Below are 288,358 nucleotides of genomic sequence, written 5' to 3'. Positions count from 1 at the left end.
CAGAGGAAGAAGATGCTCAGCCTGGTTATCTACCATTACCCTCTGCTGGGCACGTTATAAAAAACCCATTCAGAAATGACCCAAGAGTATTTATGGCCTTTATTAATCTTTTCTTGGCTGTTAGTTAGTGCCTCAAATTAGAGTCAGTGAAGCTTCAGTGCAAAATAGTTTTGAGGTATAGCCAGGGGCTAAATCCTAACCCTCTCTGATCTTTCCAGTTGTCCTCGATTCAAGTTTCTTTCAAAGAAGCTTTTGACCTGGCATCTCTTTCCTTGGCTGTTTCTGTACCTGAATGACCTGTGAACATTAGGCCATTCACATATTGTTGGTTTTTAAGATAAGCTTGCATTTCAGCAAAGGCCTAATGAATTTGGGAGGGATGGTGGACAGGGTAAAATCTGATTTATTGGGATGATTTTTGGTTGCCTGACTACTTTCAACCTTCACTTATTTCTGTTACACCAACAAGATTGGACCATTCTAGCCAGTCTTACCCAAGTTGTGCAGCACAGTTACAAGTTGAAATCTGTGTGGCAAAGAGCACTTTTTGGACCGTAGGCAGCTTTGATAACAAGCAGGGTGGGAGGAGCTCAGCTTAGCCCCACCTCTAGCGCCTTTGCAAAGCGCTTTGCTTTCTTTGCCTCAGCCTTCCCCATTCTCAAGATAAGATACGAAAAGAGAGGAAAAGAAAAAAACTATTTACCTTGTACAGGTCTTTCAGAAGATGGACTGCAGGGTTATAGAATGCCTAAGGAAATGCATAATTCCTTCTTCATTGCCTTAGTGCTGAGAAAGAAGTCCCTTGCTCATTTTTGGAAGATAGAATATGCTTTCAATTACATCAGTTCTATTTAGTAAATAACCTTTCCTGTGCTTTCAGCAGTAGATACTCTGAAAGCATCTGAGACATCTTCCGTAAACACTTTTTTTCTTTCCAAATCAATTCTTAGTATGCTTCACATATCTGGAAGACATCATTACTTTTGTAAAAGTATGCAACACTAGTGATCCAGAGGGTCAGAACCATCCGTGCCTCACCTGAGGACGAATTACTTTTTATCTCTCTTTTTATCTTCCCCCACCCATCTCAAAGGATCTTTCGCATGGTAGGTCCTCATGGAATAGCAAAGGTTGTGCACCAGCGCCATATATAGTGACCTAGTTGAATGTGACCTGAGGATGAACTCTTCTGGGTTATTCAGAGTTCTCTCCAGGTTTCACATCACATGCTCAAGGTGAGTGCGGTCCACAGCATAACAGGGATCCTAGCCTATGTCCACTGCGGGGAGGTAGGGAGGGACCCTGGGGCACCGTGAAGTGGTCTGCACTCCACAACGGCTCATCCACGTAGACACTGTGGGGCAGGGAGCACATGAGAACTCTATGTCTGTCTCTCTTGAGATCTCCCTAGAATTAGTTATATCTTCTCCCAGATTTTTAACATCTAATAACATTTTTTTCTGTAAAATTTTATTTTTTAATCATTTCTTTATATCTTATATTTTATTATTTTTCTAGACATGCATTAACTTATTCACTCACTCAACAAATAAATATCTATTGAGTACCTACCCTGTTATGAGATGGGGAATCTGTTCATTTCTTTACAGCTAGTATATATTTGATTCAGGCAGGATTCTGGACCTATGTTTGTATTTTATTTGCATATTTACTTATTTTTCTATTTGTGAGTTCATAATTTGCTTGCGGGTAGAAGCTATGTTTTACTTACCTTTGTATTTGCAGATCTAATAGATAGTAAGTGATCAATAAACACTGAAATAATGTTAAACAAATCACATCAACTTCCATAATAAAATTGAGGCAAATTATAATTGAAACGTGTCTCATCAACATAAAACTCAAAGTATCAGTAAAATCTTGCAGGAGAAATGGAGAAGAGCATTAACCTATAGCTAATGCAAATTAGATTGTAAATTAGACTCTAAGCTTCCTGATAGCCAAGGTTAAAGAAAAATTTGCCAAGATACATCAGAAATTGGGCTTGTAGATTCAAAGATGTTGGGTCCTAGATTTTTATATATTTTAGATACTAATAAACATTTTATTATTATTTTATTACATTGCTGAAATTTTCTGATTATAACTATACATTTTTCTTGAGTTAATTAACATTGATTCCATAAAAAAATTACTTTTTTGCTTTTACATACACTAGGTACTTGAAAAAAATGGAAAACATCAAATAATCTTGTGACAAAATAAAAGTTAATCTCTTCCAAAATGATACTTCCTTAAGCCTTTTTCATTAGAAATGATCAGATTAGTGATTTCACTCTTTTTGAGATTACAAAGTTTACACATAAAATGTGCCCAAAGTAAATCAAAAGCCTGCCCCAGTCCTCCACTAATGAAACCCACCTAAGACAAGACCAAAATACCTGGAGAAGTCAGGTGGGCGAATCCCTAGAGTGAACACTGACATTAGGTCTGAGGCATTTTCAGCAAGCAGTGCTGTACCTGAGTAAATAGAGCCATTTATGAAGACTCAAATGGGGAAAATAGCTAAACATTTCGATTACCTAAGAGCTCTGATCGCTGATTAAGAACGGGCGGTCATGTTCTTTTTCCTATTATTTCTTTGAGCCCCTTGAAACTTCAGAGTCAGAGACAGTCTCCAGGATCACTCACTGTCCTGTGCTCCTAGGGGGTCACTAACTCTATTAAGCCTCGGTTTCTTAACCTGCAAAACGAAGATCATAATACCTCCCTCATGAGATTATTGTAGGAATCAATGCAAACAGGTGTCTACGAACTGTAGAGATACAACTTTGGTCCTGTAGATTCCAGTATTGACATGAGTTAGTTTGTGAGTTGGGAAGTGGTTGATTTCTTATAATGACGCAAGTGTGATTAGTCAAATTCACGTAAGTGTAACGAATTTCATCTACTGCTAAAAACACTGAATTTTTTTTTTTGCTCCATAAATGTATACATTTTTAAAAAACCTGTTGAGTTCAGTGGTTCAAATAAATCTGTACTGCAGTACTGATTACAGAATTTAATTTTATTTAAAAGCCCTCTTTCTGTGAGAAACATGAATACACAGTGGGTGGCTATAGATTTAGTGCGTATTTACGTGTTATCATCACACAGGATTGTTCTATGTGCGATGAAGTTCTGCTTTTTTCCAGGACATTCTTTTCTTGGTTTTATTTACATGTTGCCTTGATAAGTATGTTTATATCATTTAATAATTCAAGTGATTACGCCATGCTTTTGAGGTTTTTATGAGGAAAATTGGAGTATACACTTATGTTTTTAAGTGAATTGATTTGACTATCTTCAAAGCAAAACAAAACAAAAACCCTGGCTCTCACTAACTTTTATTTTATTATTTTTTTTTATTTTTTTTTTGCGGTACACGGGCCTCTCACTGTTGTGGCCTCCCGTTGCAGAGCACAGGCTCCGGACGCACAGGCTCAGCAGCCATGGCTCACGGGCCCAGCCGCTCCGCAGCATGTGGGATCCTCCCGGACTGCGGCACGAACCGGTGTCCCCTGCATCAGCAGGCGGACCCTCAACCACTGCGCCACCAGGGAAGCCCTCTCACTAACTTTTTAAATAGCTACATCGACTTGTCTAGAAGCAATCAATCAGCCACAGTCACATTTCAGATAAACCTCAGGACTAAGATGTCACCAAGGTGATTGGAAGGAAATAATCAACCTCAGTGGGCAAACCAAAAGGAACCTGCTAAGTGAAGGCAAAGCTCAGGAAGCAGCCCATCCGTCCCCCTGGGCCGCACAGCAAAGGAATGCTGGTGAGAGTGGGAGAAATACTGCAGGAGGAACCACAGTGCCCCTCCAGATCTGCCGTGCTGGCCCTCGGGAAGAACAAGAGAGCAGTCCCAACCCGGCGGAGGCACAAACTGGGACAGGGCATGAAGGACTGGAGAGTACCCGGTGGCAGGCAGGCAGGCAGGCAGGGGAATGAGGAATCAACTTGTCCTCAGAACCCCCAAACAGGCCCTGCCACCACAGGGGAACAAGCACAGCAGTCGTGGTATCCGGACACCAAGGCTATAAACTCTGTTCAAGCCTCTTTCCCTCCCAAGCACCCACTGCCGTCTTCTGTTGATGACTCTCTACAGGGCAAGGGGTAGATTAACACCCTCCTGACCCCTCATTTCTCTCCTTGATGCTCTTCTAGTAGTAGCTGGGATTACAAAGATTTATTTTTTTGTGCTATTTCATTTTCTTTAATCTACTTGCTTGTGTCCAACAAAAACCCTGCACACCCATATGGAAAAAACTACATAACTACATACGTAATTTCTCTTTCTACATATATGACCAAAGTGTGAGCCAGTTCCTTCCAGATGAATGAAGATGGCAGAGATTAATAATAGTGCCTAAACACATGTGCAGCCTGGTGTCCAGGCTGCATGTATTCAGATGTTTATGTTTCTTCATTGAGTTGTAAATTTTAATGCACTGTAAATTGCACAAGGTATTTATCTGGCAACGGCAAAAGAAAAAAAACCACATTATTTATGGTGTTTCACAAAATCTCAGTCCCACTGTTTATAAAGATCACAGGTTTATGAATGGCAACTAGAGATTCCTAAGGAATTACCTTATTATAAGTAGAACTCATCTGTGACTCTTCAACAATATTGATTTAATAAGAGTATATATTTTTGGTTCCAGGAGTCACTGAAGTGCTAATCTTATGTGATTAATACACTATCGAAGTGTTAGTATGATGGAGACAGTAATGCGTATAAATATTCTATTTGTTCTCCAGCTTTTCCCAGTTAGGGCCGTGTAATGGGTGTGAGAGGAAATGAAGTGTGTCACTACTAGCCAGGGGCATGAAAGATCTTGAGCAGTTCTCCAGTCTCTCCAAATCTGCAGGGTTGACAGAAGAGTATGAGGTGAAGACATTGAAGCAGCCTACATTGCAAATCACTGCACTGAGCGTCTCCCAGACACAAGTGGATATTATGTGAGTGAAAAATAAACATTTACCATGTTAAAATGCTGAGATTTGGGAGATGTTTGTTACTGCAGCACAGCCTGCCCTGACTAATATAGAGAATAAGAATGGATTTCAGTCTTGAAGTTTAAATAAAAATCTGGAGTTAGATGTGTTTAGTCTTTTAATTAAAGGCTTAGTAGGATACACCAAGCATTGACAAACTTTTTCTATAAAGGACCAAACAGTAAATATTTTAGGCTTTGAGAGACAGAGAGTCTCTCCACGATTACTCAGCTCTTCCATTGGAGCACACAAGCAGGCGTGACAAAGCATAATGTGCATGGCTATGTTCCAATAATTCTTTGTTCAGAAAAACAAGAAATGGCCAGGATTTGGTGCATAGTTCCTGGCCCCTGTGTTAGAGAATCTATTTTAAATGGAATTATGTTGAGTACTTGGAATACGAGGTTCCTGGGCCTACCTTAACAAAGTACCACAAACTGGGTGGCTTAAAGTCACAGGTATTTACTCTCTCACAGTTCTGGAAGCTAGAAGCCTAAGCCAAGGTGTTGGCAGAGTTGGTTCCTTATGAGGGTTCCCAGGGACAGTCTGTTCCATGGCTGTCTCCTAGATTCTGATTGTTGCTGACAATCCTTGGCATCCCTTGGCTTGCTGGATGACATCACTCCAGTATCTGCCTCTGTCTTCACGTTGCCATCTTCTCTCTGTATGTCTCTCTTATAAGGAAGCCAGTTATATTGGATTAAGGGCCCATCTTAAGGGCCCTTAATCCAATGTGAGGGCCTACCTTACATCTCTTAATGAATTATATCTTCAACGACTCTCTTTCCAAATAAAGTCACATTCTGAGGGACTGGGGGTTAGGACTTCAACACATCTTTTTGGGGTGCACAGTTCAACCCATAGCATTTGGTTACTTTAAGAACACTTTTCTCTTAGTAACTTGACAATGATACAAGTGAATTTTAAATAAGTTCGTAGGCCTTGCCTTTACTCAGAGAGATCAATTCATGAACTATTTTGACAAGGTTGAAATTTTAGGTATCTAATAGGGCAATTAAAAGAAAAACTATGCTCATAATTAAAATAATAAATAGAACGTTGTAATGAACATTTACCATTCAGCACTGTTTTACAGGCTTCTACTTTTTCCAAATCGTTGATTGATGCTTAAGATGAGAAAATTAGATTTGATTTACATACTTTATTTCTTGGGACTATTATTAAAGTACAAGATTGATGAAATGATTATTCCTTAGAGTCTGAATGCAGACATCTATAAGGATTTATTAAAGACAAAAACCACAATTTCCTTGGCAGGTTTTGGAACCCTAAAATGTGAAAAAGCAGCACACAGTTGAGTAATCAAGTAAGCACTTTAGATGTACTTACAAGGGGTTCAGAAGAAAGAGGGACCACCAAGGCCTAGTAAGGGGGTGCCCTCTGAGGGATGAGAGTTTGGATAGACTGGCAGGGAGCATCTGATATGAGCAAGGGCATAAAATGATGTAGCTTATGGGGGAGGATCAACCTGATTTGAGGCAGCAGGGACTTGTAGGGAAATAACAATAGTTATAACTGCAAAGAGTCATCAAAACTGATATAACAGACCCTGAATGTCAGCCTAAGGAGAGTTCAGATTACATTCATGAGTAATAGGTCTCTGAGCGATACGTTTCTGAGCAAATAATCAAAGCTGTGTGGTGTAGTCCACAAGATAAAGAAGGCAACGGATTGATGAGGAATTAGCTAGGCATTATCTAGGAACGTCTAGGCATTATGAAAAAGAGATGGTAAACGCTGTGGCAGGATGATCAGGAATGGTTCGTAAGAGTTTGAAGGGTCTTGATGATGAGACTTCTGAGAGAAAACCATGAAGGTGAAAAAGATAAGTCAATGCAATCTCAAGAGGAAGGAAGGGAGGAAAAGAAAATGCGAGGAAGCCAATGTAAACACAAGGAAGGAAAACAGGTCAAATTCTAGCTAATTACTATTAGAATGAAGACGAATTCACTAGTTCTACTCTAATTAATCAAGATAGGATAAGATATACACGGTTACATATAACCCCCATATTTTAATAGCTTAGCACAACAAAGATTTATTTCTTGTTCATGTTATATATCCAGTGTTTACTGGAAGGGAACTCTGTTCCACAGATCCATTCAGATGAAGAATAATGGGCATTTCACCATCTCGTGATGCTGCTTTCTCAACGTGGAGTCACATGAGAGGAAGAAAGAGCGTGGACAGTTTCCACCACTCTTAACTGCCTTCAGTTCATTTGCCAGAAGTAGTCACATAGCCCCAGCGCAATTGAAAGAGAGGATGGAAAAGGCACAGAAGCCCAGGTAACATATGATAAGTACCATCTCTACTGCGTTATCATTTTCCCTTTTATTTCAAAAATAAATTGTTGTCTGTGGGTTTCTGTTCTGAATTTGCCTTTGGTAAAGTGAATCTAATTCTTTCCATACATTTCCACTAACTAACCACCAGGAAATCTTGTATATTCTTAACCATAACCAAAGGGCTTTACTTTCACAATCGTTCTGAACTACAGAGATATAGACAAAAGCAGAATGTTAAAATCTGCTAATTGTTTTTCCCTGCTGCCTGAAAGAGAACCACGTGAAGAGCACGGTTACCCCGGAGTGCGGTAGAGTCAGAGACTAACATCTGACTCGTCAGAGAATAACAGAGACTAACTTGACTCATTCTCTAGGAAAGAGGCTATGGCTAAAGAGGCAAACACTGGGCTGCCAGAGTAAAGAGGACTGTCACAGGAGGGGTTTGCCTGTAGAGAGAAAGTTACGTGTGTGTGTCCTGTAGACAGATGTGGAACCTACAGAAGGTCAAGCCATGGGTTATCTTTAAAAGGATTCTGCCTAAGAGCATGTCTTGCCAGGGACAAGATAATCTTAGCATGATAGAGGCTGGAAACAAATCATCAGATGCAGGAGCTGAGGGAAGGGCCTGACTGCAAGTAGCCAGTTAGAAAAGCCATCACCAGGCTGAGAACTGATGAGTGATCTTCAGAGATAGGTGGGGATTGGCAGGGAGCAGGGAGTCTCCAGTAAATCCCAAAGAACAACCCTTAAGTGAAAGAGTCAGCATTTGGTATCTATGAGAGCTGGAAGTCACAGAGATGATCCGAGTACTAAGCAAGTACGACCTTCATGCCCCATCCTCTCCTGGCACTGACCTTGGAGGGGCCCCAAACAGAGCAAGGAGACAGAGGCCAAAAGCTAATGAGAAGAAGCTGACAACACCTGTACACTGCATATTGTAAGAAACTCTAGTCAAATAATGAATCCTTGTGAATTGTTTTTGTTGGCGGTAGGTCTGATGGGGGATTATGTTTTTAGGAATTTAAAGTATGGGTAATCAGTAATCCATTAATTCAAAACTATTTAATTGAGTTCCTATAACTGAGTACATGCGGTACCTACAAGCTGCTATAGGATGTACAGAAGACCCTCATCCTACTTTTTCAAGTTTTTTACATATTAGTGAAAGAAGCAGACAAAAAAGTAATCTTAAGACAATGTGATTCGTGCTGAAAGAGAAGAAGAAAGTGCAATATTGGAGCCGAGACTAAGGGCATTTTATCTATCTGAAAGGATCTAGAAAGCTTCCCTCGAAGGTGATACTTAATCTGATATTTAATGTGTTTATTTAACCATTAACCAGAAGGTTGAAAGAATGGAAGTTATTCTCGGAGGCAAAAACAACTTAACACAAAGGCATGAAACAGGAGAACCCAACTTGCTCAGAAAACTGCAGATTTAGCAGTGTGGTTATAGTACTAAGTACCATTGGATGGTGGTGGGGAACTCGTCTGGAGCTTATTCAGAGCCCATGTGACATGGTAAGGAATTTGGGGATACTTTTTAAGCCATTGAACATTGTTAAATATTTGGTCTTGCTCTTTTTTTACATATATGCTTTTAAAAGTTGGGCTTCCCTGGTGGCGCAGTGGTTGAGAGTCCACCTGCCGATGCAGGGGACACGGGTTCGTGCCCCGGTCTGGGAAGATCCCACATGCCGCGGAGCGGCTGGGCCCGTGAGCCATGGCCACTGAGCCTGCACATCTGGAGCCTGTGCTCCGCAATGGGAGAGGCCACAACAGTGAGAGGCCCACATACTGAAAAAAAAAAGTAGACAGTATTGGAAGATTTTTTAAAATTATCTATAATTTCACTATCCAGAAAGGACTACTTAAATATATTCTAGAGTATTTTCTTGTATTATTTACATATTTAAAAATTTTTATCCTATTTCAATTTTGTAGCCTGTATTTTTTACTTCCTATTATACTGTGATTATCTTCCAGGGTCACTGAATAATTTTTGACAACATGATTTCTAATAAGTGACCAGTATTACAAGAAATTAATCCACTATTTTTTATTTCACCATTCCTTTACTGTTAACAGTTCGGTTGTTTCAAATGCTTTGCAATTACCATCTAAGTATTTAAATCTTTCAGTGCATTTTTTTTATGCTTTTAAGATAGAGTCCAGTACATTGAATTGCTAGATCAAAAAGAATAAACTCCTTTGAAGCTATTTTTTTATACATTTCTAGATTAATTTCCACAAAAATTTTGCTAATTTACACTCTCATCCCTTGTTCAGTAACAGTGTAAAATAATCTCTGCTCCTTTATAGGTTTATCAGTGGGACAAATTATTTGCTTTTATAAATAACCTTTGCTGTATTTTTTAATAAAATAAAATCTTAATAAACTTTTTATAAATGATCTTTGGTAAATAACTTTTGTTTGATTTTTTTTTTTTTTTTCGGTACGCGGGCCTCTCACTGTTGTGGCCTCTCCCGCTGCGGAGCACAGGCTCTGGACGCGCAGGCTCAGTGGCCATGGCTCACGGGCCCAGCCGCTCCGCGGCATGTGGGATCTTCCTGGACCAGGGCACGAACCTGTGTTCCCTGCATCGGCAGGCGGACTCTCAACCACTGCACCACCAGGGAAGCCCTTGTTTGAATATTTAATAAAAGTTCACTGAAGAAATGTTGGGAAATATAGAAAAATGCAAAGAAGAAAAGTTATTTTATTTTTTTTTAAAGAAGATGTTGGGGCTAGGAGTTTATTAATTAATTTATTTTATTTTGCTTCGTTTCTGTGCGAGAGCTTTCTCTAGTTGTGGCAAGCAGGGGCCACTCTTCATCGCAGTGCGCGGGCCTCTCACTATCGCGGCCTCTCTTGTTGCGGAGCCCAGGCTCCGGACGCTCAGGCTCAGTAGTTGTGGCTCACGGGCCTAGTTGCTCCGCGGCATGTGGAATCCTCCCAGACCAGGGCTTGAACCCGTGTCCCCTGCATTAGCAGGCAGACTCTCAACCACTGCGCCACCAGGGAAGCCCACATAATTTTAATTCTATTTCTTATAATTAAGGATTGGTAACATCTTGGTATATAGCCTTCCAGTTCCTTTTCTTTCTTCTTTTTTTTTTTTTTGAGTATAGTTGATTTACAATGTTTTGTTAGTTTCAGGTGTACAGAAAAGTGAATCAGTTATACATATACATATACCCACTCTTTTTTAGATTCTTTTCCCATATTGGTTATTACTGAGTATTGAGTAGAGTTCTCTGTGCTATACAGTAGGTTCTTATTAGTTATCTATTTTATATGTAGTAGTGTGTATATGTCAATCCCAATCTCCCAGTTTATCCCTCCCCCTCTTGCCCCCTGGTAACCATAAGTTTATTTTCTACATCTGTGACTCTATTTCTGTTTTGTAAATAAGTTCATTTGTACCTTTTTTTTAGATTCCACATATAAGTGACATCATATGATATTTGTCTTTCTCTGTGTGGCTTAATGTCACTTAGTATGGTAATCCCTAGGTCCATCTATGTTGCTGCAAATGGCATTATTTTGTTCTTTTTATGGCTGAGTAATATTCCATTGTATATATGTAACTCTCTCTCCCTCTAAGTATATTTAACAAAATTGAGATCTTACTTATTTGGACTAACTTATATTTTGTCTTTTGCATACAATACTGTAGAGCAAGTGGTGTATCAGTTCATTAATTAGGCTTGGCTTTCAAGAGCTGCATAACATTCCCTTATACAAATGGGCCCTTATAAATCATCATTCTTGTATTGGAAGTTAGGTTGGTTCTAATCTTTCATCCTCACATGAGTGTCCTTGTGCATACATCTCTGTGCATACCTTGAATTAATTTTTTAAGATCAATTGCTAAAAATGGAAATGTTGAGTAAAAAGATGGGAACATTTTTAATGAGTTTTAATTCACTTGGCAAAGTTTCTTTCCAAAAAAGATGTTCCCATAATTAGTGAATGAGAGGTCTTGCTTCACAATCTTTGAGGGTTAACAACATTTAAATTGTCCTTATTTGACATATAAAAATGGCTTTTTATTTTAATTTGCCTTTCTTTGATTATTTATAACATTAAGTATCATTTTAGGTCCTTATGGACAATTTTTTTTTCTTATTTTGAAGATTTGGTGCCATTCTTAGGGGAAAGTCAGCCTTTTTGGATGTTCAAAGTCTTTTTCTGTACCTTTAAGAACATTAACCATTTATCTGTAATATTTTTTCATATAGTTCTTTTTTCACTCTGTTTTCATATTGCTGAGTTTTTGGATTTTCTTTGCGTCTTCATTGGTTAGAATACATCTTTAAGCAGGTTTATCAGGACACTTACAGGGGGACTTTCTAAGCCTTTGCATAACTAAAATATCCTTTCTGTTGCCATCACATGTGAATGACATCTTGTTAGGATATAGAATTCTTGGACCACAACCTTTTTCCCTCACTAGTCTATAGCTATTGTCTTCTGATACACAACATAGCGGAGAAAAATTATGAGGTTGGCCTTTGGATATATGATGGTTAGTTTTATATGTCAACTTGACTGGTCAGTGGAGCACCCAGATGTTTGGTCAAACATTATTCTGGGTGTTTCTGTGACGATGTTTTTGGATGGGATTAACATTTAAATCAGTAGACTGGATACTCTCATATGTATGGGCCCCATCCGATGGATTGAAGGCTTGAATAAAACAAAAAGGCTGACTTTCCCCTGAGTAAGAGAGAATTCTTCTGCCTGACTGCCTTAAAAGTGAAACATCAGCTGTCCTGGAGACTGGTCACCACCCTAATCATGTGAGCTACATCCTTAGAATAAGTCTGTTTATATATATACATCTTATTTGTTCTTTTGCTCTGGAGAACATAGTGCAGTATGTTACCTGGAATTTTTTCTTCTGCTTTCATACTGATGGCATTTGTTTTCTTTATCTATGAAAATTTTTAAATGTTATCGTTACATATCTAGGTGTGGGCCTTTTTCATTCTGTTTGGAACACAGAATGATCCTAATAGACAAGACCCTGAAGGTGCTCCCATGTAATCGCTGTTCTTTGTGGCATAGAGTACAAGGAAGGTCATCTGCTAGGAGAAAGGAGGAAGGTGGTGAGGTTGTTAAATTCTGTGATTCAGTGCTATGCCTTTAAAGTATACTTCCTACTCTGGGTGTCTGTCAACCCATTCATGCTGGCTGGAATCCAACTATTCTCCTAGCTTAGTGTGGACCTTCCACTGTTTTGATTCAGATGTGACCTAGGTCCAACTCTCCAATCTGAACCTCCAGCCCTTCACATTTAGCAATTATTTATTATTAGTTCTTTATGGATTTAAGTCTCTTTACCCAGATAAGCACAGGAATGATCTTATATGCACCTTTCATTTAGTAGGCTTTTGATATTTGTTCTCTGATTTAAATTGAAAAGACCAACAAATATTACACACACTGCAAAAATATTCTGTTGAATATTTTTAAAATCTCCACCCTTTTTGGGCCACTGTTGATGATAATCAAACCTATGCTTTAGGCTGATCATCAGGCTTTGTCCTTTAAAAATGTATATATTACAAATATGTATATGGATTTGTTATAGACAAGAAGAACACAAAAATAAAAATCTTGTTGGAAAATGTACCTATTCTAATGTAAATGTTTCCAAAATGATTTTGTTAGGGATATAAGGGAGCATATAATTAGTTCATTGATACTAAAATTCCACAGTTGAAGATTTCTGCACGATTACCTACAACTTCACTTAACAATAAATAATTAGACTTACTAGGTGTCAGGCACTGTGGTATGTGAAATTTATCATCAGTTTTATCCATATAAATTTTTAAGTTCATGGCACAAAACCATGCTACCTACATAATACATAATAAAACTCACATATTCCTGAATTTAACTTAGTGTTCTATCAATTACAATAAAATTGCTAACTTACATAAATGATATTATGCTTCAAGATTAATAGATGCTTAAGTGGCTACAATCAATACAACTCAACTCATCTAAACTGCATTTTGTAGTCTATCTCTTCTCATTTTGTTAGGGTTGCTTTTGTATACTCATTTCTCTCATATCATGTTCAGTATAATCCATAGGTAGGTGTGTGCACACATCCATACATATCCACACTTCCTGAAAAAACCTGGGGTCTGATATGATTCTATAGCTCTCAACATTCTGTTCACCCACAGTACCATATGTTCCAGAGAGGTTGTGTTTCCTCATATTTAACTCATTCTCTTAACTCTCCAACTTCTACCTCACTCCTGAGGGTCTTCAGGCAGCATCTGTCTGTTTCCCACCCATGTACTTTGTTCAATCATCAGTCATTCAAACAGTCTGTCAACAAATATTTCCCACAAGCTCTGTACCATAGTACTGGGTCTAGAGAAATCAGTAAGGCTTAGTCTTTTCTCCCAAGAACATCGTGGTTTAGTATCATTCAGTATCTCAGTGTCCGAGATGTCAGTGGGCTTGAGGCAATGGATGATCTGATCCTTGAAAAATTGTAATAGCTCCATTCGATAAAAAAAGGAAAGGAAAGATAAGAGGGGACATTAACTAAAATGGGTTTTTAATTGATGGAATCTGAGTCTTAGGGAAGAAGGGAAGAAAAGTGTAAAAGGAGGTGGTTGGTCTTGTGCTTGGGAAAAAAAGGTGAAAAAAATCTGGCAGTGCAGGGAGACTTCTACACAGTAAAGCAGTCTCTGAATCCTGAGGCTGGAACTAGAAAGTAAATAGAGGAAGCATCGAGCAACACCTCCACACTCCAGTCGTTCCAATTAATAGGCTTTCAATAAATGCAGCTGGACCAGACCCGAGATTATTCTTCCAGGAGGAGCAAGGGGAGAGCTGCATATGGAAATAAGCACCATTTCCTCTGACACCCCAGTATCCCCATCACTCTAAAACAACCCATGAATTAACCTGAAGTCCTCCCGTAAGTAAGAGTGGTATTTCAGGATAACAAATGGTATAAACACCCTGCTTGTGAAAAAAATTTTTTTACACCCACCATTTTGTTATCCTAATATCATATATTGGACAGGTCCTTCATTATAAATTTGGAGTTAAGAGACTTAAAGCAAACCCAGTGTTAGAAAGCTACTCGTACTTAAGTGGAAATTGTCGGTAGCAGAGCCCCACTTGTTTTCATGGGATGTGGGAATGAGACACAATGGAAACAAAAGGTCAAAGAACTTGGATCTTCATGGCTCCAAAAGCCAACTCTGCCCACATCACAGTTTGGTCCCCACGCTGTCATCTGTGAATTGCATATGGACGTGTAGAAGCTGAGTCTGAAGTATTTTAAACCTAGTCCTAGACGCTTATTGAAAATATTGTTGAAGAAGGTGTGTTACTCTGCTCACCCTACAATAACAAAGTTCCGTAGAATAGGCGGCTCAAACAACAAGAATTTATTTCTCACAGCTCTAGAGGTTAGGAGGCCAAGATCAAGGTTCCAGCCAATTTGGTTTCTGTTGAGAACTCCCTTCCTGGCTTGCAGATGGCCACCTGCTCGGTGAGTCCTCACATGGCTGAGAGAGAGAGAGAGAGAGATCTTCCTCTCCTTAATAAGGCCACCACTCCCATCAAATTAGGACCCCACCTTATGCCCTCATTTAACATTAACCACTTCCCTAAAGCCCTCTCTCCAAATCCAGTTACACTGGGAGTTAGATCTTCAACATAAGAATTTTAGGGGAAGACAATTCAGTCCATAGCAGGCTGTATAATACCTTACCATAATTTTGTTTCTGTAACTACATTACTCTTAATTTTCTTAAAATAGCTTCAAGTTTGCAAGAAAACTAATGCATGACTATTTAAACAGTACCTAGCAGTCAGAATAACACTAAGTGTTGTAAGCTCCCAGCAGCACAGATCATTTTATTGAGCAGCTGCCCGCTTACCCTAATTCATTGAAATCCCAAACCTAAAAATATGCCTCATTTTCTGAAGCTTAGGTAATGCACAAGCTCCTTTAAAAGAAAACTCACACAGTTCAGTATATACTTAAATTTTTTCTAACGTTATTTGAATATTTATAGTATATGTAAGTATAAATATGTACATAAAAGTACATGTAAGTCCCTAGGGTTTATATCTTGAATCCATCTATAAAATTAGAAAAATGTAGTAATTAAATAAAAATGAAAAATGCATCAATAAAATTAAAATTGAAATACTTTTGCTAAGTTGCATGTGCTGTTATGCTAAATCACTGCTTTAACATGATTGTATGACTAACTGCTATGACACAAGATTGCTTTTTTCCCTGATTTTGAAGGTTTTGATGGCTTTATATTTTATAAGTACTTATTTATAAATCATTTTATTATATTTATATAATAAATATGTACATTTCACAGACAATAAAATTGTACATAATTAAACATTTACATTTTATTATAAAAACTAAAGTACAATTTATATCATAGATCTGTATCTTATAGTTTTTTTAAAAATTATAAAATACCACGGGATATAAAACCAATTAAAATTATCCAAACATCTAAAAGTCAGAGACCAACCCAGTTTAGTGTATTTCTTTTTTCTCTTTAAATGCATGATTCTGGAAGGAGGAAGTGGGAAAGCAGTCCAATCTATATGTGAACTTTACATAACACCCTATACTTTTGGCTAGAGTGACCAACCTCCCCAGTTTGCCTGGGACTGAGGGGTTTCCTGGGACATGGGACTTTCAGCCCTAAAATCAAGACAGTCCTAAGCAAACTGGACAGTTGATCACCCTACTTTCAGCCTTATATCTTGTTCCCTGCCTTCTTCTTACCTTAATCTGTATGTACTTTAGGTTGTAGCTTCTTCTGCCTTCCATCATCAGTCAACGCTCTTCATACAATTTTCCAAATTTTGTTGAAATATCTTAACTTCAATGTTGCCCCTTAATTCTGTTTTTGAAGGTTGAGAACGGTGTCTGGAGTAATGGAGTTGGGTGTTTATCCCAACTCCATTACTGCCATTTTAATAGGCTCTCAGTTGAGCTCTGTCCACCATCTTGAACCAGAAGGTGCTAGATTCTTTCAAGTTTTACATTGTAGATTGTTGGTGATTCTGTCCTAGCCCCACTTCTCAAGAAACCTTCCTATGTACAACTTGGACTTCACTTGCCCAGAATGCATCATCTGTGGCCTGTCTTCAGTTGCTTTTAACAATCAAAGCAGAACTACTTGGCTCTAATGTGGTCCTAAATATAAATAGAAACACTAGGTTAACATAGGATGTTTGGTTATTAGAAAAATCATCCAGATGTTATTGAATAGTCACTTTTTAGACTATCATTAAAATAAACACATATAAAAATATAACACTCATAGGAAAAATCACTTGAACCACCAAGACTATACATCCAGATTCAGGAGTGCTTTCTCATAGATCATTTTAACCCTGCATGTATATTCATATTTACAGAGAGCACCATTTTAAAATATGGAAAAATTATGATAGTGAATTAGGTTTTATTTTAAAATGTTAGAATCTTGGCAAGTCCTTTTTCATATAAATTGTTTAAGGTTCACTCACTTAGGTCTACAGAAGAGAAAATTTCTAAGAAACATTCTAAACAAGATTATATGAAAAAAAAATAATGTAGAATGTTCACCTGATTTCTCAGCCCCAGGATTTTAATTCTTAGGTCAAAATTTTTTTCCTTTTAGGACTTGAAACAGTCTCCTCCTGAATATGTTCAATTAATTGTGGCCTATCAGCTCTAGCTCTTTTAAGGATCTACACTCCATCAACAGGTAAACTGTTTTTACAGATGTTTTTATTCTAACTTAATTTCTCATTTCAAATGTGAAGTGGATCAAAAATAAGATCAAAAATTAGGTACCATAAGATTTATAGGACTCATTTCAGAAGGTCATTTAGACATACTCTGGGGACTATTCTTTTTTCACCATGAGTGAAAATATATGTGTTTGAATCAGTTCTTCATCACCCTCCACAACTCATCTTGGTTGATTCCTCAAAATAAAAGTATCTGTTTTTTGTCGCAAGTTTATTTCTTTTGTTATAAATGTTTTGACTTGGTTGGGTTGAAAGTAAAGATATCTTCTGAGACATATTTTTGCCCTTGATAACTAAGAAAAAGAGTTCAGTAAGAATTCAAACATGAAAAATTAGTACATTTTCGAAAAAAGTTTTATCGTAATGTCTTCTGCAGTATGAAGATCATCTTTGAGGGTGCTACTGCTCCTTCCATGGTAAGACTTTTTGCTTCATGATTAGTTAAGAAGTAAACCCGTCAATGTTTTGTGAGATGGCAATTTTATAGATCTCTTTTTCAATCAGACAATTCAGAAATAATTTCTAGTTGCTTAAATCACTCAAGTGCATACTTCCCACGTCTCTTAATTTAATATCTATAAACATCTTGAATCAAGGTAAAAGCATGTGACTAATTCATGTCCCCAGAGTGTGGTCTTGGTTATAATCATTCTACACACTGATCTCCATTTAAATATTTGATTATAAATGAAGATAAAATATATATATCAAGAACAAATGGAAGGAGAAAAAAATTTAGAAGGGCAACTACAGAGGTCTGAAATGGAAGAAGTAGTTGCTTTGAAGATAATTTGTGAGATTACTGTAGATGCATGAAGTTTTTTAACTTCACTTGGGATCCTATGTTCTTCCCACAGAATAAGAATCCTACTCACCAGCTTTGCTTAGCTCATCAAAGCCCAAGGCAGTGACTCAATTTGCCATTTCCGAGGGCTTGTTCTAGCCAAGGCAGGGTGAAATGTGTTCAGAGTCTGAATAAGGATTTAATAATTAACAAATACAATGCTTAGCAATTCGATCCTTCTGTAGACACAAGAGCTCGATAGAGTGTCACTAACGTGTGAGTTCAGTTCCAAGTTGATTGCTTGGAAATATTTGCCTGCAGAATTAACATATGTGGAATTTAGGTTTATTGTACAACATACATATATTGTATTACTAATGAACCTTAGACCCTGACCATCACACGTGACATTGTTTTACAGAAAAAGAAGCCCATGTTTCAGTTCCCGAGGTGGCACATCTTTCCCATTGCCATCTTGACGATGAGGGCAAACTCCTTCTCTTCTCAAGTCTAGCACTGGGCTGCTCAAAGAAAAACCAAGACTCTGAGGGATCAGTAACACAGACATCTCAAATCTCCATTACAGAGAGGAGACAAAACACTGAAGGGGTTTGATGATCGGTTTTCAACATGTGGCATATAATTGTCAATTTTCAGGCTTACAAACAAGTGGTTTTCCAGGAGGCTTAATAGTCTGTTCATCTCAACTTTAGAAATTTCAGTTCCTGTGACTGAAATACAGTCACAAAAGACAAAATATTGAGGACGTTCATAACAGAAAGAAGTAAAATCGTTCCTTTACATCTACTTCATGTAATAAGATCTATAAACTTCAATAACCTCTGAGGACTTGGCTGTATCCATAATTGTAGAAATTAGACCTGGTAATAGAACAGTTGGTTCTTCCATTTTCCAGAGGCTGTCTTAACACCACATGAGTATTGTGTCTTGTTTTCCTGGCCTTTGGCCATAATATATACACAAGCCATGCTGACCAAAATGTCTCACTTTTTTAGCCAGGATGGTTTTACTTGTATATCAGTAGTGGGGAAAAAAAGTGAGTTAATGCTTCTTCTTAGCAGTTACCTGACATTACATTTCCTGTCCTTTCTAAACCCTCCAGTGATATATACACAATATTAAAATTTTAAATCCTAACATTTATAATTCTTCTCTTCTAGTAATTTGCTTCTTTCCTTTGGCAACTTAATCACCAGGGGCCTGGATCTTCTTATTTGTAAAATGAGGGAATTATACGAAATAATATCCAAGAGTTTTTCTAACCGAGAAAGTCTGTAGTACTACTTATGTTTATACTAGAATTGAACAAATACATAAATATATTGTGGATAATGAGAGTGACATTTTTCACTTTTGGAGAAAAAGAAAAGTTACAAATAAGTAAAGGAAAGAAAAGAATAGACTCTGTGGTGTTGGATTGAACTGAAGGTGTTAGTATGAATTCATGGTTTTTAATATATATACTGATGGATAGACAAAGAAATATAGATATGTGCACATGCATAGATTAGTATACAGACATATTTCCCAGCTCTGTCTGCTGAGAGGGCCTAGAAGCAATGACAACCCAGTAGCAATTAGCATACCTAGAGCTCAGATATTGGTTCTAAATACTATCTTCTAATAAAAGGAACCAAGGCTCCTTGCAGAAAATATTGATTCCAGGCCTGTGGCAGTGAACGTATAAGACATGCTCAGAACATCTTGTGGTGCCAAAAAAAAGATGTGCTTAAAAAATGATGAGGCCGTGTCAGAAGAACACAGGAGCCAATTTGGAGGAGCTCCCAGTGGCCGAAGCTGGAATAATTTGAGTGACAAAATATATAATAATAATATCAAATTATAACCCATAGACTAAAATAAATATCCACAAGTCCATACTTATATCAACCAATCAATCAATAGTGGAGAAGAGACTACTCTTCTTTACAGTAGAATTCTAATTAATTAATATGAAAGAAATGAGGTAGATAGAATACAACCAGCTTAGGCAAACACAAGAGCCATGGAAGAATACTAAAATGAGTGGGCAAAATTATGATGAGAAATTGCGATGAATATTTACATAGCCTTAAAGTATCTCCCAACAAGATAATTATTAATTAAAAAGAGAAAAATCTTAATTTTGCAGTGGAGAAAGCAGCAAATGCCACCTTAATCAAGTGGTCAAAGTTAACGTCCTCAGTAATAAGACATATCCACAACATGAACTCCCTGATAGGATTCATTGAGAAGGGCATAAATCACTTCTCTATTCTCTCCAAAGATATGTAAATAACCCCAATCTAATCCTGAGAAAAGATCAGATGAATATGAATTAAGAGGTATTCGAAAGAATGACCAGCACCTTTCAAAAATGTCAAGGTCATGAAAAACAAAGATTGGGAAATTGTTACAGATTGAAGAAGATTAAGGAGACATGACAATTCAATGACATGTTGATTTCAGGATTGAATCCTGGACCCCAAACTTGACATGAGTGGAAAAACCGGTGAGATTTGAATAAGGCTTGTGGAGTAGTTCATTGTACTGTATCAATGTTATTTCCTCCTTTCAGTAATTGTACTACGGTTATGTAAAATGCTTATAGAAGCTGGGCAAAGGTATTGATATATAGAAACTCTTTGCAAATTTTTTGTAGGTCTGAAATCATTCTAATTTTAAAAGCTAGAAAAATGACATAGTTGTAGAAATTTACAGATTTTAAATGATAATGACATTCATTATTTATTGAATGACCTCTCAGCGCCAAACACCATACTAAGAGACATTTAAAGATGCAAACTACACACACACGCACACACATGTATATATTTCCACTTATTTTAAGTAATTCTTAATCACCAATATTAAGACAAGAATTCTTATTTTTCCAGAAATTAGGACCAAACACCTCTAATTATAATGACAGTATTATGACAAGAGTAATAAAGAATAAACATTTCAAATTAATCTACAAATCCTATGTGTTTCAAATAAAAAAAACCCAACAGAATTTTATGGGGATTCATAAGCTAATTCTAAAGTTCATCCAGAAGATAAAATATGCAAGAATATCTAAGGAAATTTTAATAACTTGCACTAACAAATATAAAAACAAACTTTAAATCAGAAGTAATTAAAGTGGTGTGATAAGAAGTGGTGTGACAAGAAGAGATCAATGGACATGACAAAAGACCAGAAACAGACTCATCCATCCATGAGAATGGATGATACTGATGATATTTTAATCTGGTGAAGAAAAGGTTATTTTGTCAGTAATTTCCACTGGGTTATTGGAATCCATTTGGGAAAAAATTAGGATTATTTATTCATTCAACAAATATTTAAATGCCTACATGTTTTAGAAATAGGAATTAGTTCTCTAAGCAACTTCACGTACAAAAATAGATTTCCAGAGTTAATAAAGAGTTAACTTTTTTAATCTATAAAAATATTAATATAAAATATGAGAGAAGACCTTTCTACACAGGATAGAAAATCTATATGCAATAAAGGGAAAATTTGAAAGATTTAATTTCATAAAACTTAAAAATTTTGCATGATAAAAGATACCATAAACAAACTAAAGAATTGGGACAGGCTAGAAAACATTTACATGTATAAAAATGATGAATTAGAATGTAAAATATATCAAGTTCCAATAAGTAAACAAAAAGACAACTGAATAGAAAAGTGGGAAAAGAATATGACTGGCAATTTACAAAAAAAGGATAATGGCAAAAATATATGCTCAACCCCTTAAATAAAGGAATTAATAAAAATTTAAACAATAATGGTTTATCTTCACAAAATTGGCAAATATTTTTGAAGACTATTAATACACAGTGTTAATGGTTAGATAGATGTGAAGTCAAGAACTCACATAGACCGTTGGTGTAATGAAATGCCCATATCTTTTGACTCAACAATTTAATTTCTATGAACCTATCAAAAATAAATGTGTACACAAGAAACATGTATACAAAAGAACATTTGAACTATTTGTAACAGCAAAACCTTGGAAACTGTCATAACATCCTTTAAAAGGGGAATGGTTAAAAAATAATAGAACATGCAGACATTGAAATGCTTTCCAATTATTAAAAAAGAATGAGGTAGTGTTGATGTATAAACATGGAAAGATCTTCAAGACATTTTATGTGTAGCAGCAGGTTGCATAGCAATCGATAAGAGTATGATAGAGGATAGATAGATAGATAGATGAAAGAGAATTTACATATTTTACCTGTAGCTGTTTCATATAATTCTTGGTTTGAATTTGTACATTGGGAATATATTCATTTATGACATATGTAGCTAAAAATATAAAGTGAAAAAATAAGCTTCCATAAGATTTAGAGCAGCTTAATGTAAAATAGTTATTTTGTCCAACTTTTAAGGTCACACTTAAAAGAAAAAAAATGGGCCAGAAGTAGAATATTCAACCAAAAATATGTATTCCTGAGATTAACCTAAGCATAGATTTTCATAGTAAAGGTTGGGAATGTGAATGATTTCCTCCTAAACACAACTGGTTGAGCTATAGGTCAGATAATTTGTTGGAAGGAATATTTTTGCATCTTTATTTCAGAGGATGAGATCAGGAAGAAGGTCAGGAATCTCCCCAGCTATAGTTAATAGCCTAGCTGTTCACACAGTATACTCTGGGGACCAGTACAGCCTCACTCTTAGAGTTCACTAAATTAGAATGGTAACAGCAAAACAAACTTACTCACCTGAATGTATTTCTTATACTTAATGGAAATAAATGTTAGGATGAATAAAGAAGAAAAAAAAAGATATAAGGTCTACAAAGCCAGGTGTAAAAAAAACTATTGGGTGATATGAAAGAGTAAGACTATACAACCAAAACAAAGTTAGAGGAGATACCTGAGAAGCCGTGAATGAATGATGAGGCTATGAGTTACACCATTTTAAAACAATTGTTTGAGTTCTGGTAATGTAAGTAAACCTATGGAGGAAATATAGAAACATAATTTTCCAGCCATCAACCAGTTGTTCAAACCAGAAACTAGAGGTCATTTTTGATATTTCCCCTCTCTCACTGCCACATCCAATTCATTACCACAAGAAACATAATCCCATCAATTCAACATCCAAAATAGCTTTCAAATCTCCCCTCTGTGTTCTACCTTCAGTGCCATCATCCTGGTGTCACCACTATCCAGGACGGCTGCAATGACCTCTTAACCCTTCCCCAGCCTGCACTCCTGTCCTGCCAACCCATCCACATAGCAACTAGGGTGAGCCTTTAAAAACTCAAATAGTCCTGTCCCTTTCTGTTTAGGACTCCTTACCTACCAGGGCTGCCCTGCTGTGACCTTCAAGACAGCAGATACTTGCCATGCTCCCCTCCCCCACCCATCCATCTTCATTGTAAGTCTCTCTCCTTGTTCACTAAGCCGGTCTTGCTTCCTTTCTCTCCCTGCATCCCTCCTCAGGGCCCTCATGCTCTCCTTCCCCAAACTGTTGCCTGATTGATTACTTCTCACCATTCAGGCCACAACTTCAACGATATTTACCAACAGATGTTTCCCTGACCGCACAATCTAAAATAAACCCCCCTCCACCATATTGGCCTCTGATCTTTTTCTTCACAGTGCTTACAGAAATGTGTAATTATATGTTCATTCAAATACATGCCTATTTAATGTACATATTCCCCACCATATAGATTCAAAGAGGGCAGGAACTATGTCTACCTCATTCACTTCTATATTCCCAGTGCCTCACCTAGTACCTGGCATGCATCATTAAATTCAATAAATATTCATTCAATAAATGAATAGGTAAACAAGCTAGAATAATCATGTCCAGACGTATTTTGAAGGGATGGAAATACCAAACAAGATGAAGATTGATAGAAATAATGATTATCTGTGTGATTTAAAGATAGAAATGATACAGGAATAGATACAGCCTCCTCTAGGGAAGTCAGATGGCTGCCCAGAGAGTGTGTTAGGAACTCAGTATAGCCGCCATGTCTGCTCCTCACTACTGGGTCTAGAAATAATTTTATCAGTGCACCCATGGTGATCAACAACTGACTCGTACTGAGTAAACCATGTCAGGTTTATGTGTACATTACAAAGCCAACTCATTAATTTACAGTAGAAAGTATAGCCATCAAGTTAACCTGACTCTCAACCCTTGTTTAGCTCTGTCCATCACTCTCCACAGGAGAGAGTCAGGTAGCTAAATTATATCCAGATGATAACTGCAGCTCAGAAAAGATTCCTGGCCACAAATAACTTATGCTACAGAGGCGCCATCACCATCGTCTTAGGCCTGAATTCTTACAACAGTCTCCTGTTCTCTGTACGTCCCCCTCTCCAATCTGTGAAGCACACAGCAGGAAAAGTGTTCCATTTAAAACATACATCCAGTCACCTCACTCCTCTATTCAAAACCTTTCAATGGTTCTCCATTACGTTAGAAGGAAATCCAGCCCCCTACTCATGGTTTACAAGGCTGTGTGTGATCTGGGCCTTGCCACCTCCCCAGTCTCATCAGCAGCCCCTTTCCCACACTCTGGACGCCCCAGTACACTCATGTGCTTTCAGACTGAGAGACGGAATATACAAATGGATAACAGCCAGACCGTGTATAAAAAGAGAACTCTGACCCACAGCCTGCAGTAACCAGCCCAGGAAGCCAGCCTGCTATCTGTAAATCAGACTGGTAGGGAGTCAGACCACTCTCTGGATCAGAACAACTGATCCAGGAAACCAAACAATAATCCCTCAACAGGCAGACCAAAACAACCAAGACTTGTTAATAACTGATAGCCTTTGAATCTCTGCCAAAATACGTGACAATGGCTGACTGCCTCACTATAGCCAGCTCTGAATAAATGGCCTTCACTTGTTGTCTTTTGGTTGGTCTTTGTTTATTTCCACAAGACCCTTCACTGTGACAAGCTGCTTCCTCCCTTGGATGCTTTCTAATCCTGCTCCCTCTGCCTGGAGTGCTTCCTCAACCCTTCACGTGGACGATCCCTTCCTGTTTTCTAGATTTCAACTTATGTATTGAAGATGCACTCCCTGACTGCTCTTTATGCACACCCCTATCCCAGCCTCTCTTTTGCTTCCCTTACAGCACTTAGCACAACTTGCGATCATTCTGTTTGCCTTTTCAGTTTACTTCTTTCCTACCTGTCACCCTTACTAGGATGAAGCTTTATGAAAATAGAGACTGTCTCTCTCCTGTTTACCCTGACCCTCGAGGACCTAAACTAAAATCCCCCAAATACCAGATACCGAAGAAATATGTTGAATGACTGAATGGGTAAATAAATGATCACACGCCTAAAGTACATGCAGACCCAGTGTAAGGAACAACTGTGCCTAGCCACCCGCTGAAATAACTAGATGTTAGATGAGTCTGTGATGCTGCACGTTTGCCAGTCTCTTTCATGGACCAGCTTTGAGGCTGGAAGTTGGTTTCCCTTAGACCTGCCTTGATATGGAAAATCCCACAGGAAAGACAGAGATAGGGATAGGGTTAGAGATAGAGGTAGAGATGAGGATAGTAGAGATAGAGATGTAGAGATATATAGATGGATGTGTAAAGTGGTTTAATTTTAGCAGGTGTGGGGACTGGCAAGTCCACAGTCTACAGGCAGGCCAGCAGTCTGGAAACTCAGGCAGAATTTCTATGTTTGAGTCTTAAAGCAGAATTTCTTCCACTCTAGGAAACCTCACTTTTTCCTCTTAAGGCCTTCAAAGGATTGGATGAGGCTCACCCACTGTATGGAGGGTAATCTACTTAGAGTCAACTCATTGTGCATGTTAATCGCATCTACAAAACACCTTCATAGCAACATCCAGACTAGTGATTGACCAGACAACTGGGCACCATAGCCTAGCCACAGAGACACAAAATTGACCTTCACCCCAAGGGTTCAACTTAAACCCCTCATTTTTAAAATAAGATAATGTCATTCCTCTACCTAGAACTGCCTCAGGCTTACTACCACTGTCAGCTTAAATTCCCAGTTCTCTACCATGATGGAAAGGCTCAACCGGATATGATTCAGGCCCACCTCTCTGGCCTGGTCTCCTGCTGCCCTATTTGTCACTGTTCTACAGTCACTCTGTTCTTGTTTCAGTACCTCCGTCATACCAAGCTCTCTCCTGCCTCACAACCCTTGCAAGTGTTCTTCCTTCGCCCGGAATGCCTGCTCTCCTGCCCTCTCTGTGGCGAACTCATTCTAGAATTCAGGTCTCAGCTATCTTTTCTCTCCTCAGAGAAACCTTCTTTGACCACCTATGTATCACATGCTTATCTCCTTCATCAGCTGATCACTATCTGTAATCACTATTTATTCACTTGTCTATACCTAAATCAGTGATTCTCCACCCTAGGCAAATTTGCTTGGAAATGTCTGGAAACATTTTTTTTAAACATACTATATTTTTTAATGGACTTTGTTTTTTAGAGCAGTTTTAGGTTCACAGCAAAATTGATTGGGAAGCTCAGAGACTTCCCATATACCCCACACCTCCACATGTGCACAGCCTCTCGTAGGATCAGGATCCCCCACCAGAGTGGTACATTTGTTACAATCAATGAACTTACATTGACACATCATTATCACTCAAAGTCCGTAGTTTACATTAAGGTCCACTCTTGGTGTGGTACGTTCTGTGAGTTTGGACAAAGGTATAATATGTATCCACTGAACATATGATCCGCAGTATCATGCAGAACAGTTTCACTGCCTTAAAAATCCTTTGTGCCCCACAAATTTATCCCTCCTCCTACATAATCTCTGGAAACCACCGAACTTCTTACTGTCTCCATAGTTTTACCTTTTCCAGAATGTCATATAGTTGGAATCATACAGTATATAGCCTTTTCAGATTGGCTTCTTTCACTTGGTAATATTCATTTAAGGTTCCTCCATATCTTTTAATGGCCTGATAGCTAATTATTTTTTAGCATTGAATAATATTCCATTGTCTGGCTGAACCAGCATTTATCGATTCACCTAACAAAGGCCATCTTGGTTACTTCCAAGTTTTGGCAATTATGAATAAAGCTGCTATAAACATCCATTTGCAGGTTTTTATGTGGATGGAAGTTTTCAACCCATTTAGGTAAATATATACCAAGGAACATGATGGCTGGATCGTATGGTAAAAGTATAGTTAGGTTTTTTTTTTAAACATCAAACTGTCTTCCAAAGTGACGGTATCATGTTACACTCCCACCAGCAATGAATGAGAGTTCCGGTTGCTCCATACTCTCATCAACATTTGGTGTTGTCAGCGTTTTGGATTTGGGCCATTTTAATAGGTTGTAGTGGGATCTCATTGTCGTTTTAATTTGTAATTTCCTAATGCATTATGGTGCTGAGCATCTTTTCATATGCGTTATTTGCCATCTGTATATCTTCTCTGGTGAGGTGTCTGCCCAGGACTTTTGCCCATTTTATAATTGGGTAGTTTGTCTTCTTATTGTTGAGTTTTAAGAGTTCTTTGCATATTTTGGATAACAGTTTTATCAGATATGTCTTTTGTAAATATTTTCTCCCAATATATATGTAGCTTGTGTTTTCATTCTCTAGATCTGAAGACATTTTTGGTCATCACAACTTCGGGCTGCTTCTGGCATCTAGTGAGTAGAGCCCAGGGGTGCTACTAAATGTCCTACAATGTACAAGACAGTCCTCCAAAACAAAGAATTATCCAGTCCAAAATGTTAATACTGCTGAGATGGAGAAACTCTGAACTAGATAATTTTTTGGTTGAGATAGATGGTGACTGTTGAAGTTGATAAGCTCCATGAAGGTAGGAACTTTGTTTTATGTTTTTCGTCTCCATATCCCAACATTTCTCTCAACGAACATTTGATGAAGTCTTTGTAGGGTTTTGAGCACAGGAGAGATGTGAACTTGCCTCACTTTTAAAGGATCACTCCAGTTGCTGGATTGAGAAAATACTATAGGGGAGCAAAAGCAGAAGCAGTGAGATTGGTTTGGAGGTTATTGAGTAATTCAGGCAAGAAATGATGGTACCTCAACTTTGGTGGTAGCCGTGAAGGTGGTGAGAAGTGATAAGAGTCTGAATATCTTTTGCAGATAGAGCCGAAAATACTTTCTGAACAATCAGATGTAGGGAGTGAAAGAAGAAATGGAGTCTATTATCAGCTAAGATGGGAAGACTGAGAGGGAGCGGGTTTGTGGCAAAGATCAGTTCATGTTTGGATATGTTGATGTTGATGTCTTTATTCGACATCCAAGTAGTGATGTCAAGTAGGCATTTGTTATAACAAATCTCTGGAAATATGCTGTGGGAGCCATCAGCATGTAGAGGGTGAAGCCATGACACTAGATGAGATCAACAATAATGTGAGTGTGAATAGGAGACAGAGGCAAGGGCTGAGCCCTGGAACACCCCAACTGGAAGAGGCCTGGAGAAGAGGAGGAACCAGCAAAGGAGAAGAAGACAGAGCAATTAGGAGCATGGAAGGAATAAACAAGAGAGTGTGGAGTCCTGGAAAGCAATGAGGAAAGCGTATCAGGATGGAGTGATCTACAGTGTCAAATGCTGGTGAGACATCAAGTCGAAAGAGCCCCAAGAACTGACCATTGTATTTAGCAACGTGGAGGCCCCTGGTGACCTCGACAGGAGGAATTTCAGTGGGGTTGTGGGATCAAAGCCTGGTTGGATGTGTAACGAGGGAACTGGAGGAGAGGATTGGAAGACAGCAAGTAACAATAACTCAAAGAGTTTTGCTGCAAAGGGGAGCAAACAAACAGGACCATAGGTAAGAGAGGAGGCGAAGAGGGAGCTTTTGTCAGGGAGAAGAAATTACAGCAGAGGAACCCAGTGGAAGGGGAAATGATGTTGGAAGAGAGAGAAGAGACACTTGCTGGAGTAGATCAGAGCAGATGGGATTTAGTGCAGGAGAAGAACGGCCATCTTTACAGAGGAGTTTGGCTAGTTCAGCTGTGGTGAAGGGCAGTAACACTGCAGAAATGTGCTGCCTGTAACACTTGATGTACTGCTGTGATGCTGTCGAAGGGCTGGCTGCCTTTACAGGGTCAGAGCAGGCAGAAGTAAATGTTGTTGTGGAACTTGTCCTTTGGTAACTTCAAATGCTCCTTTGTTGATGTGTTCAGAGTTCTGTTCCGTAGGCAACCTTTTCCTTCATGAGAAGGCAAAGGGCACATATGTTTTCACCTTGACTGTCTCAGAAAGACAAACACCACAGGGGCATTTGAAGCAATCAGCTAGGACCCTCTCTGTGTTTGGTTTCTAAGCTACTTCTATTCCATTTCCATGCTACCAAGCTCCTGCCCTTGGTCTTCATCTCAAATTTTGGTCATCTTTTGGCCCTTCAGAATTGGCACTTGGATCCTGTTTCCCTGGTTGGATTTCAATACTCCCTACTAACGTTGGCCAGGACTCCTCTCCATAGCAACTAGCTCCTGAGAGTTGCATGACCTGCACTATTTCCAGCTCTTTCAGGCCCAGCTCCTGACTTTCTTGGCTAATGCACTGGCCTGGATCTCCTCCATCATCCCTCAAAAGGAAATAGATACATTCAGTGATAGCTGGGATGTTGCGGTAAAACGCAAATTCAGGACAGCAGGGTAAATTACCACTGATAAAGAAATAAATGTATAATTGTTTAGCAAAATGTAGCCCAGGCTCGTTAATCAATAACAGATGAAAGCATCTTACTGATGAAACAAATCACATGAGATGCTGTGATAGGTGGAATTCCAAGATGGTCCCCCAGATTTCTCCTTCTCTCCCCAGTGTACATACCCCCGCATAATCCTTGGAATTATGAAGATGATGGATTTTACTCCCATGATGAGGTCATGTTATATGGCACAACTGACTTCACAAAGGGAGATCATCAAGGTGGCATTGACCCAGTCACATGAGCCCTTTAAAAGCAGACAGTTTTCCTCAGCTGGTCTCAGAAGAAGAGTCAGAGAATTGAAACACAAGAAAGAGTCCATGGACATGCTGTTGCTGACTTGAAGATGGAAGGGGCCTTATTTCAGAACTGCAGGCAGCTACTGGGAACTGTGTGTGAACCCCCCCACCCCCCGCAGCTGACAGCCAGCAAGGAAGTAGAGACCTCAGTTATAAAACCACAGGAAATGAATTCTGTCAACACTAAGAATGAACCTGGAAGCAGATTTTTACCCAGAGCCTCCAAATGGGAACTCACTCTGTCTGACACCTTGATTTCAGCCTTCTGAGACCCTGAGCAGAGAACCTAGTTATGTCGTGCTGTACTTTTGAACTACAGTCTGTGAGCTAATAATTGGGTATTGTTTTAAGCCTCTAAATTTGTGATAATTTGTTACACAGCAATAGAAAACATACAGATGCCATTGGCTGAAAACAAGGGGTGCTTGGCAAATAGGCCATAGAATGCCCTCCCAGACAAGGTGGGTAGCCTGTAGAAAGTAGCTACAGAATATCCCTGCAGGCTCTGGGAAAGGCAGATTCCACCTTTTGCCCTCTACTCCAAACCCTCAGTCCCTGTGGTCCTATTTCCCTAGTTAACAGCACCCCCTCTACCTTAGCTCCTCTGACTATTAGCCGAGATGGACATTTTATGTGTTTGGGCTTTGGTTTCTCACATGGAGGCTGCTACTCCTTGAGTCGCTCTTGATTCTGCACTTTTCACACCAGGACTAAACTAGTCCCTTACCTGCAACGACCAACCCGCTCCTGCCACTTCCCACTCCAGGACCAGGCTAATGTTCTTAGAACTCTGAATCCCAATCTGTACCAAGCATACTGGGTTCCTGTTTGTCTGGGGGTGGGGGCGACGGGTGGGACTGGTCAAGGCTTAGTTTTATGGAAGGAAAACGCTGCAGATATGCAGTACCCTTGCAAAGCTGGAACTTCTGCCCTGGTTTTTGAATTAGGCTCACCTCTTCCTTACTTTAAAAGGAATTAATACCAACAGCATTGATGTGAGAGCCCAAAATGATGATACTGGATGTTGCAAATTCACATTTTTTTCTCTTTACCTTGGATATCTGATGTTTTGAAATGACAGAAATTCTTTAAGTTCCATGTCTAGAAATAGACCTTTAGATATTTATAAAATTCAAAAGTTATAGGGTCTTTTCATTCCCATTGGGCTATGCTAGAAATAGGCCCAGTGGAGAAGCCTGTAGATTATAGGTAGAGCAGCTGACAGTGCTGATCCGAGGCAATGGCATAGCAAGGCGCTCACTACTGCCAGGATCAGCCAGGTATGAAGAAGGGGCAGGTGGAGCTTGGGCAGGAAACACCCGCAGTCACAAGAACACAGCGCCTCCATTTGTGATATTCTGTGAGTGGGTAAGGGAGGCCAGGGCTGGATGAAGTCCTGGCAGGAGGAACGAGAATAGCAGTAATAGCAGTAATAGCAGTAATTGCTATCCAACTAATTGCTGTCCAATGCTGAGAGCCACTGAGCTGGCTTACCAGGGTCCAACAACATAATGGGGCTGGAAAGATTGGGGACCACGGGACAGTTGAGAAAAACCACAGGAAGTTAGGGCGGGGGACTTATAATTATTGAGTTTCTACATCTTACCAAGTATCATCACAGGTTCTTTGCATAGGCATTTTCTTCTCAACCACCTTATAAGATTAGGTACCATCATTTCAATTTTACAGATGCAGAAATGGAGATGACTCAGAATGGATAAATGACTTATCTTTGCTTACATCCCTAGTAAAGTGACAGAGTTAGAATTAGAATTCATGTGACTTCAATTGGCATAACCTTGTCTTGCTGTTTCCTGATGGCTCCACCATTGTTTAACAGAGGCAGCCCTGAATCCATGACAATTATACTAATTCTATTCAGTAAATTTTCTTGAGTGCCTACTACATACCAGGCACTATACACAGTGCTAGAGATATCTGCTTCTCTTTGCTCTGTCATCCATGGTCTAGTGGGCACTCATTATAGAGAAGGACTGATGGTGAACAGGGATTTTTGTGAGCTCTGTGAATATGGTAGCAGCAGTAAAGACACATCCAGCATACCCACCACCACTGTGCTTCAGGCACTGTGCTAAATACCAGAAATGCCAAAGGCAACAAAACAATACTCTTGGTTTATGACTGTGCTAGTTTCCTTGCTGTTTTGCTCTGGGGGAGAATGGTCTTAAATGGTCGCAAAATCTTTAAAGGAGGTATCCTGAGGACTTATTCCCCTCTAAAAGTGAAAGTAGATGAATTGGCCTGAATGGGATCAGTGAAAATAAGCCAAGAGATTTCCAGTAAATACAGGACTGGAGAGTTTGGGCAAGATCCAAGCTCAAAAAACCTCTGTCAGAGTCATTTTAATCCAACGAACAAAAATGAAATTCAAAGAAAAAATATTAAAAGCAGCAAGAGAAAAGCAAAAATTAACATACAAGGGAATCCCCATAAGGTTATCAGATGATTTCTCAGCAGAAACTCTACAGGCCAGAAGGGAGTGGCAGGATACATTCAAAGTGATGAAAGGGAAAAACCTACAACCAAGATTATTCTACCCAGCAAGGATCTCATTCAGATTCAACAGAGAAATCAAAAGCTTTACAGACAAGCAAAAGCTATGATAATTCAGCACCACCAAATCAGCTTTACAGCAAATGCTAAAGGAACTTCTCTAAGCAGGAAACACAAGAGAAGAAAAAGACCTACAAAAAGAAACCCAAAACAAATAAGAAAATGGTAATACGAACATACATATCAATAATAACCTTGAATGTAAATGGATTAAATACTCCAACCAAAAGACACAGACTGGCTGAATGGATACAAAAACAAGACCTATATATATGCTGTCTACAATAAACCCACTTCAGACCGAGGGACACATACAGACTGAAAGTGAAGGGATGGAAAATGATATTCCATGCAAATGGAAATCAAAACAAACCTAGAGTAGCAATACTCGTATCAGATAAAATAGACTTTAAAATAAAGACTGTTACAAGAGATAAAGAAGAACACTACATAATGATCAAGGGGTCAATCCAAGAAGGAAGATATAACAATTATAAATGTTTATGCATCCAACATAGGAGCACCTCAATACATAAGGCAAATGCTAACAGCCATAAAAGGGGAAATCGACAGCAACACAATAATAGTGGGGGAATTTAACACCCCACTTGCTCCAATAGACAGATCATCCAGACAGAAAATAAATAAGGAAACACAAGCTTTAAGTGACACAATAGACCAGATAGATTTAATTGATATTTATAGAACATTCCACCCAAAAGTGGCAGAATACACTTTCTTCTCAAGTGCACACAGAACATTCTCCAGAGTAGATCACATCTTGGATCACAAATCAAGCCTCAGAAAATTTAAGAAAATTGAAATCATATCAAGCATCTTTTCTGACCCCAACACTATGAAATTGGAAATCAGTTACAGGAAAAAAACTGTAAAAACCATAAATACATGGAGGCTAAACAGTATGCTACTAAATAACCAAGAGATCACTGAAGAAATCAAAGAAGAAGTAAAAAAATACATAGAAACAAGTGACATGAAAACACAACAACCCAAAACATATGGGATGCTGCAAAAGCAGTTCTAAGAGGGAAGTTTATAGCAATTCAAGCTCACCTCAAGAAACAAGAAAATTCTCAAATAAACAATCTAACCCTACACCTAAAGCAACTAGAGAAAGAAGAACAAAGAAAACCCAAAGTCAGTAGAAGGAAAGAAATCATAAATATCAGAGCAGAAATAAATGAAATAGAGACAAAGAAAACTATAGCAAAGACCAATAAAACTAAAAGCTGATTGTTTGAGAAGATAAACAAAATTGATAAATCCTTAGCCAGACTCATAAGAAAAAAAGGGAGAGGATGCAAATCAATAAAATTAGAAATGAAAAAGGAGAAAACACAACCACAGAAATACAAAGGATTATAAGAGACTACTACAAACAACTATACACCAATTAAAATGGACAACCATGAAGAAATGGACAAATTCTTGGAAAGGTGCAATTTTCCAAGACTGAACCAGGAAGAATTAGAAAATATAAACAGACCTATCACAAGTAATGAAATTGAAACTGTAATTAAAAATCTTCCAACAAACAAAACTCCAGGACCAGATGGCTTCACAGGCGAATTCTATCAAACATTTAGAGAAGAGCTAACACCTATCCTTCTCAAACTCTTCCAAAAAATTGCAGAGGGAGGAACACTCCCAAATTCATTCTACAAAGCCACCGTCACCCTGATACCAAAACCAGGAAAAGATATCACAAAAAAGAAAATTATAGACCAATATCACTGATGAACATAGATTCAAAATTCCTAAACAAAATACTAACGAACAGAATCCAATAACATATTAAAAGGATCATCATGGATCCTTGATCACCCTGATCAAGTAGGATTTATCCCAAGGATGCAAGGATTCTTCAATATACTCAAATCAATCAATGTGATACACATATTAACAAATTGAAGAATAAAAACCATATGATCATCTCAATGGATGCAGAAAAAGCTTTTGACAAAATTCAACACCCATTTATGATAAAAACTCTCCTGAAAGTGGGCATAGAGGGAACCTACCTCAACATAATAAAGGCCATATATGACAAACCCACAGCAAACATCATTCTCAATGGTGAAAAACTGAAAGCATTTCCTCTAAGATCAGGAACTAGACAAGGATGTCCACTCTTGCCACTCTTATTCAACATAGTTTTGGAAGTCCTAGCCATGGCAATTAACAAAGAAAAAGAAATACAAGTTGGAAAAGAAGTAAAACTGTCACTGTTTGCAGATGACATGATACTATACATAGAAAATCCTAAAGATGCCACCAGAAAACTACTAGAGCTAATCAATGAATTTGGTAAGGTTTCAGGATACAAAATTAATGCACAGAAATCTCTGGCATTCCTATACACTAAAAATGAAAAACCAGAAAGAGAAATCAAGGAAACAATCCCATTTACCATCGCAACAAAAAGAATAAAATACCTAGGAATAAACCTACCTAAGGAGGAGAAAGACTTGTACTCAGAAAACTATAAAACACAGATGAAAAAAATCAAAGGTGACATAAACGGATGGAGAAATATGCCATGTTCTTGGATGGGAAGAATCAATATTGTGAAAATGACTGTACTACCCAAAGCAATCTACAGATTCAATACAATCCCTATCAAACTACCAATGACATTCTTCACAGAATTAGAACAAAAATTTTACAATTCATATGGAAACACAAAAGACCCCGAATAGCCAAAGCAATCTTAAGAAAGTAAAACAGAGCTGGAGGAATCAGGCTCCCTGACTTCAAACTATACTACAAAGCTACAGTAATCAAGACCATATGGTACTGGCACAAAAGCAGAAATATAGATCAATGGTACTGGATAGAAAGCCCAGAGATAAACCCACGCACATATGGTCAACTAATTTACAACAAAGGAGGCAAGAACATACAGTGGAGAAAAGACAACTTCTTCAATAAGTGGTTCTGGGAAAACTGGACAGCTAGAATGAAATTAGAACACTACCTAACACCTTACAGAAAAATAAACTCCAAATGGATTGAAGACCTAAATGTAAGACCAAACACTATAAAACTCTTACAGGAAAATATAGGAAAAACACTGTTTGACATAAACCACAGCAAGATTTTTTTGACCCACCTCCTAGAGTAATGGAAATAAAAACAAAAATAAACAAATGGGACCTAATTAAACTTAAAAGCTTTTGCACAGCAAAGGAAACCATAAACAAGATGAAATGACAACCCTCAGAATGGGAGAAAATATTTGCAAATGAAACAATGGACAAAAGATTAATCTCTAAAATATACAAACAGCTCATGGAGCTCAATATCAAAAAAACAATTAAATTAAAAAATGGGTGGAAGATCTGAATAGCCATTTCAGCAAAGAAGACATACAGATGGTCAAGAGGCACATGAAAAGATGCTCAACATCACTAATTATTAGAGAAATGCAAATCAAAACTACAATGAGGTATCACCTTACACTGGTCAGAATGGCCATTATCAAAAAATCTACAAACAACAAATGCTGGAAAGGGTGTGGTGAAAAAGGAACCCTCCTGCGCTGTTGGTGGGAATGTAAATTGATACAGCCACTATGGAGAACAGTATGGAGGTTCCTTAGAAAACTAAAATAGAACTACCATGCGACACAGCAATCCCACTACTGGGCATATACCCTGAGAAAACCATAATTCAAAAAGAGGTATGTACCACGATGTTCATTGCAGCACTATTTACAATAGCCAGGACATGGAAGTTAACCTAAGTGTCCATCGACAGATGAATGGATAAAGAAGATATGGCAGATATATACAATGGGATATTACTCAGCCATAAAAATAAATGAAGTTGGGTCATTTGCAGAGATGTGGATGGACCTAGAGTCTGTCATACAGAGTGAAGTAAGCCAGAAAGAGAAAAACAAATATCGTATATTAATGCATATATGTGGAATCTAGAAAAATGGTACTGATGAACTTATCTGCAGGGCAGGAATAGAAAGGCAGACGTAGAGAATGGACGTGTGGACACAGAGGGGAAAGGGAGGGTGAGATGAATTGGGAGATTAGATTTGACATAAATACACTACCATGTGGAAAATAGGTAGCTAGTGGGAACCTGCTGTATAGCACAGGGAGCTCAGCTCCGTGCTCTGTGATGGCCTAGTTTGATGGGGTGGGGGAAGGGGAGGGAGGTCCAAGAGGGAGAGGATGTGTGTATGCATATGGCTGATTCACTTCGCTGTGTGGCAGACACTAACACAACATTGTAAAGCAATTATACTTCAATTAAAAAAAAAATCAGGGAAAGAATAGGATTGTAACTGTGAAAGCTGGAAACTTATCAATATACCCTGTTTGCACAAACGCGTTAGAAGAGAAGATGGTCTGACTAGAGCTTAACAACAAAATATTATAATAGAGATCATTTTTTTAGTGTTAATGTAATACAGCCAACTGAGGCAGAGATTTAAGTCATTTAGAGAGATATAAACCACTGGGAGACAAAGATGATTTTTTTCCTGGTCCATAAGAAGTCTCTCTTAAAATTACCCCACTTTTAAAATTTCTAATTCCATGTACCTCAGCAATGTTTGATTAATTTTTTTTTTTTTTTTTTTTTTTTTGCGGTACGCGGGCCTTTCACTGTTGTGGCCTCTCCCGCTGCGGAGCACAGGCTCCGGACGCGCAGGCTCAGCGGCCATGGCTCACGGGCCCAGCCGCTCCGCGGCATGTGGGATCTTCCCGGACCGGGGCACGAACCAGTGTCCCCTGCATCGGCAGGCGGACTCTCAACCACTGCGCCACCAGGGAAGCCCTGATTAATATTTTGACTTTAGTATCAGAAGTTGGGGTTTGGATTCTAGATAATTTATTAAATTGGAAGTCAGCTTAGGAAAAATCCTACAAGATGCTAAAATTTAGGCATGGTTGTATCCCAGTGTCTGGTCCCTAGATTTAAAAGAGTGGTAAAGAAATTAGATTCTGCAGCGAAGGACCAGAACCTGGGGAAAGGGGACAATTTCCTGTATTACCATCATCGAAGAGATTGTTCGGCCCCATCTATGAAAGCATTGTGACTTTGCCAATTGCAAAAAGCCCTAAGAGAACATTCTTTGAGAGTGGGCATACTAGTAAATAGGTCATGACTGAAATAACTCCTTCCTTAGCCACTTTAGCTTTTTAGAGTATCATGAGGCTTCTCACCCTGGAAACTACAAAGAGTACAGCTCCTAGACTACACTTGTTGATTTTGTATGACATCTTCCTTTTTACAACGGTCTTTCTTCTTAGAGAATTGGCTTTCCCCATCCTTGAATTTGCAATCAGAAAATTGAGTCTACCCCCATGGAGCTGAAATCAGTTATCTGTGTTGATTGGCAAAGCCTCTGAATTACGTTTTTCTTGTAACTTCCTGTCCCTATTGGAAGCCTGCTGTTTAGAGGCAGTGTTTATATTAGAAACAAATGCTTTGATGTCTTTGGCAGGGAGTAAAGCTTTCTTACTGGCTAGAGTCCAAAAGGAAGTGGCATTTTGGGGGACATGGATTCTAAAAATAAGGATGCTCTAAATATGTCTTCTAGATTTCAGTGATGAAGTAGATGTCCTCCCCATAAGAGCAACAGGCTGTGGGTTCATTTGATAGATAAAACATCTAAATGATGAATGATAGAGCTTATCAACATTACACTTTTCAAAAATATTTTATTTTTAATTGTGGTTAAAAATGCATAATATAAAGTTTATCATCTTACCCATTTTTTAAGTATACCATTCAGTAGTGTTAAGTACATTCACACTGTTTTACAACCAATCTCCCCGTCCTTTTCATCTGGCAAGTCTGAAACTGTATTCATTGAACAATAGTTCTCCATTTCTCCTCCCCCGGTCCCTGGCCACCTCCATTCTGCTTTCTGCTTCTACGAATTTGACTTCTTTAGATTCTTCATATAAGTAGAATAAGTACAATCACACAGTCTTTGTCTTTTTGTGATTGTTTAAATATGCTTTTAATAATAACCCCAAGTCCCTAACACCAGTTCCTCAACTGCACATTCCTTCAGTTGAGAAGCCGCCAAAGCACTTTGTTTTGTCATCATGATAATAGTTAACATGTACGTGAGTGTGCCGGTCAGTGTGCTAAGAGCTTCATACTTGAGATCTCTGTCGGTCCTCACAACAGCTCTGAGAGGTTAGTGCTAGGATTAGTTCCATATTACAGATGAAGACACAGGACTAGAGCAGTTAGGCAACTAGCCCAGTGTCATACAGGGAGCAAGTGTTCAAGTCGGCATTCACGGCCAAGTGGTCAGAGCCCTGAGCTTAGGCACTAGACCACACTGCTTCTCCCCAGTGTCTGTCATTTGCCAGGGATGCAATGGGTCTTCTCTGCCGAATCCCTTATCTTTTTCCTTCCAGACAGGATAGGCATTTCTTAGATGAGTGCCCTTGTTAAGCTAACATCCAATTGTGCAATGACTTCCAAGTAGTCGTCATAATCCCAAGATTTTTGTGAGGAAGGTTGTTATCCTCAATGTACCTGAGCTCATCTGCATCTGCAGTGATCAGTTCCTGGGCTCCTGACAGCTTCTCATAGCTGGTCCGCCAGAGACTTTCTCAGATGCCCAAACTGTGCCAGCTTGTCCAGTTGGCATGCAGGGCAGCTGGAAATATTGGGGATGTAACACCCCCGGGGGAAACTCAACCACTCAGGGGTGGAAATAAGGGGATAAATTACTTCTCCCCCTGCACTCTTCTTCCTCGATCTCTCCCTTTCACCTTACCCTCATTTGTACCTTCTGCAATGACTCCGTAAATAACCCCCAATTTCTTATCTCAGCTGTGCTGGGGAACCCAAACTAAGACATTTGACAAACATGAAAGTGGAATTGCAAGCCAGCTACTGCCCAGTTTGTTGTTTTTGCTGCTGTTGTTTTTAACCGAATTGTATCCTCATACCAGATGTTTGTTGGAGTATCAAGGGATGAACAGCCTTGATGATGGGACATTGGGCAAATATGACTCTGGGATAATTCACCAGAGTACGGAGGTACTGGGATTGAAAAGGAACTGGCCAGCCTTGTACAATAGGCCCTGGTAAACAGAACAGACACTGTGAAATTTCAAACCACAAACAGCATAAATTAAATTGGAACTTAGGTGTATGTGTCATTGTTGGCTCTTTACAGAATAAATGAAATGCAAGCTGAACAAATCTAAAGGGCAGCTTGTTTCCTCTCTTTCTGAGGAAGCCACCCATGGGTTTCTGTTCATTGGTACTAGAGCACCGTAAGTGGTTATACAGTGTATTTCCCATGTGTACTACTACTGAGCTAAACCAAGCATTCAAGGGAAAATAAAACAGTAAATGCATGTGAAAAATGATTTTATTAAAGAAATATTTCACTTCATCAAACCACGATGAACTCATCAGAAAATCATGAAAACATTATTTTGTTACACTCCAATACAGCTGGTTCTAGTCTGATTAATTATTTATAAGTTAATCCATCATAAACAGTCAAGCAAATACCCTGTTGCACATTTACCTTTAATAAGCATCATGTGCAATTCACCCTACAGAAACGTGGCATCCAAAACTTTATGTAGGATGAGAGGGGACATGCTGTCTTGTTTCAGGAATCCTGTATATAATCTATGCTAAACACAGGAAGTTTGGCTCAAGAAACTCACGAGCGACTCAACTACTCAAACCAAATACAATAAAGTGATTCCAGAATGATATTTAGTGCTTTTGTTTTCTCAAAATAAGTTTATTTCAAGGGGGAAATATGAACCATGGAACAAAGGCAATGAAAATTAAAAGAAGGGATGGGGACTTCCCTGGTGGTGCAGTGGTTGAGAATCCACCTGCCAATGCGGGGGACACGGGTTTGATCCCTGGTCTGGGAAGATCCCACATGCGGCGGAGCAGCTAAGCCCATGCACCACAACAACTGAGCCTGCGCTCTAGAGCTCGCGAGCCACAACTACTGAGCCCATGCGCCACAGCTACTGAAGCCCGTGTGCCTAGAGCCTGTGCTCCGCAGCAAGACAAGCCACCACAATGAGAAAAGCCCACACACCACCATGAAGAGTAGCCCACACTCGCCACAACTAGAGAAAGCCCTCGAGCAGCAACGAAGATGTGATGCAGCCAGAAATTAATTAATTAATTAATGAAAATAAATGATGGTTCCAAGTGATAATGAAAGTTTTAAAAAAAAGAGTCAAAATGAGATGGAAAATTAACCACAGCCTCATTTGCACTGAGAAATTCCACTTAATCTCTTTCTGCCATGACAATAATGGAGGAAAAAGAATGATGGAGGAAGAATGGGATTAATGAAAAGATAAAAGGTAAAATTAAAACCAATGATTCTCTTTCTGTCCATGAAAACTAATCAACAACAACAACAACAAAGCTTTGAGAAAGAAGAGAGTTAGGAGTTTCTAATTTAGTTTGGAATGTTTCCATTGGAATGAAGTCAGAAATATCCATTTTGTTTGGCTACACTCTTACCTGTCTCTAGGTGTGTCTGTTTCATCTATTTTTAGAACAGAAGATTATTGAGCCCAAGGATTATAATTTACTTATTATATGTTAACAGAGAAATTTGGTATGTAAACCTAGAAGCACTTCCCTTTGCCCTAGCCTAGAGTTATTGATTAGCTTTTGCCCTCTTAGGCATAGTGTGGAGTAATTATTGGAATAAATGTGTTTGAGATCGTCGATGGTCTGAACACATCCCAACTTGAGGAGGCACCATCCACAGGCTAGGATGACATTGTGGGGTGTTACCTGCCAGTGAATGTGGCCATGTGGCCTATAGCCTAGCAGAGGAGAGCTCACGAGAGCACCAGAAAGAGTCCCGTAGAACTGAACTCTGCACAGCCATTAGGGAACAAGCCGTACATAGAGACCAGTTTCGTTGATCTTTGAGTATTGACATTTTAAATCCTTGACCTTTATAAAAAACATAATGTGAAAGTGTTTGAGTGCTTAAATACATTATGTAGTACATAATGAACCCTTTTAAAGGTATATAAATATTACTTCAGCTCACAAAACGTTTATTGTTGTGCGTTTAAGGCAATGCATAAGCATTGGACAAACAAAAATGGGAATTAGGCTTTTTCTCAGTGATCCTACACTCCAATGGAGAAGACATGGTATCAGTTTTTTATGGAAAGTAGTAGATAACGATATATGTATAGAAAACAAGTTAAAAATCGTCCAGAGGTTAGAGTTGAGGTACAAAAGAGAGAAAGATCTAGAAGGACTCTGGGTTTCTAGTCCAAGTTTCCGTGTAGATTGTGGAGCCATTTGCTGAGAAGGGAATGGGAATGCTCCACAAGGAACAAGGATTTAGGGGATGATAACGAGCTTATTTGTGAGTTGTTGTCAATGACAACGAAGACGGTGTGGGATATATGGCCCTGAGAGTGGCCCTAAAATTGAAAAAGTCACTGATGTTAGCATGCATCTGGGGCATTTGACTTATTGTTATAAAATGAAATGTAGTCATTCAAACACCACACACACACAGTCACACACAGTCACACATTACTCCTGTCCAAAGGACACTGTGTCTGTAGTTCAGTACAGGTGGCTGTTTGTCCCCTCAGAGTACGAAGCAGCTGTTCTAACTTCTGTGTCTTCATCGAAGGTTGTCATCTCCTCTGTGGTCAGAGTACCGTCTATTTACTGCTCCTCTGACCACATTTAAGTTGCTGCCAGGGCTATAGCTAAAGTAACCGCTTATCTCTTCAGCTCTCTACTGAGTCATCTTTTTTCTTGATTTGCTTCTTACCAAATCTTCAGTAATGTTTCTTGGCCTCCAAGCTAACGCACAAACCAATACATAGGCTTTTCTCAATATCACCATCAACCACAGTGCTCCAGGGGACCTGTCACAGCAACAGGGCTCTTGCTCTGCTCACTGGGTTGAGAGTTGCGAGTTGAGAGCGCTCAGCCCCTGGCTCTTGCCTCCAGGGAGGGTGGGCTGGAGGTTTTGTCCTGGCCATTCCCAATTTCAGTCACTTGTGAAGTCTGAAGTTTTCAAATGCCTCAACTTCTGAAACATGCAACTTTTGTTACATGTTATTTCTGAATTGGATGTTTTTACTAAAGGCAAGCATGTTCAAATATAAAAGTTATTTTTTACCTTAGTTTCTGCCAAGAAGTTCTTGAAATGATGATTTTTCATGCCGTGATAAATCTGGAAAAAACAGCAAGTAGAAACTACCTTAGTCTCACATTATGAAGGGACTTGTACACTGAGTTCAGGAGGCTGGGCTGTATTCTGAAGGCAAAGAAACAACCCAAAAGGTTTTGGATAGAAAATGACAGAGTCCTCCTCTTGCCCTAGTTCCTCTCCCCGCAAGATACAAGATGCAGGTTTAAGAAATTTCACTCTGAGAAGGAAAGACTGTTCTCTGGCCTCCACTGATTTTCTGAAAGTGGCTTCCGTGTGCCCTTGATTTCTGTAGAGTCAAGAGGATAACCACTCCGGATGACTGTAAGACTAGCTCACGTTGTTTTCTGTTGCATCCACACTAGAACATTCCCTGAGTGCATTGTGATCATCCGCTTCCTGTGTACCTTTCTCCCTCCTCGTGGGCATGTGATACCTTATTCTTTTACCATACGGCTCAGCCACGGCCCTTTAGAAAGCATTCTCCCTTTCCCTCATCCGAGGTGTCCTATCACTGACAAGATATCTCCATTATAGTTCTTATCCTACGGGACTGTGGTTATTATGTGTGACCATCACGTGGACAGGGAGACCTGCCCTATGTGCCCCCAGAAACCAGCAAAGGCTCTGACGCTTCATGGATTCAATAAGCGTTTGTGGAATGGGATGGAACTAATTGAATTAATTAAGGGTAACTTGGCTGGTGTTCTTCATTCTTCAAACCTGTCAACCCCCTGTGGGGTAAAGTGTTACCACCAGCATTATCAGACCAGTGATGGTGGGCAATGAAATACGGGAGAGGCATACTCCAACTCCCTACATCTCAGCAGTTGTACACCCTACAATATACCAAAGGATATATAGTAAAAAGAGAAAACCAAGGGAAGGAATCAGTGATGTACAGAAAGCAAATATCAGGAAAAGAAATAAACATAGATGAAAGGAAAAAGAAAATAATCCCTGGCATGCTACTATTTATCCCAGCTCAGGTCCTGTCTTTTTCCAAAACTTGCCCTTTAGTTTTTGTATGAGGATCTTTCTGATACCTATCACAAGACAACTGTTGGTTAGGCCAGGTCTTCCCTCTGCCATCAGACACACCTCTCCTGGCCAAGCCTGGACAGCACAGTAACGAGTTTGGTTGGTGTACACCTGTTCTTGCTTCAATTCTCAGTCTCTGATTGTCTTTCTCTACATGTTCCTGAGTTGCATTTTCTGTCATTCTCTCTATGTGACCTTGTCCATTTCCTCTTCAATTTTGATGTGTTGTTTCGTATACGATAACGGGCTTTCTTTATTTCAAATTGACTAATTGGAAAACTCAGAATTTTCTATACATCATTTTTGAATAATGAGTTCAAGCATCTTTATACAGGGTTTACCGATTACTTTATACACGTTGCTCAAGAAATAATGCATTCATCAAAAAAAAAGGTAGATATGTGAGGTGATGCTGTGTTGAGTCGATGGGAGGAATCCTTTCACAATGTATATGTATGTCAGATCATCATATTGCACACTTTAAGTATCTTACAGTTTGGTCCATTATACCTCAATAAAGCTGGGGAAAAATAATTAGTAAAATAATATCTCAAGTAATTTAAAGTTTTAAAGGCAACATACCTTTATTTTTTTAAGAGATAATTGTAATCTATTATGATACAATACAATAGATCTAAAGATCTGTTAAGATCTTTTAAAATTCTTATGTTCGTGTTAGTTTAGATAGACAAATAGATGAATATAGATATGATCAAATGATCAAACTGGAGAACAAGTAATCTATATGAAGTAATTGTTCATTTTTAATTGATGTGTTTTCTCCTGAATTATATGATCTATATTCAATATTATATTATGATATGAATTATAACTTGTCATATAGGTGGCAAAAATTTTTCCCATCTGAAATTTGCCTTATAACTATGAATGGCATACTTGACTTACAGTTATTTATAATGCTTGTGTTATTTAACTGATGAATACTGTTCTTCACTGGCTTGCCTTTGTGTCATAGACAAGGCTTTGCCATGAAGCTGTAAGCTTCAGGCTCCTCACATATATGTGTCCTTTTCAGAGTTCTGGAAGGGAACCTAATAATATGTTAACATGGTCATAAAACTTATCAAAAATCAAATGCATTAATCATATTCGGTCTCTTTTCACTCTCATTTCCTCTCCATTACATACACTAAACTTCATGTCAAAATGCAGTCATAGAGACTATGTACATTTAGGAATCCAACCAAGGAAAGTGGAGTTCCGGACACATTGAGCTCAGCAGAACTCAATGTGTTTATGTGGTTTGCTCTCATTTCTCAGTACAGTTTTGTTACTGCTACTGTGTCTCTGTAGGAATGGCTTCCAGGAATAGGCACAATATGTTTGAAATGTACAGAGCCAGGAACGAGTCTGTGGAAAATCCTTCCATGTAAAATGATAAGCACCGAGTTTGGTTCTCAGCGATGCCCGGTCATAACAGAAAATTTCTCCTGGTAATGTGTATAAATAATTAAAAATTGATAATGCAGAATATGTAATTTTAAGAGTCCAGGCAATAAAATTATGTGTTGTATATTTCTATATGATATCAATAGAAATTATTCTGACATTAAGAAGCAAATTGTAATTTAAAAAGCTCAGTTAATATTAAAAACATAATTCACTAACACAAAGAAATGGAAGTAGTGAATAAGCCCTAGCGTTGTTCCGGTTAAGGAAGAGAAGTGAATAATATTAACAAATTGGAAAAAAGATTTATGTTTTTTGCTGTTTCTATAGGAAATACTAACATTAAGACGATAACATAATACGACACCACAATGCCATCAAGTACAATTGGTTAAATGAGTGTAACCAATTCAAAAAGTGTTTTAAGATTATACCCTACAGAAAAAAACTTGAAATATCCCATGCCTTCCAATTTATATATGAAATAAACTTGTTAAAGCTTTTCCCAAATTCAACAATATTAAAAATTTGCATGATGTTATCCATTATGAGTTATGAAACTATAAGAAATTTTTCTAACCTATCAATTTAAGGAAAGCTCTCTGATTGGCCATGATGAAAAGACTGGATTATCTTTTTCTTCTTTCTTTAGAAAATGACATTTAAAAAGTTATTGGCATATGAAGAGGCAATACAGCCAAAAAAATGTAGGAGAAAGGTGTTACAGACTGTGTCAAGCAGTTAATTAATAAAAATCTTATTTTTTCCCAGATTTTGTGATGTCTATGATATTTATCAATTTTGTTTTCTTGTTCATACAGGTATTCATTTTTGTTCCTAATTTTGCATTCACATTTTTACATTATTTTGTTTAATGAAAACTCTAAAATTGATTAAGCTTGAAGCGTCACAAAACTTGGATACAACCTTTGTATCATGTGTGGAGAATTCTTGACTATAAACATGATTTTCTATATTCAAAACCTTTAATCTATCAGGAATTTATTTTTGATTATGGTACGGGGTGGGAAATTTGTCTTTTTTTCAAAACGGTTAACCAGTTGTTTCAACATCATTTTAAAATAATATGTATTTTTTTCCTGTTGCTAACAAAAGTCACTTTAGCATATGTTAAATTCTTAAGTATGCTTGAAATTCTAGGCTTCTTATTCTATTCATTGTTCTTTCATTCCAGTACCACTGTTTTAATTATTATATTTTGATCATTTATTTTGAAAAATATGAGATAAAATCTCATCTCTTTCTTAGTTTTCAAAACTTTCTTGGTTATTACAATTTGTTTATTTTTCTAGTTGAATTTTGAAAATACTCAAGTCATGTGTTATAAAAAGTTAATTATAATTCTGATAAATTTGTAATTAGCAAAAACTGATATCTTAATATTGAGTCTTCTTATCTGGGAGCATTATTTTTCGTAGTTGTCCATGTTCCTTGGAAAATGTTGTAAGTGTTTTCCTGTGGATCCTATGTATTTCTAACTAAGTATATGTCTAGATGATTTACTCTTGTTGTTGCTGTTGTGAAGGGCTCTCTGCTTGGTTGTTGTTGGTTATTATTGGAAAACAGTTTTGTAATTAATATGTCGGTGTGTGTGTGTGTGTGTGTTGTAAATGACCATTTTCCTGAACTTTCTTGTTTATTTAGAGAATTTTCCAGCTGCAAACATTGATATCGATGATACTCTTTCATCTGAATATTTTACAATTTTTTTAGCTTTTCTATTATATTGGCTAAGATTCCAACATCACAAAATAGTAATAAACTGTTTACATCAAGTATTTGTGACTTCTATAGGAATGCTTCTGAAACAGAGAGATAGACAGAGAGAGAAAGAGAGAGATCCATCTAAGTATCTGTGTATCTGTGTATCTGTTTGTATATGTATGTATGTGAACTCACACATATGTATGAAATGTTGAAGGAATTATTTTTTTCTAGTTTCCTTAAATACTTTATCAACCATGGATGTTGAACTAAACTGGGCACTTTTGGAGGATATCTTTTGATATAATCATTTTATTTTTATCATTTGCATCTATTACGTTAATAGATTTCTTGCTAAACCATCCTAAGAATAAACCCTACTATGGTAGTAATTTGTTGTTCTTTTAATACATCTGAATTGATGATATTTTATTTAGAATTTTTTCTCCTCTGTAATCATAAGTGAAATTTAGCTGTAGTTTTCTTTCATTGTGATAATTTTATCAGGTTTGGGTATAAGGTTAAAATAAACTGGGAAGATTTCCATCTTCCTTTATTCTCTGGGATATTTTAAATTGCAGAAGAACTCTATAATTTCAGAGTCTAAAATAACATCTATAAAATCATCTGGTTTTGGCAAATTTGGGGGCTAATTATCATCTTTTTCAATTTTATTCATGGTGGATCTTCAACATATTGAGCCAATTTTGGTTATTTATATATTCCATGCTGACAATGTACTTCATCATGATATTCTAACTCACTTGCATAAAGTTTTATGAAGTGTCTCCCAATGTTTTGTCCATGTACCCTATCAGTTAAAAATATTTCAGTAAGCACCACAAATTACTTATTTAAGAATTGTATATATTTACCACTTTACTCATGGATTACATTCATTATAAAACAAACTTGGTAATAGAAAAATTTAAAGGGTAAGATAAAGGTGAAATAAACTATTTTGAAACAGTTTTCACTTTTTTTGTTCCATAAAAGAATTTAAAAAAAAAAAAAACCCTTTTTGCTCCTCTAAAATAGTTCCTTTTTTCCCCAGCTTTTTTGAAATATACTTGACATATAATATTGTGTAAATTTAAGGTGTACAAGTGTTGATTTGATACACTTATACATTGCAAAATTATTAGGTAACATCTCCATCTCATCACAGAATTACCATTTATTTTTTTGTGGTAAGAACATTTAAGATCTCACTTAATGGGCTTCCCTGGTGGTGCAGTGGTTAAGAATCTGCCTGCCAATGCAGGGGACACGGGTTCGAGCCCTGGTGCGGGAAGAACCCACATGCTGTGGAGCAACTAAGCCCGTGCGCCACAACTACTGAGCCTGCGCTCTAGAGCCCACGAGCCACAACTACTGAGCCCACGTGCCACAACTACTGAAGCCCGTGCGCCTAGAGCCCATGCTCCGCAACAAGAGAAGCCACCGCAATGAGAAGCCCCCGCACAGCAACAAAGAGTAGCCCCCGCTCGCCGCAACTAGAGAAAGCCCACGAACAGCAACAAAGACCCAACACACCAAAATAAATAAATAAATAAATCTATTTTAAAAAAAGATCTCACTTAACAACTTTGAAATATATGATCCAGTATTATTTGCTATAACCGCCATGCTGTACATTAGCTCCCTAGAATTATTCATCTTACAACTAGAAGTTTGCACTCTTGGACCAACACGTCCCCATTTCCTCTACCACCACCCCCAGCCTCCAGCATAAAGTAGGCTTAATATCTTAGTACAAGTTATGTGATTTAATAGACTTTAAAAAAAAAATCTTGATTTAACACTTTGTGATACAGTAATCAAATATCTTTATTCTAAATTCAATTTATTTTGATATTTATTTTTAAAAAACTGTCCTAGCTACAAAGATACCTCACAGAAACACATCGTTCCAAATTGGAAAAAAAATAAGTACATCATTGGCAAGCTTACTAAATCACTATATTCATCTTTTTGAATTAATTATATACAATTATATAGGTATTGGTTAAAATATTAGGAAATGTTCACCTCTCCTGAAGCCAATCAGTTGGTATTTTAAAATAATCAGAAGTTGTTGAATTTTTATATTTTTAACAAATGAATTTACAAACCACTGGGACTGTATATTTTGAATATTTTAAAGCATGTTAGGTCATTTTGTGTCCAAGTTTTGAGAGTATGCAGATATAAGAAATATTATAAGTAACAAATTCTGTTTTCAGCAACAAAATTACATAATGGTAGAAACATTTCCAAACATTGATTCTACAAAATGATGTCTCCATAGCAGAAATTTCTTTCAAAAGCAGTCACTTTCTATTTCCTTGTAAAGACATCATCATTTTTACTTTTGAGTGGTAGATTGTGCTAATATGTTTTTCAGTGACTTTTGAGTTGATACAACTGATGGCCATTTACCTTTGCAGAAATGGTCAGCGAATTTGGAATACTTGTCTCAGTAAAGGAAACATGCATGATTCACTGATAGTTTAAATCTGCGTTCTCAAATTTAAATCTCAGGTGTCCTCTAAGAGGAAGTGAAATCCCACCAATTTTCAGGTTGACATCTTATAGTTTCCAGCAAAAGTTCATAAATTTGCAAATATATGATTTGTGGCATTTGGTAACTATCAACATTTAAAAAATAAAACAAATCACATCATATCTAATGGCATCCGAATATCATAATAATTTGATATCTACCACCATCCATTTTTTAAAATATATGGATCAACCCAATCAAAAAATGGGCAGAAGACCTAAATAGACATTTCTCCAAAGAAGACATACAGATGGCCAATAGGCACATGAAAAGATGCTCCACATTGCTAATTATTGGAGAAATGCAAATCAAAACTACAATGAGGTATCACCTCAACACCGGTCAGAATGGCCATCATCAAAAACTCTACAAATAATAAATAAATGCTGGAGAGGGTATGCAGAAAAGGGAACCCTCTTACGCTGTTGATGAGAATGTAAATTGGTGCAGCCACTGTGGAAAACAGTATGGAGGTTCCTAAAAAACTAAAAAGAGAGCTACCATATATGATCCCCAATCCCACTCCTGGACATATATTTGGAAAGAAGGAAAACTCTAAGTCAAAAAGATATATGCACCCCAATGTTCGTAGCAGCACTGTTTATAATAGCCAAGACATGGACACAACCCAAGTGCCCATCAACAGACAATTGGTTTAAGAAGATGTGCTATATATATATATACACACACACACACACACACACATATATATATAATGGAATATTACTCAGCCATAAAAAAGAATGAAAAACTACCATTTACAGCAACATGGACAGACCTAGAGAATACCATACTAAGTGAAGTAAGTCAGACAGAGAAAAACAAATATATGATACCACTTATATGTGGAATCTAAAAAGTAATAAAAATGAATCTATATACAAGACAGAAATAGACTCACAGACATAGAAAACAAAGTTTACCAAAGGGGAAAGGTGGGGGGGAGGGACAAATTAGGAGTATGGGATTTACAGATACAAACTACTTTACATAAAATAGATAAGCAAAAAGGATTTACTGCATAGCACAGGGAACTATATTCTATATCTTGTAAAAACCTATAATGGAAAATAATACAAAATATATATATATAAATTTTTTTCATACGTGTCTGAATCACTTTGCTGTACACCTGAAACTAACACAATATTGTAAATCAACTGTACTTCAATTTAAAAAAATATGAATCAGATCTTATTTAACAATGGGAAATTGTACTTCATCATTTTTCTCCCTATATTACTATCCTCCTTCCACTACCTCCTCCCCCAGAGCATTTATTTTAATATATGTTTATTTTTGAAACTCTATGTTAATCACCATTATTTTCTCCAATAAAGAATATGCATATAAATTGAATGTTTAATTTTGTAATTACCTGTGAACATAAGGCTCTAAGTGTTAATTGCCTCTTGGATAGAGCTATCATTACAATTGTTAGTAGTACATAATTGGTCAGAACAACTTAACTATATTATAAATTTCCATAAATAATCATTAAACAACATTTTTTTAATTACTGGGAAAAAACTCTTAATGGCAAGAATGAGGTTGGGTTATTTTCATGTATCCATGGATAAATATTGCCTATGGCTTGAATGAGACAGGGCTCAACATCAGTTCTGCTCATGTGTTTCATGTTTCTGTATGTGAGCCCTGAGAAACCTTGTTCATATAAATAGATAGGAATGGAGGTTTTGTTAGTGCAATGCTGCTCAATTTATTTAACCACTTCTGGATCATATGCCAAAAAGTCACCTACTGATGAAATTACTTCTAATTATCTTTTGATGATTCTAATTCATTCTTCAACTTTGTTGAAAGCAAAGAATGGATATGTTACCCAGTCATTAGAATTCATTCACTTAAGCTTTATTGAGATCTACCAAATGATGATTATATTAGTCAGCCTTTCCTGTGTAACCAGCAAAGTCTTAGTGGCATATAACAAAAAGCAGTTATTTCTCTCCCTGGCAAGTATGTAGGTCAATGGGGACAACTCTGGTTCACGCAGGCGGTCAATTCTGGTCTGTTCTGTGTTTCTCCTCCTGGAATCCAGTATGAATGCACAGTGGGCATGACCTCGTCATGTCAGCGGTCAGAAGCAGGTGGTGCATCTTAAACCCTAGGCTCAGAGTTGGCACACTGCCCCTTCTGCCCACATTCCATTGGCCAAAGAAAATCAGGTGACCATGAATATTATTGTCATGGATGCCTGGGGTAGAGGAGTGAATGTTTGCTAACCAATAATCTAGTCTACCACATCTCTTAGCTGCTTCTTTATTGTTGTCTGTTTTTATATTGGGTTTAATTTTTGCTTTGTGGTAACTTTGCTCAAAATAATATATTAAAATGTGTTGGTAGATTAAGAAAAGCATGAGGCAGGTTTCTGAGATGCTGGTAAATGCTCTGTTTTTTTACTCAGGTGGTAGATACGCAGATGAGTTTGCTTGGTGATAATTCACTGTACATTCATGATCTGTGCACTTTTTCTGTAAGTATGTTATACTTCAAATAAAAGCTCATTTTAGTAAAAGGAGTTGAGACAAACAAATTCTCTTTTATTTTGAAATCTTTTCCAGTGCAAGAGTTTTATAAGGATCTTTTAAAATTTACCACAATCTTTAACTATGTATTTTATTAATGTCTTTAGAGCTGTAGATTTAAGGCATTCAACCTATGGAAAATGTCTGCTCTGAAACCTAATTAGCTAAGTCATTTCTCATTTTCAAATCTATCAACTAAATCAGATTTAGCTTGCATCATAAAAACACTCACTGCATTTTTCAGTTCAAAGAAATATGCTAATATTTATTTCAAAGAGTGTTATTTAAAAACCACTGTGAAATAAATTTTGGAACACATTTTGTAATACAGTTTACTAAAAGTGATTAAGGTTATAATTGTGTAGATTCAATATGATGAATTTATCTGCTTTATAAGTTAAAAAGTAAGAATAAATCTGTACACTATTTTTTATATTTTAACATCTAATAATGCAGTGCAATGTATAGCTAAAATGATGTTATTGTGAAGGGAGAAATATAATAAAAAATGGTGTTTATTAAATATTGTGTGCATACATGTAAGGAATTTGACATTTCACTTTTGCAATAATTAACTAAAAGTCATGTGTAAAAATACAAAAATAGCTTTATTAATTTTGTTCACCTCATGAGCAACCATTTTCTACATTTAATGAAAGAAGTTTTATATACTCCTAGAAGTTAATTATTCTAGCAACTATCCTATTAATTTGAAATTTAATAAGAGGTGGAAAAAAGTAAAAATGTAGACGATGAAAAAGTATTTTTAGGACATGAGTTGATAAAACAAGTTTTAATCAATAATTGAATAATATATACCAAGTCTAAAAAGAAGAAAATACAGTATAACTTGAAAAATGTGGACCCCAATTACTTCAAAAGCAAATAGTACTATCAATCTATGTTGTTCTTTGAATATGCTTCTCTTTCCAGTCAATGACACATCCTAGGGATGGGTGTTGGGAGCAGCTGAAGAAAATTGCTTGTGTTTAAATAAATGAAAGAAAAAAGAAACAGTCATTGTAGCATCCATATGTCTAATCAATGTCCCCTTTGCTTTGTCCACACTAAACTCTCCCTCAGGGCGCATTGCACTTCGTGACAATCCTTGTGAGAAGTAAGGAGCAAGATTGTAAAAGGAAATAACCCTCACTCCCCTCTCCCTGAAACGCTGGGTCTCAGAACAACCTACCAAGGGCAAATTTTTTTTTTTTGCGGTACGCGGGCCTCTCACTGTTGTGGCCTCTCCCGCTGCGGAGCACAGGCTCCGGACGCGCAGGCTCAGCGGCCATGGCTCACGGGCCCAGCCGCTCCGCGGCATGTGGGATCTTCCTGGACGGGGGCAGGAACCCGCGTCCCCTACATCGGCAGGCAGACTCCCAACCACTGCGCCATCAAGGAAGCCGCAGGGAAGCCCCACCAGCTGTACTTTTAAAAGGAACTATGTATGAGAGCGGGAAAGACTAGCAGCCCTATGGACTTTTATTGATCCATGGACTAATCATGAAAGGAGGCTTTCAAGAAAATGGTATTTCCAGAAGTCCTTTGGTGTGGTGCCCTGAAGTTTCCTCTCATTATGGGACAATACACCACCATGCTGAAGTTCAGGAGGGCTGAGGGGTAGATCTCCCATGATAGTGTTACTGCTGTTCACTGAACGTGTCCAAGGTCTTTACCTTCTAGGCTCATGGTAGACTCCATGAGACCAATGGACTAGTTCTGCCTACTGCATTGTAAAGGGAAATGATGTATGTCCTTTCCAGGCTGGAGCATTTAAGTCTACTGCAAGACCCTCCAGAGCTATCTTTTCCTTCTGCCATGATGATTGGCAACCTTCCATCCAATGACTACCTGGGTCACAGAGTAAGAACAACATGATACAAAGACCCAAAAATTCCCTGGTTGAATGTACAGCGTACATGAGAAATAAACATCTCTGTTTTAAGCCACCGAAATTCTGGGGTGGCTTGTTTCCCAGAGCGTCCTGACCAATTCAACTTTCTTTTGTAATGTAGGACAAGGCTCTTTTGAAAGGGGAGATAAGAAAGAAGGGAATCCATATTACACTAAGTAAGAAGATATATCAAAGTTGTGCTCTGCATAGTCAGTCCTTTAAACTATCCACATTGTGTGCCCTTTTTACAAGATAGACCGTTAATAAAACACATATTTTAAATACTTTTCCAAAAGATAATTGGGGAATCTCAATGGAAAACAGAAGACATTCATGATAATTCCTCATCTCATTTCAGAGAATTCTGAAGACTCTATCATTTTAAATAATCTAGTCTGAACCCCACTTAGCTAAGTATATATTAACCAGGTTTGTGCCAGTACACTGAAAGTGAAGAAAAACCAAAGGCAGCAACGTCAACACCTCAGCACAGTGAAATCCTCACCTCCTCTCGCCTACCAGGGAGACACAGGCCTGACACACATATCAAGTGAGTATCCTCTGTTATATACTACTTTCAGCTTTAGGAAAGTTTATTTTCATTTTTTTAGATAAAATACCTAAAATTAAATTTTCCAATATTTTATTTGCAGAACACTGTGGATCATTCTTAAGGATACATCCACAACACACGAGAGAAAACTGAGAGTACTCACTCTTAAATTCAAATTAAATCTCTTTTAAATCTCTTTTAATCTGTAGTTAAGTATTCTCTATCATTACTAAGTTTAGGCATTTGTAACTTTGTTCTTGTTTTTCTTAATTGAGTTGGTCAGGTATTTATCAATTCTTTTGGACTATTTAGGAAATGGTCTTTTGTATTGATCGATTTTCTTTTTTTATGTATTATTACACTTTTATATTTAATAATTATTTGGTGTTCCTTTTCTTCAGTTTATTTTATTGTGATCTTAGCTTCTTTTAAAAAAAATTATTTATCTATTTTATTTATTTTTGGCTGTGTGGGGTGTTTGTTGCTGCGTGTGGGCTTTCTCTAGTTGTGGTGAGCTATATTAGCTTCGTGAGTTAAATACTTTTTTAGTTTCATTTTTTCTGGTTTAGTGATCCAAATATATTTAGGACTTCATTTACAAGATGAGTGAGTTCTGAGGCTCCACTATGCTCTACACTTGACATTTCCTAAGAGAGTAGATCTTAAGTGTTCTCACCACCCACATAAAAAAAATGGAAACTATGTTGGGTGATGGATGTGTTAATAAGCATGATTGGGTAATCATTTCACAATGTATACACATATCAAATCATCACATTCGAAACCTTAAATACAATTTTTATTGGTCAATTATACCCCAGTAAATCTGCAGGGAAAGCATTTAAGATGATTATATTTTCACTTAGAGTATAGCTTTCATTGTATTGGTAATAAATGTTTTCCTTATGGTCAATGTCTAATTATATTCATAATGTTTAAATCTGTAATTATATAGTGCATTTGATTTCTTTTTTTTGACTCAAATGATATTTAGATAGGTGTTTTAATACTTTCAGTCAGTTGGACTTAGAGAAAGAAGGAGGATTTTGGCTTTTATTTTCAATTTTAAATCTTTGGTTGCATTTATAACACTATGATTAAAAAAATCTATCTGTACCATTCTGCTTTGGGGAGTTTATTAAGATTGTTTTCAATTATTGATTTGGGGAACTGGTTGTCGTGGGTTTGGTGGGAAGGGTCCTGGATTTTGTATTTAATCTCTAGTCCTTTCTTACTAGGTCTAGGTAGGGCATAATTCTTAACAGAAAAGCTCTCAAGATCAATAGCAAATTAGCTTTACTATAATTTCTTGAGATCACCCTCAAAGAAAACTTCCATTCCCCAAAGAAACACAATCAGCAACGGTAAAACGGGTTCTTCTGCTTCCCGGAACAGGACAGGATAAGCCCCCGATTTCCTTGGAATCGTCACTCTGGCAATTGGCTGAGAAGCCAAGAAGAACAGCAGTGTGGACATCCTCCCTGTGTGCCGGGCTGTTTTGTTTTTACCTTGGAGCCAGTGGGGTTGGGGATGGAGAAATGGGGTTAAGTCTTGATGACTCGTACCACAGACCTGACTGTACTACTTAGTCATCTCACCCACCTGTAGATAATGCCTTGCCAGCTGTGACCAGAGTCAGACTGGCCTGGCCTGGAAGGTAATACAGCCTATACATGGCATGAATATTCTCAAAATCAGCTTCGCTAAAGGAAACAAAAATACAAGCTTTCCAAACACACCTACTCAAAAATTCTATGAACTTATTATAAAAGAAACCTTTATTTTATTTTTTAAATCTATTTTGTACCAGTAGGAAGTAGGTAACGGAGATCCTTGGTTACCTAACATCCAGCCTGGGGGAAAGAGCATTGACTCAACAAGCCCAGGGTTTCTCTCCTACCAGATCACTACAGGGACCCGATTCACCATAACTGATATAAACGTCCTGCCATTCTGTGGGCACTAGAAAAGCAGGGACACACTCTTTCTAAGGGACAGGTTTTATTTATATCCATTAAGCCATCATTACTAATGATATTATTAGGTTCTTCCTATTTATTCTCACATCATTGCCTACTTGATGTTATTGCTTTCCTCAACTCAAAGACTGAGTTGAGAATTTTAATTACAACAGTAATAAAGCTCATTGAAAAAGTTAAATAAAAGATCATAGAAAATGAAACGTCTTTACCTCCGCCCCTCCCCTCCTATCCTCATGAAGTATTAATTCAATGTTAGAAATTTGGGGGTATGCTTTTCCACATTTCTCTTCTAACAAATACATACAAACAAGTATCAAGGTTTTTTAAATGGAATCATGCTATAGATATGAATCCCACAATTTTCTTTGAAGTTAAAATTTTCTAATATTCTTTATGTGTATAATATGCAGTGCTATTTAGCTTAGCATATAAAAGTTTGACTAAAATTTTCGTTGTATCAGTATAAAATAATTTATTTGGATCTCACCTTATACTTAACATCTTAAACTGATATTTTTGAATAGTTTTATTGACACATAATTACATATCATAAAGTTCATCTGTTTTAATATACAATTTAATGAATTTTAGTATGTTTACCGAGTTGTGCAACCATCTCTAAAACGTGACTTTAAAACATGGCCATCATCCGAAAAACAAACCTCATGCCATCATTCCCCTTTCCCATCCCCAGTCTTGAGCAATAAGTAATGTAGTTTCTGTTTCAAATTGTTTGCCTGTTTTTGGACATTTCATATAAATGGGATCACATAATTTGTATGGCTTCTTTGAACGTAATGTTTTTGAAGGTTATCCATATTGTAGCTTTTATCAGTACTTTATGCCTTTTTTATTGCCAAATAGTAGTCCTTATATTGATCTTTGCCTAGCATACATTTACCATTTTATTTTTACCCCCAGTAAAATCCTTGTGTTTTAGGTGTCTTGTAAACAGTAAAAGATTACATTTTGTCTTTTATCAAATTTGAGAATCTTTGTATTTTTTTCTTTTTAACAAAAGTTTAATCCACTCACATTTTTAATTTGATACTAATAGAATTTCACTTGTTTCTGTCATCTTGTTTAATGTTTTCTGCTTAATATCTGATATCTTCCACTTTTCTTTTTCTGGAATATTTCTGTTGAACTTTTCCTTTTATTTTTAATTTTGTTTTTCACCCCTGCTTAACATTTGGAACGTATATAACCTACTTTAAGTCTATGAGTAGTTTCTTTAAAGATGAACTTACATTTCTCCATGTTCATGAGTGAGATTAGCCTGTAATTTTTTGCTCATTATGTTCTGTTTTGTTTTATTTTGGATCGAGATTGTTTTGGCCTTATAAAATGAGGAATATTCCCTTTTTCTATTCTTTATAAAATTTTGGTAAAATTAATGTCTTTTTTTTCCCCTAAATCATTGGGAGTTTTCTTTATGGGAAGGCTTTTAATTATGGATTCAATTTCCTTAATAAAAAAAGGATTGCAAAGATGTTCTGTTTCTTCTTCTACTTCATATTTTCTCTAGGAATTTGTCTATTTCATCTACATTTTCAAAAGTATTGGGATAATGTTGTTCTTAACATTTTTACAATCATTGACATTTTTCAGGATTAAATAAATAATTTTATCTTTTTTACTTGACATTGGTAATTTCTCCCTTCTTTCTTTTATCCTTGATCAAAGAACTAGCTTTTGGATTTCTTGATTTTCTTTATTGTATTTTTTTTTATCATTAATATCTTCTCTTTTATTATTGCACTACTATTTTTTTAGCAAAAGATTAAATTTAAATATAAAAAGATTCTGAAAATAAGGGCCCCATAACATTAGAGAATAAATAATATACTTTTAAAATTCAGTTATCCTGGAAATTCTAGGGAGAGGCTCTGGAGATGGAGTGAGAGTGACATTGGGACAGTAAAGACAGCAAGGGACAAGAACACCTTCAAGGGAAGTGGAGCCCATGGAGCCCTGGGATCACGGGCCAGGCTGCTTGCTGTGCATTCCCCTCAGCCCACCCCACATCAGGCCTGTTTGGTGTGAGCTCGTCTCTTGCAGTGCATCTCCATTCGGAGAGGCTCCAGGAGGGCAGGACTCCATCCAGCAATTTGAAACTCTGCTTGGATTTCTTCAGTGACCTTTGGAATTGGGGCCATTAGGGAACAGTTAAGAAATCCTGAAGCTGAAGAGTGATGACTGCGTCCAGTGTTGCACTGGACACACTGGCAAGACCCAACCCAAATCTGTCTTTGGAAAGAAGATTCACCTTCCCTTATCATTCATTCACAGTTAAACAGTCCAGTACAGCTGGGACAGAGCAGGGTAAATAGGTAGAGTTTGGGGTAGCCTAGACATATTTTATCTACGTCCTCAAGAGTAGGTTCTTGGCCTTCTACCAAAGGTTAAACAAAAACGAGCTTGTTTAAATCAAGGTTCTTTAAAAGCCAGATCTTCCAACCCTAGAATCAGTCAACTGAGTGTCCTTGTCACTGGAGAAAGGAAAGGGCAGGGATATGATCTTTGTGTTTGCACAGTTACCAAAAAAGTCTTCTTCATGACTATTACTGCTCAACTCCACCTCCTTTTGTATTTCTTTTCGTGTAACTTACCTTTCCTTTTTCTAACTTCTTAAGGTAGATGTTTAGCTCATTGATCTCAGCCTTTCTTATTTCTAATTAATGTATGTAAAGCCGTAAAACTCTTTCTAAACATAGCATTAACTTCATCCCACAAGTTTGATACATAGTATTTTATTTTCATTGTGGTGTCTTCTTTGATCCATGTGTTACATAGCTTTGTATTTCTTAGTTTCCAAACACATAAGTTTTTTCTGTTTATCTTTTTGGGTTGTGTTACCACTTAACTGCCCTGAGTTAGAGAAAATTCACTGTGTGATTTCAATCTAAGTGTCTCAGGTCTTACTTAATGGCCCACTAGATCGTCAAGTTTGCAAATGTTCCACGTGTGTAAAATGAATGTGTGTTCTTAGTCATTTGATCTCAGTGTTTCATATGTGTTCATCAGGTCAAGTTTTTCGATTGTGTTGTTCAAATTTTCTATATTCTTGCGGACTTTTAGTCTGCTTGTTCTATCCGGCATTGAGAGACATGCTGAAATCTCTGAGTACATTGGAAGATTTGCCTGTTTTTCCTTACAGTTCTGCCAATTTTGCTTTACACATTTTGGAGCAATATTGGGTATATGTCAGCTTAAATTTTTTTGTATCTTCCCTGTTAATTGAAATTTTATCATTAAAGTGCATCTCTTCATATCTAGTAAAGAGATTAGACTTTGCCTTAAAGTCTCATTTGACTGATGTCAATCTAGGGACACTAGTTTTTTGCGGTGACAGTTTATATAGTGTATCTTTTTCTATCATCTTATCTCCAACCATTATATACCCTTATGTTTTAGATGTGTTTTGTCTAAGCAGCTGTTACATTTTTATTCAGTTTAACATCTTTACCTTTTAATTGGATCATTTAGTCCATCTCCATTTGATGTAATTACTAATATATTCTTTTAAATCTACTGTCTTATTGAGTGCTTTATTAGTTGTCCTATCTACTTTATGTTCCTTTTTAGCCTCCATTTTTTAACTTCTTTTGGACTAATTATTTTTATTCTTTGTTTTTTCTGCTACTAGTTTGGAAGCAGTACACTCGTTAATTATTCTTTTAGGGATTGGCCTAGAGGTTAGAGCAGTCATTCTTGACTTATCAAAGTCTAATACTAATTTATAACTTTTATTCTTTTTCAGGAAAATACACGAACATTACAACACTTTCATTTTATTTGTCCTGTTCTCAGACTCTTCCCTTTTTATTACTACCTGCTCTTATTTTTTTTTTTTAATGTTTATTTATTTATTTTTGGCTGTGTTGGGTCTTCGTTTCTGTGCGAGGGCTTTCTCTAGTTGCGGCGAGCGCGGGCCACTCTTCATCGCAGTGCGCGGGCCTCTCACTGTCGCGGCCTCTCCTGTTGCGGAGCACAGGCTCCAGACGCGCAGGCTCAGTAGTTGTGGCTCACGGACCTAGTTGCTCCGCGGCATGTGGGATCTTCCCAGACCAGGGCTCGAACCTGTGTCCCCTGCATTGGCAGGCAGATTCTCAACCACTGCACCACCAGGGAAGCCCAACTCTTATTTTAATAGATGTGATGTACTCTCAGATCATACTGAGAATATAGAGCAGAGATTTTTAAAGTAGGCTTTTGTTTCTTGCAGTAAATAAAGAAGTTGGTAAGGAAGAAAGGAGACTCGCTCGTCTCAAGTTCATCCCCTTTTCTGAATCTCCAAGTCTTTTCGTATGTCTGGTGATTTGTTGCTGTTTCTTTTTAGCTCTTCCTTATAGAAGAGGGTCTTTTTATTTGTCCAGTATTGGTAGTCTAGATGGGTTTTATTGGAAGCTCTGTGGGTTGCTTTGCTAAACTGTATAAAAAATGGAAGCAACTCTTTCTCTCACTGAGTACACAGCCTTTTGTTATATGACTTTTCAACTTCTCCTATCAAGGTTTGGAGTCTGTCTCCCTACTTCTCAATTTGGGCTGGCCTTTGACTTTCTTTGACAAGCAAAATATGGCAGGGTCATATACCAATTCCAAGCCAAGGCCTCAAGAGGTTTTGTGCATTTTGGTTCTTTCTCTTGAATTTGGCAGAACCACCAAATAAAGAGCCAGCTAGCCTGCTGGAGGATGAGAGGCCACGTGAAGCCCAGGAGGCATCACAGCTGAGGCCTTCCTAAATCAACCAGCCTCAGCCAGCCCAGTAGCTAATGGTACCCATAAGTGAACCCAGCCAAGACCAGAATAATCACCTAGATAAGCCAGCCAAACTGCAAACCTGCAGAATTGTGGGCTAAAGAAATATTTTAAGTTACTAAATTTGGGGGTGGTTTGTTATGCAGCAAAAGCTAACAGGCACAAATCCCTATTCAAACCTTTTAGACTCAGAAGAAAGGAGGAAAAAAAAAGTTTGGATTTATTTTCTCATGTTTTAATTTTGAGGCTTAGGCATCCAGCAGTCGGTCAGGTAGGGAGGTGGTCAGGTGGATGGGGAGTTTCAGTGACCTGCTAAGACTACATGGTGCTAGGTGATCAGTAAACCATGGTAGGCCTTATCCTCAACTAGCAGTAATCAAATGGTAATCAGGAGAAAGTCAGTGGGCCAGAGGGCTGTTTCTATAGCATTGTGACCCCTGAGAAAGCCCATGGCCCTCCATGTACACATCCATAGCATGAACTAGTACATCTGTTTGATTTGACCTGTTGTGCTAGGAAGATCAAGGGAATGTAAGAGCATGGGACATCCAAACAGAAGAACAAAAAAATAGGAGAAACTTTCAAATGATGATTCTTTGTACTGCAAGTCCCTTAAGCCTGAGTTCTCTCTACAATGCAATCCAGTAGAAAAGTCTGACAAAAGTTTGGGGCCACTCACTCAAGCCAGGAAGTTTTACTGAATGACTAATACTTGTGGTATAGTTTTAAGAGCTAGAAAAATAATTATAATAAATCAGATATTTCCTCAGTATGGCCTCAATGAGGGCTTTCCTCAAGGAAAAGGTGGGCTAGGAGGGAGTAAGGCAAGTATTTTAATATGGTAATATTTTAATATTGGTAATATTACTTTAATAATGTTTCAGTAATGGTACTACATCCTCAGAATTGGTGGGTACCATCTGGAAGTGTGAATTCCACAGGAATTCAGTGGAAAGTAGGGATCAGTTGATGATTCGTCAAAGGGGAGTCATCTGATCTTGAAGGAAAAGCAAGATCTGGATTAAGAAATGGCTTCAGCGTGGGGTGGGAGGAGATGGAGGCTCTTTCAGCCCAGACACTGAAGAAGGAAGCTTGAATCACAGTCCGTAGATCTTATATTTAGGAGGCAACATGAAGGTTGACAGCAGACCAAGCAGGAAGTGGAGAACTAGCTATGTGACCCAACAAAGTCGCTAAGTCTTGGCTTCCATTTTCTCTCCTGTGAAATTCAGGTGTTAAAGTTGATGTCTAAGTTTCCTGCCAATTCTAAAATTCTGAAGGGCTTGGAACAAAACGCCGTTGTATTTTAAGTCATTAAATAGAGTTGTAGTCATAGTTTCATTTTCACAGCCTATTGTTGGTCACATTCTTGATTTATTTAACATCAAATCCTCATTTGAGAATGCAATAGCTAATTATAACACTAAAATGATGGAAAATATGATTTGCCTTGCAACAATATATTCTGACAGGAGCTCTAGGAAGGCCTTATGGTAAACAAAACACAAACTTTGTGCATTAATAATGTGTACAGTAGAAATTGGAAAATGTGTGAGAGGGAACTGAATTGTTAGGGATATCTATAAAATAAGGGTTAAAGGCTCTAGGAAGAAAAAAAAGATTAAAAAAGTAAAATGATACCTTAAGTGTAAAAATGAGACTGATTATAGAAAGAGGAATTAGAAAAAGAAATGAAATTTTGGTTGAAATTTGATTGTGCTAAAAAGGAAGCTTCAGAGCTTGTTAATCATGTTTAGTTTTGTCTCAATAAGAATAAAAGCAGATACAGCCACTATGGTGAACAGTGTGGAGGTTCCTTAAAAAACTAAAAATAGAACTACCATACGAGCCAGCAATCCCACTACTGGGCATATACCCTGAGAAAACCATAATTCAAAAATAGTCATGTACCACAATGTTCACTGCAGCTCTATTTACAATAGCCAGGACATGGAAGCAACCTAAGTGTCCAACGACAGATGAATGGATAAAGAAGATGTGGGACATATATACAATGGAATATTACTCAGCCATAAAAAGAAATGAAATTGAATTATTTATAGTGAATTGGATGGACCTAGAGTCTGTCATACAGAGTGAAGTCACTCAGAAAGAGAAAAACAAATACCGTATGCTAACACATATATATGGAATCTAAAAAAAAATGGTTATGAAGAACCTAGGGGCAGGACAGGAATAAAGACACAGATGTAGAGAATGGACTTGAGGACGCAGGGGTGGGGGGGAAGGGTAAGCTGGGATGAAGTGAGAGAGTGGCATGGACTTATATACACTACCAAATGTAAAATAGATAGCTAGTGGGAAGCAGCCGCATAGCACAGGGAGATCAGCTCAGTGCTTTGTGACCACTTAGAGGAGGGAGGGAGATGCAAGAGGGAGGACATATAGGGATATATGTATATGTATAGCTGGTTCACTTTGTTACAAAGCAGAAACTAACACACCATTGCAAAGCAATTATACTCCAATAAAGATGTTAAAAAAAAAATAAAAACAGAAAGAAGTGGAACTCTGAAGTTACACTGATTAATAACTGAGATATACTTGCATGCATAAGGATTTAATAATCTACCCTGACTGCAGTAGTGTATAAAATCATAAAAATATATTCAAACATTATTTTCAGTACATATAATTTTAAACATTTAAAAAGTATTTTGATGGTATTCTGATACCTCTAAAGGTGTAATTAAATCTCCATTTACCTTCAAGTGCAAAACTTTTATGTTTTAGCTAAAATAGTGGTCATCATCCAGATTGTCTCTAGACACCATCCCTAGGTATATTAAATAATACTGAGTCCACATGTATATTAAAATAAAGTAGGATAAAATTTGACATGTTCCTGAACTCCTTCCTGAACCCTGACCTTTTTTCAATAGACTTGGAAGTCTGTTATTTAAAGCATCTCAAGTTAAAATGCTGTCATTTTCCATTAGAAAGTAGGTTATTGATTTTTCTTCCTTCTTCACCCACTGTCACTGACCCATATCCTGTTAAGAGCAAAAGAGCTGTGGCATCAGATGGAGGGTAAGGGTAGTAGAAAGTCTCTGCAAAGTCCGTGCTGAAAAAAATGGATTGATGAGCATGTACTAGGGTAGAGGATAAAATTCCTAAGACTGAATAACCTAGCATTTCATTCAGACACAAGTTAAACATTACACAAAGGAGCTGGTCTTTTTTTTTTTTTTCCAAAAATCAGACATATAGTTTCTCGGTTCTAAAGCATATTTGTGTCTGCTGGCAGACAAGTACAGGTAATTGCCTCCAGGTGTTTGCCTGCAGGAAGTTATTGAAATTCAGTGCTAGTAATCGCAGTTTCCTCAGCAGCAAAAACTAACCTACAGGAACCTCGTAGGCACAGGTATATTTTAGAATAGCAATGCCAGCCAGTTTAAAGGCCATAGACCCAGAAGGCCCAGTTTAACAGGGAACAAATTAACTAAAACAAGATTCAGGGTGTATTTTTTTTTTTTTTTTTGGGTGGTACGCTGGCCTCTCACTGTTGTGGCCTCTCCCGTTGCGGAGCCCACGTGGGATCTTCCCGGACCGGGGCACGAACCCGTGTCCCCTGCATCGGCAGGCGGACTCTCAACCACGGCGCCACCAGGGAAGCCCATGTATTTTTAAACTATTATCAAAAATTTAAGATTTAAAAAAATACGTTCTTGGTTTTAAAAAAGTTTGTAAACTTGTTTCTTTTTCGTAAATTTTTACTCATTTATGCTAACTGCGTAGTAGATTTCCCCCACCCAAAGGGAATTACAAGAATATGTTTCTTTAAGTTCTGTTTTTATGAAAGCTCATGTTAAAAAATAATTCATTATTAAAAACTAATCTGGATCTTTATTCCACTGTGAATAGATACCCTATGGTATTTAATTTATCTATTTTTTATTAAAGTATAGGTGGTTTATAATGTTATATTAGTTTCGAGTGTACAACATAGTGATTCAGTATTTTCATAGATTGTACTCCACTTAAAGTTTTTACAAAATAATGGCTATATTTCCCTGTGCTGTACAATATATCCTAAACATCATAATTAATCCTATACCCCTATCTTGCTCCTCCCCAAGATTAACCATTAGCATTTAGCTCATTTCCTCCACTCAAATGACAATAACATTTTGAAAGGCACAAATCTATGAAGACAGAAGAAACAAGAATGAAGACAACAGCAACAAAAATTTGGAAGCTGGGAACAGATCTGAGAAAGCTAAATTCTAAGTCAGCTATGGGAAAAGTTGAGAAGTAGCCTGATTCGGGGGAAAAATTTTCAAATAAAGATCCAGGAATGGGCATCATTAGATACCTCTGGAAGTTGTGTTGCAAGTGAGGTTGTTTAAGGAGGAGCTGGACCTCCAGATCCCCTCCCTTGTTCCATGCAACAGGTCAACTGCCAACCCCAGCAGGTGACTGGAGAAAATGATTTCCTGCAGACAGACATGCAGAGGGTACAGTCCTAAAAACAGCAGGATTGAGCTTACATACTGAGTGCTAGGATTTCCTTCTCCTTTTCTGGTCTGAAACACTGGTGGGCACACACACACACACACACACACACACACACACACACACACACACACACGCATATCCATCCAGGCAGGTGATTGAAGTCTTCTCTAGAGAATTTGACCAGCGTAAGAGAAAAGATCTGAAAATACTGACACTGAGGGCTCCACCAGGAAGAGCAAAGCCAGGTCAGCATACAGTGAAGTCCCTGGTGAATAAACACTAGTCACACACTCATGTATTGAGCTTTCAGTTTGCAGTCCCTGTGTGAACATCCAGACAAGGATCACCAGGATCTACTTCTCCTGTGAGAGGCTGAAACAAATAATCAGCAATGGGAGAAAACAGAGGCTGCGGGGAGAATAAAACTGGAAAACTAATGTTAATACACTCAGGGAGAAGCTATGGCATGTAGAAGACAAGAAAAAGATGCTATTTTATAAATTTATTTATTTTATTTATTTATTTTTGGTGGCGTTGGGTCTTCGTCGCTGCATGCAGGCTTCCTCTAGTTGCAGCGAGCGGGGGCTACTCTTCCTTGCGGTGCGCGGTCTTCTCATTGCGGTGGCTTCTCTTGTTGCGGAGCACAGGCTCTAGGCACGTGGGCTTCAGTAGCTGTGGCATGTGGGCTCAGTAGTTGTGGCTCACAGGCTCTAGAGCGCAGGGTCGGTAGTTGTGACCCATGGGCTTAGTTGCTCTGCAGCATGTGGTATCTTCCTGGACCAGGGCTTGAACCCATGTCCCCTGCATTGGCAGGCAGATTCTTAAGCATTGTGCCACCAGGGAAGCCCAAAGATGCTATTTTAGAAAAAGAATATTTGGGGGGTAAAGAGCCCGTAGAAATTAAAAACAGAATTGTGGAAATAAAAAATTCAATAGAAGAATTGGAAGATAAGGTAGAGGAAATCTTCCAGAAGTGGAGCCAAAATGGGAAATAGAGGATGAAAGATAGGAAAACTAGAGGGCACGTCCAGGAGGTCAAACACCTCTCTGATAGGAGTTCCACAGAGAAAACTGAGCAAACAGAGAGGAGAAGACGCCCAATGAAATAACTCAATACTTCCCCAAACACAAGGACATGTGATTTTAGATCAAAATAAACCCAGCACCAGAGATAATAATAAACCTACACTAAGATACATCATTGTGAAATTTCAGAACTCTAGAGATACAAAATATACCAAGAGCTTCTAGGAAGAAGAGATTTCATAAGAAGAATTGAGATTCAGAATGGCAGGACATTTCTCAACAGTAATGCTCAAAGCTAGAAGACAATGAATTAATGCCTTCAAAATTCTGAACAAACATCTTTTCCATCCTAGAATTCTTATCCTGACAAATTATAAATTAAGTGTGAAGGTAGAATAATGACATTCTCAGATGTTCCAAGTTTCCAAAAGTTTTGTTTTCTATGAATCCTTTCTTAGGAAGCCCCCTGGTGGGTGGGCACCACCCAAATAAGGCAGTCAAGAGATCCAGGAGGTGGTGCCCCAGTTGAGAAACCAGGGGAAGGCAATCCCCAGGATGATGGTAGAGGGGATCCCCCAGGAAAACAGTGACACGTCAGGCCTTGGGGTCACTCTTCAGAACACAAGTCAAGAAGCTGCGGGACAGAGCTAGTCACTAAGACCAAATTAATACTGTACTGAGTAAGTTTGAATGTATTAAGGTGGCATTTACCCATCTTAGAATGAATTAACAAATACAAAGCAAAGGCACGAATTAGGCAATTATTTTCACCGGGGAAATAAAAAGAGACAGCATTGTAGTATGTGATATGGTCTAGCTGTGAATAGTGTTCAGAATAACACATGTAGTCATGTGATAATGTATCTGTAAACACTTTTGGTCCAAGCAAAATGATAATCTCTGTGGGGCAAAAGGGGGGTGGCCATTGTAACCGTTCGTGCTGCAGGATAGAGTGGTGGTGATAGAGATAAAGGCTCATGTTTCAGAGTGAGAAGTCAATAGATGAGTCTAAATTGAAAGGTCAAAAATTAGCAATGTGCATTTCTTACTTATAGTTACAAATGTCAACATTAAAGAATTGGCCAGAAGGATTGAGAATATTTGTGTCTAAGGAGTGGGAAAATATGAGAATGGAGATGATCGAAATCTGCTTTTTTTCATAGCATGCGTTATAATATTTGACTTTTTAAACTTTAAACTTTGATGAAAAATTGTACATTAATTTAAAAAAAACCTCGGGTTAAAAAATATACTCCAGAAATCTTTGAGTGAATTATTCCTGAAGATGTGGCTAAAGTGGATCGTTTATCTGACGAAGACCATACCTCCCTACTTCTTCATTCATTCATACAGTGATGCTGTGAATGAACGTTTGTTGAATGACTGCTTGTGCAAAGTACCATGTGAGATACCATGGAAAAGGTAAATAGGAAGGAATACTACATGATTTCCTTCCTCATGTTGCTTGAAAACAATAGGAAAGATGTGAAACAAGTTTTTACATGTTTATATGAATAAATGAAAAAAGATGTGGTGGTAGGGGAACTACATGTGACGGTATAAAAGAAACAGATTGGGACATTTTCCTGTTGGATGTGGCAATTTGAGTTGAACACTGAACAAAGAGGTAGATCAGATAATACTAACATGAGCAAAATCATAAAGAAAGGAAATGTTTCAACCAGTTGGGATGGTTGCAAATTACTCGATATAATGAGAACAAGGAATGACAGTGTTAACTCCAAGGGAGCAGGGACTTGTGGGTCTTGTTCATCACTGTATTCTCAACACCTAGAACATTGCCTGGCATATAATAGATACCCAATAAACATTTGCCCAATGAGTGGCTTGATAGGATTGGAAAGAAAAATGAAGAGTTGGTAATGGAGGGCCTTGAGGCCATGTTAAGAAATTTAGACTGTGTGGAATAAGAAAATATTTGAAGAGAAGATTTTCAGAGTTCTAATTTTGATGGCTGAATTCAGGATAAATTGGAAACATGAGAGATGTCAGGCTAGTTGGGAAGGAATAAGAAATAAAGGACTAAATAATATACAGTAGCCACTAAAGTAGAAGGGAAGAAACAGTTATTGAAGAAGCTTGCCGTGATTTTATGTACATATACTAAGTCTGGGGTTAGAAAATCTAAGTTTAAAACTTGTCTCTGTCATTTAATGTGTGTGAAAATCCTGACAAGTCAGAAATTCTTTTATGAATATCAGTTTCCTTATTAGTAAAATCAGAAAATTTTAAAAATCCTTTACCTGTTATCTAAAGGGTATCAGGTAACTTTCAAGGATATCTAAATATTGGGTTGGCCAAAAAGTTCATTCAGGTTTTTTCCGTAAGATGTTATGGAAAAACCCGAATGAATTTTTTGACCAATGCAATACATTAAGGAAGGATAAATTGAGTGGAACAAAGGAAGAGAAAACCTTAAGAGTGGAAACAGGATATTCACAGGATTGAGAAACTGAGTCTAAGCAAAGCCTTTTTTTTTTTTTTTTTTTTTTTTTTTGCGGTACGCGGGGGCCTCTAACTGCTGTGGCCTCTCCTGTTGCGGAGCACAGGCTCCGGACACGCAGGCTCAGCGGCCATGGCTCACGGGCCCAGCCGCTCCGCGGCATGTGGGATCTTCCCGGACCGGGGCACGAACCCGCGTCGCCTGCATCGGCAGGCGGACTCTCAACCACTGCGCCACCAGGGAAGCCCGATATAGTATTATTAATTAAAGTCCATGGTTTACACTCGAGTTCACTCCTTGTGTTGTACCATTCTGTGGAACCCATAGCTTTTTAATCTACCATTTTTAATTGTATTAAAGAAAGTCTAAGAAGGTGAGGCTCATGATTAAAGACGATTATCACAAAGTACCTGATTAGAAAATTCACCAGTCTTTGAAGTAGAACCAACAAAACTGTAGATTCTTTACCCTAGAGTGGAGTTTATTGAGCTCGTCCAGCACAGTCACTTCACAGGTAAAAACTAAAACCCAATGAGGCATCAATGTTAATGATGAAAGTCACTACCTACCTATGTTTCACACGCACACGCACACACACACACACACATAAAGTATTGGACACAAAATGCAATATTTCCCTGTAAGGATGCTTCATGGATAACATCGAGTCGGTTATTAATTAATTAGTAAGGAAGACTAAAGGGGGGTGTATGTGGAATTATAAGAGTTGTCTATTCTAAACAATTTAGACCGGAAGCTAGAAACCTAAAAAAAGTTAAACAATGGCACTTAGTGTTGCAGACATGATCAACTACCTAATTGAGAGTATGCCAATTTTATATGAGTCTATCGGCCCGTCTCATGGAGTGGTCACAGGAAGGCTACCATTCAGCTGGATCTTAGAGAATGGGCAGGGTCTGGATGAGCAAAGGGGAGGAAGGCGGGCACTCCTTGTAGTGACAGTGATTGGAAATAGGGGAAAAAGGAAGCATCAAACTCATTGCAGAAACAGCAAGTGGAAACATTTAGCTGAAATGAAGACTTTATTTGGGGAAGCAGCTGATGAAAATGCTGGAAATGCACACTTGGATCACACTGTGGTTTGAAAGGCAGCTGGGAATATGGGCTGCATCTTGTAGTTAGAGGGGAGCTACTGGGTTTCTTTAGTCAAGGAGTTACATGATCGAAGCATTATTTTTAGGAGACAATTAGTGCCTGATTAAGTGAAGCTGGGAATGTTTGGACTCTAGCCCTATCTTTTCCAAGTTGTTTTCATGATGGACAACTGTGTTCTTTCCCCAGACTCCAATGTTAATATTGGCAACACTGGAGTACTACTGAATTAATCTACTATGGAGAAGCTTCTTATTAAACATAATATAGGCTGTACTTGCTTTTCATCTTTAGCAATCTTTTGAATAAAAGAGGGAGCAAAAACTTTTTTTAATGTATCACAGTGGACCTCTACATCTTAGGATGATAATGATGAAATCCCAAGTCTTCTAAATGTGGGGGGAAAGGGAGTTAGTGTTGGGAAAACAGGCAGGAGGGTGTTGGTTAAGAGAAAATTGAGGGAATTGGAAAATGTGGTTGGAAATGATGTCAAAATTGTGGGTTATGGGTGGTTGTAAAGAGATAATTCTGATTTTAATTAGTCAGAGAATCTATATTCGAGAAGCTTGATGTCAGGTCAAAACAAACTAGAAGAAAAAGAGAGATTGTGCAGTAATCTTCATCCAGAGAATTCAGTGCACTTGTAAATATTAACAGGAGTAATTGTAATTGAATTTAAGAGGGCAAATGTCCAATTCACAGACTTTGTAGAACCTAAAAATAATATTGTCCTGGGTTTAAGAATAAGCCATTCACTTCAAATTCAGGAGCAAAGAAGAGCAGTAGAATGACAAGTAGGTACAAGTATGGAAATAAATGCTTACTTAAAAAGGAATCCCATTATGTACTATGTAAACAAAGAAAGAAAGGAGGATACAATGAAGAGACATGGAAGAATAACATAAAAGACATTACACACTGTGATGGATAAAGAGAAGGAACTATTTAGATAGATACTTTTGTAGAAGTGGATACATCCAGATTACTTAATAAGCACTCATTGCTCTTTTGTAAAGCATCCCTAGAAAGTAGGTTATGATTATCACCCCATTTTACAGATGAGGACACTGTAAAATGCCCCTTAAAGCTTTAGCACATTAATCTTAGGTTGCTAATTGGCAAAGCGTCTAAATAGTAATTTGGCCATGATCAGAAACACTAATATTTCTTTCCGTTATCTGGGATCTTTAGTTTAACCTAGAAGAATGGTTCCTTTGATTTATCTGCTACACAGCTGGTCGGTATCCCATGATGACATCTCAGTACTACCATATATTTTACATTACCAGAAAAATCAAGCAAGCTTCAAGGATATCTTAGTAGCAAAAAATCCATACTCATGAGTATCTGCTAATATTTCTGCAGCATCCCAGGATTTCTTTTGTAAGTACTGCCCAAATTTATTCTGGCTTTCTTTGAATTTGTGAAAACAGACACAAATGAAATATTTTCTTGTGATTTGTTGCAGGGTGGCAGCTTGGCCTTTTGGGAATATGAATCACAGACCACTGTCATAAAATAACTTGTGTTTGGAAACTTTTTTGAATAATAACTGGTTCGGGACAAGACTTATTTTTTCCTAAGAAAATGAAAAGTTTCTTAATAAGAAATTTCATCAGAGATTTGAGTGAAAAAAGAAATGTGTGATTTTGTTTTAATGGTACCAAAATGGATACAAGATCATCAGATGCTCAGAATAGATAGTTGTAAGGAATGATTATTGAGACAGTAAAAAATATATATTTTTGAAGAAAATTCAGAAGCTAACCACCTTCCTTCCCCCAAACAGACTTTAGGGTAATAGAAAACTATGCCTTTAGAATATGACAAATAAAAGATCTACTGTTAGGGAAATGTCTGATTTACCTTTCTGGAAATCATTTTATTTGTTCCACAGGGGTGGACCATGGAACTTTCTGAGAGAGCAGGCTTACGAAACTGTTGTGTGATCAGAGCTCAGGGAGGGACTGCTTTGACTCTCTTGTTACTATGTGAGGGATAGAATCTTGCAACCAGAAGGTTCCACAACAGTTGGGAACGACAGTTGTATGAGTAGCAAGTGGAAGACAAATGTGTGTCGTGTTACTCCTGCTCGGAGACTACATACCACGAGTGTGCCAAGATTTCCTGCTTGCATCAGTATTTTTTATAATTACTGAACCTCGTGTGTACGTAATCCACGAGTAGCAAAAAATCTTACAAATAATATCTACACCTTCTTTAGGTTGGGCACTCTGTCTGGCCAGTGTTCACACACGCACACGCACACACACACACGCACACACAGCCTTATTTAGATGACTTTCTTTGTTTTTTTGTTTTTTTTGTGGTACGCGGGCCTCTCACTGCTGTGGCCTCCCCCGTTGCAGAGCACAGGCTCCGGACGCGCAGGCTCAGAGGCCGTGGCTCACGGGCCCAGCCGCTCCGCGGCATGTGGGATCTTCCCGGACCGGGGCACGAACCCATGTCCCCTGCATCGGCAGGCGGGCTCTCAATCACTGCGCCACCAGGGAAGCCCTGGATGACCTCTTATAGCCCTTGTTCCGTTTCCTATCTTCCACTATAAATTAAGCTCCACCTCCTCCTGCAGAATTAAAAGAGCGGAAATTTAAAAAGCATGTTAAAGTTTACCATGAGCTGTTCTTGTCCTCTTATTAGTGGCTAACTCTTGTCGTTCATTTCCTTGCTGGTCACTTATCTGTGTACTAATATTATTTTTGTTCTCCTTGGCTTTTATACAGTCAGTTCTGGCTATTGCTCTTTCTCTGACTTGTCCCATTGTGGACTTTGACTCTTGATTCCTGGGCCCTGCTGCACTGATACCCATAGACATTTCGGCATAACAGGAACTGCTATGAAAAGAAGATACCGATAAACTCCAAAACTTCATCCAAGGAGCAGGCATGTAGAGAACACTTTTTAGAGCCCGACAACATATGTAGAAAGCCAGAACCTGGTGAGTTTGGGAGCTGACAAGATTCGGGGTGGCAGAGAAGGTAGTGGAGCAGGTAAGTATACACTGGCAGTGGACATGTGTTGGAGAAAGAGGGCGCCTTAAAGCTGGTAGGCTTGGAGTTGTGGTGTAGGCAATTTATTTACAGGAAGAAAAGGTTACTTATAATCAATGACATCCAAGGGAAACTTGAACTGCTTAAACGCTGTGTTGAATCCTGTCCTGTAGCCTGGCCCACACACCTAGTGTACCCCTGTGTTGATGCTGAAATTCCATAATTATAGATATAACCCCCATTAAAATGAAAATATGCCGGGAATAACCTAATAACCCAGCATATTTTGAACCTGAGATATAAAATATATTTTTTAAACCTGAAAAAATATATATATATATTAAACGTGAAATCAGGTTCTACTAGATAGACCATCAAGGTGGGAATTAAATCTCAAAGAGGAGAAAGGTAACTTGGAAAAAAAACACTATCTGCTGCAGAACTGTGTTTAGGCGCCACGTGCTCTCCCAGCGCCTCGACGGCTCCAGGTGAGAGTGTAAAGAAAAGCTCAGACTGACTAGGAGGCAGCAGGTGCGGGGCTTCAGGAGGTGGTCTGTGCTGCAGGTGGTGGGAGTCCCTGGAAGGCCAGATGTGATTGTACCTTGGACACGTTACTTAACCTCTCTAAGCCTGAGTTCCTTTATCAGTAAGCTGTGGATAACAACACCTTGCAGCTGCCAGTTATTATTTTTAAAATAACCTTTATTTGAGAATATTTTAGATCTACAGAAAATTTATCAAGGCTGTACAGAGAGCTCTTGCATACCTGCATCCAGTCTCATCCATTGAAAACATTTTTATATTATTATGGTACATTTGATCAAAAACAAGAAAATGCCATCAGTGCATTACTATCAACTAAACTCCAGGCTTTATTTGGATGTTACCGAATTTCTCCATTAATGACCTCTCTCTATTCCAGGATTCCATCCAGGGCACCATGTTCCATTTAGTTATCAGGCCTCCCCAGTCTCCAGAGACTCTTTTCAATATTTAAAAGGTAATTAATGTTAAAGAACACTTAGTAGAGTGCTGGCCATGCAATAAGGAATTGGTCAACACTCACATATATATATTTATAACTATATGACAGGCACTATTCTAAACACATTAGAAATACCAACTCATCTAATCCTCGTGACAATTCTATGAAGACTCCAGTTATAGCCACTTCACAGATGCGTAAACCGAGGATCAGGAATGTCAAATCAGCTGCCCGAGATTATGCATCTGGCACAGCTGGGATTCAATTCAGGCTGGCTGGCTTCCAAGTTCATGCTTTTAATCATAGGTTGCCTTTCTCCGCAAATGCTTAATACACGCTGCTCATTAGTAGTAAATCCTGGAACTGGTGACTTCTCTCCAGTGTCGTAGGGGTATTACTAACTAGTTGTTTTCTCCTCTCCATTCCTCACTAAGAATATGTTTTTTTTCCACATTGTTAGGTCATGGATAAGGTTGTATTGTTTTAACTGAATGCTGTTGGCTCTTTCTAGCGTTCCCTAGTATGCACTTGTCAACATTGCTTATGAGGAATTCTTTTAGGAACCACAAGTATCACCTCTATCAATCACTTCTAGTACTTTTTCACCTCTTTAACAGGTAGGACACCAAATAATACTCATTAAACTCTTCTACTAGTTGGCATTGAACTAGGTGCTTTTTTTTTTTTTTTTTTTTTGCAGTATGCGGGCCTCTCACTGTTGTGGCCTCTCCCGTTGCGGAGCACAGGCTCTAGAGGCGCAGGCTCAGCGGCCATGGCTCACGGGCCCAGCCGCTCCGCAGCATGTGGGATCTTCCTGGACCGGGGCATGAACCCGTGTCCCCTGCATCGGCAGGCGGACCCCCAACCACTGCGCCACCAGGGAAGCCCAAACTAGGTGCTTTTAAATGAAGTTAGAGACTAAGTTCCTTGTAATAGCGTATCCTGTAAGGTTAATGGTATCAATATTGGCATTAATGTGGATTAAGTCATTGTTCTGAAACCTTGACATGGTTACATTTAAAGTCATTTTCTCTTCTTCCTCTCAAGCATCACACCATACCAACTTCCCCATTTTCACCACACAATCTACCAGGTTCTCAAAACTGTGTGAAACAGTCGACTTTTTTTTTTATTCCCTTTTCATCTTTGTTTCAGGGAGGTACAACGTTATAGAGTTATTGTAATGTTTTTCAGAAAATATAATCTTTAAGCTTTAGCATCTCAGTATCCTCTGGGTTCCAATCACAACACTACCACTTACTAGCTCTATGGCTGCAGGCAGATTATTTAGCATTTCTAAGCCTCTCTTTCTTCATCTGTGGTATGGATTTATGGGGGGGAGTAAATGAGTTTATACAGGAAAGCGTGGCGAGTCATAAACTCTCAGTAACTGTCAATTACCACCACCACCATTACTGCTGTATTCCTCCTGCCGCTGATACAAATACTACTATAAGAACTTCTGCAGTGTAAATGCTATTTTCTATTACTGCCCATATAAATACTACTATTACTGCCCATACAAATGCTACTATTCCTGCCCATGCAAATGCTGCTATGACTATTTTTGCTGATACAGACACTACAGACAGTCCTGTACTGTATATTTTTTCACTATACAACGGTGCAAAAGCAAGATTCAATAAAAATCATACTTCTAAGTTTCTACTTTATTTTGATGTTTTCCCAGGCTAGCAATTCGCGTGACTATGATACTGGGCAGTGGCCCCAAACCACATCGCCCAGGCAGTCACACCATCCAGACGGTAAAGAACCAAACACATACAACTATTCAGGTTTTCACTTTCAGTACAGTATTCAGTAAATTACATGAGACATCCAACGTTTTATTTTAAAATAGGCTTTGGGTTAGGTCATTTTGCCCAACTGTCAGCTAATGTAAGTGTTCTGAGCACGTTTAAGGTAGGCTAGGCTAAGCTCTGATGTTCAGCAGGTTAGGTATATTAAATGCATTTTTGCCTTACGATATCTTCAACTTACGATGGGTTTACTGGGCGTAACAGTACTGTAAATCAAGGAAGATCTGTGTTATCGCTATTTCTGCTGATACAAATACTACCATTACTACTACTGCCCATAAAAATACTATGACAGATCCTAAATCCATCAGTAACAATAATTTTCCTTAAAAAGATCCTTCTCAGTCCAGATGTCTCCAAATGACATGCAGTATCATGTCTTAATGCCTTCTTAAGAATGCCCAAGAAGGCTTTTCTCAGCCCATTCTGTCTTCACAGGTCACTACCAGAGAACCCATTCCTGTTTGGCCGGGACTGGAGAGGTGAATGCCTCTCATCAGGGTATAGTTATTCACGGCCTCCCACTTCCTCTCAATAGTGCCCTGGTTTGCGGGCTGCATTTATATGGCCACCCTTCTTTTTTTTTCACATTTACTTTGACTTTCTGCTCTAGCCAGAAAAACCATCACACACAGTTTACTTGCTGTCTCACCTTCAAGCTATTTCCCTTACCTGGAATGCTATTCTCAGACTATTGCCAAATCACGAACTTTCTCTCCTTCAAAATCCTACTCAGAGCTCACCCTCAGGATGGAACTTTCTCTGATAATCCTGCCTTCCACCCCATCCAGAAAGCTCTCAGCAATCATGTAAGTAACTGTATAACTTTAATTGGCTCTGTTTATAAGTTGCTTCTTGTATCTTTTCCCCTCTAGGTATTTTTCCATGTGTTTATTCTGTCTCCATTAATTTGTAAACTCCCAGAGGGCAAGGTCTGAACACAGGTTGGTGTTGGCATAAAGTGGATGGACAGATAGGGCTGAGGGCTGAGTGTTAGACTGCATTATTTCTTGATTACTGATCTGTTAAAAAAAAAAAAAAAAAGCATGCTTTGTTAGTGCTTTGTTTGTGATGGTCCTGAGCCTGCTAATCTAATGTAAAAATATATCCAGTTTCTGCTAGTGACCAGTTAAGGAAGATAAAATCAACAGTTACAAGCTTTCCATAAAGGGAGGGGAGGGTGCTGGGAGATTATGACCTGTAAGAATGGTATATAAAAGGCATGTTATTACAGAATTTCTTTTCTTCAGAGGTATCTTGTCTCTTCAGGGCTGCAGGTCTAAGAAGGGAAATAATATTTACTTTCAAAACTGAGATCTAAAAACCAAACAAAGCCTCAGAAAACGTACAGTACCACCTTGTTCTAAGTTTGTGCTGAGTGGAGGGAAAATGAATCTAACTGAGAAGGCCTCTTTTCTGTGTGTCTAACAGAAAATGCCACATGGTCCAGCGCTCCAGGATTACTAGATAGGCGGATTGTTCATTTCAGTCCAGGTAACAAAGGGAAGCGGGGCAAATGCTCCCTTCTCGCTGCGGGCTAAGAAGTGGGAATACTTTACCGTGACCACCTGCTTCCCTCTCTTCAAACCAGCACGTAAAGTGCCAAATATCTGTGTATCATTCTCGGCGCGGAGCCCACGGTATAAACCCAACGTAGGCGGTGCACCAGATAACATCAAAGCCCCAGGCAGGGGCCAGAAAAGGGGGGGCAAAAGCAGCCGAGGGAATGAAGCGCCTCCCCCTAGCATTTCCTCTCACGCCCACTTCCAACCTAGGAGGCTTTTGGTTTCTGCTTTTGTTGTTTTTAAAATTAAAAGTTAAACCCAGGAAGCTTTGGATCAGAGTTTGGCGTGGCAGTTCGGGTAAGTTTTCCCTCGGCTCTTTTGTCTGGCGTCTGGCTGGGGAAGAGCCCGGGCGTGGGGCACAGTTGGCAGAGAGTGCGGGGCAGGTTTTGTCGCCGGGTCGCCCCGAGGAGGAGGGGATTCGGCCGGTGGACGGGAAAGCCCAGCGCGCGCGGAGGGCGGAGGGCGGAGGGGAGGGACGGGCGGCGGCGTGACCCGGCCGACAGCTGGGAGGAACCTCCGGGATCTCCGCGTGGCGGAGGCGCTGCCGGGCCGCGCGCTGGGCGGAGGGCCGGGGCCGCGGGGCCGCGCCAGGGGGGAGCCCGAGCCGGGCGGGCCCGGCGGCCGCGTGGGAACCGGGGCAGGGGGCGCGCGGGCGGGGGCGCGGAGCCCCGTGGACGCGGCGGGATGGCGGGGTCCCCCGACGAAGCCCCGCGGAGGACTTGTGCTGGCGCCTAACTGCCCTGCGAGGAAAATGTGTGCGGAGCCTCTCTGTGACACTGCCCTCGCGTGAACCCCGCTCCCCAAGAGCGCTCTGGCTGCCGGGAGGGTGCAGCCAGAGAGGAAGGGGGCCCTAGGAGCCCCCTCTTTGTTGTTTTTTTCTTTTTCAGAGTAGGGTCACCTCCCCCAGTGTTCCAGAATTTTTGACAGTTCAAACTGCTGTTTACCTTTCCCATTTATCTTGTGGTTAAAAAAAAAAAAAGCTTTTCCCCAAATTCCGTTTATAAGATACAATTTGAGAAATTGTATTCAATTTGCCACAAAATAATTAAAGCCGAAACTAGCTACTTTATAGTTTAGTTGGATTCCCCTGCATTCTGATAACTAGGAAGTTAGAATTGTAGGCAGAATTAGGAAAAGAAATTGCACTTGGAAAATTCGGAACTTGAAAATGGGAAAATGTTCGGTATTATATATATTTCCAAAAAAAGATTAATATTAATTTGATGCTCAAGATAGTTAAATTGTGAATAGTCTATTTAAGAAAAAAGTTCTTTAACAAACTGAAATGACAAAATTAATCTATTACAACTCCAAATTGCATGTTTAATTTGTTAGAGAGTTCACAGCAATGCCAAATCCCATATAAACCTTGTGTTCACACTATGTATTTGTTATGGTAACAACTATTGGGTTAAAAATGTATTCAGTTAGCATTTTTGACTTAGCAGGTGACACAGAGTAGAGTCAGTTATCATCAGCCTTACCTTAATCTTTATCGTCTGACAGATTAGGTGTACTTTCACATGTAAATGGATTTTTAAAAAATTATTTATTTATTTTTAACATCTTATTGGAGTATAATTGCTTTACAGTGTTGTGTTAGTTTCTGCTGTATAACAAAGTGAATCAGCTATACATATATCCCCATATCCCCTCCCTCTTGTGTCTCCCTCCCACCCTCCCTATCCCACCCCTCTAGGTGGTCACAAATCACCGAGCTGATCTCCCTGTGCTATGCGGCTGATTCCCACTATTTTTTTTTAATTCAAGTTGTAAAGTTACATTTACATACGTTTTGTGATTGCAGTCCATTAAGTGTCATTTAATTTCATGCCAGAGATGATTTTATCACATCGAAAATGAAAAAAATTGCATTATTTCATTGCAAGGTTGGAAGCATAGTGTGCTAAACATTATTTCAAATTTAGGCAGTTGTTGGCTGATCTTCGCTTTTATGACCAAATCTACTTTTTAATGGGCATATTCCCCCCTTTACGTGACACTATTTTTGGTTACAAGCTCGCCATTATTGAGTATTCCATTTTTAATCATTCGCATTCTGGTGCATTAAGCTTTTCTTAGCTCAAATGAGCTAGAGGTAGGATTTCCTCAGGGGAATTTTAGGGGTCAACCCTAGGAGGAAAAACCTAGATCTCTTTATGGAAGCCCCAGGGAACAAAACAATTCAAGTTTGCGCAGATGGCCAGCAGAGTGGGTGTACGGTCGTTCAGCATTTTTATTCCTTAAAAGGGGAAAGCACTTTGGTTTGTATATGAGAATTTTTTCTGCATCAAAATTGTTCTTTCACCTTATTCCTCCCAAGTTCAGCGTGGCTACTTAAACCAGTCATTTGTGCCTGCTTGTTTCGGTGTACATGTGGAATTTCTGAGCCCCAAACTTCTAACATTCTTTATTTAGGTCTAACCCTGAAAACCTGCATCATTACCCTGGTGCAGCCCCTCCTGATTTCTTTTCCATAGATTTCCACTCCTTGCTTCCTCTGTTGCTTTCTAGCAGCCGGGGTCAAACTCTGGCTTATGGTAATTACTCCTTCTTCCCCCTTTCTCTCCTCCTTGCGACCCTGTGGCCAGGTCGCTGCCCAGGCCCGCAACCCCCTTTTCCTGACCCCAAAGAGCCCTCTCCTCCCTGCCCCAAGCTGTCAGGCGGACCGGCAAGGGTTAACTGCGCTCGCTGCTCGGGCTCTGGGAACCACCAGCGGGCATTGCAGTGGCCTCTGGAATAACCTTGGCTTTCCTCAATCTTTTAATAGAACATCCGCCACCAAAAAGTAGTTTCAGTTCAGGGTTAAAAATATGTCCCCTTCCACCCTTCAACTCAACACCCCGCCCCCCTCCCGTTTTTTTATAAAGTTGTTTTTCAAAGTTAATGAGTTTCAAGTTTCACAATGACTTTCCCCTTCCCTCCACGCGTTGCTGAGGAAACCCCCTTGGGGTCCCCCCGCACCCTGGCCCGCCCTTTTCCCTCTCCCCTCCCCCTTTCGGCCCGGGCGGGGGGCGGGGCTGGGAGACCCCATGACGTCACCGGGCCGGCCCACATCCTGCTTTAAAAAGTAAAGAGAAGGTAAAGAGAAACTATCGCCCCGCCCGTCCCCGCCCCTCTTCCCGGACCAACCGCCCCCAACTGCGCGACCCGGCCAGGCCTTCCCTGGGCCGCGTGACCGGCGGGCCCGCCCCTCCGCCCACGCCGGGCGCCAGTCCCCGAACCGGCGCGACCCCGGGCTCCCGCCCCTCGCGTCCCTAACCCCGCCCCTTCCCCCCTCGGGCCGCACCGCCCCTCCTTCCGTCCCCCCTCCCGTCCCTGCGGCGGCCGGGCGGGGCTGAGCCGCGGGCGGGCAGCGGGGGTAGGCGCGGTCCCGGGCCCGCCCCTCCAGGGAGACCCGGGACTCCGGGCTCCGAGCGAGCCCGGACCCGGGGCACCCACCCTACCCCTACCCCACGGCAGGGCTGGGCAAGCGGCGGCGCCAGTCCCGCTGGGCCTCCGCCCCCGGGGTGACCCCGCCCCTCCCCCCGCAAAGACCCCGCCTTGGTCCCCGCCGGGGGACGCCCCCTCCCCCGCGTCGCAGCCCACGGCCTCCCCGCCTCCCGCCCCCGGGGATCCCCTGCTGCCCCGCCTACCCGCGGGAAAGCCTCCGACCTTCGCCCTCCCTACCCCGCGCCACCCGGCCCGCGCTCCTCCCGTCACCCCTAAAGACTCTAAACGTGCCCTACTCTGCCCCGGGGAGAGGTAAAGCCCGCGCCTGCCCTCCTCGCCCCAGACCCCGGGGTCCCCCCGCCCCGCCTCCCGCGGTGCGCGCTCCCGGCCTCGCCGCCCGGCCCCCCGGACGCCCCCTCCCCGGCGGCGGCGATCATGCCGCGGCCCCGGGCGCCGGCGAGCGCTGCCGCCTCTCCCTCTCGGCGCTTGCGGCCCCCGCCCGCGCGCCCCGCGCTCGCCCCCCCGCCCCCCGGCCGGCTCCCCTGTTTAATATTTCAGCGCTGGGTGGTGAGAGTGCCAGTCGCTGGCCTTTAGTGTGGCTGCTGCTGGGGGCGGCGGCGGCGGCGGGGAGGGGGACGGATCCGGGGGGACCGGGAGCAGCAGCCGGAGGAGGTTATGTTTGTGTTTGGGGTTGTCAAGTGAAGGAGGGATCCCAGGCGCCGCCGCCGCGCGGGGGTCGAGGAGATTTCGAGCTGCGGCCGCCGCCATCAGCAGCGCAGCTCTAGGGCCGGCTGCAGCGGCAGCGGCCCCGCCGGGCGTCCTGGCAGCAGGTTCGGCGCGGGCTCCGCGGCGGGGGCGCTGCAGCTGGGAGGGCGGCGGGGGACCGGCGTAGTGGGGTGGGGGGCAGGACCACATCCCTCTCCGCGGGCGGGGGGCGTGCGGGCGCGCGTGTGTGTGCGTGTGTGTGCAACCGCAGACCTTGCAGAGGGGATGGCTGCGTGCGGGAGACACTTGCCACTTCTGGGCTCCCTCGCCGCGCGCGAGCGGCCCGAGCTGCGGTCCTGCGAGCCGAGCAGGTACGGAGGGACCCAGCCTCCCCGCCCGCGTTCCAGCCGCAGACGCATTCTGCAAGACGGTGGGGGGTGAGGGAGGCCAGGCCTCGGCTTCCCAACCTCCCGGCTTTGTGGCTTGCTTTTCCTTTCGTTCTTTGCTCTAAGTGCCTGTTTACTCCCAGCCACCTGGGTAGTTTCTTTCCGGGTTGGGAGTACGCGCCTGCAGCAGTTGGGAAGAGGGCGGTGGGTTTGGGCGCGGGTCGGCTCCGGCTCGCCTTGGGGTCGGGCTGGCGAAGGAGTTGCTGCTGGAGAGGGGAGGGGGCGGCGGCGGAGCTGGCGGCGAGGAGGAGTCTCAGGGCTGCCGCGCTCGCCTCGCCTCGCCTCGCCTTGCCTCGCCTCGCCTCGCCTCGCTTCGCCTCGTCCTCCTCCTCCTGCTCTCCGCATTCACTCTGGGCTCCTTCCTGAGCTGGCACTTCCATTCCCCCCTCCTCCTGGCATGCGAAGCGCTTTGTTCAGTGCAGCGTTGCGGAGGGGTTTTCCCAGGCTCCGCCCTCCACATTCATTCATGTTTTTTCTCGTTGCAACTAACTGTCTTTACGCTTTTTGATCGTGTCATGTTTTTGCTCCATGTAGTATTTATTTCTTTCCGTAAAGGAACGGTTCATCACTCGTCTTCATCGCTACAGTGCTGCTGTCGTTGGAAAGACTCACTCCCCCCCTACAAGGATTTAAAAATGGGATGGACAGCTAGGGACAGTGGGTAGGCAGAGAACAGGGTAGCGGAAAGCTGTTACTGATTGGGAATTTGCATATTTTCTGTGCAGGCTCCGGATCTTGTGGTGTCACGTGATTGAATTACAGTCGGAGTTGTCGCTTTAAAAACTTCTAAATATCGTGACCTTTTAAAAGCGTTAAGTTGGGAGTTAAGCCTTCATACAGTTTATTTGGCCCTGACGTCTCTACATTCTCTCTTGAATCGGAAGCTCCGTCAGTTGGATGGTGGATGTTTTTCGTGCAGGGAGTTGGGGAACTATATCTTTTATAGACCATTTAGCACAGTGCTAGATGAAGTACACGGTATTGAACCTTCATATTTCATATTCTTTACCATGCAGTTAAAAAATTGCAAATATTTTTTATGCAGTGCCCACATGCAGCCTTATCGGGGTTAAAATACTAAAGTTAATCATAGCCTTCTTTCCTTCTGCTTCTTCTCTGCTGTATTGAAACCATAAATTTCTAAAACCTTATACTGGTTATTAGATACAGCCCTATGGTCCCATATAGGCATTCTTAAAGAGGATTAATATTTGATATTTCCGTGTGCCAGGCAGTGAGCAAAGCACCTGAATTGTTTAGTTCTTACAACCCAATGAGGTGGATACCATATCCTAGTTTTACAGTTGGGAAATCTGATCTTCAGAGAGGTTAAGTACCTTGAACAAAGCCACACAGTAAGCCTTGAACCCAGTGTGATTTGACACCGAAATATATAGTCATGACTTGTTGTGCTATACAGCCTCTTGAACAAAACCCCCAGAGCAGGTACTATTTCCAGCCAGGAAATAAGCGTTGAGAGTACCTGAGTCAGGTGGTGCCACATTTCTTATTTGTTGGCCGTGGGCAGGTTCCTTAACCTCTTCCTGTCTTAATTTTCTTATCTTTAAAATGGATAAATGATAGCTACCTAAGCAGTTATCATTAGGATTAAATTAGGTAATGTGTAGGAAGTACACAGGCACACAGTAGGTGCTTTTGTTTTTTTCTGTAGTACTGGATGTTTTAAAAGTATTAAACAAAGCATTGCTATTCCATTCTTGTGTCTTTGCTTAGTGATTAAACATAATTTCATGTTTAACATCATCATCATAGGCTTTGCTTATCAGCCTTATTGCAGGAAGTTAAAACTAAGATTTTATAGCTCAGGGGTCCTTGAGGATCTCATGGGGGAAAGAGATGGTTAAGTTTTGGATTCTTACTGTTTTGACACATTGTATTTCAAATCGCTGTTTTTAAAATGTGTATGTCAGGACAGGGTTATGCTGCAGTAACAAATAACTCCTAAACCTCAGTGCTTAAAACAACAAAGATCTCCTTTACGTTTCTGCTCCATGATCACGTTGGGTTGGCGGGAGCTCAGCTCTGTGTTGTCAGACTCGCTGTCTAGAACAGTGCCTGTCTCATGGCAGAGGAAGAAGAGCACTGGGGGATCTGGCTTTGATAACTAAATGCTCCACCCTGGAAGCGATGCCTGTTTCTTCCACTCACAGGTAATTAGCCAGAACTGGTCACGCATTCTAGCTAAACACCGGAAGGGAGAAAGAACAGTCCTAAAGGAGCCTAGAAGAGAGAACTGGAATAATGGGGGAACAGCCTCAATAGCAACCACATGTATTAATTGAATTAACTCAGTAAGACAAAATGAATGAGACATGGTCCATGCACTAAAGAATTTATAAACGGGCAGACTTGTACTATATACAGCAAAACCCTTTTATAGCCTGATGTACTTTAATTGTACCTGGAAATGTTGCTTTAAAACACAATTCACTGAATTTTTTCACTCTTTTTTGTTAAAGGTACAGTGATTTTTTTTCCCTGTGTTTTTCACGGGAAAGCCCAGATAGTGGCAAAATGATGTGTCCTACATCGAATTAAAAGTTAGTAGGTAACCTTCTGCAGTGGCCTTCAGCTTGATTAGATTAGTTGAGATTTTGTTGAGTTTAGACTAGTGCAGTATTCAGCCATAACTTTTGAAGTGTCTTTTTCCTTTGAAGGTAGTAAAAGGTAGTGAAATGTGACTTTTTTTTTTTCTTTTTCAGCACATGGATTAATTGATGGACATTGGGTTTATGGAGCTGCCTTTCTGTGACCTGCTCTTCCTACAGTTTCTAAGAAGAAAAAGGGGCCCCTGAATCAAAGAAGATGCCTCGAACTAAACAGATTCATCCCAGAAACCTAAGAGGTAGGGCTCTGCATTAGATAGAAGTAGGGTTTACAGTCAGTCTTTAATCAAGTATCTCATTGGTGGCAGGAATGGCAGCTTGTTAGATGGTGACCCTGCTCCATGGTCCGGCGGCTCCAGGACCCCTGTTCTGTTTCTCTGGTTCACTTCCTCTTGCCCTGCACAATTTCTGTCTCTCAGGAGATGCTTTGTAAATATTTGTTGAACGAATTAATTGAATCTGACAAAACTACTGTGCCTTCCCAAGCATTAGTGTGGGTATTAAAGTCTGAGATTCACTGTCTCTTAACAGGCACCTTGTTTGGAATGAGGAATCTGAAATAAATGGTTGGATATTCTTTGCCAACTGGATCACCATGAATTAGTTTTTTTCACCCCTCCCCCATACTTCTTTTGAGATTTATTTTTGTACCAGTCTATACATTAGATTAACAAGAAGTGAAGACAGTTGTAGTCGACGTTAACTCAGACCATTGTTTGCAGGACTACTCAGGAAGTAGGTATACTGATTTATTTTCCATAGGGAAGCAATTGGTCAAAAATGTGTATGTATATGATATACATTTCATATAAAACAAAAAAAAATCAGCATTTCCTCTTAAATGTGAAGAGATATTTTAATATTAGGAAAGTCAGCTTTTTTTAGCTTATTGTTTTAAAAGATTTGTATTATTCTAATGTACCTTATCCACTGGGAACGGTAATTATCTTTTATATTTAACTTAGTAGGTAAAAGTGTGTAGCAGTGTTAAGCAAAGAACTGTTAAAGCAAATAATTCCAAACTGAGTAAAGTATCTTATGAAATATTTACAATTACAGAAAAAATATTCTCAAGCACACGCAAGGTAAGAAATGACTTAAAAATCAGACAAATTTAATTGAAAATGTTCCTTGGTGAAATAATTTGGCCAGTCCCTGTAAGGCAGTAAGTGAAAATGTGGCCAATTACGTGGCCTACTTGAATCTGCAAACAGTGCTCATTTCCTACCTAAGCGTACTAGAACTCTCTGCTAGCACAGGTGGATACCTCAGCCTGAGTTCAAATTGATGATTTTAGTACCAGTGTTCAATGAGATGAGGATTTAGATGGAGTGTGTTAAGTGTCGTATGTCGAAGTCTGATTTTCAGGGTCACATAGAAAATGTTGGAAACTGACTGTATTTGCCTGTCTCTTTTACTAGAATCTGAGCCCCCGAAGTCGGACTTTCTCTCATATACTTCTGTAGGCAATGGCTCCATGCTCACAGCCAGCTGAGGCGGGCGTTTGGAGTCCTGGGCTCAGCTTTTATAATTCATCTGTCCAGAGAGGGTACCCTGTTCCGATGGATCTGCACGCTCTAAGGCAGCCTTGGGGCTGGCAGGGGCCCTAGCCCAGCACAACCCCTGGCAGCTAATTAGGAGCCCAGATACTCACTGAAAGAATGAATGCATGATTGATCTGAAAGTATCGTTCATTAGGTCATAAACATTAAATTTTTTCATATTTAAAATATATCCTTTATTATATTCTAGATAACATGGCTATCCAGAGAAATGCAGATTTTTAGGCCATAGACTTTTCCTTTCTGTATCAAATAAATGTACAACTCAGCAGGCACTTGTTTTTTGTTTTTGTGAATTTATTTATTTATATTTATTTTTGGCTGCGTTGGGCCTTCGTTGCTGTGCGTGGGGTTTCTCTAGTTGCAGAGGGCAGGGGCTACTCTTCGTTGCGGTGCGCGGGCTTCTCATTGCGGTAGCTTCTCTTGTTCCGGAGCATGGGCTCTAGGCACGCGGGCTTCAGCAGTTGCGGCACGTGGGCTCAGTAGTTGTGTCTCATGGGCTCTAGAGCGCAGGCTTAGTAGTTGTGGCGCACAGGCTTAGCTGCTCCGCGGCATGTGGGATCTTCCCAGACCAGGGCTCGAACCCGTGTCCCCTGCATTGGCAGGTGGATTCCCAGTCACCGTGCCACCAGGGAAGTCCAGCAGGTATTTGTTGAACAGGGAAGAGCAGACGTTTAGAGATGACACTGGAGTTTGGGGATCATGTTACATTCCAATTTTGCAGGGGCTGGTTTGGAGAGGGGCAGGGTGGGAAGGAAAGATAACATCTGAACTGGGTTCTTAAGGCTGACAGATTACCTAGGAAGCTGACAAGACAGGATGAGTGCATTTCATCTTGGGGTGGGAGCTTGTGAAGCAACTTGGGGAATCCAAGCTCCTCTAAGTTACCATCCATGACCAGAGCATGAGAAGCTCTACTCAGAGGGGAGACGAGGGAGGGAGGGAGGAGATTGGAGTGGGAGAATTGGGAGGAGTCAGATTATAAAGATCACGAAGTCTGGGTCTAAATTTAGTATGCAAAGTGAAAAATTTTAGCAGGAAAACTTGCTTGTTTTCTGAAATTAAGATGTTTTGAAAGTTTTCGAAGAGAACTTGTGATAACTTGGGTTCTGGCCCATTGGTGAGAGTCTAAAAAGTTGCTTGACTAAGGCAGTTATGAACTCTCAGCCACTAAAGAAAGGATCAAAGTAGATTAGCGCAAGATGACAAAAGCAACTTTGCTAAAGCCGTGTGGGCGGATGGGCAGATTCGGCAGGCACGGGGGAGGGGGGACTTCATGGAAGGGGTGGTGTCTGAGCCAGTTAGCTCACTCAGCTGAGAAGGGTGAGGGCCAAGCTGTTCCCATTGGGAAAACCCAAGTAAGCAAAGGACAAAGGCAAGAACACCTTTACAGTTTCCTCTTTCCTTCTAAAAATGTATGAGGACTCTATCCCTAGGCGCAATTTGGGGGTTAAAGTAAGCAGGGAAACAACAGGTACTAAAATGAATTTTTTACCATTTACTGTTGTCCCTTGAACGGCAAGTTTTGAACTTCACAGGTCCATGTATATGTGGATGTTTCTCAACCACAGGTTGGGTGAATCCTCAGAAGCTCAACCCCTGGATACGGAGGGCCAACTGCCTTTATTTAAGGGACTTGGGCGTCCATGGATGTTGGTACCCGTGGGGGTCCAGAACCAACACCCCGTGGATACCGAGGGACGACTGTATTTTGTATCTCAGTTGTGTGATACAGTTGGAGTATCATGTTTGCTTGGCTTTACCTGTGACCCACTGCTTTGTCTTGTAGAAGAGCTATCTCATAAAGTTAGCTCTGCCGTGGGGAGAGACGCAGTCAGAAGACCAGCTCCTCGCTGCTACTCTGTGTGCTGTCATCTTAGAGGTTTCCATTAAACACGTTGCCTCTATTTAGTCTTCCTTAGAAAAGAGCCTGTGAAGAATTTGTCTTGTGCTTGGTCATCAAGTCAATAATTAAAGCTTTATCCTTAAATCTGAAATCATATGTTTATTATGCTTCCATGGCATGTGGAAGGATTGGGGGAACATATGTATACACGCACGTGTGTGTGTGTGTGTGTGTGTATTCACGTGTTAAAGTATTATACAAGTGTAGAAAGAATACATGCAGGGCTCTATCCTGGAGGAGCATACAAAGTTAGTACGGATTTAAATTAGGCACGCAGGCTGTGCTCCCATAGGAGGCGGAGTTTACACCTCTCTGATGCTAGAGGTTCTTTAGTGGAAAAGCATGAGAGGAACTGGTATGTTAAGGGCAGGACATGAATTTGGGGCATAACTGAGTCAGAGTTAGAGCTGATGGGTGACTTGTACAGTTTGTGAGAGTGAGGTTTGCCGAGTTCTGGTCTCTTCACCCTTGGCCACATAAACCACCTTTGTCTTTGGTGCCCACTTGCACACTGTGGGTGGGTAGCGTCTAACAGGGACATTTCCTTCGTGAGGTTGAATAGGCATTTCTGAAGGTTCCCTGGAGAGGGGCTCTTGGCCACCGTGTGGCAAACTCCAGGCCCAGCTCCACGTGTGGTCTATATGAGCGTGCAGCAGGGTGGCGCCTTCCTCCCCAGCAGTCATTCCCTACCCGTCGCCTCCTTCCCAGGTCTTCGCAGGGACTCTTGGGTAACGTGGAATGGAGGAACTGGGGACTTGCAGGGGCTCCATCTGTCATTTTAAGATAAAGGGCTGTTTTTGTGCCTTGCCATTCGTCACTGTGAAAGTTTCAAAGCTTTGGGAAAAAAAATGGGTGTCACCTATTTTGGGTTGTATTTGGGCCTAGGGTTTCAGAGAGTCATCGGCCTTAGGATTGGAAATCAGTGTGGAAAATACTAAGTATTAACCTTTGCAAAATGTATTTTGAGAATTTGGTGTGGCTGTTTTTCATTTTTATTGGTTGAGTGCATTTGGCTCTGAACACATTGTGAAAGACGAGAGCTCTTTTCCCCTCTGAGAGCCAGCTTTATTATAATGTGAGAAGTAACACTTGGGAGGGTGATCAGAGCATAGCTGAGATCCACAGGTGGGGTCTGTGGATGCCCATCGCCTTAGAAGATAAGGTCCAAAGCCGTGAGTTTAGCTGGGACACACTTGCCTCGCTCTGGCCTTCTTGTTCTCCTGTGTATCTGTTGGATAGTCATTTGCCATTTCAGGAGCTCAGCGTGCAAACCCAGCATTTTTGTGTTGCTCTTCTTTCTGGAAAGTATCTCTTCCCCCTCCTCACTTCTACTCTGTTTTCTTACTCTGTGTGGGAGGTGTGTCTGCCAAAGAAGATTTCACCACTTCTTTGACTTTTTTCCCCTTTCCTCCTCTCTTCTCCCCCTGTACTCTGCCCCCCACTGCCCCCGTATACAGTGGGCTTCTGTTGCTTGTGTCTACAGGTGCCTTATTATACTTTGTAATTGCATCATGATTATTCTACAGATCTGTCATCTTAGCTGGATATAAATTATGTCAAAAGAGACTGTTTTAGTCTTCTATCTGTGCTCAACAAAATAACATTTGTGTTAGCTTTTTAGCCAACTAGAGGGTTAAAGATGATTTGTACTCATGAAATTTGCTTACGTTTTTGAACTTTAAGTAGCAAATGCTTCTTATGATATTTGGTCACCTCTGATTAAGTAACCTATTCTAATATAAAGTTTGAATCGCCTTAAACAGGTAAACCAAGTAGTTATTATTAACTTTTGTTTTATGTGAGGTTTTGCCGTTTGGATTCCTAGAGTTTATCCCTTTGGTACATTTAGTTAATATAATGGTAAAGAGTTGGGCTTTAAGCTGTCACGGACTAGCCGTGTGGCCTTGGGCAAGCTGGGAGTGTTGGTTTCCTCCTCGTAAAATAGAGACAGTGTGTGAAGGTTATGGCAAGTGTAGGCAGTTGGGACAATGCCTGACACTGGATAGACACTCAGTCCAGAGACCTGTTTGTTACTTTTGGTAAAAAACTGGTTTATGTCCAACTCTTGAGTTACATGTTCTTTGCAAACAGAGGACACGAGGAATCCCTATGTGAAGCCTCTAACTGCATTTTGATAACTGCATAAAGGAAGCTGCCTCTGTGCTCAGCACTGTTTACTGATGTGCCACCTCCTGGTCCTGACTCCTCAAGGCTTGGGATTTGGGAGAGAGAGGTCAGTGCGGACAGTCATCTGGGGAGGGAAGTTCTTAGCCAGTGCGCTGCCGCTCAACTCTTTCAAACCTTGCCTCATATTTTGACAGTGTTGAATGAAGTAAAACATGTTATTTGTTCTGTCTGCATGGAGTTCTCAGGAAACTGATTGTGAGGTCTTCTATTCTATTATAATTGAACTGTTGTTAAAAATGTTGACATCACTGTCACGTGGGATAGAAGTGACGTGCTCTGGTCATCGCTATATGGTACCGTCTCTCCATCCCCTGGCCCCCTCCTGTGTGAGACCGCAGGAACCCAGCTGGGATTTCGGAAGTAATCTCATTAATGCGAATATTTTCATTTGTTCTCAGTGTATGAACCTACTCCAGTGATTGTTTTGTAAAATCTTACTGTGAATATAATTTTATGTTTTCTTGTTATGTGGGGATTATCTTGTTGAGCTTATCTGTAGAATAGGTTTAATTTTGATGATTTTCAGATGGAATTCCAGCTGCTTATGCATTGCTTTTCACATTTGAATGTTAGGTTAGCACAGCCTTAAGATTTGAGAAGTTAGAAATTTTGTTGGGAGAACCACCCCATGTCTTACAAAAAAAAAATTCTATATATGACTGTAGCTAGAAATAAAGTAAGTAATAAATTAAAATACAGTTTTGATGACAAAGGTGAAAAAGCAGTTGCAGTTATTAGGAACTATTGTATAAGTAGATGATATTATTTATTAGGAACTATTGTATAAGTAGATGATATTATTTATTAGGAACTATTGTATAAGTAGATGATATTATTTATTTTGACGAGGATAAAAATAGAAGAATAGACTTAATATAGCAAGCCTCTGTTGTTTTTTTTTTTATTCCAGATAATTATTTTTTGGCTCCTGTTGAGAGCTTATCTGATGCTTTTTGAATGCTTATTAACATTAACCAAATGCTTTTTTCTTTTCAAAAGCAAATACAAGATGTAATAATATGATTAATCAGAGTAATGACTTTATTTTAGAACATCTTTGCAGAAAATATGTTCTGATGAGGTATAATTTTGTCTTACCATAGACTGGAAAAATACATACTATGCATAACCCCCCTGGTCACATACACAGGTGTTAAAGCTGCACATTTTAGAACGCGGTGTAACGTGAGTAAGTCTGGGCTAAAGTTGACTCTTGTGTTATCTGAAAAAATATTTTATAAATAAATTAAGTGCCTTATTTTTTCATTTATATATTGAATTCTTTTAAAACAGTTAAACTATTTTTGCATATTAATAATGTGCTATTAACAATGTACGAATTACAAATGATGCAAAGCTGTTCTTATAAAGCACTGGATGTTTGTAATACTGTTAGCCGTCTATAGCACAAAAACTTATCACAAGTTAGGGTCCTTTCTTCTCAGTACTCAAATCTTTATGTTAGAGGGAAGTTCTTTTTGACCATTAGGCTTAAAGCTTATAGTTGGTGCAGTATTGCGTTAACTTTGACCTTTTTTTAAAATAACTTTGAAGACTTTTCAGAAGGTTCTTAGACATTTTCTATAATGAATTTTGTTCTAGAAAATATCCTGAGGCTGTGCTGCCATGCAAAAGTATTCAGAAAATATATAGTGATCACAAAATAGCTGGCTACTGTGAGTGGCTACTCACAAAATGTGAGGTGGAACCATAGTAGTTTAAGAGTTAGAGCCGCTTAATTGATACAAAGCTTGATTTTTATTGTACTTAGGTGTTCATGTGTGTATATTATTTGTGTGTGCTTATATGATTAGAGTATGAATTTGCTCAAGCATATTTACAGGTTTGTATTTTGAAGTGTGCTTATTTGTATATGCTTATCTTCCAACTCTTTCAGATTCTCCAGTGAAGAAAAAGGTACAGTCAGCATGTAGCCGCTTAATGTTACAGTATCCAAATAGAAGTTGATTAAACATATTGCTACAATGGGGCAGTGTTTGATAGTTTAAAAATCAAAAAAAATGAACTGAGCTGCTACACAGGGACCTGGAAGGTGGTTTAACAGTGCCAAGGAGTTATCTCTCCAGTTGCTAGTCTCTCATATGCTTCTCCAAGAGAATTATCCAAGTTTTACAGCTGGGAAGGACGGACCTTTGAGGTATTTAGTTCATCTTCCTCATTTGACAGATCGGAAAGTTGGGCAGAGACATTTAGGGGAATTGATCTTGAGCAGCTCATTTGTGTCTTGTTCAAGATGATGTTTGTGGAATGGTCTTTAAAATCTTTTCTTATCATATTGCTTCCCACAGTTACAGTTTGTTGTGGGCCGGTAGCAAGAGGGAGGTTGTGCCATGTCACTTTTATGATGATGAAAAGAGCTAGCGGGCTTCCCTGGTGGCGCAGTGGTTGAGAGTCCGCCTGCCGATGCAGGGGACACGGGTTTGTGCCCCGGTCCGGGAAGATCCCACATGCTGCGGAGCGGCTGGGCCCATGAGCCATGGCCACTGAGCCTGCGCGTCCGGAGCCTGTGCTCCGCAACAGGAGAGGCCACAACAGTGAGAGGCCCGCGTACCGCAAAAAAAAGAAAAGAGCTAGCCTCTTTGCAGGTCTGTGTACTAGGCTGTATTCAAAGAGCTTTTTGCATGTTTGTTTGTTTAATCCTTACAACGATGTGAGATGGCTGCTGTTACTGCTCGCATTTCATGTACATGGGACTGAGGCACAGAGAAGTTGCTGGTTGCCCAGAGTCCCACAGCTAGGAGTTTCCAGTGCCTTTGCTCTTAACTGTCATGGTTATGCTTGTTCATGTTGATAGCAGAAAGAGCTTTCCTGACTAGAGTAAGAGCTTAGAAATGCTCTCCATCCCAGTTACAAAATAAAGCTTGTCAAGCTTAGCACATAGAGCTGAGGTTACTCAGCAGGTCAGAATTTGAAGGACCTTTTTCCCCCCTCTAAGTCTTTAACTGTTGGAAATCCATTTTGGAGTTGTGTACGTAGACCGTAGTCCAAGTTGGATTTGCTATGACAAACAATCAAGGGAACTTCCAAGCTCTTCAAGAGGGAAAGTATAGCTGTTCCATCGGAGATGTTTACTTACATGATTTGCTTAGTAGGATGTAGTTGAAAGTAAAGATGTCTTGCTTAAGGTGGAGAGTGGCAGTATTTAAACGGGAGTTTCAGCATAAAGGTTGAAATTTCAGACATAACGGCTTAGAAACTATTTCTGGGAAAATTAATGACAACATTAAAATTCTGAGTAAAATAAAGAACAAAACATTTTATATTTTTTTCTCATGCAGTAGGTACAGAAGAATATAGAAGAGATGTACTGTTTTAGATATATGTGGACCTATATCCAGATTGCAGATGTAGGTAAAGGACAAATGAAGAACCACTTTTAGGGGTGAGAGATCAGGGTTAGGAGATTTTATTAGTCTTTCATTTTAACAGTGAACAACAAACCTTGTTACCCTCCTTCAGAGAGTTTTAGAACACATGAAAAAGATCTAAGGGTAATATAAAGCAACACCTATATAATTTCAGATGAGTATGGTACAAGCAGTATGGAATTCTCAAAGGGAAAATGGAGCAAAAAAAAAATCTGAGTGGGATAAAAGCAATCAGAATATACTTTTTTGGAGAAGTTAACTTTGTTCTCCTTGAAAACCTAAAGGAGGCAGAGATTTGAGATGGGTTTTAAAGAAAAGGATAGATTGACAGAGAAAGTAAGTTTTGAGGCTTTTGAAGAATGGGGGGCAATGATACAGAAGTGGTTGCTGGTCTAGTTTGCCTGATGAGTGGATTTCTCACTGAACTTGAAACTTTAATGAAGAAGAAGAGAGGAAACTTTTTAGATATGATATGTGTACTTCCAATTATTTATGATAATTGTACAATTACCCAGTTGAGTTATTTTATACTAAGTTGAATATTTACAGAAGGCTAGGGACAATTTTATAACACTTTGAAATTAAAAAACAACCTCTCCACAGAGAGTCTTTAAAGCAGTGAGTCTCTTCTGTATGATGCTGTAATGGTGGATACATGTCACTCTGTCACTCTACATTTGTCCAGACCCATAGATTGTACACCAAGAGTGAGCCTTAATGTAAACTACGGACTCTGGGTGATGTGATGTGTACAATTGTCATTTGTAACAAATGTACCATCTGGTGGAGAATGATGCTGGTGGGGTAGCCTGAGCATGTGTGGGGATATGTGCGAGATCTCTGTACATTCTGCTTAATTTTGCTGTGAACCTAAAACTGCTCCAAAAAAGTGTATTTAAAAAAACATCCAAAAGCGCCTCCACCTCGGTCCGTATGATTTGTTGATACCCAGGCGGTAGGGGGATAGGTTAAAAGAGTGAGTCTCTCTCTCCCCCCCCCCCGCCTGCTTCTGTCTCTCTTTTATTTCAGAAAATTATCTTCATGCACACGAACAAACCAGCAAAAACTGATGTGTGACCTCGAGCAACTAACTTGAATTTCGTGTCTTCATTGAGAACACGGCATGGGAGTAGGCAGGGGTCGGGGGCAGGGTGATGTTGATCTGTAATTTCCTTTCTAGCTGTAAACAGCTGTTATTCCAGGCAGGGGTCAGCAAGCTACAGTCCAGTGGTCAAATCCAGCCTTCCACCTGTTTTTGTAAACGTTTTTGCTGGAACAGAGCCATGCCCATTCATTTACATGTTGTCTGACTGCTTTCCTGCTAGGAAAGCGAGGGGCTGCAAATGGCTGAACAAGGCCTAGAATATCTACCATCTAACACTTTACAGGAAACGTTTGCTGACCCCTGTCCAGGAACTAGAGGAGAAGTAGATTATTTATTTATAAAGCCCTTTCTGCTTGGGAGTAAGTCAGAAAGCTCCGTCTTTCCGTAGAGTTCTGCTGTCGGAGTGCATCGCAGGGGGGTCAGAGCTGCTGCGTTAGCACGTCTGGGTCTGCCGCCTCACATCTGTTTGGGAAGGAGTCCCTTTGCTTGTGGTTCTAAGGTGAAGAGAGCCTTAGAGGCTGAGTTGGTCTTGCCAGAAAAATTCTCTTGTTCTTGATGTTCTGATGCCGGGATCGTGGGTCCCCACCCGAAAGGCCTGGGTCGTCAGGGAGGGAGCCAGCTGCTCTGTCAGGTAGAGCACTGTCCTTTCTCTGATTGTGTTGTTCCCGTAGTCACCACTGTATTTAACTCACAGCGTAGAAAAATACCGTAAGCAACGATTTCCCATGCTGTACATCTTGTGAAGGATTGTTCTGCAGAGAAGCAGAGCTGCCTCTGAGAGGAGGGCCTTCTGAAAAATGGGCTTGAAAAGGCAGTCCTGCCCCTTGTGAGCAGACCTAAGGATGGGACAGGTCATCTGAGCAATGACTGTACTAACACGTGAGGCATTACACTTTGTGCTTGGGTGTTTGAGAACGTGATTAATACCTGGTGGGTCTGAATTCTCAGTATTCCCTACAACACTTTCTTTAATCTCCAAGTGATTCTTTATTTCTGTTGGTTTGGGATAGTGAGTAGGATGGGGGTGAATAGAGGAAATGATATTTTTGCGTTCTGGTTTCATTTTACTTTATTTTGCTTAAGTTTAAATACTCTATGTTAAGGATAGGCTCGATTGAGTTCATAACTCTTTGAGTAGTTTGAGAAATGCTTTTGAAAGCACTGTCAGTTCTCCACAAACACACTGGAACCTTAGTCTCTTTACTTTGGTACCGGCTGATGTTAGCACATGGCTCAAAAATGGTCTGAGAATCGGGAACTGTTAACGCGTTGCCTTTCTTGGTGAAAGGAAGAGCCTGTAGGGTCATGAAGTGACCCAGAAGCCTCTGTCTGGAGTTCTGCAGGCCCTGCTGTGATGTGTGGGACACACTGTGGAGTTCAACAGCTCTGCCCCTGTCTTCTGGGAAATTTATAGTTGACGACGTTTAAAGACCGTGATGGCTTACACATGCAAGTTCAGACAGCTGTGCAAACATCTGATGAGTGAATATGTAAGTAATACTCAATTAACATACATAAGCAGATGTGTGACTATGTGACAAGGGTTAAATGCATCATTTGGCCTCTTATTTGTTGATAGTTTAAGTTGATTTGTTGTGTTTTGATGAAATTAATGCCATATGAGTGATAAGTTACATGCCTAACATTCACACTAACATCCTGGACGGAGCCAGAGTTTGCACTGTTTGTGTTTGATGCTCTTTCGTGGAAAGAGTGCCTTTGTCAGTCTCCAGACAGTAGTTTATAATTGCCTCTGTCAAACCACTATACAATATATTTTTTTTACAGACTTGTTAAGATATAATGTACATGCAGTAAAATTCACCCACTATAAGTGTACAGTTCAATGATATTTGGTACATTTATAGAGTTGTGCAACCCTGACCACAATCCAGTTATAGAACATGTCCATCCTACGCCCCAAATTTCCCTGGCCTTTTAGTAGTCAGTCCTCGCTCCCATTCCTGGCCCCAGGTAGCTCCTGGTCTGCTTTCTGGCTCTTTACGTTTGCCTTTTCTGGACATTTAATATGATGGGATCATGCAATGTACAGACTTTTATGTCTGGCTTCTTTCAACTAGCATGATGTGTTTGAATTTCACGTGTATCTGGTTTTTTTGTTACCTTTTATTGCTGAGTAATATTCTGTTGTACGACTAGATCCCATTTGATTTACCCATTCACCAGTTGGTTTTCATTTTTTAGTTATTGTGAATAATGTTGCTGTAAGCAGTCATCCCCAAGTCTGCAGTTAGCTGGAGTTTCTCTAAATGCCACTTAGGTCAAGTTGGTAACATGTTTTACCTGATACAATTATCTCCGATTCCAGCTCTCTTAGGGTTGCTATTTGCGTAGTATATCTTTCCCTGTCCTTTTACTTTGAACCTTTCTTTGGCTTGTTGAACCTAAGATATATCTCTTGTGGACATGTTGTTGGAATTGCTTTTTTATCCTGACAGTTTGTCTTCTGAGTGTGGTGTTTATTCCATTCACATTAATGTAATTATTGTTACTGATGGATTTAAGTCTGCCATTTTGTTATTTCTTTTCTGTTTGTCTCATAATCTTGTTTTTCTCTATGTCACTGTCTTCTTTTGTGTTAAATAGTTTTTAGTTGTACAATTTTGATTTCTCTGTTGCTTTTATTGTTGTTGTTATTATTATCATTTTGAGTCCATTTCTTTGACCAAGTCATTTGGTTGTTTTAGAGATTATAATACGCATCTTAATGTATCACTGTCTACTTGAGAATCATGCTAACTGAACAATGGTAACTTTGTTCCAGTTTGTCTCTTTCTTTCCCTTTATGCTATTATTGTCATATATGTGTGATCCCTGTATGTTATAAACCCAGTTATACGGTGTTAAATTATGGCTTTATACAATCTTCTATGTTTTAAAGAATTTAGGGAAGAAATGAGAAAAAAAAGAATGTAAGAAACAATATTAATAGCGTCTTATTTACCACTTCCAGCAATCTTTGTTTCTTCTTGGGGATTTGAGTTACTGTCTGTGTCATTTCCATTCAACCTGAAGGACTCATATAGCATCTTTGCAAGGCGGATCTTCTAGTAATAAATTTATCTTTTCGAAAAGTCATGGGATGTCTTTCTTTTCTCGTTCTGTTTTTTTTTTTTTTTTTTCGGTGGTACGCGGGCCTCTCACTGTTGTGGCCTCTCCCATTGCGGAGCACAGGCTCCGTACACACAGGCTCAGCGGGCATGGCTCACGGGCCTAGCTGCTCCGCGGCATGTGGGATTTTCCCAGACCAGGGCACAAACCTGTGTCCCCTGCATTGGCAGGCGGACTCTCAACCACTGCGTCACCAGGGAAGCCCTCTCATTCTGTTTTGAAGAATGGTTTTCTGGTTATAGAATTCTTGGCTGGTAGCTCCCCTTCCCCCCGGCACTCTGGACATCCCACGGCCTTTGGTCTTCCATTGTTTCTGATGAGAAATCAGATGTGTATTGTGTTGGTTTTCTCTGCGTGACGTATTATTTTTTGCTTGCTGTTTTCAGGTTTTTCTCCTTGTTTTGCTTTGAGCAGCTTGAGTACTGTGTGTTTAGTGTGGATCTCTTTGTGTTTATCCTATTTGGAGTTTGGTTGAACTTCTTGGATGTGGAGATTAATGGTTTTCTTTTCTTTTTAAATCAAATTTGGGAAGTTGTAGGCCATTAGTTCTTCAAATATTTTTTTCCACCCTTTTCTCTTCTCCCATTACAAATATGTTGGTAAGCTTGATGTTGTTTCACAAGTCTCTGAGGCTCTGTTTATTTTTCTTTGATCTTTTTTCTGTGTTCCTCAGATTGGTTAATTTCCTTTGAGCTACCATCAACTGTACTGATTTTTTCTTATACTAACTCAAATTTGCTGTTGAACCCCTCTAGTAAGTTTTTCATTTCATTTATTGTACTTTTCAATGCCAGAATTTCCATTTGGTTCTCTTTTTTTTTTTTTTTTTTTACAATTTGTATCTCTTTTTTTGAGAGTCTCTATTTGTTGAGTTACAATACTTTAATTCTTTAAACATGATTTCCTTCAGTTCTTTGAACGTATATTTCATATAATAGCTACTTTGAAGTCTTGACCAGTTAAATCCAACATTTGGGGATAGTAGGGATAGTTTTTATTGACTGCCTTTTTTTTTCCCCTGAGTATGGGTCTTGCTTTCTTGTTTCTTTTCACGTCTCCAAGTATTTTGTTGAATATCTTACATTTCAGACAATAGATTGTAGCAACTCTGGATTCTAATTCTTGTCTTCTCAAGAGTTGTTATTCGGTAATCGTTTGTTTAGTGACTTGCCTGCGGTCAATCTGTGAAGCCTGCTCTCCCACATTGTGTGACTGCTGGTGCCTCTGTTCAGCTTGTCTTTTTGTTTCTTTTCTCGTTATTACTTTTTTTTGGGGGGGGTACGCGGGCCTCTCACTGTTGTGGCCTCTCCCGCTGTGGAGCACAGGCTCCGGACGCGCAGGCTCAGCGGCCATGGCTCACGGGCCCAGCCGCTCCGCGGCATGTGGGATCTTCCCGGACCGGGGCACGAACCCACGTCCCTTGCATCGGCAGGTGGACTCTCAACCACCGCGCCACCTGGGAAGCCCTCTTGTTATTACTTTTAAGCCCAGCTCCCCAGGGGTCACCCTTGAGGCAGCATAGTTTTGTGTTCAGCCAAAGCCTGAGCAGAGGTTGACCTACTTTTGCTCTGTGCCGATGGGTCCATGTGTGGGCAGGGAGCACCTTCAGATTCCAGGCAATTGTCCTGTCTGCCCAACTCCTACTTTCAGCCAGACCCCCTCGCATCTGTGTGTGGGTGCCAGCAAGGGATGTGGGGCGGGGGGGGAACGTGTCCACTCGGACACCTGCGATGCGTGTGCAGGATCTCTGGTCAGCCTGGGATATCTGTGGAGAGTTGCCTCACCTCCCAGAACTCCCCTTGAAATCCTGGCTAGTCTGCTGGTCTCTTCCTTGACCCTCCCTTGACCTCAGCCTCAGGCTAGCAGAGCTCAGGCCTTTGTGTTCTCTTGCTAATGGCATCACCTCCTTAGCTGACAGTGCCCCGTATCTAATGAGCCTTGCCTGCAGTGGCCGTGAAGCTGTTGGTTTTCTCAACTGACCCACCCCTTGGCTAAACCGTTGCATCGTTAGGAGCTGAGGGCAGGGGGACAGGAGCGGCCGGAGCAGAATGGCCGTGGGCTTGCATTGTGCTGGTCTTACCTGAAGTTCAGTGCTTTTCAGGAAGAAACATTTCTGTTTGTGTATGGCTTTCATTGACTACCAGAGTGCTGAACTGGTTGTTTTGAGGTTTTGTCTTGCTTCAGAAGTTGTGTTTAGGAAGAGAATTTATCGACCTCCTCATTTTGCTGACACCGCATTTCCTCTGGAGGTGTTCTGAGTGTCCCCCTGTGTCAGGCCCTGCCCTGGGCCCTGGGCAAGTCACACAATGTGTTTTACCCAGCTTCTACTTGACTGCTCATAGAGACCCAGCTAACTGGCTGAAAATCTAAGTGCTTTTTAAACGATAGGAAAAGGGAGATGATTGTGTTTTTAGGATACTATTGCAGCCATTATTCATATTTTAAATCCATAGTACTCATATAAATATTAGCCCACTGATAGCTTTTATATCAAAGCTTCTATCACTGAAAGTGTGATTTAGTGGGGGGGGGGAAGCAAGGGCTTTCAAGTTTGGGACTGTGAAGTTGGATCGACTCCTAATTCTATAACTTACTAGGTCCTTGAGTTACAGAATGTTATTTAATCCCTCTGAGCCTATGTTTCCTCACCTTAAATTGTGGCTCATTGTACCTATCTGATGAGTTATTGTGAAGATTAAATATGATACAGATAGAAGATCTGGTACATAGTAGGTATCCAGGAAATGTTACTGTTCCTACCCAGCAGGTTTGTGCTTGTAGTTTGGGTAGGTTTTCTTTATCAGATTATCTGTTTCTTGCTTTACTTAGCTTTGCTTCTTAAGTTTTCTTCTCCTTTTATTGAATAATTTTGGTATTTATATGGTAATTGAAATGTACAGTATATTTTTTTCAGAGTGCATGTTGGTTGAATGCTCTTTCCAGATATCCAAATGTTCCCAGTGTTTCATAGTGATTTCCTTTCTAAAATCTAAACTTTATGTGTTTATAAGTGCCATGAAACTTTTTACAGCCACTTTATTGTGAATGAGCTCATATATATATGTGTATTTTTTAATATATATATATATATATATATATATATATATAAGCGTGTCTGTCTTGTGGGGAGGTCTATAAAATGAAAGAAAGTGGATCATTATCTAGACATTCTCAGGACATGATTGGAAAGGGCAAAGCAAGGTCTCTAGTAGAGAGAATCAAAGACCTTTACAGAGAAATTTTCTTGGATCTTCCTGGATCAGAGCTCACCCTGTTCAACCTCAAGGCTCTGTCCTGTGAGATTTTTGTTAATATGGAGGAAGTGGTGACTTTGGTTCCGTCAGGTTTTAGTGTCATCTTTGGTTTTAGAGAGGACGTGATTGGACTGTGGCATATCCAGATCCTCTTAGTAGCAGCCATACTTTCATGTGATTCACAGAACCGAGAAGTTAACATTCTCTTGCTTAACATTCTGCTTAACTCCGGCAGAGGACCTTATGCCAGGATATTTTGTAATACTTTTTATTAAATTTTTTAAAATTAAATTTCTAGACACTGCCTCTTCTTAGAATTCTTTAATTTTCTTCTGAAGAATGTTTGTATGGATAATGTGTTTATCAAGAGTAATTCTTGAAAATAAACTACTTGGATAACTATAAATTTTTCAATATTGACATTGCAGAATTTAGAAATTCAGGAAATCAGGATTCAGAGCTCCCTCATGGTCAAGTGAAGTCAGGGAGCCGCTGGTCACAGGGTGGACAGGCTCAGGCAGGCACTGTATAGGTAGTGCCCTCCCACTGACAGATGCAGCCGTGTGCTATCTGGAATGAGTTCTGATTTAACAACCCATACATGCCTGTGACATACGTGATACAGCCCAAGTTCTAGAGTTAAATAATGGACTTTGTAAACATGAAATGGTCCTTTAGCATCCGTATCTGTTGCAGGGGTAAAGGACAGGGTGATATATTCATGTCCTTCCTGTTAAACACTGGTACAAACGTGTCTCTGGAGACAGGTCTATAAAAATGATTACTTTTTTCCCTTCAGGCTTTAGAAACCATATTTTTGGCAACAGTGTCTGTGATAAAAATTTTAGAAGAGTTTTATTAAATGAAGTAAAAGTTTAGACTTTCTGTTCTGTGTAGATTGGATGTTCTGTCCTGTGTGCTCAGTGAACATTTGATGAATAGGCGTGCAAGGTGCTGGCCCATTGAGCACTGTGGCGGTTTCCAGAGGAACCCTGGCCTGTAGGACCCAGCCCCCATGGCTCAAGAGGAGCGGCCGGACCGGCCCCCAGTTGTGCAGACAGGTGCAAAGTGGTCAGTGCCGTGGGCCCCTGGAGCTGCTGGGGGGAGCCTGGGAAGGGAGGCAGTGCTTTCTGGTTCAGAGGGGAAGCTACCCCTGAACCCCAAGAATTCCCTTTACCTCCTGTGTCCAGATCGAATTAATTCTCCAAGCCCCTTTTAGTGCATAAAACCTGCATACATACGTATATACATATACATGTGTGTGTGTATTTTTTTTTCTTTTTTAAAAATTTCCTTTCATTGCGGGAGCCTGAAAGAGAGGAAAGAGGAATTCCGTGGTGAGAGACTTGGTTAAGGAGAATAGCTTGGATGCTTGGTGTGGTTCCTCCCCTTGATGGGCCAGGTTGCATGTGGCGTCTGACCTGACATGTCTGTCACTGGAAAAGCCTGTAAGTGCAGGATCTCAACAAAAATATCCTGGAAAAACAACTCGATACCGTTTGCGTGAATCAAGCCCTTGGAACCAAATGTATGAAGAACTACTGACACCTCATGGATGTGGATATTATTTTTTTTCAGTTGCATAAAGAGTGTGTGTGTGTGTGTGTGTGTGTGTGTGTAGCAGAGTCTGTGTGTGAGTCCGGACACTATGTGGCCCTGGCTCAGATTGATCTGTGAGTTTAATCAGTGACAATGAAGGCAGTTCAGTATATTCCCAAGTTATCTGAAAAATAAAATAAATTGTAGTCTATTTTGTTCAGTGGAATCACAGCTTAATCTTTCCAAGAGTACCCAGATTTGTTCTGCAGAATTCTGCCTATAGGAGAAAGTAGAGACAAAGCAGTACTTAAATAATGCCTTATCCTTTTCAAACGTATGGGCATGATTGCAATCATGCTTTTTTCCCTTCCTTTTTAATGAAACAATAAGAACAGTTCAGAGAAGTAGAGTGTTAGGACCCATTTACAAGTAAATCTAGGAGACTGGAATTTCAGTGGAAGATTACATACAGCACATTTTACTTTTCATGTATCCCTTGCTCTGTGGACTCGTGTGTATATCAACAAAGTTGGTGTTAAAACCTATTTCTAAAGTGCATCTTATTTTCTAACATTTACAATTTTGGAATTATTCTTCATACACATATAAATGCGTATACACAAACAGAGAAGGATCATTTAAAAATGATGTTGGGTTTAACTGAGAAGGTGCTTGGGAGGGAAGGTACTGAAACTTCACCCCACAAGTCAACATTTAAAAGAGTGGACATGTAGAAAATCAAAATATATTAAAAAAAAGAAAAGTAGGAAATGTAGAAGAACATGTGAGACCTCTGGAGAGATTACAGTCTCAGATTTGAAGAGTTAGAATTCAAATAAAAAGCATGACAGATATAAAAGTATAAAATATTTATCTCAGAGCTGATAGACAAGGTTAATGTTAAAGGTAGCTTATTCTAATATGTAAGAAACTATGATAGGTAAATGGACAAAGGAAACTAGAAATGATAAAGTAATATCTGGAAAAGTTACTCTCAGTAATAAAAAGTGAAAATGGGATAGAGATAATTTTTATTTACCAATGCATTTGGTATTTAAAAAGAATAACACCTAGGTCTCCTGAGGTTGTGTGCAACAGGTGTAATCATTTGCTGTTGGTGACATGGAGTAGGTTTCAGGGGTGCAGATGAAGGTGTGATGTGCAGCTCGTGGGGGATGCGTTCATATGCAGAAACAGTCTTGTCTCCAGGGTGAATTTAACAGTGACGAGCGGTGCAGAGGGCATGCAGTGGGTGGGGAGGACTGGGCCAAGGAGGGTGTGTTTGTGTCGCGAGGGTTGGAAAGGACTGCGTCACTTTCACCTCCCAGCTCGCTCTTCTTTCTGAGTAGAGCGTGAGCAACCTGTGTTGTTAGTGGTACCCCATGCTCATAAGTGTTGGACTTCTGGTTGTCGGGCTACTTGCTAAATACCGTCAAGTGCACAGAATCAAAATATACTCGTCCGTGTAAGTTTCTTTGTGTATTTACTGTCGTGGTCATTCCTATATTGAGCCCTGATCATTTTCTTGAGACTGTACATGAATCAGTGGCAAAAATTAGATTTTCTGACTCCTGATGCATGAAAGTGTATTCCCTTTGGCCGTTTATTGCTGAGTAATCGGTTACAGCTAAATTAAAACATATTTGTGGATCATGTGGTTTTAAGTGGTTGGGAAATGAGCTTTTTTGGATATTATAGGAAGGAATTTTGTGTATGCAATAGGCAGTGAGTGTTTCACTGTTTTTTAAAAAATATTCTTCAACATTAATATCTAATATATTCTGACATTTACTCTTTTTCTTTTTTTAAAAGTGTCCTATATAGAAAAGATTAAGGAACATGATATATCTCTTAGGCGTTAATGTCGGGCAACTTCATTATGTTTTTTTTTTTTTTTTTTTTTTTTTGCGGTACGCGGGCCTCTCATTGTTGTGGCCTCTCCCATTGCAGAGCACAGGCTCTGGACGCGCAGGCTCAGCGGCCATGGCTCACGGGCCCAGCCGCTCCCCGGCATGTGGGATCTTCCCAGACCGGGGCACAAACCCACGTCCCCTGCATCGGCAGGCGGACTCTCAACCACTGCGCCACCAGGGAAGCCCATTCATTATGTTTTAATGATTTGATCTATTGATGTCCTTTCTGTTGAAGGCAAATAGCAATAGTTATTATGTGCTCTGTTAGCGCTTCTATAACATCTTCATAATTTCTAAAATGAATTTTTTTAATATTTGATGTAATTGGTTTCTTTTTTAATTAACCTATGTGTTTTATGCATTTAAAAGCATTCTGAGAAGAAGTCTATAGATTTTACTAGACTCCAAGCTGTATACAGCACACACAAAACGTTAAGAACTCCCCACCCCCTAATCCCTCAAATCTCAAAGCCAGGAATGGAAGGGACCAGGATGAACTATAGAAATTAACAAATAGCCTTTTGAATCTCTACTCTGCCTTTCATGACCCTCATCAGGTGGATGATACATTGAACTTTTGAGCTTCATTCTCTGCATTACAAAATGGGTATGATACATACATCACAAGTTCTGATAAGGATTAAAACAGATGCATATATAATACACCTGGCAGGGTAACGGGCACATAGAAGAAATGTTACCTTTGGTCCTAACTCTTACCAGAAACTAGCTGTGTGTCCTTGGGCAAATTCCTTATCATTTCTGGATCTTTGTTATATATTATTCTAAACTAAATGGATTTAGACTTGTCTTTTTCTACTACAACTAAAAAAAGTTATGAGATTATTTTGAAATTCAGGGTTGCCTTTTTCAAATTGGAATGATGTACATGTCTCTATGTGTCACCCGTAATGGGAAGAAGACACACATCTTTGTTTTGTTGATTAAAGACAGATGAGCATTATTTTTCGCTTCTATACCACCTAGCTTTTCTTTACCAGTTTTCTTTCATTAGATGTTTGCCAGTCACCTTTGATTGAAACCATGCCTGTTGCCTCAAATACCAGCTAGAGCGATATGGAGGTTATCCTGGTAAACAAGCCTGTCTTTGGGGTGCATTGTAGGAATCCCACTTCAGTTCCAACAGCCATACTCTTGCATTTTTGGACTGGTCACCCTCTCTCCCTTATCTTCATTTCCAATAGCTCTTTAGGCCTTCTTTTTTCCTTTGGCTCCAAGTTGGTAAAAAGGCCATAGGATCAGTTGATTGTGGGTGGGCGGAGGGCTGGCATAGGCTTATGATAAAGTAGGAGTATACAGTCAGGGTTCCTGATTGCAAAGGTTAGAAGCACATTCCAAGTCAGTGAAGGAATTTGTTGGAAGGATATTGGATAGCTCACATAATCACCCACACAAGTGGGTAGCTGTGTTTAAAAGACAGGTGGGAAGCTGTGTGTGCAGCCAGAACCTGCAAGGTCACGGCAAGGAGCAGCGTGATGAGGTTGCTACGCGGGGCACTCCTGGACCCTGGACAGAGCCTGGTGGGGAGGCCCTGTGAATGAGCGCCCCAGCGGGTGCAGCGTCCAGGAGCCCATGGTGGGCTCCTGCAGCCTGAGTCAGGGAGGCAAGGCACCTGGCCCTGTAGCCCTGGAGAGGGGAGGGAGGACCTCACCCATTGGTGGATTCCCCAACCATGGGGTGGGGATTCAGATGCTGAGCAACTAAGGGGAGGTACAGACAAAAAGAAAGATGAATGTTTTCTACTACTGGATGCAGGGGTTGTCGAAAGTGCCTCTGATTTGTGTGTTTGAGTCTGTACCTGCTCTGAATGTGCATGCACGTGCCTGCTTTCGGAGAGGAGAGGACCCACGGCTTTCATCGGAGTCCTAAAAGGGCCTTTGATCCCAGAGCAGCCAAGAAACACTCTATAATAAAGAGATTTAATGTGTTTGGATCTTTGCTTTTTCCACCAGGTGGTGCAAATCTTTTATGGTGTTCACAGAAGTTAAATCTTCTTACAAGACAAGAAAAATTTTAAATTAAATCATTTTCTTTCTTTAAGAGTTTAGTTCTACCACATAATGAAGGATCGTTGATCTGATTCTTGCCTTCTTTCTGTCTTTCGTGGAGAAATAAGTGCTGGCCATTGCTTTAAATTTTCCATAGATTTTTGAGGCTGTAACACACCATTTTGTTTTGTTCTTTCTAGGAAAAAAAATATGAAAACTGGGAAAAGGTATTAATATATTCAATATACGGACTGTTTCAAGCTCTTTAAGAAGCCAGAAACACTCAATTTTTATAACTTTTTGCTCGACAGAAAATGTGTATGTTTTAAATTTTTGAAGATTAAGGGTATCTTAGCAGACATGTCACACTTTAACTGTCTCATAATGTGGCTCAAATGACAAGTAGGATTGTAATCAGCACAGGAGGGAGCGCTGCTGAATGGAGAGGCCCCTTGATTTGATCTTCCATCAGTGCGGCTTAGAAAGAAGGTGGGGGGTCGGTCGCGGTTTGCAAAGTGCAAATATTTCATTCTCAGGGTAAAGACAAGCAAGAGTGGATTTTCAGTTTGAATATGTTTAAGGTTGTCTTAGAAACTTGGAAAATTTTCAGTTTGGACATGTTTTGAATATTTTGGGGAAAAGTATTTGAATATACTTACTAAATTTAAGTGTTATATAGACTTGCCATTAACAGAGTTGCTTAAAATATACACTGAGATTAATTTTTAATAGTTTAACATTTGAATTTGATTATTTGATAGTTTAGATGTTTATACCAACAGCTAGCTAGTAACGGTTTTAATTGATACCTAACAACAGGTGAAAGAGTCCAAGCCAACTAGATGGCCTCAAGGTCCATGCTGTGTGTCTCGAGTTTAGATGAGAACTCATTAAATGAGATCTTTTTTGATATTATTATATTTGTAACTCTACTCATTTGGCTATATTTGAATTTCTTATTTTTTTTAAATTTTTTAATTTAATTTTATTTTTTTATAAAGCAGGTTCTTATTAGTCATCAATTTTATACACATCAGTGTATACATATCAATCCCAATCGCCCAATTCATCACACCTCCACCCCACTGATTTCCCCCCTTCGTGTCCATACGTTTGTTCTCTACATCTGTGTCTCAATTTCTGCCCTGCAAACCGGTTCATCTGTAACATTTCTCTAGGTTCCACATATATGCGTTAATATACGATATTTGTTTTTCTCTTTCTGACTTACTTCACTCTGTATAACAGTTTCTAGATCCATCCACGTCTCAACAAATGACCCAATTTCATTCCTTTTTAGGGCTGAGTAATATTCCATTGTATATATGTACAACATCTTCTTTATCCATTCATCTGTCGATGGGCATTTAGGTTGCTTCCATGAACTGGCTATTGTAAATAGTGCTGCAATGAACATTGGGGTGCATGTGTCTTTTTGAATTATGGTTTTCTCAGGGTATATGCCCAGTAGTGGGATTGCTGGATCATATGGTAATTCTATTTTTAATTATTTAAGGAACCTCCATACTGTTCTCCATAGTGGCTGTATCAATTTACATTCCCACCAACAGTGCAAGAGGGTTCCCTTTTCTCCATACCGTCTCCAGCATTTGTTGTTTGTAGATTTTCTGATGATGGCCATTCTAACTGGTGTGACGTGATACCTTATTGTAGTTTTGATTTGCATATCTCTAATAATTAGTGATGTTGAGCAGCTTTTCATGTGCTTCTTGGCCATCTTTGTCTTCTTTGGAGATATGTCTATTTTGGTCTTCTGACCATTTTTGGATTGGGTTAGTTGTTTTTTTAATATTGAGCTGTTAATATATTTTGGAGATTAATCCTTCGTCCGTTGATTCATTTGCAAATGTTTTCTCCCATTCTGAGGGTTGTCTTTTCGTCTTATTTATGGTTTCCTTTACTGTGCAAAAGCTTTTAAATTTCATTAGGTCCCATTTGTTTATTTTTGTTTTTATTTCCATTACTCTAGGAGGTGGATCAAAAAAGTTCTTGCTGTGATTTATGTCAAAGAGTGTTCTTCCTATGTTTTCCTCTAAGAGTTTTATAGTGTCTGGTCTTACATTTAGGTCTCTAATCCATTTTGAGTTTATTTTTGTGTATGGTGTTAGGGAGTGTTCTAATTTCATTCTTTTACATGTAGCTGTCCAGTTTTCCCAGCAGCACTTATTGAAGAGACTGTCTTTTCTCCATTGTGTATCCTTACCTCCTTTGTCATAGATTAGTTAACCATAGGTGTGAGGGTTTATCTCTGGGCTTTCTATCTTGTTCCATTGATCTATGTTTCTGTTTTTGTGCCAGTACTGTATTGTCTTGATTCCTCCAGCTCCGTTTTTTTCCGTCAAGACTGCTTTGGCTCTTTGGGTTCTTTTGTGTCTCCATACAAATTTTAAGATTTTTTGTTCTAGTTCTGTAAAAAATGTCATTGGTAATTTGATAGGGATTGCATTGAATCTGTAGATTGCTTTGGGTAGTATAGTCATTTTCACAACCTTGATTCTTCCAATCCAAGAACATGGCATATCTCTCCATCTGTTGGTATCATCTTTAATTTCTTTCATCAGTGTCTTATAGTTTTCTGCATACAGGTCTTTTGTCTCCCTAAGTAGGTTTATTCCTAGGTATTTTATTATTTTTGTTGCCATGGTAAATGAGAGTGTTTCCTTAATTTCTCTTTCAGATTTTTCATCATTAGTGTATAGGAATGCAAGAGATTTCTGTGCATTAATTTTGTATCCTGAAACTTTACCAAATTCATTGATTAGCTCTAGTAGTTATCTGGTGGCATCTTTAGGATTCTCTATGTATGGTATCATGTCATCTGCAAACAGTGACAGTTTTACTTCTTCTTTTCCAATTTGTATTCCTTTTATTTCTTTTTCTTCTCTGATTGCCATGGCTAGGACTTCCAAAACTATGTTGAATAATAGTGGCGAGAGTGGACATCCTTGTCTTTTTCTTGATCTTAGAGGAAATGCTTTCAATTTTTCACCATTGAGAATGATGTTTGCTGTAGGTTTGTCATATATGGCCTTTATTATGTTGAGGTAGATTCCCTCTGTGCCCACTTTCTGGAGAGTTTTTATCATAAATGGGTGTTGAATTTTGTCAAAAGCTTTTTATGCATCTATTGAGATGATCATATGGTTTTTATTGTTCAGTTTGTTAATATGGTGTATCACATTGATTGATTTGCATATATTGAAGAATCATTGCATCCCTGGGATAAACCCCACTTGATCATGGTGTAAGATCCTTTTAATGTGTTGTTGGATTCTGTTTGCTAGTGTTTTGTTGAGGATTTTTGCATCTATATTCATGAGTGATATTGGTCTGTAATTTTATTTTTTTGTAGTATCTTTGTCTGCTTTTGGGATCAGGGTGATGGTGGCCTCATAGAATGAGTTTGGGAGTGTTCCTTCCTTTGAAGTTTTTTGGAGGAGTTTGAGAAGGATTGGTGTTAGCTCTTCTGTAAATGTTTTATAGAATTCACCTGTGAAGCCATCTGGTCCTGGACTTTTGTTTGTTGGAAGATTTTTAATCACAGTTTCAGTTTCATTACTTGTGATTTGTCTGTTCTTATTTTCTATTTCTTCCTGGTTCAGTCTTGGAATGTTATACCTTTATAAGAATTTGTCCATTTCTTCCAGGTGGTCCATTTTATTGGCATAGAGTTGCTTGTAGTAGTCTCTTAGGATGCTTTGTATTTCTGCGGTGTCTGTTGTAACTTCTCCTTTTTAATTTCTAATTTTATTGATTTGAGTCCTCTCCCTCTTTTTCTTGAGGAGTCTGGCTAATGGTTCATCAATTTTGTTTACCTTCTCAAAGAACCAGTTTTTAATTTTATTGATCTTTGCTATTGTTTTCTTTGTTTCTATTTCATTTATTTCTGCTCTTTATGATTTCTTTCCTTCTGCTAACTTTGGGTTTTGTTTGTTCTTCTTTCTCTAGTTCCTTTAGGTGTAAGGTTAGATTGTTTATTTGAAACTTTTCTTGTTTCTTGAGGTAGGCTTGTATAGCTATAAACGTCCCTCTTAGAACAGCTTTTGCTGCATCCCATAGGTTTTGGATCTTCGTGCTTTCATTGTCATTTTTCTCTAGGTATATTTGATATCCTCTTTGATTTCTTCAGTGATCTCTTGGTTACTTAGTAATGTATCGTTTAGCCTCCATGTGTTTGTGTATTTTACGTTTTTTTCCCTTCAATTTATTTCTAATCTCATAGTGTTGTGGTCAGAAAAGTTGCTTGATGTGATTTCAAGTTTCTTAAATTTACTGAGGCTTGATTTGTGACCCAAGATGTAATTTATCCTGGAGAACGTTCCGTGGACACTTGAGAAGAAAGTGTAATCTGCCATTTTCGGATGGAATTTCGTAAAAATGTCAATTAAATCTATCTGGTCTATTGTGTCATTTAAAGCTTGTGCTTCCTTATTAATTTTCTGTCTGGATGATCTGTCCATTGGTGTAAGTGAGGTGTTATAGTCCCCCACCCTTATTGTGTTACTGTCGATTTCCTCTTTTATAGCTGTTAGCAGTTGCCTTATGTATTGAGGTGCTCCTATGTTGGATACAGTCTATGCGTATAGATTTATAATTGTTATGTCTTCTTCTTGGATTGATCCCTTGATCATTATGTAGTGTCCTTCCTTGTCTCTTGTAACATTCTTTATTTTAAAATCTATTTTATCTGATATGAGTATTGCTACTCCAGCTTTCTTTTGACTGCCATTTGCATGGAGTATCTTTTTCCATCCCCTCACTTTCAGTCTGTATGTGTCCCTAAGTCTGAAGTGGGTCTCTTGTAGACAGCATATATATGGGTCTTGTTTTTGTATCCATTCAGCGAGCCTGTGTCTTTTGGTTGGAGCATTTAATCCATTCATGTTTAAGGTAATTATCGATATGTATGTTCCTGTGACCATTTTCTTAATTGTTTTTGGAGGTCCTTTTTTTCCCTTGTGTTTCCCACTTAGAGAAGTTCCTTTAGCATTTGTTGTAGAGCTGGTTTGGTGGTGCTGAATTCTCTTAGCTTTTGCTTGTCTGTAAAGCTTTTGATTTCTCCATCGAATCTGAATGAGATCCTTGCCAGGTAGAGTAATCTTGGTTGTAGGTTCTTCCCTTTCATCACTTTAATTATATCATGCCATTACCTTCTGGCTTGTGGAGTTTCTGCTGAGAAATCAGCTGTTAACCTTATAGGAGTCCCTTTGTATGTCTTTTTTTTTTTTTAAGAAGGACATCAGCTCAGCTTTTATTTATTTATTTTTGGCTGTGTTGAGTCTTCGTTTCTGTGCGAGGGCTTTCTCTAGTTGCAGCAAGTGGGGGCCACTCTTTATCACGGTACGCGGGCCTCTCACTGTCGCGGCCTCTCTTGTTGCGGAGCACAGGCTCCAGATGCTCAGGCTCAGTAGTTGTGGCTCATGGGCCTAGTTGCTCCGCGGCATGTGGGATCTTCCCAGACCAGGGCTCGAACCTGTGTCCCCTGCATTGGTAGGCAGATTCTCAACCACTGCACCACCAGCGAAGCTCCCCCTTGTATGTTATTTGTCGTTTTTCCCTTGCTGCTTTCAATAATTTTTATTTGTCTTTAATTTTTGCCAATTTGATTACTGTGTGCCTCGGCGTGTTTCTCCTTGGGTTTATCCTGTATGGGACTTGCTGCGCTTCCTGGACTTGGGTGGCTATTTCCTTTCCCATGTTAGGGAAGTTTTCAACTATAAGCTTTTCAAATATTTTCTCTCATCCTTTCTCTCTGTCTTCTCCTTCTGGGACCCCTATAATGCGAATGTTTTTGCGTTTAATGTTGTCCCAGAGGTCTCTTAGGCTGTCTTCATTTCTTTTCATTCTTTTTTCTTTATTCTGTTCCACAGCAGTGAATTCCACCATTCTGTCTTCCAGGTCACTTATCCGTTCTTCTGCCTCAGTTATTCTGCTATTGATTCCTTCTAGTGTAGTTTTCATTTCAGTTATTGTATTGTTCATCTCTGTTTGTTCTTTAATTCTTCTAGGTCTTTGTTAAACATTTCTTGCATCTTCTCGATCTTTGCCTCCATTCTTTTTCCGAGGTCCTGGATCATCTTCATTATCATTATTCTGAATTCTTTTTCTGGAAGGTTGCCTATCTCTACTTCATTTAGTTGTTTTTCTGGGGTTTTATCTTGTTCCTTCATCTGGTACTTAGCCCTTTGCCTTTTCATCTTGTCTGTCTCTCTGTGAATGTGGTTTTTGGTCCACAGGCTGCAGGATTGTAGTTCTTCTTGCTTCTGCTGTCTGGCCTCTGGTGGCTGAGGCTATCTAAGAGGTTTGTGTTCCCTGATGGGAGGGACTCTATATTTGAATTTCTAAACAAAAAGATTTTCTGTTGAACTGTGGCATTTTAATGAGGGCCTCAGTGGGGTCACTGAAGTGTACCTCCGGAAGCTTGAGCCCCCCAGCCCCGCTAGTGCCCTCTCAGCCCACACATCTCTGACTCCAGACAGTGGAGCTTCAGTTGCCCTGTCCACACCCCCCTCCTTCCTCCAAGCCGACTGGACACATCCCTCCTCTGCCGTCCATCTGGAGCCTCCGCTCTGAGGCTTACCTGTCAGCGTCTATGGAGCGTTTATTACCTGTCAGCGTCTGTGGAGCGTTTGCTTTCTGGTTCTAGGGCTTTTGTGGCTGTTTAGGAGAGCTGTCAGGAACTGGACTAGGGAGGTCACCAGGGCGATGAGACATCGTGTGGCTCTCGGCACACTCGTCTCTGTTCCTAACCCTGATCGTCCCCTGAGCATTTTTATACCTACCATTGGTCAGAAGTTAGATTGTGTGAATATGTGTGTGTGGATCCAAATAAATTCGTCATCCGTCTCAGACCAGCAGCTTGGTCCCTGGTCCTGGGAGGGTCCCGTGAATTGCCTGGTAGAGGGAGGAGCAGGTTTGCTCCACGTTAGAATTGGTTGCTGGCAGGTTCGAGTAATCTGGAAGGAAGGTGGAGCATGTTTGAATCGATTTGACACGTTAAGGGAGATTTATTTGGTTTGTGTACTTCCTTTAACGTGTCATGAATTGGGCGCATTTTTCAAGGTGCTGTCAGAGTGGAAAGGTGGCCCAGGGATACTGTGCTGTCAACTCCAGAAGTCCGTGGGGATGGTGACCCCTGGGGTTGTGCAGCAGGCAGGGACTGGGACTAGCCCCTTAATTTCTTCAGTAAATTCAAGTTGAGTTAATGCTTGGTAAGGGAGTGTGTCCCGTGGTCAGTGGAGATTGACCCACCTGAGCCTCAGAGGGTGTGTTCATAGCACCTTTTACACCTTACATAAAAAGGTGCAAACACCTTTTTATCACCTCTCAAACAACAATTAAAGATGCATTATGATTTTTACAGTGCATGCCTATTAAATGCTTTCTATAGCACCTGTAGTGGTGCAAACATCCCTAGTAAAAATTTGATTGTAACATTTGCAGAAATTGGGAAGCCCTGCTTTATAGTTGTCTTTTAAATTCTACCAATTGGAAATCGGCAGTTAATTGTATTCTTAATACTTGATGTTTCTTTTTATAAATGAATGTGATTTTTCAAAAGAATGTTAAGTATCTTTTGTGAAACATTGACCCAAGAGATGAAATACATATAGTAATTTAAATTACCCGGGATTCAGTAGGAGATTTTTAGAAATAATTGTAGCCATATAGAAACTAGAAAAATTTTTCCTTGGTTGCCCTGAGTATCTGAACTACTTCTGTAGATTTTATAGACTTTCAGATTGTGTTAAATTTTTAAAAATGTACTTTCAAACACATAGATATTCTAAACTGGAGTAGTAGTTTAAAAATTAACCATATGGTAATAATATTTTGTGTATGTTGTTAGGGATGGTGGCCAACATTTATTGAGTTCTTACTGTATTTCTAGACCTGTCCTAATCTTATTACCTCATTCTATCCTACAAAAAATTTTTGTAGCAAGTTCATACTTGCTTGTCACCGTTTGAGAAAGAGGAAAACTGAGGCGCTTAGGAGGAAGAAGCCACAGGCCCCAGAGGGCCTGAGTGGCAGAGCAGAGACAGGAGATAGAGTTCTGGTCTGTCCTACCCAAGGCCTTGTCCCTCATCTTACTGCTGCCACACTTCTAAGTGCATAAAGTGCTATTCAGATACTTTCTGCAATAATATATAAATGACACAGTAGTGACATAACTCTGAATGCCTATGCGATATGTGTACGTCTTATAAGATTTAAGTTTGGGGATGTACTGGTGTACAGTATACCCCTCATCCAGTGATGTACCAGGATGCCAAGAGTCAGTGCAGCTTTAAACAATTGGAGGCACTTTGCCAAGATCATTGTCAAAGGATTCAGGGAGCTGCACAGTTGGCCAGTGGGTGCAGCGGGGTTTGGGGAGGCATCCCTGGAGAGTGAAGGAGCTGGGTCGTGTTGCTGCCCGCCCTGTGCGGGCGCTGTGCTGAGGAAGCAGGCTCCTCACAGCCCTGGGCAGTGGCGGTAACCTGTCCCAGGTCACTCAGACGCCGGGCGGGCGGGGTTGTTAGAGACGAGGGCGTCTCCCCCAGACCTCTTTTCTCCATCTGGCGCGTCGCTGATCGCTGTTGCCCAGGCTGCCCTTCCCTCACTCTGCTTGGGGGCGGAGTCTGAGGGCGTGTTTCCTTCTGGTTCCACCCCCAAATTCATGGAGCTGTGGGTCCTTCCACGCGGGCCGCCTCACTCCTGTGGATGCCCCGAGGAGGTGACGTTTTAACTTGCTGCTGTCTCCGCCTGCAGCCGAGGGAAACTCGGAGTTGTCTCAGTGAGCCAGCCGGGAAAGAGTTTCAGACCCCATCTTGGGTTCATTGCACTTGAGTAACTGAGCAGTTCATGTAGTTGGGGGTATGGCAGGGACCCTCTGAGTTTATCTCTGAGGCCGGCTAACCCTTCGCATTCCCGTTTAGGAGTCATGATACACCTGGGACCTCCTTTTCTTACCAGCTGTTGTGCCCATGGATGTATTAAGCCTTTCCCAGGCTGTCTGTTAAGCAGGCACCCCCATTCGGGGCAGTTATTTGTTTCCCTTAAAAGTCACGAATTTTGGGTACCTCGGGGTCCACTGGTGAGGGCAGGTGGGCTGTGCAGAGCGTGTGACTAGCCGTGGAAGGCACCTCAACACTGTTCCTGAAAAGAGCACATTACAGAGGCCCAAGAGTCCACATTTTTCCACTTCTTTCCATAATGGTATGAAAATTTGCTTTAATAAAGAATTATGATCATACTTTTCTGAACTTTGTCACCCAGACATTAAATGAGCATTTAGTACTTGGAAGAGGTGGCTTATATTCCCAATACTTCTTCTCTACAAACAGCTCTTGGCCTACTTCCAACTGGAGATGTCCACCATCCCTCCCAAAATTCCTGCTGTTTTTTTCTTAGTCGTCAAGATGTTACTTGTGATTCACAGCATGTTTCAAAACATGCATCTGAATCTGTTGTTAATGGAACCTGGATACCCTCTCTATCTGGAAAGTCAATGTGCAGGGTCCAAACCAGAATGCTTATTTTTCAAAATATCTTTCCGGTTGAGTTGAAGAACTCTAGAAGTTAAAAACAGAGTTTTCTCCTTTCTAATCTTATTGAAATAAAAATGTCCTCAGTCTTTGAGAAACCGGCACCCGGGGTTGCTTTGTGACGCTTTCTTCCCAGGTACTGGGAATGTTGTGTTAGTTTCAGGTGTACAGCAAAGTGACTTATATATATATATATATATTCAGTTATATATATATATACACACATACATATATTTATATTCTTTTTTAGATTCTTTTCTCTTATAGGTTGTTGCAAAATACTGAGTATAGTTCCCTGCTTGGGAGCATTTTTGTATTATTTTCTCAGCACTACTCTGTCTGCTCAGTTCAAACCAGAATCAAGCCTGGAAGTGTTTATGTGATGCCTACTGGCTGCTTACTGCATTTTAACAAGAATGTCAGTAAAAGGATGTTAAGATAGCTATCCATTGTGAATAAGATTCTGGATTCGAACAAATAGCCAACTCCTGGTTGTCCAAAGGAGGGTGGCAGAGGTGTGAATACAAAAACAGGTGTGTGTGGCTCGGGGCGGGTGATTTTCTCAAAACCATTTATAACCATAGCATTCATTATGGGGTTAGATTAGCAAATAATAGGCGCACCCTTGAAACCGGTGCTACAATATAGGAATCTTTTCAGTATATGGATGTTGGGGATTCATGATGCTTACTATGGCAGAATCCATTTGTCTTTAAGGTGAAAGGCGATTTTGGTGCACACCCCTCACCGAGAGCAGAGGCTCTCTTTGTGCCCCCCCCTCCCCGATTCCCATGGTGGGCGGGTCATCACCCTGGGGTAGAGGAGCCAGTGGTATCTGAGGTCCTCAGGCAGCTGTGGGGTGACCGTGCTCATTTTCTGCCTTCGGAGGAGCGTGTGTAAGGCTTTTCACAGACCATCATGTCGGTTGCTGTGCCTGAATTGCTTCTCTTTCACTGACTATAGACTATTAAAAACCTAGGAAGTGCTTTTTGATATATAAACTTCACCCAGTTCTCTGTTAAAAAAATCAACACAAGTAGCTAAAGAAGATAGTTTTCTGTCTGCTCCCTCGGGTAACAAATACCACTTATATGTAGGAAAAAAAAAAAAAAAAGATGGAAGTATGATTTACAGATAACTCAGGATTATGTAAAAACAAATTAAATTTGTTGTTATCTAACTAAGAAGTATATACTTTCCCAGCAAGTTTGAGTAGTTCTAGTGAATAAACTTCCTTTTTCTAGCATGCCCTATTTGGGATTTCAACAATTTTTATTATGTAATGAGGGAACATTTCTTTTGTGAAATTTGGCTTCCTTTTTAACATGTAACTGTTATAATGAGAAAACTGAAATTTGATGACCTGGTTTGTGACATTAAAATGAGGGTGTAAACTCAGGCATTCGTTGGGAGGATGCTCATGATGGGGTGTCGCTGGGTGTAGTGAGCTCCCTGGTGTAGGGTGTAAGTCAGGACACCCTCAGTGTCTGTGGCCTTGCAGCTCCTGAGAAACCTGAAGCCTCCTGTCCCATCAGCTTGCCTGGGCCTCTCGCCTCTAACCTGTGCGAACAGTGACCCCATTATCTGCCCTGAACGCAGGGCACCTGGTCCACCAGCCCAGGGGGAGCAGCCCTGTCTTCAGGAATCTTCAGGCTTGGATCCTCGTTTTCCCCACTTACTGTCCGAGTGATAGATACGCCTTAGCATCCTCATCTGTGAAGGGGAAGGGTCCTGCCTGCCACAGATGTGGATTGAATACTACAGTTCCTCAAAGGAGCCGGCACAATGGGTGGGTGAGTATTCGTTGAATCTGGATTGCCTTCCTCCCTCCCTCCCTCCCGTCTTCCCTTTGGGTTGAGCTGCTTGCTCAGGCTGTCCCACGTTCTTCCCCTCCACCAGCCTCACTGCAGTGCGCTCACCTCACACCCTCTGGCCTGGCAGGGCTACGTGCTTCATCCGACAGACTGTGTTCCTTCGGTTTTTCCAGTCTCTGCTCATCCTTCGCCGTCCGCTGTGCTCCTATTCTTGGGCTCCAGCAGCTGAAACACTCTGCTGATGACCCCCAGATGCGGTGGAAGACGGAGTCTCTGGGAACCACAGGCTGGGTGCCGGGTGTGTTCATCGCTGCTGGGCTGGCCGTTGTTCCCAGGCCTCTTCGGCAGACTCTGTGTGTGTGTACACACACAAGTTACATGTATATAGTTTAAGACAAAAATCATGACTGTAGGGTTTTTATTTTTCCTCTTTGATCTTGGGTCTGTATCTCCTTTCTCTCACAAGGAGAAACCTGATTCTCAGTGACTCCTGGAATGGTAGAATTACATACTTGCTTTATCCCACGATGTACCCAGGATAGTTTCAGAATAATAACGCCAACACCACCATCAACATGGTTTTGCATTTTCCTTTTTCCTTAGGGTACCTATCACTAGGGGTATGTCGTCGAAGTATTGTCTCTTGATATCGCTTGTTCCTCTGTGTATGGTTATGCCACAACTCAGTACATCCTGAAATTCATTCATCACATTTTGTCTTTGAATTTTAGGGATGGTTTTATTTTAAAATTTTCTTTTGTAATTACATAAAACATTTACGTGGTTCCCAAGTGTAATCTAGAAAACAAGCTACTACTGTCAAAGAAATTCAGCTCTCATCTGTGTCCTCCCCGTGCAGTAAGTAGCCATTCAAAAATATTCTGGTTGGTTCTTCCATTTTTGTCTTTACTGTGTGTATATTATATAATTTATAGGTAAAATATAAAAAATGTAGGTATATACGTGTGTACGCTGACCCATGCTTTGTATTTCCAAAGGAGAGGAAACGAGCCTAGTTACACTTTACATGTTAACATGCAGACTATAACCATTTTTGGTTCTGTCTGTCTGTCTGTCTGTTTTTCCTGCGGGAAGGGAGGATGTTGGGGAGGAGTGCATGAGTCCGTATTTTTGAAGTCACCTCATCAGAGGGACCGAAGCCTTTATTTGTTGTTGTCCGTTTTTAGCCTTCCTAACCCTTCCCGAGTGGCTCTTTCTTTCCTGTGGTTCCCTTCTCTTTCCGTCACTATCCTTGCCCATAATTACACTTCGGCAGCCTCGGGAGAGAACCTCTGTGGCTTTCTGAAAATTGGCCTTTTTTATAAACTTGCCCAGATGAGTTATAGGAGGAACTGTCCTCTCTGCTTTCCAAATGAGTTCAGATACCGCGTGGGGGGACTTGCCGGTGAGCGGAGCGTGTGTGCTCCGCCAGCCCCGCCCTAGGGGCCGCACAGCTGTTCCTCGCTTGGGAAGCAGCCTCTGGGGTTAGGGCACCTTTGGAAACTCTACCTGCCAGGTGTGCAGCGTGCTTGAGTAAAGCACTGTCTTCTTTTTTTGTTTCTAACAAGGACAACATTTATTTATTTCATATGGAGGTAAAAGTATATAAAAGATGACTAAAAAAATTTGCTAGAAGTTAAAAAGACAGCTCAGAAAAGCAAAATCTAAATAAAACATACAAAGACAAACTAGGAAAAATGTCAGCAATCTGAGCTATACATAATAGGTCTAAATTTCATTTAAAATACAAATATGGCCGTGCTTTATATCAAAGATGTAAAATCTATCAACTGCTTTCAGATAATAAGCCATAAAAGCAAGTGAACACCAACTATTTACGTTAACAGTTTACTCTATATTTGTTACCTTTTCAAATGTTTATATGATTTATAGGCATCATATCAATTAAAATAAATAAAATATTTTAAAATGAAATCATGGATAACAATCTATTAAATGTTACCTATACAACAGAAAGAACAATGTAAACAGAAAATGAAAGGTAATTCTTAATAAAGTAGTACCGATCATAAACCCACTTAAGAGAATTCTGACTCCTGATTATTTAATCATACTACTTACAATAGAAAAATAATCAAGAACTTGAACCTGATACAAACTAAACCACATTTTAAGTAAAGGACAGCAAAGGCAGAGAATGGAGTGGGCATCTGGGGCTCTAATAGAGTACTAGGATTCAGAAAAAAATGTCTACAAAGGCAACAAAATTTAACTCTCGTAAATTGGTATTTCATAAGGAACCTCCATACTGTTCTCCACAGTGGCTGTATCAGTTTACATTCCCACCAGCAGTGCAAGAGGGTTCCCTTTCTCCATGCCCTCTCCAGCATTTATTGTCTGTAGACCTTTTGATGATGGCCATTCTGACCGGGGTGAGGTGATACCTCATTGCAGTTTTGATTTGCATTTCTCTAACGATTAGCGACGTTGAGCATCCTTTCATGTGTTTGTTGGCAATCTGTATACCTTCTTTGGAGAAATGTCTATTTAGGTCTTCTGCCCATTTTTGGATTGGGTTGGTTGTTTTTTTGATATTGAGCTGCATGAGCTGCTTGTATATTTTGGAGATAATCCTTTGTCAGCTGCTTCATTTGCAAATATTTTCTCCCATTCTGAGGGCTGTCTTTTCATCTTGTTTATGGTTTCCTTTGCTGTGCAAAAGCTTTGAAGTTTCATTAGGTCCCATTTGTTTATTTTTGTTTTTATTTCCATTTCTCTAGGAGGTGGGTCAGAAAGGATCTTGCTGTGATTTATGTCATAGAGTGTTCTGCCTGTTTTCCTCTGAGAGTTTTATAGTGTCTGGCCTGACATTTAGGTCTTTAATCCATTTTGAGTTTATTTTCGTGTATGGAGTTAGGGAGTGTTCTAATTTCATTCTTTTACATTTAGCTGTCCAGTTTTCCCAGCACCACTTATTGAATAGGCTGTCCTTTCTCCATTGTATATTCTTGCCTCCTTTATCAAAGATAAGGTGACCATATGTGTATGGGTTTATCTCTGGGCTTTCTATCCAGTTCCATTGATCTATATTTCAGTATTTGTGCCAGTACCATACTGTCTTGATTACTGTAGCTTTGTCCAAAGTAAGGGAGTCTGTTTCCTCCAGCTCTGTTTTTCTTTCTCCAGATTGTTTTGGCTATTTGGGGTCTTTTGTGTTTCCATACAAATTGTGAACTTTTTTGTTCTAGTTCTGTGAAAAATGCCACTGGTAGTTTGATAGGGATTGCATTGAATCTGTAGATTGCTTTGGGTAGTATAGTCATTTTCACAATGTTGATTCTTCCAATCCAAGAACATGGTATATCTCTCCATCTGTTTGGATCATCTTTAATTTCTTTCATCAGTGTCTTATAGTTTTCTACGTACAGGTCTTTTGCCTCCTTAGGTAGGTTTATTCCTAGGTATCTTATACTTTTTGTTGCAGTGGTAAATGGGAGTATTTCCTTAATTTCTCTTTCAGATTTTTCATCATTAGTGTATAGGAATGCAAGAGATTTCTGTGTATTAATTTTGTATCCTGCTACTTTACCAAATTCACTGATGAGCTCTAGTAGTTATCTGGTGGCATCTTTAGGATTCTCTATGTATAGTATCATGTCATCTGCAAACAGTGACAGTTTTACTTCTTGTTTTCCAATTTGTATTCCTTTTATTTCTTTTTCATCTCTGATTGCTGTGGCTAAAACTTCCAAAACTATATTGAATAATAGTGGTGAGAGTGGACAACCTTGTCTTGTTCCTGATCTTAGTGGAAATGGTTTCGGTTTTTCACCATTGGGAATGATGTTTGCTGTGGGTTTGTCATATATGGCCTTTATTATGTTGAGGTAGGTTCCCTCTGTGCCTACTTTCTGGAGAGTGTTTATCATAAATGGGTGTTGAATTTTGTCTAAAGCTTTTTCTGCATCTATTGAGATGATCATATGGTTTTTATCCTTCAGTTTGTTAATGTGGTGTATCCCATTGATTGATTTGCATATATTGAAGAATCCTTGGATTCCTGGGAGAAACCCCACTTGATCATGGTGTATGATCCTTTTAATGTGCTGCTGGATTCTGTTTGCTAGTATTTTGTTCAGGATTTTTGCATCTATGTTCATCAGTGATATTGGCCTGTAATTTTCTTTTTTTGTGACATCTTTGTGTGGTTTTGGTATCAGGGTGATGGTGGCCTCATAGAATAAGTTTGAGAGTGTTCCTCCCTCTGCTATATTTTGGAAGAGTTTGAGAAGTATAAGTGTTAGCTCTTCTCTAAATGTTTGATAGAATTCGCCTGTGAAGCCATCTGGTCCTGGCCTTTTGTTTGTTGGAAGATTTTTTTTTTTTTTTTTGTGGTATGCTGGCCTCTCACTGTTGTGGCCTCTCCTGTTGCGGAGCACAGGCTCCAGACGTGCAGGCTCAGCGGCCATGGCTCACGGGCCCAGCCACTCCACGGCATGTGGGATCTTCCCGGACCAGGGCACAAACCCGTGTCCCCTGCATCGGCAGGCGGACTCTCAACCACTGCACCACCATGGAAGCCCTATGAATACTTTTTAACTTCCTGAAACATCATTTTAAAAAATTAATGTTCTAAATATACTGCCCGTGGTACATCAGATAGTTTCGATATTGTCTGACCCTTACGCCTGTGAAGTTATTTGACAGTTTATAAAATGTGCATTTGAGAGGAAGGGAGGAAGAGCTGACTGACGGATATTGCCCTTCCCCTCGGTGGCTGGTATGTTACATCACTTATCTCGTTCAGGAATTAAAACCATCTTGTGAGGCAGATGGTGTGCTTTAATTTTGGGGTTTTGGTTTTGGTTTGGTTTTTTGATGGAAAAGCTGAGGTGTGGGGCTGGGAGTAGAGTTGCTTGCCTGGTGTCACACAGCCAGTGGGTGGCAGAGCCAGGATGGAGCCTCAGTTTGTCTGAAAACAAAACCCTTACTATTCCCACAGCACACTGTTGCCTCAACTTTCCTTTCTTGTCCTAAAATGAGACCCAGGGATCTCATTTCACCAGATTAAGATTAGGTAACTGCTTGTTAGGTAGAAGTTTAGTTGACGTAACAGTTGTTGAAAACCATGCAAAATGGTTAGGAAATGTTACATGAAGACTTGGAACAAATACTCAAACAGTAGTTTCTTGGAGTGAGAGGTGGGGATTCTCATTTTTAAAATAATATTTAAAATAATCTAGTTTTTAAAGTAATTTGATTTTCATTATTGGAAAAGCTGTATAGTTCCTATAATTAGGCCATGTGCCTATTATACTTCACAGCTATAATTTTTCCCTAGATCACAAGACTCTCTGTGCAGCTGCTTTAATTCACATACCCATTTTGGGGAAGATCTAAAAGGATATGTGTCTCAAGTATATGACGTTTTAGAATACTGATTTGCCTGCGATGAGATACAAAATTATTACAAATACTTTCTACTGTGCTAGTTTTTTTTGTGTGTGGATTGGAATTTTCTATGGCAGGTCTAGTCAAATTTTATTTTCTGCTCTTTAAACATTGAGATCTCCTGATATCAATTTATGGTTTGTTTAAAAGAAGAGAGTGAGGGTTTCTCCTGGTCAAGTTAGAAGATAAAGTTTACCAAGGGTAAAAATAAGAGAAATAGCATAAAAATGTGTTATAAGCTCTGGGGGAAAAAAGATTTATCATAGGAAAATGTTCTTAATTATAAACTCACCCAAATGTTTGGACATAACAGAAAACATAAATAGATGCTGCAAGTCTTGGGGCAAGAGACCAATAGAAATGTCCTCAGACCCTGGGGAGATGTTCTAATTCCCTGTAGGGAATTCTCAGACTATTACAGCTCTAGGTGAGGGCTTCACTGAAGCTAGTGTGTTGGCAGTAGGGGGACGAGTGTGAGGGTTATGGACTGCTTCAGCCAGGATATGTTTGGAGAGAAAATAAAACACCAGTTTTCCTTTCCCAGTTTTCCCAAACCCCACACAAAACAAGAGATGACATAAGAGCATAAGAGATAAAGACACACAGCTCTGTTATGTGGTGGCTTCCTGTTCTTTTCCAAAATAAATACTATTATGATGGATACGTGGATGCATAGTGCTGATTCCATATTTAAGGTTTTTTTTTTTTTCAGTGAAGAATCTCACAAGTAGGGTAACAGAAGGAGAGTGTACTTTTTCATCATTCCCCATTAGAAATAAGAGCTACGTCTTGTTAAAATCAGAAGAAAATGGGTTATCTTTCTTTCTGCGTTGCAAGAAGAGACTACTATACTTGAAAGCTAATAGCTTTCAAACTCTTAGAGCTCTTAGCTCTCAGCAGCAAGTATAAAGTGTCTGCTCTGTATTGGTTAACTTTAATCTGATGCTCCTTTAGTCAGTTGTGATGCCGGTGTGCGGTATTTTAGAGTATTATATATTTGGTTCACACATTTGACTGATGACTCTGTAAATAATTAGATTGATACCAACGTTTATGCTGTGGAAATTAGGGTAGGAAGAACAGAACCTAGTCCATCTTTCTTTCTCCCTCTGTAGGTAGAGTTAGCAAAAAGTATTATTTGTTGATATGTTTATTGCTGAAAATTTGAAAGATCCACATACAAAACTTGTCGTCACTCATAATTGTGTCATCCAGAAATACTAACCATCTGATATATTTCCTATGTGTATATGTATACATGTATCCAGACTATATACATGCACATTTACACACATATGCATATGAACATATAATTATATATGTGTACATTTTAAAACACATTTAGGATCATATGCTCCCCTTTAAAATGGTATCTGTCGCTAGTATTTCTCAATGTCATCATTATTCCTTTTAGACATTGTTTCAAATGGTAACATGATATTGCATCCTATGACTTTGCCATAATTAACATTCTCATGCTGTTCTGTGGTTGGTTTATTTCCATTTAATCTAATCATTATCGTGGAACCTCTTTTTTCACTTTTCTAATTAACATGGTTTAATGACATAGCATATTATTTGATCAAACATGTCTTGCTTCTTGTTCGTTAAAAAGTCTGAACATTTGAGAAGCTGATTCAGGACTGTTAATATTCCATTTCTGTATTTATCCTGCAATAATTTTAAGAAAAATACTTTGTATTTTAAATACCTTTTTTAGAAACTTATCTTTATTAGTTTCAGTTTGATCTGTTGTACTTTCATGCACTCTTTCATGAAATACAGATCGAGTGTCTTCATGCCAAGTAGTCAGACTACGATGCAGAACTAGATGGACAAGGTTGCTGTTCTTGTAGAGCTTATTGCCTGGTGGGAAAGTATAGTATGAAATAATTACCTAAATTATTGTAGAATTACAGTTGTAATAAATGTTACAAACCAAAAGTCTCAGTGGGCTATTAGAACATACACTTGAGGAATCTGAACTGGAAAGAAAAGAGGATTCTTCGATTAAAATTATTCTTACTAATTGTATTATCTTTTGTGGCTTCTGTTTAAAATAGAAAACCTCTGTGCTTGATTTGAGGAGCTGCCACAAACCAGAGGATACAATGCAGACACTTTATTTATGTGTTTTCCTCTCACCAAATACCCAGTCTGGGGGAGAAGAAATCATTAATCCTTCTGGTTGCGTATTTGACTTCTGAGCTGGAATATTCTCTGAGTTAGCAAATTTCAGGGTATAAGTTGAATTCTTTCAGCCAGCATTGTGGTTTTGAAGTATGAGATTTCATCATCATGATTAAAAAGCATTCACCTGCTTACAAAGTAAGTTAAACACAAAATAAGCAAAATGACCTAGATAAACACGTACCCAAGACGAGGATCCGATTAAACCAGTGCTGTTTATAAAGGTAATGCAGTGAGACGTGGAGGTCTCAGTACATCATTTAGGGGAACTGTGCCTCGCGGAATACTCATGGAAAGAATGACTTAACATTTGCTTCTTTTATTATACATTTGATTGCTCAGCAATTTAGTTAACAGAAGTCACGTGTTGGATTAGAAAGGCTGTGGGAGGTTCTAGGGATCCAGATTAGATCCAACCTCCATCTTGTGCAAAAATGGGAAGAAAAGCTGAGACCTAGAGTGATTAGTAAATAAAGAGCCAGAGTGAAGAATACAGAGCAGAAAGTAAGTTTAAATGCCCTCAGCTTTATTTGGAGGCAAAACAGGATAAATAAACTGCCAGTAGGGTAACTGGGCAACGTTGGAAGTTTTTTTTTTTTTTTTTTTTTTTGTGCGGTACGCGGGCCTGGCACTGCTGTGGCCTCTCCCGTTGCGGAGCACAGGCTCCGGACGCGCAGGCTCAGCGGCCATGGCTCACGGGCCCAGCCGCTCCGCGGCACGTGGGATCCTCCCGGACCGGGGCACGAACCCGCGTCCCCTGCATCGGCAGGCGGACTCCCAACCACTGCGCCACCAGGGAAGCCCTAAACTTCCCATCTTGTACGGAACCTTGCATGGAAGGAGTGGGATATTCTTAAAAGTAATAAAATTTAAATCCCCATGTTTCCTTCACTCAGGTGCTCATCTGTTAACATCTTGCCACATTTGCCTTATCTCTGTCTCTATGTACTATTTTTGGTTTTGCTTGTGGTACATTTGAAAGTACATTGAAACTGTCTGTTTTTGTGAGCTGACTTTGTATGCGGCCGCTTTACTGAATTCTTACTCTTTCTTACAATTCAGTTGCTTTTCTTGGCTTTTCTCATTAGATTATCACATCACTGCAAAGAAACGATTTTGTTTCTTCCTTTACAATTTTCACGCCTCTTTAAAATTTCTTTTCCTATTTTATTGAATTGTCCAGGACCTCTAGTCAAAGTAGTAAGTAGTATCACTGATAAAATCCTGACTTAGATGGGAATGCTCCCGATAGTCTGCAGTTAAATACAACGGTTGCAGTTAGCTTCATGTGCATATCATTTATGAAGTTTCAGAAATTATCTTCTAATTATAACTTTCTGGGCCTTTTGGTAGGAATTGATATGCAATTTTAGCACTGTTTTGACTTCTATGGTGATATTTTTCCTTACTATTTCTGTGTAGTGAATTGTAGGGATAGATTTTTCTGATATCAAGCTAACCTTACGTTACTGAGATAAATCCAACTTGGTGTGATGATCTTTTGATCATTTAATGTATTTTGGTGCTACTTCATTTTAATTAGATCAGTGAATATAGATGCTGTTGTGACTAGTGAAATACAGATCCATTTAAGAGTTACTTTTGTATTTTTTTTGGCGGTACGCGGGCCTCTCACTGTTGTGGCCTCTCCCGTTGCGGAGCACAGGCTCCGGACGTGCAGGCTCAGCGGCCATGGCTCACGGGCCCAGCCGCTCCGCGGCATGTGGGATCCTCCCGGACCGGGGCACGAACCCGTGTCCCCTGCATCGGCAGGCAGGCCACCAGGGAAGCCCCGCTTTTGCATATTTTTATCATTGATAAGATTCCAACATCAACCAGATAGTAAAAGTATAACTACGATCACTGGGAGAACTACAGAATTTTTTGTTTAAAAGAGGTCCTCACACTCGAAATGGTTGGGAATCAGTAATCTAGGAACTTAAAAGCAGGTCTTATGCTCACCCTTGCCCTCCTCATCCTGGTAGTTTTGCTTATGAGTCTGTTGTCTAGAAGATGGTCTTAAAGTTAACCTGCACATCCTACAATCTCAGACATAAAAGGGATTTTAAGAGGTTATCTCAGTTATATTTTCTAAATAGATTAGAATTGTGAATATGAAATTTATTTTTGGAGGATGGGAGGGGTGTTGGTATTTCTTCAGAATCCCTCCTAACAATCAATAGTCATTACATAGTAATTGTAAAATGTGAAGGATATTAGGTTTTGAGTTAATAACTCCCTGAAGCCCGAATGTTGGATTGTCATGTCTTTAGTGTGGGAAGGAAGGAATGCAGATGATCAGATATATTCTCACAGCTATTGTCTGTTTTTAAAAATGCCTCCGTATCTCTGCAATGTCTGGGTATATTCCTTTCCCCTTTTTACAGAATCTATAAGCCAAATGCGTGGATTGTAGAAAGAAGATTATTTAAAACCAAAATGCTGCTGTAACGTAGGGGGTTTTGATCTGGGAACATGTGCTAGTTGTCAGTATTGCTGGTGATTTGGAAAACGTTGTGTAAAATTTTCCTTTACTGCATTTATAAAGTGCTTACAAGTAATTCTGACAATTACAGTTTTTTGAAAATAGCGTTCTCCCAGTCCTGTGTTTAGTGAAATACAGATAGTCAAAAGAAGGTGAAAGAAAGCAATTGGTGACGTAAATTACATGTTAGGCCCACTTGCAAGTTGGCTGGCTCTTTTGAAGTTGCTTCTCAAATAAAATTCTAGGATCATTGCTCTTAATAGCTGAAAGGAACCTGGAGAGTATTTTTTCAAAATATTTTGGGACATTTCTGATGGAGCAAATATTTTGCTAGATGTTAAGTTTATAAAAATGAATAGTCTAGCCTGAGAGACAGATAACCTGAATCAAGAGCTTACTTGGGGATAGTATATTCTGGAATGGAACCCTTCGGCTGGACGTGGATTTCCCAGGTTTTGTGGGTGTCACTCCCACAGTTGGGCAGACAGCCCAGGCTCATACAGCTCCAGAGTGCTGTAGTGATGGCGCTGCTGAGTCTGGATTCCTGGTCTCTTGACACACGTCTCATGATCTGGTTCACCCTGGGTTGACCTGTTAGGCTTCGAAAAAGAACACTTAGCACCTCTGTTTAAAGTAGCTTGCTCTGTGCACTTAACAGCTGTTCCACTGAGATGCATAGGTATTCCTATGTTCTTATCTCACACTTTTTTTTTTTTTTTGATGGGGGAGGAATTCCCACTAAACATTTAGAACCAGAAGCAATTGGAGTGATCGTCTGAGTAGTTTTTCATCTGATCATGTCACGTGTTCTCTCTGACCATATACCTCAGGACCAAGGCTCAGACCCTTTCTGTGGCGTTTCGTCCTTCCTGATCTTGCCTACTTCTGCAGCCACATCCTTCTCTGTGATCCCTCTTTTACACTTGAACTTCAGAAAGGCTAAATGCCTACCTGCCTGTGGTTCAACTGATTTGACGTGCTGTTTTCAACCTTCATGCTTTGCCCAGGACCTCTTGACTCCACTTCTGCTGTGGACTAATACCTCTTTCTGAGAGCTTCGCCTTTGGGAATCTTCCAGAACCCTGGGCCGGTCTAGTTGAAGGACAGCACTGACCACCCCAGAGTGGTCCTTCGTGAAAATGCCTCATGTTTAAAAAGAAAAAACGTTTTAAAACTGCCTTTTTCATGAGACAGTAAAAGCGTTTCCACATACCTGGGTGTATTTAAAATTTTTTTTACTGATTATTCTGTTGTATTGTTTTTCCTTGGAAAATACATCTTTTAGAGGATATTAAAGCAAGCACATTTTATACTTCATCAACCACCAATGGGAGCTTGCTCCATGCAAGTTCAGTTGGAATTCTTATTAATAAATAATCACACGTTGGACGACAGTTTACAGGATTTGATATTTTGTCGCATTCTATGGATTAAAACATGTATTTTAAAATAAGGTATTTTAAAATTTATCAGTTGCTGTTAGTCATGGTCTTATGGACAAGAATTACTTCTGTTCTCCAATCTCTGTAGCCATATGAAGTGTGAACTAGCCATTATATATTTTTTTCTTTAAAATATATTTAGGAAAGGAAACTGTTGGATTACAATATAAGCTAAACCTGATAGCAACTGAAGGATAATCTGTTCAGCTTTTCCCTTCTGTAGCATGATTAATAGATAATTGACTATTTGGTCAAAAGGTAAAAACAAACCTTAATTTTTCTAAATAAATATGAACTCGCAGAAGAAACAATGCATATTGAGTGCTGAGTGTTTCCTGGTAATCATAATGGTTGGTCTCCCTCTCTCTTTCTCTCTTTCTCTGTGTCTCTCTCTAAGAAAGCCAAATTACAGGATAGTTCATATCTTAAAGGATGCTTATCTCAAATACTGGGATGCCCAGATACAAAAGGGCACTCACTGAGGTACTGCCTCGGTAAATGAACCTCAGCAAATCATAACCGTCTTTGGATTCTCAGTTACGTTATGTAAGTGGTCATACGGATGGATTTTTAACTCTGATTATCCTAAATTGCTTTCCCATCCATTAAACGGTGGAAGGTGTTCAGAAATAAAAAATAAGAAGAATGCACTGCTGTTACTTTAAGAAGGAAATTAAGTAGGAAGGGAAGAGGTGAATGTTGTGACTGCTGACATTTGTGGCCTCTTTTCATTTGCGTAAGAGGTGGACTGGCTTTTCTGTAGCTGCGTTGCCATGGAGAGGTAGTGGGGGAGGACTCCCAGGACCACAGCCTGTGCGAGCAGTTCTGTCTCCACGCTGCTGCTGCAGAATGTGACGCGCAGGGCAGGGAGCTCAGGTGTGCCAGCGGCACAGATCATGGGGGCTGGCTGACCTGTCATGGCTGGTAACGTGACGGTGCAGAGACCCCTGGGGGTGACAGACACGTTTGTGGAAGTGCCTGTGGATTCTCTATGTGAAGTGAAAGGATTGTAATGTTGTATGTATTCCCACCCTTCATGATTCCTTACACTCAAGATTTGATGGAAAGAGTGTAAACATATTAAACCAAATGTATGCCCTTGTTATAAGAAGAAATGACATAACAGCAAGTCAAATAAATGCTGATGGGAATAATACACTCAGAAAGATCTAATATGGTAGGTGAGACTGTAACCAGAAATGAATGTGTTACTAACCTGGAATCATTAGTGAACGGGTGTTGTAGAGCCGTGTAGCTAGATAATATGAGAAAAATGGAACAATGAAAGTTATAATTTTTCTGTGTAACAGGTAGAAGAAAATCAGTTGTGTGTTTTATAGATAAATATGCTTGTATCTTAAGAGATGAATTTTAGGAATTTTGTCATTGCTGTTAATAGATTTTATTGGGAATAGTTTTATGTCAAATAGAAAAGTCTTATTAATGAGTTTGTAGTATGATCATTTTGTGGGGTCTTACTGGCTTGTTTTCTTGACATCAGTGATAAATTGAATATGATGATTATATTAGTCTTTTGATTTCTCGTGGCTGTCATTGTGGATAACGCCTTTGTTTAAAAACAAATGTGATTGGTAATTTTAGCTTAAACTCTGAGCTGCTATTTAGAATATTTCTAAATAAAAATATGTTTCTCTTGAGGAAATCATATAATACGTTAAATTTACCAAATATAAAGAAACTGATTTGACATCCCAGTTTTCCGATGAAATCTGAATGATTGTTTTATAGTAGTTGAGTCAGAAATGGTTTGCGTGAATATACATCGTACGGCTGTGATAGTCATTGATTGCTTAATGCACGTTGCAACTTATCTTAAGAAGGATAACCAATTGCCTAATTAAATCCATGAAGGAAATGCCAAACCAAGGCTTTTTTTTATAAAGATAGTGTTATTTATGTAAAAATCTAGACATAGTGTCATACATAGAGGTACATAGTACTACTGTAAAGATTTGTAAGATGTACAGCTTTATTACTGAATTTACTTGGAAAGTATCAAATTCAAATTAAGGTATTTCAGAAATTGTTCACTAAATGTAGAGATTATATATATATATATATATAAACTATTTCTTAAGTGTTAACCTTATTTTGCTTACTAAAACCTACTTCTTTTGTGTTTGGAATATTATATATTAAGGATAGATTTCCTTACTTTTTAAATATAATATTTAAAGGCATAAAAGTTAATAAGTTATTAGGTACAGATGTTGATGGAGTTGACATTTTCTTAATTTTTAAATTAATTCTCAGGTACACCTATTCAACAGGAAACCAAAATTAGTTTTCTCGAGTACTCATGGAAGCCAAAGGGCGATGAGGTGTACAATATTTGCATATGCGTTAGATAATAATAGGTAATTTTTAATGAATGTTAACTACAAGCTAAGTACTAAACATTTGTGCTTGTTGACTTTTCTGAATCTCACACACCTTTGCGAGGCAGGTGGTTTTGTTTTGTTTTGTTTTGTTTTGTTTTTACCCATTTTATAGATGAGGAAGCTATGTCTAGAGGGTAATTTGATGTCACGGAGATAAGAAGGGGGTGGTCCAGGATTTGAACCCATGAAAGTTTTTAACCACCACACTGTTTGTTGCATGTTAAAACTGTAGCCTGGCAGTGTGAAAAGCTTTCCATTCCAGGTATCCTGGGATGGAATCCCAGCTTTCCACACCTTAGCCAAGTGATTGATAGCAGAAGTTGCACCTCTCCGTGCCTCGGTGTTTTTCATAGATCGTTAACGATAGAATACATGTGAGTACTTTAGTTCTAGTGCAGATGGGAGGCCTGCTTCCCCTCACCCCCATGGTAGTAGTTACTGTTATAATGTATTATCATTCATCACATTAAAATATAAGATAGTAATCCAAATTATGTTTTATTACTTCATTTGGAAATAATTACTAGGATAAAAGAGGAGTAGAGAATATGATTAAAGTAATATTGAACCTTTCTCGGATACCCATACAAGTATGTATCCTTTTAAAGCAGCGTTTCTCAGCCTCGGCACTGATGATGGTTTGGGCTGGATAACTCCTTGCTGAGGGAGACTGTCCTGTGTGTCGTAGGATGTGTAGCAGCATCCCTGGCCTCTGCCCACTCGATGCCAATCCCTCCCCCTCAACTGTGACAACCAAAAAAGTCTCCAGACATTGTCAGATACCCTTTGAGGGGCAAAGACATCCCTGGCCGAAAACCACTGCTAGAGCTATGTAGACATTAATCAAATAAGTAAACATAATGTAATTACAGAGTGTGCTAATAGACAAGGCTAAGATGCTGTAACTGAGAATAAAGTGAGGGAGCAGACTGGCGTTTGTGGCAGGTGTGGCTGCGTGTGGAGTCCAGCAGGGAGGGGCGTGAAAGGCGCGCAGGCCTGAGTGGAGGCTGTGGCCGAGGTCTCGGTGAGAGGCGCAGGCTTGGACCCGCTGGTGACAGTGGACAGTTTAGAGAGCTTTTTAAAGGGAGAATCAGAGGGCTCGGGGTTTGCTGGAATACTGCACCCGTAACAACAAAGGGTGGTTTGAGGAGTGGACTCAGGGCAGTCTGCAGGCTGACTCACCGGCCCAGTGAACCCTGTGTGCCTGCTTCGCTGTGCACGGGACTCACATGTGTTTCTTGGCAAAGTTAGAAATTACTGAATGTCCTAGACCTTCATGAATATTGGAAACCATGAGTCTTACCGTCTGTGACTGCCAAATGACTGCATATTTAAAACCTGAATGCTTTGCCGTGCTTTACCAAGCAGATGTGCTCTTGAGAGAGGTGAGAGCTCTCACGCTTGACTGTGGCATGCCTCCGTGCGTGCCCCTGCCGTCCCTACCTAGGTTTCTGTCCTGGCCCCGGAGATTTCTCCTCCAAGTGCAGCCGCTTGTAACGCAGTCAATTCTTTGGACAGCAAATGATTATCTTGCTTCTGAGTCACAACTGTGAAGCTTCCAGACTCCTTAAAGCAGGGCGTCCCTATGGTGACTCCAGTATATACCCCAAGTTTAACAAGTGGTAAGAGCAGGGCATTCCAGGCCCTTTCTGTGGCGCAGCATTGAGGGAAGCCTGATGGGAATTCCTCTCTTTCCACAGCAGATAACTTCAACAGGCTGTTTAATGGTGCTATTTTAGTAAGATTGTCATAAGCGTAATTTAATGAACTTTTGTTAATAGTAGTGAGTAAAATCGCTGACTTGTAGTTGCAACTTAAATGTTAATATTACAAGATTGTCATGCCCGTTTCCTCAGCAGTGATGATAAAACCCTTTTTTCCCCCACGAAATTAGGTTGTTGAAATTGTGTGTATCTGAGTGTGTCTGTCAGGGATTTCTACCACGGTAAAATGGAAATTCATTTTTGAGCCAGAACTGAGGCCTGTCGGTTGTGAAGTCTGTAGCCCAAGGGAGGACAAAGGGGCCAGAGGAGAGAGAGGCTGGTCTCCTGACAGCTTCCTGGAGTCTTGTTTCTCCGCCCCCCCTCCCCTCCTCCACTTCCCCACTCCACTTCTGTTGATCAGTTAGGTCAGTTATTGGCTGCTTCATTTTCCTCTGGGAAAAGACATTTTCAACTCAAGTTTCCATCCACTGTCATCCTCCCAGTGGGCCTGAGTAAAAGTAGTCGAGACGTTTTTAGTGAAGGATGTGAATTCAACCACGTTTGAACACGTGCTGTGCCTGTAGGATTGCATTTGTGATGTGGGGAATCCCTTTTCCTACCATTAGGTAGCTTAAACATCTCAGAGACGGAAGAGAGATTTACACGAGAATTTAAGGAATGAGACCACAGGTAACAACAGGCAAATGGGATACAATTAAATACCATTACATAGCTGCTTTATTCCATACAGTAGTATGGAGTAGATGAACTTCTGTGGGATGTGTAGGAAGGTAAGAAAGTGCTGCTTTTCTGGATTTATGCATAGAAGTTTCAGAGAGTTGGGATTTAAGCTTGGTCGTGAAAAATTGGGAAGGGATGGATAAATACTGCAGGCCAGGATGTTGGGTGACCGTGATAGATGTTTATCATGGCGTTTATGATTTTAGCAGGTGATACAGGCCTGCAACGAGCAACCTCACGCACACACGTGCGGGAGGAGCCAGGGTGCTGTTGGCACACACTGTGGTGACCCCCGCGGGGATCAGGAAAGGCTTCAAGAGTACGTGGTGTTCAAGCTCAAACGTGAAAGATGAGGAATTGCCAACTCAGGCAGGACACCCTTTCAAATAATATGGAGAAGTAGTGTAGCGTAGTGTTCAGTTCACATCCTGGAGGCCACGTGCCTGGGTTTCAGCGCGGCAGACAGGCTTCTCCTTATTAGCTCTGTGAAGTTTGCTTCCGTGACCCATGGTTCGCTCCTCTGTCAAACAGAGGTCAAGGGCGGTTCCTCCCTCCTGGGCAGGTTTTCTGGGGAGGGCTGAATGAGCGAGTACCATCCGGTCCTTAGAGCAGTGCCCGTAGACAGCAAGCACTTAGATTTTAGGTGGTATTGATAGATTTTTCCCCAGTAGGGTCAGAAGGACGATGAGGGCTTCCCAGGCAGGTGTGAGGGGAGCATGGGGAGGCGGGTCCCAGAAGGAACCCGCGAGTTTGAAGCAGCGCTGGGGGCAGGCAAGCTGCAGGTGGGCGCCCCCCAAAGGCAGCGCTGCTTCTCCTCTTAGAAGAAGCTTTTCGGGGGGAAGGATTCTGGCGATGCGTCCGGACAGGTAACGGACAGGTAACTTGTCGTTTCTCCCCCAGCTTTCAGAAATGGGTAAATGTGTTAATTCTGTTTTGCTGGTTTGTTTAACATATCTTTCAGGGAGTTTAAGAAATAGTTAACCTTATTCGCTCTCCAAAATAATTGTATCCTGGGTATTCTCATGTGCTACAATGTTATTGAAAAGAGCTTTCAATCATGTTGAAAAGAGCTTTAAGTTTTCTCAAGCTCAATTATATTTCTGCGTGTTTTCACCGTAATTTGCCTTACTTGGTCTGTATGATAGAGTTAGCCTCTAAAACAAATGCCTGCAGATGATAAATGACCAGAGCTATTTTTGGCTTGACCAGATCAGATCCATACATACTAGGTCACAAGCCTAACCACTGTTATTTTTGGCCAGAGTCCTTGCCAGTGAGGGAGGTAGCCAAGTACTTCCTTTGTGGAAAAAATGACATTTGTTCATTGTTTCAGTCGTGATGGTTGCTGCAAACATATGGGCTTTTTTTTACTGATTGGTTTGTAGAGTTGCAGATTGGGAATTTTATGCATTGTAAAATTTGTCATAAATAAATGTTTGCTCGTAACCACCTAACTGTACTAAGGGCCCAGTGCTATTATTATCTTCAGTGAGCTGTTATACTAGGTAATGGTGAAGACAAATAAATAGAGGACATGGGCATGGACACATATAATGGAGTGGTGGGTATATTTCAAACCAGGTAATAGATACATACACACTATATATTATACAAACACACACATCTATTATAAACGTGCACTTGCAGACGTATACAAAATTGTATGAACTGTTATTTGATTATTTAGGCTAATGGCCTCAAACAGTAATGTGAATGGTTCCCAAATAATTTATTTTCCTAAAATAAAATTTAATATAATGTAATCAGCAGATTTAATGATGTGTTTTCTAAGTGTTAAATTTGCTTCTGAAAATCAGTTTAGGGACTCTCTCTGAATGTGTTGGCCAGTGATAAAAGGCTAACTTTTAAGTTCGTGGTTGACCATTAATATTGTGGGTCACACAGGTGACCACCTATAGATTTCTGCACTTCTTTACATTTTGTCTTTGTAATGAACTAGGTCACTCAGTAGTTCATATCTTTTACATGTAAAATTATAGCATAGAATATTAGTAATTGGAAATTGTTATACGCTGTATATTTTCTTCTATTTCTGTTTTTCCCTGTGAAGCTATGAAAAGTTGGGGAACTAAGTTACTCTAGGCCAATTATGAACCTATAGCACAGAAGAGATAATAAAGATTGTTTAAAAGATGTAGTTATTTTAAACTTTTTGAGTTTGGATTTTTTTTTAAGGTCTATTTTTCTTGTGGTTATCCAATTTTAATTCTTTCCTGCTTTTGAGTAGCCTTATAAGGTATAGAATGGTTAGGACTTAAGACATTTATCTGATGCCAGTTTTAAGAGTATTGGACAGCTTACCTGCCGTGTGTCCAGCATGGCGTGCGGACTCAGTGGTTAGCACCTACCTGCCCTGCCCTCGTGGGCCTGCTGGGCTGGTGAGGAGTCAGACCTTAAAACAAGAATTGCTCACAGTAAAATGAGGTGACAGCAGTGGCAGGGACGGCGTAAGGTGCTACACAATTACTTAGCAGTGGCCCCTGACAGTCTTGATGAAGGACAGAATGTGAGGGTGTTTTAGTTTATTTTGACTGTAATTCCCGCCATAAAGATCGTTATCTGTGGGTGATGACTAAAACTGTTAGACTTTGTCTGTTTTCACTTTAGTTGTTTCCCCTCCACCACCTACTTCGAATTTTTCACAGCCTTTTACCTTCTGATTCTTGCTGGTTAGGGAATTACCCTTTAGAAGGGATGCAGATTGGACTGTTTTGAGTTGAAAAAACAGCCTTCTTAACTGACCTCTGAATATTTTGACTTAACATGTTGAATTGGGTAAATTAAAGTGTAAAGAATAGTGGATTGCAATATTTATAATGGTATTATTTCTGATTGGTAAATGTTAAAATAGCCTCAATTTGGAAGGAGGAGACAGGCATCAAATAATTTGAAAGAATACAGAGTTTAAGTGAGAATATTGAAAAAAGGAATCTGAAAGTATGCATATATATTCATATGTATACATATGTATCTACAGATATATGTGTGTGTATATATATGTACACACACATAAGTAATAATATGTATTTTTTAAGCATATAAGTAAATAAGCACTTATATACTTTTAGGGAATTGAGGCATTCAAGTTTTATTTTTGATTTGGCTACCCATATTTATACATACATACATACATTTTTATACATACATATATATTTAAATGAGTAAGTAATACATCTTCTTCAATATGAGTAATAAACTTAATTTTAAAAATTAACTCGTATAGAAGCATATACAGTTTTAAAAATGAGCATTTCCCCCTTTTCCTGCCCCTGCTCTTTATCCTCTTCTCAGAAGTAACCACCCATATTAATCATTATAAATAATGATTAAAATTTATAATCATTGTCACTTTTTCAGAAATGTTTATGCAGACACGGCAACATCATTTTTAAAAATATGCATACATGTCCACAAAAAATTGAATTACATAATATCTACTGACCTGAACCTGATCTTTTTTAAAATTTAAGATTTTCACACTCCAAAAAGTCATTGCCCAAATCCCCGCAGTTAGGAGCAAAAATTGAAAGCAAAATCCATAACCGTAGAAAAACGTCTACTAGTGAGAACCGATAAAGTTTGGCTCTACCCAAACCTCTTGTGTGATTTTAGGTACCCAGTTATTCTCACCCAGAAGTGTCTTTTTCAGTATATTGCCGATTTTTAATTTTTTCACTGATAATAGTGTTATTTACAGAATGCACTTGAAATAGTATGAGAACAAAGCACTTTCAGTGTTCTCTAGTGACCAAACATGATAAAACCAGAATCTATTAAAATAAAAAGAAGTCTAGACTCAATTCCAAATCTGTATGTCCAGCCTTAACCAGTCAATCGTGTTCTATTTGGCTTCTCTTTAAGCATCTTTCCTGGAATAAGCCCTAATCCCTTCGGTCTCATGTTGCAAATTCAGTATCACGTCTGCAGATGGACTTCTCATCCCTAAAGGACCAGTTTTGGTTCTTTATTCATTTGTTCATATAGTAAGTGATTGAATGATTCCTAGATGTTAATAAAATGCTCACTCTGTTGTATGTGTGTGTTGTGCTAGGTGTGAATACATGGTGGTGAAAGCAGGTCATTTGCCTTTGTGTCACATAGACTGGTACCATCTTTGGTCCAGCCATCAAAACCTGAATTTCCCATGTCATTTTAGACTCTCTGATTCCTTACTCAATATGCGGACTTTTCACCACATTCTCCTCTCACTCTGCATATTTACTTTCTGCCACTTAACACCTACTCATGGTGTCCCATATACTGTATGTTTAGTTCTACTTTATAACTTTCTTCATGCTCTTTCCTCACAGAAGCCTTTTCACTTCCCCTGGAATTGATGTCAACTCTCACACTTTGCCAGTATTTAATAGGATGAACTAATTAGTAATTTATTTAAAAAGAACTTTAAGAAGAGTGCTTTCAGCTTTTCAAAAGATTTTCAGAGCTGATAATTTGCCTGCTATTTGTAATGTGTACTGGAGAATAGATTGGGGGGAAAAATCATCTATTTCAGTTTTGTGTTTTTTAAAAAATAATCATTTCAATCTAGTACTTTAAGATTTATTTGAAATAATGTGAAATAACTTGAAGGTACTAAGATTTGCTGTTTCATTTGTTTTTTTTATTTTAGATATTGTGTTTTTGTTATATTATTTCCATTCTTTTAAGAGTTTCTATATTTCTTCTGAAATTCCTCTACTCTTATCCTTCACAAAATCCATCTTTTTTTTCCTTCTGTTAAGTTCTTTACTGTATATATTATAGTTTCAATTTCTTGTCATTATTTACAACATCTTTGTCGTGTGCAGGTCTAATTCTTTTTCCTGCTTTCTCACTCTGTGTGTCAGAGTTTCATGATTCACACGCCTAGTAATTTTTTCTTATATAAAGAACAATGTGGTTGGTTATGTTTTATAGGCTCTGGATTCTGTCGTCTTCATCTGAAGATCGCTGAGTTTTGTTTTAGCAGACAGTTGAGTTACTATTAGATCTTCTGAAACTTGTAGAAGATGGATTTTAGGGTTTTCAGAGTCGTCTGTTTGATTTGCCCTGATTCCAGGATGCGAAGTTAATTTTAAGGTGTGGCCTTCTGAGATTTCAGTGGAAATAACAGGGTTTTTACCTGGCCTGTCTCTCGTGGCCAGACTTGAATTCCAAATTCTGTGTTCTCTGTACCAATACTGAAAGCTTCCGCTGATACTTTGCTCAGTTTTTTTCAGCCCGCCTGTGTTTGCTTTCCCTCAAGCTCCTTGGAGTCTCACCCTCCACACAAGCAGTTCAAGACTCAGCGAAAGACTTGAAGGGCTTGTTCCCAGATTCTGGACTCTCCTCTGGGCCTCCCTTTTTCTGGGATTTTCCCCACTCAATTTGCAGCTTTTGCAGCACCCCACACTCTCGCTCTGCCTCCTCAGCCCAGTATACCTGCTGCTTTCTACTTGAGGCGTGCTCTTCACAGACTGGTGACTGCCCTTCTGGAAAGAGTCATGGAAATGTGGGTCTTACCTCATTTGCTTCTCATCCCTCTAGGGTCAAATCCCATCCGATTTTTGCCTGCTTTCGGTCACTCTCCAGTACCTTCCTGTTTATTTATTTAAATATTTTGTGCATAGTTTTATTGTGTTGATACGAGAGTCCCATATAAGCCACTCTGCCCTTACCAGAAGCCAGAAGTTCTAAATGAGTAGATAATACATTCTTGCTATCAGTGGAAGTTTTTATAATGTTAAGCAGATGGTTGTCTAAAAGAGTTAAGAGACTCTGGGAAGCCTCCCAGGCTGGTAAGGTGGAGGAATCAGAGAGCACTCTGATCCTTTGGTTCCTGAGTTTGCTATCCCGGGATGACGGACACCCAGTGGGAGATCTCACCACTACAGTGCTTTGCACTGTACACCATTGTGAGCAGAAGTAGATTGATTATGGTGGGGTACGTAGTATGAGAGCTTTGCTTCTTTGTCCTTTCTTCCTTTTGTTATTGTGAGGGTATCATTGTTTACTGTACATTAGAGGTACTTATACACTAATATATTTTAGTTCATTAGTGTATTTTCATCTCCGCTAGAGCCTGGGTTCTCAAGGGAAGACACTGCATATAGCTCAAAGCTTTGCACATGGTAGGTGCTAAAGATGGAATGAGATGTACTGTGCCGAGCACAATGCCTGATGTATTGATACCAGTACTTTTTTCTTTCTTGTCTACTCTCCTCCACTCTTGTTAAATATAATCAGGCTGGTAAATGAGGAAAAGGAACAGATTATTTGTTCCAATTACCTACTTGTCCCCCTCTTTTTTTCATGTGGCTAAATAAAAATAGTTTTATACTAGTAAGAGATACATTGTTATATAATTTGGGGAGAAATTAAGAAATTTAACAACTGTAAAAATAAAAACATGTTCATTATTACTGTGAAAATGTACCTTTGAATCCTCGTCCAGAATGCAGAACAGTGACAGTGTAGATCAAGTCTCTATCAGAACCTGGATTTAGGGTCTCCATAGATCCTACCGTTCCTGAGATCGTGTGCAAAGAGCATGTGTGTTTGTGTGTGTGTATCATTCACTTCCTAGGAGAGGCTATACACAGTGATCATATGGATTTTTTTTTAATAGAGACATTTTGAAGTTTCATTTTCTTCTTAGTAAACTAGCTTTTTCTTTTTTTAATTGAAAAAGTGATGGATCAGTATTGGAACAGTATTGGAATAGGATGGAGATGTTCTGATTTTAAAACAAAAGAAGACAGTGTCCATATAGTTGTTGTGTCATTTTATTTTCAAAAGTGATGTGTGTATGGGGGGTTTGTGTGTGTGTGTGTGTATGTATATGCGTGTGTGCGCATGTTTGTGTGTCTGCGTGTGTGTGTGTGTGCCCACAGATGTGAAAAATGACTTGCAACCTAAGGTGCCAGTATGCCCAGGTTAATTTGGTTGAAGTACTGTTCCCTTCTTGTGCCATATATCATTGTTTAAATTTCAGATCTAAAGTAAATCTCACGAGGTTAACTGATTCAAACGGAAAAGAAAGTAAAAAAATACAATGAAATATATGTCTTTCTCACCTGGTTCCCTTTCCCCAGGGGTGACTGTAAACGCCAGCAGCAGTGAGTGATTTAAGTGTCATTTCCCACACACACAGAGACACACAAACACACCCATTTTTATATTTTGACGCAAATAGATGTATACTGTACACATTGTTCTGCTCCTTAGGTTTTGTTTTTTGATTTGTTGTTTTTTTTTAACTTTGTATCTTGGAAAGCTTTACAGTCTTCAAATTCTTACCCTCCCCCTGCCCCACCAAAAGGAATTAAGAACACTGGAGATCACATTTCTAGAAATCATTATTTATTCTCTTTATTATCCTTTTCAACTTTGGTGTGTACAAACAGGACTCCTAGTGGTAGCTTAGAAATTATTTAATTTCCTCTTGGCTCCAATTATGTCTGGGGGCAGTGACCTTGATTAAAGGCCTACTGTGTGCTCGGCCATTAGCTACTTAGCTTCATTTCCTTCCCACTGTTCTATATTGTTTCTGGCTTGTGATCATTATTTGAACTATAACACTAGCAATACGTGAAGAATACTTTGGTAATTAGTTTTTTTAATTTTCAGATTGGGCTCCCTCTTTTGTCCTTTTTTTATACCTTTGATTGTGAGAGTTTCAAAATGATTACAAATAGAATGGTGTGATAACCTCTGCTCACCTATCATGCAGTTTAGCAGCTCACACCTGATAGCCAGTCTGGTTTCCTTGCCTCCTCTGGGCACGTCCCCTCCCACAGTGTTTTAAGACCTCAGATATAGCATTTCACTGATAGGTTTTTATGATATAAGCTCTGAAAGACAAGGAATATTTTTTTCACATAATCACAATACATTTATGAAACTGAAGAAAAGTAATTCATAACTGATCATATTAATGATCAGTTATCCTATCCGTGTTTAAATTTCCAGTTCTCTGCAGTGATACAAGTTTTTAAACATTTTGTTAGGGCCAATAAGGTCCACATATTCTGTAGTTTGATATGTCTTTTATGTTTCTTTGATCTATAGGTACCATTTCCAGTTCTCTTTCTTTGCAGATTATTTGTCAGAGAAACCAGGTTTTTCGTCTTGTAGAATTTTTCATTATTGGTTCATTCTTAAATGGGCAAATATATAAATAGATTGCTTTAAGAATTGTTTTAACTGGTGGCTTTAAGTTTCCAGATACTCTTTAGGTATCATCAGATTATATTTGAACGTGCGTTCGTTGGCTAACATCACTCTATTTATGGCTTTCAACCTACATTTGCAGATTTGAAGTATAGGATGCCCTTTGAAATAAAAATTCACAAGAAAAAACAAGACAAAATAGATAAAATTAAAGACAACTCTGAGAGGTCCCCATAGCTATGCATCAGATAATGACTGTATTATGTCTGCTAAATTCGTGGGAGGGGCTCAAGGAAGAATGTGGATTTCTACATTCATGGATCCCTAGTTGCTATTCATCAATGCTTTTATTTGTCCTTAATATTGGTCAGTTCTTCCATTCCCATCAATAACTCTGTCTAATTTTCCCCGGTCTCTAAGACCCCTTCACATAAACGCTAAACTCCTTTTTCTTTGTAGACAACCATGCCTCTTACCTCAATAAAATTGTGAAAGTTGGATATGAACTCCCTCTAACTCATCCTTCTCATCAGCAGACTTTACCCAACACATCCTTCTCCTTCTCTTCCCTCTGACCTCAGGGAATCGCCCTGGGTGTTTCCCCATTCAGAACCAGCCCTCCGCCCGGACTTGACGCTGGCCCCCACTTTCTTCAGTGCCTTGCCCTTCACATCCCACACTCTCCCCTGTATCTTTACTCCCTTTTTATTGGTTCCTTCCCTTGGGTTTATAAACATCTTTGAAAAACACGTCAAATCAGACAACCCACCCTTGACCGTGTGTTTCTCTCTGGCCCCCAAGTTCACTCTCTTGTTTTTTGCTGAGTGTTTTGAAAGACAGTTCTGCTCTATTCTGTCCTCCACCTCCTGTCCCATCACTTTCTCAGCCCTCTGCCCTCCGCCCTCTCATTCCACTGCAGGCTCCGGGAAGCATCACCAGGACCTCTTAATTGCTCAATCCAGTGAAGCTTTTTCAGTCTCTATCAGTTGCATCATCTACTGATTTGATAATGAAACACTGTTTTCTTGACTTCTGTGGCCAAATTGTTTTTGGTTCTCCTAATTTTTTTTCAGCCATTCTTTTCTTTTTTTCTTTTTTGTCTTTCTCTTGGGTTTCTCTACTTCTCATCCCAAGGATTCTTAACTGGAGGGTAGGTGGCCCATTAAAACCACTTGTCAAAGCTTTCAAAACTTATACAATCTGGGCCACCATTTCTATAGTTTCTGATTCAGTAGGTCCTTCTAGAAGCCTATAATATAGTTTTTCTTTGATATTCTATTATATGAAGGTACCATAATTTACTTAACCATTTCTCAAGTATTCAACGCATATTTATTGAGCATCTGCTATATTCCGGGTGTCATTGGTTATTTAGGTTTTTTTCTGTTATGAAAAGTACTCTGATGAATAGCCTTTGTTCCACTCCTTTCATAGCCTCAGTCTAGATTTCCAATAGTTGAGTCAATATATTAAAATACAGAGACGGGTTTCAAGGATCTTGATGCCTATGGCCAAATGACTTTATAGAATAGTTATATTTTTGCTTCCACCTACCCTGTGGTATGGTTTTAGCAACCAGTTATGTAAGACGGTAGCTCTCAAATCCTGTGTGCTTAGACCTGTTGTCTCCGGATTTATGCTGCAGACCGCTGGGAGTGCCCGACTCTGTCTTGTTTTCTGCGTCTTTGCCTCTCCATCCGCCTCATGCTTCCCTCCCTGAATTTCCTCCTCCTCTAGACAAGATCTCTCCTTTTTTCCTCTGCGTATTCAGCCCATGTATTATTTCTTCCACGAAGGTGTGGCAGGACCAGTCTTCCTATTTCCAAGACAGCCGCATTCACACCCTTCAGTGTTCCCCTAGGACCCCACGGACTTAGTCACACAGTTACTGAGTGTAGAGGGATTGCTCATTTACTTCTATAAGTTCCTACCTGTAAGATTATTCATCTTTGTGTATCCTTAGGGCTAGCCCACAGGAGCTAATAAATATATTCTGAACTGAATGAACCATTCACTATATTAATGTTTTTATGTTTTAGAAACTACCCAGAGTCTTTCATATGATCTGGAAATTTGGAATTTAGAACCTATAGCCAGCCGACATATTTTAAAAAAATAATTTGATCGCATTTTTAGGGTTTTTAGTTTTTATTAAATTTAAATAATATTTATTTTTATATTAAAATATTTATTATAGATAATTGAGTAATTGAAGAAAATAGAAATAACATTAAAACTGTTAATACTCTACCCTCAGATAATCATTACATTTGAGCCTATTTCTTTATAGATCTGTGTGTGTATGTATATGTACATGTACATCTATGTGGCACAAAATGTTTTTACGTAATACACTTTGAGCATTTTTTTCTATCAGTAAGTATTTTGAAAACATTTTTAATGGCTAAATAATATTCTGTTTTTTGGAAGTACCATAGTTCTTTAACTAGTCCTTTATTGTTTTACATGTAAAATTGTCCACAAGTAATTGTTAATTTAACATAAATGCTACCGTAAATACGGCAATAGCAATTCCTTTATTGAACAAATATGTGTTGAGGCTCTAGTGATCTAAGCACCTGTGTACTCTGTTGAATAAGATATAGTTTTAATGAAGAAAGCGGGTGAGCATACAGGCTCTCGGAATATCCCGTGATGATTGCTGCTCTGGGCCTTAGAACACTGTGCTGGGGGCGCAGACCAGGGCCTGGGGGAAGGGTCAGGGAAGGCTTCCTAAAGGAAGTGATAGGTTATTGGCTAATTTCTCTGTTTTAGGGTGTTTATTAGAATACCACATCGTTAATATGATGAAGCATATCCTTTTTTATTTATCGTGGAGGGTTTTTTGTTTTGTTTTTGTTTACACTAGAGATAGGTGTTTTAATCAAGGACATGTTGGACATTATTTAAATTACCTTCCCCCCACCCCGTCCTGTCCTGTTACAAATGATAATAACATGCTTCCTAATACTGAAATGTCTTTGCATGCTTATTGTGCGCCCTCCTTGGACGTGGCTTTCTAATTCTGGAATGTACTTCTGGATGTAGGTTGTTACATCCATATTCATTTGTGAGGCTTGTGTGGAGTGTTGATTCTTCTGCCCCTGCAGTCACATTTTGATATCAGGGTTATAGCAGCTTTTAAAAATGGTTTAGAACACCTTTTGTGTTAGCTTGTACTCTGGGATAGTTTAGGAAATGCTTTATTCTTCAGAATTGGTAAGAATTTGATAATAAAACCATCTTGGCCTTTAACCTCTAAAAAAGTAGTTCTGTGTTGTTCTCTGGTAACTTTCTCAATCATCCCTCGTTATTCTAGTTGAGTTTTTCTCTTTCTGGATCAAGTTGAGTAATTTTATTTTTTTCTAGAATCTTTACTAGTAAATCACAGTTTTCAAATTCATGAGTGCCGAGTTGAGTCTCTCTCTCTCTCTTTTTTTTTTTTTTTTTACTTATTTCAAGCAATATTTTTCTGTTTGAAATATTACTAGTCTAGACTATCATTTTCGGCATTATTGTAGAGTCTGCCTCCCTGAAAGACATAGGTCTAGAGATAGGAAAGATGTGTAACTTACAGGTTAAAACGTGTTACTAATAAAGGTGGGTTTCCTTAGCTGATTTAGTAGTGAACATTGGGATCATCATTTAGACGACCATGCATACGTGGTTATGGGTATTGGATGCATTTTTAACATTACGTCATTGTCATATATTTAGTCTTATTGAAATAGCTCTAGCAGTTACCAGTGAGAACAGGGGACTCGTACTGACGTGTGATGAGGGACATGGGAGTTAGGTTTATTCAGTAGTAAAAATAGTGCAGTCACATATGGTGATCTTTTTTCAATCAGATGGTATCTCTTCAGCCTTTTACAGTTCCTTAGGATCTACTTCATAAAATTTACTGTTAGTGTTTCCACTTTATGTTTTCAGGGCTCAGTGAAGAAGGAGAGCCTCTAGGTGTCAGAGCAGAAGTTATGGGTGCCTGTCAGAACAGCAGGAGAGAAGCATGAGCTACTAGAATTAGGGGAGAGATCATTTAACTCCTTGATAATCTAATGGAGTGATAAATAGTTGATTCAGGTGCTTTCAGTGCACTGATGCAATTTCCCAAATGTAGGAATCATTTGTAAGATTAAGGAAGATAAAACGCCAGGCTCTTACGTGAAACCACCTAATGCCAGTTTCAGTTTGTGTGCAGATACTCCTTTTTCCCTTTTCCAGAATGTACCCTTGCTTCTGTGTGTCACTTGGCCAGGTTATCGTCAGCATTTTTAAGGCCAGTAAATCACTCAGTCTGCCTTACTGTCGTTGTTACTAATGATCACCAGATACATAGCTGTGGAAAGACGGATCCTACACGCAGGGGTGGTGGCACAGAGAAGGAAGCAATGGCTCTGAGGAGGGTGTCAGAGCAGGTTTCCTAGAGGAGGTGACATCCTGAAGGGATGGGGTGGGAGGGCAGCTAGCTGGAAGAGTCTCAGGGACCTGAGGGAGCCTGCGCCAGGGGTGTGGCTGGAGCTGCAGAGGAGGGAGTGGGATGACAGACAACTGTGGTCGCTGCACAGGGAATCAGGCTCTATATTTACCGTCAAATTGATGTTAAAATGCTTGTTTGAGAGGTAGAATAATCCGTAAGGTCCTCCAGGGGAGCCATTCTTTTAGCTTTATATTTCTGGTTCTTCCTTTTGTATCTGACACCAGGCAGACATTCAGTGCAATATAAAACCCTCAGCAGTTGTTGAACCAAATCCTAACAATTTAATGAGTCGGTCCCCAAAGCTATGATGTATGTACTGAGTCGCAGGGCTCTTGAGGAGTGGTGTCGAGGATCTGAGATGGTACAGGAGGCCCATCGCCCCCACTTCACCGCAGGGTGAAAAGGGTCAGAGACGGGCACTTGCTGTGAGCTCTCATTTGAAGATTGCTTTATTTTTCCAAATGATTTGTTTTTAATTATCTAGTCTTCTTCCCAGAACCCCAAAAGAACGGTGGTTTCCTAAGGGCTCCAGGACTTTTTTTTTTTTTTTGGCTCAGTGGTTTCAGATTATGCTCCACAAATCAACATTTTTTTCTTTATTTACAGTTATTTACCTAGGATGAAAACAAAATGTTTTGCATTGTTTTCTTGTACAAACAAAAGTTTTAAAATATGTAAGGCATTAAACAAGATTGTTCATAGCCTTTACCGTTAGCAAATAGTTTCTGTGCTTTACCAGAGAAGAAAAACTGTAAGAAGGTGTACATTTTTAATAGTTGCAGAACCAAAATCTAACCTACACTGTCAGTACCCTTCCTCTCAGCCTGCCACTCTTTCAGCCATGGGCCCTTCTGGATCTTAGGGACAATTATGGATCCATTCATGTGTTGCTGGGATCTTTTCCAGGTAACTCCAAGCGTATTTAGTAAAAACTGAATTAATTAGAATTACATCTTAATTTAAATACGGTAAGAACTCATTACAGTAAGAATATGTTACTTATTTTAGATTTACCACTGGTGTGAATGTCAATTTTGCATATATATCTGTTTTTATTTTTAAGCAACAGAGAAACTACTGTTTATTTCTGAATGTGTAGTCTTTGTGAAATTATTACCTCAGATAACAGTGACACTGGGGAGGGCATGATGGAAGATGTCTCAGAATCTGAGATCCCATTATAAACCACACGCACTCCCCTGCCAATCAGGGCTTACAATGAGACATGTCCTGGCTGGGAAGTGTTGCCCTTGGTTGAGGACTGCTCTTTCTATCAGTGAGTTTCAAGCTGCAGGTTTGCTCCAGCAGTGGGTTGTGAAATCAGTGTATTTGAGCAAGGCAGCATTTTCCATTTTTACTAGGAAAGGATAGAAATTAGAGTGTGGGTAAGTTGGTTTCTGAATTATGTATATACATAATAAAGATACACATGTGTAATTGGTTGGAATGTAAAAATGTCTTTCTTACTCTGGGTCACAGTGAAAAAAATGATAAATGTTGCTTTTAAATACTAGTGAATTGCCTTGTCTGAACCAATTAAGAGCACATAATAAATGAGTACTTTCTCTGTAGTTTTGGAGAGCGTCTTTAAAACATCATCTTTTATCAGGAGAATTATAAAACATAGGTTAACTATAAACAGGACTTTCCCTAAAAATTGAGGCAAAATCTTATAATGGCTATTATAAGCTCTCTCATTGAAGACTGTATTTACCTATTGAACTGGAGCTCCAGGTAAAGGCATTTAAGTAGATGCCTATACCTCACACACTAGATATCCTAAATCTACTGATTTATACACAAATGTAAATTGAGGTCATTTTTGCAAGAATTTGTTATGTTAAAGTACAAATAGAAGGTGGCCAAACCTCAATATACTAAATAGAAGCTATTCTTTAAATATTATGTCAAGTCATGAGTTTTTGCTGCCTTGAGCCCCAGTTGGTTCTATTAATAAAAAGTCGTTTTATTGTATAATGCCAAATTATGTGTGCATAAACTCTTAAACAGTCATTACTACTATGAATATACATAATACATATGCATATATTATTTATGGTTCTCAAGTTTGGACAAACTGCTGGCAGAGAAATAATGGTGCTTTTCATTTTTATGTTTCTCAAAGACTGTATATTTAATATTTATTTACACTTTGAATGTCTCCAATGTACTTAGTACATTTTATTTTTTGAAAAAGTGGGCCTTGTCTTTTTGTTACTTGTGTTAATCCAGATTTCACCCATACGTTTGGAATTCTCCTTTTGAAGTAAAAGTACTGCTAAGCGCAGGATCTACTTTCTGCATTTAATAAGGGTTTGTGGGTTTTTTTTTCAGTACTGTTTTCAATTTCACTCATCATTTCAGGAGCAATAACTAAAGTTTGTAAATGAGAAAAAATTGTATTATTTCCAAAGATAGTCTCTTCTCCCCTCAAATCTTATCCTGGATCTGGTAATTAGCAGGAAGCAAATAGGACATTGCTGTGGGGAGTGCATTTGTCAGGATGAAGATTTAGTTACGATTAACCATTGCTTGTTTCCTTCATTCTGATGCTCCCCCCCGCTGCCCTGATATGGCAGGATGGATGGATCAACATGCAATTGAAAGAAGTTTGATCAGTAAATCGAAGGTTCTGTGGATTTCTGGCTTTTCTGGAAAGGCTGATGGGGAAAAGGCAGATAGAACCAGAGCTTGAAAGGCATATGGTGGGATCTGTGCCCTATTTAGTTGGGGAAGGATGCCATTTTGGAGGCTGCATCTTCCATGGCCAGTAGAGGGCATTTGGGGAGCTGCTGGTGGATGCTGGGAGGCATGAATGGCTGACATACCAATATTTTGAAAGCATTTAAACTGTACGCCAAGGGACTATCTAAAATGTTGCATAATTATGGTTACTGTATTCATTTCAGTACAAAATAGTACCCTAGGAATTTTGTTACTTTTACCATTATAATTAGCACTTAGACCACTGTATTAAATTTGGAATTGGTTGCTGTCATAAATCATCAAATATATATCTCCTTATAAAATTTAAATTAATTGTTACCAAAGTAGAACATGTGCTTATTTACAAAATCTAATTGTGCTCAAAGCTCACATGGGAGACCTACAGGCTCTGGGCCCATGTGCCTCCCTCTCCCAACCACTCCTGAGGCAGCCATCCCAGCTCTTCATTAGTTATTGCTTCTTTCAAAACTGTGTGCATATATAGCACTTCGGTAGTCATTAGTTTTATCTGGTATCTCTTTAATGCAGTATTCCACCCTCACACTTCATGCATAACTATTCTGTAATCAAGGGTTGGCAAAAGTGATGGGTATTGTGTTGCTGCTCTTCAGCCCATCATTTCCTTTATTTTTCCATCCTTTCTTTTATCTCTTCCGTGTTTGGCTTAGGTCTGAGGCTATCTATGAACTTTGCTTAGACTTGTTTCTAAGCCAGTAGGCATTTGCTGTATCTCTCTAATAAAATCTGTGTGTCTTCATAAAGAAAGTATTATGTTTACATACTTTTATTACTCAGCTAAACATTTTTAAACTATGGTTCAGTATTTAAAATGCACTAATTACTTGCATTGTGGAAACAATTGGAAGTAGTCCCTGTGACTAAGACATAAAATTATAAGTATAATTTTTAAAAGGACTTTATTATTACTTTAACAGTTTACACATATTTGTTTCATAAATAATTCATTCAACAAATATTTATTACTATGCGTCAGGTACTGTTTATAAGTAATAATATTTGTTTTACTGTATTCTTATTTGTGTATGATGAATTGACTTATAATTTTTTGTTGCTGTTTTTCTTAGACAAAATTGAAGAAGCACAAAAAGAACTCAATGGGGCAGAAGTGTCAAAAAAAGGTAAATTAAAATCAACCCCAGTATAGGCTTTATTCTTGCAGAGATTCCTGTATAAATATCTTATTATTGCAGCCTCTCTAAATGAATCAGTGTAAACATATCCCAAAGTTAAAAATCACCTTAAACTGATTGATACCTAAAAGTCTATGGACTTTGCTTTGTGAAATGTTTTAACTGCATAGCATATTCTGTAACTGTTTCCCACATGTTACTATTTTGCTGGTGGAAATATGAAAGATGGTTGCAGCTTTTCTGAAAGTCCTGTTTGGGAGACTGTCCCATAGCAATCAAGTCACCAGTATAATGAGTACTGATGGTACTGTGTTCCCATATGTGTGTGCATATGTGTGTTCACGTGGTGCAGTATTCTTTGTGAAATGACAAAAACCTAAGACAACTAAAATAACCCAAATGTTAGTCATTGCCGGGAATAATTGCATCAATTGTAGTACCTTCATATTTTGGGATGTTATGCAGCTTTTAAAAAATGTTAATTATTTCAGTTGACTGTGGTGATTTGTTGCAATGGTGAGAGAAGGGGCAGAGGAAGGTGATTAACTTTTATTTATCTGGATTTTGTTCTTTCACTAGTTATAATGGGTAAATTTTGTGTAAAGAATAAAAAGCTTAAAAGCAAAAATCAGTTTTCATCACAGAAAGCATACTGATTATTTTCCCAGGTAATACGAAAAAATGCTTTCGATGTACAACAGCCTGTGGGAGGGGAGGAAGAAAGGAAGGTGGGTAGAGTTCCAACACTCTCTGTTAATGCGTAGAATTGAATAGAAGGATCTATGGTTCTCTTTATGGCATTTAGATTTCATGATTTTTTATTGCTTTATCCTTGTTGTATCTTCTAATTACAGTGGGATATTTTGGCAGAGTAATTTAGCTACGTAGGATTCCAATGGAAAGTCATTTTTTTAAATCTAGTTAGCTTCCTAACTAGGTATCATTAGTGGAAATAATTTCCGGTTGTCCAGCTTCTCTATCCCTTGGACCAGCCTGTGAAGTCTCCAGGGTTGTTTGGGGTTTGTCTGAGTAGTGACTCTGTGATGCGCGGAAACCTTAAAGTGTCTTCCTTCTTTTTTCTCTCCCCTCACCCACCATGGGATCTCTGGGAGGCCCGTATCAAATATGACCCTTTAATGACACTCTTGCAGAAACACAAGTCTAAGAAGAGCAGAGAAGTCACCACAGCCACACCGTTCCTTTGAAAGGTTGACTGAATATCCCTTCCCACATTGCTGAAATCATGAAGCATTTGAGACACTCAGGCTATAAGAACCTAACAATTTAAAGTTCTTTGTCATGGTCAATCTTTTCCACATCTACTGATGGTTTAGAGCTGCTTCAGTTAGGGAAATAAATCTGTTCTTGTCTTCCTTTTCCCCCTCTTTCCTACCCCTGTGGCAAAGAGCTTTAAAAACCATGAACTAAATGTCTGATAGGAAGGGGGGAAATGAAACAGAGGTTCTAGAAAAAGAAATTGGATAATGAAGTTGAAAATAGTCCAGTGGGCTGCATTTGGCAGGCTACACTTATTTAAGACCTAGGATGAATACCAAGTGAGCATTGTTCTGTGCAATTCACTGCCTAGAATTTCTACTCAGCTTTCAGTTTTACATACGCATTCTGGGCAAATTAAAAATAAAATAGTTTTCCTCCAAAATATAATTGAGGAGTAACGTCAGTTTGTCTTTAACAACATGAGATAAAATTTTTGAGTAATAAACGTCTTGAGATTTCTCAGGTCTTTGCTTGCTAAGCTGTCTGTTTGGTGAAAGGAAATTCATTTATTCTTTCGAAGAATATACTTTAAAAATTTAGAGTTATTTATTTTTATTGATTAAGATAAGTCATATAGAATAGACCACTTTTTCACTATTTTTTCCAACATGCTTTTGGTTATTTCCCCTGACATTTTAACTTTTTCTACATCTGCCTTTTTTTCTACATTGCTCGTGTTTCTAAGGCTTCATCTCCATTGAAGATGCTGTGGTCCTTAACCTATTCAAGGTTCTTCCCGCTCCCCTTCTTTTTTTAACCATTAGGACAAGTAACTAATTTATCTTCAGAAGCATTTAGCATACCGGTAGGCTCTTAAGGAAAACAAACCTTGCTTATTGGTAGATTAAAAAAGATATCTTTCCTGTTTTCTAACATTTTAAGGAAGGATTCATCTGTTTAGTATAATACGGTGGCAGAGAAACTGACTTGGCTCATTATACACCAATAGGATAATGAAGTGCACTAAATTATGGTAATATTTTTTTTTATTCTTTCTCTCCGCTTATGAATGAAAGTCAGATGACTAGAATGTGATTTCCTTTGATTTTAACCAATTTGGGGATAAATATAGCATGCAACATTCACACAGTTCTCTATAATGTCCTTATTTTCTTCCTTACAGCACTATTTACTTGGTCTAAACATCCACTGTGCTTGACACTATTTCTAAAATTATTGCACGAGATTTAAATAAAATAAATAGTGAATGTCACAGATGTAGTGATGAATATGTATGAAATAAACTGGGAAGAAATAAATAGATCAGTTAGGAAAGCTTTTATATGCTGTCTCATGAATAAACTTTAATTTTAATACTTTGTTTTAAATTTTTATCACACAATATTTGACACATAAAATAATATATAAATAATATATATTATTACATATGTAATATGTAATATCATATATTATCACATATATCATATATTATTACATATATAATGTGTAATATTATATATTATCACGTACACTTAATACATAATACTTAGTATATGTAATATGCATTATTATAAATCATAAGAATAACATGGTAATCTTTGATTCCAAAACCCAATTTAAGAACTGGCACATTGCTAATATGTACTGTTGTATCAGCCTACATGCTATTCTCCATTTCATCCCACTATCTGCTTGGTAGAGATATTTAAGTGTTCTTAAGTTTGCATCATCATTTTAGTGCTTCTTAAAAATAATTGTGTATTCTCAAACAATATCCTTTTTGGTTTTGTCTGAGTTTGAGCTTTAAAAATAAAATTATATTATTTGCAGTTGGAAAAATTTCATTATTTTTTATGGCTTAGTGGTATTCCATTCTGTGTGTATGTATTCCACATCTTCTTTATCCATTCATCTGTTGATGGACACTTAGGTTGCTTCCATACCTTGGTAATTGTAAATAATGATGCTATGAACATTGGGGTACATGTATCTTTTCAAATTAGTGTTTTTGGTTTTTTGGATATATACCCAGGAGTGGAATTGCTGGGTCATATGGTAGTTCTATTTTCAGCTTTTTGAGAAACCTCTGTATTGTTTTCCACAGTGGCTGCACCATTTTACATTCCCACAACAGTGTACAAGGGTTCCCTTTTTTCCACATCTTCACCAATATTTGTTATTTGTGTTCTTTTTGATGATAGCCATCCTGCTGGGTGTGAAGTGATACCTCACTGTGGTTTTGATTTGCATTTCCCTGATGATTAGTGATGTTTTCACGTGCCTGTTGGCCATCTGCATTTCCTCTTTGGGAAAATGTCTATTCAGTTCTTCTGCCCCATTTTTTAATCAGGTTTTTTTTTTTTTTTTGATGTTGAGTTGTATGAGCTGTTTATGTATGCTGGATATTAATCCCTTATAGGTCACATCATTTGCAAATATTTTCTCCCATTCAGTTGGTTGTCTTTTCATTTTGTTGATGGTTTCCTTTGCTATGCAAAAGCTGTTAAGTTTAATTAGGTCCCATTTGCTTATTTTTACTTTTATTTCCTTTACTTTAGGAGATGGATCCAAAAAAAATACCACTGTGATTTATGAAAAAAAGTGTTTTGCCTGTGTTTTCCTCTAGGAGTTTTGTAGTATCCAGTCTTACATTTAGGTCTTTAATCCATTCCGAGTTTATTTTTGTATATGGTATTAGAGAATGTTCTAATTTCACTCTTTTACATGTAGCTGTCCAGTTTTCTCAGCACCACTTATTGAAGAGACTGTCTTTTCTCCAGTGTATATTCTTGACTCCTTTGTCATAGATTAATTGACCAAGTCAATGTATTTAATAATATGAGATTATTCGAGTTTTCTTTTTTCTCTTCAATCAGATATTCTTCTTATAATTTATCCATTTTATTAACTATTCACATTTATTGGCAAAACGTCATTCGTGGTATTCTCTTACTCTCTCTCATTGCTGCTGGATCTGTAGTTGTGTCTCCATTTTCTCACTGTTAATACTGTTCATTTGTGCCTTTTCTCTCTGTCTTGATTAATCTTGCCAGAGGTTTGTCTGCTTCACTCCCCTTTTATTGTACCAACTTCTGAGTTTCTTGATATTTTCTTGTATCATACTTTCCCATTTCATTACATTTTTCTCTTTATTATCTTTTCCTCTTTTTTGAGCTTATTCTGTTATGAAATTTCTTAAGTTGGAAACTGGGCTTATTCATTTTTAAGTCTATTCTTTCCTGTTAGAATCAGTTAAAGCTATTGATTTCCTTGTAGACCTTGCTTTAGCTGTATTAAATATGACTTCATGTTCGCTGCTTTCATTAATTTCTGTGCTGGTTTCTTCTTTCCCTCTCTTGATAGAATATTTTTCCCCTTGGGGACGGTTGGGGATTTTATTTATTTTTTTGTTAGTGATTTCTGACTTAATTGCATTGTTATGTTAATTGATTTTTAAAACCAGTTTGTATTTCTAAAATAATTTACTCTCTGTTTCTGAATACAGTATAGTCAAAAGTTTCAGGGAATGTTCTATAAAAATGCTCCTAGAATTTATGTTAGAAATTTAGAATTCAGCATTTTACAGATAAATTCACCATTTTTACAAAGATGGAAAAGCTGAAGTTGAAACCTGTTAAATAACCTTATCCCAGGGACTGCAACCAGAAAGTGGCATGAGGACTTTTCTAGTCTGTGTTATTCTAATATTATTCTGCATCATAACTGGATGAGAGCTGTGTTCTAGTGATAGTTGAATCTGTAGTACAGTTAGCCCTGTTCTAAATTAAGCCTTTGAATAAAGAGATCACCTTTTAAAAGAATATTGTAATGATTCAGGAAAAAATAGGAGTCAAACAATGGGTATAGGAAAAGGTGGAGATTTTAGGTCAGCTTGCATTGGGATTTTTTCATATTATTCTGTCTCAAACGGCAAAATCCTGAAATCACCACCATAATACCTATAGTTTCCTTTTAGAAGCTGTCACTCTGAAATTATATACTCTAGCCACCAGAAAATTTTTATTTAAAAGATAATTTCAGTTAATCATCTATTTTACCATTCCTAAGGATATAAGCAGTTTATGGCTTAAGAAATACATTAAGGAATCTGTCCTGCTGAAATAACTCTGTGATATTCAGACTTGCTCTAAGGAGTCACTTGACAAGTAGGATTTTTGTTGACATAGGCATAATGAATGGCCTGGAATTACCCTCTTGTTATCTGGGGAAGCTTGAGGGAAGTTAGGTTCCTATGTAAAACTAGATTGAGTAATTCAGAAGTGAATGTGATAGACTAATGAGCAAAAAACTAGATTGTGAACTCTAATTAGTGGGTAAATATGAAAGCCAGAGTTTGCTCACCTACTTTCCTAAATTTAAGCTCCTTATAATATGAATAGGTTTGCAAGGAGTGAAAAACACTCCTTTTTCTTTTTTAAATAGCACATGTGATATTAAAAAAAAAGAAATGAAGTTTCATTTGGAATAATATTTTATGTTAATAAGGTTATGCTTTAATGCCAGTGACATTCTCTTCCTTAAGAATTCTGCTAAGAATACTTAAGAAAATATAAGAGCATGTTCCTATAATTAGGGATGATGAAGTCCTTCCTAAGTGAGACTAAACTTTAGGTGGCATACTGGAAAAGTTGGACTGATTTTTATTAAATTAAAATGAATAATGTTAAGATAAGATTAAATATAAGATAAGATTAAAATGTTTTAAAACAGCCTGAGAGAAAGTATGTGCAATAAAACAAAACTTGGCTGGGTTACTTAAAATGTTATAAACTTGGAAAGGCATTAGCAATTTATAAAATGAAAGCTCACACGGATACAGTCAATGGAAGGGCTAGTGTAATATATTAGTGAGATGTCTGAACTATTGAATTTTTTAAAGGAACACAGTTTAATTATTTCAGTATTATAATAATGCTAGCTAGTTTATAAATTAATTACCAGGAAATAGTGTAATTAAATGAGCATTAATGGCTGTTTATTTTTTATTTTATTTTTATAACCTAACCAAAAGTATGGTTAATCCCCAATATTTCTTATCTTCAATTGTGAGATGAATTCTGGTTAGTGGGAAAGACAGACAGAGAGAGAGAGAGAGAGAGAGAGAGAGAAAGGGAGAGAGAGAGTAAGGGAGACAGAGAGAGAAAGTGTGTGTGTGTGTGTGTGTGTGTGTGTGTGTGTGTGTGTGTGTGTGGTTGTTTCCTTTCAGGTTTGTATCCTCTTACCCATTCTTTTATTTATTTTTTTAATACAACAGGTTCTTATTATCTATTTTATACATATTAGTGTATAATGTCCATCCCAATCTCCCAATTCAACCCACAGCTCCTCCCCCCTGCCACTTTCCCCCATTGGCATCTATACGTTTGTTCTCTACATCTGTGTCTCTATTTCTGCCTTGCAAACCAGTTCATCTGTACCATTTTTGTAGATTCCACATATATGCGTTAATATACGATATTTGTTTTTCTCTTTCTGACTTACTTCACTCTGTATGACAGTCTGTAGGTCCATCCACGTCTCTACAAATGATCCAATTTTGTTCCTTTTTATGGCTGACTAATATTCCATTGTATATATGTGCCACATCTTCTTTATCCATTTGTCTGTCGATGGGCATTTAGGTTGCTTCCGTGACCTGGCTATTGTAAATAGTGCTGCAGTGAACACTGGGGATGCAGGTGTCTTTTTGAATTATGGTTTTCTCTGGTATATGCCCAGTAGTGGGATTGCTGGATCGTATGGTAATTCTATTTTTAGTTTTTTAAGGAACCTCCATACTGTTCTCCATAGTGGCTGTATCAATTTACATTCCCACCAACAGTGCAAGAGGGTTCCCTTTTCTCCACACCCTCTCCAGCATTTGTTGTTTGTAGATTTTTTGATGATGGCCATCCTGACCCGTGTAAGGTGATACCTCATTGTAGTTTTGATTGCATTTTTTTAATAATTAGTGATGTTGACCAGCTTTTCATGTGCCTCACGGACATCTGTATGCCTTCTTTGGAAAAATGTCTATTTAGGTCTTCTGCCCATTTTTGGATTGGGTTGTTTATTTTTTTAATATTGAGCTGCATGAGTTGTTTATATAGTTTGGAGATTAATCCTTTGTCCATTGATTGGTTCGCAAATATTTTTTCCCATTCTGAGGGTTGTCTTTTTGTCTTGTTTGTACTTTCCTTTGCTGTGCAAAAGCTTTTAAGTTTCATTAGGTCCCATTTGTTTATTTTTGTTTTTATTTCCATTACTCTAGGAGGTGGGTCAAAAAAGATCTTGCTGTGATTTATGTCAAAGAGTGTTCTTCCTATGTTTTCCTCTAAGAGTTTTATAATGTCCGGTCATACATTTAGGTTTTTAACCCATTTTGAGTTTATTTTTGTGCATGGTGTTAGGGAGTGTTCTAATTTCACTCTTTTACATGCAGCTGTCCAGTTTTCTCAGCACCACTTATTGAAGAGACTGGCTTTCCTCCATTGTATATCCTTGCCTCTTTTGTCATAGATTAGTTGAGCATAGGTGCATGGGTTTATCTCTGGGCTTTCTACCCTGTACCATTGATCGATATTTCTGTTTTTGTGCCAGGACCATACTGTCTTGATTACTGTGGCTTTGTAGTATAGTCTGAAGTTAAGGAGTCAGATTCCTCCACCTCCTTTTTATCCCGTCAAGACTGCTTTAGCTATTTGGGGTCTTTTGTGTCTCCATACAGATTTTAAGACCTTTTGTTCTAGTTCTGTAAAAAATGCCATTGGTAATTTGATAGGGATTGCATTGAATCTGTAGGTTGCTTTCAGTAGTATAGTCATTTTCACAACCTTGCTTCTTCCAATCCAAGAACATGGTATATCTCTCCATCTGTTTGTGTCATCTCTGATTTCTTTCATCAGTGTCTTATAGTTTTCTGAGTACAGGTCTTTTACCTCCTTAGGTAGGTTTATTCCTAGGTATTTTATTCTTTTTGTTGCAATGGTGAATGGGATTGTTTCCTTAATTTCTCTTTCTGATCTTTCATTGTCAGTGTATAGGAATGCAAAAGATTTCTGTGTATTAATTTTGTATTCTGCAACTTTACTAAATTCATTGATTAGCTATAGTAGTTTTCTGGTGGCAACTTTAGGATTATCTATGTATAGTATCATGTCATCTGCAAACAGTGACAGTTTTACTTCTTCTTTTCCAATTTGTATTCCTTTTATGTCTTTTTCTTCTCTGATTGCCGTGGCTAAAACTTCCAAAACTATGTTGAATAATAGTGGTGAGAGTGGACATCCTTGTCTTGTTCCTGATCTTAGAGGAAATGCTTTCATTTTTTCACCATTAAGCATGGTATTTCCTGTGGGTTTGTTGTATATGGCCTTTATTATGTTGAGGCAGGTTCCCTCTGTGCTCATTTTCTGGAGAACTTTTATCATAAATGGGTGTTGAATTTTGTCAAAAGCTTTTTCTTCATCTGTTGAGATGATCATATGGTTTTTATCCTTCAATTTGTTAATATGGTTTATCACATTGATTGATTTGCATATATTGAAGAATCCTTGCATTCATGGGATAAATCCCACTTGTTCATGGTGTATGATCCTTTTAATGTGTTGTTGGATTCTGTTTGCTAGTATTTTGTTGAAGATTTTTGCATCTACATTCATCAGTAATATTGGTCTGTAATTTTCTTTTTTTGTAGTATCTTTGTCAGGGTGATGGCGGCCTCATAGAATGAGTTTGGGAGTTTTCCTTCCTATGCAATTTTTTGGAAGACTTTAAAAAGATGGGTGTTAGCTCTTCTCTAAATGTTTGACAGAATTCACCTGTGAAGCCATCTGGTCCTGGACTTCTGTTTGTTGGGAGATTTTTAATCACAGTTTCAATTTCATTACTTGTGATTGGCCCATTCATATTTTTTATTTCTTCCTGGTTTAGTCTTGGAAGAGTATACCTTTCTAAGAAAGTGTCCATTTCATCCAGGTTGTCCATTTTATTGGCATAGAGTTGCTTCTAGTAGTCTCTTATGATGCTTTGTATTTCTGCAGTGTCCGTTGTCAATTCTTTTTCATTTCTGATTTTACTGATTTCAGTCCTCTCCCTGTTCTTCTTGATGAGTCTGGCTAAAGGTTTATCAATTTTGTTTATCTTCTCAAAGAACCAGCTTTTAGTTTTATTGATCTTTCCTATTTTCTTTGTTTCTATTTCATTTATTTCTGCTCTGATCTTTATGATTTCTTTCCTTCTACTAACTTTGGGTTTTCTTTGTTCTTCTTCCTCTAGTTCCTTTAGGTGTAAGGTTAGATTGTTTATTTGAAACTTTTCTTGTTTCTTGAGGTAGGCTTGTATAGCTATAAACTTCCCTCTTAGAACTGCTTTTGCTGCATCCCATAGGTTTTGGATCTTCGTGCTTTCATTGTCATTTTTCTCTAGGTATATTTGATATCCTCTTTGGTTTCTTCAGTGATTTCTTGGTTACTTAGTAACGTATTGTTTAGCCTCCATGTGTTTGTGTTTTTTAGGGTTTTTTCCCTGCAATTTATTTCTAATCTCATAGCGTTGTGGTCGGAAAAGATGCTTGATATGATTTCAATTTTCTTAAATTTACTGAGGCTTGATTTGTGACCCAAGATGTAATTTATCCTGGAGAACGTTCCGTGGACACTTGAGAAGAAAGTGTAATCTGCCATTTTCGGATGGAATGTCCTAAAAATATCAATTAAATCTATCTGGTCTATTGTGTCATTTAAAGCTTGTGCTTCCTTATTAATTTTCTGTCTGGATGATTGGTGTAAGTGAGGTGTTAAAGTCCCCCACCCTTATTGTGTTACTGTTGATTTCCTCTTTTATAGCTGTTAGCAGTTGCCTTATGTATTGAGGTACTCCTATGTTGGATACAGTCTATGCATATAGATTTATAATTGTTATATCTTCTTCTTGGATTGATCCCTTGATCATTATGTAGTGTCCTTCCTTGTCTCTTGTAACATTCTTTATTTTAAAGTCTATTTTATCTGATATGAATATTGCTACTCCAGCTTTCCTTAGATTTCCATTTGCATGGAGTATCTTTTTCCATCCCCTCACTTTCAGTCTGTATGTGTCCCTAAGACTGAAGTGGGTCTCTTGTAGACAGCATATATATGGGTCTTGTTTTTGTATCCATTCAGCGAGCCTGTGCCTTTTGGTTGGAGCAATTAATCCATTCACATTCAAGGTAATTATCAATATATATGTTCCTGTTACCATTTTCTTAATTGTTTTGGGTTTGTTTTTGTAGGTCCTTTTCTTCTCTTGTGTTTCCCACTTAGAGAAGTTCCTTTAGCATTTGTTGTAGAGCTGGTTTGCTGGTGCTGAATTCTCGTAGCTTTTGCTTGTCTGTGAACCTTTTGATTTCTCCATCGAATCTGAATGAGATCCTTTGCGGGTGGAGTAATCTTGGTTGTAGGTTCTTCCCTTTCATCACTTTAAATATATCGTGCCACTCCCTTCTGGCTTGTAGAGTTTCTGATGAGAAATCAGCTGTTAACCTTATGGGAGTTCCCTTGTATGTTATTTGTCATTTTTCTCTTGTTGCTTTTAATATTTTTTCTTTGTCTTTAATTTTTGTCATTTTGATTACTGTGTGTCTCAGAGTGTTTCTCCTTGGGTGTATCCTGCCTGGGACTCTGCGCTTCCTGGACTTGGGTGGCTATTTCCTTTCCCATGTTAGGGAAGTTTTTGACTATAATCTCTTCAAATATTTTCTCAGGTCCTTTGTCTCTGTCTTCTCCTTCTAGGACTCCTATAATGCAAATGTTGTTGCGTTTAATGTTGTCCCATAGGTCTCTTAGGCTGCCTTCATATCTTTTTATTCTTTTTTCTTTATTCTGTTTTGCCACAGTGAATTTCACCATTCTGTCTTCAAGGTCACTTATCCGTTCTTCTGTGTCAGTTATTCTGCTATTGATTCCTTCTAGTATATTTTTCATTTCAGTTTTTGTATTGTTCATCTCTGTTTGTTTGTTCTTTAATTCTTCTAGGTCTTTGTTCTTTAATTCTTCCAGGTCTTTGTTAAACATTTCTTGCATCTTCTTGATCTTTGCCTCCATTCTTTTTCCGAGGTCCTGGATCATCTTCACTATCGTTATTCTGAATTCTTTTTCTGGAAGGTTGCCTATCTGCACTAAATTTAGTTGTTTTTCTCGGTTTTTATCTTGTTCCTTCATCTGGTACATAGTCCTCTGCCTTTTCATTTTGTCTATCTTCCTGTGAATGTGGTTTTCGTTCCACAGTCTACAGAATTCTAGTTCTTCTTGCTTCTGTTGGCTGCTCTCTTCTGGATGAGGCTATCTAAGAGGCTTGTGCAAGCTTCCTGATGGGAGGGACTGGTGGTCGGTAGAGCTCAATGGCTGTTTATTTTAAATAAATATATTTATAAATTCTACTTTTTAATATGAAATGCTCAAAAAATCATCATGTTTTCCTTGTAAAGTTGTTATTAGTTCATTCTTTTATTCAGTAATATTTTATTATGCATCATCCATTCTTTTTAGCCCTAGGAAATAGATAGGAAAGAAAAAGCCTGTACCTTAACGGAACCTGTTTAACTCAGCTCTTGCCCAAATTATCATAAACTCTGAATTGGTAGAATCAAAATTCATGAGGTTTTCTGTAGTCTGACAGCAGTGCCTAACTAATTTCCCTTGGGAAAACAGGAGCAGATTTTCTGTTTTTTAGAAAAAAAAGTCATCTCTTTTTTCTTCTCATGCTATATTACTTGGAATTTCAAATTTAAATATTCAGGTCTCCTGAAGTGTTCTTTTTTAGTGTAATAGGCAATGCTAATGGCTCACGTAACAGGAAAATTAGTATTATTTTAATTATTTGTGCCATGTATATGAGTTAAAGGTATCATATGTCAATGCTGTCAATATTTCGAGATTTAAAAATACTAAATCCCCAGAGATCATTGCTTTGCAACTAGACTGGTGCCAGCTTTATGGAAGATGATCTGCATAATGATAAACAAAGCACCTTTTAGTACAGTTATGTAAAATAAATGTCTGTAAGTATTCTGTTCACGGTTTTTAAATGCAAAAAGTAAAACTTTGCTTCCTACAAATTATGAGAGGCAAAAACCCTCAGTATATTTCCTATGAATCTTACTGATTACACTCTATGGTGTAATCATTTATTAAATTAGAGGCTAAAATAGTTAGCAAGATTAACTGTTATAGAATTCATTGAAAGGTTTGCATTCTTTTGCAGTTTTATAGCCTATTCTGTTGACTTCAAAATGCTATTGATTATAAGATGCAAAGGGGTTTCATGCACCATTTAGGAATGGAAAAAGTCACTGCCAGTTAAGTCAGGACACAGCGCCTTTATAATTGATTGGAAGGTGCCCCAGGGTTTCAGGGAGATTAAAATGTTCAAAACACATTTGTTTAAGATTCTATAAAGTGTGTGTTTATGTCCACTGCTTCATTTTTTCACAAGAGAGATATGAAATAGTTCAGATTATGATGTATGGATTTGAGCTGCTTTGAGGACAGCATCTCTCAGGACTGTGGAAACCAAAGAAATGGGTCTCATTCTGTTGGTTCACTTGGGGATTCATGGAAGAATGATAAGGAAAAAAGCCCAGATTATGTTTAATTTACCATCTTCACTTTCTTAGATAATTGACCTCATGCATATGCCTCTATTATTTTTTATATGAATCGTGTTGCAGGCTGACTTAAAAGGATAATGTGTGTATTGCTGTTGATTTATTTAAGCTTTTCTCCAGCTTTGCTTCTGTATCCTATGTATGGGGCAAAAGAAAGAAAAAAAAAGAGAGGCGGGCTCAGATGTTTATTGCCTACATGGAGACTTGTTCTTTTTTCTCATGTTTAGTCAGATCAGAGAAAGCAGTACACATGTTGCGTGGAAGTCAGGGATATAATTCTGGGGAAGAAAGAATAGAAAATAAAAGCAATGGGAAGGCAGAATCAGTTGAAGATAGGTAAACGATTGTGTGAAATTCTAGAAGATAAATCTTAAAAAAATTGAAAGCAAACAGCTGTGGAAACAACAAAGTACCATTTCACCCAAACAGGGCATTCTTTTGCTACTGTTTCAGTATTCAGAGTGTGTTTTGTTGGGCTATGCTATATATAAGAAGAATATCAAATTTTAAGGATGATAATTTAGAATTTTGCACTAACCACTAAGCATGGGATACAATAGTAGCTATTTCATTCAAGAAAAGATTTGGAAGAAGAAAATGAGACTCTCTTGATGAGTGAGAAAAGGCAGGAAGAGGACTGAAGAAAATTTAAATGAGAGCAAATGTATATAGTAACGTGTGCCTAGTTGGATGTTTAGCTAATGTGGAAAGGATTTGACAGATTGTATTGGAAGTACAGCTCTGCAAGGGAACCAAGAATGGGGGTGTTGCTATGGGTGTTTATTTCTTGAAGCCCACCACCTAGCATGAAGTTAGCCACTTAGTAACTGTTGACAAACCTCTTTAATGACTTCCTGTGTCTCTTCAGTGTGAAGACAAGACAAAGCTCCCTAACACAGCCTATGAGATCTCATCCCTTAAGCTCTTCCCCTCACCGCTGCCACACAAGTGTCCTCATGAATGCTGTAGTTCAGTTTGCCCAACATCATATACTGGCACCTTCTATGGTTCCTAGTGCATACAGTAGGCATTTGGCAAATATTTATTAATAAGTGAAGATGGATGGCTGGGTGGGTGGATGGAGGTGTGGTACGGATGGATTCCTTTACACAGCAGGCATGGCTTTTAAACAATATATACTCTTACTTTCTTCTGTTTTTGAAGTGTGTTTAAATCGATATATTTTATTTCTCCTGCTGTAATCTAGATTGCATATCTGAAGTAAATTGTTTGATTATATCAAATTATCTCCAAAATTTAACCTATATAATTTAATTGTATATAACTGCAGTGATATATAAAAATCATTTCTGTATGTCTCTCTAACAAAAATAAAAGCTTCATTCTTTAGTCTTTAGTAGAGACTGTGGACATCTAGTACAAATGAATCCTTTCTTTTGATTTTTCTGAACACTGAGATTAAGACTACTCTTGGTGTAGTTTCTAATGTTTATATAACATTTTCGTTAACCTGGTGGGAAGTTGTGATGTTCTGAAGAATTGAGGAACTTTCTTAGAAAAATCACCAAGGTTTTTGGAATCTTTCTCAATGAAAACGAAGCAAAAGGATACGAATTTGTATTACTCTTTGGTCAGGGAAGTATGATTGTTATTTTGTAAACTTATTGTTTGAATCAAAGTCTGAATCAGCTTTCTACCAGGTAATCTTTTTAAACCTGCAGAAATATATCAGAATATTTGGTTTTTATTAATGTCAGCTATCTTGTTGGCAACATTCACATTTTTATCTTTTGTTTCAACTCACTATTTTCATACAAACCATATTATAAGACATTAGAACAAGTTATAAAAATAGAAAATATACTTATTTTGTAACACCTCATCTCGATTGTTGTCAATTTTCTATTACCTTCTTTGCTAACTTGGCTAGAACATAGCCAAAGAGGACCTGTTTCGAAGTACAAGGTTGTTCTTTCCACTTTCTCTGAGGTGCTCCTTAAAAGTCAGGTTGAAAGTGCTTATCAAAATGGCAAATAAGAAGTTTAAATAACAAATGCTATAAGTATGCACTTGCTCTCCTTCTCTTAGTGGTATCTTTAAAAGACAGAGTTATGTCAAGTAAAAATTATATCATAGTATTGTTGGAGTGTAATGTTTACGGATATGATATGTATAACAATAATTCCACAGAAATAGGGAGAAAGAGACAGGAGCTATATAGTTGTAATGTTTCCATGTCTCACTGGAATTAAGTTAGATAAGTTAAAATGTAAGGTAAGCGCTGAAGCACTACAAAGGAAATAACTCAAAAAAATAGGGAAAAAAAATCATTGAAGAAATTCAAATGTTATATTAGAAAATACCACCTAATGTAACATAAAGCAGTAAAGCAGAAATGTAGGAACAAAAGAGACACAACATGTATTAAAAACAAAAAGTAAAGTGGCAGAGATAAATACAGCTATGTCAATATATAACATTACATGTGAATGGATTAAACAGTCCAGCCGAAAGGCAGAGATTGTCAGACTGGATAAAAAAACAAGATCCAGCTATATACTGACTATGCTGAGACAAACTTTAGATTCAAAGACACAACTATCAATAGATTGAAAACCAATAGATTGAAAGTAAAAGGATGGAAAAACCAGTAGATTGAAAGTAAAAGGATAGAAAAAGATATGTCATGTAAATGGTAAGCTTAAGAAAGCTGAAATAGCTATACTAATATCAGACAAAAGAGACTTTAAATTTTAAAATGTTACTAGAGATAAACAGGGGCATTTTGTAATGATAAAAGTGTCAATCCATCAGGAAGACACAACAGTTATAAACATAACAGAGCCCCAAAATATATGAGATAAAACTGACAGAAACGAAGGGAGAAATAGACAATTCAATAGGATAGTTGGAGACTTCAATACTCTACTTTCAATAATGGATGGAACAACTAGGCAGAAGGTCAACAAGGAAATAAAAGACTTGAACAACACAATAAACCAGCAGCCCTAACAGACATCCATAGAGCATTCCATCCAACATCAGCAGAGTACACATTCTTCCCCAGTGTACATGGCACATTCTCTGGGATAGACCATAACCTAGGCCATAAAAATTTTTATCAGTAAGTTTAAGAGGAATGACATAATATAAAGTTTGTTTTCTGACCACAATGGAATGAAATTAGAAATCAATAACAAAAATTGTACTTATCTGAAAATGTCCTTCTGATGCTATGGTAGTCAGTAGAGTAAAACTTTTATGTGCAGATGATTCAAAGATTTTCAAAACAAGTAGACTGAACATTGCTATGAACTTGATAAAAGGGATTCTACATTAGATTCTCTATCTACACATGAGGAAGCTAACACAGATAAAGCCCACTGGAAATACTTTCTTTGAAACAAAAATACAACTTGCTTTAACAATTTTTTTAAAGACTACAATTGCTCCAAAAGAACATAGAATTGTTCTAAAGCATTTCCTTAAGTAATGTAGCAAGAAGGGGATTATTTGGTTCTACACTCCAGAGAAATATATTTGGAACTCTCTCATCTCTTTTCTTTTGAGTAAGATAGAGTCAGAACATCTTAGCTGCTGAAACTTTTCGCAGAAAAATAAACTTGTGACCCAGTTTGGTTACCTTGGGTCTTAAGGATATACTACTGAAGAGATATAATTTCTTAAGGATATACTACTGAAAGAGATATAATTTTATTTTTCTATGTTGATTTAATATTCTTTATTTTAATGGTGTTCAGTTTATTTCAAATAATAATTCTTATTTTATATTCTAATACACGGAACATATTAGAATAATGTAAGCTCTTTTATAAACTAAGACATCAAGCAAAATATATGTTTATTATTTTTTATTAGAAGAGTATTAAAATTTAGTTTCACTGAAGCTAAAATACACGTGTTAATCAGTATTATTCAGTATTCAGTTTGGTATTATAGAAAATGAATGCGAAAATACTGGTTTATGTATTGTGTTCTAGTATCACAATTCAACCGATGATGATGATATAATGATAATAATGGTAATAATAATATCATCAACAATAGCAATATTAATGAGCTTAAATTGAAGTTCTGGACACCACACCATGCTTTCTACATGTATTATCTCAAAAAACCCTCACAACCCTATGAGGTGCCATTATGTGCGTTTTACAAATGAAGAAGCACAGTAACAGAGCTTCCCTAAGGTCGCATAGCTAGTAAGTGGTCAAGCCAGGACTTAAAACCAGGCTTTCTTCTATCCAAAGTCCACCGGGGACATATTTGCGTAATGATGGTTTGGTGAAAGAACAAGCAGCGGTGATCACTGGGTACAAGAGAAGGATGGATCTAGGATAATTTCTGGCTTTGGAATGGCTGTGCCATGCACTGAGATTGGCCTGTAATGTTAAATCTGTTTTGATGTGTCAGGACTTAATTGATTCTGTTGGGTGGTTTTCCTTATGTTTAATATGAAAGTTTACTGTAAGCTACTTGAAAGTTGAATGTTTGCAAAGGAAGAAGAGCATGTATATGTCTTCAGTAGATGTAGTGTTATTTTCTTCCTTAATTAGAGGCTTGTTCAAGCTTGTGCCTTCTTGGGTCGATTGCATTTATAACTTCTTATATTCTATATGTTATACAAGTATCCAAATATTTTAAGATGGAGGATAACCTTCTCTTGTAATTTTAAATAGTTTTTTTCTGTTATGTCCTACCCTTTTTCATTTCTTTTTTAAAAATGTATTTTATTTATTTTATTATTATTATTTTTTTATGGCCGCACTGCGCGGCATACGGGATCTTAGTTCCCTGACCAGGGATCAAACCCACACCCCCTGCAGTGGAAGCACAGAATCTTAACCACTGGACCACCAGGGAAGTCCCCCTTTTTCCTTTCTGAGAACATTTATTATTGATTAGATTGATTTTTTAAATAAATATATTTATTTTATTTATTTTTGGCCACGTTGGGTCTTCATTTCTGCGCACGGGCTTTCTCTAGTGGTGAGCAGGGGCTACTCTTCATTGCGGTGCACAGGCTCCTCATTGCGGTGGCTTCTCTTGTTGTGGAGCACGGCCTCTAGGTGTGCAGGCTTCAGTAGTTGTGGCACGTGGGCTCAGTAGTTGTGGATCGCAGGCTCTAGAGCACAGGCTCAGTAGTTGTGGCGCACGGGCTTAGTTGCTCTGCAGCATGTGGGGTCTTCCTGGACCAGGGCTCCAACCCATGTCCCCCTACATTGGCAGGGGATTCTTAACCACTGCACCACCAGGGAAGCCCTGATTTTTTATTTAATTAAAATTTTCAAACATAGTTGTTACTTATTCTATTTAAAAATTTTTCAATTTGATTTATCTCTGATTTTATTTTTGTTTTTATTTTTTATTCCTACAGTCAAAATTCTTTCTCTGAAATTATATTGACTGCTTAAGAAATTTTCTTTTATATATAAAAAAAGTTCTGCAGATTTATTTGCCTTTGAATGATTACTAACACAAATATTTGAGTACCTATTTTGTCTCTATCTGCTAGATTTTGGTCTATATTTTAAATTATTGTTAAATAAGCAGTTATTTGTTGGGTTCTTAATTTGCTCACTACCTGCTTTGGGGTTGAGTATTTCATTACACATTTATTTGTATGTGAACAATACCTGTGCATGATGAATTTAAAAATACAGAACTCCAGGTGACAGAGGTGTGCCATCTCTATACTCCGATCCCATAGTGTTTTAATTTTTTTGAAACTTAACGAAATTTTTATTTTAACAAAGATTTTGTAATGTATAAAATTTAGTATGTCTTTATTCTCCTACATTTTCCTTTTCTGTTAAAACCTATATTCTTTTTCTGTTTCCTGATTTTTTTTTTTTGCTACATCATAGCCTGTTAATGGTGAATTCAGATTCCCTCCCTCACCCCATAATTATTTTTCTATTTCTTATGAACAGTTCTTTAAAATGTATTCTGTTGCCTATTTGTTATGCTGTAAAAGTTTAATGTTGTATCTTGCATTGTATAAACCCTTGACTAAATGATTCTTGTTGTTACTTGGGAGGAGTTGATCTCAAATTCCACTTATATCCCATTCCTGCTTTTCTTTTCAGGGCTGAGGTTCTTGTTCAGAGTTGCTGCTATGTTCTGGTTGTTTTGTAGTGTATTTCCCCCACTAGGAATATTGTCAAAGCTCTGAATCTATTTTGGTTAGTAAAACTAAACTTATTCTTCACTAAATGCTGCAAGAACACTGACCTTCCTCTCCATGTGCCTTTAGTGAAGCATGGTCATGCTCCGAGAGGCTGCTGTTGTGTCAGATGCTGGCTCCAAGCTTTTGGGGCTCTGCATCCACAGCATTTGTTCCTTCCTCTCTTATGGGTGTGTCCATTTACTCTGCTTTTGACTTACATGCTATTATTATCATGTATTTGAATTCCACATATATCTTTTATTACTTTCACGCAGTTGCTCTTCATCTTCATTTTTTTACACTCATTAATCACTTTGGGACTCATTTCGTCTTACATCTCTAGTTTCCCATGTGGGATAATTTTATTTTATATGAAGAATTGTCTTTAGTTTTCCATTAGTGCAGGTCTGTTGTGACATTTCAGATGACAAATTATTTCAAGTATCATTTATTAGAAAATGTCTATTTCTTTTTCATTCTTGAAAAATACTTTTTCTGAGTACAGAAGCATAGGATTCTAGCTTGGCAGTTTATTTCCCTGAGTACATTGTTGCTGTTGAGTTGTCACGTGTGAGCCTAATTATTGCTTGTTTGAAGGTAATCTGTCTTTATAATTAAATTTTCTGTTACTGGTAAGACTTTTGGCCTCGTCTCTGACTTTTGCAGCTTCATAGTGATGTGCTGCATAGGTGTGATTTCTCTGTGTTTATCTTGCTTGTGGTTTATAGTACTCTCAAATCTGTAGATTCATGTGTTTCATTAGTTTTTGAAAATTTTTAGACCTTATCTCCTCAGATATTACTTCTGCCCAATTATTTATCTCCTCACCTTCTGAGATTTCATTTCCAGCCTTTGCAATTTATCCTCTTTGTTTTAGATCTAGCTCCTGAATTTTGCATTCCTTTGTCTCCTAGCATTGAGTTGGCCAAAAAGTTCGTTTGGGTTTTTCCATAATATATTATGGAAAAACCCAAACGAACTTTTTGGCCAACCCAATACTTTATTCCGTGTTGTTTCTTTTGACTTCCGTCTCAGTTTCCTATTGTTTTCAGCTGTTACGTTCTGAACTTAAATCCCTCCAGTGAGGTCTAAATTTGATTGTATTTTTTCAGTTCTGTAATTTATATTTGGCTTTTCAAATATGTTGTCTCTCTTTTCATACTTCTCAGTTCTCCTGTGGAATTTTCAGTATGCTTGTCCTTGAACAAAATAAGCACGTCTATTTTTAAGTCTCTATATTAATTCCAATATATTGAACCCCTGTCAATTTATTTGTAATGTTGGTTGTTTCATGTTGAATTCTCTTCTCAGGTGCCTGGTTATCTTTGAATATGAGTTAGACATTCTATTTGAAAAACTAATGAAATAGTTTGATGCCTAAGTTGATGATACCTTCCTCCAAAGAAGGTTTTAGTTTGCTCCTACCAGGTTCCTAGGAGGACTAGCCAATACAGTATCAACTCAATCAAGTTTGGGATTTGTGGATTTTCTGGGTCCCTGAAAGTGAGTTACAGTTCATGCAAAGGTTGGTCTACATCAGTTCTCGCGTTCCTAGAACGAAGCCCTTCCAGATCTCAACTGGAAACGTAGGTTTTCATAGGGACTCCATGGATGGCCTGCCCTGGGTTCTGTCATTTATACCCTTCACTTCTTTAGATTGTCCAAAGAGCTGCTCAGCTTTTCATTGCTCCTTCTGGTTAAGCAAAACCTCTCTGAGCAAAAGGAGCCCCAGATGCTGATTTCACTTTTTGGACTTTTATCCTCCCCTAGATCTTGGCCGAGTACCTTTTCATTGCCTTCTTAGTGGTTTGGTGCCTTTAAACTGATAATGTTCATATTTTGTTTAACTATTCTGATGTTCTCAGGGAGGATCATTTGATTTACTTAATTTGTCATTACTAGGAGTCCCTTATAAATGTTATTATAGTTAGAATATTAACTTGTTGTCAGCCTATATGTTGCAATACTTTTCTCTGTCATTTGCTTTTCTGTGTTGAAGTGTTTTCGATATACACTGAGAGTGTTTAACTTTTATATATTAAAGTGGTTTTTCTTTTGCTTGTTTTTTGGGTTTTTTGTTCGTTTGTTTGTTTTGCTTAGTAAATGTGTTTCCACTCTCAAAGTTAGCTAAATAGTTATCCATATTTTTCCAGTTCTTTCTGTGGTTTTATTTCTTAACTGAATTCATTTAACTTATTTTGGAACGTGGTGTCTGCTTAACATCTACTTTACTTTATTGTCTCATTGTGAAACCTGCATTGCGTATTTTAGAACTACATTATCCTTTCACCAAGATTTTGAAATATGCCACTTTTTCATATACTAAACGCATATATAGTCTTTCTATGGATTTTCAGTTTAACCATTAATTTTTTTTTTTTTTTTTTTGGCGGTATGCGGGCCTCTCACTGTGTGGCCTCTCCCGCTGCGGAGCACAGGCTCCGGACGCGCAGGCTCAGCGGCCATGGCTCACGGGCCCAGCCGCTCCATGGCACATGGGATCTTTCCGGACCAGGGCACGAACCTGTGTCCCCTGCATCGGCAGGCGGGCTCTCAACCACTGTGCCACAAGTGAAGCCCTTAACCATTAATTTTGAGAAAATACTTTACTATTTAATCTCTTTCTTTATATAATTCTTTTTCAGAATTTTATTGTCTAATTTAGAATATTCTCCCAGGTGAAGATTAGAGTCATGTCATATTTTTTAAAGAGCAAATCTTAAAAATTGTTTGAAATTGTATAAAATTTAGACATTTGGAAAGAATTGATATCCTCAAAATATTGATTCTCTCCAGGAGCATGATGTGTTTCTTCATTTTGTAAGTACCTTTTGAAATCATATCAGAAGACTTTTAAATTTTCTGTATGTTTTGAATATTTTGTGCTAAATTTATTTCTAGGCATTTTTCTATTTTTATTGCTGTTATAAATAGAATATTTTTTCATTGTATTTTCTAACTGTTTTTGGTATAAGCAAAAAGGTTCATACATGTATGTTTTGGGTGGGCAGCTGACTTACTGAACTCTTGTTAGATGTAGTAGAGTTTCAGTTACTTCTCCTAGGTTCTCCAGGAGACCATTATGTTATCAGCAAATAATGCTGTTTTCTTCCTTACCGTCATTTGTATCTTATTTCTTTTTATTCTGTTATTGTATTAGCTAGATACTTTGGAGACATGATTAAAAATTATAGAGATTATTACAAGAATCTTTTAGTTGTCCCAGACTTTAGGGATTTCTCTCGTGTTTGATTTTGAGTATTGCCTGTCATTGGTGTGGTAAATATTCTTTATCGTGTTTTCCTAGTGCTCTGAATGTTTGTTTTGATTTTTCTAATTCCCCTACGACTTCCTCTTTAACCCCTAGGTTATTTGGAAATATGTTGCTCAATTTCCAAATATTTGGGGATTTTCCTGATGTCTTTCGGCTGTTTATTTCTCATTTAATTTGTTGTGGTCAGAGAACATAGAAAGTTATTTTTTTGGGCAACAGACTTTGTTTTTAAGTTTAAATAGTCATATGTGGCCAGTGGCCCCCTATGATAGTTTTCTATTGCTGCCTAACTAATTACCATAAGCTTAGCAGTTCAAGAAACACTTCTTATCTTATAGTTCTGTAGGTCAGAAGCCTGACATGGTCTCACTGGGCTGCAGTCGAGGTGTCAGCAGGGCCATGTTTCTTTCTGGAGGCTCTAGGGGAGAATCTGTTTCCTTGCTCTTAGGCAGAATTAAATCCTTGTGTGTGCCTGAGTTCCTCCTCTCAGTTCAAAGCCATTCCCAGCCTCTTGAGTTCACCTGTGTTCCTTGAAGCCTGGTTCCCCTCCTCTTCAAAGCTAGAAATGGCAGGTCAAGTCTCTCATACTTCAAATCTCTTTCCTGCCCCTTCTGTCAATTGACTAAGTTTGAAGGGGTCCTGTGATAATCCAGGATAGTCTCCCCACTTTAGTACCTTAACCTTATCACACCTGCAAAGTCCCCTTTGCCACGTAAAGGGGCTTATTCTCAGGTCCCTTGGATTAGGGTGGACTTTTACAGAGCCATTATTTCGCCTACCAAACTACTGTATTGTGCACTACAACTTTACGTCGTATTATATTTTAAAGCGATGACATTTTTAAAATTCTTTTTAAAATTTCCTTTCGTTTTTATCATTTTCAGAGCTTTTTATTTCTTTATTTATATGTATAGCTCCACATTAAAGTTTTAACCTTTCAGTACAGGTCTGCTGGCAGTGAATGCACTCAGCTTTTGTTTTTCCCAAAAAAAGTGTCTGCTTTGGGCTTCCCTGGTGGCGCAGTGGTTGAGAGTCCGCCTGCCAATGCAGGGGACACGGGTTCGTGCCCCGGTCCGGGAAGATCCCACATGCCGCGGAGCGGCTGGGCCCGTGAGCCATGGCCGCTGAGCCTGCGCGTCCGGAGCCTGTGCTCCGCAACGGGAGAGGCCACAACAGTGAGAGGCCCACGTACCGCAAAAAAAGAAAAAAAAGTGTCTGCTTTGCCTTCATTTTTTGAAAGCTATAATTTTTTGATGTAGAATTCTGGGTTGGCAGTTTATTTTTTTTTCAGTAGTGTTAAAATGTCACTCCACAGTTTCTGTTGAGAATTTGGCTTTAATTTTTATCTTTGATTCTCTGTATAATTTTTCTACCCTCTGGGTGCCTTTACCCAACTTTTCTCTTTACCTTTAGTTTTCAGCAGTTCGAATATGATTTGACTAGGTGGTTTTTCTCCTTTTCTTTTTTTTAACTTTTATTGCTTTTTTGTTTTTTTTCCACCTTCTTTCCTCATTCTTAATCTTTCTTATTCTTATTCATTCCATGGGGGTTCTCTAAGCTCTTTGGATCTATGGTTTGTTGTTTATTTTTGGAAAATTCTTGGCCATTATTTCTCACATATTTCTGCCTCCCTGTTTGTTCTTTCTTCTCCTCCTGTGATTCCAATTATACATGAGACCATTTGATATTGTCCTGTGGCTCTTAGATGTTTTGTTCTTGTTTTTTCCCCCCCATGTTACTTTTCTTCTTTGTGTTCTGTTTGGTTTATTTTTATTGGCCTATCTGTAAGTTTACTTATTCCTTAGTTTTGTTGAGTCTGTTAATGAGCCAATCAAAGGCTTTCTTTATCTCTATTCCTTTGTCTTATTTCTAGCGTTTTTGGTTGACCCTCCCACTCTGTTTAAATTCCCATTTGTGAATGTATGTTGTCAACGTTTTCCATGGATATTTTAACATATTATAGTTATTATATATTTATATAATTATAATTATAGTTATTTAATTATAGTTATTTAAACTTCCCCGTCTGAGTGTTCTGACATCTGGATCATCTCTGAGTCTGGTTCTTTTGGTTGCTCTGTCTCTTGACAGTGGGTTGATAGTGCACGTATCTTAACTTTTTATTGAATTTTGGAAAGTGCGTGCCTCACAGTAGATACTGAGTTCAGTAGTTTTTAATAGCTGGAAATGGGCACTGCTCTTCTGTCAGGTCATCAGGTGGGGAGTTGAGGCAACCTGCTCAGGAGTGGGGCTGCATTAGGATTTTGGTCCACTGTGTTTATCTTCAGTGCACCATGCTGGCCTCCAGTTCTTCTATCAGTGGCCTGCCCTTTCCCTGTGCTTATAGCAATGCTGGGATATGGAGTCTCCCCCTCCTTGCCCCTCTGCTCGTAGTAGAGTGCTGTGCAAGGCTGTCGTCGGGCAGGTGAGGACTGCTCTTTATCCTGGTGCAGCCTCAGTCGGAGGCAGTTCCGTGTTCCCTGCTGCTCTCCCAGGGTAGCAGACCTCTCATTGTACGGGAATGGGATTTTGGTCCCAGGACAGTTTCCTACCTCCCCTGGGATAGAGATTTCCTGGTCTGCTCTCCCCCAAGTCACAGTGGGTTGTACCCAAGGCTGCTGCTCTTTTCCCAACAGCTTAAGCCTTCAGGCTTTTGCTCCACATCAGAGAAGCATTCAGGCAGGGCCCGGGGCTTGGCGCCTTTTCTGCAGTGGCAGCTGAGCCCCTCCTGCGTGCCCGCCATGAGCACCTGGGGGAGGCCTACAGAACAGAGCCTGGCTGTGGGTGTGAAGCCCCCTGTGTCCAAGGCCAGGCCTGTCCACCCCACGCTCAGCCTCCAGCAGTTTGTTGCAATTCGGGGTGATGCTTTCTCACTCGTTCGCGAGGCTGGCACGTCTTCCTCCACATTCTCCTCCCCGCTTGCCCCAGCGGAGCTGGTCCACACATCCCTCTGTGGGGTTCAGGCTGTTTGGTTGCCTTGTGATTCTGCTTTATGGTGAACTCAAGAGAAGTTCTGATTTTTGTGATATTTCTGGCTTTTTCTTACTGTTCGTGTCAGGGCAATGCTTTTCGAGTTTCTATATCCTCAGGCAAGAATGGATGTTGAATTTTATTAAATATCATTCACCCTTATTCAGAATGGTCATGTGAGTTTCTCATTTATTCTTCCTGATGTGGTGAAGTATATCAATAGGTTGCCTGATATTAAATTCATCCCTTATTTTCTCTTACTCAGAGAATTCTTTCATTAGCAAATATTTTTTTAACACCTATTAAGGGCCGGATGTATAGGGATGAATAGTAAACATAAGATCTTATAAATCTTATATTCTAATCAGAAGGTAGACAAAACATATAAGTAGATAAATAGGGCATTTCAGATTGTGATCATAATTATGAAAAATAAAGAGGGTTTGGGCAATATGGGGCAACTAATGTAGGCAGGTAGACAGGAGGTAACACTGATGTTAGGATTTAAAGGTTGAAAGTGATCCCAGCATTTAGAGTTGAGAGTAGGGAAGGCTTTTCGAGAGATGGCGAGTCCAAGTTCCCAGGGGCAGGAAGGAGACAGGCCTGTTGAGGCATCAGAGTTCACCCACCACGGCTGAAGCATAGTGAGGAGAGGGGAACGGTGTGGAGGGGGCTTGGGAAGCTGGGTAGAGGACCACGCTGTCTTTTGGTGTCTTAGATGTTTGAATTCCATTCCATGAGGAATGGGAAGAACTTGGAGATGGATGTGGCTTTCTGTCGCTTGCTAAGTGAAATCAGTTGTTCCCATATCTTACGTGGTCGGTCCCTGGCTGCTGTACTTCTAGTGTGGTTCTTCATTGCACATTAATTTATTTGTTATCCGTCTTGCATTTTCAGTCTCTTTCTCTCTGCTGACTTTTACTTCCTGTTTATAAGCCCACTCAACACCCCTTATCCTACAGAAACCTTGCTATGATCTCCTCTCCTCTGGTACTGGCATCCTGCCTTTCTCTCTCCCTCCCTTCACGGCCAGATTCCCAGCGCGTGGTCTGTATTTGCTTGCCCTGCTCTACCCCAGGCCCTCCCTCACTCCTTGCCCTTTTGTGATATGGTTTTTACCCCCCGGACCCAAGTGACGACTGCTCTGAGATAACAGCCCCCCAAGCCCAGCAGCCTCGTGTCTTGTCCTGTTTATCTGAATGTGATACTTAACACTGTTGCCCACATCTTCCTCCTTGTAAGTCTCTAAACCCTGGCTTCCTGAGCACTTCACTGTCACATATTTTGTCTTACGTTTCTTATTGCTCCCTGTTTCTTGTCGTTCCTAGCTCACCCTTAATTATAGGGATTACCCAAGCCTCTGATGCCAGACTTCTCTCTACTGTCTATTCTCTGTGGCCTATCATTTCTGTACTTTTATAAAAACGGCACTCACTACGTACTCCCAGATCTGTGCCTCTAGCCCAGACTTCTCTGTAGGTAAAGGAAAGAATATGCATATATACTTAATATGTCATAGTTTTCACATTGCTGTGTAATCTCTGTAATTATTTTACATGGATGTATAATGTTAAGTGGCTGTGCCGTAGTTAACCTGTCCATTTCCTGCTGAAAATTTCTAATCCAGGCTCTGCAGCTCCAATTTATAATTGTACACATGGATATTGAGTTTGAGATTTGGTGGAATGGAAAGTGAGTTGAGTTTTTCCCCCTCCCAAACTAGCTCAGTCCTCCCAGAGAACAGGAAACCTCAGCAGAATCTTTGGCAAACCTTTCTCAGGCTTTCTTGCTTTGAGAATCAGCTAAGAGGCCCATTGTCACTACGTGAGTTCAAGGTAGCACTTTAACTCTTGCATGAATGACTGAAAGGCCTTCTAAATGGTCCCCCTACCTCTGATCTCTTGATGCTCTGACACAGTATGCCATCAATTGTTAGAAAACAGGTGGTCCTTGTGTCCCCAAGACCTAAGAGAGATCTGAAGCTTTTCACACTGATGTGTCTTGGAGTCAGCTGGAAAAAGATATTCACCTTCAGTCAAGGCAGGGTTTTAAACACACTGTTAGATTGTAGTTCACCATACTTGAGAATATCCAAACGTGAGAATATCCTTTGTCATACTTTAGCTCCTATTTCCCTAACCATTCACCTTTTTCCAGTCAGGTGGCCTCTGCAATCTCTCCAAGCTGTTCTCAACCTCCTACTTGGTGGAGAGCTGGCTTGTTTATAAAGCCCAACAAGTCAGGGATTCTGACAGTGGCTATGCTGCCAATTTTGGTCCCTCTTCTAAGTGCGATTTGTGTCTTTTAAATGAATTCCTATTTGGATCTCTGACCTGTTGATGCCTCAGAATTTCTGCCTGATTGTCAGCCATTTCCAGCAGCATGCTGACCAGAATATAATTTTCAGCAGTTGGTCGACCTTGATTTTGAGCCTTTCCCACCCACTTCCTGGTCTGAGTGTGCATGCTCACTGTGTAAGGAAAGAGGGTTGTGCTTCATCCTTCACACAGAGAGGGTTATGGGCCCCCAAGGATGTCCAGCCCTAGTGTTGGTAAAAAGCAGCAGCTCTGGAATCACATGGTGATAACTATAAAGCAGCGTTTGTCCCGTGAGGCAGAGGGAAGGCCTGTGCACTGGGAGGTGGGAGAGTGAGCATCATCCTTGTACACCTTCCACCACTGTCTCACGGTCTTTCTTTCTGCTTCCTTTAATTTATTTTCACGTTAGTCTACCAAAATAACAAATTGCCCTTAAAAGTAATGAAAAACCTAAGCACTGATGGTAAAGAGCTGCTCCCCTCCCATCTTCCACCCCAAGCTGTATTTCTGCTTTGAGGCATTCTGGTCTATACCCTCTCTTAACTCTATGGCCTATGGTAACTGTATACCGTATGTTGTCGACGTAGCCACAATGTTTGATTATTACATTCTTTCCTGTAAGGGCGGGAGAAAATAACTCCAGTCACGCTTTGATAGGTTTGAAATTAATCAAGATTAAGTTCAGTTGAAAAAACTATCCTGAGTGTATGATTCTCCAAGACCCAAGGGTCTGCTACCTCACACTTCAGGGCATTGGTTCCCCAGAGGAGGCTTGTATCCCTGATTCCTAGCCAGAAGCCTTAGCCATTCACTCTGTGCACTCCAGCCAAGGGATGGAGAGTAACGATCCCATGCAACTTGCCTTAATTCCACCTCTAGAATAATAACGTGGGATTCACCTCAGATGTGCCTGGCACCTTCCCTCTTTACATCGGTCTCATCTGCTCCACCACCCTCTCCCCTCCTGATAGCAGCAACAGCAACAACAAGCTCCTTGCCTGTAGAGACTAATCCAGCATCGAAGGTCATCCCCTTTCAACCACCCATGATGGAGTGGACGTTACCCCTTGAATGAGGGGAGTGAACCCTGGTAAAGGAGATCCAACAAATCTTAGAAGAGCGAACACAACTCAGAAAAACACTGTTGGGAACATATTCTCCATTGAATGCCACTCCCTGTGATGCCCCATGATCTCAGGCAATAGAAAAGCCTGATGTGATGAAGAGAATGTGAAAAGACAGACCAGAAACTCAGCCTTAAAGGAAACATTACTTCAGAAACAGAAGCTTTTTTTTTAAGCATTGAACTTAATAAGAACATAAATTTATTAAAGCAACAGTTCAAATATAATATGAGACAGTAAAAGGAGATGATATGGGCAATGTGGAACTTAGGGAACAAAATGAGAACAAAGCAACGTCAGTCCAAAACCAATAAACGAATTTGAAACAGCAAGGAATTTAATGGCCTGAAAATCAAATTACTGATGTAAGGGAAGAAACGTTAGATAATTCTAGAAAGAGCGAAGGAGAAAAACAAAAAGATTGAAGAGATTTAGATCATCATAAGGGTGGTCCTGCACAAAGGTCATTTTTTTTTGCCTACGTTGGGTCTCCGTTGCTGCACGCGGTCTTTCTCTAGTTTCGGCGAGTGGGGGCTACTGGGCTCTAGGTGTGCGGGCTTAATTGCTTCGCGGCATGTGGCATCTTCCCAGACCAGGGCTCGAACCCGTGTCCCCTGGATTGGCAGGTGGATTCTTAACCACTGCGCCACCAGGGAAACCCCATAAAGACAATTGATGTCAGTAAAGTAAAAGAGCCAACCCCAAAGAAAACAATTGGCCAGAAAATGTATTTGAAGAAATAATAAAAGAAAATTTTCCTGAAATAAACTAAATGAATTTTCTTTTAGAGGTCATTGTGTTCCAGGAAAAAAATGAAACGTTGTACAGTGGTAAACTCTGAGCTGACTTCTAGTGATGTTATTAGACTTTGAAAATAAAGGTTTTTGCAGATACGCTGGCAGAAAAAAGGCAAGTCACCTCAAGGAGGAGAAACTACCAGTCAGGCTGGCAGCAGGCTTCTCTCTACAAGCTTCATTGCCAGAAAGCAAAGGAGTGTGCAAAGTTTTGAAGGAAAGAAGTGGTATATTAGCACCAGGTCTTAAAATTCAAATAGAGAACGAAGGGTAAACAACTGTGCAAATAGAATGTAAATGTTATAAACATTCATCAAAGAGAGATGAGTCCGTCTTCATCTAAGATTGAAACATGGTGCGTAAAATCTGTTTAAAATGCGTTTTTTCAAATTCTTAACTTTAGAGGAATTATGTCTATAAAGAAATAGGGATCTTAAGTCATTCCTTCCTTTTCACTTCAGCTTCATTTTCTTTAAGTACAAAGTTGAATTGTACTTCTTAAAACAAAAAAAAATACATAGAATGTTCCCTTTAAAACTTAATGTAGGGTTTCCCTGGTGGTGCAGTGGTTGAGAATCTGCCTGCTAATGCAGGGGACATGGGTTCGAGCCCTGGTCCAGGAAGATCCCACATGCCGCAGAGCAACTAGGCCCGTGAGCCACAACTACTGAGCCTGCGCGTCTGGAGCCTGTGCTCCGCAACAAGAGAGGCCGCGATAGTGAGAGGCCCGCGCACCGCGATGAAGAGTGGCCCCCACTTGCCACAACTAGAGAAAGCCCTCGCACAGAAACGAAGACCCAACATAGCCAAAAATAAATAAATTAATTAATTAACTCCTACCCACAACATCTTCTTAAAAAAAAAAACTTAATGTGGTATTTCTGGTTTTAGCTGTGGGTTGAATTTTTGCATTTTTTTCTTTGGAGTGTAAGCCATTTAATTTTTTTTTTTTTACACATAACTTTACCTAAAAATAAAATCTTATTACAGAAAGTATGTAAAACATAACAAAATAAACCTATCTACCCCACCCAAGGCTCTGGTTGCATAGGGTGGTGGTTGGGCTTGGCATGGGCAGATTTTTTAAAAATCTCTTGTGTTTCTGCTCTGACAGTTGCCTGAGTTGGGAACTGCCGTTCCTCCAGGTGGCTGCTGGGCTCTGCTTTTGTATTTATTTTAACAGCCTAGTGGCTCTCACTTTTGTTTCAACCCACCTCCGAGCTCCCGGGAAGTGAGTAGGGAAACTAAGCACCCGAGACGCTGATCATCATTTTTCGTTTTGCCTGCTTTCTTGTATAGTTAACGAGAGGCATAAAGTACATCACCGACTTTATTGCATTCATCCTGAAGAGGGAAAACCACTGGGCAAACATCATTTTATAAATGAGTGGGTTGAAGAATAAAAAAGGTTTGCTCAACATCATTTTGTAGAGGTATCAACAATATGATACTTTTTTTTCTATTTTTCTTTAGCTCAAATAGTTTCATCGTGAGACACCCCGCCCACCCTTTTATTTGCCCTTCTGATTATGGTGGGTAAATGTATCTTTAGTGGATTAGTATGCAATTTTTTAATTAGATTAATACATGAAATCACATAAACTGATGTCACAAGATGACCAGAATATTTTATTTTATGTAAATTCTTCTGTTAATGCAAAGCGGTTATTTTGGTATAGACATTTCGGTCTAATATGAATTTTTAATAGGTACATTGTAACAGCTATTTGAAAATAATGAGGAATTAGAGTATTTGGCTTTTCTACAAGTAAGTAATATAAGTTTGAATAATTTTTGTTTACGTGCCCGAGGATCCAACAAATCAAAACAAACAAAATTATGGCAAAAGCAGTTATTGCTCAAAACTACAATACTTGACAGAGATTGTGGTGGTTGATGCCATTTAAATGGTGATTTATTTCAACACAGCAAGAAATGGAGGTAGTTTCATCTCTTCTCTCCTGTTATAAGTTCTGTCTGTCTACCTACTCACCTATCATTAGTGGCAAAGAAACATAGCCATTGAATATTTTGTTCAATTAAAATGGTGATTTTTATTTTAAAACTAAGGGCCATTACAACATTAGGACTTTAAAATTGTGTTGGTGAAGAACCACAAGTAAGTATATTATTTTACTTTCATATTTTTCTGTTTATTGATATAACTGCTATTTAGCAATTCTTCAGGGTTCTATCGGTGAATATCCTATGATCATCTGAGGTATCTGTGTCTAAAAATTATTGTATAGTAACCTTTGTTCTCGTAAGAATATCAGTATTGCCTATTTTGGAGCAATACTGTTATGTAGAAACTTGCTGAGAAGTTTGCTTTAAGAGATACTACGGCTTCCCTGGTGGCGCAGTGGTTGAGAGTCCGCCTGCCGATGCAGGGGACAGGGGTTCGTGCCCCGGTCCGGGAAGATCCCACATGCCGCAGAGCGGCTGGGCCCGTGAGCCATGGCCACTGGGCCTGCGCGTCCGGAGCCTGTGCTCCGCAATGGGAGAGGCCACAGCAGTGAGAGGCCCGCATACCGCAAAAAAAAAAGATACTAAATGTGATAAGACAAATACCCAGCATTAAAGGTTGAATTTTCTTCTTTGTGGGCCAGCTCTCTTAAGACTATTGTGTAGGGTCCTCAGCTGCAAGGGTGAAGGGGGAGGATAATTTAGTTTTGAAACATCAGGTTCCAGGACTGTGGTGAGATAGGGGGTCAAGAATGGAACACAGCCTTCTAGAAATGTGCACTAAGGTCTTCGCATGATTGTTTCAACAGATGTTGATGGCCAGCCTTCTTAATATTGCCAGAATGTAGGAATGCAGTTTTATCCAAACCGGCTTTCCTTTAAATTGCCTTCTTCAGTTGTCATAACACCCTTGTGATCGAAATGTTAACCTAAAAACATCATAGTTGGTGTACATACCATTTTACCAATTGGTTTTCTTTTTTCTTCTTTGAACAGAAATCTTAGAGGCTGGTATTAAAGGAACTTCAGAATCACTTAAAGGTGTGAAACGAAAAAAGATTGTAGCCGAGAATCACCTGAAAAAAATACCAAAATCCCCACTGAGAAATCCTCTTCAGGCAAAACACAAACAAAATACAGAAGAGTCATCTTTTGCCATTCTTCAGAGTGTGGCGGAGTCCCACAAGAAGCAGAATCACAGTCCTGTAAAAAACGGGAAGCAGTTTACCAAACACAATGGAGAAGCCCCTGGGCTAATTGCCGAGGTCTCTAAATTGCAAGAGGCTGTCTCCCCGAAGAAGCCCTCGTTTCTGCAGCCCCCATCTGAGCCGCGCCGGTGGAGGTCGGAGGGCTCCGACCCCGCCAAGCCCGGTGTCCCCGAGGGAAAATGTGACTCCAGTTCTCTGTCCAGTAAAAGCAGGACTGACCACCGTGAATGTATCTCCTCTCACTGCAGCCCCCCGCCCTCCTCGTATGCAAACACCGCGTTCGATGTCTTACTGAAGGCCATGGAGCCAGAACTGAGCACCTTGTCGCAAAAGGGCTCCTCTTGTGCGGTTAAGAGCGAAAAACTGAGACCAAATAAAACTGTACGACCCCCTTCTCACCTGAACAACAGCCCGATGGATGCCCCCGATCCGACCCCGCAAGAACCGGCTGCCCAATCACAGCCGCCTCCTCGGACCTCATACGCCGGGCACGTGTCTGCCGCTCAGAAGAATGACCAAGCGGCACTTCAGGCCGTTTCTCCTTCGTATAATCCACGCGAACACTCTGTTTCTAAACCTGGCCAACAAAATCAGCAGCTTCCAGCGTGTTCGGGTTTCACCAGATCACTCACGAGTCTGCAGAATCAGGAGAACGCCCAACTTGAACACGTCTGTAACGCAGCAGTGATGTCATCCGTAGGTGTGACGTCACCCTCCAGTAGAACTCAGGTTTCTCCTCCAAACCAGCAAGTGGATGCTGCCTTGCCGCTGTCAGTGAGCCCCGCCCTTTCCACGCGGTCACCCCCCACGCCAATTTACAACTCAACTCCTGTCGCCTCTGTTGTTAATCACAGCGTGGAACAAATGTGCAATCTTCTTCTGAAAGATCAGAAGCCAAAAAAACAAGGAAAATACATCTGTGAGTATTGCAATCGAGCCTGTGCAAAGCCCAGTGTGCTTTTAAAGCACATCCGCTCCCACACTGGAGAGCGACCCTATCCCTGCGTGACCTGCGGGTTTTCATTTAAGACTAAAAGTAACCTCTACAAGCACAAAAAGTCCCATGCACATACTATCAAACTGGGTCTCGTCTTGCAGCCAGATGCTGGCAGCTTGTTCGTGTCTCACGAGTCCCCCAAAGCACTTAGTATCCATTCGGATGTGGAAGACAGTGGGGAGAGTGAGGAGGAGGGTGCTGCTGACGACAGGCAGAACGACCCGGGCTCCATGGACCTGCAGCCCGTGCAGATAATGAAGATGGTATCCAGCTCGGAAGCTTTACCTACACTGGGTTCCATTCCAAGCAATCCAGATCCTGTGGTAGGTGACTTTTCACTACAGGACAGATTTTCAGAAGCACAGGCTGTGACAGAGTTACCCAAGGTTGTGGTCCACCCCATCAGTGTGTCCCCTTTAAGAGCTGACAGCCCGAAGTTTACGGATTCCAAGCCTGAACCTCCTAGTGCACAGAAACAGAAGGACCTTCAGGTAACCGGTATACTGTCCCACTCAGCCTGGGCGTGCTCCCTGGAGATGGATGACAAGTCCCATGAGAAGGGCGATGTGAGTCAGCCCGAGGGAAAACAGGAATCTCACGTGGGAACGGTACATGCCCAGCTCCAAAGGCAGCAGGCCACCGATTACTCCCGAGAGCAGCAAGGCAAACTTCTCCTGAGTCCTCGCAGTTTAGGAAGTACGGACTCGGGTTACTTTTCACGTTCTGAGAGTGCCGACCAAACAGTGAGCCCACCCACCCCCTTTGCCAGAACGTTGCCCGCCCCAGAGCAGGACTCTAACAAGAATAATGGGTCTTCTGCACCTCGTGTCAGCACACCAGCAGCTTCGGCTCTTCCAACAGGTGAAAAAGCATCACTCCTCCCAGGTCAGATGCGCCCACCTTTGGCGACAAAAACACTTGAGGAACGGATATCAAAGCTTATCTCAGACAACGAAGCCTTGGTAGATGACAAGCAACTGGATAGTGTAAAGCCACGGAGAACCTCTCTCTCACGACGGGGAAGCATCGATTCCCCCAAATCGTACATATTTAAGGATTCTTTCCAGTTTGATTTAAAACCAATGGGACGGAGAACAAGTTCAAGCTCTGATATACCAAAGTCCCCTTTCACTCCCACAGAGAAATCAAAGCAAGTGTTTCTTCTGTCTGTACCTTCCCTCGACTGTCTGCCCATCACCAGAAGTAATTCTATGCCTACCACAGGGTACTCAGCAGTACCTGCGAGCATCATCCCTCCCCCACACCCACTGAGAGGAAGTCAGTCCTTTGACGACAAAATTGGTGCTTTCTACGACGATGTCTTCGTACCAGGGCCTAACACTTCTGTGCCCCAAAATGGACATCCCCGCACTCTTGTCAGACAAGCAGCAGTAGAAGACTCCTCAGCAAATGAAAATCATGTTCTGGGTGCCGGGCAGTCCTTGGACGAGAGCCATCACGGAGGCAGCCCCGCTGGTGAGACCACAGCAGCAAGAAGCAAGCCCCCGGCCCCGGGTTCACACTTGGAAAAGAAGAAGTCTCATCAGGGGCGAGGGACCATGTTTGAGTGTGAGACCTGTAGAAACAGGTATAGGAAACTGGAAAATTTTGAAAACCATAAGAAATTTTACTGTTCAGAGTTGCACGGACCAAAAACCAAGGTAGCTCTGAGGGACCCCGAGCACAGCCTGGTGCCCAGCGGCACACAGCCTCCCATTCTGCACTACAGGGTCGCCAGTGCCACCGGGGTCTGGGAGCAGACGCCCCAGATACGAAAAAGGAGGAAAATGAAAAGCGTCGGAGATGACGACGAACTTCAGCAAAACGAAAGTGGAGCATCTCCCCAGAGCTCCGAGGGCCTCCGGTTTCAGAGCGCGAGGGGCTCGGTTCCCAGTTTGTCTCAGCAGAACGTTGCCATGACTGGTGACCAGCCGCCTAGAAATATCCAGCTGCAAAGCTCCCCGATTCAGCTCGTGGCCAGAGGCCCCGAACAGCCCCCGGACCCGAAGCCGTCCTCCGTCGTGGAAGAGCAGGTGAGCTCAGCTGCCCAGGACAGGACAGAGCCCAAGAGACACGGGGCCGGCATCTCCGTCATCCAGCACACAAACTCGCTGGGCAGACCCGGTGCGCTTGACAAGCTGGAGTCTTGTGAAGGCGCTTCCCCCATTTCTTTCCAGGAGCTGAGAACAGGGAAGCCCGGGTCTCTGCACATAAGAGGGATTTCCCAAGAGGAAGGCCGCCTGCCCCGGAACACGTCTCAGCCCGCCGAGCCTGCACTGTCCGATGCTCTGAGAGGGGAACTTCAGGAAGGTTCCAGAAAGATCTCAGGTGAGCGACACGTGTTAGGGCAGCCCTCAAGACTCGTTCGGCAGCACAACATCCAAGTCCCAGAAATCCTGGTCACAGAAGAGCCAGATCGGGACCCGGAAGGCCAAGGCCACGATCAGGAGAAGTCTGAGAAGTTCAGTTGGCCTCAGCGGAGCGAAACCTTGTCCAAACTGCCAACAGAGAAACTGCCACCCAAAAAGAAGCGGCTGCGTCTTGCCGAGATCGAGCACTCCTCAACCGAGTCAAGCTTGGACTCCACTCTCTCCAGGAGTCTAAGCAGGGAGAGCAGTTTATCTCACACTTCGAGTTTCTCTGCTTCCTTAGACGTAGAGGACGTTTCTAAGGCTGAGGCCTCCCCCAAAGTCGATTTTCCGAATAAAGCGGAGTTTCTCATGATTCCACCTGGCTCTAATACCCTGAACGTTCCTGGGAGTCACCGGGAAATGAGGCGCGCTGCATCGGAACAGATTCACTGCCTGCAGATGTCGATGGAAGTCTCTGATTTCAGAAGTAAATCATTCGACTGTGGAAGCATGACTCCACCTCAGCCAGCCCCGCTTGCTGAACTGCAGCCTCCGACATCCCCTTCTGGCATGGGGGTCGCCGGGCACGTGCCTCTCTTGGAAAGACGGAGAGGCCCACTGATACGGCAGATCTCTTTAAACATCACTCCGGAGGGTCATCTATCTCCTGGGAACCCATCCTCTTTCCAAACTATCGCTCGCCCTGGTGTGAACACAGTGCCATTTCAGGGGCCTCAGCTCACTCATGCACCTTCACCTGAGTTTCCTGCAAATACTTTGGACTCCCAGACTCAGATTAAGGATCTGCGAGCAGAAACTTCAAGTTCCAACTCTCCAAACATCTTTCCTGTTCAACAGCTTCTTGGTATCCATTTGTTAAATCAAATCCACATGCCCCTTAGCCTCCCAGACACACAGATGTCGCTGCAGGTGTCTACACAGAGTGTCAAAGCAGATGCAAGCCCCGGTGGACATGTATCTTCTAAAAGTGAGGATTGCTTTGCTCCCAAGTACCAACTTCAGTGTCAGGTGGTCCCTTCGACCCAGCCTTGCACTTCTAACGCTGTACATCCTCTGCCAAAACAAGTTCTTTCAGACCCAGCTGGGGCCAACCATCGTGCGACCTCGTTGACATTACCAGCCAAGTTAGTAGAAGCCACGTCTAATTCGTGTCCTCTGCCACCACTGAAGGTCGGGCCTCTCGGCAGTCAGGTGCCGAAGGTGCCGGCGTCCTTTGCGCTGCCCTTGCATCTGCAGAGTCGGGTCCCAGCGTACTGTTTCGCCACAGCCACAGCTCTGCCGCAGATCCTAGTGACCCAGGATCTATCCAGTCAGCTGATTGGCCAGGCTAATCATAGTATGGTGCCAATCAGCGAAGAGCAAAATTCCGTGCCAAAGTCGCAATACGCTCACCGGAAAGCTTTGCCAAACCCAGAGGGAGAACTTGTCTGCGAGAACGTTACTTCCGAGATGGGCCAAAATTCGTCGCCATCAGAATCCTTGCCTGTAACTCAGAAAATGTCTGTTGGTAGACTCTCCCCCCAGCAAGAATCTTCAGCTTCAAGCAAAAGGATGCTGTCCCCAGCAAATAGTTTAGACATTGCCATGGAGAAGCACCAGAAGCGGGCCAAGGATGAAAATGGAGCCGTTTGTGCCACAGATACTAGACAGTTGGAAGCACTGAGCTCAAGGGCTCATGAAGTCAGTAAACAGAAGAAGCCAGTCCTGGTGAGGCAGGTTTGCACTACGGAGCCCCTTGAAGCTGCGATATTGGAACAGGATATTTTTTCTCACCCTGAAGTGAGTAGTGAGGCTCTGTGTTTGACTGATGTTTCACCAGCTGATAATTTGTCATCAGGACACTCCAAGCCTGTGGTTATAGAACCTGTAAAAGAATTGCAGGAATTTGAAAGCATCCCGTCAGCCACATCGCTGACTCTGACAGTTAGAAATTCAGCTGTCCCTGCAGAGAAAACTCACGTTTCTTCTTCGGAACATGTCGACGATAACCAAGAAAGGAAGTCACCAGGGGTTAAAACTCCAGGCGACGAAGCGAACGTCCAAGAACAGAGTCCGCCAGCAGCCACCACTCCTTCCGCATGTAAAGCCAGTGACACACAGCAGCCGTCCTTCCCCAGCCTGAAGACTGCAACCAGCTTCACGTGGTGTTACCTGTTGAGGCAGAAGGCCCTGCACCTGCCCCAGAACGACCAAAAAACTTCGGCCTACACCGATTGGACCGTGAACGCCAGTGATCCAAATCCACTCAGCTTGCCTACCAAAGTGGCTCTTTCTCTCCTGAACTCAAAACAGAAGACCGGAAAATCTCTATATTGTCAAGCAATAACGACCCATTTCAAGTCAGATTTATTGGTCTATTCAAGCAAATGGAAAAGCAGCTTAAGCAAGGTACTTGAAATATCATTTATCTTGAAAACTAGTCTGTGCAAGTTAGTTCCAACATGTCTGGATGCCTTTAAAGATTTCGATGGGAGGTTGTGTTTTAATTTTGAATGACAAATTGTGCTTTCGAAGTGTACAGTTATTTGAAAGAAAGAATGATAAGTTTACCCAGGGAGTTATACTGATAAAGATTACCCAGAGTCCTCTAAGGTTTGATTTTCTTGTTAGGTGAGAGAAAATTATGTTTATGCTTTATCCCTGCTAATGAAGGGGAACAGAGGTGTGGATATTAGAAATTGTTCTATTTCATTTAAAAATATAAGCAGAGACCCATTCATCCTTGTTTTATGCCAATCTGACCACTCTCCCCTCACCGTGCTGATCCCAACTCTCTTCCTGTGTAGCTCTGAGAATCATCTTAGTACTAGAGAGAAGGTTCACAAAATGAATGTACTCTTGATAATTAAGTTGGTTTGGTCAGGATTTGTACAGTAAGGTCGTAAAACGATGATTTGGGGTTATTTGTGGAATAAAACTATAATTAGAGTTGTTGGCTTTATAAAATGGGGAAAATCACTTAAATGATTAAGAATAAATAGGTAAGGGTATTAGGTTGGACTCTGGACATTCAGAATTATAGATTAAGTTCATGATCTCTATAGGCTCACAAGCACATAATACAGGTTCATAAATATTTATTTATCAATAAGAAAATATCACAGTATCAGTATTGTAATAGAAGTGCCCATAACTTTAATAAAAGAAGGAAGTCTCTAACACTGCCAGTAGCTTGAGCAGGAGGTGTGGTTACACGGAAGATATTCCAAAGGTGGTGATACTTCAGCTGAGTCTTTAAAAAAGAAAAAAAAAAAGTAGGGATTTTTTTTTTTTTCAGGCAAACAAGAATGAGAAATTTTAATAGTCTGCCAAGCGATGTGGAAGTGAGAATGAACTTAGTTCATTTAAAGAGCCCCGAGGAGTCCAACATGGCTAGAAGGTGTTGGAAGTTTGAAACACTGATGTAATTTGAAGTTGGAAATGTAGATAAAGACCAAAGAATACGCGTGGTGTTAGAGAGCCTTTGATGCTTTCTCAGTGGAGGAGGGTGCATCCGAACCATTCAGAATTTAATTTTTAAATGCTCAGGCTCTACGTCTACTAAGTCAGATGGAAAATGAGGCTTGAGCGTGAGAATTTAAACAGCGCTTCGTCTATGTGTGTCCCTGAAGTACCTATGAAAAGTGGCTCTCCTTCAGTACCAAGTGCCTTGGTAGAAATGCCTTGGGGAATGCACATCTGGATTTGGAGCTGGGAGAGAGCTCCGGGCGGAAGGTGTAGAGATCGTTCAGTGCATAGGTGCAATTAGAGAGAAGGGCCTGGAATGGATCCCGAGATCCCTACTACTCAAAGGCTTGAGTGGATGAAGAAAGTCCACATAGGAGATGAGAGAGATTGTTCATAATGGAAGGAGGGGGACTACGAGAAAGTGGTATCACACAGATCAAGGAAGAAGATATTTTAAAGAGAGTTGTTCAAGCCAAGAGGCCAAACAAAGATGAAGACTAACATGGTTTCTGGACTGAAGGGTTCTAATGTCCCAGAGACGTGAATTATATGGGCAAGTGGCCGTGGAGGACTCGGTACTGGGTTGACTGTTAACTCACAACCCAAATGTGCATGTATTTATAATTCAAAATGGAAGAGAACAGGTCGATGGTAAAGTGAAAGCATTTCTAAGAGAAGCAAGGTGTCAACGACATACAGTGTATAGAGCGGTCAAACATATAAACTAAGGAAGTAGTAAATATTTTGGCATTTAGCTTGTTGGTGAATAGAAGTCAGATTTGATAGCAAGAAAGTGAGCAAAAGATAAGTGGGAATTTGGTACTGAGAAGAAGGCAAGAAATAGGATTACTGTTAGAGGTATAATGTCAAGGAAGGGTATGTGTGTATTCCAAACCTGATGTGTTTGCCAGAAAAAGAGGAGACAGTTGCACTTGTACATGTCAGGGTCAGTGTCATTACCTCTTCACACCACCTTTTTGAGACACTCAGGCCAGCAGCTTTTCTTTACGCCTGGGTTTGGAAGGACAGGGCCTTCCCAGAGGGTTCTTCCCGAGGCCACATAGGCCCCTGGGTCCATGATGCACATACTCTCTTGTCACTTACTGTTGTTATGTCATCGCAGTATGATAGCTTTCTACTTGGTGGTGTAATTTTTAAAGGAAGTTTGTAACAAAGAGGACCTTGATCAGAAAAGTTGTGCCTTGTGTTGGGCTTGGCCAGAGGACTGGAGTTTGAGCTCTTGCTGTTAACACTTGACGTTGGACAAGTGACTTAACCCTACGCGTGTCGTTCCTCACTGGGATGTGATGATCCACCAGTGCTGGCTGCCTCACAAGGATATGTGAGAGCAGAGTAGGCTGGGGAGTGAGAAAAGAGGTTGTAAATAGTGCGGTTGTATAAAATCATAAGGTTACGTCACTACAGAGTTTCCGTAGGAAAAGCACACACTGTTTATTATTCTGATGTTCACTACTTTTTTTCTAGAGATTTTAGTATTATCAGGCCAAGACCTAACTTTTGACCTGCCCTATAATTCACAGTTATCAGTATTCAGGAGCTTTTGATAACTTTTGATATATTCAGGATATAGAGAGGAAACGTAATTATGGTTTAAAATGATGGGAGACGGGAAAATAAAATACTGGGAAATGGAGCTTCGGCTCTAGCTTTACACTGCATTGATGCTGAAGGGAAGTTAGTCATGTTTCTCAGGAGTAGGAGACATTGTACCATAATGGGGTAGCTAGCTCTTTTCCATCTTTAAATAATAAACTCTTTAACAAGTATACTTAAACTGTAGTCTGAGTGGTTCATTAGCTATAAGAAAGAATATTTAGTTTATTAAAAGAAGTTCCTAAAATTAAACTCGTGGAATACCAGGGTGGAGGGTTGTAGAGTCTTTATTTGGGGGTGTCAGTGGAATGTGGTGGGATTTTAAAGTAGCAAGAGCTGTGTCAGTTTGCTGTGATTCAGACAGATAAAGGAGATAAAGCAATGACCTTTAAAGCTGTTACGTCCTTGAAATGCCTTCCATTAAGCTAACCGCATGCACTGTACTAGGCCATGTTTTAATTTCCAAGTGAAACACTAGCATGTTTGTGTTTTCAGTTTATTAAATTAGTGTCTCTCTCTCTCTCTTTTTTTTTTTTCCCTTTCAGAGAGCATTAGGTAATCAAAAGTCCACAGTAGTTGAATTCAGCAATAAAGATGCCTCTGAAATTAACAGTGAGCAAGATAAAGAAAATTCCTTAATCAAAAGTGAACCAAGAAGAATTAAAATATTTGATGGAGGGCAAGTACAACTTTTCCTTCTTAAATGTACATTTAAACTTACTTTTTAAATGTACATTTGCTTTCATGTGAATGAAGACTTACCAGTGCCGATTTTATATAACCGTTGCAAGGTTTTCTCAGCTTATTAACAGAATCTTCATGGCAAAATACATGTTAGGTATTATGTGAACTAATGCCATTTTGATCAAGAAAATGACAACTATTTAGAAAACACTGTAGGTTCTAGGAGGCAGCTGAGCACTGAGTTTTCAGAGTGAACCCTGGGTTTCACGTTGCTTCATAGTAAGGAGTGAACTGAAAAAATCTGCTCTAAAAGAGACGAATCATTGCCTGTTTGATGTCTTCTGTGAATTCGGTTGTGAGAAAAATTGTAAAAGCCAACTGTAGTTAAAATGAAGCTCAGAAATATTTCAGTACTTGTAGCTGTGATTGAATTTAACAATAAAGGAAACTTTTAGAGCAGTCACTTAGAGGAGCTATTTTAAAATCAAACCTGGTATTGAATAAAGTTGTTTGATAAGAAGTAGCTATTAGAATATTGTGTTGATGTGAAAAGCTGGAATATTCTGTTACTTACATGTGCATAACATTTATATTTATTGAGTGTAAAAATTGTGCCTTGTTTTATTTTTTAGGTTGAATTTCAATCATCAGTATTTTCTCAAAGGCATAGTATCCAGTTGCCCTATTCATTTTCCTTTTCTTTAAATTAGATACAAATCAAATGAAGAGTATGTATATGTCCGAGGCAGGGGAAGAGGAAAGTACATTTGTGAAGAATGCGGAATCCGTTGTAAGAAACCTAGTATGTTAAAGAAACACATACGAACCCATACAGATGTCCGCCCCTACCACTGCACTTACTGTAACTTCTCCTTTAAGACTAAAGGTATGAGATGACATCGCTTCATGGTCCTTTATTATATGCATTGAGTTAGTAGACCTAAGACCCAACTTTACATATTCCTTGACCAAGGATGCAGTAGCTTAAATAGAATAATATAAATTACATCTTGTCAACATCGTAGTCTTATATCTCTTTAGATATTTCTAGACCTCTTGAGAAAAAGTTTTAAATTACACACTTTTAGAATATACGTAATAAATATGACATTTGAAAAGGAGCAACTGCCCTTTTTTCTTTTACTTCCCAAATTAGAGTTGTATAACATGATGACTAACACGTTTTCAAAAATACTTACTTTGGAGCTAAAGAAGAAAAAAGAAATTTTCACGATCACATTGTAGATGCATTTCAGTGCTAAAAGATTAAAGAAAAAATTAAAATAATAACTGCAGTAAAGTTATACTGATTACATTCATGTTTTATTATCTAATTTTACTCATGCATAGCCATTTCTTTTTCTTTCCCATGAAGCTCTTTTACTGAAGTACTGTTGAATATCAGCTTCAAAAAATTTCTAAATTTTGTACTATTTAATGTTTGTGGAACTCAGAACTAGTAATTAAAATTATATTTAGTACCATTTCTGTATTCTTTATATGTTTTTATTTAAATTGTAAGCCTTTATTATAGTTAAGGTAATTTTACTCTCTACAAATTTCCTGTGACATATAATGAATAAATACACTATCATAAAATGTTTGCTTTCTCCATTAGGTTCCTTGTTATGAATCATTATACAAACATTTCTTGCTTGAGACTTTAATTTCATATACCACCCTTTAGAAAGTAAGAATCTCGCAAATACAAAGCAATATAATCATAAAATTATTTGTCTGAAAGGACAAAATCTGTGAAAAATATTTAATCAATATTTTTTAATAGAACTACATTATTTTTATACCTTTTCAGTTAACATTTGCTTTTTTTCTGATTATATTGGTTGTCTTTGCAGTTTTTGTTTTAAAAATTGATCAACTCTTTAGCAAAATTTATTCTATATTTTGGCCAGTATTTATTGGCATTTAAAGAGTATATAGCAACTAAATAGCTTCAAATTAGCTCTCCTTAAATGCCAGTAAAATCTGAAACAAGAATGATGGGGGAAAAAACAAAACTGTTCTTCAGGTAGCCTTGAATATTTCTAAAGTTTCAAGAAATCATAAGTCAGAAGGAACCCTAATTCTGTCATTCTTAGGTTGTGGTATAGAACCTTCTTCTGGAAACGGAGGGTGCATTTCAGGATAATTTTCCTGATCTTGTGTGAAGGCTTTGATAGGATTAAGTGCTTTGATCTTTTAACCCAACTTAATGCTTTTACACTGGTGTTGATCCTATGATTAAGAAAAGTCCGTCTGTTGAATAATTTCCAGTGTGAGACCAGGAGCCAATATTACAAATAAAACATTACCAGTTACAGAATGATGTTACCAAACCACATAAAAGAGGATCCAGGTATAATGTGAAATGGGTGTTTCTCAAAAGAAGGAGGAAAAGGAATCAGGAAATTTTATAAAGTAAGGGCAAAGAAAGGAAGGAAAACTTTGATGTGGAAAACAAATGAAACTACAGAGATTTCTTGGCAAAGAAAAATATTATGAATCATCAAGTGTTAATCCTAATGAAATAACTCAAGCCAACATCATGTAAAATATTAGATAAATGTTTGTTAAATGGTGGACAGGGCATAATGATCTTTGAAGAGTGAGCAGTATATGTTAGCAGTTTTCATGTCTTTCATTTCTCAAATATGCTGGATACCTGAATTTACATTAACTTTTTTGTTTTGTCAGATAATTCATTGGAATTATGTGATAAATATTTATTTGAAGAAAGCTACCCTAGCTAAGCAGACTGGTGAAGAAAATATTAGAAATTCAGTATTTCCCTATTCTCAGCATGGCAGTTCTCTTTTTTATGGTCGCTTCCTTGTAGAAGTCTACCTTTTATGAATATATGTCAAACAGATTCCATAGTACCTTGTAAAGGTAGCTAAATAATAAAAGACTTGTTTTTAGATTAGGCTGTAAATTTTGCCCTACTCTGATTTACTTTGTTGTCCCATTCTTGAATGTGTCTGGTTATTAACAGAAGGTAATAGTGATGTAATGGCATGCTATATAAATAGGAGTATGCAAAGATAGCATGGTACTATCAAAGGAATGATCTGCCCTCCTAGAAATTGATGCTTCTGATGGTAATGCTCGTAAATCTGTACTTCATCATTTGTCCTCTCGGTTTATTTTATGAATGCATTTTCAAAATAATTTTAATTGGTTTGTTTTCACTATTCTGCTTTAAAGGTCAGTCAGCTCCGTCAGTGAGCTTGCATCTCTGCAGGATTTAGTTCCATTTATATCACAGAAAGCTGGACTTTATATATAGCTATAGGAACCCAGAAACAAAATCTTGCATGCTTTCCAGAGGATTTATATTACTGTTTATTAAGTCTGTTGAAAAATTTACCTGTTAAGTTAATGCACAGCCTTGCTAGGGGATATTTGCATTTGAATGTACATACTTTGCATATTGAAATGCAAATTGTTTTATATTAAATTATTTAAGAAGTTGGTTAATAATAAGTAATAGCCCAAGTTATGAGAAAATATGCTTATTAAAAACTCATATTCCGAAATTTGCCGAGTTACCATTATACATTAACTTCTCAGAAAGCAAGTGACCTTCATGGCTGTCTGTTTAGGGAACAAAAGCATTTTGAAAGCACTATTAGTGGACCTTGTGATTTGGTTTATAATATTGTCATCATACTAGAAAGTGTTTTGACTAATAAGTGGAAATTTCAGCTACAATAAGATGGGAAAACTATTTTTCATAACTTCTAATGTGAAAATTTTGAAGATACAGAAAAGTAGATATTTGCATAATGAACACCAGTATGCCCATCACGTTTTAATAATTGTTAATAATTTGCCATATTTGCTTCATAGTTTACTTTTAAAGTGTATTTAAGGTAAATGTGAGACATGGCCAAGTCATTTAAGCCGGGCGTTACCTGTAGAATCACAGAGGTCAAGGTTTGCTGGATCTTAGACATTTCCTGGTCCGGGCCCTCTCTTACACTGGAACCCCTTGAGCGCTAAGCTCTGGGATGCTGTGCGTACTAACTAGTGCAAGAATTGGCCTAAACGGGTGTGACCAGTCCCACGGGCTTCGTGCAATTTTAGTGAAGGTGAGGCTCTATAAATAGTGCAATTTTGCAGGTCTTTCAGCTACTGCAGACTCAAATCTGGACCAATGATTCGAACATTTTTTGCTCTGCTGAAGGTTTATTCTGAAATACTAATTTGCCCTGCTCGCCAAACTCAGCATTTAGATTTTATTTTCGAAAGAGACGATTTTCCCTTCTTGGCAATTTTGTGTGTGTGGCATTATCTACTCAAGCTGCTTGGTATCCTCGAGAGAATTTGAGCTCTCCCCCTGCATTAGTGATCACTTGGGGCCAGCACGCCCAATGGTTCCCAGTTAATCTGGTGATACTTCCAGAGGTGTACACCAGCTGCCAGAGGAAACACACCTCTAGGGATACTATTATGAGACTGTAGTCAGTATGGTGAAGTAAAATTAATGTAGGAAATTCTTTCTCTTGTTCCAAACACACAGAACTACTATTTATAGTACAACAACCAACTGTAGTTTTAAATAGATAGCCAAGCTTGAAATTTAGAAAGAAAGACTCCCAGCCACCAAAACTAAGGAAACTCCAAACTAGCATGGTGAACAGATATTAAAAAAAAAAAGTCCATAGGGACATCAAGCCAGATATACGCCCACAGGCCTGGGATTTAATGCTGCCAGATATATGCCCACGGGCCTGGGGTCTAATGCTGGTCCTGGAATGGCATCTGAGACCTCTGAAATAAGCATGGCTCTCCTGTCCAGTGACTTTGGACCATGTGGGGGAAAAGCTACCTGCTAAAAAGCAAAACCCTATACCTGTGCCATGCCAAAAATACCTCACAAACTGATCCGGGATTAGTGTAATGAAACTGTTAAGGTCCCAGGCAGAAGCAATTGGAAGGCTGACCCATAGCGATGTGTCTACAACCCAGGGTACGTAAGACTCCACGGAAACCAATCTTGCTGAAGATAAGTTTACAATAAAAACTAAAAAATGTGCAAGGAAATAAAGTACTATGAGGGAAAGCCAGCGCACACAACTGGTGGAGAATTCAGAAACCACAGATCATAGTGCAATCTGAAAGGGACTTTAAGTGTATATAAAATGTTCTAAGGAATAAATAGGGACTAGAGAATAGTAACCATAGGCAAAAGTAGACATTATCAAAGTTGAGGAGGCAGATTTGAAAGAGAGAGAGATTATTACCAATAACAAGGTTATTACAGCCTATAGACACCAGTATTATTTTTTGAGCAAATTTTAGTCATTGGAATTGTATAACCACAATCTGTACTTTCACTTGAAATAGGAATGGAATTTGCCAGTGTTGACAAATGCAATAGCAAAATAATACTATGTAAGCTTAGTAAACATTCTTTTCCCTTAAGGAAATCTGACAAAACACATGAAGTCCAAGACACATAGCAAGAAATGTGTGGATTTAGGCGTCTCAGTAGGTTTAATAGATGAACAAGATACAGAAGAATCAGGTAAGGCTTTATTCCATATTTTTCATAAATGCTATTTACAATGTACTCTTTTTTTTCTTTGCATCCATACTCTTCTTTCCATTCCCACTGATACTGCTCAGTTCCTCCTTTCATTACCTCTTATTTATACTATGTGATAGACTCCTAATCAGTTTTCTCACCTTCCCTTTGTCTTCCTTCCTTTGCATCTATCCCCACTGATGTTAAGTTAATCTTCCTGAAGCATGTGTCTGATCATACTATTCCTCTGCTCCAGGTCTTCCATTGGTTTCCATTTGCCTACCAAATAGAATATGAGCTACTTGACCTCAAGTAATTCCTCAGAATCCTTTATAATCTGATGCCTGCCTACTTCTTCACCTTTATCCCTCATCTCTCTCTCTCTTTCACCTGCCCTAATGCTTGAATCTCCTGCTTACATGACACTGATCCGGCTCTCTGCCTGTAAAGCCCTCACCCTCAATCCCCACACAAACGTGGCTCCCTGTCTGCATTGGTCAAAATCTTATTTTCCTTCAAGATCTAGCTCAAATCCACTGCCGTCATGAAGCCTTCTCTGATTTTCCCTTCCCACACCACTTGCGGGAAGCAATTTTTCCCTTTTCTCAACGCCTGTAATATTTTAGAGTTCACTCTCTGAGAGTATTGAATCCCTTTCTGCCATAACTTTTTTTTATTATTTACATGCTTCCTCCCTTACCTCTTCGCTGATTCTCAAGCGTGTCATGAGTAAGACTGATGCCTGAGTGATACTCGCTGTGCCCGCAGCCTCAGCGCAGTGCCCTGCTCATGGCAGCTGGTCTGGAAATATTTGGGGAATAAAACATTTGTTTGCTTCCCCAAATTGTTTATTATTTTGAAAAAAGGTTAACTGGTTGTTTTCTTAGTGATGTTAACTCAGCAAGTAGAAGTATTTATCTCTAACCAATTTTGAGGGGAAATTAAGCTGTTCATCTGTTCTGACTAGTCAGACAATAGAATTATTTTTTTGTAAGACTTTTTGTTTTAACCCAAGAATTTATCAACAAGAGATAAGTTTTTAAAAAAAAAGTTGTCCTATTGCTTTTTTGAAAAACACCCTAAATTAAACATTTACCTGCTTGCTATGTTTTAGTTAGTATGTACTAGTTTGATGTAGAAAAAATTTCCAAAGAGAAAATGGTGAGGACATCTTTGAAAATGCAGGTTAAAAAAAAGCAAATGCTTTTCATTCCACCGGACAACCAGTAACACACTAAATGAATCAGCCTGAATTTGTTTCTAAATATGCAAGAGAAGTGACTCACATCTTAAGTGCTACAGTTGATATGATTTCGTATTTTAAGCACAAGGAGAGGATTGCCTTTAACTTGAATTTTGGGAAATAAGTGGATGTATTATCAGTAGAAGGAAAATATAATCATAACAAACTTAGGACAATAAGGAGGTTTTTAGTGCTTTATAGACACTTTGATGCTCTGATACATATTGGGGATGGCAGTATCAGGATTTAAAAGTATCAAATTAACATATGTGTAACTTTTTGTCCTAGGAACATACGTATTAAAAACTGATTTTTGAATGGCTAGGAATTGAATTCTGTGTTGATGTCTTTGTATAAAGACATACATTTAATAAAATTAATTAATTTACTTCTTTTTTTTTTTTTTTTTTTTTTTTTTTTTGCGGTACGCGGGCCTCTCACTGTTGTGGCCTTTCCCGTTGCGGAGCACAGGCTCCGGACGCACAGGCTCAGCGGCCATGGCTCACGGGCCCGAGCCGCTCCGCGGCATGTGGGATCTTCCCAGACAGGGGTACGAACCTGTGTCCCCTGCATTGGCAGGCAGACTCTCAACCACTGCGCCACCAGGGAAGCCCTTAATTTACTTCTAATGTAAATAGTCTGTTTGATTTATTTTCTGCTCTTAGTAGTCATGCAGTAAATTAACTACCATAACTATTTAAGTGAAAAAAAAATCCCTCTTTATTATTTATTTGCTTTATTGCTGTTACGCTGAGCAATTCAGAATTAAAAAGCTAGGAAAAATGAGTAACGCTTTCAGTGAGTATATTTGTTACCCAGAGACTAGAAAAGGCACAAAGTAGAGGCTATAATATGAAATACTAATTTCTGAAAAATGTATAAATGTTAAAAGCATTATTATTATAATATATACTCTTAGGTGTTTTGCTTCTTTAAGAAGATGAGTCTTATCAAAATTAAGTAAAATGTAGAATCTTCTAAACTGTCAAGGGAAGGTAGTGTTTATATCCCAAATTTACATAGGAGAATTAAGTGTAGTTTCCATTAATTATCATGCATCGTTTAGATTGGCCAGCTGACTGATGGACTTACATATCTATCCGTTCATTTTTGTTATTTCTCACCTGATTCCAGAAACACTTGAAGCAGGTCTTAGACTATAACTCAAACTTGATAGCCTAATTCCCAATTCAGATGAGATCCTCTGATTAAACTCTAGGTAGTTGTACCTGTTTTTTCTGTGTTGTTGTTTTTTTTAAATTACTGTACTTATCCGTGGTATACTCAAAGTTTTTTCACGGTTTTAATTGAACAGTAAATTATAGCACATAGGTGGATTTTGCCAAGTGCTGTGTCACACCTCGTAGTTCTTTATAACATGCCAACAAAATATATTCCTCCACTTTTGCTTTATTATAGGCTTGGAATGTAGGTATAAATGTGGCAAACGCTGTTTCAAACAAATGGTCTGGTTTTCCCTTTATTATTGTCTTTTGTGCTTTTAAAAATATTTTGAGATGTTTTTTAAAAATACAGAAAGATTACAGAGAGTTTTATTACATGCACTCATGTATTCACACCAGAGTTGGGGATTATAAATATTTTCTCACATTTGCTTCAAGTCTTTTTCATAAACTGTGTTTTTGAAAAGTGTATTTTCATAAATTTGTATTTTTGGGAAAAAACAAGCTAAGTAAGGCATTACACATTAGGTGCAGTATCCCTAACTCGCCCTTGCCCGTCACACTCCCTCCCAGAGGCAAACACTAACTGCACTTAGGGGTTTTCTCTCAATTCATTTCACATACGTGTGTATATCCACACATAGCGCGTGGTTTTGTTTAAGTTTGTATTCCAGATTTGCAGGACCAGTACCACCTGGTATGCAGATACCTAGGAAATTGATTTTGCCTTATCATTTTAAATTGCTGTCTAGGATAATTTCTGTTTCTGCACATCCTTAACTATACCTGGTGCTACACGCATTTTAGTTTGGGGCCACCTTGATGCATGGTAGTCTGCTGTCTGTACTTACATTTTCTTGACTGCTGTCCTAAGTTTGGATCTTACTATTCTTCGGGAAGAAGGTTCACTCTATTAAACTGATGGTAGTTAAGAGATGGGATCTTGCTTAGCAATTCTTTCGATGTCTATGTTTTTAGAGAGGAAAGCGCAGAAGCCCACAGTGTGATGCTGCGTGTCCGCAGGGTGTACTGTTTTCTAGTCCAACACCAGCCTAGAATATTCTAGGCATTCTTTCTTCACTCTCCTTTACTGGATCCTTCTCATCTCCCCAGCCTCTGAATGCAGTGCCCAGGGCTGCGGTCTCTAATCGCTCATCTCTTCTGTCTGTGCTCCCTCCCCAGGTAGCCTCGTGCAGTCTTCCAACTTTAAATACCATCTATATGCTGATGATTCCAGTATCCGCTCCAGACTTGCATGTCCATCTTTCCACTCACCATCTCCACTTGGATGTCTAATAGGCATCTAGAGTGTGACGTGCCCCAAACTCCTGGTTTCCCCCTTATGTGACTCTGAGAAGCACGCTTCCCTGGAGTCCTTCTCCCATCCTTGCAGCTGCTGGACCAAAAACCTTGAAGTCGTACTTGGTGTCCTTTGGCTCCAATCCACCGGTAAAACCTTTGGCTCTTCCTTCAAAACGTATTCGGCAACCTACCGCTTTGAACCACCTGTTCCTCCCAGCCCTGGTCAGAGCTATCATCACGTCTTCTAAGTTGCTTGCAGTAGCCCCTCACTGGTCTCCGTGGTTCAGCCCCTGCCTCTTTACAGCCTGCTTTCAACACAGCGGCCAAAGTGATTTCTACAAGTTACGTCATTGCTTTGCTTAAAACCCCCCATCGGTTTCCTGTCTCGTTCGGAGCCGTGGTCTGTGTCCCCTGCGAGCACCACGCCTCTGAAACTCAGCTCTACTCCCGCCTCCCCCGCCCCTCAGCTGCAGCCACCCTGATCGCCTGCCTCGGTGGCAAGCACACCGAGCTGGACCCTTTCCAGGGCCTTTTCTCTTTTCCTCCCTTTGGAATGGCCTCCACCAGGTGCTGCAAGACACCCCATCATCTCTCAGTGCTCTTCCGCTCAGATGTCACCTTATCAGTGAGGCCTTCCTGAAGCTCCCTAGAGAAAAGAGCACCTCACCCTCTTACTGCCAGCATTACTCACGCCCCCGACCTGCTTTATTTTTCCGTATAGCACTTACAACCACTTAACAACTTACAGATGAGTGTGTGTATTTATTATCTGTTCCTTTCAACTAGAAAATAGGACATAAGGACGGCGATCTCCCTGTGGTCACTGCTGTATCGCCAGCACTTGCTGGGATTGTGGCTAGCAGCAAACCATCGATAGTAACTAGTTGTAGATTGAATGGATGACCGGAAAAAAATGACCTATAATCTGTCAGGAAATCATTCAATATTGTTGTTTTTAGACTATGATATACTAGTTTTCCATTACATTCCTTCACTACAATTCAGTGGTAGCTGTAATACAATATTTAATGCCTTTACCTATGAATAGTGTTTACATGATTTGGCCGTGGTCGATATAGGAATTTTCAAGGTGATGATGGCCACTCATTTGTTAATTTCTTATTTATTGGTTATTAGATCAGAAGACTAGAAGATATTTTAAGTTATCCTGACGATTCCATTTTTTCATCCTCAGTAATGATCTGTGCAGACTGATAAATATCTGTTCCATTTTTCAGTGGTTCCAGAGAAGAAGAGTTTATTCTCTTTGTGATTGATTATTTATTTAGCACTGCAGCAACTGTCTAGTATGTCCACAGTCACTGCCCTCAGGAGCTCCTCGCCTGTGGCTGTGATGTTGGGACGTTGGAGTGAGCTCAGACTTGGCAGGGGTCACTCCTCAAGGCTGGGATCTGGGAAGGACAGTGACGGCCTCGTCTGGAACAGAAGGATGACTAAGGGTATCCTAGGAGAACGAAAAGAAAGGAAATATATCAAAATATAATTATGCATATATTGCTTTGTTTGAAAAAGTATTGATGAGGGGGTGGGGTAAAGGAGGGCAAGCATTCTGGACCGAGGGAGTTGTTGAGCAAAAGCCCAGAGGTTGGGAGAGGGGAATAGGGCATCAGGAGTATAAATGGGGCAGGATGAGAGAGTTGGGCAGGGCGCTGGGGGACAGGTCCTACTATGCAGGGGAGTTTTAGCACCTTCCTTTAAGAAAGTCTGAGGGATTTTTTTTTTTTCTTGTATCATCTAAAGTAATTTAAAGCCACTACCTCTTTAGTCCCATATACATCTGACTTTTAATCTGGATTATTTTCTCAAATGTTTTTTAAACAAGCAAACAACAAATAGTAGGCTTTTAATTTGTGTCCCCAGGAATTTTCATTGCTGAGCTTTTGTTTGTTTTTTCTTTCTGCCGCTGCTGTTTTATTTTGTAGTGGGAATTTAGACAATAGTGACTAAAAGAAGCATGATTTCTTTAAGTGGTTAGTCCCATTCAGCAGCAACAATAATAAATAATACGATAGAGCAAAAATCTTTTGGGGGGGACTTCCCTGGTGGTCCAGTGGCTAAGACTCCGCGCTCCCAGTGCAGGGGGCCCGGGTTTGATCCCTGGTCGGGGAACTAGATCCCACATGCCACAGCTAAGAGTTCGCATGCAGCAACTAAAGATCCCATGTGCTGCAACTAAGACCCGGTGCAGCTAAATAAATAATTTTTTTTTAATCTTTTTCTGAAAGGGTGTTTTTATGAACAGAGTACCTCAGCGTTTCAGCATCCCTCATTCTCTACCAGATGGAGTTTACAGGTTTGGGTGGAAAGTCTGGTACGATTTTTTCCCTTGTGACACCCAATTTTGTATGTATATATGTATAATGACTCATTTAGAAATCTTGCTCTTCATTTATTAAATTAGGGAGCATTATTTCTCCTGGAATTCATTTCTGCTGAGCAGCACCAAGGGGTAGAACTTTCCCCACAGACTAGACTATCATAAAAGATAAGGACTTGATTTTCTCCTACCTTAGTGTTTCCGTGTATGTTTTAAAACCGTGCCCTTATCAACTCCATAAGGGTGTTGCACGAAGTAGTGGCGTGTGTTATGAAGTGTTTCATTTTACTATCAATTTAATTTTCCAAGGAAAATTACAGATTATTAGCCATATAGTAGTAGTAGAAGTAGTGACTAACTTTAAAAAAAAATAGGAGGGAGAATATTTTCAACTATCATAGTTTTAATCTTTGAGGTGTACATCTGCTCGTAGAAGGAAGCTTGCGGTCCAGAATCTGGTCAGTGCCGAGTGATCTGACATGCTGGGTTCTCTCTCCCCCTGCTTCCTCCCTGCCCGTAGGAGTTTCCTGCCTCCCTGATCACACCTGGAAGCCTCCCCCTTCTCAGGGATCAGGCTCATGGCAGCGGTTCCTTCTGAGACTTCAGCCGCCAGCTCGAGATGGCTGCCTGACGGTGTATTCCCTATTTTCCTGGCCCAACAAATGAAAATAAGTGATGAAATTGCATCGTGTAATGTAGGGTCTTTCCACACATAACTTGCTGTCTCTTCCCTTTAATGATGAACAGTTTTATTAAGTGCTTTTGTGGCATCCTAGGGTCGTACTGTCATTTCTCATACTCTTAATCTAATGTAACTCTGGTGTTAAGCCCACTGCACAGTGCACTGCTAGAAACCGCACTGAGATTCCATTTGCTGCGTGTCTACGTAAAAATTCAGGAAGATGCTAAGGTTTGGCCAGCAGTTAGGTGTCACAGCAGTTTCTTACCTGTGTCCCAAAAGGTAGTGATTCCAGTGGCTCTTCCGATGCCTTTCATTTTGCCCTCACGGCTGCATTTATCCAGGGATGTGACTGATCTACTATACGAAATACGCAAGTATGAAATTACTGAGTAAACTCTTATCAGCGGAATCTCCTTTGTCACCTAGGCTTTCCTAAACACAGTCGAAGTTTCTCACTTAATTATGCAACTAGATTACAGATGGCTACCAAATAACGGTGATTAAAGAAAAATAAGTAGCCAAGTTCAGGAGCCATGTGTCTCTTGGGAAACCAGTACACTGACACATCGTCTTGATCAATACGAAAATTTGTGACATTAAGTCTTCTCTAGATACTGAATAAAATTCTTAAGTAGTTTTGATAGCCACCTTCATATTTCACATTGACAGCAGGGCAGTTCCGTCAGAAGTGGAGTCCTACAGCACCTTAGGAAGGACTATTCAATTCAGCACACTTACATGAAAGTCACATATACCTAAACAGCCAGTGCTAACAGGATATGCAAGAACTTGTTCCAGATATTTACACCTTGATTATCTCAGACATCTGGGAAATGGGGTAAACATTTTAAAGAAAAGAACCCCACAAGGATATTATTTGGGCACCCTGATTCTAAATGCCAGGCTTTGCAGAATAGCAACCAGAAACCTAAGGATAGTGTTTCTAAGGTTTATAGGAAAGATTAGGGGGCTTGGTCGTTTGATCTTTTCTGTAGCACATACATAATCATCAAGAAATATCATCTCTGAGCTTTCATTTATTCAACAAAATTTGTTAAAGGCTCTCCAAAGGCCAGTGTTACTACAGAGTATCCCACCATATTTATTTTTGAAAACTCATTACCATTCGGTAATGTCTTGGTCAGCTTCTGGTTTTCTGGGAAAAGTCCAAGTCTTTTTGTTCTATGTTCATATTTAATTTTTCCTTAATATCTGCCTTGTTTTGTTTATTTTCATCAAAGGTTTACTGTATATTTATTTCTACTTATCTACAGTATTTCTTTTCCTGGTATTATCTTCAATCTTTTTCTTTTTTTGAATGTCCTAAACCTGTTTTCTACTCTCTACCAACTTGATACTCTGAATGTCATTCACCAGCAGAATGTGCATGTTCCCTGGTTGATAGAGTGCTTATTAAAGGTCAGCGTGAAGCAGCTGTGATGCAGGAGCAAAGACCCCTGATTTTTTGATTCTTTACTGCCCTTAGAACAGTGGGCTGTATGGCTGCCCTTTTTTTTTTTTTTTTTTTTTTTTTTGCGGTACTCCGGCCTCTCACTGCTGTGGCCTCTCCCGCTGAGGAGCACAGGCTCCGGACGCGCAGGCTCAGCGGCCGTGGCTCACGGGCCCAGCCGCTCCGCGGCATGTGGGATCTTCCCGGACCGGAGCACGAACCCGTGTCCCCTGCATCGGCCAGCGGACTCTCAACCACTGCGCCACCAGGGAAGCCCTGCCCATTTTATCCTTCAGCAGATGAATTCTTGTTCCAATTTTCAAATGGAGTAAATTTAGAGATGTTGGGAAACATTTATTTTGAATTAAGCAGAGGGAACTATAAATTTATCTAAGGCAGCCATTAAAATTTGGACATTTGACATCTCAAAGGAGTTTCCGTGTAGTTTAAAACTAGCAACTCAAGCTGTAGTTATAGTAGGTGTTCCTGAAAAGTCTAATCCCTCCAGCCAGCTGCACGTGTCCCTGTATTCTTGCCGTGCAAAACGATACAGTCTCAGGAATTGCGTCCCTGTGTTCTTGGGGTATTAGTAAGTACTTTTTCTTTTTCACCTTTTGTGTCAAAAACCATGCTGCTGGCTATTTGCTTTTCATGTCCTTGATCCGAAGAATGTTTTTGTCAACAGACTGCTCAGAATGTTAACATGTGCCCTCCTCTGCCAGACTGGGAGAACCATTCAGTGTGGCAAGGTGCAACTGGAAACACTGTTCCCGCTGGAGGTTAAGTACTTAGGACGATGCGTGTAAGAGGATGGCATTAGACCACAGGATTTAAAACCTGTATCACGTTTACCCTTAAAATAAACTTAATGAATTTTTCTAAATGAAGTGCTTTCAAAATGAAACCTGTAGAATATGTTTTTGTCACTGGGATGTTTACAGAAAACATTATTAGTTCTTTTAAGAGAAACTTCCACGCACAATAAGAAACCATGATAGGTCTTGGGACTTACAGTTAAAGAAGTGTGTATGTCGTTAATGAACAGTGCAGATACCACTGCCTTTTGGTTTACTGCCTAAAGTTAACAAACGTTAAACCCTGGCTCATTATGTTGTTAAGATGAAAACATAGTTTAATAAAAAACCCCAAACAAAAACCCACTACTGCAGTAGTTGCATGCTTTAAAAGACTTTTCCCCCAGGTTTCCCTTGTTTGTCTGGATTTCAGAGTAATTTTTCTAAACATGAGGAAAACAAAAGCAGACCAATTACAGCAGTAGCAGAATGTTGAAGAGGGAGGTGCTGCTGACCTCCCAGGGGAGCCTGTCTGAGGGAAGCCCCTCCTGGCTCAGCCAGCAGGGGTCACTGTCGGGCAGCGATGGGAGGGCAGCCTGGGGTTCATCCAACTGAAATCAGATTTTGAAACACATCTTTAGGGAAGTGGTTTGACATAAATTACTTTTGAAAAACAATATTGCTGCATTGTTTACCTTCTTTTTCCCTCATGAATTTAAATTCACAGAAAATAGAAGAATTAATTTTACACATATGTAAAGTTGTACTGAGTAGTAGAAATTTTATTTATAATGAGTTGGGAATGTATCTAGGAGGACAGAAATTAAATAGAAATTCTATAGGCCATTTATTTATGAATTTGTTCTGTAAGTATGGGTTCCTTATACCTGTTCTAGGGTCCTTGGGGGATGCAGAGGGGTGAGCTACAGCCTTCCCCCTGCTGGAATAGTACAGTCTACATTGTACAAAGCAAGGAAGGAACAATTGTCATAGAGTATCTTACTGGAGTAATGACAAGACTCCTAAATACAAAAAAAAAAACCTGTTTCCAAATTCTGACTTTGATGCTTTCCAGCTGTATTTAAGTCTCTTAACTTCCTGTGTAAAATGAGTTTGGTATCAGCTCTGTCACGAGTGGCTGTTAGGTTTAAACATAACGAGTAAAATGTTGGCAAACCTTTTCTGTAAAGGGCCTGATAATCAGTATTTTAGGCTTTGTGGGCCGCACAGTCTCTGGCATGACAACGAAACTTTGTGAGTGTGGCAGGAAAGCTGCCATAGACAGTATGTAAATGACGGTCCTGGCTGTGTTCCAGTAAAACTTTATTTAAAAGAACAGGCGGGAGCCGCGTGAGGCCAGCAACTATGGTTTGGCAGCCCCTGATACAATAGGAACTTATTGGAGTATGCCGTCGTAGTTACTATGCTCAGTAACAGGCTGTAGCAAAACGAGCAGTATCACAGAGTGCAAAATGGCAGGTTCTGGAGGAGTTAACACGTCTGTGTTCTTGACCTTGATGACTTGTCACGGGCAGGTCACTTTTCCTTTCTGGGTCTTCTACCCTGCACAGCTTCTGCCCGGATAGCAGCAGTCTTCGTTGGGGGTAGGGGTTAAGGGGACAGGGCAGTAATACGAAAGGACTTTTCTTAGCACACATCCAGAGAGCAGAGGTGTCTGGGCTTTGTTTCGGTGCTGTGCATCTTTAAAAGATGCCATTGTCTTCGGTTCATTTACATTATCCATTGTATCTTGTTCCGGTCACTCTAGAATATCCACCCTGTTTAACAAATATGTAATGACCCCAAATTCATTTTCAGGTTCCCAAACTTTGACAGGGGTCTTCCCCTTCAGGAGTTTTACGACCCAGTGCACGTAGAGAGAGAAACATTATTCAATCCTTATCTTGGGGAAGGAAAACTACAGAAAGAAATCCCAGCTCTTCTCAAGTCCTCTGTGAGCTGTAGGCATGTGGCTCTGTCCAGGGAGAAAGGTCCAGGGACACCAGCCTGTACGTCTTCCCACCCATAATACTTCAAACCTTGATCTGAAGTATGGGACGATCAAGGCCAAAGAACATTAAAATGGAGCCATTAAAAAGCGTATGGTGTTCTTTATAAATCCTCCTCATACATTGCATACACTGAAATTTTGTATCTATATGTAAAATTAAAAACTTTAAAGATTTATAGTATAACTAATTATTCTTAAACTTCCATACTTACTGTAAAATACAGTGTATTTGTTGTGAAATTAAAAAGGTTATTAGTTTACATTTTCCTTGGGGATTGTATTTTATATGTTCTACTCTTCAAAATGAAATAATTACTTGAAGCTTTTAATGTCTGTACCTGTAAATATTCAACTCACTCATGCATATTTATAAGCTAGGTTATTGACTGTAGTTCATTGTTGACCTTTCTTTCAGATCATTCTGTGGTTAGGTTTTTATAATATGACATCTGAATGTGGAGAGCTGGGTTTAAATCTTGGCTCTGACACTTTTGAGCTGTGGGCTTCACACTTTAAAATAATTAACTGCTTTTTAAATTTTTTTTAAATCATTGTCTGATAAAAAGTCAGGTCCTTAATTAGTCCTTGTTTTAGTTATGATCAGATAGCACTGGTCTGTCTGTAGTACTAAGCTGGGTTCTCTCGCAGTCTCGATGGCTAGAACCGGAGTAGAGGCATTCAGGCATCATACGTACAACTGAATAAGAACTGCAAAAATAGGTACAAGATACAAGGTAAGAATAGTGTTAGGTGCCAGATATTTAAAGAGCGTGTGTGTGTGTGTGCGTGTGTGTGTGTTAGGATGTATTTTGGAGAAATTACCTGTGCCTTTAAATTAAACAAGAGAAGTGTTGGAATTTGTTTCAATTAATAGTTTCCTATTAAATAATGGGAAAGAAAAAAATTGATTGTCAGAAAGAGAAGTCTTGATGGGTATAATAAGAACAGCAGGGAGATGGAGATTGTGCAGGCTTATCTGAAGGAGACAGAATATTGGTGTCAGGAGAGTAAAATAAAGGTCCTGGAGCATTGGCTAATAGGTTTTTCCTTAATGTCATTTTTTAAAAGATTATTTTGGTCTTTGTAGAAAGTCGAAAAACTAGTAGAGAGAGTTCTTGTATATTCTTTACCCAGCCTCCCCTGTGCTAACATCTTACATAACCAAGAACATTTGTCAGCTCAGGATTGCTAACTAAAGCATAGGACTTACCAGTTTTTCCCCTGATGTCCTTTTCCTGTCCCAGGCTCCCCTTCAGTATCCCACATCACACTTAGTCGTCGTGGCTCCTCCACCGTGCCCCTCAGTCTTTCCTGTCTTTCATGACCTTGACATGTATAGAGAGTCCTGATCAGTTACTTTGTAGACTGTTCTCAATTTGGGGTTTTCTGATATATGCTCACAGCTGGATTGAGGGTATACGTTATTGGGGAGGCGCCATAGGGTGGTTATGCTTTTCTTAGTGCATCATATCGGGGGTACAGCATGTCAGTGTGTATTACTGGTCACGTTAACCTTCTTTACTCGGCTAAGGTGATGTCTGCCAGGACTAGCTACTGTGAACTTACTGTTGTTCGCTTTATAAATATTACATATTTGCGGAGATACTTTCAAACTATGCAGATATCCTGTTTATGCACTGGTGGCTCTTGCCTGTGGTAAGTATTGCTATGGGGTTCTAATTTATCAATTAGAATTTTTCTGCAAGGAAAAGTTACCATTTCTCCATTCGTTCATTCATCCGTTCATTCATTTACATCAGTATGGACTCAAGGTTATGTATTTTATTCTTTGGGTTATAATCCAGTTATTTATTGTGCAGCTCAGGTTCTCATTGACCATTGAGAGCTCTTTGAGGTCTGTTCCTATGCCCTTTCAACATCCTGCTTCTTTTTTTTCTTTAAGTGGTTCCTTACTTTTTTTTTTTAATTTTTATTTTATTTATTCATTTATTTTTGGCTGTGTTGGGTCTTTGTTGCTGCGCCCGGGCTTTCTCTAGTTGTGGTGAGCGGGGGCTACTCTTCGTTGCGGTGCGCAGGCTTCTCATTGCAGTGGCTTCTCTTGTTGTGGAGCACGGGCTCTAGGCGTGTGGGCTCCAGTAGTTGTGGCATGTGGGCTCAGTAGTTGTGGCTTGTATGCTCTAGAGCACAGGCTCAGTAGTTGTGGCGTATGGGCTTAGCTGCTCCTAGGCATGTGGGATCTTCCTGGACCAGGGCTTGAACCCATGTCTCCTGCATTGGCAGGCAGATTCATAACCACTGCGCCACCAGGGAATCCCAGTTCCTTACTTTTTGACACCCAAGATGTTCCAGCCATGGAGTTCACCATTTCCCCAGGGACCCCTGGTTCACGTTACTGGAGAATGGTATTTAGGAACCAAGATCTAGCCGCTAGGTGGTGTGTTTCTGGCTACTAACCTGTCACTGCTTCTAGCCCCTCTCGTTGGATAGAGCTGGGAAATATGCATATTTATGCTAACTCGTACATATACGTACATCTGTGTTTATTTCTGTATCTGTGTATGTGTACGTGCGCACACACGCACACGCACACACACACACAAACGAGAACATGAATCCATACTGATAATTCCAGTTCCAGTCCAGTCCCACAGAGTTTATTTTAGCCTGCTCCATTTCCTTTTTTTTTCTTTCACCAACAGTGAGAAACCTTCTCATCTACAGTATGTTCACTTATTTGTTCAACTCTAGCATACCAATAAACTAGTTCCAGAAATGCTGACCCACCTGTGAAAAACAGGTTTACAATCACAGCATAGTGTCTGTGTGCAGCTCTTTTTGTCTTTAGCCTTCACATTGTCTGGTCAGAACCCCCTTTGCCAGGGTTACCTAGGTCATGGTTGTGGAGTTCATTTGTACTCAGCCATCCGTCTCAGCTTGCGTTTCATCTTAGATTTCCACCACATCCTGGTTAGTTGTGTTTGTATTTACACACCCTACAATTCACCTTAGGGTGCACAGTTCTGTGGTTTTCGAAAATGTGTACAATCGTGTGTCCAGCCCCACAGTTCCACAGAGAACAGTTCCATCGCCCCAAAATTCCTCTGCGCCACTTCTGTATGGACACCTCCCCCCTGCATCCAACAGCCCCTAGCAGCCACTGATCTCTTTTCCTCCCTGTATTCGTACGTTTTCCAGAGTGTCATACGAAAGGAATCAGAATAAGGAGCTTTGGGGGTCTGGCTTCTCTCACTTAGCAGAATACATGTGAATTTGTCCATGTTTTTGTGGGTGTCAGTAGTTCATTCCTCTCTATTGCTGAGCAGTATTCCGTCGTATTGATGTGCTATAGCTTCGTAGCCACTGGCCACTTGAAAGATGCCTCTGTTATTTCCTTCCTGCTCCTTGCTTTCGGTTTAGTTTGATTGTCTTTTTCTAATTTCTAAAGCTGAGAACTTAGATTATTTATCTGAGACCTTTCTTCTTTTCTAATAGAAGTGTTGGATACAATAAATTTCCCACTAACCACTGCTTTAGCTGCATCCCACGAATTTTGAATGTTATATTTTGGGTTTTATCCAGTTCAAAATATTTCTAACTTTTCTTTGAGACTTTCATTTCTGACTCATGGATTGTTTAGAAATGTGTTATTTAATTCTGAAATATTGGGGGATTGTTCAGATATCTTCCAGTAACTGATTTCTAGGTTATTCTGTTTTCAAGCAAAAACGTAAGTATGATTTCTATTCATTCAAATGTGTCGAGGTTGGCTTTGTAGCTCAGAATATACACATTGGTGAATGTTCCACGTACACTTAGAAGGAAAGCATATTCTGCTCTTTGGGTGGAACATAACTGTTAACTAGGTCTAGATGGTTGACAATATTTTTCAAGTCTTCCGTGTTCCTACTGATTTTCTGTATACTTGTTCCATCAATTACTGAGTAGAGTGTTGAAGTCTTCAGCTGCAATTGTGGATTTGTTTATTGCTTTTTTGTTTTAGCCTCATTTAGTTTGAAGCTCTGGTTTCATTGCTACACATTTAGGATTGTTATATGTTCGTGGAAAGGTAACCCTTTTATCATTATTTAATGTTCCTATTCATCCTTGATAATATTCCTTGTTTTGATGTCTGCTTTGTCTGATATTAGCATATAGTTTTTTCAGCTGTATTTTAGTTAATTTTTAAAGGTATATCTTTCTACAAACTTTACTTTCTATCTATTATGTCTTTATATTTAAAATGGATTTCTCATCCATAATATATACTTGGGACTTGCTTTTTTACCCAGTCTAGCAGTCTCTCTCTTTAAATTCATGTGTTAGAGCCTTCCTTTTATTTTTATTTTTCATGTAGTTGGAATAAAATCTATCATCGTGCCAGCTGTTTCCTATTTGCTTCATTTTTTCCTTCTTTTTATGCCTTAATTAAGCATTTTTATGGTTCTGTTTTTCTCCTCTGTTGACTTATTTGTGTCTTTTAAGAAAATTTAGTCATCTGCCTTCAAATAATATTCCATTACTTTACATGTAGTGTAAAGACTTTATATAGCAGTGTATTCACAATTCCTCCTTTTCATCCTTTGTGCTATTATTGTTATACCATTTACATTTACACATGCTCTAAACATATAGCACATTTTTACTACTGTAGACATTAAATTATCTTTTAGAACAAGCAATTAAAAATTTTTTTAAATTTTATCTTCATTTATTGTATTTCCATTGCTTTTCTTTTTTGGGGGTAAATATGAGTTCCCATCTGATACCATATTCCCTGTGCCTAAAGAGCTTCCTTTAACATTTATTGTCAAGTAGGTCTGCTGGCAGTGGATCTCCTCAGTTTTTGTTTTCTAAGAAAGTCTGTACTTCTCTTTCATCTTTGAAAATTATTTTCAATGAGCATAGAACATAGAATTCTGGGTTTTTTTGGTTTTGGTTTTTTTTTTTTTTTTCCTTTTCTTTTCTTATCATTGTTACTGTGTTTTTCATTGCTAGCATTTCTTTTTTTTTTTTTTTTTTTCATAGTTTCATCTCACAGATGAAATTCCCGCTTGGTAGTATATATTGTTCACCTTTCTCGTTAGAGCCTTTAACATATTGGTCAATTATTTTAAATTCTCTGCAAGTTCTAACATCTATATCATATCTGACTGGTTCCGATTGCTTTTCCTCTTCTGCGTATGTTTTTTCTTGCCTTTTTGTATGCCTTGTAATTTTTGTTGAAAGCTAGACATCTTGCATAAGACAGTAGAGACTAATGTAAATGGTTTTTATGCCTAGCAAGGCCCTTTGTGTGGGAGTTAGAACGTTTCTAGTCAAGAGTTGGACTGGGTTGGAGAGATTTGTTGTTGTTAAGGCTACCATCAGAGCAACAAAGCCTTCAGATTCCTATAGAGCCACTTCTTGTTTGCGGTGGGGGTTGGGTTATAAGAGAAGTGCTTGTTCCTTTCCAGTTTTAGGTGTTTCCTTTGTGCTATGCCTCAGAGAGGGTGCTCTACACATTCTATTCTTCTCCTGGTCCTCTTCCAGCAGTATTTTGCTGTTACCTCTCATTTCAAGCTCCTTAACTTGGCATTAGGGGGTGAAGAGGAGGATGGGATGCCACCTCTGTTCTGATGCAGCCTCAGCCTTCTACGTGCACCATGTTCTCAGGTTTCTGGACTGTGGCCCTCTTGTTCTCCTTCCCTAGCTCAGCTGTTGTGGTGGACTCAGCTGGCAACCTTGTCCCTCCTTAAGGAGTAGTGTTTTTTCTCTTATTCATTCCCTTTCCCTACTGCAGTAAGTTTTCACCAAAGTTCCCAAGGGCAGCAATGCTTGTTGCCCTCCTCTTCACAGGACAAAGTGTTTGTTCCCTAGTGGAGAGAGGGGAGAGGGACCTAGGGGGAGTTCCTTGCCCCTCCTAAATGCTGCTGCTCTCCCCCAGATCTGGACCACAATGGATACTTAGTGCTCTTTTCTGTGAGTGCTTGAATGGTGTTCATGACATAGAGCCTGCAAGAGAATGTAGCCCCAGAGGAGTCACACAGCCCTCCCAGCCCACGCTTGGCTCTAACCAGTCTGTCAACCATTTAGCTGACCTCCCCCGACCCGTGTCCTGCTGCATCTGCCCCAGATGACACAAGCATGTGTCTCCTCTCTTCCTACAGACACTGTCTCTAGAGTTTGGGCTGTTGGATTGCCTGGGAGTTCAACCTTATAATGGGTTTAAGGAAATCTTCCTACAGACACTGTCTCTAGAGTTTGGGCTGTTTGATTGCCTGGGACTTCAACCTTATAATGGGTTTAAGGAAAGTCATAAATTTAAAGTTAGGCCTGTTATTTAAAAAAAAAAAAAAAAAAGAAAAGAAGTAATAGCTTTTACGATAAAGCAAGTCTCACCCTAGTCAGGCTTTGCGGCAGGGTTGGCCTCTGATGAAATCAGCCTCCCTCTCCAGTAACCTGTTCCCTCTCGTCAGTCATCCGGTTTCTTCTGTTTTGTTTTGAGTTTTTTTACTTTCTCCTTTGAAAGAAAAATTTTTTCTCATATTAAAATCTCTAAAAATACATCTGATTCGGCATTCATGTGGCAAATTCAAAATATATGGGGGATGACTCTCTAATTTTAGCATTTCAGACATCAGACAAGGTATCAGAGAGGGATCTGTGAGGCAGGAGGCAGGGCATCTACCCGGAAGTCACCCATTCCACGTCCAGCATGGGCATCTGGTGGGATTCAACAGATTGGTGTTATTTTATGTATGATTTCACAGCAAAATAGTAGAACCCATAAATCAAAAGACATGAAATCACATATTAAAGGAATCTAAACATATATGTTTTCTGTTTGAATGTTTTAATTATAAAAGTAATATATGCTTGAGATTAAAAAAAACATAAAAGTTCTAGTCTGTTCTATCTCCTAGAAATAAACATCCTCAAATGTGTTGGTGTTGATGCTTCAAGACTTTTCTCTAAGAACTTATCTTTGTAATATAGAAAGAGTAGTAAATTAATGTGCAAACCATTTGGAAAACCCAGGAAATATACCTATTAATTATTTCTGTTCATGTTTTTTTCTCTTCAAAAAGAACATATAAATGCAGACTGTATCACAGCTAAGTTGAACTTGGTCTGATGCCTTCTTTATTATAGCTCAGTGACAATGAATTGGGGTAGAGATTTTGCACTCCTCGTCCATTTAACTTTTTAAACTTTATTAGCTTTCTAAGGGAAAGTACCTCTAATTTTGCAAGATTTTGAATAGATAAGGTTTTAAATCCAATTTCACATGAGCTTATGAGATATCTGAAACTATTCCCTAGATTATCTTGAATATTCCTTGTTAAACATAGTCTCACATGACATTATAAGGCTGATATTAATGACTTTTAATTAATGTTCCCCTTCCTGTGAGAAGTGGGTTGAGTCATTATAGAAAAAAATGATGGGAAAATTTAGTACCTTTCTCAGTTAAAAAAAAAAAATGTACAAGGATTAAATATTACAGAATATTACTACTCAGAGGACAGTGGAAATATGCCTAAACTACTATTCAAATATAAAGGAAAATTATTCTGTTTGCAAATATGAAATACCATCATTTTTTTGGTTTTGTTTTCATTTGTTCAATAAAAGGGAGATACAAACAAGTATATAGAGAAAAAGAGCTCAGAAAAAGAGTTGCAGTGAACTCTTTGTTAATTTTCTTTATATAGTTAAGTTTTCTTTTGCAGGTTTTACGAGTATAATATTTGAGGCCTTTATTTCTGGTTTTCGTTGTGTATCACCCTCTGCCTGTCTGCTCCCGCGAGGTTCATTTCACGTTCTGCATCCCTAACAAGCCTCCCTGGCCACGCCCCACTCTGTCGGCGCCTCACTCCTCTGATTCCTGCTGCACAGACTGACCTCCGCATGTCATTCTCCTTGACTAAACCGTAGCCTTTTTATGGGTAGAGCCCTTGCCTTGAACATTCCTCACAGTATTGCCAAGCTTATAAAAAAGAAAAGGTTGCATTCGACCACTTGCAAAACATTCTGTAACATACCCTCCCGGTTGTTTTTATCAGATGAAAAACAAAGATTCAATTACGAGCGGTCTGGATATGATCTTGAAGAATCCGATGGCCCAGATGAGGACGAGAACGAGAACGAAGACGAGGATGAAGACAGCCAGGCCGAGTCGGTCCTGTCGGCAGCCCCCTCGGCCACGGCCAGCCCGCAGCGCCTTCCGGCTAGAAGCGGCCTCCAGGACTGTCGGGGTGCTGACGAGGACGTCAGGATTCCTGATTGCTTTTCTGGGGGACACACGGACCCGATGGATGTTCTCCCGAGAGCGTTGCCCACCAAGATGACCGTGCTTAGCACAGTGCAGTCGGACTACGGCGGGAAGCCGGGGTCTCCGGTTAGGACCAGGCAGCGGGCTGCGGGGGACGAGGGTGAGGCAGCCGCTCCTGGAGACTCTGCCAGGTCACCCGAGGCTGCGCCCAGGTCCCCGTGTCACCAGATGTCTGTGGACTACCCCGAATCCGAAGAGGTCCTGGGAAGTTCTGTGGCAGGAAAGGCTGTTGCTTTAACACAGGTAATAACTTGGTGGTTTTCTTTTCGTTTAACCTACTGAATATGGGGAACCTACTGACTTAAGAAATCAGTGCACTTAAATTACTCATTTACAGCTAAGGCAGTTTCTTTAACCTTATTTTTTTGTTTGATTTAAGGCCAAAGGACATTTGTGTCCTTTGGATTCTTGTTAGGTATTTTAGTCAGAGTTTGTATATTGTATTATAAGTCTCTAAAAGAACCAGTATATTTACAGTATACTCATTTGTTATTATTTGGATTTTTTTAAAAAAACCTTGGAATAAAAAGTATGTGTGTGCCAACAGAGAATGTGAGTCTTGGGACCTACGTATTCCACGGCTTCCTCTGAGATGATCTTCCACTGGCATCGATGTGGTGGATTTGCACTAAATTATCTGAACATTTTGCATTTTGCCCCTGTTAGCAGGCAGCTACCAGTTTCCATGACAAAGTTAATGTGACCCCAAAAACGTATTAAGAAGTTCACTTTGCTTGAATGATCAAATTGCTGTGACAGCTTAGGAAAGCTTCCTGCCCAAGAACTAGCTCAGGGCCAGACTCAGGCCTCGGGAAAGTCACCCTCCATGTGTGCTGTGAATGATTTCCTGCTTTCACAAACCCTGGTGGGCTTGTGAGGAATCCGTTCTTCTCTCTCATTGACAGTTCTCTTACCTCTGGTATGGACTGATAATTGTAATAGGATTTATTTCTAAATGCGGCAGATTTTGGATTGCTGGGTATCACTGGAGAAAACTAAAAAGACTGTGAAAAGATTGGATTTCTGTAGCCTATCCTACATTAATATAATTTAAATTACGTTCCTATTTAAGTAACATTAATTAAATTAGTATGTACATTAATGTAGTTCCATAATACGGATATATCAGGAAAAAGCTAATATTTATATGATAATCTTGGGTGGAAGGGAAGATTGGTGAGATTTATCCCTTCTACTAACATTTCATTACTCTCACATTAGTCACCTGTGCTCTAACCTTCTCTATCCCCAAATCGCTCACACACCTGCCAATGGCTGGAAATCTGGTTTCCAGTAGACATTTCATACACTTAGAATAAATGAACAAATGAAAACTGCAGACCTTTCCGTTAATGGCAGCTCTTTATTTCATAAATGGAGAGTCCTCCAGTTAATTTTCCCCCGAGTCGATACTCATAGCCAACTAATATCTCAGAATTTCTCAGTAACTCCTAATCTCTAAAATAGGGTGGAGCTGGTGGTGGCAGCAATAATAGAAACAACAACAATGGAAGAAGAATTATGGCCCCTCTCAGGGTTAATTTCAGTATAACTGAGATGATATCCAGGAAATTTGTTTGAAAAATGTAAAGTACTCTACAAAACTTGTTGCTGACCTTTGGAAAGAGATGAAGAGTGTAATAGGTTTTAAGTTGGAAATTTATTGTTTAAATCAAAATACAACTTTTAGCAAGCTTATCATTTTTATAAAATACAAGTGTACATACTTTTACCTCAGGAGGAATAGACTTTACAGGAGCTAAAGATTTTAGCTCAGTGACTAATAAGGAAGCTCTGCCATCAAGGACCGTTCCGTCTTGTCTTTTAGGGCCCGTCATCCGTGAGCCTTCCTCCGCGGGGCACTGAGCGCAGCCCTCAGCCGGCAGGGGCACCTCCTTGCACGACCTCGCCTCGGCCCGGCGCTCAGGAGCCGAAGCAGCAAGTCGCTCTCCATCCGCCTCCAGGCCTGCCTTCTCCCCAGACGCATCTGTTCAGCCACCTTCCTCTGCATTCCCAGCTGCAGTCAAGGACACCGTATAATATGCTTCCGGTCGGGGGGATCCAGGCGGTCCCTGCCGGCCTCACATACTCCACGTTCGTACCCATCCAAGCTGGGCCAGTGCAACTCACGATCCCCGCTGTCAACGTCATTCACAGAACTGTGGGCACCCCCGGGGACTTGACCGCCGAAGTGTCCAGCGCTACCAGCCCCTCCGGAGTGGCTGAATTGAGCAGCGTGGTGCCCTGTATTCCCATCGGCCAAATCCGCGTGCCGGGCCTGCAGAACCCGAGTCCGCCGGCCCTGCAGCCCCTGCCGGCACTGAGCATGGAGACCGTCAACATTTTAGGCCTGGCCAGCGCGAACCTCGGCCCGCAGGTGCGCCCGCCCGGGCTCGCTCTGAACGCCGCCGTGGGGCTGCAGGTGGTGACCGCCAGCCCTTCCTCCCAGAGCGGCCCCGCCCCCCCGCCCCCCATCCCGGGCCTCCAGATCCTGAACATCGCCTTGCCCACGCTGATCCCCTCCGTCGGCCAGGTCACCGTGGACGCCCAGGGAGCCCCCGAGAGGCCCGCTCCCCCAAACAGAGCCCGGGAGGCGCCGCCCAAGCAGCCCTCGGCCGCCGGTGCGCACCCGGGCGGTGGGAGCGCGTCGCCGCAGGGCTCGCCCCGAGTTCCTCGGGAAAACGCACCGAAGGGTCTAGACCCACCTGCCCCGGCCAGAGACCACGCCAGGCGGGACGGCTCCAGTCGCCTGGACGCGGGGACGGCCGCCTCCGGGAATCACCCGAAGCCCCGGCATGAACTCCCTGCGGCTCCGGGCAAACCAGCATCCGGGCCCCCGCCGTCCGGCCGGCAGCCTCGCCCCCTGGACCGGGAGGGACCCGCGGCCCGGCCTCCGGCCCCGCCCCCGGCCCCGGCCCCGCCCCCGGCCCGGAGGCAGGCCGCGCAGTTCAGCGATGTGAGCAGCGACGAGGACGAGGACAGGCTCGTGATCGCAACCTAGGGGCGTTTTATTTGCGGGTTTGGGGTTTTGTTTGGGTTTTGGTTTTCTGGAATTTTTTTTTTTTTTTTTATGGAACACTTACAGGTTTCTTTGAAAACCCTCCTTTCCTTAAAGCACATTTTTCTGACATAAACTCATGACTAATCTTTGTGCAATCATGAACTTTTGACCAATAATCGTTGTTTTGTGTCAGCTCCAGCCATTTTTGTACATGTTGTATAGACAATTGTGCCTTTTAGGAGTTTTATGTTTAGAGACTGTACAGATTGTTGAATATCTATATACATAAAATATATATTATATATGTATATGAAAACCAGGTAGTTATTTGTGTTTAGCAAAAAAACCTGTCAAATAAATCCAATGATTAAATTATATGTTGCACTGTTAAATATAAATTTTTATGGCTGTGGGACAGAGTTTCTGTGTATAAATTAGTACGTGAGCTCCATATTTATTGTATTCATATTAGTCTTTGAAAATGGGTCTGTCCTTCTTGCGTAAGACAGTAACTTTACACTTCAGACAGAGTTTCTGTGTTATGTTTCAGTAAAATATCGTTTACTGACTTTACCATCGCTTTAGTTGTGCTTTCTTTATGTCATGTAGGGGCCAGCAACCTACATTCGGAAGATAGCCCTAGGTTAACATTCCTTCCACACTCGCCACCCTCCACCCGTATTTTTGAGAAATGGGGGCTTTATAGTGGTGTTACTGCTGTGTGAAACTCACTGAAATCCATTTAGCCAAGTGACCAATTTTTCCAACTTGTGAGGTGTAATTCTGTAGCTGTTAACTTATGAGGAGATTCAGTACTTGAGAACACTTTCTGTAAGTATACATAGCATACGGACAGAAATGGGCAAAGTTCCTAAGGGTGAATATGACAGCTTCTGGGAATTGTAAATTAAGTTACAAAACAGTCGTCCGGAGAGCTCGGCTTGGGTGAGGTGCATGAAACCCCATACCTCAGGTATCACCCCAGGTCTGGGCTTGAGCCTGGCCTCTTCTTTCCCTCAGCCCTGATCGTTACACCCGGAGACCTCTGTCCAGTACCAAACTACAGGGGGTCCGGGATTTACAGAAGAACCAAATTCAGACTTCAAAATTACTTCAGTTGACTCTTTAGAAATGATTACTCCCTGTCCTGAGAGGCTTAACTTATTTAGAAAAATGGGGAGGGTACCCACAATTACCACTGCAGTGATTTGCATTATTACCTGAGCATTGTAGATGCTTCATTTGTGAAAAAAATGTTTTAATGTTGGAATTTGAATACTTAGCACGTCATTAAGGCAATGTGTTCATGTTTTTAAAGGCCTACGCTGTGAAGATTTCAGCAATACGAAGTTGGTGAGACAACAGTGCATGAGGGAAATACTCTAAGGAATTTGGAGTCCTCTTAGCCAGCCCCTGCTTCAAATCTGGGACTTTGGGAAAAGTGCCTGTCATCTGGGCCTGCGGACTCTAACCTAAATTATGATCTCTAAAATGTGCCCCAGCCCCAGTAGGCTGTGACAGATCAGTGATGCTTTTGACGCATGCTTCAATTTACATTTATACTTTTCCACAGATAGTAACAAACCCTCAAAAACAATAAAACTACGCTTTATATTCCAAGATGTATTTGAAAAGAATTCTGGACACTGTCATAGGAATTGTATTGCTCTAACAATAGAGTTGTTGAAAATGAGGTCCATTATCTGTCAGATTTCTCAAAATAAGTTTTAACTTTGTGTCACACCTCTTATTACAATTTTGTTGCCTAAAATTTTAAAGCAGAATAATAAACATATTTTTGTTTCCGAATCACATTTTAGGTACATATGACTTCTCTAAATTCAAAAGTAATGCTAAGAATTTTGGCATTGAGGGGTTTTTTGGTTTGTTTTTTAGTTTATATAAATAGAATTTTCTTAATTTGAAGAATTCCTGTATTTAACCAAATACTAAATGTTGTGCTATGCTTGGATCCTCCCTTGAAAATCTCATAATGCCGTAACATACCATAGGCTTACTTTGTACTCTTGACTTTTTAAGATTCATTACATTGTACACATATCTTTAGTATCACTGGCTATAATGCCTTCATGTGGCTTTCAAATATTTTGCTAGCATTTGAAATATGCAGCTAACTCAGAAACATTATCAAAGTTTGTGCCATTATATTTTGAAATAGTCCCGTGAGCAAAACATAAGGGGATAATTTTGAACTGTTTCTCCAGAGTCTTCTTTTCCCAAGGAGCAAGTCATTCTCAGATATTAATGACTTACAAATAATGACTCGAATAAATTACTTACAAGTAATCCAGAGAGCTGGGAAACTACATTTGACTTTTATTTTGTTGTACTCTCATGAAAGACCCAGGTCAGTAGAGAACTAGAATGCAAGGACCCAGCAAATCTCTTTAAATTATTATCAAAACAGGTGAAACCCATAATGTGAAACAACTTCAATATCTTCTTGTATGAATCCACTGAAACCATCAGAAGTGTCGGAAATAGCAAAAGAACAAAAGTCATTTGTCTAGTTGTTACAGATTAGTACATCTGTTTCATGAATGTTTGCTATGAGTTAACATAAATCAATGGCACTAAAGTAGCTTATTTTTATTCTCTAAGTTTTAGGCTACAGCAATAATTATTTCAGAATGAGATGATCAACTGATAATATTTATATAGAGATTTTCTTTCTCATCTTTTTTCATAATATAGGCATGATTTTCCTTTCACGGAAAAGGTATAAACAACACTTTTCTTATTAGTTGATCTCTGGCCTGAATTTTAAATGGTGGGGCTTAACAAAGATTAGGGATCATTATTCTCCTTGGAAGACTGTCAAGATAGGTAACATTTCTTTCATGATGCGTGCTCAGGGCAAAGTACATGCTCTTATTCACTTCTCTGTTTTTAGCATTACGTTTTAGGGTGAAGTTTGAGATCGACTTGAGATCATTTTGAGATCAAGCAACACCAGAAAGGTGACTTTCGTTGGAGTAGTTTTGTTTCCAAACCATCTATACATTCGAAACATGGGATATTAAATGTCCCTAAAATAAGAATCTTCTCCCAAACTGACTTCCCACGACTTAGGAGAATTATCTATTTAATATTCAATAAAGGTTATTGTATATATATATATATAATATATTTAATATATAATATGAATATGTATTTTAATGACAGTAACTCCTTGCTGTCGTAACGCCCCAAAGATATGCAGGGAATAAATTTAAAGCAAGAGTAGTAAAATATTTTTCTCTACAGATTGTATCATCTGAAAATCATGAGGCTCTTACATATATTGGTTTCATCTAGAACCGTGCATACATAAGATTCTGTGCAAGGCAGTGTAGGCATGAGTTAAAGCAGAGGTACCTGCCCTCAGGTGTTCCCTCTTCTCTGAATCAGGAGTGGATTTGAAGAAGACTCTCAGGCATCCAAAACCCAGGAATAGTTTAAGTATAAACCAACTCCATTACTATGCAAGATACAAAAGGAATTAGAAGGCACACTTTCTACCCTAGAGGAGCAGGCCTTCTTAAGATTTAGGCCATAGAAACTGGAGAATAATACTAGACCACATACATCTCAGAAACCACAGACTATAAACATTTCGAAAGGTAGAAAAGTTATTGCCTTAATAATTAAAGAATGAGCTATGTATGTGGGGGATTGCTGTATTTTTGAAGGAGATGATGTAGGATTGGGGACTCTAGAACAGAGATGATGCCAAACAGCAGAACAACAATAGAGTAATGAAGGTGGAGGTGAATATGTTATTTAAAATTATGCCGGGGAACCGGTCTAAGTGGAAGAGAGAGGATCCATTCAGACTTTCAACAAATATTTATTTAGCACCAACGAGGTAGGAAGCACTTTGGAGATGCTAATTTAATGCAAGTTAAATGGTGTTTACCCTCAGGAAGCTTATGTTCTAGTGGAAGAGCACAACCAGGCACAAAGTACCGTATCATAAGGGGCATAAAAGTGCTACAACCAAGAGCAGGAGGTGAGCACAGAGGGGAGAGCTCGGGGCTGAGTAGATCCGGGGATGCTTATGGAACAGGTGACATTACTCTTGACCTTGAAGTGGCTTTGCTAAGGTGAAAAATAGAAGGAAAAGGGACTCCAGACAGAAGGGTTGTGGAAGGGGACCAATATTCATCCTTACTATGTGTCATTTGTAATGTCATCAATGCTCCAGGCAGGTGTTATTCTCCCATTTTAGAGACAAGGAGGCTGCATCTCACAATGTTATGAAACTTGGTCTTGCAGGTGCTGGAGCTGGTACTCGAATCCAGGATTGTACGCACAACAGCATTACACGCAAGGAAAGGTGCAAGAAGCTTAAAGGAGTATGGAGACAAAGGGAATAGACAACATTATTGGGGCTTAGCACAGCATGTAACTAAGCCATGATAACATTATAGAGAACAAGGGCTGAATTTAAAGATGATTAGAACGGCAGGGGCTCTTCATGTGAAAAGGGCACTCAGTGGGTCAGAGTTGGTGGGAAGGGAGTGCCATATCATTAATGTGCTGAGAATTTATGGGGGGTGGGGAAATAGGACAGCAAAAGTGAAGAGGAAAGGGGAGTAATGCAGCGACCGTGAAAAGCAAATACGTTATCCATTGCCACGCTGGCCACAGTATCTCTTTAATTGGTGAACTCAATATATTATATTGTATCTCTTTAATTGGTGAACTCAATATATTATATATTATATATTATATACTCAATATATTATAGGAGACATTTGTTGATGATCCAAATAAATAAGGACCAGCATCCAAGAAGACTGGACTTACTGGAGAGATGACATGAGCAGATGCTCTGCCACTTGTGTTGAAAAATTAAACTGTATCTTTAAATGTTGCCGTTTCCTTTATACAAAGTTCAGCACATGCCATCCTCACCCCCTCCCCAAAGCATCACTTTGGAGATATTAGAAATACAATACTTAGACCCAGGTAAAAAGCATCCACACTCTATACCCTCATGAACAGAGCATCATGGGAGTATCCTTTCTGACGGGGATTTCTGGACTCCAAGCTTGAACAAGATAGAGACAAATGAGTGCATTTCCAGGCCACCAAGTCCTGGAGGCAGAACAGCCCAGATGGTTCACCCTGATGGTTCAGCCACGAAGTCACATCAGGAGAGTCCCAGCAGCAGAAATATAAGGAATAATTGTAGTAACTAATAATAAGAAAGTTACCTTTTCTTTCAGTAAGGTAGAGAGTTTGGGGATTATCAAAAAAGAAGTCAGACTACTAGGGAAATCCTGTGTCTCCCTTAATTTTTGTGTAAAACCAGGATTAACCTCACAGCAAGCAGCTAGTGGGCATTCAGGGCTCACAAACTAAAACTCATTTGCATAAGAACCAGGAATAAATATTAGGAACATAGTTATCGTCAAGGGAGACTGCAAGATTAAAAATTCTAGTATTATTCACACCAATCCTTTAAGATATAGCAGGATCGACCAGGGAGGAAACGTGTAAGTGTTCTTCCCTCCAGTTTATTCTGAAGCCAGTTCTGAAAGAGCACGACTTCCAAGAGCTCGGGTGCTGGGGACCAGATGTACTCTGGCAAAGCACAGAGGCAGCTAAGAAGAGCCCAAGAGTCTGACCAGTCAGTGATCCGCCCACATTTTAACATCAGGGAGAAAGACCAAGCCGATGTTTCTGTCAAAGTCATGGATCAAGTGTGGCTTAGTTTGTAGTTTGAGTCTTTTCTAAATTAAAAGTCCCCCTGAAAAATAACAAAAGTTTTCTTATTGCCTTGCTTTTGTTGTCTGAGAAGTTAGGGCTCTCTTATTCCATAATGCTTGAGGGTTACCTTAGAAAATAAGGATTTATTTCAGGGCGCTGAAGAATTATTCTCTTGAGGCACTTGATTGTGGCAGAGGTGGGGAGTGCATGTTGGGGAAATGACGGAAGAACGGAAGTTAAAGATCTAGGAAGTTTAAAATTTTATTCCCCCCTCCCACACTCAGGTGATACACCTAATTCTGAGAAGACGTAATGAATTCAGGTAATTATGATGAAACCTCAAATGAAATGTGAAAATCTCCTGGTTTAACAGGATATGATAAATTAGTTTTCAAAATTAGGTAAATTTTCTTTAAAGGTATTCGTATAGATTTAAGTTTTGAGATTATACACAGTTATGCTCCATTGACACCATAATGGTATTTTATGGGTAAATCGCATTATATATAACGCAGTATTTCTAATTTTAACAATTACAACGAATACCATATTATGTTATCTGCATTTTATGTTTGAGAAAATGTCTCAGGGTTACAAAGCTAGTTAAGTAGTGATGCTGTGATTTAAAACTAGGTCTGTTTTTTCCACTCTACCATGCTGCTTTCAGTAATGATTTATAGTGATTGGGTTGTATCATATTCATTTCTAGGTGAAAGTCTACTTAGTATTCATAAATCATCCCATTTAAATTTCTTACTGAAATGAAACATGTCCAGTGCCAGGCATATTTGTATAGCTAATAGATTTTATAACCATTTTCTATACCCTTTCTCATAATTGATATAATAGGAGTCATAAAAATATTTAGTGAGGAAATATTTAGTTTAAATAGCAGGAGATAAAATGGCAATCTAAAGTGACAATTCTAATCAAGCATAAAATATGTAAATCTCCAAAGTGTATTAGGTTTCGATTATTACTCATTATTGAGAAAAAAGTCTGTTACATATCATATTATGATGATAAAAGTTAAATTGAAAGGAGGAGAGTTGAGTGTGGACTCACATTGTTTAGGGTGTAGACAAGGTCTGAGCACAGCATAACATAATGTTATTAAGTCTCTGAACTTGATCCTTTCAGAAATATTTCCAGAAAGAAATAGAACAATTTTCCATTACTTTTGATAGAAAGGAAAATTATTTAAACATATTTCTCTTGTGAGAGGGGACATCAAATTGTACTATTTTTCCAAGGTACCGATTTAAAAATAATGTAAAGAAAGCAAAGATAGGAATTTAAAAGGAAATGAAGACATTTATAAATTCTTTTTACAAAAGCCGTGAGGAAAATAATTGATCTATTTAGCAAATGATTCCATATCTCAGGATAAACCAATAGAGGTTAACTATATAAAATTTAACTTTTTTTCTTAATTTTGGTATCTGGAATATAGAAGTGAATAATTAGATACCTTTTATGATGTTCAAATATTCGTGGGTTTTATAAAGATATAAAGACCAATAGACACTTGTTGGAAGTTGGTTTTGCTTGAGACAAGACATCTTGCATTCATTGTTTTCAGTTACTTGAAAGACAGCGTGTTTAGTTATTTACCTATGAATGTTGCCAAATGGGATCTAAGGAAACCTTGTAGGTGAAAGACAAGAAGACCTCACATTCCTGAAGGTCAGTCATGGAAAGAAAAGCCAGCTTTGGGATCAGTCAATTAGCCAGGCATGCCTAGTTTTCTTTGCTAATAGCAAGGCTTATTTTTCCCCTGAAGGGTCAAATGTTAAGACTGGGTTTGATTCAACAGTTGTATCCTTTGATACATTTGAATTTAGTTATTTCAGAACATCTTTATACCTTATACAGTGAGACATTTTTTGTTACTTTGACACTTATATTCCTTAAAAGTAGTTCCTTAGAAGTAGTTTAAGATTTCAAGCAGAGTCTACGTTTATAACCAGCCATGTATAATCGTAATCATTATTGATTGAAAGATCCAGTCTTCATTAAGAATATATTAACTATTCTAATAAAATAACTGACATCACTCCATAGTAAGAAAGGGGCTCCAACCTTTTGAATTCATCATTTTGCTGATAAGAAACTGAATTCCAAAAACTAATCTACGAGGAGAAAAATAAAATAATTTTTTAAACTTACTTTTTTAAAGATGAATTTCAGATCCAAATTATTAATGACTTTTTTTTGTTAATGGCCATGAAGTTAAATGTTTAATAAAATATACTTTTCTTTTTCTCGGCCTCTGTTGGAAATAGTTGTAAAATGTTCAGTACATGGTGCATCAGTCCTCTTTGATGCTTAAGCAGCCCTGAATGCCTTCAGGTCAATGCTCGGAAGGTCCTTTAAATGGAGATAAAGATCAGAACTGACACAGGGACCCCAGGGGCCTATCCTGGAAAATGTTTTGTTTGTTTTGTTTTGTAGCTAAACAAATTCCTGCGAACTCTTTGTTGTCATTTTTCTAAATCCTTCAAAAAAAGAGGGGTTTGGAAGACAAAACAGATTCAGGCATCAAAACATGTAAACTTTCTGCTCTAGGTAGGTAAGGACATATATTCTTTAGAATTTCAGCTAAAATAGATTAAATATTTCATAACAGACTTTCATTAATGTCTCTCAGAGGCACTTAAAGCTTTCGTTGCTGTTGTTTTTATGTTGCTATTTAAATAACTCTCTCTGCGGCATGTAGAATACATGCTGAAAGTATTTGTAAATGATTTGAATGTGAAAGATTTGTAAATAAATGATTTGTAAAACCTCCACATCTCATTAATTCAGTCCAGAGTTAGGGAACACTTAGATCTGTTGGCTGAAGTGTGTTTGAATTTTGGTTCAGTCTCTGCTCAAGGCTTATTTCAGTGGCCATAAGATTGTATCCTTATTGTTGTAAATCATCTTACAAATTTATGATCACATGGGGTATGGACAAGGGAGAAGGGATTTGCAAAACATATCTCAGGTTCATGATCTACACATTGCAACAATGTTATTAGCACAGATAGTACTGATGTCCTATAGTTTGTCAATCAAAACATAAGCTTAATTTTCTGTTCTTATTTTTAAATATTACATATGGAAACAAGTAACATATTGCATACGGAAACAAACAATCTTAAGAAGAGATTGCCTAAATTTAAATTCCAGGTCAATGACTTATCAGCTAATTGTCAAATATTTATTTTCTATGCCTCAAGGTTTTCATCTGACATTTAGGGCAAAAGTGAGTAGCCACCACACAGGGTCTGGGGGAAGATTAAAGCAGACAGTATGTAAAACGGTTCATTCCTGGTGCATAACATTATCTGAATAAATGTTAGCTCTGATTGTTAGAGTTTTTCAATGATTTTGAATGCTTTGCAATAGGACAGATACTGATAGTCATCCAACAAATACTTATGAAGCACTTACATGCAAGACCATGGTCAGATCTTTATCTGTGACTATGTTGAAAACCACTGATACCCTTTTTAAAATGCTGCATTAGGCTAAAAATGTTTTCTAACATTTTGCTTTGCAGGAAAACCAGACAAAGCCGAAGTAAGATGAATAAACCAAATAGGTGATTTCTAGCAGCTTACATGAACTCTTCTGTCTAAACGTTCAAAAAGGGGAAGTTATCCCTCTTCATTTTCAAGGAGAAGAGGGGCTGTCAGCTGGCAAAAAAGGTGTGTGTGACATTTGCAGATGATGGAGCACACTCCCAAAGGGAAGGTACCCATTTCCCCGGGCTGTCCTGTGGTCGCCTTTATCCTTGGTAGGGCCTAGCAGCAAGTGGGCACCAAGGGTTTTCTTTGCAGACATCACAGCTGGGCCCAGGCGTCCCCAGACCTGCCCGGAGACCAGCGTAGGATAAAGATTAAACCTCCCGGAGGCTTGAGGAACCCATCAGCAGAATTAGGCTGGTGTATCTCAGCATCTCTAGTTATTCTGGAATTGGGGTCGTTTTTCATTACCTGGCAGCTTACTCCAGAGTGGGATAGGAGAAGATTCAAATTAGATGCTTAAGTGGGGATTGAAAACAGCTGATTAGTCAGAGAGCGATATGGTTCAATTCTAGGTAATTTTTTTTTTTTAAGTCTTGGGTGTGTTTTTAAGAATCACAGAATTTTAGGTGTAAAAACCAAACTCAAGCTAACTCCTTCAATCTCCTCATTTAATAAATGAGGAGAACAATGTCCAAAGAGGAAAAATACATCCTTTAAGAAAAGTACAAAGTGGCCACATTCGCACTGGCTGCCAGCATGGGATCTGGAGAGACGGTGCCTGAGATTATAGTTGTCCCCCTCCACCTATGAGCTTTCTAAATGTGAGGTCACTGAGCCCTCCTGTATCTCAATTTCCTGATCTATAAAATGGGTACAAGAACACCAGCCTCAGAAGTCAGCGTGAGGATTAAATGAGATCTCATATGGGTGTTTGGGAAAGCGCCTACCTAGCCTGTAATAAGCATTCAATCACAGTTACCTCTTACTATTATTACTATTATACTTATTGGTATTATTTGGGGGAAATGAAAGTTAGACACCAGTAGAGAATGACGGACAATCCAACATCCCTTCACTCTAAACCTCTAATGAGTTGGCTACATGATAAGGAGAATTTTTATGCTTAGGAGTATTTGGTTTTGTTTTTAATTTGTATGTCTCCCAAGTCAGCAAAGTACTTGAGAGAAGAGATATAAAAGTTATGCTTGTGGGAGTTCTCTGGTGACGTGGTGGTTAAGAATCCACCTGCCAATGCAGGCGATATGGGTTTGATCCCTGGTCCGGGAAGTTCCCACATGCCGTGGAGCAACTAAGCCCGCGTGCCACAACTACTGAGCCCGCATGCCACAACTACGGAAGTCCGTGCGCCTAGAGCCCGTGCTCCGCAACAAGAGAAGCCACCACAATGAGAAGCCCGTGCACCGCAACGAAGAGTAGCCCCGGCTCGCAGCAACTAGAGAAAGCCCGCGCGCAGCAAAGGAGACCCAACGCAGCCAAATATAAATAAATAAAATAAATAAATCTATTTTAAAAATATGTATAGAGAGACATAAACAAACGAAGTATAGATTTTTGGAGTCATAGCTCTTTATGGAAAAGCACAGGAAAAGGCATGGAATGATACTGGGCATCACTGGAGAGGAGCTGAGGATTGTGGGGAAGGTTTTTAGGGGATGCTTGGGTTTTATGGGGCCAGCAAAGAATACACCTGTTTTCCACTATGTAAAACATGAATACATGGATGGACACAAAAATGTCAACTTTATGACTTATAAAGGCTGGGGCAGAGCAGGTGGCTTAGGTTCACAACCAAATGGGCTTGTGGGGGTCTTGCTCCCTCACCTCCCATCACTTTCACCTGCCCTGCCTGTCCCGTCCCCCCGCCAGGCCAGGCTTTGGGACAGTCCATGAGAAGGGAACTTTAGTTCTGCATAATTTCATCTTGGTCAGAGCCAGAGGGGAAAGTGAAGAGACTGATTCCTCAGTCTCATTGCCTTTTAATAGATGAGCCCCACCTTACTTAAAAAATACAGACCAACACTGTCACCACCAAGCTTACTTCTCCTTGTCATCCTCTGGAGAGGTGAGGATGGAAGGGAGGAAGCAGGGAGGGTGTGAAACCAAGAGCCCTCTTGTGATTGCTGCTTTTTTTTTTTTTTTTTGCAGTACACCGGCCTCTCACTGTTGTGGCCTCTCCCATCGCGGAGCACAGGCTCCGGACGCGCAGGCTCAGCGGCCATGGCTCATGGGCCCAGCCGCTCCGCGGCATGTGGGATCGTCCCGGACCGGGGCACGAACCCGTGTCCCCTGCATCGGCAGGCGGACTCTCAACCACTGCGCCACCAGGGAAGCCCGTGATTGCAGCTTTTATTGTTACTTTTCCTATTGTTCCATGAGAATGGTGGGTGTTTGTTCTAACAGTATTACTAACAAGTAATGTGTTTAGAAAGGAATGTGTTCTTGTAGCACAAGTGAACAAAACCAAAATTTGAGTAGAATTCTACAATGGACTTTAGGCTTTTCTCCCAACAGTAGTCACTTATAGGTAATGTTTTAAGGCTTCCAAAATGGAAAATGTATTCATGTTACATTCATGTAATAAAATAAAAATTAAGATAGAAAACAGAATGGGAGGCTAATGAGCTATGACATGAATTTTCTTTGAAAAGACTAGAAATTATTTCTATGAAATTTAACATGTAGAATTTCAATAAGGTTTACAGCAACATCAATATACATTCAAGAATTGAGCAGCATTTGTGAAATAATAAAAATAATAATTATTAAAATATATGAACAGTTACTGCATGCCAGTTGTTCTGTTATTCACTTTACATTGTTTGTTTGTTTGTTTAATCCTTTTAGTAGCACTATGGGGTGAGCAGTCCTCTTCAGTTAAGGAAACTGAGACTTGGGATGGATAAATATTTGCCGAAGGTTCTAGAAAAGGTAAGCCCATTTCAACTGTGTATTTGTCTTCCCTTTTCTTCACCCATATACTCTTCCAGCTGCCAGGCCAACACTGGGTAAACTGAATATATGCATATTAAATTCAAGTAAGTTCAATTGTTTTCTTATATACTTTTGCAATGATTCACAAACTTGAACCTTCATCTACTGAGAAGAAAGAGTCCTTTATTCTTATAAACTATAATTATAAGCATTCAATATTTTTAGAGGGAAAAATGTATCTGTTTATACTAGGTGTTTAATAAGCACCTACAGATTTGCCCTAATTGTCAGCTTCCCCCAAATTACGATTGTTTTCTAAATTTCTTAACGAGTAATTATAAATAGATGTTTGGGTATGAAAAATGAGAAAAGATATTCAGTGTTTCCTGTATTTCATAAACACCACATAATTTCCATTCATCATAATTTCCATTTGTGATATGCAATAGTGTTAGGCCACGCCAGGAGCCCAATCTATCCCGGAAGCTGCCGCAGATTCTTTTCCTTCTAGATTACTACAGATCTTCTCTGCAATGTCAGAAATTTACACAGATTTATATTTAAATACATGAACATATCTTTGTTTTCATTTGCAGCAAAGGATTGTTTTAAATTGTAAATGCTGTTTAACGTTGAATAGGCTTGAAAGGCTATATCAAGTACAGGTATAAACAACATACGATTTCCTTAGTAGTAGTAAGTATAGTATAGTAATGCTGGCAACTGGGTCAGATTCAAGGTAAGAGCTGATACTCCGAATGTGGAGACTATTTATACCTCTGATTGTATGTATGTTTAGCTTGACTTATGAACCTGATCCAAGCTGTTATTGCAGAGAACTGAGGTAATGCAAAGGAAAAGTATTTGGGGACTTCCAGTAGCTTCTTGAGCCAACAGAAATAGAGCCACATGCCGAAGCATGGACTTCCTCGCTAAAATCAACACATGAAAATGTGAGCATTATCCTGGATGCCATTGTGCTAACGCAAGTGTGCAAAGGTGAGAGTCTATATTTGTCTAGTGCAGATTTGATTCTTCTCGTGTCATAAAATGGGAAAGCTGACATCTTGATGACTCACCTTAAAAATCCTTTTTTTCCCCTCTTTTGATAATGATAATGTATTTTGTAGTACAGACAAGAAAAGCTGCTTTTTTTTTAATCTGCCGAAACACACTGAGATTATGACAAACCAAGATATAGAAACTATGAGATACATCGTGTTTCTTTTCCCAAAACTTGATTCCCTAGATATCCAAATCCAGTAATTCTGTAGCTTATTCACAGCTCCTAAGATTTGGGGATTAGACAGTCCATACACCAGGAACAAAGCGTAAGTGCTTTCTGTATTAACAATAGAGAATAAAATATCACTCCAAAGGGAAAAGCAATTTAAGATGCTGATTAAAGCAGATATTTAGAAATTTTTTCTAGGAAACTGTCAGGCTGAAAAGTCAGAGAGAAAGCAATTCGCACGTAATAGCAGTACCCCTTTTTTTCTATTTTGTTCTTTAAATTTCCCCTTTCATTTAAAAAAGAAAAAAGAAGAGCCAAAGAAAGGTATTTGAGGAATCACACTGAGAAATTACTTCCTCATCCCATGCCTCAGGGTGTGAAGCAGAAAAATCAGAATCATCAGTGCACTGGTCAGAACGCTGGTAGATGATTGGCACCTCTAAGAGATCTTTCGTTCTTCTTCCAACGAGGAGCAAAAGTTCTGATCATTTGTGAATTAATATGAAGCCAAGTATTTTCATAGAGATGTCAAAGTTTTAATTGAATTCAGAGCTGAAGGAAACGCCTATTTCTTCAGGGAGGAAGAATGGCTTAGTGGATTGTGTCCCTGACCAGGGGCTGGAGAAAATGGGTCCTCCCTGCAACTCCCCCACTATTTTGATCTTTCATTTCTTCCTTCTGAAAGGAAATGTCTGTCGTGCCTGCCTCGAAAGAGCCTTGTGAGGAAGAGCTGATGAAGTTGTATTAGAATCGCCTAATAAAATAAGCAGCGCTGTATGAGTAGAAGTAGCCACCATTCACATCAGAATTTCCTTGTGATTACTAATGAGTGTGGCACTGTGTGAGTCCTTGCTGCGGGGATGAGGTGTCAGCTCAGATAGTGGCCCTCCCCAGTGACTCAGAAAATGATATACATCTTAGCACAGAAGGAGACCTAATTTTTTAAAGTGAAGAAACAAGGAACAATGCCAGAGACCAAACTGCAGTATAATGTTATCTATGGGGGAGACTTTGCTGCAGGACATTTAAAAAGAGAAAATTTAAAAAGATGAAATACTTTCAACTAGAACAGCTAAGAGGATTTTTTTTTTTCACTTTTAGGAAAGTATGAAGCCAAAGGAAAACAAAAGAAATGTTGGGAGGCTACCAAGTCCAGTTTTAATCATTTTGAGAAGCAAGAATACTTGAGAGCTGATGAATTCATAAACATGGTGCAACAAAGCTGCTGTTGGTACTGGTCTTAACGTCCTCTGCAGTATTAATCATTGACACAAAAGTCTCAGGAAGCAAGCTGAGAGAGAGAGAGAGAGACAGACAGACAGACAGAAAGGCACATTTAAAGGGTATGACTCTGCCGTGGAGCAAACTGGCTCCAGCAACTTCTCTTGTTTATTAAATATTCTGTGCAAACGTCTGGGTTGCAAAGCTGCATTATGGAGTTCTTGGCTATTATCTTTTAGATAAAAGCCCTCACTTTTTAGATGAGAAGGATACTGAGATAACTAAGTTATAATCACTTAATTTAATTTTGTCCTTCTTGGGCTAGAATTCAGGTTCCCTGATTCCTAATCTTTTTGCCGACTTTCATCATTTTTCACTTTTACAAGATAAGATCTTTTAATTATTGGACAGGGATTTCAGCTCATTTCTGGAAACCCTGTCTAACCACCACCACTCAACATCATATTCCAGCACACACTGCTTATATACGGATATGAATAAAAGTGAAGTATAATCTTAATAATTTTCTTACATCCCTTGAAATTAGAGATACAAACACAAGGGGTAGAATCTATGCTCATAGTTTTTGATGTGAAGCAAAAAAGGTTTGAAATACAGATTGCTAGCAAAAATAAATTTTAAAGAATTTCAGATGATTAAGCTCAGTATAACTTTAAGAAATTACACTGGCAGGGATTGTAGGCTAAATCACACTATTGATATGAATTCATTGATAATCTTTTGGGGATGTGTGAGCTATTTGTCAGAATTTAAAAGGGAACTGTTACCATCCTCCTGTCAAGTACTTGCAGTTGGGAAACAGTTACAGATTTAATGGGATTGCCTTTCTTTTTTAGCCTTCAAGAGACTATAGGCAGAGTGTTTTCAGCAAAGATCCTAGTTTGGGATCTCTGCAAACCTTTGTATTGAGAAGACAGCTGATACATTTGTGGGCTAATCTGGAATTTTCTAGAATGTTAGCTACCCAAAGTTGAGATATTAATCCCTGTAATAACATTTGGCGTAAATATAAATTTTTTTTTTCTTTACCACGTACTTACAATCATGTATCATCATACCAAATACAGACTAGGACAAACATCCACTATTGCAGCCGTGCACACGAGGTATATTTTGATCTGCATTCGTGGTCCTCTATTAGTACGGCATTCACTAACAATCCAGTTTTGGCAGACTAAATTTACATTTTAATTTCATTATCATCAGAATAATGAGGCTATTGATGTTTCCATTTTCTCTTTGAACAGCCTCTTCAATTTGAACTGTGGCCCTTTTGTGCATCAAACTGTTGTCACAGATGGAATCTTTTAGCATGCATTTTTTTGTTTCTATGAAGCAGTTAGAATTGGAAAAAAAAAATCTCTTCACACTCACTAAATTCCATCAATAAGACCAAAACTTTTTTTTTTTTTTTTTTTTCTTTTTGCGGTACGCGGGCCTCTCATTGTTGTGGCCTCTCCCGTTGCGGAGCACAGGCTCCGGACACGCAGGCTCAGCGGCCACGGCTCACGGGCCCAGCCGCTCCGCGGCATGTGGGATCTTCCCGGACCGGGGCACGAACCCGTGTCCCCTGCATCGGCAGGCGGACTCTCAACCACTGCGCCACCAGGGAAGCCCCAAGACCAAAACTTTTATAAGTGATTATTTTATCGTTCCATACAGTAGACGTTTCAGCGAAAGGTGGTATGTATTATTAGTTTATTGCATTAAAATAATTAAAAATTAAAAATCTAGGGACTTCCCTGGTGGTCCAGTGGTTAAGACAATGTGATTCCACTGCAGGGGCGTGGGTTTGATCCCATATGCCACGTGGCATGGCCCAAAAAAATTAAAAATCTTCCTAGAAGAAAGTATTATTTATTTAAAAATGAAAAGCAGGGCTTCCCTGATGGCGCAGTGGTTGAGAGACCACCTGCCGATGCAGAGGACACGGGTTCGTGCCCCGGTCCGGGAGGATCCCACATGCCGCGGAGCAGCTGGGCCCGTGAGCCATGGCCGCTGAGCCTGCGCGTCCGGAGCCTGTGCTCCGCAACGGGAGAGGCCACAACAGTGAGAGGCCCGCGTACCGCAAAAAAAAAAAAAAAAAAAAAAAAAAAAAAAATAGAAAAGCAGTGGAGGTCTTCAAAATATTTCAGGCTAAAATTGATGTATGTGGAGATGGAGATACATATATATATTCTCTATGAATACATACTTTTAAAGTAAAATTTCTAGGATAAACATAAACCTTTTAGTATTTAAAAAGAAGGGACTTCTGGTTATGGATATGACTAAGTAACAGGTATTGGATTTAATTCCCTGAGTAATCAACTATCAACCTGGACAAAATATATGAAATAATTGTTTTCAGACGTTGGACAATATACCACACAGGTCTACTGTTCTTAGGAGAAGAAAAACACAGGACTGTAGGTACATCTTACATTCACCTTATCTTTCTGCCTGGGGCACTTTCCAAACTGTAGTACAAGGAATTTAACCCAGGCTGAGAGCAGTGGTCTTCTGGGTGGAGGAAACAGATACCAGAGTTCAGGGCTGCTGAGTCGTCTGTAATTCATGGAGGAGGGTATCCAGAGATGAAAGCTGCACAGAGAAGTGGCTTTAGAAATCTGCAGAGACATTCCTTTGAGCCTCTCATAGACGATGTTCCTTTGAGCGAGTCTCTCCCCATGGATCTTTTAAAAATGAAATGTGTATCAAATCTTTTGCTCACTTTTTCGTTCAGCTGTTAGCCCTACTTTTAAGGTGGCTTTCCTATGATTTCAACAGAATGCCTGGGGGATTCTGTGAAATGACTCCACTCTGGTCAGAACTCCAGTACCCCCTTGCATAATGGTACCTCCAGGAGCCCACCCATTGCAGCTGTCAGCCTGTCAGTGGCTCTTCTCTGATGGTAATCATGGAGTGTCGCTCTGAGCACACCCAGCTTAGCACCTGGATCCATGAATGGCTGATAAGCACATGTTGAGTAAAATTTGCCATTAGGGAAATATGTGTTGAAACAAAAATGACATACCACTACACACCCACTGAAATGGCTGCAATAAAATGTCAGACAATACCAAGTGTTGACAAGGATGTGGAAAAACAGGAAACTTCATGTGTTCTTGTGGGAATGAAAAGGCACAGCTACTATGAATAACATTTTGGCAGTTCCTTAAAGTGTTAAACATAAATTTACCATTCAACCTAGCAAATCCACTTCTAGAAATCTACCCAAGAGAAATAAAAACATAGGTCTACACAAAGATATGTACGCAAATGTTCACAGCAGCATTATTTATAATAGCTAACCAATGAGAAACAATCTAAATGTTCTTCAGTTGGTGACTGGATAAACAAAAATGAATATATCCATACAATGGAACTGTATATTCAGCAACTAAAAGGAATGAACTGCTGATGCATGTTACAAAATATATTGTTAAAAATGTGCTAAATGGGGCTTCCCTGGTGGCGCAGTGGTTGGGAGTCCGCCTGCCGATGCAGGGGACCCGGGTTCGTGCCCCGGTCCGGGAGGATCCCACATGCTGCGGAGCGGCTGGGCCCGTGAGCCATGGCCGCTGGGCCTGTGCGTCCGGAGCCTGTGCTCCGCAGCGGCAGAGACCACAACAGTGAGAGGCCCGCATACCGCAAAAAAAAAAAAAAAAAAAAAAAAAAAGTGCTAAATGAAAGAAGCCAGAAACAAAGGGGCTACTTAATTTATTTGCAATGTCTAGAAAATGCAAATTTATCATCAGAAAGCAGGTCAGTGTCTGCCCAAGACTGAAGATAGAAGCTGGAATTGACTGTAAATGGCACAAAGGAGTTTTTGGGGATGATGGAAATGTTCTTAAACTGGATTGTGGTGATGGTGACACAATTCTATAAAATAATTGAATTGTTAAAAAAAAAAATCGGGCTATACTAACCATAGAGTAAGTGCCAATCTAGAGCCTTCCTAGTAAAGCCAAATTCAAGCTGCTCCACCAGTAAATTAACTGCCTCTGAAATAAAACCCACAATTGTTTAAAGGGAGGCAAAATCCAGACTGTAAGCAACATAGCAGCTGCACTGTCCAACATGCAATAAACAGTTCCTAGACAGGTAAAGAAACAAGAAAATGTGGCCCATAGCCAGGAGGAGAAAATGTCAATAGAAACAGACCTGAGATGATTCAGATGGTGGAATTATGCAATAAAACCTTCAAAGAGTATTATAAATCTGTCTGAGGTTTAAAAGAAAAACACAGACATTTTGAGTGAAGGTACAGTGAATTTCAGCAGAGCAATCAAAACTATAAAAATTAAATACATGGCAAATCTGGAACTAAAGAAAAGTCAGAAATGAAAAATTTGCTGGGTGGGTTGATCAGCAGATTGGAAAATACAGAAAGAAGTAACGGTAAATTTAATGCAGGGCAACAGAAAACTTAAGTATAGAGAAAGATTTCTTTAAAATGAAGTGACGTATGAGACATATCAAGTGGTATAACACGTGTAAGTATGTTTAATAATATGAGAGTAAGACAGCCCTTTCTAAACATAATACAAAATATAGCAACTATAAAAGAAAAGACTAGTGAATTTGATGATATAAAAATTAAAAGAAAATTTTGCTTGGGTAAAAAATACAACATGCAAAGTAAGTTATAAACAATAAATGGAGAAAACATCTACACATTAATTAGAAAAAGCCAATAACTTGATGGAAAAATCAGCAAAAAAACATGAAGAAATGATTAATCAGAAGAGAAATACATATAAATTTTTCACCTATGAAAAATGTTCTACCTCACTTATAAGTGAAATGTCAATTAAAATGACTATATACTCACAGATATAGAGAATAAACTAGTGGTTACCAGTAGGGAGAGGGGAGGGGGGAGGGGCAAGATACAGGGTAGGGATTAAGAGGTACAAACTACTGTACCTCTTAAATAAATAAGATACAAGGGTGTATTTTACAACATGGGGGAATTGAGCCAATATTTTTAAATTTTAAATGGAGTATAATCTATAGCAATATTGGATCACTATGTTGTACACCTGAAACTAATGTAATATTGTAAATCAACTATACTTTAATTTTAAAAATAATAAAAATAAATAAATAAAACTACTGTACACTACACCCCACAAATGATTACCGATAAGAACAAAAGTGGTTGAGAATGCACTATGAAATAAAGATCTAAAAGAGATATTAGCACTCGTTCATTACAGCACTGTTCACAATAGCCAAGGTGAGGAAACAACCTACACGTCCATCTATAGATGAAAGGATCAAGAAAATGTGGTTTATACATACAATGAGATACCATTCAACCTTGAAAAAAAGAGAAGGTGATTCTTCAATATGTGACAAAATGGATAAAACTTGAGGACATTATGATAAGTGAAATAAGCCAGTCAAAGAAAGACAAATACTCCATGATTCTATTTATAGATTCATAGACTCAAAGAGTAGAATGATGGTTTTCAGGGGCTGAAAAAAGTGGGGAAATGAGAGTCATTAATCAATGGGCATAAAGTTTCAGGTGAGTAAGATGAATTCAATAGCTCTTCTGTACAACATTTTACCTACAGTCAACAATAGTGTACTGTATGGTTAAAAATTTAAGAGAGTACATCTGATGTTAAATGTTCTTACCACAATAAAAAAAAAATTAAAGAAAAAAGAAGGCTGATTGAGGGAATATACGGAGAAACCATTAGTTTCATACATTGCTAATTAGAATAAAATAATTGTTCCAACCAATTCAAAGGGCAATTTAACACTAGATACCAACATTAAAGATAACATGTCTTGGAATTTATCCTATTTGTAGGAATTTATTCTTACATATTCACACATGAAAAAAATTGAACAATGATATTTGTTGTGTCCTAATGTGTAATGGCAACAGTTGGAAACAATTGAAATGTCCAAATGAAAAACAGACTAAGTGAATGATGAGATATTCTTTCAATAGAATGCGATTTAGCCACTAGAAAAAAATGAGGCAAATCTATACGTATTGATATGGAACACTCACTAAGACATATTAGATAAAAAAGAAAGCAAAGTGCAGAACAATGTATATATTATGCTACCATTTGAGAAAAACTATAAACATGTTTGTAGGCCCACATCTCCACCCCCTGCCCCATACACAGATCCAAAATGCTGATAGCATTTGTATCTTCTGGAGCAGGGACTCAGGGTTGGGGACAAGGAGAAATGGGAGAGGCTGGCTCTTTACTCTATAACCTTTTGCTCCCTTTGAATTACAATATTTACTATTTGTATGCATTACTTAAAAAAAAATAGAAAATAAAAAATTTCAAAGTTGAATAAGCAGGGTGGAGGAGTATTGCACCCAAAATAAAAGTCAAACTTCTTTCCAGAGTTACAAACCCTCCTTGAACTGACTTTTCCCCCATTTCTTCAATCACTTCTTATTCCTTTGTCCTCCTCACACTCTGTGGTTTCCAGTTATGCATTAGTCCCAGGACGCCCTTGGATTCCAAACTCTACAGATGCTCAAGTCGTTCATATAAGGTGGCGTAGTATTTGCATACAACCTACATACATCCTCCTGTGTATGTGTATATATTTTTTAATAGCTCTTTATCAGAGTATAATTGCTTCACAATACTGTGTTAGTTTCTGTTGCACAACAAAGCGAATCAGCCATGTGCATACACATGTCCCCTTATCCTCTCCCTCTTGAGCCTCCCTCCCATCCTCTCTATCCCACCCTTCTAGGTCATTGCAAAGCACCAAGCTGATCTCCCTGTGCTATGCTGCTGCTTTCCACCAGCCAACTATTTTACATTTGGTAGTGTATATATGTTGATGCTACTCTCACTTTGCCCCAGCTTCGCCCTCCCACCCCACATCCTCAAGTCCATTTTCTATGTCTACCTCTTTATTCCTGCCCTGCAACTAGGTTCTTGCATCTCCCTCCATTCATCTGTCGATGGACATTTAAGTTGCTTCCACGTCCTGGCTATTGTAAATAGTGCTTCAATGAACATTGTGGTACATGTCTCTTTTTGAATTATGGTTTTCTCAGGGTATATGCCCAGTAGTGGGATTGCTGGGTCATATGGTAGTTCTATTTTTAGTTTTTTAAGGAACATCCATACTGTTCTCCATAGTGGTTGTATCAATTTACATTCCCACGAACAGTGCAGGAGGGTTCCCTTTTCACCACACCCTTTCCAGCATTTATTGTTTCTAGATTTTTGATAATGGTCATTCTGACCAGCATGAGGTGATACCTCATTGTAGTTTTGATTTGCATTTCTCTAATACTTAGTGATGTTGAGCACCTTTTCATGTGCCTCTTGGCCATCTGTATCTCTTCCTTCGTGAAATGTCTATTTAGGTCTTCTACCCATTTTTTAACTGGATTGTTTGTTTTTTTGATATTGAGCTCCATGAGCTGTTTGTATATTTTGGAGATTAATTCTTTGTCTGTTGTTTCATTTGCAAATATTTTCTCCCATTCTGAGCATTGTATTTTTGTCTTGTTTATAGTTTCCTTTGCTGTGCCAAAGCTTTTAAGTTTAATTAAGTCCCATATGTTTATTTTTCTTTTTATTTCCATTACTCTAGGAGGTTGGTCAAAAAAGATCTTGCTGTGGTTTATGTCAACAAGTGTTTTTCCTATGTTTTCCTCTAAGAGTTTTATAGTGTCTGGTCTTACATTTAAGTCTTTAATCCATTTGGAGTTTATTTTTGGGTATGGTGTTAGGGAGTATTCTAATTTCATTCTTTTACATATAGCTGTCCAGTTTTCCCAGCACCACTTATTGAAGAGGCTGTCTTTTCTCCATTGTATGTTCTTGCCTCCTTTGTCATAAATTAGGTGCCCACATGTGCGTGGGTTTATGTCTGGGCATTCTGTCTTCTACCATTGATCTGTATTTCTGCTTTTGTGCCAGTACCACACTGTCTTGATTACTGTAGCTTTGTGGTATAGTGTGAAGTCAAGTAGCCTGATTCCTCCAACTTCGTTTTTCTTTCTCAAGATTGCTTTTGCTATTCAGGGTCTTTTGTGTTTCCATACGAATTGTAAAATATTTTGTTCTAATTCTGTGAAGAATGCCATTGGTAGTTTGATAGGGGTATTGAATCTGTAGATTGCTTTGGGTAGTCTAGTCATTTTCATAATATTGATTCTTCCAATCCAAGAACATGGTATATTTCTCCATCTTTTGATGGAGAATTTTGAATTTTGTCAAAAGCTTTTTCTGCTTCTATTGAGATGATCATATGTTTTTTATTCTTTAATTTGTTAATGTGGTTGATTGATTTGCATATATTGAAGAATCCTTGCATCCCTGGGATAAATCCCACTTGATCATGGTGTATGATCGTTTTAATGTGCTGTTGGATTCTGTTTGCTAGTATTTTGTTCAGGATTTTTGCATCTATGTTCATTAGTGATGATGGTCTGTAATTTTCTTTCTTTGTGATATCTTTCTCTGGTTTTGGTATCAGGGTGATGGTGGCTTTGGAGAATGAATTTGGGTGTGTTTCTCCCTCTGCAATTTTTTGGAAGAGTTTGAGAAGGATTGGTGTTAGCTCTTCTCTAAGTGTTTGATAGAATTCGCCTGTGAAGCCATCTGGTCCTGGGCTTTTGTTTGTTGGAAGATTTTTAATTACAGTTTCAATTTCATTACTTGTGATAGGTCTGTTTATATTTTCTAATTCTTCCTGGTTCAGTCTTGGAAAGTTTTACCTTTCCAAGAATTTGTCCATTTACTCATGGTTGTCCATTTTACTGGTATATAGTTTTTTGTAGTAGTCTCTTATAATCCTTCGTATTTCTGCAGTGTCAGTTGTGATTTCTCCTTTTTCATTTCTAATTCTGTTGATTTGAGTCTTCAACCTTTTTTCTTGATGGGTCTGGCTAATGGTTTAACAATTTTGTTTATCTTCTCAAAGAACCAGCTTTTAGTTTTATTGATCTTTGCTATTGTTTTCTTCATTTCTTTTTCATTTACTTCTGATCTGATCTTTATGATTTCTTTCCTTCTGCTAGCTTTGGGGTTTCTTTCGTTCTTCTTTCTCTAATTGCTTTAGGTGTAAGGTTAGGTTGTTTATTTGATAATTTTCTTGTTTCTTGAGGTGAGCTTGAATTGCTATAAACTTCCCTCTTAGAACTGCTTTTGAGTGGCGAGTCCCATAGGTTTTGGGTTGTCATGTTTTTGTTGTTATTTGTTTCTATGTACTTTTTAATTTCTTCTTTGATTTATTTGATTTATTTATTTTATTCTCTGGGCAACTTCTATGATAGTGCCTGACACATTGCAGGTTGGTTGGAATGCAAATATCTCTTGAGTCAATTAACTCATTCATGAAAAACCAAAAGTTTTATTACAAGTTAGAAGAACTGTCTTACTGATTGGTATTTAAGTGTAAAAATGTGGCCCCTATGTTTAGTATTTAAAACTCCCATGATGTCCAATATTTTCTACTGCTTTATACACTCAACTTTCATGCATATTGCTCATTTTTCTTAACAATCTCAGTGCTTTGACAAACAAATCAGAAAAAAGAAAAGCACAGAAAAGTGTAATTTTAGCAACTACTAAATGGACTAATAACTCCAGTGGTGATTTTAAAAAATTCTTAAGAAGCATAATTCTCAACTAATTTTTCTTATAACAGTAAACTAAGTAAGAGGAAGCTGATGCATATAAGATGTGGAGGAACCACACTTGTGTAGGGGGGCTGTTACTTCATCTACATCAATTTGTTGAAATATTTTCACGTGGCCCAACGCATAAAGGAAACCATAAAATTTGTACATAAGTTAACATGCAATGTTGTTTGATTATTTTTGCCAAGTCCAACTCACAGTGTAGTTATAGGGCTGAATTTTGAGAGTAGTACCAATGTAAATGGCATGATGCTTTTCATATTTTAAATTGCTTTCATAAATATTATCTCATTAGATCCTCATTATAAAAACACAACAGAGATGATTTTGGCCCTTGCTTTTGTAAAATCATACAGTTTTAGACCTGGGAAATTTACGATGTCATGTAGTTCTGTTCAGTTTATAAGTAAGAAAACTGAGGCCAAGAAGCATTAGAAAGGTGTGTTCCAGTCTCACAGCTCAATAGGATCAGGACCCAGGTCCTTTCTTGGGCAACTGGAAAATGACTGAATATGCACCTGCAACACCTTAACATCATACAAATGACCTTAAAAATGTACAGATTTATTTATTTAAATAAATTGCACCCTTTTCTCTTAAAACATGGAGCACAGTGCAATAAAAAACATCATCTATATCCTATTACCCAGATAGAACCATAGTTTTCATTTGGGGATATTATTTTCTAGTATCTTTCTCTGATTTGCATAAATACATTAATATCAGTAACATTATATAATAATGTTATATATTATATATTAAAAATACATATCTTAAAATATATATTTAAAAGGTATATAAAATTTCATTCTATGCTTTTCACTTAACATTTTATTATCTCATTTTTAGTGCTGAAAAGTCTTCATAATCATAATTTTAATACATATTTAATATGCTGCCTAATTAATGTACTGTAATTTACTTATTCCATTTTCTATTTTGGACACTGAGGTTGTTTTTACTTTTTGCTTTTACAAACCATTCTGAAGTAAACATTCCATGTCAATACCTTGGTCAATACCTCTGATAATTTCTATAGGACAGATTCTCTGAAAGATGATTACAGGACCAAATAAAATGAATATTTTTAAAGTAATTGACTCACATTGTCAAAGGGTTTTCCTTCAAAGGATGTGATAATATCGCCAAGAGTGTGTGAGAAACATTTCCCTAGGTTTTATTCTCACTGGGTATTTTCATTTAAAAATACATTTCTAATTTAATAGGCAAATAGCTCCCAATTGTTCTTTTATTTTGCATTTATTTACTTGTTATTGAGCTCAAACACTTTCCAACTTGTTTACCTGATATCTTTTAAGCCTAGATTAATCTAATACTTTTTTTTTTTTTTTTTTTTTGCGATACGCAGGCCTCTCACGTTGCGGAGCACAGGCTCTGGACGCCCAGGCTCAGCAGCCATGGCTCACGGGCCCAGCCGCTCCGCGGCATGTGGGATCTTCCCGGACCGGGACACGAACCCGCGTCCCCCGCATCGGCAGGCGGACTCTCAACCACTGCGCCACCAGGGAAGCCTTAATCTAATACTTTTTTTAAGGCACGCTATGACACTGAAGATGAAAAAGAATGAAGAGCAAGAAATGAGGAAAACAGAGGCAGAAGTGACAGCGACCCCTACCAAGGTGATGATGATCTCAGATTATATTGTCGGGTACATTAATAGTCAGGTTATGAGAAAAAGAGGAAACAAAAGTCATAAGACTTGAGCTCATAGTGAAAAACTACTTCACCCTGGCTCAGTTTTAGATCTTAAGGGACTTTTATCCTTTGTTAAAGTTTTTACAAACTAAATGAATTAGTTTAAGGGAATTAATTTAATATTAAAAGGAAATAATGGGGCTTCCCTGGTGGCGCAGTGGTTGAGAGTCCGCCTGCCAATGCAGGGGACGCGGGTTCGTGCCCAGGTCCGGGAGGACCCCACATGCCACGGAGCGGCTGGGCCCGTGAGCCGTGGCCGCTGAGCCTGCGTGTCCGGAGCCTGTGCTCCGCAACGGGAGAGGTCACAACAGTGAGAAGCCCGCGTACCGCAAAAAAAAAAGAAAAAAAAAAAAAGCCATCCATTCACAGTTGCAGAATGGTATAATCCACTGTCATAAACAACATATAATCAGATTTCAGCTGGGCATTTGATAAAGGTCACTTATAATAGTTTCGCAACTAAGGCTGGATTATGACATTCAGACCAATTAGCAGTATGTGGAACCACTGATCTGAGTAGTGTGAATTAATAAGTTGACATGAAACGCATAGGAAGTCATGGGAATAAAGCTCTGTTCCTGATCTTTTTGCGTTAAAGAATGTCAGTGACTTGGAGAAAGTAATAACATTCCCATTTTTATCTGATCACACGATTTTATATTAATTCCTACACATGGACCATTAACCAATACACTCCCATTACACATGTCCTCTTTTCTACTTCTTCCTCTAGTAGAACAAGAAGTGACCTCGATGTGTTATATTTAGGCATTTAATCCATTTATTTTTAAGCACACATTAAATGGAATTTTTCACTCTTTAGCCCTCAAGAAAGAATCAGCACAATCGTAGTTTCCTCATTTTGATCATTACTCCAAAAAGAATTCTTGGGCGTGGACCAGGTGTTGTCTGAGGTAAGCATTCACGTTCTCTTCCACCACTGGTCCTGTTCTCTGTATTGCAACACTTTGGAATATCTTCACTGCTCTGTTATTTTTCCTGCTAAAGGGAAGTGACATCAGACTGACTTTGGGTTTAGTCTCTGTCACATCGACACAAGTCCCTGCTCCAAATCATTCCTTCCTCTCCCCTTCCGCACCAGCACTTGCCATCCCCCATCACAGCTCTGAATCGCTCTTTCCATTTCTGGCGCGTTGCCCCGGTAGAGATAGAGGACCAGTGGTCGAATCCTCTTCCCAGACTCCTGGTGAAAGTAGCCTCAGTCTTTTACTTAATCTCAAGTTGCTCTGTCACAATCCATTTATTTCATTTAATTAAGATTTATTTAGCTTTATGCTGTGCTGGGAACTGACAAGAAAAGCAGCTATTTCATTTAAATAAGATTTATTGAACACTTCTATGCCAGGAATGGAGCTAAGAACAAGGGATAAAAATATAGAAAGACATATTCCTTGCCCTCAAAAAATGCTAAGTTTAGGAAGATGGAGTTAGTGAGTAAATCAACTTCAATTCAGCGTCATAGATGCTAGATACAATGAGAAGTATATAGGTGATGCTGTGAGCGCTCCTAGAAAGAGGATCTAAATCATCCAGGTGAGGGAGTTCCACAAGGTGAATGTTTAGCAGTAAGTACCAGTTGGCTGTGTAAATAAAAGGGCGATGGGTGTTGCAGGCAGAAGTGTCAATGTGAACGAAGGCAAGAAGGCCTGAGGAGGTGAAGCTTTGGGAACTGCATTCTGTTTGGCTCAGGGAGGGTACAGAGCAGGGGGGATGTGGTGGGAAAGCAGGTGAGAAAGGTAGATTGGCTTTGGATCCTAAAAGACTTTAGACTACGTCTTAATGCTGTGCGGAGGCAAGGGAGGGTTTTAGGCTGGGGAACCACAGGGTCTGATTTGCATATTGGAGGGACAACTCCTGGCAGCCATGGAAGGTTGAGACAGTAGGGAAAAGGCAAGAGGAAGGAAGGACGATTAAGGGGTTAGGAAGTAATGTTAACAAAAAATGGTGGGGATCTGAATAGGGCTCCTGAAGAAAAGATGGATTTGAGAGTGACGTAGGAGGTAAAACAAAGAACTTCATGAAGATTTGTCTACAGGGATGAGGAAGAGGGAGGAGATAGAAGGGAACCTGGATTTCTGGCTTCGGCAAGTTGGGTGGCCGAGGATGTCATATAGAGAGTATACACGAGGAGGGTAGGTTTCGGGGAATGACAATGGCTTCGGTGTTGGAAATGTTGAGTTTGAGATGTTCGTGAAACGTGGGGTGTGAGGCTGGGAAGCGTATCAGGCAGTTGTCTTAAAGCATCTGCAGCTCCAGATGAGTGGGCTGGGCTAGAGAGAATGATATAAATAGACATGGCCAGCGTGGACATGGTGGCTGGAACCCTGGGTTTTGATGACATCACCCAGGAAGGTGGTAGAGAGTGATCAGGTCAGAGGACCTCTGAGGATGGAGCCCTAGGAAAAGATTTGTGGTTGGTCTCTATTGTTTTGTTTTATTAAAATGGGTCCTCTTGAAGATTTTTTTTTTTTTTCAAGATGCTAGGCAAACTCTCCAAGGCCAAGCAGGCAGCTGAGCCAGGGTTTGAACTCAGCAGTTTGATTTTATTTATTTATTTATTTATGGCTGTGTTGGGTCTTCGTTTCTGTACAAGGGCTTTCTCTAGTTTTGGCAAGCGGGGGCCACTCTTCATCGCGGTGCGCGGGCCTCTCACTATCACGGCCTCTCTTGTTGCGGAGCACAGGTTCCAGACGCACAGGCTCAGTAACTGTGGCTCACAGGCCCAGTTGCTCTGCGGCATGTGGGATCTTCCCAGACCAGGACTCGAACCCATGTCCCCTGCATCGGCAGGCAGATTCTCAACCACTGCGCCACCAGGGAAACCCCTGAAGAATTTTTTTTTTTTTTTGTAGATTTTTTTTCTTTTAATGCTGAGAGGAAAGAGCCGAAGGAGAAAGTCTGAAGAGGCAAAAGAGAGCAGGTAAGTGCAGAGTGATTTTCCGGAGGGAGCAGAAGGTTTTCATTCATTTGCTCCTTACAAATATTTGCTGAAGTCCTCCTCGAAGCTGGGAATCAAAGATCCCTGCCCTCATGCAGCTTACATTCCAACGGTGATGAGAGACAGCCAGAAAAATTTAGTAAGTGATAGAGTATGTTAGAAGGGGACAAATGCTACGGAGGAAAATAAGGCTGCATTAGGAGGATGGGGGTGGGGGGTGGGGAGAGTATATGTATGTGATTTAAAGCATGATCAGGGAGAATTTCCTGGGGAGATGACAAAAACTTGAAGGAGGTAAAGGAGAGAGTCATGCAGACTTCGAGTGTTCTGGGCAGGGGCAATAGCAAGTGCAAATACCCTGAGCCTCAGAGAACCACAAGGAGGCCAGTGTGGCTGCAGCAGAATGAGTAAGACGAAGGGCAGCAGATTAGACCAGGCAGGTGCCTTGTGGACAAATCACGTAGCTGGCAGTTTGTAGGTCTTTGTAAGGACCGTGGCCTTTTCTCCGAGTGAGATGGGAATCTACTGCAGGGCTGTGAGCAGAAGAGGAACAGGGTCTGACAGCTTTTAAAGGGTCATTTTGAGGCTGAGGACAGATTGTTGGAAGCTGTGTTAGTCAAGGTTCTTCAGGGAAACAGAGCCAGTAAGGTGTGAGTGTGTGTGTGTGTGTGTGTGTGTGTGTGTGTGTGTGTGTGCGTGTGTGAGTGTGTGTGTGCGTGTGCATGTGTGAGTGTGTGCGTGTGTGCGTGTGTGTGTGTGTGTGCATGTGTGTGTTTATATGGAGAGAGAGACAGAAAGAGAAAGAGGGAGAGATTGATTTTAATGAATTGGAGCACACAATTGTGAAGGCTGGCAAGTCCAAAAATCTACAGAGTTGACCAGCAGGTTAGAGACTCAGAAAAGGGTTGAAGTTCAAGTATAAAGGAGTCTGCTGGCAGATTATCCTCCTTTTCTTCAGAGATGGTCAGTCTTGTTTGTCAGGCCTTCAACTGATTGGATGAGGCCCACCCACATTATGGTAACTTGAAGAAAGCTTAGTTTGTGGAGGTAAAAAAATAACTCATATATCTCCAATATGAGAAGTTACTTTTTAAAAAAGTTTTTCCTAATTGCTTCTTTCTAAGATTTTTTGGTAAACTTTTTATTGTTTGGTTTTATGGCTATGTATAGAGGTCTCATGAGAATGACACTAAAATAAGCTTTTGCTGACTTGGAGGATAAAAGGTAGTGGGAAGAAATCCAAATGTGTCCAACAAAAATGGTCCCCTCTGCACTTAAGAAGTTATTTTTCTAGAATTCAGATATTTGGAAAAACACTGATCTAAATCCATATTTTCTCATATTGCCTTGGAGTCAAAAAAATTTTAAACAACTTTAAATACTACAGTAGACAATTTTTATATTCTACTCTCTTCTAACATGGAGAGTCTTTTCTTCCATATTTTATGACTTTGAAAGATTTATTCTATTTCATAACTTGGAGCACATTTCTCATTTTCTTGCTATGTTTCCAGTAATGCAAAATTATTGACTGTTTTTGGTATTGTCTGTTCTTAATTTAACCCCATAATTGAGTTAGGACATTTCTGGATCACTTCTCCCCTTCCTGCATTTTCCCTCTTTCTTTCAAAATCTTCTATGTCAACAGAGTAGGTTGTAGGTAAATGCTTGCTGAATATAAAAGAGTTGATGCATACCCAGAATATGCAAATTCATTGTAATATTAAGTTTAAAAACGTATCCCAAGGAAGGTAAGTGCATTCCACCCTACCACTTGCACCAAACACGCTGGATCTCTCTGTCTCCCTTGATCCATCATCTACAGTGTGAACCTTGAATTAAATGTCAGAAAAGTTACAGTTACTAGGAAATTACGTGGAAATCAGAGCTCCCTCCTCCTTCAATTTTCTGAAAATGAAGTAATCACAGGGACACCCCTTCAAATCTCTGTAATGAATGTAAGTACAGAAAGTGCATTTGTGAACTGCGAACCCCAAAGATCTGGCTTTCTAAATTCCAAAAAAGAGCATGCATTTTTGGATGTCAAATGCACATTGATGTCAGACATCATTAATGGCAGCACATTTTTGCATTTTGCAGCCCAACTCCCAAAAGATCTCATCAAAGAAAAAGTCTCTCCCTCTTGCCCTTGATTTGTGGGGAGGATGGTCTGACACATGAAGCTTTGTCACCGAGAGCACCACTTTGGCAGCTGGAAATGACCTTATATAGTAGCATCGCTTCACACTCCCAGTGTTGGAAAGATCGGTTTGGAATGTGGTGACTTCGACTGCTGATAAGGACATTCCACAGGAGGATGGATGCTGGGGTCGGCTTGAGGAAGGATGGCTGCAGCACCATCACCCATTAAACATAGTCCTTGTTTCAGACCCGTGAACAGTAGCAGCAGAGTTTTCATTCATCATAGACACTGTGACCTGGGCTGGGCACGTTTTCCTTTGAAACGTTTGGAATTGCCAGCCAATATGCATCCCGTGGAGTGAGTGTGCCTTTCAGTGCAGCCGTTTATTATTATAGGGGTGACGCTGGTACACAGAGTCACTAGCGAGCTATTGCTTCCTTTGCTGAGAACAGCAGGAGGAGATAAAAAAGCCCTTCAGAAAATAATGTATCTAGACATTTGTAAACCAGTGAGCTGAGCAACTGTGTCCTGAGGACAGAAGATGCCTCTGAAGGTGACCGCACATCTAGAAGCTTCATTGCTCATCTTGCTACTATTGGGCAAGTGAAGTTCAGGGATTCAGAGAATATCGTTTCTCCTCGTAAATGGGAATGAAGAGCAGGGGCACTCAGAGCGCTCGTCCAAGCAGACAGCCAGACCAGCACAAAGTAAGGTGGCCTTGTCATTTTGTACCATCTGGGACAAGGACCCATCCCAGGCTACCAGACTTCTCACGGGCGCCCCTCATTTCTCATCTTTGTCGCCACCTTCTTGGTACACAGCTCAGTGCATGGTGGGTGTTCAAACTTCCTCCCTTCCCTTTCTTCCTCCTTTGCTGTTCTCTCCCTCCTTCCCTGTTCTCTCCTTCCATGCCCGCCCACCCCCCACCCCCCACCCCCCACCCCCACCCCAAGCCCACTCCTTTCCTTCTATCCCAGGCACTGTGCTCAAGAACAATTTGCAAAGCCTCATGCAGGGTGAATTTCAGCAACAGGCATCCTCTTAAATCTTAAAAAAAAATCCCTTGCCAAAGCAATTTATTTTCGGCCCACTTCTGTGCCACTTTCAATACATTTTGGTTTCTGCTTTTTTTTTTTTTTTTTTTTGCGGTACGCGGGCCTCTCACTGTTGTGGCCTCTCCCGTTGCGGAGCACAGGCTCCGGACGCGCAGGCTCAGTGGCCATGGCTCACGGGTCCAGCTGTCCCGCGGCATGTGGGATCTTCCCGGATCGGGACATGAACCCGCGTCTCCTGCATCGGCAGGCCGACTCCCAACCACTGCGCCACCAGGGAAGCCCGGTTTCTGCATTTTAAAACTGGCAATGATTATATATTCAGCATGATCAGACCCAGTCGTAGCCACCTAATTCATTGCTTCATTTCTCCATTCACAAATATTTATCATGCCCCTGTTATCCACTAAACTCTGGGATTACAGCAGTAGATAAACAACAAAGACTGTCCTCATGAAGCTCGGGGGGTGGGAGAGAGAAGCAATATACAAACAAACAATCAGTAAACATATATCACATCAGGCAGGAATGAATGACACAAAGAAAAACAAAACTCTCTATGCATGAGATGCATAGAGAGTTGCCGGTGGAGAGATGGATGCCTTTGGAGCAAAGACTGGAACACGTCCTGTGGAAGCCAAGGGGAAAAGCATTGTAGCCAGAGGGAACAGCAAAGGCAAAAGCCCTGAGTCAGAGAGTGGCTGGGTGTTCAAGAACAACAGTGTAGCCAGAGCAGAAGGGCTGAGAAGGATAATGGGAAACGAGGTCACAAAGCAGGCAGGGGTGAGATCTCCCGCAGTCCTGCAGGCCATGGTAAGGACCTTGACTTTCCCTCTGAATCAGATGGAAAGCCAGTAAAAATTTTTGAGCAAATGCAAGTAGGATATGATCTACTGTATCACCCAGTGGTTAAGTCCTGAGGTCTGAGGCCAGGCTGCCAGTGTTGAATCATGCCTCTGCTTCTTGCTAATTTTGTGACTGAGTGTAAGTTACTTTAGTGCTTTCTGTATGATAACTTTACCCACCCCCTGGGGTTGTTATAAGGATTCTATAAATTAATGTGTATATAAACTATGCATTTGTTAAATATATAAACTAAATGTTTTTTTTTTTTTCTAAATGTATTTTTAAAGGATCTCTTTAAAAATTTTTGCAGGATAGTTTTTTTTTTTTTTTTTTTAAAGTATTTATTTATTCATTTGGTTGCGCCGGGTCTTACTTGCAGCACACGGGCTCCTTAGTTGTGGCATGCAAACTCTTAGTTGCAGCATGCATGTGGGATCCAGTTCCCGGACCAGGGATCAAACCTGGGCCCCCTGCGTTGGGAGCACAGAGTCTTATCCACTGCGCCACCAGGGAAGTCCCTGCAGGGTAGTTTTGACCTATTTTTCAGCAATTACTACAAGTGACTTTCCTAAGGCTGAAACTTGCAGATGACCAGGTCAGGATTTATATACAGGTCTGCATGACCCTGACACCCACACTTTACCATACAACACGGTACCTGCCTCTTTCCCTCCGCAACCCAGGCTGCTAGAGCCATCATTAATGGGGTAGTAACACTGCATGTTATGAGTTGAATTGTCACCCCACCGAAATTCCAGTGTTGAAGCCCTAACCCCCAGGACCTCAGAGTGTGATCTTATTTGGAGATCGGGTCTTTACAGAAATTATCAAGTTAAAATGAGGTCATTAGCGTTGGTCCTGATGCAATATGGCTGGTGTCATTATACAAAGGGGAGATTTGGACACAGAGACACACACACAGGGAGAAGGCTGTGTGGAGATTGGAGTTTTGCGGCCACAAGCCCAGGAACTACCAGAAGCCAGGAGAGAACCTGGAGAAGATCCTTCCTCAGCAGTTTTAGAGGGTGCACATCCCACTGACACTTTGATCCTGACTTCTAGCCTCCAGAATGTGCGACAATACATTTCTGTGGTTTTAGCCAGTCAGCTTGTGGTACTTTGTTACAACGGCCATAGGAGACTAATACCCTGTGTTTAGGCTATCTTTAATATTTTATATACTCGAATTAATCCTTGCCAAGTTTCTAGCAAAGGCCCAGTGCTGGACTCCCTGCCCAGCTAAGAGGCCTGAGTTGCATCCAACTTCATTGTTGTCCAAACTCTTTGCCCAACAGGTGACTGAGAAGCTGTAGCCAATCATTTAAAATTAAAGGTGATGGCCAGTCGCATCACTCACCTAGGTCTCTGACGTGCGCTCATTTCCTCCTGTAGTTACCCAGTCAACACCACCTGTTAATAAACCTAGGGGGTTGCCAACATTGATCAAGTAAAACGTGAGGAAATTGGATCCTATGGAAAAATGTCACATCAAAGTATCAGAAGCATTTTTTAAAATCTGTTCTGATTCTGCTGACTTTTTAAGTAGGACAAATCATGCCTGATGAGTAGAGATTGCCCGCACCTGGGTAGGTAGCCTGGTAAGTCGCTTCATTTTAATTGCCTGTTGTGTGGTTTCATTTTAGCCTGAGATCTTAATTCCCACAACTGATCTCCACAGCATGCACACTGAGAGGTCATGCACCTGCTGAAGATGGAGTTAACCACACTAAACTCTCCGTTAAAAAGACCTAGTCAGGGACACTGCCTTTATTTAATTTTTAAATGTTTGTGCAGTATGGTGGCATATAAGTGCTCAAGAAATATCATTTTCATTATTACACTTGATGTTTTCCCTCAACCTTGATCTCTTCCCATAGACAATTTAAATTCCCTGTGTTAATAATAAACCAGAGGTTTCCACTGAATTCCTATAGTTTGCACACTCTTCTACAAATGCATACTACATTGCCCATAACTGCTGAGAAGCAACCTCTGAAGCAGACTGGGGCGGCCAACTTAAGGTCTGATCCATTGCTTAGTAATTTCATAACTACTATGTAATCAACAATCTAGATTTAAGGATCATGGTGTGGAATATGGCAGGTCTTGATCTGAATTCAGCTGTGCCACCCACAAGCTGTTGGTCAGGTTATTGAATCCCTCTGGGCTTCTGTTACTTCAAATGTAAAATAAGGATGATAATAACATCTCAGTCGGGATTATTTTGAAAATTAAATGAGATAGTACACATAAAGTGCCTGACACCCAGCAAGCACTCTTCAAATGGTAGGTAGCTAGCGCAGCTATTACTCACTACAGGGTGTTACTATGTGATATTTTTTAGAAATACCTTCTGAGGCCATTGCTCCCCTCAATAATGATAATGAAAGGCTATAGAATTTTTTTGCCTCTGAAGAAGCAATTGTTGATTCCCTGAAAGAAGGAAAGTCCATAAGGATTATTTAAGTCAACGCTTCATTAATACTGATATTTCAATAAGAGGCACAGGACAGTAGTAATTACTTTTTTCTAGTTCTTGATTGACACCTTCCATTAACTTAGATGAGTGCTTTGAATCACCTAATGTCTCCCAATCTTTTGAGCAATTTCCCAGAAAAAGGTAATAATGATAATAATGACAACTAACATTTACATAGTGCTTGCCAGGAACCAGCTACTAGTCTAAGTACGTATACATATATTTTTTTTCTTTTAATCCTCCTAAATCACCCTAAGAAGTAGGCACATCTATCCCCATTTTTAAGCTGAGGAAACCGAGGCGCAGAGAGCTTAAGTAACTCACTTGAGATCATATACAGCTAGCAAGGGGCAATATAGCAGAACGCCGAAGAGGAGATACCATCAATCCATTGGTCTTCGTGTTCTTTTATCATGTTTTATTATTATTTTAAAATATATCATGAAACATTTCATATATACAAAAAAGCCCAGGTGATGTAATCAATTTGTTGCTGGTGAACTTTCTAGGACGCAAAGCAGAGCAGAAAGGGACAAGAGCCCATCTTAGGGTCAGGGCTGGGGGAGGGGGAGGAAGCATACAGAAAGGGATCACCTACTATGGAGTACACACTGTATCTATCTGATAGTCATAGGGTATTTTGAATTAAGTTTCATGAAAATGTTTATAGTCTTGATTTCATAATTCACCTCTAGGAATTTATCCTAGGGAAACTGTTGGAGGAAAATACAATTTTCATTGCATTGTTATTTATAACCAAAAATAAAGAAATAGCTTAAATTCTTGGAATAATAGGTTAGCTAAGTAAGTTGTGATATATCCATAGGATGGAATAGTATGTAGCCCTTACAATCAGGGTCTATGGGGGGGTCTATCATCCCCTTTGTACCCTCACCATCCACATTTCTATTTGAGAAAGTATCTTTCTTTAATGTAGCAATATATCAGGATTTGGATGTCAAAAATAAATTTTTTATATATATATATAAATATATATATATATAAAGTATGAAGAAAATACAACACTCTTATTTTTACTACCCAGGTGAAACTATAAAACATTACCAATAGCATTGAACAGCACTATGTAGCCTTCCCAACCGTAACCCTAGATAAACACTATCAGAGCTTTGTGCTTGTCTTTCCTACTCATGTCTTTATTCTTTTATTTGTAGATCCCTCTACACACTATTGTTTAGTTTTGCATGCTTTTAAGTTCAACTTTCCTGGCACATTGACTGTATTTTTTGATAACATCCTTTTATTTTCCCTTCTCTATTCACCTCTCTTCCGGTTTCTCTTTCCTTTCTCTTACCCCCATTTCACCATTCACACCAGCCTCCAGAATCACAGAGTTCGGGGGGATATCAGGTTGAGTTTTGAGCATTAAAGCTCCCAGTCGCAGTGCAGCAAGCTGGGGAGAGAGCAGGAGACCTAACGCTTACACTGCAACATTAAAAACATAGTATGATGTCCTCCGATTTATCTTTCATTGAACTGAAGGGTGTTGTAGAAACTCTCCTCTCTGGTCCTCTCTCCCTCTGCCTCTTCCCTTTTCTCTACACCTTCCACTGGACATTTCACAAACAAATCTCTGGAGTGGAGTCTATTCTACTTAACAATAAGCCCCTCTAGCAGTTGGAGTCACAAAACCACAGTCAGACGTGGAGACAGCTGTAAACCCTGCTTTCCCAGATGGAGAGCAGCCCGAGCAGGGATTTGGTGGAGGGAGATGGGAATACATTAGGCAGAGTCTGTGATGAGAACAAAAGAGGCAGATGACTGGTCACCACTCCATCTTAGAGGGCAAGAGCGTAGCATTCCAGATTTGTCATCACCTTGGGGTCTGGCAGGGTCATTAGCATATTTCCAATAGGCACAAGAAAGAAACAGAAAGTGACAAGTATCTGGGGGTGCGCCTGCCTGCCTCTCTCTTGTGCAGACAACTGGAAAATATGACTCCCCCCAATCCCACAGGGGAGGGAGATATTTGGAACTGTTCTGATGAAAGAGATGATGAAAGAATGGAGCTAGATGAAGAGGTTCAAATGCTGTTCCTGGTCTGAGAAAGAGAAATGATTCATTTTTAATAAGATCGACTGCAAAGAGTACAATCGTGTGGGTAGAATCCTCTCACACTGGCACCCTGGTGGATAGAGAGGGGATAGGACATCCGGCATACCTACGTGTGCACCAAACAGCAATGCAGTAGACTAAGGGGAGTCGTCCGTAAGCCCCCAGGTAGACACGGGGTGCAGGTCAGCCTGGCCCTGCCCAGGCCTATGGCTACTGCCTGGGACAGTGTATTGCAAGTACCACATCACTGATTTGCATCACCTACAGATATGTTTATGGATAAATTTATTTTATTTTTTTAACATCTTTATTGGGGTATAATTGCTTTACAATGGTGTGTTAGTGTCTGCTGTGTAAAAAGTGAATCAGCTATATGCATACGTATATCCCCATATCCCCTCCCTCTTGCGTCTCCCTCCCACCATCCCTATCCCACCCCTCCAGGTGGTCACAAAGCACTGAGCTGATCTCCCTGTGCTATGCAGCTGCTTCCCACTATCTATTTTACACTTGGTAGTGTATATATGTCCATGCCACTCTCTCACTTCGTCCCAGCTTCCCCTTCCCCTTCACCGTGTCCTCAAGTCCATTCTCTACGTCTGCTTCTTTATTCCTGTCCTGCCCCTAGGTTCTTCAGAACCATTTTCTTTTTTGTTTTAGATTCTGTATGTGTGTGTTAGCATGTGGTATTTATTTTTCTCTTTCTGACTTACATCAATCTGTATGATAGTCTATGGATACGTTTATGAACAAAGTGTCTAAGTAGCACAACTACACAGGAAACAAAAATGATCGACTTATGCAAGTGTGGATTTATTTTAACCATCCCATTCCATGCCTTTCTCTAGCCAGGTGAGTCTAGGCTACGATCGCTCTTGTCTTGGTCGTCTCTAACCCCGTGACGCTCATCCTCTGTGGGTGACCCGGGTGTATGGCAGGTACTGTTGTAATAAAATCCCGCTCTGACATTCACTACAGCTCCCCATCAAAACCACTCCTTCCTCCCCGTTTCGTGGCAGGGTATTCCTGCCACTATAGCGTCTGACAATGGCAGATAATCATTTTCCCCATGTCTTGCATCTCAGCAGAGCAAGCGTACCCAATTCTGGCCAAAGGAACTTGAATGTTTCAGGAAAATATCTTACATTTCCTAATTCCAAAGAGAGGTTTCTCTTTGGTTTTTTTGCTTCCGTAGAAGAAGCATGTGATGCTTGGAACTGCAGCCACTGTCTTGTGATCATGTGGAAACAGACCCAAGATCATGAAGAAGCTGACCCAGATCCTGGACATCGCTGAGCAACTGAACCAGTCTTGGAAATCCCTGTCTCTAGGCTTCTTGTTAGGTAAGAAAGATGAACTTGTCTAAGCCCTTTTTAGTCAGATATTTTATTTCCTGCAGCAGAGAGTATTAATGATAAATTGCAGCAGAAACTGACACACCATTGGAAAGCAATTATACTCTAATAAAGATGTTTAAAAAACATGATAAATTGCGACATATTATGCCGTGTAGTAATGAAATGTGTAATCACAGTGCCCTTTTATAGACCCCTTGGGTGGGCTTCCATTGCAGGTGGAATAAAGTATAGAGTCCTTACCTGGGTTACCAGGCCTTGTGTATCAACCCCTCCACCTCTCCAAGGACTCAGACTTTGTCCTATGTTCCCTACCCACATCCTCCTTTTCTTTCTTGTTTTCCATCCTGGCCAAATTTCTACCACAGGGCCTTTGCACACATTGACTCTATCCTATTCCTTCCTCTACACCTAGCTTTAAGCTTTAAGGCAGCTTCTTCATAACAGCCTTGCTTTGTTACCCAATCTAAAGCAGATCTCGCATGCTACGCCTTCTGACTGCTCCCTGCTCTTTCCTCGGTGACTATGGCTGATGGGGTGGGCTCCCTCAATGTGCATTCCAACCTCCTTCTAGAAGGCAGGGACTGAGACTGAAACTGCCTTTTCCGGGCTTCCTGGAAACTGGGCTCTAGAAGTGGTTGAGATTCTGCCTATCAGACATACATGCAGAGATGGTTTTCACACGCTGTTGCATGAGCAGAGAGTGGTGGCTAGAGGAGCTATTTACTGGCTGGGAACCTGGAGGAGGAAATGTGATTTTCACCTTGACAAAGGCACCAGTTCCCTTCGTGGCCTAGTTTTGCAATATGGTTTGGGGCATTGATGTAGGAATGTTTGTGAAGAGTTTGTTTCTTTAGGTCTCTTTCAAATGTGGAGCCAGCTATAATTTTTAACACGTCCCTTTCTGCTTAAGTTGTCTAGGGTGGATCCTGTTGCCTGTAATTAAGAACCTGACCCATAAAGAAATACTCACCGTGATTGTAATTTTATATCTATTCATACATTGCCTTGTTACCTGGTATCTCCTGCTAGCCTCTGTGCCCTGAACACTCACCACGGGGTATGCACATATCTAGGGCCACAGTTATTTACTGAGTGGGTAAATGAATGATTTAAAAACATCAGACATTGCGTATAAAGCTATAAGAAAAAATAAAGTCCTGAAGTCACATGTTTGATATTTGAAACTCTAGCCACATGTAAGAAGCCAGGAAGCTAACATTTACAGTGAATTTCCAACTTGCTGATTTCACCTGGCAGACTCATGGGTATGACAGCCAAATTAAAAAAACAAACAAACAAACCGAAGACCAGGGAACGTGAACTCTGTTATGAAATGAAATAATAATCCTGACCATAATGATTTTGTTTCTCAAGATATGGAATTTTACTCAGGGAGATTTCCCTGGCCCTTTCCAATCCCTCCCAAGAGGACAAGTTACACTCTGATCTGAGACGCTGGCATAGAACCATGGAACGCTCCATCGGAGATGCAGCCTCACCTTCTCTCTTGGGTGATTCCCTGATTAGACACTGGCCATGCCTTGCCCAGTGGACCGTCAGATCCATAAGGGCATGAACCCATGTCTGGTTTGAGTAATCACTGTTCCTGGTGCTTCCTAACACAATGCCTAGCACACAATCAGCACCCAGGAAATAAATAGATTGTGCTGCATGCTTTTTAAGCATCAATTCTGAGGAGTTTCGTAAAGGACTAAAGTTAGTGTTATATTTACATGAATGAATCAGATATCTCTTTTTACGTCTTATTGGTGTATGTCCATTATAAACGCACAATCCCTGTCTCATACATGTAAAAATATATTTTCTACAGCCTACACAGTCTTCTTTAATTGTAGTAGGCTCTCTCTTTTACTGTGGTTTTTTCCATCAACTACTAAAAGTAGCAAATAAGTGTATCTCTTGCTCTCTTTGCTCTCCCTCCCCGTAGCTGGGATTGTTCCCTGAGTCTGCTCTCTATCTGGTATTTCAACTGAAAGCTCATATGCTCTGAAGTTACCCATTGTTTGGAGTTGTTCCTGGGTGACTGACTCTCACCATTATAAATATTAGAGAGGAGGGAGTGGGAACTGAGGGGACAGAGGGAAAAGGGGAGAAACCACAGACCTCAGAAAAGCCGTCCAGATAGATCATCTCCCCAAGAGACAAAACAGAGGTTCATGTTTCTTCACTGTGGTCACATGTTCCTACTCAAAGGCTGGTGTTGGCTGGAAAAAACCATGTTTCTGCCATGTTTTCTTGTGTTTAATTCTGTTTTGTTTACTGATCTATAAGTTACGTTAATAAGTATAGATTTTACCGTTTTAATCCAATCCAATTTGCAGTACATTTCATCCTACACACAGTAGGCATATATGACGTGGAGCTCATTTATGCAAATCAATAATGTATTTTCTCTTCTTTGATGTCTATAATCGGCTTTTGTGCCCCAAATCTCCACTGAGTCTAGGAGTTTCCATTAATGCACAGATTATCACATCCTCACTTTATGCCACCAATAGTTGAGATTCCCTAGTCCCGCAATGCTCTGATGTTCTTTCTTGTGACCCAGAGCTGAGGACACTGCATCTGCTCTCGTCCTCCCATTGCATCCATCTTCTTGCACATGACTCCCAACACACACACACACACACACACACACACACACACACACACACACACTCACTTCACCTGTCCTTGCTCCCCAGGGATCTGGGAATCTAGAGGGTGCTCTCAGAAGCCTGTCTGAGGGCATGACACACACATGCTGAGCTGCAGGAGTGAAGGTAAAATTCACAAAGACGGGGGCACAGAGACCCTGAGCCCCAGAGCCCGGGGTGTTTGGGAACCAGGGAGAGGGAAGGGAGGGAGCAGTGAAGGATGATGGAGAGGAACTAACACAGTTATTCTCCAGCATCTGCAGCTCACGACGCCCCCAAATTCACACCCATTTACCTTGAAATTGCTAAACCAAGATTGCCTTCAGGCTCTGGGAGTCTTTTCATTTAAAAGTTGTATCTTTTGTAGTATTCAACTCATGCAAAAAGAATATGTGCAACTCAAGTAAGTTTTGTCACAAAATGATAACCTAAATACTTGTGGGCCTGAGATTCACATGTCCACGGAGGACCTTGTAACTCAGTTTCCACTAACTTTTCACAATTACCTGAAATCCCTTTTGTAGAAGACAACAGCTTTCATGCTAGACATTGACAGGAAGGCTAAAAACGCAGCTGCCAGAGAGAGGTGACACATTGGTATGAATGAGCTTCAGGCAAAGCCTAAATGGTGACAGCCCCGTGCTTTGTAGGTGCAGGGGGCTGGGGGGAGGGGCAAGGGAGAAAGGGGGCTCAGAAACTCTAAAACCAAATGCCCTGAGCTGAGCTTCACACAATTTTTTCCATGCCTGTGCCCCTTATATCTATCTATTCAGGGACACATGAAAATTGTGGACAGAGGCACTCCAAATCCCATGCTGTCACAATTGAGCCTTCTAGAAGCTGTTTCCAAGATAGCAATATTGCTATTAGTAATATTTATAATGTACTGAGTGCATATGAAGTGTATTGCGCTCAGCTCTGGGGCTTCAGCTCTGAGAAAAAGTGAAATTTAGAGTTCACAAACACTGTAGTCTACCAGGGGGACAGACAAGAAATCAGGCAGTTATCACACAGTCTGAAAAGTGTGATTTTTATGCCAGTTTAATGCACACTTTCACAGCATCCTACAGCCTCCTTAAAATTGAAACCAAAGACCTTTTTGGGGAAGTGATTTGTTTCATACACGCCTCCCCTGATCTATTGTTATTCCAAGAGGCAGAGGGCTTGAGTCCGTCCTGCAGACGCTCTACACGGCACTTAATAAATAATCGCTAAATATCCGAGCGAGGAAACCACCAAATGCTAGAAGAGAGGCAAGCATGGAGACCTGAGGGACAATTAACTCTATCCCGGGGCTCAGGGAGGCTTTGGGGAAGACCAAAGCCTGAATCCTACAAGAAGGAGCAAACCCCTTAAAGTCCGGGAGGCGAGACCGCTCAGCGCGCATCCCGTTGGAACTGGGACCCGCGCAGCTGGAGCTCAGAGCTGCTGCTCTGTCCACGGATTTTAGTGCAAAACAGAAAACGGCGCCATCACCAGGTGGATAAGTTGCCGGAAGGCGCCCCCTCTCTAGACCAACCAGTTAGAAAAAAGACACTTTTCTTCCAGGATGATTGACTGTGTCTTCCCCTTGTCCGGGGCCACCTGCCCAGCTGGCCCAGTAGCCTTGGCAATGGGTAGGTGGGTGGCCAGAACCGAGCTAGCTCTAATAAGCAGGGACAGACCCACAGGCAGCCTTTCTGGCCCCACAAGGAGTTTGAACTTCATTCTGTGAGCAATGAGCTTTTGAAGAACTTTAACTTGGGAATGACGCTGCCACAGAACTTTACTCAGCAGACACTTCTTGAGCTCCTGCTCACGTGAGAGGCGCACATTGATAGGTACCTGCACTGGTGGAAGCTACAGTTTAGTGGTGAGAAAATGGGCTTTGGGGCCAGCAGCAGGTAGGAGGAGCCTCTTGAACTAGAGAGAGAATCTTATAACCAACCCTGTGAGGCAGACATGGTGATCCCCATTATACAGATGAGAAAACTGAAGGAAGGGAGGTGAAGTAACTTACCCACCGCTACACAGTTTCAAACTCATATCTGTGCGATCATAGATCCCACAGGCTGGCACTACAGAGAAAAAAGCAAAATGCTGAACAGTATATGTCCTTACAAAAAATTTAAATGTGAAAATAAGCAAGATAAATCACTAATTGAGCACACACACACACACACACACACACACACACACACTAGTGAAATACAACCTCACTTTCCAGAAAATGCAGTCTGGAAAGTACTGGTCAGAATATGGCCAGGGGCCTAGCTTTAAACCCTATATGAGCTTATTCAGACAAGTTAATTCCGTCCTGGGTGAAAACATTCCATAATCACAGACCTTGCCTCTCAGCTTAGCAGGGCCCCTCGAAAGTGAATGCTATTCATAGGAGCCCAGAGCTGTAAAAAGCCGGTCGGAGTACCCGATTTGGAACTCTCAAATTCAGTTGAGCAGTTTTGTGAATTAATGGCAGTTTTCTCTTCTTTTCTGGAAGCTCTCTAGGGGAGGAACTCTGTATTCCAAAGTTTCATCACCCTGATCAGTAAAATGTTCCACTGAGTTCAAACTCAATCTTGAGTATGGGACCATCTCTCCCTTCTTTGGTCCTCTGTTGGAAGGGAGGTCGGAAAGGCTCTTAAACGTATTTCTTCTCTGAACTGGATAAACCCCAGTTCCTTTTAAAGTTTACCCTAGGTTTCATTTTTCTCTCTTTATAAAGTGTTCATTTCTCTTCTCCGAACTGTCTCCTTTCCAGTTTCCTTTCTGAAAAAAAAAAAAAAAAGCAGGAATATGCGTTTTGGGAAACAGAAAAGCCAGCAATGGTAGTTACGACTGCTTCCTGTTCTTGGTGGTATTGTGTTCTACAGGGTTGCTGTGAACACTGAATTGATGAAGACTGAACCATTGCTCCCAGGGGAAATAAAGGTTAGGTTCCTGTGAGCCTCTGGTCATGTTTTCATCAATCGACCAATACCTAACCTTGTTTTATGTGTGTTTTTGTCGAAAGACGCTTTATGTCAAGTGTCACAAGTATTGACATTGAATTCATGGCCATCAGAGCTGTAACTCACACCTGAATGAAACTTAGGAGACACATAGATTTTCTCCGTAAGGCACATCACACAGCCTCTGTGCTTAGGACACTAGATGGCCCTTTGGCACTACGCCTGAGGGACATTTTAAACAGTGAAACCACTCCAAAGACACAGAAATGCAAAGAACGTGGCACTAGAGAGATAGCAAAGACGACACTTTATCAGTATGGGAGCTGAAACAAGAAGCTGGGAACATGCACATTGGTAACTCATAGGCTTCCCTGTCCTGCCTGTGTCCATAAGTCACCGTGAAAGTGCTGCGAGTATTGCTTTGGGGGTTGCAAATACATTTTAGCAAGTAGGTAGATTTGACTGTGTTTGTTCCTTTCTGTTAAGTGATCAGGGCCTTTTACAGATGGTAGAAAAAAGGGTGAGAGGAGGGAACTGGGCATTTTTTTGGAGATCCGGAAGATTGTTGAAAATGATTTTGTGAGAGGTATTGTACCTGGACAGTAGCTAAATGGCCTAAGGTGGAGGCATATAGTTCCTTACATCTCCAGCAATCTGCCTGCAGATCTCCTAGTGTGAAAAATGGCTTGCTATAAGATGCAAGTTTTGTCATCCTGTACATGTAATTATATTTCAAGAAAAAATAGCTCGACAGTGAGCCGTGAGATTATACAGCCCCGAAGCTGCTGTGAACTTTCAGCCATCAAACCCCGGCCCTCCTGCCCCTACAGCAGCCCTGAGTTTCTGCCCGGTGCTGGGTGATTGGACACGCTGACCCACAACGGGCTGTGAGGGCTCCTGTGAGCCACATTCTTTGCTGGGTACTTTCACTTGAAAGACAGTGCATCAAAACTCCAATTCAGTAAATCAAAAGCCAAATCCATACTTAACAGGAAAAGACAAAAACCACTGATTTAAAGGGATGACCCAAAGCTAAAAACTGATGGAAAAATCATGTCATGAAATCCATTCAAAACATGTACTTCTTGGGCTTCCCTGGTGGCGCAGTGGTTGAGAGTCCGCCTGCTGATGCAGGGGGCGCGGGTTCATGCCCTGGTCCGGGAAGATCCCACATGCCGCGGAGCGGCTGGGCCCGTGAGCCATGGCCGCTGAGCCTGTGCGTCCGGAGCCTGTGTTGTGGGGAGAGGCCACAACAGTGAGAGGCCCGCGTACCGCAAAACAAACAAACAAACAAACAAAAAAACATGTACTTCTCGTAGTTCCCATATGCATTTGCTGCTCAAGCTCGACTAGTAAAAGTTATTTTTTTTCCTTCCTACTGGAACTAGCCTATAATTTGATTTCTAGATTCTTCCAGGGTTGTGCTCTGAACAGAAATAAAATGAAAATATTTCAGGGGCTTATTTGACAACCACTGCAAAAGAAAACACATGGTTATCTGTGGAGTCGTAGGTTAAATCTATAAATTTATTTTATTAAACAGAAAGGGAATGGGTGAAATTTAAAGACACTGTAACCCTGACCCTGTTTTCTTGGAATAATATTCTCGTCTGATTTATTCCTTTAGCTTTTACTTAGAGATATCACATGCACACCAGTGGTAACCCCTTCTTTTTGGTAAGGTTTTATCTCTCATAAAAGTCTGATGTATTCAGTGATGAATTTGGATTAAAAGAAGTTTTTCCAAAAAATCCATAGACTTAAAACTACAAAGAACACATTAACCCTTGCATTAAAGAAGGAAAGGGCAAAATCTTGACATTTCCTCCAAGAGAGAGCAGTTCTTCACCTTCTTTATATAATCTCTTAGAATATAACGTCTAATATATATATATATATATATATCTTATTTTATATATGTATATTTTAATATATACTATATGCATCTCAATATATATTATCTATCTTAATATATGCCATATATATGCAATATATATATAATTTCTAGTAACATGATCACAGTCTCCATTAATACTAGACTAGATCACTGTTTGGGAAGTCTGTTCATATTTTTAGTAATTGAGTTTATTTTTTTTTCACAGACAATAAAATGTCCAGTATCAAATAAATAAGGGTCAGATGATTCCCAAATAACATGACCAGAGTGTTCATAAGATTCGAAGAAGCTGAGTTAGATCATTTCACAAGGACAAATGCAGCTCTCCTCCAAATTCAGTAACTCGTGGAATGTAGCAATCTTGCCTTGTCTTTCCTCTGAGCCAAGCGGCCTGGTGCTGTCACGCTCATCTTTCATCTCCTGTGCCTTCCACCAAGTGTTAGTTTTTATAGTTGGGAGAAAAATTTATGGATTTCTTAGTTAAAATGAAAGTGAGTCTATGAAAATGAAGTTGATCCTAATTGATCCTGATTCTCTCACTCAAACTATGAATAAATAGACTGGAGGAAACCGCTGTAAGATGTGAATTAGTGATGTGGCTTACTGACTGTAGCTGTTGTGACTCATTGGATCGGCCTTTCTTTCGTTATTTTATAACGAAAGGTTGTTGGGTGCAGCCTTAAAAGCAATGAGAAAATCAACAGAATGTTCTTGGAATGACTGCTGGCAAACTTTCTTTTATTTGTCTCTGTTCTCTTCAGGGAAAAGAGAGGGCACGTCACTTTCAGAAGGATTAAAAGGTCAAAGGTCTTGGTGAAGGGACGTCTACACAAGCCTTTAGAACATTGTTATCAGAGGATCAGCTAGAAAACAATCTTCCAGCTAATCCTCTGCCTGGATCCAAAGAAAACCCTTTACCTTCCCCCTCCCCCCCTTTTTTTTCCCTTTACAGAAGTCATCTTCCACAAAAGCCTCTCACTTTGCCTTGATGTCTTAGCCTAGGTTTACAGGATCCGAGTCCTTCTCTCTCCAGTTCTCTCACTTTTTCTCAGTACCATCTTGGTCTCCAAGGCTAGCCCTTCCTTCCTCACTCTGTCCTCTTCCTGCCTTTCTCTGACCTCTTACTGTCTTTGCTTGGTTTTATCTGGGATTCCCTGTAAAGCCCTCCTAGCCTCCACAAGAGCCCAAACCTTAGCTGAGGCAGAACCTCTTCTGAGGGAGAAAAGACACTGACTTCCAGATTGCTGGTATTAAAGATCATCTGGCCTACCTGCCTTGTTTGTCCACCATGTTATAGGTGAACAAAATTCATGGAATTGCCCGAAGTCACACAGCCAGGTGGTGGCTGAGCGTAGACTAGGACTCAGAACTGTTCATTCTCCATGGCCTCTAATAATGGCTGTACGTTGGTTGCAAAGTCCTTTATATAGTCCAGCTGCTCTCCTAATCTAAGGCAGTTAACCCAGTGGGCAAGATTGCTGTTCTTGTCCTGACGCCAGCTCAATGAGACCAGGGTGGCATGCGTGTTGGCAAGCTGTAAATGAAGAGGGGTGGCTCCGCTTTACACCCAGAGCCCCGTGATCTGGACTCATGGCCAGAGGCTCCTGTCACTGCACCACGAGGGGGAAGCGGACTTCTCACCACTTCAGGGTGGATGTCGCCAAGAGACCCTCCTTCTCTCCCTCATCACTGCACTTTGTGAACCACTGCTCACCAGGAGATTGAGTAAGACGGAAACCGGGGAAAATCACACAGTGTGTGTGTCGGTTTGACGAGAGTTTACATAACGCTATAGGAAAAGAAACCCCATAAAACTGTCAGCTTTGCTGGGGCTGTCTTCCCCTCCCTCCCAGCTGGAGATGGAAGAATGGGGAGGACCCGGTACTCCCTAGTGCCCTGTGCTCCTTGGTCATCAGTCACAGAGGACAGGAGCCTATCTGGATGTTTGTGTTAGGTTTGGGAAGTTGACACTTGGTAGCGATGCTGAATGCACTTTGCTGTTCACTTTTTGTGGTTGGAAAAATCCTCCTAATATCATACATTAGAATAAAGCACCACCTTGTGGTCTGATGCATTTATTAAAGTGGCAAAAATCTGAGAGCTGAGACTGGAAATGCTCCCCCACCTGGCAGCAGAGAAGCCAAGTTCTGAAAGCTGACTCCAGGGTGGCTGAAGGTAGCAGGAGCCCCAAAATGTCTTTCTGCTCCTTCTGGGGGTTCTCGGATCAGGTAACAACAGCATCACCTTCCATGGTGTGAGTTTCACGTTTCTGACACTAAAATACTATGTTATTTACATAGAGTAACCAATTTAATCCTTTCAAAACCACAGGGAAATGAGTCTTAATATTTAAACTTTAGAGGTTGCAGCTGAGGTCACTGCATGATCCAACCGCACTTAAGTGCAGAGCTTAGATTAGGGGTCAAGCCCTTCGGACACAAAGTCTCTGCTCTTAACCACTGCTCTGCTGATCCCCAAACCAAGACCAAGACCAAGACCAGGGTCCACTTCAAGCTCTCTCTCCTAGGGGACTGTGGTTCTGGACTCAAATCAGAAACAGCTAGAGTCTTACCTGAAATTCACTCAGGGGGCTGGAAGTAACCCATTCCCCAAGGTTTACTTGGTAAGGAAAGTCTGTACTCAGACGCGGAGACTCCACTGGTGCCCATCCACCTTCTGAGATGGCCAGAGGTGAGGGGTATTGAGGATGAGCCAGAAAGTGGCTGAGCAAGCAACCAGACCCGAAACCATTTCACGAAGAAACAAAACCAGGAAGAGATCTTTGGCAAATATTCACTTGTACAATTATAGTGCTTTCCTGAACCATGATATTTTATCTTCTTTAAAAAGTAATTATTTTATCATGTAGTTTGTTTTAAAGGGAGGGTTGGAGAGTCTGTTTGGTTAGTATATAAGGTGAGTAGGTAGTAGTAATATAGGTAAAATACTTTTAGAAGGGAGACCTGGCCCCGGTCTTGTTCCTGTGACGTTGTGAGTGTCTTTGGGCAAGTCACTTCCTTGTCTCGGGCTCTCAATGATCTCATTTGTAGAACAGGGGGTTGGAGTTGACTGAAAGGTAGATGGCTCTAAAATAGTGCACAACGCAACTGTGGAAGATCTGAGTCAAGAACCTCAGCTTTCTCCATTTCCTTAGAAAGTCTATCCTGCCCATGCTCCCTTCCTATTTTCAACTGAATCTGCTGCTAATTTTGGTAGCACAGTGACCTGCACACAGAGATGGTCAATAACATTTTCTAATGACGATGACTTGGGGAGACATATGCGTCTGTTTTTCCAGAGGAGGTAAATCCACATCGTTCATGACTTCCTAGTTCCTTTTCATCCACCAAAAAGCAATCCAAACAGTGTTTTAAAGTTCTATAAAAAGAGGAAGCACTGCTCTGGATTTCCTTCCCTTGGAGGGTTACTATGTGACACCAGGACAGTGCCTGTTTGTTTCAAATCCTCTCACCTTCTATTTCCTTCCTGTGTTCTCACTCTGGGTGTCTATTCGTTGAGCCCTTCTTTTAACAGGTAATCTGTACTAGCGTAGACCCCAGGACAGGGCTGTCCAATAGAAATTTCTGTAATGTTGAAAATGTAATGAGTGCTTTGCAATGTGGCAGTCAGTCAAAAACCAACAGTTATAGGTGACTACTGAGCATTTGAAATGAGGTTCGAAAGCCGATGCACTGAATGTTTAATTTTATTTAATTTTAGTTTATTTAAATCTTAATTTAAGTTGCCGCATATGGCTGCTGTTACCACATTGATGAGTACAGCTCTGTAACACTGTTATGACACAGGTCTTTGCTTCAGACTCTGTGGTCTTTCTAGGACATCAAGCATATATTATAACAGAGCTATCCTTAATCCTGGCTCTATAAGCAGACCTTTAAAAGATTCTTTACCTGTGTTGTTTTTCTTGAAAACAGGGTTTCAAAAATGTAATGGTGTATTAGTCTTTGTAAAATATCTATCTTTGAGATAACTGAATTTTTCTTAATTTTACCCTAAATGATAGAAAAAGAATTCTGGTTTGATTCCATGGAAATAGAAATTATTCTTTAGTTTAAGTAGAAAAAGAAGTATTTTTTCACTCTGTAGATTTTTTTCCGGTTAATAATGGAATAAATTTGAATGTAATCTTAGAATATCTTCCAGTTAATGAGTATTTTTGATGTCAAACATTTAATAATAAAAATAGATCCTGTCCTTAGAAGTAGGGATTTATATATAAAGTATCTTTTTCCTAAAATATTTGATCTGTAGGTTGAAATTTAAAAAAAACTGGTGAAATTCTCAATGTTTTATTATATAACTCCTATCTTGAATAAGCTCACGTTACTTTCCAAGTATGTTTCTAATTAATTAGTCCAGTATTTCTCAACTGGAACAAAGATTGGGTAACATTATACCCATTAATCTCAAAATAAAGCCTTTATCCTCAAAAATATAAAGAGGTTTTCAGATAGGTGACAGTCCTGAGAAAGTGACTCCTATATCAGAAGAGAAGACTAAAACGTCCTGTAAATAATTTTGACAAATGCACGGAAGCTCTCGTGAGAAAGCATGTTGATGCATTTCAGAGTCTATGGTGGCAACGAGCAAACAAGAGATTCTGTCCCCCGCAATGAAGGAGCGGTACCCCTAGTGTCTTTCCTTGTCCCCTCCATTATGAAGTTGTCAAGCTGGGACCGTACGATGGTCTGCTGCTCTGGGCCTGTCCTGGCTTTATGATGATAATAAGCAGACACCGTTATCCTAGGGGACCAGAGCTCTATTTGAAGGATTCTTCCTACACTTTTAACCTTGGTGCAGAAAATCATCCCCACTCCAGAAAGTGACTTAAAACCCCCAAACTGCATTTCCTGGGATTAAACATGTATTATGTGCCCAAATACAACTTCAGGAGTTTAAAATAAGCCAAATTGCTGCAGAAAAACAAAGGTAGCCCATGCTTCTATTTCTTTTTTTTTTTTTTTTTTTTTTTTTGCGGTGCGTGGGCCTCTCACTGTTGTGGCCTCTCCCGTTGCGGAGCACAGGCTCCGGACGCGCAGGCTCAGCGGCCATGGCTCACGGGCCCAGCCGCTCCGCGGCATGTGGGATCTTCCCAGACCGGGGCACGAGCCCGTGTCCCCTGCATCGGCAGGCCGACTCTCAACCACTGCGCCCCCAGGGAAGCCCTATTTCTTTGTCATTAGTTTTTCAGGAGAGTTTGTACTTGAGAGGATGTAGACGTTTCACGGGCGTCTGAAGGCACCTTTACGCCATGATAAAAACCAGACGATACCCCAGTGGGGTCCCTTCCCAAGCCCTGAGTCATTTGTCCGACGTAGAGGAAGCGGAGAGCCCTTCAAGCCCACTCTACGCCCACTCACGTGGCTGCAGCGGACGAGGGAATATTCAGCACCGTCGGACAGGAATGGCCCTGGACTCCGTGACCCTCAGAGCCATGAGGAAGTTGGTCAACAGCACTTGTCAGAGACTTACCAGAGAACACACAGGGAGAGAAAACCCTTGCCAGGGTTGACTAACACGATCCTCGGGCTGCTGAGAATCCTCGTAGGAGGAGAGGAAACCTCCTCTGAGAACTGCGGTTGCTGCCAACCGTGGGTGAAGCAGGGCCATTTAGCTCTCGTAGGAAGAGATATTGAGCCTCTTTTACTGCAATCAGTTTGCAAGCCCAGATGTGAGGAACTCACCAGTGTTAACGCAGACGAGACATCGAAGAGGAAAACGCAACACCGTGCCAGCAAGAGCTGCGAGAGGCGTTTCCTTAGGGTCCACCTGACTAAAAGCTTCCCAGTTCCTCAGTGAAGATGAATTAGAACTTACGTGAGAACCATCCCCTGTATCACTTCTCGATTAATATATACAGTGCACAGGCCAATTGTTTGGAAAACTGTATATCTCAGTTAGGTCAGCTGAACCATCCTCGACTGACCTTTGAGTAGTTGGCATAACATTCTAGCTTTTAGAAACTTCTTCAGGATAAATTAGATGCATGGCAAGACCCAGGTTGGCTGAAGAGCCCCGATCAACCATGACTGTTAAATTCTGGGCGCAGATTAGGCAAACTAAGTAAGCAGCATGTCTTTCAGAATGTCACCTCAATACTGCTTGCTCTTCTCTTGCCGTGATACACATGAGAGTCTCTGCAGTAATTGTTCATTTCCCTAAACTCATTTTAAAAAGACACATAGAACGGCTAATCTTTCCTGAATGTTCTTGTTCTCCTTCTTCCTCAGTAATAAAACCTCTGAATGCTAGTAGTCATGACCACCTAGAAGACAACCTCTATCTCCTTGTCTTCCAATATCTGTTTTCCCCGTCATCCTCAGGGAGAGAACCAAGGGTTGTAAACAGCAGTAATGTGTATGATATCTAGGAAGTGTCACTAAAGGAGATAGTGTAGCCTTAGCCTGCCTCCTTTTTTGTATCCTGCTGCCTGGAATGCAGATGTGATGGCTGGTGCTGGGTCCTGATGAGACGAATGGAGCATCAAGGTAGAAAGCGCTGGATGCCCTGATTATGGTGGCGTCATCATTCCAGTCCTGGATCAGCCGCATTCACAAAAGAGATTATACAAATTTTCGTCTCATTTAAGCCACTTTTATTTTAACTGTTCAATCACTCTCAGTTGAACCTGATCCCAACTCCTCCAAGAAAGCATTTTCATTATGAAGACTTGAGGATATACATATTGAGCAGACACCTTGAAAAATCATGGTGGGAGGAGAGATGGCTCAGAAAAGGCTGCAGGCTCAGCGCTCACATTATAAAAATTATTTGCAAGAATCATGGGTCTACATTTCTTCCTGATGAGATTGCCCATTGCTCTATGGTGAGTGAAATACCGATATAATTGCTCACCTGTCTTCTTTCTTCAGAAATTAAATATAGTTCAGAATTGAAACCAGGTCTTTCTTCTCTTGCTCTTTCAATAGGAGACAATCACGGGAGTGACACTTTTTTGAAGACTCAATCCTTGTTTCCACTCTCTTACATTCCCTAGCAAAGGATTTTCTTAAGCAACTTCCACAAATTGCATCATCACACATGCTTGAAACAAATTTAAATTCAGTAAACCAAAGAAAGCAAGGGCGTGGTGGTGGGAATTGCTCCTGAAGCAGTCGAGTGTATGCTGTGGGCCGCCCCTATCTTTACTGCTTTCCCATAAAAGGCTTGAGAAAAGGAAGTTAAACTGCAACCCCATTAGGTAATAGGCTGTGCATTAATATAACTTATGGGGAATGAGGAAGAGAAACTCAGCTTTGAAAGAGTTTCCTCAAGAGCATATTTCTCTTTGCTGCAAAGCTATCCCTGAAACATCAGTTGAGACATAGGAGGAAACCTGGAATCCCTCACCCATCTTATACCAAACACTTTCTGGAGGTGGGCGATCTTTCAAGATATTGAAAATGTTTCTCAGTAGATGGTGCAGTTTGACAGCCAGTCTTCACCAGGCTGATTTCCAACCCAGGGAACAGAAGTGGACTTAAAGAAGAGTGGTGAGGGGCTTTGACTTAACCCAGAATCCCTCATACCCTTAAAAATTATTGAGGACCCCCAAAAGCTTTTGTTTATGTGGGTTATATTTAACATATTAGAAATAATACTGAAGAATATTTAAAATATTAATTTTTTGTTTAAAATAACAAGAAACCCAGTACATTAAAATAAAATAATTTGTAATGCTATTAAAACTGAAAGAAATTTAAGATATTTATTTGTTTCAAATAACTGACAAACTCAGTGCGTGTTAGCAAAAAATAACCCATTTTAATGAAGTTAATTATTTTTTCCTAATGGATCTTTCGCCCAAGCACGATTTTGCCGTATAATGCATCAATCACTGGAAACTATTGTTTCACTGAGTGAACATTTGAGCTTCCAAATACGGGCTATACAATATTTTTTTTAAATCACGTTTGTTAATATCACTGAGCTCATTAGAAAAGTCTTTAATCATCAGGAGGCTATCAGGTTTACATTTAGCAGATACAAGTTTTCCAAAATTCCAAGTTTTGCTTGAAGGCTCAAAGTTTATCTTTGGCAGCGAAGAATGTCTGTCATTTTCCTTGAAGTGACAAGCTCTCTTTATGTGCTCTCAAGAAAAAGTCTGTCAAAAGACAAGTTCAAATAACAATAGTTTGCTGTCAGCTGTCTTTCAGGGAAAAATGGTGTTCCATGAAAAAATAGGCTATTTCAGCTTGCAACTCAAACGACCGCATGCATGATGGAGTATAGTTGTCGACGTGCTTTATGCATACTGCCTATTTTATCACATAGAATATTGAAAAGACATCTGGTCAAGGGTCAAGATTAACTAAGTTAATCATTTCCCTGTTTTATTGAGGACATGAAATAGTACCCCCACCGTTTTTTCCTACAAGTTTGTGGTGATAAAAAAAAAAATACAGTGACGACTGATGCAGGCTGGAGCCCCTGCCCCGGTTGGTACAAAGGCAGCAGCTATTATACCTAGTTTTGCTTTTGCACAATTAATGCAAACGTCAACGCAATGAAAAAGACAAATAACATTGTAGTATTATTATAAAAATAGTTTTCCTCTCCTGGACCCACACAAGGATCTCGGGGAATCCCGGGGGAAACAGACTACACTTTGAGAATGGCTGTGGTAGACGATTCTAGTATTAAATTAAGATTCATCAACATTACATGGATGAAATTTACAACAATAGGGTCTTTTAATTAAGCATCTTTTCTGCACTGTCTACCCCATCAGGAGCAAATCAAGAGTAAACTGTTAACAAAAGTTTATGATGACTGCTATGATCTAAAATTGATCAACATACAAGAAATATCCTACCAATAATTACTAATGTAAAAAAGCAGCCTCAGAATACATTTAAAAAAATTTCTACCCCTGAAAATATTTCAGAATTTAAGAGGCAATAATAATAATAAATAAATAACTACAAAATCCCCTTTGAGTGCATTTTCAGCAGCTCTTTTCCTAAAGGTTTACATTATTTTATTTTAACTTGAAAACATCTCTGTGATGTGGTTGCACAGGGCTTTGTATCAGCTTCATTTTGCAGGTGAAGAGTCTGAGAATATGAGACTTAGCCACAGTCATAATGGGAAAGAGGGGAGGAACCAGGGGGGTCCTCCTGGTTAACATTTTAAAGCCCTTTCCTTTTCACCACCCTGAACCACTTGGTGTGTCCATCCTCAGCAGCCATATTTCATTTCAATAAAAAGAGACGATTCCAATGAACTCAGAGACCATAGAAATCCCTAAGGTGGAGTTTGCCAAATAACTGAAAACCTGCAGGGAAAGTGTGACTCCCATGAGATTTTTCCAGTTTCCATTTCTGCTGATAGGCAGAAGTTCATAGAAAGGAAGAAATTCTCTCAGCCGGGGTCACATCACTTGCTAAATTTGGAATTCCAGATTAGAGAAACACCCTCAGCTGACTGAGCCTTCCATTCCTGATGTCCTGGAGATGCTCATTCTGAAAGTACAGATGCATGTTTCCTTCCCCTTTGGAACCAGAGGGCAAACCTGGCTAAGACGGCTGCCGCCCTTGGCCCTCGGGAGTGATGGGGACACTATGTCGAGATATAGGCAGAATGTGTTGAATGGGAAGGGGACGTGGGTGGGGACAGGTGATGAGTGAAAGACAAGGAAATGGGAGCCGGTGGTCCTATAAGCAGGAGCAGTTTTAAAGTGGTCAGGTTCGTAATTTCCTAGCCTGTTACAGGTAACAGAATCTTTCCTACCTGTCACCAGTGAGTAGTTGCCATAACAACGCTGTATTTATGTGACCCATATTTTACCTCCCAAAGGCAGAGGAAAATCCTTACAGAAACACATAGACCTCCAGTTGTGTGCAGAGAAGAGCGACTGTCTTCCCTCCTCTTCCAAGTCATACGGCCCTTTCCTCTTGAAAATACCCGTAACTTTTCCTTCTTATTTCCATCTTTCCCTCCACTCTAAATCCTAGCACTGGACCTAAATGGAAGGCACATAGGAATTCCCTGGCGGTCCGGTGGTTAGGACTCCGCGCTTTCGCTGCCGAGGGCCCGGTTCGATCGCTGGTCGGGGAACTAAGATCCCGCAGGCCACCTACCCCACCTACTCCGCCAAGATAATAAGTAAATAAATAAATAAATAAACAGATAAATACATATAAATAAATGGAAGGCACAGGCGAAGTGTTTTTGAATGGAACCTGCCTGACCCGAGCTGGCTGGCAGGCAGGGCAGCATCTAAGAGCCCTTCTGCAGCCTTCGTCTCAGGGGTCAGAGAGAGATCACAAGAATACACATTGTTCGGATGCAATCACTTCTTACCGATGAAAAACAGCTTGCCGGGGTGGAAAACTATTTTCTCAGATAGCAATTTGCCTCGGAGCTGCAAGGACATTCTTTTTCTGTGCCAAGAATGTCAGTCAGTTCAGAATTCCCTCTCCCTTGAGATCCTTGATATATGTCCGTACAAGCATGTGTAATCCTTATGCTTGGTGCTAGTGTGAATGTCAAGGAGGAATATTGGAATTATTCTGCCAGTACTTGGTTTTCCTATCTCCTCCACCCTCACCCCTTTTACGTTATCTCTTGACGTTCCCCCCGCCCCCCCCCATCTCTTGAGTCTGTTGTTTCTCGCTTTACTGTTCTCAGTTTAAAAGTGTAAGCCCTTTGGGATGAACGGTGATATAAAATCTGGGCAGGATCGAGAAGCATCTTACAGTATAAAGGAGAGGGCTCTGGACCATGGTCCAAAAGACCCAGGCTGGACTTTACCCGGTCAGTTATTAGCTTACACAAAGCCACTAACGTCTCTTCGTCTCAGTTTTCCACCTTAAACTGGGCATGATGATCCTTACTCTGTCTGCTTTCCAAGATCTATGTAAGAATCAATTGTTATTGTGTAATATTATGTAACACTATCTGACATTGTTTATTTGCTTCATTCCAGTACCAAGAACGGTGCATAGCTGGTGCTCAATAAACATTAGTTAAATGAATGACTATTTTCAGAAATGTTTTGTAAAGTGTGTAAGCACTGTACAAAGTTTTTATTATACTTCTTGTAGATTATCCTAGTAGGGGGCAATGCTCTAGACCCCTGTTTCTGTGATGTGTGGTGCGGGAGCCGGCGGGGTCCTGCCCTGGCTGGGGTTGCAGGGATCTCTTTCCAGGCCATGGCATCTGCTTGTCTTCTGAGATCCCATCTCCTCATGTGGATCTGAACCACTGCCCAGCAGATTGCGATAAAGGACATTTGCTATGTAAATGTGTTGCTGGAGGGCAAAGGGTGGTCCCCAGGAGGGTTGGCCTTACATGTTCATAACACATTTTCATATAACACAGAATGACACAGATACTGGCAGTGGGAATTTTATTAGTCTGGGAAATTTCAAGGGAGTTCCAGATCAAAAAAGAGACAATAGTCAATACCAGGATTATGGCAAAAAGAAGAATTTTAGAAGTATTCTTATGAAGAATTCCTACTTACACACTTGTTATGGATTGAATACCGTTCCCCTTAAATTCTGTGTTGAAGCCCTAAACCCCAATGGAGCTATCTTTGGAGATAGGGCCTATAAAGAGGTAATTGAGGTTAAACAAAGTCATAAGGGCTTAGTTCTCCTCTACAACTTGTCCTTATAAGAAGAGGAAGAGATACCAGAGCTCCTTCTCTCCCCATGCCAGCCCCCACCCCTGGGGGCCACAGAGGAAAGGTCATGTGAGGACAGCACAGAGCCAGGAGGCAACCGTCTGCAAGCCAGGAAGTGAATCGGTCAGCATCTGAATCTGGGACTGCTAGACTTCCGAAGTATGAGAAAATGAATTTCTGTTAAGCTACCCAGTCTACGGTATTTTTCTACAGCAGTCTAAGACAGATTTTGGTACGGAGAAGTGAGGTGCTACTATAATAAATACCTAAAAGTGTGGACGTGGCTTTGGCACCGGGTGAAAGGTAGAGGCTAGAAGAGTTTTGGGGTGCATGCTAGAAAAAGCTTAGATTGCCTTGAAAGGTCTGTTGATAGAATTGTGGACATTAAAGGCAATTCTGAATGAGGCCTTAGAGAGAAAAGAGGAGAGCTATAGAGAAAGCCTCTATCATCTTAAGGAATACATATTTCATCAGGAATATAATGTTGGCAGAAATATGGATATTAAAGGCCGTTCTAATGAAGTTTCAGACAGAAATGAGGAACTTATTATCAGAAACTGGAGGAAAGGCCATCCTTTTTATAAAATAGCAAAGAACTTGGCTCAATTCTGTTTCAGTATTTTGTGTAAGGTAGAATTTGTGAGTGATGAAACTGGGTATTTAGCTGAGGAGATGTCTAAGCAAAGTGGAAGAAGTAGCTTACTTGCTCCTTATGGTTTATAGTAAAATGAAAGAGGACAGAGGTGAGTTGAAGGAATTGTTAAGCAAAAGGCACCAGAGCTTCAAGATTTGGAAAATTCTCAGCCTATCCATTTTGCACAAAATGAGGAAGGCGTTCTGAAGAAAGCACGATAGGTTGTTCTTATTCATTTGATAAGGAGATTAGTATGGGTGTAAAACACAAATTTAATGAGCCATTTCAGCAGAAACCCAGCATAGAAATGGGATTATACCATCAGAAATACTGCCAGCTGGGACTAAATGGAACAGAGAAACAGAACAGAGTGAAGGAAGGCTGTCAGACTTCTGGGATTCTGCAGGACGGGACAATAGAGCTAGTCAGTTGTAAACATGAATTATCCTTCAAGAAAAGGGAAGAATGGAACCAAAGGTGATTCAGAGAACACCAGGATTAGCACCAGAGGCCCGGGGAGCAGGGCTGGTTCCTTCTCGCTTTCAAAGGGTGGGGCTATGTCTTGATATTAACGAGCCGGAGCCTCAGGGACAGGGCCACCACCAAAGGCCATGGGGATGACACTGCTGCCCCAGTAGGCCTGGAAGGATGAGCACAGAGCCAGAGAAGATTATTCTTGAGCGTTAATATCTAAAGGAGTTGGCCTTGCTAGGTTTTGGACTTGCTTGGGACCTAACGCCCCTTTCTTCCTTCTGGTTTTTCCCTTCTGAAATGGGAATGTCTATCTTCTGACTGTCTCACTGTCTTTTGGAGGCAAGTAATTGGTCTGGTTTCACAGGTTCATAACTGGAGAGGAATTTGGCTTTAGGATGAATCATATCTCGAGCTTCACTCATATCTAATTTAGGTGATATTTAGATGAGACTTTGGACTTTAGACTTTAATGTTGATGCTGGCGTGAATTAAGACTTTTGGGGCTGTTGGGATGGGGTGAATGTATTTTGCTTGGGAGAGGGACATGAGTATCGGGAAGCCAGAGGGTGAAATAGACTGAGCAGTATTTCCCTGCCACCCAACCCCAAATCGATATATTGAAGCCCTAATTCCCAGTGTGACTGTATTTGGAAACAGTTTCTATAAGGAGGTAATAAAGATTAAATGAGGTCATAAAGATTGAGCCTTAATCCGATGGGACTGGTGTCCTTATAAGAAGAGGAACTCCACATGTCTCTCTCTCTCTCTCTCTCTCCTGCCTCCCCCAGCCTTTTCTCCCCACAAATCCCCCCACTTTTGTGCCACAAAGGGAAAGCCATGTGAGAATCACTCAAGAAGCTGTCGGCAAGCCAGGAAGAGAAATCTCCCCATGAACCTAACTGGCCGGCACATTTTTCTGGGAATTCCAGCCTCCAGGACTGTGAGGAATAAATTTCTGTTGTTTAAGCCACCCAGTCCGTGGCATTTTGTTATGGCAGCCTGAGCGGACGAAGACAATCCTCCTCTCCTTCGGTTTCTCCAGCTCACTTGTGAGTAGTTTCTCTGCAATTGACAGCTCTGTCTCCATCCCACATGCAAAGTCACATTGCAGTCCAGGAGTGACTTGAATGTATGTTAGAATACCCTTGTGATCCAAGCATGATGGAAAAGAGGAGAACAGTTACAATCCACTGAATGACAGTAAATTGAGGGCAGCTCTGTTACCTGCCTGGCCAGAGATAATTTGGGTATATTTCATTAAACTTCAGGAGAGTGAAAGATTGTTTCAGGTAGCCTGTGGAATTTTCTGAAGAGCACATGTGTAAGGTCAATGACTTTCTCTTGCATCAGGTTTTTTGAACCAAAGTTAATTGTGACAAATCAACTTTGCTCACACCACTGCTATCACTACTTGAAGCCATAGCTAGGTGGTATTGGTAGCGTACATGCACACGGAAATTATTATCTGGGAAAGTGAAAAAGGTGTATTTTATATAACATGGTAACAGAATAAGTGTGAAGACTGAATTTTTGGAGCTCGGGTTTAAACCTCCACTTTTAACTTTTTTTGAAAGATTGTTGCTACAGTCTTATTATTTAGCACAAATATTGAAAAGGTTGGACATAAATGAGTCAGTCTCTCACAGTCTTTCTCAAACTTTAATGCTCCTACATATTACACAAAGGGCTTGTTAAGAGACGGATTCGGATCCGGTGGGTTTTGGATGGAGCCCCAGATTCTGCATTTCCGAGTTTCTGTTTCTGTTGCTGCCGCTGATCTAGTGAAGATCACGTATACTGTGTATTAGACAGAATGTTGTTGAACTGTATTGTTTTTCTCCATGAATAAAATACCGTGTGAGCTTGAGTTGTTGTTCTCTTTTGTAGTACATCATAATTCCTCTCTAAGAATGGTTCAAACCTTCCACTTTGAAGAATTACATTATAGGGATTGTAAAGTGATTTGAGCTTCAAATGCTTGATGTGAAAATCCGCTTCATACCTACTGATTAGTTGATTTCCGGAAAGTAGATCTTCAGAGATGTGTGATGAATGTCTCCCAGTGATACATAATGACACATCCCTATGTAGGGGCTCTAGAAATCTGTGCATTTAGAGACAAGACAAAGTTAATACTGCAAGAACCAGTGAGAAAGCATGACGAATCTGAGACTAGCACTACGGCTCCTTTGCAAATAGTCCTTCACTTGGGGTGAGCAATTAGTTTAGGAAACGGTAAGGAAGGTTTGTTTCATAATTTTATGACTGGGTACCTCCTGGAGTGAAGGAAAGGCATTGAAAAATTTGGCAAGAGCTAGTAAAGCTGGAGTCCTTATCTGCAAGGTTTGGTATGCATATGGGTGTGTTATTGCTTATTTCATTGTGATTTATGACAAGCAAATTCCTATTGCCGATTATACTTATTGGTGATTATGGCCTACTTGGGACCTCTTTCCCTCCAGACACTAGGGACTGCCAGAACCAGGCTTGCCTGTGGGTGAAACAAGGAAATTCCCAGGGGTCAAGGGAAGGCTAAAACTCCTCCATGAAGCAATCTTTTGTACCCTTTCAGAATTTGTATACCTGTACATACACATATGTATGTATGTGTATTGGGTAAGAGATTATAATTCATAAAGTAAAATTGAAATTTAAGAGCATTTTTGACAGAAAAAAAATGTGCTTTATCTTCCTACTCCTACTGAACCAGATTCCTCAGAGGTATACAAGATAAATCAATTTCACAGATTATAAGTAAGACTGTTGAATGTTGGAAATAATATGGTGTCACATTTGTTGTCAGTGGCTTAAGTTGGATAAAGGTGGTGCACTTTTTTTGTATTTTGCTTGTCGTTCTTTGTTTTTGTTTTCTTTTGTGAGTTAGACTTGACCCTGGAATTGATACTCTACCAAGAGGTCTTTATGACACCTGCCAGTGGTGAAAACAACTGCAAGTTTTGCAGATGATTGACTTGGAGCAGGTATCTTCAGGCTCAGCTCACTTCAACTCTTTGCTCAAATAATTCCAAAGTTCTGGGTGGTTTGTCATTATCAGTGAGTAGAAACTTTCAGCATTGCTAAAAGTTGTTATGTTCTGTGAGAGAAATTTTGGGTAAGATTGAGCTTTGAAGAAGTTTCATATTGCATAACCTAGGGGATGCCTGTTCCTGCTTACATCTAAACAAACTTTTCAACTGTTTATAAGGAACGCATTTAATCTCCTCTATGTCCAAATTTCATTTTACCATAAAAGTACTCCTTTCGACTCATCATAAAAGTATTCCTTAAAAAAAATATAGTACCCCTTTAAAAGGTTTCTTTCAAAAGATTCTCTCTCTAGGAGATGGAATTAAAGAATGAGACCAATTACCCTTGTTTTTCTGTAAGTCCAGGGCTCCCTAAGCACAAATTTCCAATGGCTCCTAGCACATGTGTGTATACCAACAGGTTATCCGTACAATCATTGCCTATAATACCATTCAAACATATAATGAAATCCAGCAAGTCATTCCTGCCTAACTGATGTAACACAGATCAAGCCATGCTTCCTGAGATTGAAAGGTTAGCATGAATCTGACTAGGGCAGATGTCTCGAAAATTACTGCAAGTACAAAATAAAGGGATATTGGACTGATGAAAGGCAAAAATCAGCAAAATAACATAATTAGGGAAGATCCATCTTAGCTTCTGTGCCTCTGAAGTTAAATATTAGGTGGATACATATCACAATACTCACATGTAACTCAAAAGATATTAAAATGAAAACAAACCAAAAGATGTATTCAGCCATCCTCAACAAAATCTATTCAACTGACGAGTTATTTCATCATTTGATATAATGCATAGACCAGTGATGAATATCTCTTTAGTAGGAACATTGCAAAGTCTTACACGACGAAAGCCATAAATGACATAGGTCTTGCTGAAAAGTCGATAAAGCAAGTAAAACCACGTATCACACTAATGAATGTGGATCACATGCCTTTGATGCATATCACTCAAACTTGAGGTGTTACTCAAAAAGACATACTTGCAATTTCTGTCTTTCGATTTCCTAGGAGAGATTACTATATTGTCTAAAATGAATGTACTATTAGATGACTGACAAATGCATTTTACATTTACACGTCTTCAGTTGTGCACGTATGAGTATGCCACTAAAATAGCCTTTTAGCTTTCTGCATTTATAGTAGGTCGGATTGATATACCTGTTAGGTGTTGTTTGACGTGGATTCAGTTTGCATTGTTCTCCAACTCATTTGCTCCTAAAATCTGGCGGTAACAAAAAGTTCTTGGTATATTGTGTAAATATAAATGATCGCTGCTGATCCTGACGGGATTCTATACCTACTGCAGAAACCAACTTCGTGGCAGCCAAGGGAAGAATAAAAAAGGAAAACAAGAGAAAGATATTTTAATTTCACACATAATTTGTGTCATGGACAGTGTTTTGTTTCATACAAATCATAAAAGCAATAAAAAATTAGGTTCCATTTCTGTCCCTTATCATGTCAACTCTCTAAGGTAAAAAATTAAGCATTTTGGGGCTTCCCTGGTGGCGCAGTGGTTGAGAGTCTGCCTGCCGATGCAGGGGACACGGGTTCGTGCCCCAGTCTGGGAAGATCCCACATGCCGCAGAGCAGCTGGGCCCGTGAGCCGTGGCCGCTGAGCCTGCGCGTCCGGAGCCTGTGCTCTGCAACGGGAGAGGCCACAATAGTGAGAGGCCCGTGTACAGCTAAAAAAAAAAAAAAATTAAGCATTTTGAGTAGGTCTCTGAAGTTTATTAGATAATAAAGGTATTGAAAGAGGGGCTAATTTGATTTGGATTCCAAGAGCGGTGAAGCTTTCTGCATGGTCATAATGGCTTTCCAGAACTTTCGGGTTTTGGTAATTCTGCAGGAACAGAAGGTGGCATGCCTGACTCCTCTTAAGTTGTATCAATGTCAGTTGAACTTGAGATTGATAGTCAGGAAGAGAAATGGTGGCACGGTTTTAAGTTTACCTAAACATAATTCGTGTGTGTTTATCCAATATTCACTCCACAGCTACCATAAACCATATGATCTGCAAGATACACAAACATGAATGAACTTGTCCTCGAGGAACCAGTAATTTTAAAGTTAAAAGATAAAGAAAAATATCCAACTTGCATCCCAGAAGAAAAATAAAAGGGTCACGTATAAAGAAATGAAATCCAGCAAACTATTATATCTGGAATGGATAAACAACAAGGTCCTCCTGTATAGCACAGGGAACTATATTCAGTATCCTGTAGTAAACCATAATGGAAAAGAGTATATATATATATATATATATATGTCTGTGTGTGTAAAACTGAATTATTTCGCTGTACACCTGAAACTAACACGACATTGTAAATCAACTATACTTCAATAAAATAAATGTACAAAAAAGAAATGAAATCCAGATAACCTCAGAACTTTTCTTCAAAACTGTAAATGCCAAAGACAATGGAGCAACTTATAGAATTGTGATCAAACCACACTCTATATGTAGTCTCTCTGGTGAGAGAATACAGAAAATATGTCCCCACTCTCTTTCAGAAGAAGAAAATGCTTGAACGCATGCTATAGCAACCAAGAATTGAATAAAATTAAAGCTTAAATTGTGTAAGAAACAGATTGCCAATGAACAGTGAAATTAGTGATTTAAAAACTGAATGCGGGCTTCCCTGGTGGCGCAGTGGTTGAGAGTCTGCCTGCCGATGCAGGGGACACGGGTTCGTGCGCCGGTCCAGGAAGATCTCACATGCCGCGGAGCAGCTGGGCCCGTGAGCCATGGCCGCTGAGCCTGCACGTCCGGAGCCTGTGCTCCGTAGCGGGAGAGGCCACAACAGTGAGAGGCCTGCGTACCTCAAAAAAAAAAGAAAAGAAAAGAAACCAGGATTAGGACTAGAAGGCCTAATATCACCATTTCCGTACACAGGGCAGAAATGCCCAGAACATCAGTTTTGACTTAAAATTGACCAAAATCTGCTGGTATGCTTCTGCTTTGATTTGGGTTTTGGAAGACTGAATAGATAAATACCTGCTTCAGCTGGACTTCTGGCATCCTGAGATCCTGCCTGATCAAAAATTATATGTTTATGTAGATGACCATCACATTTAATCAATGATTGATAGTTAATATTGCGATTATGAGATTTTTCACTTGTAGGTCAAAATGTTCAAATGGCAGCCTTTTTTTATGGTTTAGTCTAATACAAGTATTGAAGAGAAATATGTTTGTTAAATAACTTTAGGGAGAGCATTATATCTGTGGAGATAAGCAGGAATTCACGAGTGAACCAGAAATTGTTAGCAGGTGTGTGGTAAGGAGGGGTCTATACCTAAACTCAGCTTCTCTTACCCGCGTGCTTAGGAACCAGTGTTTCCCTATCCTCCCCTGAAAATCTGGCACAAAACGAGACTGCTTGTCCTCTGAACTCAAAATATTCTTCCCCACAACTCACTCCATTCCTCAAGGAAACATCAACCTAATAAAGAGAGAGTAACAAAGCATGGGGTCCCTCTGCTGGGATACAGTTCCAGGGTGCATGCAGCTGTGACCAGGGAAAGCATCTTCTTCCCCAAGAGGCCAAAAAGATGGATAAGAAACTGCTGATTTTCTTCCTGTGAGCTCCATCCTTCACCTAGTGATCCTGGCTATAGTTTACCTGAGTCTATGACATGACGGTAGCCATTCTGAACCAGCCTTAGCTGGTTAGCTATTCTATAAAAAACAATAAATAACAATATAAGGAGAATAATGGAATTAGATTATATAGTGCTAGTAATCCTCATTGGATTGTTTGCATACTAGTACTCACATCATGGAATAAAATAATCATGAAGAACTGTACTGGGCTTCCCTGGTGGCACAGTGGTTGAGAACCTGCCTGCTAATGCAGGGGACGTGGGTTAGAGCCCTGGTCTGGGAGGATCCCACATGCCGCAGAGCAACTGGGCCCGTGAGCCACAGCTACTGGACCTGTGCTCTAGAGACCACGAGCCACAACTACTGAGCCTGCGTGTCCAGAGCCTGTGCTCTGCAACGAGAAGCCGCGATAGTGAGAGGCCCGCGCACCGCGATGAAGAGTGGCCCCCGCTTGCCACAACTAGAGAAAGCCCTCGCACAGAAACGAAGACCCAACACAGCAAAAATAAATAAAATAAATTAATAAACTCCTACCCCCAACATCTTCTTTAAAAAAAAAAAAAGAACTGTACTGAATTTTCAGTTGTTTAACTTTGTGTAAGCTGTGGGTATTTCAGGAAATGTGCTGCTTAGGAATTCTTCATCTCTTGTGAAGATGAGTTAACAGCAGAATGTCAGCACTACCGCCTTAAATTTTCATGAGGAGGTAAATCTTGAAAATCATGGACAACAATAATATTGATGATTTAGAATAATATAGTGAAGAGTATGAGAAAAGAATGTAAGAGAAAAATGAGGAACCAAACCACAGTTGATGGTGGTTTGGTTTAATCTACTGATGGTGGTTTAATCTACTTTCAAAAACTAGATTTCACAAGAATGCTCTAAGAAGATAATCCTTCATGTCTCTGAGTCTCCAAAGGTAAAAGTTTTACTATAAATCTTGTTGAAATGATTGCTAGACTGCTATCATTTTCAGGATGTGAAAAAGAAGGATTATTCAGATTTCCACAATCTACGAATCCTAGGTACAATGTCCACTTTTGGGATGTATATTACTAAGAAATATTTTCCGGAATTCCATTTTACTGTGCACAAGTTTATTGACATTTTAAATGTGCTACTTCTGCATCTTGTTTCTCAGTCATTGGGACATGCAGAAGCCACCAGAAGTCCTTTTAAATTTGACAATGTTGTGGGTTCATGCTGAATTAGCTAAGTTTCTCTTTTATGTGCTGAATGAGAGATTTGAGGACACAGTTAATGAATCTGATGAAGAAATATTTATAGAATGGAAGAATCAGTAGATATAATTATTACCAATGATGGACAGACATGATGAAGGCTATGATTGACTTAGGAATGATGGGCATACACTCTTTTATTCATAACCTTCAGTTATGTTTGGAAACTGATCCTAGCACAGTGTATCTTAACAGAATTATCTACCCAAGAAGAAAGACCACAAGACTTCTTGTTCTTTAATCAAAGACAAACTTCATGATGTTTAAGAGATTCTGGAACAGGCTTGCTGTGTTTAAAAAGATAAGAATGTAGCTATTATGTATAAAAAGGCTGCTTGAACCAAATAAAGCCTCAGTACTGCAGGTTACAGTTAATGATACCAGCCTAGCAGGGGGTACTAGCTGCTAACTTTTTTTTTTATTCAGAGAAAGTAGTTTGTTCTTTGGAACATTCTCAAGAAATAATCAAACTGGTGAGTCTTAAGAGTGCAAATACTTATTACATGATTCCTGTTATAAAAATACTCCTGTTACTCCACTCCAGAAAAGATTGCTGCAATTTCTTTATAGGCAATAGAAGCTGAGATGCAGAGGGAAAATCAGGGATTATTCTGTTATCCC

General features: G+C 39.8%; 1 protein-coding gene across 9 annotated transcripts; it reads left to right on the top strand.

Annotated features, from left to right (window-relative positions):
- The first annotated feature begins 77,763 nt into the window (after positions 1-77,763).
- Positions 77,764-221,237, top strand: HIVEP1 (HIVEP zinc finger 1). Of its 9 annotated transcripts, none has more exons than XM_049715604.1 (11): positions 81,720-81,857; positions 84,269-84,349; positions 84,902-85,044; positions 151,006-151,059; positions 151,740-151,799; positions 183,529-189,497; positions 192,716-192,849; positions 193,565-193,740; positions 198,283-198,384; positions 217,395-217,906; positions 219,492-221,237. In XM_049715604.1, exons 3-11 carry the CDS (start codon positions 85,005-85,007, stop codon positions 220,662-220,664), a joined length of 8,220 nt encoding a protein of 2,739 aa, XP_049571561.1. In that variant the 5' UTR covers positions 81,720-81,857; positions 84,269-84,349; positions 84,902-85,004; the 3' UTR covers positions 220,665-221,237. The 9 variants fall into 9 exon arrangements, with proteins under 9 accessions (XP_033290794.1, XP_033290795.1, XP_049571561.1 ...); XM_033434900.2 differs by having other exon boundaries at positions 81,732-81,857; positions 82,904-84,349; XM_033434899.2 differs by lacking the exon at positions 81,720-81,857 and adding an exon at positions 82,768-83,156 and having other exon boundaries at positions 84,220-84,349.
- The last annotated feature ends 67,121 nt before the right edge of the window (positions 221,238-288,358 follow it).

Source organism: Orcinus orca, chromosome 10 (assembly GCF_937001465.1).
Source record: "Orcinus orca chromosome 10, mOrcOrc1.1, whole genome shotgun sequence".
Classification (NCBI taxonomy): domain Eukaryota; kingdom Metazoa; phylum Chordata; class Mammalia; order Artiodactyla; family Delphinidae; genus Orcinus; species Orcinus orca.
This window is presented reverse-complemented; position numbering and strand designations above follow the sequence as displayed.

Bases quoted from the DNA above. Each gene is read 5' to 3' on its own strand.
- HIVEP1 (XM_033434903.2), top strand. From the start codon at position 85,005: ATGCCTCGAACTAAACAGATTCATCCCAGAAACCTAAGAG. The intron at 151,060-151,739 runs GTAAATTAAAAT...TTATTTTCCCAG, and splicing joins GGCAGAAGTGTCAAAAAAAG to GTAATACGAAAAAATGCTTT. The intron at 193,741-198,282 runs GTATGAGATGAC...TTTTCCCTTAAG, and splicing joins CTTCTCCTTTAAGACTAAAG to GAAATCTGACAAAACACATG.